Genomic DNA, 260,713 nt, shown 5'->3' with positions numbered 1-260,713 from the left:
ACCGGCAGGGTGGGGCGGTGGGGACTGTCACAGGCCCCCCGTCTCGTGGCCTCGTCATCTCCAGTCCACGGCAGCTGCTGCCGACAGGCCTCCTGTAGTCCGCGATGGAAACAGGGCACACGCCCACCGGATGGCTCCGGATTCTCCCAGATTCACGAAGACTCCTGGCCCTGGCCTGTCTGCGGTTTTGAACCAGCGAGAGGAGCCAGGACGCCTGTCTGGCTGCATGGGCACTTGTGATTGCAACTGGAACCCAGCGCCGAAACATCCATCCCTTCGCAGAGCTACTGAAAGGAAATAAGTCAGAGACTCTGAGACCAAAGAAACGAATGGCTCCACGCGGCATTACACTGGTGGTTCAGGTGTCATGCTCGGGTGTTTTGTTCTGGGAAAGATCCAAACTTAAACGTCGGGGAGCTGAAGAGTAAATGCATGGTAACTGACCTAGAAACCCTGAGGAGGTTAAAACGCAGAGCAGGTGGAGAACCTGAGAGCAACCAGCCTCCCTCCAGCATCGGGGGAGGTGTGGGAATGGGCAGCACCGGTTACATTGGACTAGGCAGGCGTCCTCAAGCTACGGCCCGCGGGCCACATGCGGCCCACCGAGGACATGGATCCGGCCCGCCGGGTGCCGCTGCCTGTCCTGCTTAGCAGCCGACTCGTCCCGGGCCTGCAGTGCGCATAGGAATGTGTTCATAGTTTTTTTTTTAACTATAGTCCGGCCCTCCAACGGTCTGAGGGACAGTGAACTGGCCCCCTGTTTAAAAAGTTTGAGGACCCCTGGACTAGAGGGTAAAGGCAGGGTTCCTACAAGGAGGCGCCAGTGGCAGCTGTTAGAGAAGCACCAAACCCCCCAGGTGTCCCCACTGCACCCCGCACTGTCACACGCCCCAGGGCACTTCCCCGCCTGCGGGGTAGTCTCAGAGAGGGCGAATTGGCATCTCTGACCTGGACTCAGGAAGCCCAGTGGGGAGCACGTGTACCCCACTAAAAAGCGTTCAATTAAGTGCGAATGAAGGACTCTGAGAAAAGGGCTCATGTACGAGCCTGTCACCGTCACTATTTGCCCCGGGGCCTTGTGGGGGAGAAAGGGCGCCATTCCCCACTGCTGAGCTGCCTCAGCCGGGATGAAAGCTCCGGCGTCAGAGCCCGCTATCCTCGGTCCTCGTGGTCCCGAGCCTGCCCATTATTCTGCCCCTCGAGTTCTCCTTCCAGCTCAGGGTGCCCACTCGGGTTCTCTCCGCCCCACACTCCTCCTTCTCAGCGCACAACATGCTCAGATCGCCATGCCATTCTAAAAATGGCCCTTGCCCTCACATCCACTCCTTCCCAAGCTGCCTTGCTGTCTCTGTGTCGATCCCTTTAGCACCCCAAAGGTCTCAGATTAGACCCTCCCGTCCCCAACATCCCCACCATAAGCCTTCTTAAAGTGGCAACCAGCTTCCCCAGAGCCAAGGCTGGTGGCGATCCTTAGTGAGTCGAGGGGTTCATTTTTTTGAATAGACACAACCAAGTTGTTTCCTGAATAGACACACTAGAGCTGTGGTCGGCAAACGGTGGCACGCAAGCCACATGCGGCTCTTTGGCCCCTTGAGTGTGGCTCTTCCACAAAATACCACGGCCTGGGTGAGTCTATTTTGAAGAAGTGGCGTTAGAAGAAGTTTAAGTTTAAAAAATGTGGCTCTCCAAAGAAATTTCAATCGTTGTACTGTTGCTATTTGGCTCTGTTGACGAATGAGTTTGCCGACCACTGGCCTAGAGGAACCTTAAAGAAGGCTGGCCTGGAGGCGTGTGCGTTTGGATCAAGCCTTCGAGCTGTCGGAGCCGAGATTCCCTAAGTCAGCAGCACATCAGCCCCCTTTCTCTGGCCAAAGCACGAGGCTTAGGACAAATGCCCAAACTTGTTATATATGAGGAGCGGTGTGGTTACTGCTGCAAATACTATGGGTCTCAGCTATGATTCACAATAGCTTGTTGCTGCAGTCTTTTCGCAGCAAGGGTTCAGGAATCTGGAGAAGGGGCTGCGACATAAATGAAGAGACTAGACAAGAATTATTAATCTGGGAGGCCTGGGGGAGCCAGGAGCGGCTCCACTTTCCAGTGAAGTGGACTCTCCGAATCTCCGGACCCCGACTTTTTATTTGCTGGGAAACACATTGGCCCTTTAGGAATGCAAACAGGTTCAGTTTGATAAACAGGAGAAGATGATGGGGTTAGGGGAAATTCCTTCAGCTGTTCAGCAGCAGGTACTAATATGCAGATCTTCAGCCCTGCTGAAGCCCCAAGGTCCATCAGCCTTCCGATGAACTTCTTGCATAATTAGGACCTGCTGGAATGTGCCATCAGCAGCTTGTGATCGCAGGATTAAGAAAAGATCTTCAGCCGAAACCGGTTTGGCTCAGTGGATAGAGCGTCAGTCTGCGGACTGAAAGGTCCCAGGTTCGATTCTGGTCAAGGGCACGTACCTTGGTTGCGGGCACATCCCCAGTGCGGGGTGTGCAGGAGGCAGCTGATCGATGTTTCTCTCTCATTGATGTTTCTAACTCTCTGTCCCTCCCCCTTCCTCTCTGTAAAATATCAATAAAATATATTTAAAAAAAAAAAAAAGAAAAAAGAAAAGATCTTCAGAAGCTAAAGAACCCGGAAGTATTTCGGTCGGGTACTCCATGGCTAAAAATTGACCGGACCGGCTTGTTCAGGTGCGTGCTCTTGCGCTGGTTCCGGATTCTTGGACCCGCAGCTGTGCGTCCACAGGGGAAAGTGTGTTCTCTAGGGCAGCTGCTATCTGAAGGTCTTGCCATAGTGTGTCTGTCACCCAGATGTTCTCATTGGCAGTACAGACCCTCATCCTGCCCTCCAGCACTGCACTTCACAGGCAAAGGAGAAGCAGACAGCTTCCGGGCAGGGGTGGCCTGGCTGGCATGTGTGAGCAGAGAAGGCATCGCCCACTGGGGCCAAATACAGAACGGGTCTCAGCCCACCCAGGAGGCTGTCCTGGGGAGTGTGATGTCATCTCAGGAAACAGGAGCGTCAGCTCTGGCATTAGTGATATTTGCCTCTATAGTTTTGTAAAATGTAGATGAAATATTGTCCTATCTCATTAAACTGTAATTTGTTATGAAAATAAACTGATTTGGGCAAAACCAGGGTTTCAGAACAGGAAGTCCAGCACTGACCAGGCACCGAGTATTTGAAAAGCCCCTGACCTTCCCCGTGTCAGTGTCCCCCACATAAATCTGGGAAATAACCCTTTTCTCATATAATTCCACAATTCTCAACACCATTAAGTCTAAGCAAGAAGAGTTCACCAAAAGCTGAAACACGGGGAGCCTAATTACCTTAGGGAGGGGATTTAACATCCCAGAACAGGTGTCTTGATTCTAAACTTTGTTTCCCGATTTGAAATGGGATGGTGAACCGGTCCGTGTCCAGGCGCAGGAACAGGGACAGGTGGGCCCCGGTGAGTTTTACGGAACATCGCGGGCCCTGCATTTCTGTCACTGAAAACCGGAGCGCTCCATGGCAGTCGGGAGCCTGGAGGCTCTGAGGGGCCAGGCTTCTCCGGACCCACTCGGGAGAACGGCTTTTTCTCATTGTGGAAGTCCAGAGGAGATTTCTTTACACCACCCCTTGCATCTCTTCTAATGCATGTGCTCAGCAAGCAAGTATTTTGCTTGGCTTTAGCAACTTGGGAATGAGGACCATTAGGGTCAAATGGTAGGATAACAGGGCACCTAAGGAAAACACATTTTACAATGTAATGAAGTAGATAGCTGGTGTGGGACATTATTCTCTACAGCAAAGGGAGGGGCAAGCGAATGACAATGGATATGGACACCTACCTGACACTTTATGGAAACCAGTTCCAGGTGAACAGAAAATCTAAACTTGAAAGGCGAAACGATACAGCTCTTCTAAAAAAGCATGGAAGAGCCATTTCATGCCCTTGCAAAAGCAGGCTTGGGGTGTCCAATTCCAGGAAGGGAAGGAGGGCATCTACCTGTGGGGAGTGAGGAGCGTGGCACTGCATGGGAAACGGCTGGTATGCGGTTTCAGAGCCCAGAGGATGTGGGTCTTCCCCACAGAGGAGGCAGCAGTGGGTGGCAGAGCCTAAGACGGGTGAGGAGTGTGTCCGGGAGGAGGGGAGGCCCAATGCAGGGTCAGGAGTCTAAACAAAGCAGGAGGGAAGGGGCCGTGCAGGGTCCTGGAACCTGAGTGGGATGACCAGGGCCTCCTTGTGGGGGCTCTGATGAGAGACTGGCATTGAGAGAATAAATATTTACGTGGGGCTTGCCCACATCTATCTACACTAATAAGAGAGAAACATGCAAATTAACCATCACTCTGCTACACACACCAGCCCATCAGGAGCAAGTATGCAAATTCACCCAACAAAGATGGCAGCAGCCACGGAGCTGGAGCGAGCAGGAGGCTTGGGTTGCCCCCGGCGATGGAGGAAGCCAAGCTTCCTGCCCGCCCTGGCCGGCCCTGGTCTCTGCTCAAGGCTACAAAGTTTCAATTATAGAAGATAAATAAATCCCAGATACCTGCTTCCAGCCTGCCCTGGCCTCCACTCAAGGAGGCGCTGAAAAAAAAAAAAAAAGAAATAGAAAAAAAAAAGGGGATATGAGCTTGGGTCTCTGTGGGGGGCATGGCCAGCCTGAAAAATGGCCATCAGCCCCTCACCCAGGCTGGCCACACCCTCATGGTGTGAGGGTCCCCGCTGGGGAGCTTGACCAGCCTGCAAACAGCCATCAGCCCTTCACCCAGGCTGGCCAGGCACCCCAGTGGGGACCCCACCCTGATCCGGGACACCCTTCAGGGCAAACCCCCACCCGTGCACCAGGCCTCTATACTAATAAAAGGGTAATATGCTAATTAGACTGGGAGACCTTCCAGGAGACCTTCCGGACGTTCTTCTGGACAACGCCATGGTGGCGGGGCCGAGGTAGAGGCAGTTAGAGGCCAAGAGGGGAAGGCAGTTGTGGGTGATCAGGCTGGTGGGGGGCGGGGCTGGTGGGGGTAAGCAGACCAGCAGGGGGGCCAGTTGGGGGCGAGCAGGCTGTCAGTGGGGGTCAGTTGGAGGTGATCAGGACAGCCGGGGGGGGGCAGTTTGGAGTGAGCAGGCCAGCAGGGGGACAGTTGGGGGCAAGCAGGCCAGCAGGGGGGTTAGTTAGGGGCAAGCACACTGGCACGGGGAGCAGTTGGGGGTGATCAGGCTGGCGGGGGGGGGGGTGCATTTAGGGGTGAGCAGGCCGGCAGGCAGAGTGGTTAGGACCAATCAGGCAGGCAGGTAGGTGAGCAGTTAGGAGCCAGCAGTCCCAGATTGTGAGAGGGATGTCCGACTGCCAGTTTAGGCCCGATCCCTGTAAACCGGCAGTAGGACATCCTTCGAGGGGTCCCAGGTTGGAGAGGGTGCAGGCTGGGCTGAGGGACACCCCCACATCCGTGCATGAATTTCATGCACCGGGCCACTAGTATATTATACATAACCCTAATATGCAAATAGATCAAACGGTGGAACAACGGAACAAACAACCAAACAACTGGTCGCTATGACGTGCACTGACCACCAGGGGGCGCGCGCAGAACATGGCAGGCATAGGCAGCAGGTGGCAGAGCGTGGAACATGGGGAGCATCAGCCACAGCAGGATGGTGGAGCAGGTGAGCGGGGGCGCCAGACCAAGGCAGGGCACAGGTCGCTGTCATTGTGGTAAGCCTCTGGTGGTTACTGAAAATTCTTTGCTCCCGCATGCCGTGGTCGCACCTGGAGCTTGCACCTGCTGCCAGTGCCAGGGCCGCTGCTCACACCCACTGCCAGCGCCCGGTGCCAACCCCGATCACTCAGTGCCGTCAGCGGGTGCGAGTGGCAGCTGCCAGCCCCAATCACCCCTCGTGGCTTCTCCACCTTTCCCTGATCCTGAGGGGCAATCAGGACCGGCAGCCACCTCTCACACCCACTGCTGGGAACAGCCCTGCTCACACCCGCTGCTGGCGACAGCCGCAATCACTCCATGCCATCAGCAGGTGTGAGCAGGGCCGGCACAGTCAGCGCATGGGAGCGGTGGTGGCAGGACCAGGGCTGCTGGCAGACAGAGGACCGGGGGCCGCTGCAGGAGAGGCCGGGCAGGGGCATGGAGGATGGACCGAGACCCGCCCCTGTGCCCACCGCAGCCTCGGTGGGCACAGGGGCGGGTCTCGGTCCATCAGTTCCTTTTAAGGTGCACGAATTCGTGCACTGGGCCCCTAATAAATACATAAAAGGTAAGGAGAGTCAACTTTCTTACTGTTGATAAATTACAAACATGGAAATGAAAATGAGAAAGACCACTGTGATGTTAAACCAGGGGTATTGTGAACATATGGGACTCGATATAGATAGATAGATATAGAAATAATACAGGTGTGTGTGTGTGAATGTAAATACACGTGCACACAGACATTCCCTAGCTCTGTCCACTGAGATGGCCTGCGAGCAGCTATGCCTGGGTAGCCACATGCATGCTTAGCACTCACATCCTGTCTGCTGAAAACCATTCTCCTCTCAAAGAGGCAAAGGCTCCTTGGAGAAATGGCCGGCTCACAGGCTGGGCAGGCAGAGAACAGGAGGAGCCTGGGAGATCTGGTCCATGAAGAACATGAAGAAATGCTCCAGGAATGAGGGGGACGTGTCGGAAGTACACAGAAGCCAGCTAGAGAAACTCCCACGAGCCCAGTGAGGGACATGTAAACAGCAGTGTACACAGGTTCACCACAGACGAGGATCCACTTTCACCCACTGAATAAAGTAGGAAATGCCGAGTCCGTGAGACCTGAGCGAAGAGACGTGTCATGACAGCTGCATGTATACAAGATTCTGGACAGGACCCTTTACTTTTATAAAGGGCATTATCGGGAGAACAGGTGAAACTTGCGTGGGGTCTGATGATAGATGGTAAGTATGCATCAATGTTAATTTCCAAATGGCAATGCTCCATTGGGCCCGCGTTGAAGCGTGTCCTTGTAAGAGATACATCCATGTAGTCGGGAGTATTGAGACATTGTGTAGTGTGGGGTATTTTGGGTCTACATTTTCCCTTCAAAATCTGTAATGGATATTATTGCAAAATTAATATCTACTCATTTAAAACGTTTACTTAAAGAGCGCCATTTTCTGAGTGGGACAAAAACGGACGGTGGGCCAGCCAGCCCTTAGCTGACCATGCCCGCCTCCAAGGCCACGTGCAGCGATGGTTTGCCGAGGGCGTTCGCATGCTGCGACAGCTTTAATGTGTCTATTGTAATGCATCGCTATGTTCAGTGCATTATTGGAAACAGGTGTCTTCTCTGAACCACAGCAAACAAAAGCCCTTTACAGTATTGGTCTTGGGCCATTCAAACCCCACAGCTGAACCTGCTCTGATGAAAGGGTTGAAATAAGAGGAACAACACAGCGTAAAGCAAACAAACAATGAAACTGAGATCAGAAAAAAAGGTAGAAGCCCCTACGTGTTTGCCTGTCTCCACACATTCCCTTTTCTCAGCACAGCTTTGGACCAGCAAGTTCTGGGCCAACAGGAAGACGGGGAGGAGAAAATCGCCCTAGGGAGACGGTCCCGGGTTGGAGGGTACAGCAAAGGGTGGACCTTCTCACCTGCAGCTGACCCAGGTGCGGCTGGGGGTCCGAGGGGGGGTGCATCCCGGGCCCAGGACCCCGGACCCCAGCGCGCGCCTTCTTCCTCCCCCTACCCCCACCCATGCTCGCGCCCACGTGCGCATGTGGCGACCAAACCATCCCGTTACCAGGCAACGGGCTGCCCCAGCGGGAAGCAACTGAGCGGAATGCAGGGGAGAAGGCAGTTGGGAAGAAAAGAGAGTTTGAGCCGCAGAAATGAGCCCGGGTAAGAGCCTGGATGGGGTCAGTCCCTGGAGGGGAACCTGTGGTCGGTGGATGGGGGGTGGAGGGGGCCGCCTCCCCGGGCCTGGCCCCTTCATCCCCGCCTAGAGTCTGGACCATCCCATCCAGACCATCCGGTCTTCTTGACTAGCCGCACACCCGCACACCGGCTCCCCCCAGAAAAGTGCTGCCTCCATCCCTGCGCCCAGCTACAGCTTCTAGCCTCCAAGCCGCCGGGTCCAGCCGCCGCTGCGTGGCCCCAGCACGCCCTCTGGTGGCCTCTTAGGGCATCGGCGTCCCGAATCCCCGCGCCCCGCCTCCCTGCTTCCACCAACACCAAAAGCCATGTCTGGTTCTGTTACAGAAAAGCTTCATCAGGAAAGGGATGAAGTTGACTGCGTCCTCCTTTCAGCGTCCAAGATCCTAAATTCCTCTGAGGGGGCAAAGGAAAGTGGTGGCAGTGAAACAGGTAAACTCTCTGGGACCAAAGCTCCCAGGGCGAGGGCGTGATAAACGTGTCTGCCTTTTGACTCCAGGTATCTGGTCAACTGCTTAAATCCACCGGCGCAATTGGTGTGCTCCCAGCACATGCATACTCCCAGGAACTGGTATATGGGACAGTTCAAGAACAGCTGAACAGCGCATCACTTTGTGCCAGATGTTCAGCGCATTTAAATGCATCAACTCGTTTGATCTCACAACAACCTGTGAAGTAGATACTACCATCATCCCCACAGTAGGAGTGAGGGAACTGAGGCACAGAGAGGTCACACAGGTAGCAAGTAACAGAGCCCAGTGTTCGGTGGGGTCGGTCCAGATCCAGGCCTTAAACACCACACTGTACTATACTGGTTCTCTCAACACCAGACAGGAACTGTTGATTTTTTATTTTATTTTATTTTTTTTGCAACACCAGAAAGACATATCCTTTTCCCAAAAGCAATACTTCTTATAGTAAATATTTATGGATGGATATTTAGGGTATTCTGTGGGGAGGGTGTTTGCAATAACCACAGAGCTCCATTGACAAGCTCCAGCTAAGCATGCCAAGGGAGTGTGTGAATACCCAGCCAGCTGGAACACTGGAGTCTCTTGCCGAGGCTGCAGGCCTCTCGGAGGGCCTGGGGGTCAGCGTGACCGCCAGGGAGGAAGCAGAGCACCTGGGTGGAAGGCGCTATCTAGCTGATGGGCCAGGCTCGGACCCCCAGGGGCAGATAACCTACATGTGGAATGTGGGTAATCCAGGCACAGAGGTGCTGAGAGAAGGGGTGACCCCAAGAGCCGAAACCAGCACAGGATTCCCGCACCCAAGACTTCCTGTGTGCACTGAGTGTGACCTAATCTTCCGCAAGCTTCAGAGTAAATCCCCCAGACCTTTACTTAACCCCCTCAAAGCCATTCCACTGTAATTATCTTGTTTCTCACTTCTGACACTTCAGAGGACAGACACAGCTAGAGAATTTACGTCTAACATAGTATGAACCCTAGTCCGTGCACTCCCGGGAGTGTGAGCTTCTTCAGGGCTGGGCCCTGAGCCTCTCCGTGGTCGGCACCCTCCCCCGCCCCCCAATACTGTGCCTGCCTGCCGCAGGGACCTAAATGGCCGTGTAGATTGTGTTCGCCCTCCTGTGCTTCTGTGATAATTTCTCTTCCGATTCCAGAATTCCAGAACTCTCTGTGTTTTTTTAAGGATTTCTTCCCTTTGGAAATAAACAGCAGCCATAAGAAACTCATAAGAAGCCCTAACTGGTTTGGCTCAGTGGATAGAGCGTCGGCCTGCAGACTGAAAGGTCGCAGGTTCGATTCCGGTCAAGGGCATGTACCTTGGTTGCGGGCACATCCCCAGTAGGGGGTGTGCAGGAGGCAGCTGATCCATGTTTCTCTCTCATCAATGTTTCTAACTCTCTATCCCTCTCCCTTCCTCTCTGTAAAAAAATCAATAAAATATATTTAAAAAAAAGAAACTCATAAGAAGAACAAAAACTTACTTGAATAGCTTTAAAAAACAGAAAAATCCACCCCTCTGCCTGCTCTGTACTGTCACCCAGTCACCTGAACATTGCTGGGAAAACACTCACTCTGAGTCATACCACGCAGCTCAATGCTGTTAGGGAAACTTACTTTATTTCCCAGAAAATGCTTTTCCAAACCCTCTCCAAGATGACTATTTCACTCTCCGTGTGTCCACGCCTCTCACCACTCCCTCTCAACTAACTACAGGATCTCATAGTACAGGGAAAAAATAGAAGCAGTCAGACCCAAACTCCTTCACTTCTGCTTTCAAATCTGCGAGCCTACCTGGCTGGGTACCCATACCCTCTGCCTTGCCCGTTTCAATCAAAGGTCACGGCCTGCGAGTCCTCTCTCTCCTGCAATTCTCACTCAGCTTCCGCAATCAGCCTCCCTCGTTCTCCGAATCTCCTCCTCCTCCCTGTCTCCTATAGGACTCCAGCAGCCAGCAGGCACACTAGATGCTTCCAGGCTTAAAAAATCCTTCTTGCTCTTCACATCTCTTCCAACATGGACCCTATTCCATTAGGCTCCTATTCGCTTCCATAGTAAAACAAGAAAGAAGGGCCTGTACTCAGTGCTGGACAGATCTTCACAGTCCGTTCCCTTCTCAAGACACTTCGTTTGGGCTCTGTCCCTGTCGCTGCACAGAAACTGCCCTTGGCCCAACCAGCGTGGCTCAGTGGTTGAGCGTCGACCTATGAACCAGGAGGTCACAGTTCGATTCCCAGTCAGGGCACATGCCCGGGGTTCCAGGCTCGATCCCCAGTAGGTTGCGTGCGCAATGCTGTTGATCAATGATTCTCATCATTGCTGTTTCTATCTCTCCCTCTCCCTTCCTCTCTCTGAAATCAATAAAATCATTTTTTTAAAAAAAGAGTATTTCCTATGGAAACAGGATGCACCTCCCATTCTAACAAGAGTCCCAGGGAAAAACACAGCAGCAGAAATCACGTCCTCCAACAAAGGCTCCACACGGCTCCAAATGCTCTCCCCTCCCCCAAGCACTCCCCTAAGGATGAGGCCACAGAGAAGTGCAGAGGAAAGAAAACACAGTGGCTTCAAAACGGTATCGCAGAGGGCTAGACCCCAGGGACTCCCGGAAGGGCGATGGCAGATGAGAGAAACTCTGAGCAGAGTTGCTTAGGGTGCCAGGGAGCCGTCTGAAAAGTAGCGGCGTGGGAACTGCGAACATACCGTGGTCGGGAAAGAAGAGAGGGAGGGAGGGACTCCCGTTATAAGTGATATAAAATCTAGGCCAGTATACAAACTCCATGTTCTTTCTGTACAAGCTTTTATTTACTTAACTAAGTCTTTAGATTTCTGTGGGCCACTTTTCTTCCTTGGTTTTAGCAAAAGAAGTCCTGTATTCAGCCTTGAACTTGCAAGGCCTCCTAATGAGACCAAGGGAGAAGACGGAGTTGGCGGCTGCAGGTGCGGGAGGAGATGGAATTGTGGACAGTAAATCCATGAAGAACAAAGTTGGGCTGAAATTATTGGCAATAATAACATCCTAGCTGTGTGTGAAATGGCTTTGTGGAAATTATGGTTACAGAACAAAATTAAACATCATAAAACTTCGCAGTGTGAAAAACAATATAACTAGCAAATATCATAACAAGTGGGAAGCAGCTGTGGGAGGAAGTATGATGCTCATTTTCTCATAACTGTGCTCTTGGCAGGGAGTAAGTCAACACTGAATACAGTAGAAATGCTTGTTATTAAAAAAACATTAAAATTCCAGCCTCATAATCCTCTTCCTGATATATTTTCATTAGTTTAGACCAGTGGTCGGCAAACTCATTGGTCAACAGAGCCAAATATCAACAGTATAACGATTGAAATTTCTTTGGAGAGCCTAATTTTTTAAACTTAAACTTCTTCTAACGCCACTTCTTCAAAATAGACTCGCCCAGGCCGTGGTATTTTGTGGAAGAGCCACACTCAAGAGGCCAAAGAGCCGCATGTGGTTCGCGAGCCACAGTTTGCCGACCACTGGCTTAGAGTGATCTCAGAGGAAATAATCTCTCATGTAGTGAAAAAAGATCTGAATACCAGCAATAATTTGTAGTTTTTATTCTATTAAACGTAAATTCGATGCCATTTATTTTCAAGTAGCATGTGTAATATGACCCCACTGTTCTAAAATCATTCTGTTTTTTCCACATACATGCCGAGGGGGGAGGGGGGAGGTCGGGGGAGTACTCAATGTTAACAACAGCTAGCTGTGGGTGGTGGAATTCTTGGTGATACATTCTTTTTGTTTTGCATTTTGATCTCTCCGAGTACATCAGCAGAGGTTGTTTTAGAGTCTAAAGAACTTTAGGAAGCTTTGCTGCACTGGTCCACACCTCCATCGAGTTCCTTTTCACCTGAGATCACCGTTTCAGACTCCCATTTCTTCCCCAGTCAGACGCAAAGCTGAGCAACACCCCAGTGGGCCTGCTGTCCCTGCCTGCCCACCGTGAAGGTGGAATTCTTTAAATGGCTACATGGCCCCAGGCTCTGGGCCCGAGTTGCCCTCTCAGTGATGAGGGCCAGTGGGCAGGGAGGGGTCATACTTTGCCACCAGCTTATGGAAGATAGGGCAGTCTGGCAGACTGTTATGCCAAAGAAGACGTGCTGACCTCTCTCACAACCTTCGCTTCGGGCCCTGACCAGTTTGGCTCAGTGGATAGAGCATCGGCCTACGGACTGAAGAGTCCCGGGTTCGATCCCAGTCAAAGGGCACGTACCTGGGTTGCAAGCTCCCTGCCCTGGTCAGGGGTATGCGGGAGGCAACCAATCGATGTGTCTCTCTCACATTGGTGTTTCTGTCTCTCCCTCTCCCTTCTACTCTCTCTAAAAAACAATGGAAAAAAATATCTCCAGGTGAGGATTAAAAATAAATAAGTAAATAAAAATAACAAAAATAGATATTAAAAAAAAAAAAAAAAAAACCTTCGCATATGGCAGAACTTATCAGCTTAGGGGCACATTTTCTCCTAACTTTCATTTCATGCAGACACTGCATTGTTTTTAAATTCTAAAACTTTACAAAGTAAGGGAGTAGCCAGCCATTGGAACAAAGGGGTGTGTGTGTGTCAGGAAATGTATGTAGTCTCTCCCCTGATGCAGATCTGTAACCTATTTTCTGGGAAGGAACACGCGGATCTTCATACGACTGGAAGAGCGTGGCAAAACTTAGGCTCCGTTCATCCGACTTGTTTTCCATGATAAGGAGAAAGAATGTTACATGGCTGTTTCATGGACACCAAGGCCCATACAGTAGTTTGCTACGGTCTCTCATAACATGAGGATTATTAGTATTTTTACCAAAAATATGCATATAGTTTATATCCCAGAAACAAACAAAAATATTTGAGTTTTTGAAAGTTTCCAGTTTGGTGTTACAAGTCAAACCATTTTTACAACCTCAGCTAGATACTTTAAGTGAAAACAATTCTTTCTTACACTTACTATGTGACTGGCCTTGGGTTCTTCCTAATGTGAACCTCAAATGCTCGTTATCTCTTCGTCTCACCATCCAGAACAGGGGACTGCTTCCCATGACAGTTGCTCAAAAACAAAACTTAGAAAAGAAACCACACGGTTGTTCAATTTTTCTTTTTAGAATATGGCTGCATAGCAGAATCAGAAAATCAAGTCCAGCCGCAGTCAGCATTGAAAGTGAGTATGTTTGATTTTCTCCAAACATGTTTGTAAAAGGCTGATCGTTTTCAGAAATAAATAATTTCTCGATACGTACGCGTTGTCCACAAGAATCTTCATGAAAATGCATTGGAGCGTTAGCAAGAATGGCGAAGACGGTGAGTACCTGGCCTTCCTGGGGTCCTTCCTGCTAAATGGCATCTTCGGGGATATTAACGCAAAACCATGACCATTCAAGCACAGGTTCGCCTCCCCCAAAATGCCCAATCCCACGCCTTGTTCATTGTGTTACAGGCCCTTCAGCATCAACTGGAATCGTTCCAGGCTCTCCGCATACAGACTCTGCAGAACGTCAGCATGGTATGTCTCACTTCGTCTGCACACGGGAAATATCCAAACAGAATCGATCATCCACATTGATAACTGAGGACCCCTGGCCAATTGATCAGCCGATACAGAATGTAATATACTAGAGGCCACAACATTCCCAGGCTCAGAATTTGGGGGAAACTATATTCTGTTATATATACTCGGATATGAGACAAAAAGAAATAGCATTCACTGGGTGTTTTTTTTTTTAGACTGACTATATATAGTCTACAGACAGGGACTCTCATTATAAATGATACAAAATCTGCCTTAGTCTGTTTGGCTCAGTGGATTGAGCGTCAGCCTGCGGACTGAAGGGTCCTGGGTTTGATTCCGGTCAAGGGCACATGCTGGTGTTGCGGGTTCCATCCCCAGTGGGAGGTGTGCAGGAGGCAGCCAATCAATGATTCTCTGTCATCATTGATGTTTCTGTCTCTCTCTCCCTCTCCCTTCCTCTCTGAAATCAATAAAAATATATTTTTTTTAAAAAATGATAGCCCTAACTGGTTTGGCTCAGTGGATAGAGCTCTGCCTGCGGATGAGGGGGTCCCAGGTTCGATTCCGGTCAAGGACATGTACCTTGGTTGCGGGCACATCCCCAGTAGGATGTGTGCTGGAGGCAGCTGATCGATGTTTCTCACTCTCTACCCCTCCCCCTTCCTCTCCGTAAAAAAATCAATAAAATATATTTTTAAAATAATAATAATAATAAGTGACACAAAATTTAACCCAAACTGACTAAGGGAGGAAGTGCACTAGCTGGGGGTAACTGAAAACCCTAGGGATTTTCACTCGGGGAAGGCTGAAGTCACGTGATGAGGACTCAGGTCATCAAGGAGCCTGTCACGCTCCGTGTCTGCTTTCCACGGAAATGGATCCTCAGACACCACGCAGTGACAGAGGGCTGCCAGGCGTTCCACACCTTTCTCCCTGCAGATCCCAGACAGACAGAGAGGGGACCATGCTTTTCCCTCTTCCCAGTTTCTGCTGAGGTTCTCGGCCTGATTCTGATTGGCCCAGGTCCGGTCCCATACAGTGCTGGAACCAATCACGTGCCAAGGGAGGCAATGCTCCCACTGGTTAGGGCTGAGTCCCCTACCGCGCCTGGAGCTGGAGGTGGGGTCAGTATCACCAACGCTGCATGGACTTGACCCAGGAGGAATGCAGGCTAGTGTGAAGAGGAGGCTTGGGCATGAACATTGGGGCTGCAGAGCACAACACTGACTCACTAAAGACTCGATATAAACTTCACCCCAATATTCTTGTACCAAAAGCAATTGCAGGGAAATGGGAAGATGAGATGGAACTCCTGAGAGTGACAGAGTAGGTTCCATTCTGAGGTCAGAGTGAAAGGGCCGGGAGAGACCGACTCCATGTTCCCTTTGTTCCATGTCCTCCACCTGGTGAAGTCAGGTTCCCGCCCTAGAACCTCTCCAAGAGCCCAAACCACACTTTTGAATTAGCCAATAGAAATGCAAGAGGAAAGTAAGCCGCGCCCTGCCCCCATGTGCAACCTGACACCGACCAATCAGCAGAGGCCACACTACCTCTCCCCTCCTACCTCTCCCAGGCCCCCTATAAATCAGCCGTTTGGGGCCTGGGGCTCTCTCTCTGCCTCCTGCCACTGGGTCGGGGAGTGTGGTGGACGGGGAGCTCGAGCTAGCTCGAATAAAGGCTCTTTGCTTTTGCATCGGACTCGGCTCCCTGGTGGTCTTTGGGGATCACAAAATCTGGGCATAACAAGAGATCTCTGATGCGTTCAACAACGTAAAAATCAAACATCTAAAACTATTTGAATATACTGCATACGATTTTATTGTTTTCCTAAGTTTAGTCTTTCTAATTTTATAATCCCATAACAAGGGGATCACTTTATTAAAGATATATTTAATTATATAGATTACAATAAGTTAAGTTTTAATTTATATTTTATGTGATGGGAAAGAATTTTTACATGTGGGAAGTTAAAAGTTATCTTTTAATTATACTGTTACTCCTGGACATTCATAAGTTTATAAACCTGAAATCAAATTCTAACATTCTCGATTTATCTTTTTAAAGGTACAATCTGAAATCAGTGAAATACTGAACAAAAGTATTATTGAAGTAGAAAACCCACAATTTAGCTCAGAAAAAAGTCTAGTATTCAACACACACCATGAAAAGGTATGTTATTCTGTACAAAATCATTCTATAGTTGGGTATTTCAAAAATGTTACAACAACCAGTTGATCTTCAACTTTACATTTTCCCCTTCTTCACAGGGCGACTGGATTGTCAGAGAGGAAAAGAAGGAAATTCCTGTCCTGAAAATCCTAAAAGGCGTGCGTTTACCCCCATACTTGTGCAACATCCCATTTCCCTTAGGAGGGTGTATGAAGGGCATTTAACTTAGTCCAGATACCCAAAGATTCCCAAGTAAATGACATACAAGGCAGTTGTTATCACTTACCTGTCCACTTTTGAGTTTTTCTACTTTAGGATTGACCTAGACCCGGGGTGAATGCGCTAGGACAGGTCCATCCCAGTGTCCCTGTGTCTATACTGATTAGCACTCACATTTTCAGGATACTCATGGCCCTAGATCATCTGGAACTAGGAATGCAAGCTGAGGGAGACAAATAGCCGAGAAGTGGAAATATCCATTTTTCCTTTAAGCTCCCATTTAGCCTATTGCTTCTATCTTTCCTATCCATCTGTGACGGTCTCTTGAGAGAGGTTAGATGTCTATTTCTGAAATTGAGGGGTTGGCCCATGTGTCTCACCCCTGAAGGAAATAAGAATACTTTCTAAGCAAATTGCAAAGACCAGAGTTACAGATCTCAACTGCTGCTAGATTTTCTGGAGGAAATGAATCATACTTGTTGGGTTTCTTTGCTGTCGATGTGATTAAAATGTTCGTTTGCTTGCAAAAACAAATCCTCCGCAGAATGTTATCTGAGTATGTTGGTCATGTGGCACATGACAGCACGTTTACAGTGTGCTTTTTATTGTTACTAGCCTGCAGAAAATCAAGAAGAAATCCTCTCTGTGGAGAAAATTCATCCTTTTGAGGACTCGAGGACTCTTCCTTCAAAGGAAGAAAAATTCAGTAGCGATAATGGCAACAGTCTCTCTCCAAGTGTAAATATGCCACCCCAGATACATTTCAAGGACATATTAACTCTAAGACCTTCAATGGATAATTCAGCCTCAAACGTAATTATGAAAACTTCAGAAAATTCTGACATGTTGAAGAATTATAACATGTATAGTTTTCTAGCTAATGCCCCTCAAAATGTTATGCCTCAAGCTGATACGGTAATTCTGGGTAATTCCAAAATTGCTGTGCCTTTCCCCAAGCAGGGATTTCGTGAAAATTTAGATGATATTTGCCATTCTATCAAGCAAATGAAGAAAGAGCTTCAAACGTCACACGACAGGGAACTGGCACTCACAAATGAACTTCAAACTTTAAAGATGGATACAGATGTTCAAAGTAATACTCCATATGACCTGTCCCCCATTCACAAGGACAAAATTAACTTTATTAAGGGTGAAAATATGGAAAGTAACTTAAATGAAGATATAAAATCAAAGCGAATTTTAGAATTAGAGGCATTAATAAACAAATTAGTCCCACTCAGGGAATCAGTGTCAAAATTCCATCTGAATTTTTGTAGAAAATGTAAAAAATTGTCTAGGGGTGAAACACATAGGGGAAAGAAGAATGAGAAAAACAAAGAAATTCCTATCACTAACAAGAATACTACAGATTTAAAATTCCATTCCAGACTTCCATTTACACCATCATTCTTTGACTCGACAAAATATGAAATGAAAGACCAAGAAAGGCAACCACTTGTAGTAAAACGAGGACCAATAATATTTGAAAATGAGAAAACATCCAAAGTCAATTCCATGACTGAGCAGTGTGTTGCAAAAATTCAGTACTTACAGAATTACCTAAAAGAATCTCTGCAGATACAGAAAAAAGTAGCAGAGCTGGAGAATGAAAATCTAACCCTTAAGACCAAAATAAAACCTCTGGTCTTTACCACACAATCTCTGATTCAGAAAATTGAAATATATGAAAAGCAACTTAAGGATTTGGTTGAAGAAAAGAACACTATTCAGTCCCAATTAATTAAAAAAGAAGAAGATGGCAAAGAATGTATTAAAGAATTGAAAAAAGTAATTAGTAAATATAATGTTCTCCAGGGACAAAATAAAACTCTAGAGGAAAAAAATAGTCAACTTTCTTTGGAGAAACAACAAATGATAGAAACATTAGATAAACTGAAAAGTAAAGAACACAAAACTCAAAATGATATGGCCATTGTCAATAATGAATATAATCGAATGAGCATAGAAATGGAATCAATGAAAACAAATATTCTGTTGGTACAAGATGAAAGGGAAATGTTAGAGAAGAAAACCTACCAGCTTCTAAAGGAAAAAAGCTCGCTTGAAAATGAACTAAAAGAAAACCAGCTAGAGATAGTGCAGCTGAAAGAGAGAGAAAGATTGGCAAAATCTGAACAAGAGGCACTGCTTCAAATAATAGAAACAGTCAATAATGAAAAAGTTAGTCTTGCAACAACATTACAAGAATCTACTGCTGCCAGGCAAATGATGGAAAGAGAAATTGAGAACATTCAAACATACCAGTCTACTACCGAAGAGAATTTCCTGAATGAAATAAAAAACGCAAAATCAGAAGCAAGTATTTATAAGAATAGTTTATCCGAAATGGGCAATGAATGTGAAATGTTATCAAAAATGGTCATGGAAATTAAAACAGATAATCAGATTCTAAAAGAAGAACTAAAAAAACATAGTCAAGAAAATATGAAGTTTGAAAGCAGCATCAGTAGACTTGCAGAAGACAAAATACTTTTAGAGAACTACGTGAGAAGTATAGAGAATGAGCGGGACACCTTGGAGTTTGAGATGCGGAATCTTCAAAGAGAATATTTAAATCTAACTCAAAAAATTTGTGGTCAGCATGGTGATCTATCAAAAATGGGTTACATATCAAGAAGAGAGAAATTCCATTTTGACAACTATGATACTTATGGAGACACCTCTGGTCCCAGGAATAGGCCTTCAGCTCCTGAATTGAAAGGTATGTATATTGTGGTGGATTCATAGAAAGTAAGATTCCTTTAGCCTACTGGGCACTAGTCAGAGGACAGTAATAAGAAGGAAACTTTTTCACCTGGCCCATGTGGCTCAGTGGTTGAGCATTGAACTATAAAGCTGGTTCAATATATGGTTCAATTCCCCGTCGAGGCACATGCCTGGGTTGAGGGCTTGATCCCCAGTAGGGGATGTGCAGGAGGCAGCCGATCAATGATTCTCTCTCATCATTGATGTTTCTATCTCTCTCTCCCTCTCCCTTCCTCTCTGAAATCAATAAAAATATATTTTAAAAAAAGAAGGAAACTTTTAAGATGAATACAATTTAGTTTTGTAGGATTTGTATCCAATTTATTATATAGTGGAATTATTTAGAGGTTTTGCTCTTTTTTATAAAATTCATGTCATTTTATTCATATTACTTCTATACATTGTATACGCACAAAGCAACTTTGGGAGGAAGCACGGGTTTTTTTTAATTATTGTTTTTTTTCTGAAGTATATGCAGCACTCCCACGTTAAAACAAATTCTTCTTTCTTCCCAGGAATTCCAAGTAAACTGTATCAATTGCTTCCATCCAAGAGATGTAAATAAATTTCTAAAATCAATGTTTCAACATCTTTTGTGCAAGAACTTTTTGTCTACAAAATAATTTTAATTTGCTTTTACATATGATTACATTTACACTGTAATTTATTACAGTAGACTAGTTTTTAATTAGAAATTGGAATTTTATATATATTATATCTTATACATTATATTATATATTATACATTGTATATTATATAGTACATATTACATATTACATATATATCCCAGAACTGTGAACAGTATGAGATGTCACCCAACTTGTAGGCTATTATGTTAGCCTCACAGTTCCATGAGTTCTAGTGGAAGACATGAGACACCTGGGTCAGAGGTAAAGGACAGTTTGTTACAGCAACAGCAGTAGCCAGAATATTAGCTTTTTTTGCATTGATTCTCCAAGGCCCAATTCCTATAAACAGCATGAAAAGGACCACAGTCAGTTCTATTGCAGGAGAGAGCTCTGAGGTTAGGGAACCCCAATCTATATATATAAAAGGCTAATATGCAAAGTGTTCCCTTAGGAGTTCAACCAGGAGACCCGGAGTTCAATTGCTCGCTATGACATGCACTGACCACCAGGGAGTGGCCGGAATGAAGGAAGGCCCCGGCCAGGCCTAGGGACCCTACCCATGCCTGAATTTCGTGCACCGGGCCTCTAGTATTGTATAAGTGCAGTAAGCATGCCTGTCCTTTGCTCTAAACATTAACTTTATTATACAGGTCAGTTAGCGTATCTGCCCCTGCTCTAGGGAGTCACTAACTCTAGCTTCCAAGGCTGAAAGCAAACCTGCCCTTTGCTCCAGAGCAAGACACTGTATCTTCCAAGATTGCTTGCTACATAAACTTGTTGAATTTTACCAAGTGCTTTTTCTGCATTGAGGTGCATTTTTTCCCTTTGATCTGTTAATATGGTAATTCCATTGATTAATTTTGGAACATTATACTAACTTTGCATTGCTGGAATAAACTCCACTAGGTCATGTATTATCCTTTTAATATACACTCTTGGGTTCAATTTTTTTTTTAAATATATTTTATTGATATTTTACAGAGAGGAAGGGAGAGGGATAGAGATCTAGAAACATCGATGAGAGAGAAACATCGATCAGCTGCCTCCTGCACACCTCCCACTGGGGATGTGCCCGCAACCAAGGTACATGCCCTTGACCGGAATCAAACCCGGGACCCTTCAGTCCGCAGGCCGACGCTCTATCCACTGAGCCAAACCGGTTTCGGCTCTTGGGTTCAATTTGATAATATTTGATTAAGGATTTCTTCTGTGCTCAGAAAGATATTGGTCTCCATATTTTTTAATTTATTTTAATGTCTTTATCTGGTTTGGTACCAAGGAAATCTGGCCTCATAAAACGTGTTCCCTTCTCCTCTGTTTTCTGAAAGGATTCGTATAGGATTGGCATTATTGATGTTATCTCTCCCTTCAATACATAATAGAATTCACCAAATGGCCTGCAGTCTCCCAAATGGGAAGGTTTACATTACAAAACAAATTTCATGAATAGATATGGAACAATTCAGATTTTATATTTTTAAGCCAGTTTTGGTTATTGGTATGCTCTGGTAATCTTGTACATTGATATAAGTTCTCAAATGTATTGACATACAGTTGTCCATAATATTCCTTATTACCTTTGTAATATCCAGAGGACATGTGGTGATATCCCGTCTTTAATTTCTGACATTGGTAATTTGGGGTTACTTCTTTTTTCTTTCTCAGTCTCACTAGAGTATAATCAATTATATTGCTTTGTTCAAAAATCAGCCTCTTAAAGATTCAAGGTAAGACTTCCAAAAGATACGATGTGCTGCTGCTTAACTTTCTCCCATTCCCAGTGGAGTTTCTTGTCGACCTAAATCTCTCTTAAAATTAAGCCTTTCTTCCACAGGTTAGCACCCTCAATCTTTGTTTCCATTTTAAGCCTTACAAAGGTATGGTTGGATGACTCATAGCAGAAATTAATGGCTTCTAAGCAGGCTTATTTCGTCCATTATTCACTGATGGTGGATGCAGAAAGCTACTCAAGTCACACAGGCATCATAATGGGCCCGCAGATCACTAGATGTCCAAGTCATCAAGAGAAAAGATGTCAGTGACCATGTCTTAATTTCTCATGTTTGAGTTTGGGGAGGAAAAGTTGTTTCACAGGAAACTACCTAATGTTATATTTTCAAAATTAAAAGAGATAATGGTAAAAAAATAAAATCAATGGTCATCTCAAATAAAGCACCCCTCAAATAAAATGTGTATGTATGTGTGTTCTTCCATCATCTTAAAAATCTTAATTAGCAGATTCCTGTCTGTGAATGTTACACAAAGCATGCATTGCTATGAGAGGCACATTAATAAAAGCTACAGCTAATAAAGGCAGAGGTAAAATTAGCAATTATTTAGATCTTACTAAAATCTGAAATTATAAGCCTCTATCTCAAAAGAACATGTCTGTAAGACGTGTTGGGTAAGATTTATCAATGTTCAACTATATGAATTTTATGCAGTTTATGCACCTGTTAAAACCACTCCCGTTCTGAAGACACACGTATTCCCCTTTGAGTTACATCATACCCTTGATAATGTCTTTAAGATGTTCATTCTGCGTTATACTTTGAATAGGAAATAAGAATTTTAAATACTCTTTTTAAAAAAAGCAAACAGTTATGAGGCAAGACAATAAAAATATGTACATTTACCAATAGGAAAGTTCTCTGTACCATCTGCAATCCCTTTAAAAGCCAGATTTATATCTGGATTGACACAGTTTCCCCCATTGGGATAAAAATGGGTCCAAATGAAGATTACTACAGCCTCTATACATTCTGACTTCCAGTTCTGAGAAACCTAGGATGGCAGAGGGACTAGCCTATGAAAGCACCGTGAACCAAAAATAATTTCCTGCCTGGCTGGTGTGGCTCAGTGGTTGAGCGTCAACCCATGAATCAGGAGGTTAGGGTTCAATTCCTGGTCAGGGCACATTCCCCAGGTTGCAGGCTGGATCCCCAGTAGGGGGCATGCAGGAGGTAGCCGATCAATGATTCTCTCTCATCATTGATGTTTCTAGCTCTTTCTACCTCTCCCTTCCTCTCTGAAATCAAAAATATATTTTTAAAAAAAACAAAATAAACTTATGAACAAAATAGATCCAGAGACATAGAAGCATGGAACAGACTGATAAATCTCAGAGGGAAATAAATTATATGCATAACCCATGGACACAGACAATAGTGTGGTGAAGGCCTGAGGCGGGGTGGTGTGGGGTCAAGAGGGTCAAGGAGGGGAAGGGGGTACATCTACAATACTTTCAACAATAAAGATAAATTTTAAAAATTAAAAAATAAAAAGTAGGGATAAAGATCATTAGGGAAAAAAACAACTTCCCCAATGCATTACATTCATAGATATTATAAATTTCTCTTTTAAACCACCACCGCCACCCCTAAAATCAATGAGGACTAATGATAGGCCGCATGGTGAATTATAGTAATGTGTTTGAATTGTATCTTTTAACAACAGATAGTTTGAAAAGTGAGTGCAGAAGAGAGAACTTGGAAACCAGAGGGCAAGGCCTGTGGGTGGGAGGTGCCCCAGGGGAGGCAGCTTGGACAGCTAACCAGGGGAGGGGCAGAGAGGACACGAAGGACCACCTTCATCCACCTTGTAAGTTTGTCATTTTTTATAAAATAATGAAGTAAAAGTGCGTTCCCTGTTCTCCCTTCCCCCAGCCCACCCTGGGGCTGTCCTGGGTGATGCTGTAGAGGTCATGAATGAAAGGCAGGTGCCCCATAAACTGAGACATCTGCCTTACTATATAAAGTGTAAGTGAATCTATGAAATATGAATGGATCCATATGTATCTTGGAAAGGAATGCTTTAATAGGCTGACACTTGATAGCTATCAATCCAATTTTACTTCCAAGTTAAGAATTTACTGTGTACTTTCTACCCCTCCTCAGCCTCCACATTCCCCTCCCCACAACCCTGCAACTTTTTCACATTAGGAGTAAGAACTCTCAATGGATACGCTACACTTCAAAATTGCATAAAAGTTCTAAACATATTCTCAAAAGCACATACCAGCCCAGCTGGCATTGGCTCAGTGGTTGAGTGTCAACCTATGAACCAGGAAGTCACAGTTCAATTCCAAGTCAGGGCACATGCCCCGGATGTAGGCTCCATCCCCAGTGTGGGGCCTACAGGAGGCAGCTGCTCAATGATTCTCTCTCACCATGGATGTTTCTATCTCTCTCTCCCTCTCCCTTCCTCTCTGAAATCAATAAAAAATAAATTGGGGCGGGCGGGGGGGGGGAGACACATACCAGCAATCAAATTATCAGCAAATGATATTTATTCATTAATAGTACTAAGACAAGAGTATTAGAGTGGTAGGATTAAATATCTTTTAAATGTTTGGGTTATCTATCCTACAACATCTTATATTTTTTCAAATAATTTGCACTTGATAATGAAAGCTACTTGTCTTCTAGAGCCTAAAAGGATGGTATTGAAGCAGTCTTGTAGTTCTTCATATTCAATGCCCTGAAATTAGAAAATAAATGTCCATTTAATTGTATAGGTACAGGTAATATATCTGTAGATTCTTATAAAAATGTTTTACAATTTAAAAAATTAACAATCCAAACCCACATTTCCTCACCAAATTAAAAAGCTTCACTTTAAATAAACCAAAAATATTTTTAAAATGTAATTTAGGAAGGAAAGATTGATTTATGGGACCAATTTTGAATACTACTGTGTTTCCCCGAAAATAAAACATCCTCCGAAAATAAGACCTACTTACAGGTTTCCTTCTGAGTGAAATATAAGGCATCCCCCCGAAAATAAGGCCCCCAGGCTCTGTCTCAGAATGAAAATTAATTTACCATAAACTGGTCGCTAGGGCCGCCCCGACTGGTGTCTAGCAACCAGTGACATTACGCGGAGTCCTGACGTCACTGCTGTGTGGAGGCGGAGCGGAGGTCGGAGTGAGCAGTGAGCGCGGGGCGGGAGAGAGGAGGAGACTTTCGCAGATGCATGTAGAAGAACAGGAGGATTAGAGCAGACGGGACGCGGCGAAGGTGGTGAGTGCTGGTCTGTCTCTGGTGACACTACCTGATGCTCGCGGCCGCCTTCATGATGACTGAAGGTTCTCAGTCAGTGGCAGACCCTGCTCCAGCCCAGATCCAGGCCCCAGCAAGCCCAGTGACAGTCCCCAGGCAGGTCCCAGGGGGTAAATGTCTGATAAAGGGGTAGGGGGGATGTCTGGTGAAGGTGTTCAGTGGCACAGGGGTGGGGGGAGGGGGATCACTTAAAATGACACAGGAGGATCAGAGGGGGCAATCAAAATGACACAGGAGGATCAAAAGGGGTTACTAAAATGGTAATCCCCCCTCTGATTCTCCTGTGCCATTTTGATTCCCCCCTCTGATCCCCCCTGTGTCATTTTGAGTGATCCCCCTCCCCCCACCTTGATACCCCAATTCCTTTTTTTTTTACCCCTAGAAATGAGCACAGAAAGAAAAAGCTACTCCATGGAGTACAAGAAATGAATCGTGGAAGACTCTTGGGGCCAAAATCTTACTGCTTTCTGCAAAGAGAAGATGTTGAGTATCCGATTGGTCCAAAAATGGCGAGCAGAGTATGGTAACCTCGTTGAACAAGTGGACAAGGGAAATGCTAAAAAGCACAAGTGTGGATCAGGTCAGCAACCATTGTTTTCCGAGCTGGAAGACCTGATCTGTGAATGGGTTGTTGACAGGAGAGCAAAGTCTTTGGTTGTGAATAGGGCTCAGATTCAAGAATTTGCCCTTCAATGGCACCACAGTTTGACATAGCCCCCAAAGACTTCAAAGCATCACAACACTGGCTGGATAATTTCCTTCAGCGAAGTCAACTGTCTTTAAGAAGATCTACAACATTGTTTAGGTTGGAAGATACTCAAGTTATTAAGCGAGCACTTGCATTCAAGTCCTTTATTGATGATGCTGACTTCTCTAAATACAATCTTTCCAACATGATTGCTATGGATGAAACTGCAGTGTTTATGGGCCAATCATCTCAAACAACAATTGAACAGCGGGGTGCCTCCTTGGCGTACATTCCCTCCACTGCTTATGAAAGTGCACGTGTTTCCTGTATTTTGGCAATTCGTCTGGATGGCACTAAAATCCCACCTTTAATCATTTCTAAGGGCAAGAAGGAAAAGATTGAACGTGGTTTGGGTGTTTTTATTCTTGAAACTGAAAAAGCCTGGGCCACACAAGCAGCTATAAGGAAGTGGGTCGATTTAATGCTGCCGCTTGTTATGCGAGGGAGCCAAAGAGGTCTGCTAGTCTGGAATGCAGCCAGCACTCACCGCGCTAAAGACATGAAGACATTTCTTCACGAAAGAAAAATAGATCAGATGATGATTCCCGCAGGAATGACGGCCTATCTCCAGACTCTTGATATTGCAGTAAACAAGCCATTCAAAGACAATTTGCGCATGGAAATTAATGACTACATTGAAAATAGAATGGAGAGAAATCAGCGTGGAAACTTTGTGAAACCTAAACTGCAAGAAGTTGTGACTTGGGTGAAGAATTCATGGGAGAAAATCACTGACAGTTGCATTGCAAATGCACTGCGAGCAGGCTACCTTGACAAGAAGTACTCATTTAAAGACAGTGCTATTGCTAAACATGAGAGATTTGGTCCACTGATTCTGAAAGAAATGGAGTCACAAGAAATTCACCAGGAAATTTAGGAATTGGATTGTTATGATGATGTTCCAGAAGATGATGACATGATTGTCATTGAATAAATGAGTAAATTCTTGATACTGTAGGATTCACAGTTTGTCTGGTTTGTGTTGACAACTACCGTACTACCGTACCGTATACAGGTAATAAATTTCCTTTATTTTCATTTAACAATAAATGTGTACCATATTCTTCTTCATGGAAAAATAAGCCATCCCCTGAAAATAAGACCTAGTGTGTCTTTGGGGGCAAAAATTAATATAAGACACTGTCTTATTTTCGGGGAAACACGGTATGATCCAGGGATTTACTAGTTTTAAAATTAGGGTAAAAGGAGCTTCAACTTGATTTAGGGTAATATTTGGGATAAGGTAAAAAGAAAGAGATTTCATCATTAAAATGTCTATACTACCCAAAACAATCTATAGATTCAATGCACTCCCCATTAAAATACCAATGGCATATTTCACAGACCTAGAAAGAACTCTCCAAAAATTCATCTGGAATAAAAAAAGACCCCTCGAATAGCCACAGCAATCCTGAGAAAGAAGAACAAAGTAGGAGGGATCTCAATACCAGATTTCAAGCTGTATTACAAAGCCACTGTCCTCAAAACAGCCTGGTACTGGCACAAGAACAGACATATAGACCAATGGAATAGAATAGAGAACTCAGGTATTGACCCAAACCACTATACGCAATTAATATTTGACAAAGGAGGCATGAACATACAATGGAGTCAAGACAGTCTCTTCAATAAATGGTGTTGGGAAAATTGGACAGATACATGCAAAAAAATTAAACTAGACCACCTACTTACACCATACATAAAAATAAACTCAAAATGGACTTAAACATACAATGAGAAACCATAAAAATACTAGAGGAATCTACAGCCAGAAAAATCTCTGACATATGCCGAAGCAATTTCTTCACTGATACTGCTCCTAGGGCAATGGAAACTAAAGAGAAAATAAACAAATGGGACTACATCAAAATAAAAAGCTTTTGCACAGCAAAGGAGACCATCAATAAAACAACAAGAAAGCCCACTGCATGGGAGAACATATTTGCCAATGATATCAACGATAAGGGTTTAATCTCCAACAAATACAGGGAACTCATGCAGCTTAACAAAAAGAAGATAAACACCCAATCAAAAAATGGGCAACTGATCTAAATAGACTCTTTTCGAAAGAAGACAGAAGGAAGGCCAAGAGACATATGAAAACCTGCTCAAAGTCACTAATCATCAGAGAGATGCAAATCAAAACAACAATGTGGTACCTTCTCACACCTGTCAGAATAGCTATCATCAACAAATCAACAAATGACAAGTGCTGGCGAGGATGTGGAGAAAAAGGAACCCTCGTGCACTGCTGGTGGGAATGCAGACTGGTGCAGCCACTGTGGAAAACAGTATGGAGTTTCCTCAAGAAACTAAAAATGGAACTCCCATTTGACCCAGTGATCCCACTTCTAGGAATATATCCTAAGAAAACAGAAACACCAATCAGAAAGGATATATGCACCCCTATGTTCACAGCAGCACAACTCACCATAGCTAAGATTTTAATCCACTCCATCAGCAGATGAGTGGATTAAAAAACTGTGGTACATCTACACAATGGAATACTACGCTGCGGTAAAAAAGAAGGAGTTCTTACCATTTGCAACAACATGGATGGAGATGGAGAGCATTATGCTAAGTGAAATAAGCCAGGCAGAGAAAGATAAATATCACATGATCTCACTCATTTGTGGAATATAATGAACAACATAAACTGATGAACAAAAATAGATCCAGAGACAGAGAAACATCAATCAGAACGTCAAACCTCAGGGAAGTTAGGGGAGGGTGGGGGTAAGTGGGAGAGATCAACCAAAGGACTTATATGCATGCATATAAGCCTAATCAATGGACACAGACAACAGGGGGGTGGGGGCATGAATGGGAAGTGGAGGGTAATGGGAGAATAAGGACACATATGTAATACCTTAGTCAATAAAGAAATTTAAAAAATTAAAAAAAAGAAAGATTTCAATAAACTCAAAATTACTAAACAGAAGATAAACTTCATATTTTTCAAAGCAGCAATCAGTTGCTCTTTTCTGTCCAAACATATTCGCTAGGGCACACACAGAACTCTCTTAGGTCTGATCTCTGGATAGAAAAGGACTCAGAGAAAAATGCTTCCAGAATATTACTCCTGTAGACACAGTTAAATTACATAAACGTAAAAGGGCAATTCTACTTTTGTGATATAATAATGATGTCAGTATCGCAATCACTGTCTACAATTGATAGGGTGTACTTACTCGTGTTTTTTATAAAAGAATATGAATTTGGTGTCCTTTATCTAATCCACCACAGGATTACATTGAAGTCAGAAATATGTAAATTTGCTTCATTGGCATTAAAACATTTTTCAATGAACAGATAGAAATGGATTATTTCACTTTATGATACTGCACACACAAAAAAAGATGGACTGTCCAGTTCTAATGTATGTTCTGAGCTACTGAGAACTCAATTTTCAGAGTGCTCAAAACCGGGGTAACATTGAAATTTTAAAACACTTTAATAACAAGCTTTTCCTCAAAGTTTTATAAAGTGATGTCAATAGCATTTTTTTCAGGAAGAGGAGTATTTCCAGTTTTCATAAAAGATTATTTCAAAGTTAAGAACAGAAACCTTAAGTGTCCTTAGGATTCTTCTGAGAGCCCAGAGCCCTATAACAAGGGTCAAAAACTCTCTCTGAGAACAATGTTAACATGTGCAGCTAACTGGACGATAAACACCTAAGTAGTTTCAAGTGACTCATAAGAAGATGCTACAGATTTGCATTAACCATTATGGACAGAATAGTTTGGTACATAAATTAAGCTTTTTCAATTGAGAATTTCAAATGGGAAAGAACTTCTGCAAGGGAGGGAAGGTATGTGGAAAGAGCTGAGATTTCTAAAATCACCCAAATGTGTCATTTTTAAAAGTGTGTACAAATAAAAGATACGGTTTTGAAGAAATCTAAAAGTTGAAAACAATTTTTCTTGGTTGATGAAGTAAATGTAACATATTACTACCTTTTGACATTCAAAGTCATTATACTTTCGATTGGTCTGCTTTTCGGTCCACCTGGCGGGTGGAAAACCTTAGCAGCTTTGCTGGGTTTTTCCGATTTAGCTGTATACGGGTCAGTAGAATGTGAAGGGTAAGGGTCGAATGTTCCTGCCTTCATTCCGCCAGCCTACAAATCAAAATGAGACCATTTTATATGGTTTTGTAAAATGCTCCTTAAAAATATTAGATGTTGAAGTTTATACATATTTTGTATTGCCTATGGAGTTGGTTTTACATTTTAAAAAAGTTGTCTATTTTGTTTCATTCAGGTTCCAGCAAAAAGTCTCCCTACCAGCAAGTTCATGGGGTTAAGACACTGTAAATCTAAAAGTTCTCTTATATTAAAATGCAAATGCTTAAGTTTGACTACATCAAATTACTAAATTTTTGAATAGCACAAAATATCATAATCAAAGGAAAACATTCAATAAACTAATATATATATATATATTATATAATATATATAATATATATATATATATATTTCAACACAGATGAAAACAAAACAATATCCTTAGCATACAAAAAGATCTTACAAATATCCTACTAGAAAATCTGCAGGAAAAGTAAACAGGCAATTCACAGAAGGAGGAAAATGTATAAATCAAGGTTTATAAATTAAAAGAAGCATGTCCATTTTTATTCAAACTTGTAAACTTCAGCAAAGTGAGAAAATTCATCTCAATCGTTTCAAAAACTAAAAGATGGTCTGGCTTTTTATGATTTTGAGAAAAACTATAACTAAGATCTAGAGAGGCACTTAGAAAAATCAACTGTAAACTCAAATATATTTGAACTGATTAATTCTATCTAATAAAGAGGTAATATGCAAATTGACCATCACTCCAACACACAAGATGGCTGCCCCCATGTGGTCAAAGATGGCCACCCCCATGTGGACACAAAATGGCCACCACAAGATGGTCGGCAGGGGAGGGCAGTTGTGGGCGATCAGGCCAGCAGGGGAGGGCAGTTGGGAGGGACCAGGCCTGAAAGGGAGGGCAGTTGAGGGCAATCAGGCCTGCAGAGGAGGACAATTGGGGGGAACCAGGCCTGCAGGGGAGGGCAGTTGCGGGCAACAAGGCCAGCAGGGGAGGGCAGTTAGGGGCGACCAGGCCTGCAAGGAAGGGCAGTTCGGGGGGACCAGGCTGGTAAGGGAGGGCAGTTAGGGGTGACCGGGCCAGCAGGAGAGGGCAGTTGGGGGCGACCAGGCCTGCATGGGAGGACAGTTAGGGGTGACCAGGCCAGCAGGGGAGGGCAGTTAAGGGCAATCTGGCCAGAAGGGGAGCAGTTAGGCGTCGGTCAGGCTGGCAGGGGAGTGATTAGGGGGTGATCAGGCTGGCAGGCAGAAGCGGTTAGGGGCAATCAGGCAGACAGGCAGGCGAGTGGTTGGGAGCCAGCAGTCCTGGATTGTGAGAGAGATCCCAGATTGGAGAGGGTGCAGGCTGGGCTGAGGGACACACACACACACACACACACCCATGCACGAACCGGGCCTCTAGTAATCATTATAAGAGCTTCTTTATTCCCACACACTGGTCATACTTTATGACTTTTCATAATTTTATAAACACTGGTTTCATGATTCTTGGCATGAACACAAAACAAAAGTTTATTGTTTACATGGGCAATAAAACAATTTGACAGCAAGAGGCATTATTTCTTTAAAATGCTTAATATTAAAAAATAATAATAATAAATGCTTAATATTTTTTCATTCTAAAACTCTTTACTTACCTTTTTACCAGGAGAAGAGGGCTTAAAAGGGCTTGGGAGTACTTCTTTCTTCTCTGCTTTCTTGATTGGAGGTAAAGTTTTCTCAGAAAAATAAGGATTGGTATCAAAATATTCTCTTGGGTAAAGGTTTAACCTGAAAGGTCCCCCTTTGAGTAAACGATGGTGCTCTTCGTTCTCTTTCTGTAAATTAAAGAGTTAGAAATTAGGTAGCATAAATTACTCCGAATGATAATAACAGAGAGTCTAATCTTTTTTTATATTTTAATAGAAGCACATAGATTTTTAAAATATACACTGCTAGGCTCACATTTTTTTAAGCATTCCTTTGTTATGTTCTGTTTTTATGATACTAAAGATATGCTTACTTATGAACAACTATGATTGTTCATTTTGGATATCAATTTATTTGAAGTATAGAGATCTATTTGTCATCTGAACAAATCTCTATTAGCTCTCTGGGGGATATGATATAGTAACAAGAGATTGGTCTTCAGTTCAAACTCTAACTCCCTCCTGCTTTTCAGCATTTCTTGGGGACTCTGGGGCCTTTCGGTGCCACATTTTCAACCCTTAAATGAGGATAATACCCGCTCCCCCGCCCCGCCCCCAGGCATGCTGCTGTAAAGACTAAATGAGATTCTGTGTATAAAGTACCTGGTATATGGTAGGCTCTTCATAAATGTCAGTTTTACTTCTGAGAATGAGGAATACTTACTTTTTACATTATAACGTGCTTATATTACAATATTTTTAGCTACCTAGTACCCAAGCAAAACAGAGGGGAGGGATGAGGGGAAGGGAGAGGGCGAGGGGAAGGAGGAAAGAAGAAGAGAGGAGAGGAGAGGAGAGGGAGGGGAGGGGAGGGGAGTGGAAGGGAGGGGGAGAGGGGAAACATAAAAAATACCTGCATAAATAATAGCTGAAAATATTCTAAACTTAATGAAAACTATCAATTCACAGATCCAAGAAGCTCGATAAACCCCAAGCATAAGAAACATGAGAAAACTACACCAAGGCACATTGCAATCAAATTGCTCCAATGAGTGATAAAGAAAATTTTAAACGTTACCAGAGGGAACAGAGACAGTACAAAATAAACATGACAGCAGACACCTTGTCAGAAACAACTCAAACAAGAAAACAGTGGAGTAATCTCTAAAATTCTAAAAGAAAAAGCAATGGTACATTTAAAAAATTATTTCCAGAATTAATTTTAGGAAATCCAAGATTTCTCACTTCTAAATAATAAGTTATGAAAGTAAGAACAAAAGAGCTCTCTCTACTGTGAGGAAAGAAAAGTATCTTATACCCATAAAGTTTAGGATGGAAGACTAATTATTGAGTCACGTGTATTTATATATTATGTATTATTACTATTCCTACAGATGAAAAGCAGTTTATATGTAATTTTATATAAACTGAATAATCCATACATAGAAATAGAGATGCTTCATTTCAAATGACCAAGGCTTCTGCCCAATTTAATGGAAAACTTTTGGGTTTGGACAATCCATTTGCCAAATGATCACTATCCTTCTATCTCTCAGCCCACCCAATGCCACTTGAAGTCACCACAGCAAAATGATCAAAAACTGCCTGCCTAAAAATACAAAAACAAAAACACTAATTAAATGGTTGCCATTGCCCTAACCCTGTGGTCGGCAAACTGCGGCTCGCGAGCCACATGCGGCTCTTTGGCCCCTGGAGTGTGGCTCTTCCACAAAATACCACGGCCTGGGTGAGTCTGTTCTGAAGAAGTGGCATTAGAAGAAGTTTAAGTTTAAAAAATTTGGCTCTCAAAAGAAATTTCAATCGTTGTACTGTTGATATTTGGCTCTGTTGACTAATGAGTTTGCCAACCACTGCCCTAACCGGTTTGGCTCAGTAGATAGAGCGTCGGCCTGCAGACTCAAGGGTCCCAGGTTCGATTCTGGTCAAGGGCATGTACCTTGGTTTCAGGCACATCCCCAGTAAGGGTGTGCAGGAGGCAGCTGATTGATGTTTCTCTCTCATCGATGTTTCTAACTCTCTTTCTCTCTCCCTTCCTCTCTGTAAAAAATCAATTAAATATGTTTAAAAAAATAAATAAATGGTTGCCATTTAATTTCTGTTGCTTCATGTCCAACAAATTTGACTTTTTATTACTACCAGCTCTCTTTAAGTTACGTTGATATTGTTAAATTATGTTGATATTTTTCCAAAATGTATAAGGGTTCCTCCATTCATATGTAGGCGTTCTCCACATAAGTATGTTTCATTATACGTCAAATATTGTATAAAGTGAGTGCAAAAGACACATAACAGTTACGTTTCAGTGTTTATCTCTGCTCTTTAATGAAGTGAGGCGTTTTCTCCATGCTTTCACTCTCTCTTCTGTAGGCATGCATCCATTCTCTCCTTCTACTTCCTCGATGTTCTCCATCACTCCTCCATTCCACCACTCACCCTAATGGAGTAGAACTCCCACTACTTTGTAGTGGTGGAAACATGGCTACGGGTTAGGATATGACTCCTCTACTCAAAATAGAAGGTATTTGATCAGGCTGGGTTAACAGAAGTCCCACAGCTAGTTAGAGAGAGGTGAGAGATGTGATCAACTACAGCAGCAGGTAAAAAGTTCACCCTGGGAAGAGCTGAAAGAATCTATAGTAAGATGTGGAAATCTAATATCAAAAATGAAATGTAAAAATGAAACCCCCATTTGACCCAGTAATCCCACTTCTAGGACTATATCCCAAGAAACCAGAAACACCCATCAGAAAGGATATATGCACCCCTATGTTCATAGCAGCACAATTCACCATAGCTAAGATTTAAAAACAACCTAAGTGCCCATCAGCAGATGAGTGGATTAGAAAACTGTGGTACATCTACACAATGGAATACTATGCTGCTATAAAAAAGAAGGAACTTTTACCATTTGCAACAGCATGGATGGAACTGGAGAGCGTTATGCTAAGCAAAATAAGCCAATTGGAGAAAGATAAATATCACATGATCTCACTCATATGTGGGATATAATGATCAACATAATGTGATGAACAAGAACAGATCCAGAGACAAATGGCAGGGGAGGGGGGTGGGTTAGAGATCAACCAAAGGACTTGTATGCATGCACATTAGCATAACCAATGGACACAGACACTGGGGTGGTGGGGGCTTGCCCGGGGTGGGAATGGCTGGGGGCGGGTGTTAATCGGGGAAAAAGGAAACACATGTAAAACTTCAGACAATAAAAAAAAAATGAAATGTAAAACTCTCACAATTCATAAACATCAGTCTGCCCGCCACTGCCCGAGTGATACAAACACGGAAAACAAAACAAACCATCATTAGATCACAAGTGAATTCTCTAAGTCAACTAAATGAGGAAGGTTGAAGAAAAGCTGAAGTAGATTATTTTACCTTATAATTTAGTTTTGGTGCATCATAGACATCAGCAGAGTGTGTGAACGGTTTACCTATCGTAACATTTGCATAGCTAAGGAAAGAAAACGAGTTATGGTGACTTCAAAGTTCAGGAATTTTAAATGTTACCTTTTTAAGTTCAAAACAAATGATATAAGAGTATTAAATGTATCTTACCCATATCCGGTTCCTTTCTTTCCTGGGCTTGTGTATAAATTCTTCCCAGGTGCTTCATATTTTTCTCTGGGTTTGGACTGTGCACTGAAGAATGGCACTGGACCACCTATTGTTCCATAGTAGCTTCCTACTCCACATCTTACAGTAAAAAAAAAACAAAACACAGAGCAGAGCAGGTTAAAATGGCCACCTGTGTGTTATATATATTTTAGCACAATGTATAAAAATTATTGAAAAAGGAGCAAAATATGTGCAATGGAATTGACTTGCTTAACTTTGGTAAGAAAAAAAACATTTTTATTATAGTTTTTAATCCAATTTTCTCCATTTTTCAGACAAATTTTGAGATGAGTTTTTGATTGTTTATGCTGATTTTAAATGTTCACGTAAACAAAATTCATAACCTCTAGGAAGTCAAAATACTTTCTATTAATCTCATTAACCATAACAATAAATAGACTTCCTTGTGTGTTTAGGTGAGGTTAGGTACTCTATGGCAAATTAGCTAATAAATGGCCGATTACTTCTGACCATCCACTCACTGGAAACTATACTTTCAAAACATACAAGTATTGCTTCTGCTGCTGATGGCATAATGAATCTCATGACATTTTGCTAATTTTCTTCTTTTGGGCTCATACTGATTATTATAGAAAAAATTAACAAATTTTTAAAATTTTAATGTTAAATTTTCTGGACTCACAATATATATTTAATCATTAAACCATTTACCACCCAATACTTTATTCATCATCAATACTTTATTTTAACAAATATTATCTTTAATAACATTTCACAATAAGAAAGATAATTAATGTTAGTAACAGTCATAGTCTCTACTTTCCAAGTTATCAATGAAGTAAACAAATTTTAATAATCAGTAAATGGTATCCAAGACCAATGAAACCTTATTATCATCAAAACTTGACACTGGTTATACATTTGAATTAAAATTTTTAAAAACTAGAAACACATCAATATTGGTTACTTATTTTCTCTGGCCTACAAATAAAGGTTCCATTAGGAGAAAATACTCATTTTTATTAATTGATATTTATGAATATATGTCATAAAATAAAATATAAGGAGACAAAGCAATGACATTGCAGATAAAAGGTCAGTTATCCACACACATAATCTAAGTAGAATTTGATTTAATGCAAGCAATAAATATCGGTACATTTAAGATTTATTAAATTCCTGTGGTTCCATAATTTGATGGTGAGTAAGTACCAGTATAACGGCTTCTTATTTCTACTACCAATATCTCTTTTTGAAAACTTTCTGTATCCACTAAATTACAGATTTTTTTCTCATACTTGGGAGATTTAAAAAGAAAGAAAAATTAGTCTAACTACAAAACTGTTGTTATTTTTTGACTGACAAATGATTTTCAAGTCGTGTGCTACAAGAACTTTTAAAATATATGCAACCTGACCACCTAGTCAGGGGCACTGACTTCTTTTCCCTTGGATTGCAAATTTAAAAAAAATGACAACGGCCAACACAACAATAGCCGTCCAGTGTGAATGAACCAAAATTATACCTATTTTGCCCTGGCCAGTGTCCCTCAGTGGTTAGAGTGCACAGAAAGGTCTGGGTTTGATTCCTGGTCAAGGGCACATACCTGGGGTGCAGGTTGATTCCCAGTGGGTGACAAGAGGGGGGGGGGGCATGCCGGAGGCAACCAATACATGTGTCTCTCTCACATCCATGTTTCTCCCTCCCCCTCCCTGTACCTGTCTCTAAAATCGATGGGAAAATTATCCTCAGGTGAGAATTAACAACACAAAAAATTATACCTATTTATTTTTGTCAAACTGGCAAAAAATCTAATATTTTTTGATGTTTGCAGAATTTTAGTAATTAGTTTATGTTTGCCATAAGAAAATCGCAGGTTATAATCTAATGTATCAAGGTAGAAAATTGCAGTTATAATCTAATGTATCAAGGCAGCAATTTCCAATTATTAGCACAAGAGGTCAAAGTTCATGGGGGAACACTTAAAAATAGGAAAAAGTTATTTAAAGGGTAAAATAACCATATTACATGTAAAGGATTCTTAACATGTCTTTGATGATTTAACTTCTTTATTTAAAAAAAAAAAAAAAAGGCTTCTCCTAGTTTCACTTTTTTATTAATTCTTTGTAAAAGTTTTTTTTTTTAAATAGAAAAAACAGCCAGGGCACAGATATGAAGACCCAAGGTGATTTTTTCCCTGACTACGTGCAGGTTTTTTTATCAAGTTTATTTTCATTATTTTGTTGGCCTTTATGAAATAAACTAATAGAGAACAGTAACATAAATAATCCCAAATGTAATGTGATAAAGACAATCAATTTAGTGGAAAATACCTGCCAACTTAAATCTTCCAATATAACTATCCCCAGTGAAGACAAAGTAACCGAAGGATCATACTTTAAAAGGTGAATCATACAGTATACTTACGATTTTTTATCTCCGTTACTAGGGAGGAAAGCTTTGCCTAGATTTTTTTTTGCTTCTTCCATCATACGCTTTCTCCTCACTTGGTTCAGATTTGCATAACCTTCACCTTCAAAAATCCTTACAAAACGGGGCTCAAAGTAACCTGCCTGAAGATCTGACATTTCTTTGGATCCCCCAGGTAGCATCTGTTTATTTTTGCTTGCAGCTTCATTAAAGGGCCCTTTAACAATAAATTAGGGAAATGGTAATTTTGAGCTCACTAGTAATTAAAGAACATGAAAAATAACAAAAGAGTTTCAAAATGTGACATGGGCCAATACATTTTGAGGCCTAAAACTTGTTTCCAATGTTCACTGAAAGCTCTGTGTGAAAGGCTATGTTGACAATAAGACCTAAGAGGGTTACATTATAGACTGTGAATTTCAGAGCTGGAAGAGACCTTAGAGATTATCTAATCCAGTGCTTCCCCATCTACATAACTGAGAAACAGTTTGTGTGAAATGTCAATACGTGTGTGTGAGTGAGTGTGTGTGTGTGTGTGTGTGTGTGTGTGTGTGTGTGTGTGTAGGTTAAAGTGGAGAGTGTCCCATACTCACACTGAAGCCATTTCCATCCTGGGTATATACCCAAGACACATGAGTGCCTTTATGCACTAAAAGACATAAACAAGAATGTTCAGAGCAATTCAGTCATAATAATCAAAACCAAGAAACAGTTCTGCCCTAGCTGTTTTGTCTCAGTGGCTAGACTCAGCATCAGCCTGGGTCTGACAGGTTGTGGGCTCGATCCCCAGTACAAGGCAGCCAATCAATGGTTCTCTCTCATCATTGATGTTTCTATCTCTCTCCCTCTCCCTTCCTCTCTGAAATCAATAAAAATAGTATTTTTTAAAAACAACAAGAAACAGTTCAAATATCGATCATTAGAACAGATTAAATAAACAGTAACCCTGTAATTTTTTAAAGACTTTTTATAAATATTTGGAACTTCTTTTATAATTTGGATTAATTTTAGAAGTCCTTTCGTGATGTGAAGTATTTTTTGAAGTGCAAACAATCCTTAAATCAACTGGTTATTTCAATGTGAATTTGTATCACTGATTTTTTACCTTAATTTTTTGAAAAGTAATATAGTCACATCGTTCCAAATGCAACAGTATAAATATTTGTACGATAAATCTTCCCCCCACACACTTAGCCACTCAGTTCCTCTCCCACAGGCAATCATGATATTAAATTTGTTTCCCGAAGAATGTTTAGGCATGTTCCAATACATATTTTCATATATTTTCCTCTCTATTTTTAGTGTTCAGCATACCATATACACTATTCTGCACCTTAATTTCTATTTTATTTAATAACATACCTTGGAGAAGTTTCATATCAATGTATTCTTTTTTATTGCCACATAGAGGTCATTCAATACCCAAAAATTTAACAGACATTTTAAATGATTATTTACTTTAGTTCTCATTTATAACTCTTCTAAAAAAAATCCCGGGCTATTCATTTAGCATTTTAATTTTCAAGAAGGAATAGTAGATGGCCTTTTCAAGTACAAATGTAAACACTATTTGCATAGTAGAGTGTCCCATTTAAGGGGAAAAAGCTAAAAACAACATATTCTGGGAGAAAACTGCCATGAACTCTTGGAAAGAAATAAAATTACTTACGAGGAGAATACTTAAAGAGAGGGTAGTACAAAAACATGAAATTCTCTTAACTCTACTGCCATTTCTCAAGTTTATTCAACTTTAGAACTAATACTTTAAAATATGGACCATTAAACATATCATTTGGGCCCTACCAGGGTAGCTAAGTTGGTTAGGGCATCATCCAAGGTTGCAGGTTCAATGGCAGGTCAGGGCACATGCAAGAATCAACCAATGAATGCATGAATAAGTGGAATAACAAATGGAAGTGTTCGTGTTTCTCTAGATAAACAAATAAATTTAAATATCATTTAACCAAATTTCCATACAGAAAATGTCCCCGATTAGGCTGTAAAGGAAACCAAATATACTTACGATCATATTGTGACACATATTTATCACCAACAGTTATATATTCCATCTCACTGAAGAGGCCAATCCTCTCCATATCAGATTTCGCTCCTTCTCCAGGCATCGTTGCGTCTCCTGGAGGCGTTCCCTGTATCAGGAACTTCAAAAGGTTCCTTTGGGCTACTTCTATTAGAGCTCAAGCCTACCCTGCAATGAAAAATACAGGAGGGAATGTTCAGGAAAATGGTGATTACTAAATTTCAGTCATGATATTAATACCTTCAGTCTGAAAGTGAACGTTCTCTGTAAAACAGTAGCCCCAAACTATGTGGGGAAAGAACCTGTTTTGTGGGGCTAAGGCTGATGGTATTCAAAAGGATCACCAAGGGCCCTCTCTTTGCCTCTCCAGGTGAAACATCCACCAGTTACAAAGTGTGTATGATAGCATGGTTGCATTGCCATTCATCTTCTGTAAATGATAAAAGTCTGTAATAATTTCTAGTGAGGTATAACTACTGTGCAAACAACACAGCCTCCCTTTGAGTGCAAGTCAGATTTAAAAGGCATCATTAACGGGGGCAGGTGTTTTCGTTTAGATCAAATGACTCAGGTACTGCACTGTCCCTCACACTGAAAATAAGACCTTAGTTTTTCAGAACGCACAACACATACAGGTATCACCCTCTTGGTCCTGCGTTTTTTCAGGTTTCATGGGGGGAGAGAACAATTTTCTAACCAAGATAAAAACAAAGAACAACAAAACCAACAAAAATCCACACTTCAGGCAGGTTGCTAGTACTTCACTGTGCCAAACCCTTTCGTTCCCGCAATTAACACTGAACCTTGTACTACTTAGTTCATTCATGGTTGTAATTCCCTCTATCACAGCCACATGTGCTTCTCTTTCCATGCCCTCATCATGGTTACCTAATGGGTCATCATTTTACATCCACGTGTAGGGATCCTTTAACAATTGTCTTACCACACACACACACACACACACACACACAATTGTTGGCTCTACAGAGGCAGGAACCAAGGTCTGAGCTTGGTTTTTATCACACTACTAGAGGCCTGGTGCACGAGATTCATGCACTCAGGGGTGTTCCCTTAGCCAAGCCTGCACTCTCTCATAGTCCCGGACTCCTGGCGGGTGGGGGGAGACATCCTTCTGCCGGCTTAGGCCCCTAAGCCGGCAGGTGGACATCCCTCTCACAGTCCAGGGCTCTTGCAGTCCAGGACCCCTCACTCCTTACAGCCTGCCTGCAGTGGAAGCAGGAGAGGCTCCAGCCACCACTGTTGCGCTTGCCAGCTTTGAGCCCAGTTTCTGGCTGAGCCGTGCTCCCGGTGGGAGCACTCTGACCACCAGGGGGCAGCTCCTACATTGAGCATCTGCCCCCTGGTGGTCAGTGTGCATCATAGCAACGAGTCATTCCTCTGTTCGGTCGATTTGCATATTAGGGTTTTATTATATAGGATTCCCAGTGTCTGCACAGAACTTGGTGCAACAAAGAAAACAGAAGTTCCTGCATTGAGTCCACTACTTAACTCTTCTTGAGCAACATTTACAAAATCCTTTATTCATTTATTTAGCAAACTCATTGCAAACCCCTCTTCTGGGTAAGGCTCGTCGGTAGAAGCTCAGAAAACTGAGATTTTAAAAGGCATAGATGCTGCCCCAGAGAGCTACACTGAACATAGTATAACACAAGCGGAACGTGCCAAGTTCCCTCCGAAAGGATGGAGAAAGGTTCCGGGGGTGGGGGGTGCAGGAGAGGGTGGGGGGGTGCAGGAGAGGGTGGGGGGGTGCAGGAGGGGCCGAAAACTTCTGGCTAACGTGATGAGGGAAACGATTTCCTATTAGGGAAACGGAGGCTCAGAGCAGGTGGATATTTAAAGGCCAACACCTGGCGGCTGCGACGAGCAAGTCACCTCTCAGAAGGGCACTCAATCCGACCACCCAGACCAGATCGTCTCAGCTGCTGGAGAGCCACCAGGGCTGCGAGCCACCAGGAAGCACACGCTTCCCACCCGGGACCTTGCCCCGCTGAGCCGCAAGCTGGGAGAACTGCAGGTGTTTATTGTGACGCGTTGCCTGGAGGATAAGGGAATCCATTCCAAGGACGCTGCGGGGGACACGTAGAGACTTCGAATCCTCATCGAGCAACACGCGGAAAGACTTAGGAGTGGGTGGGGATACGGATGATTCAACCAATAAAATATTCTTTTAAGTTTTAATAAACTTTATTGCATAATTAATTACAATAAGACTTCTGCTTTCCGCCCTATTATCTATCCTCCGGGAGCTGTGGAATGGTACACCCCTTGACGTATGTCGCGGGGCGTGCTGGGAGTTGTAGTCCGCCCCCAAGGCCCCGCCCCTCGATGACGACACTTCCAGACCAGCCTCCTGAGCCTTAGGGCGGTCGTCAGCGTCTCTGTCACCGCCACGTCGCAGACATGGTGAGTACCTCTGCTCGCCACCGACCCCGGCGTTTCCGCCTCGTACTTCGGTGGCCGACACGCCTGCGGCTCCACAGCCCACGAAGGAGCTAGTCCCGCCGGGGCCCACGATGGCAGCTGCGGACTCCGTGGCTTGGGCCGCCCTGTCCTGCCCTCGGCCTCCCCGCTGGGGCCGGAGGGACCTGGCCCCGCACAGTCCTTGATCCGCCAGGTCGGCCGCGTTTGGACACGCGCTTCCTGCGCCGCCTCCTTGCGAATGCATGTTGAGGACGACGGATTATTCGGCGTTTTTGAAGGTTTTGAAGAAGGATTGGATCTTGGGAAGATGAATAACTTTCTTCAAATACTCTCTTCCCTTAGTAACAGTGATGTGACACTTCCGGTTTCCCTCGCGTGTAATTGTTCCTCCAGGTCTTGCTGCCCCTGTCCTTCCGGGACACCCTTCTTTACACCCTGTGCTTTCTCCCAGATTTGTGTCTCCAGCTTAGACCTTTATTCTGAGTTACTTTTATTCTGTCTACTGACTGCAGCCCCACGTGGATAGCTCATGTATCTCAATCTCAGCAAAGTTCAAAACTGACGAATTTCCAACTCACCTCACCCCACACCTGCTCTTCCTCCAGGGATCCCACCCCAATTACTTGTGCCACCATCCACCCTGTCCTGCATCCAAAAACCTGGACATCATCCTTGACATCTCCCTTTTCTCAACTCCCGAACATCTGATCAGTAAGCAAGCTCTACGGAGTCCACATCTCCATGGCTGTAAATTCTCACTCTGGACTCTTGCCGTCCTTGTCCTTGCACCATCATCTAACCACCTGCCTAGTCTCTTACCTGGTCGTCTAAGCAGGCCTTCCCCAACCTGGGCCGCGCCTGGAATGGGCTCTTCCACGCCCCCACCCCACCCCACCAAACCCGCCCCACCCCTCCCCCCCCACACACACACATCTCTCCTTTGGAATTGCTCATACTCATTCCTTCCCATCCTTCAGATCTCAGCTTAAATAATATTTCTTCAGAAGTCTAGGGAGAGTCTAGTGCTTTCACATGTGACCTTTTATGGAATCTTCACAGCCATCCTATGAAGTTGTAGATTTTTCCAATTTTACGGAAGACTCGATTCCTTAAATTGTGCAAAATCATACAGTAAGTCACCGAGTTAAATTTGCTCAAGCCTGTCTTTTTAACTTTTATCTCCTTCAGTATCTTTCTTTGTCATTAAATATTTTTTGCTCAAATGGATACATAGTGTTTTGTAGGATAGTATTGTTCTTTATTTAACAAGCTTCTTATTGATAGCTCTTTAGGCGGGGGTTTTTTGAGGGGAGGGAGCGTTGCTATGATGAACAAGAGTATGATAAGTGGACAACATTGAAGCTAAATTTGTATTGAACTTTCTTGATTATTTTCTTAGAATAAATTCCCAGAAGTAGAATAGGGATAAAGGTTATGACTTTTCAACAGGTTACAATTGATGAAATAAGTAAAAGCAGTTGCTCTTTTAAAAGTGTGACAAGAGATTTGTAAATGACAAGAATAATAATGAAACCTACTTCATATTCTGAGATTCGAAGTTAATATATGTCCAATCATTGAGCACCGTGCCGTTTACATTTTTAAGAGCTCAGTAAATGTTTGTACTTATTCATTTATTTCAAAATAGGATTCTTACTATGTAGTGTGGTTCGTCAGCCTGTTTGGGAAATATTTTGAGACTCTGATGAACTCTTTGAAACCTCTTCCCAGAGGTTCTCCTCCTCCTCTCCCCCCAACAAAATGGTACATGTCGTTTGTCATAAGTCTTCAACTACCTAAACTCAGCGTATGGACCCAGATTAAGAACTGCTAATAGATTCCACTTTACAAGTGCTTTTTCCCCTTTAGAAGTTGCAAGTATTTTCCTATGGTCTGAAATGTTCTTCTAAAGCATGGTTTTCTCATGGCTATATAATATTCATAATTATTTAACCCGCCTGCCATTGTTGATATTTAGGTTAACATCCTTATACCTGAATCTTTGTTTTGCGGATTTCCTTAGACTAAATTTGTAAATGCAGGCTCACTACTCCAAGAATGTAAATATACGGCTTTTGGTTCTTATTGCCACATTGACTTATGAAGAGTTCTGCAGTCCGTACTCCCACCATTAATGATGCCTTAGTTTTCTCTCATCATCTTGACCACCAAGTATTATTATATTAAGTTCAGTGTTTTTGTCCCTTTCTTAAACTCGTTCTTTACCATTGGTGTTTTCATGTCATTGTTAAGCCCATTGTTGACTATAATTTAGAAACGTGGTCTCACAGCACTCGATACTAGCCGAGCTATCTGCATCCTAGCCTTGCATCAAAGGCTTGTGATGTGTTGTGATAACTGGGTTGAAGAAGTGCAATATTAAAACAAAAGCCGTGAGTCTTTAAGCCCAGTGTGTAAAGACACACTCTGAGTTATAACTCAGTGGCACAACTGGAAAAAAGAAAAGAAGTAGAAATATGTCTTAAAGCAGTGGTCCTCAGCTTTTTCACAAGAATCACTGGTGTGGGGGAGCTGACCCTCCCCAGACCAATTAATCAGTTTAAGTTCCTCAAGTGATTCTAGAGTGGGACAAAAGTTGAGAACCCCTGCTTTAGAATTTAGGGTGTTTTGTTTTCTTTTTCTTCATAAAAAGAATTCGTGAAATGCCCTGACCGGTTTGGCTCAGTGGATAGAGCATCGGCCTGCAGACTGAAGGGTCCTGGGTTCGATTCCGGTCAAGGGCATGTACCTTGGTTGCGGGCACATCCCCAGTGGGGAGTGTGCAGGAGGCAGCTGATCGGTGTTTCTCTCTCATTGATGTTGCTAACACTCTATTCCTCTCCCTTCCTCTCTGTAAAAAATCAATAAAATATATTTTTTTAAAAAAAGAATTCGTGAAATGATTTGAAAAGACGAGGTTAATTAATGCCTTAACTTAAATTCAGGTTTAAATTTATATAAGGATGAGTTTGTTTTGTTTCACAATGGAATTTTTGCTTCATTTGTCTCAGGTGATTTCAGAGACTGTGGATATACTCTTCAGAATCAGAGGAGGCCTTGACCTAGCTTTTCAGCTAGCTACAGCTAATGGTAGGTCAGCCAAAAAGCTCTCCTTTTTTACTATAAAATTAATGATGAACTAGACTGAGATTCTCACCAGTTTGCACATGAAACTGTGTGGGAGGTAGGATGAATTGTCCAAGACCATATAGTTAGTAAGTTATGTAACTTAGATTTAAACTTAGACAATGTGTTCCAACACCACCACCTCCGTACAAATTCAAAAAAGATGAGCTTATTAGATGAATCGTAACACTGTTGTGCTGAGTGGAAGAAGCCAGACACAAAAGGCCACATAATACATGATTCCACTTATATGAAGTGTCCAAAATAGACAAACCTATAAAGACGAAAAATAGATTAGCGATTGCTGTCACTAAGTCTAGGGGGGATGAGGATCGACCGCTGGTAGGTACAGAGTTTCTTTTGGGGTCATCAAAATCTTGTGGAATTAGAGAGTGATGGTTGTAAAACCTTGTGAATACACTAAAAGCAACTGAATTGTACGAATCTTATGGCCTGTGCATTTTATCTCAGTTTTTTCAAAAGCAAGGCAAACATTTTGTATAATTATTGAATCTGGGGAATGGACATTTGGGAGCCAATTTGACTTCTACTTTTGTGTGTTTGGAAGCATTCATGTTGAAAAGTGTAAAACTTTTCTCATTAACTTCTATTTATATTCTTTTAATTTAGAAATTTTTATCCAGAAGGCACTAAAACATGTGTTGAGTGACCTGTCAGCCAAGCTTTCATCAAATGCGCTGGTGTTCAGAATTCGCCACAGCTCGGTGTATGTGTGGCCTAACAGCGACATAAACACCATCCCGGGAGAACTGACCGATAGTTCTGCTTGTAAGACCCTCCTGCGCTTCATCCAGTGCGTATGTTTGAAGGTTGCTAGAAATGTTTCCAAAATGTCATTTCATATTCTAAACATCTTTGTGTGTTAAAAATTTAGATTGGAACAGGAAGAAGATACAAAACGAAAATTCATGAGGAAGAAAGACAAAAAGTTACCAGATGTGGTAAGTAAATCACCTGCCTTCCTAGTGGTAAAAATTTTAAATCCTTGAATTTGGAGTTGAGATCTTAGAAATTATTTACTCCATCTCTCTTAGTTGTTATAGATCAGATTACTGAGGTCCAGGAAGATAAATGGCATGCCAGACATTATATCTCTTTTTTCATATCTAAACTTTGGCTCCATTATAATACTTATCTTACGCTTTTTTGAATGTTTTCTTTATCCCCACAAAAATAAAACAGCTTGAGTACATTTACAAATTATTTAAAAATAAATAAAAGGAATCATTCTGAAACATGACAGTAATACATTATGCCATGTGAGATACTAAATAATCTACTTTTCTTCATACTGTTCTTAGTTCTGTTGATTTTTGAACCAATACTATTGAGTACCTGCTTGCCATGCGCTACAAACTTTGCCCAATATTGGAGATTTTAAAAAATGGAACTACTTCTGCAAGGCAGGAAGTTGTGTGAAATTAATTTGACTGTAGTGTTTTTCCAGGCTAGTAGAGAAAAATAGGGTGGACGTGAGGTTGGAGAGGTGGGCCAGGGACACTTCAGGAGAAGCCGAACTAAACTAGTAGCTAAGGTAAAAGAGAGGAGGGGCCCTAACCGGTTTGGCTCAGTGGATAGAGCGTCAGCCTGCGGACTGAAGGGTCCCAGGTTTGATTCCAGTCAAGGGCATGTACCTGGGTTGCGGGTACATCCCCAGTAGGGGGCGTGCAGGAGGCAGCTGATCGATGTCTCTCTCTCATCGATGTTTCTAACTCTCTATCCTTCTCTCTTCCTCTCTGTAAAAAATCAATAAAATATATTTTTTAAAAAAAAGAGAGGAGGGAAAGAATACAAGAGGTATTTGGGGGATAAAGTGGATTACACTTGGAAACTAACTGGATGTGGGATGACCATTTCTTGCTTGAGTAAAAATGGAAGTTGAGGTTGGTTCGGGTCATGTCTCAGACAGCAGTGAGGTGTCCCCAGGAGCAGTTGGTTTTACCAATCTGAAGTGTACACAAGAATCGTGGGCTGTAAATAGTTATTTGAGAATCACCCATACTTGGAGCTGGACCTTTTGAGGAGTACTGGTCAGCTATTTTGTAGACTGTTTTACTCTTCCTCCTGATTAAATCCAGGTTGTGCATTGTTGGTGGGAATACCCAGAGGTAATATTGTGCTCTTCTCGGCACATCGGATTGAAGAGGCATGTGCTACCCTAGTGTTGGTGATAGTAACTTCAGTCACTTAATGTGGTATCTGCCACTTTTCTCCACTGTGAGGGCACCATTTTTCCCCTTATAATTAGGAAGTATCTCGTGAGAAGATAATTCAAGACTATGTATATATCCTCTTCCTCATCAAATGCTGCCTCTTCTAGCATCAACTGATCATTTTGCCAGAATCCAGCATTAAGCTGATCGTTGCAAAGTGGCGCTTTTTCTATCATTTCATATCTAAATGTTACATTTATTAGATGACAGGAAGACTATGAGGAGAGCTTTTCCTTATTTATGGGTTCTCTGCACAGAAGCATGGATTCTTATTTTATGCAATGAGTTATAATCTGTTACTGTTATTAGGCAATTGAGGCTCGCATTTTCCAACATTTGGCCCATAGAAACTTCTTCAAGCGAGCGCCAGTGGTTTTTGACACTATTTTTCAGAACTTCCTACCTTTTTCCACAAGCTGTTCAGGCACATCATGTACTCTCCCTGATCCAACTCAGGAGTCAGCCATTCCTCCAAGGAGCGTGCACATGTACAAATCCATACTATTCATATACACACATACACTCATATTTATCTATGTAAATCATGTCTATACCTCCAGTTCTGTTTCAGCCTCACACAGTTCCTAACCTTTTCCCTGTGAGAAACCTGGCTTCCAGTAGCCTCAGTATTTTTCTGCATTTGTTCATATACAAAAAGAGAATTCGCCTTCCATGCCAGTCAGAACCAATCCTGGTAATAGAATTCAATATTTGTAGTTCTCCATGTCTTTAGAGCAGGCGTCCATAGTTTGAAAGTTCCTTCAGTGTGTGCTTATTGTATCTTGTTCATTGGATTTCTTTTTTTAATTAAGTCTAGAGATTAATAAAATGAACCCTGGTGAACCTATACCAGCACTCAGGTTTATCAGTACACAGTCTGATTTCATCTTCACTCCCCACTCACCAGCCACATCTCCTCAGGTTATTTTTTTATTTTTTTTTTAATATATTTTATTGATTGTTTTACAGAGAGGAAGGGAGAGGGACAGAAAGTTAGAAACATCGATGAGAGAGAAACATCGATCAGCTGCCTCCTGCACACTCCCTACCGGGTATGTGCCCGCAACCAAGGTACATGCCCTTGACTGGAATCGAACCTGGGACCCTTGAGTCCGCAGGCCGACGCTCTATCCACTGAGCCAAACCAGTTAGGGCTCCTCACGTTATTTTGAAGCAGAGAATAATTTTTGTTAAGATTTGAGCGTTTAAACGACTTACTGTAGCTTTGGTCCTTAAAAAGTCCTTTTGCTTAGCCCTTTTATATTTAGTGTTCACTGTGCTGTAAGTTGACTATTCCTGTTTATCTTTATAGCATCAAGTAGTCAACATAGATCTCATGCTGGAAATGTCAACCTCTCAGACCGCCGTAACCCCCGTCATTGAAAGAGAAATCGGAGGACACCACTATGTTACCATGACGTTGCCGGTCGATGCCGTTTTATCTGTTGCCCCCGAAGAAGCATGGGGAGAGTAGGTATTCCAGAGTACTCCTGCCCCATGTCAGTGAGGACCCTGCCCCAACGTGACAGAGTCCACTTCTAAGTCACGTGTAGGCACATCCAGGGTGGTGGTTGTAGTTTTTAGTGTGATTTACTCCCTGTTTTTTAGTAAGAGACATCTAGTAATTAAGTATTTGGAGGAAGTAGGGTTGTCTGTAACACGTAGTATAAGGTTTTCCCTTTATCTACACAGAAGAAACAGTTTATTTAACTTTCATAAGTTAGACTTCCTTTAATTAACCTGGCCCAATCAAGTGGGTTTTTTTGTACTACATTAGGGATATATTAACTCCACACGCATTTATCATTTATCAGAGCCACTGTAACTTCTGTTAATGCACTTGTATATTTTCCCCCACAGGGTTCGTAAACTTCTAGTGGATGCGATTCATAATCAGCTAACTGATATGGAAAAGTGCATTTTGAAATATATGAAAGGAACCTCCATTGTGGTCCCTGAACCACTGCACTTTTTATTACCGGGGAGAAAAAGTCTTGTGACGATTTCATATCCATCGGGAATTCCAGATGGGCAGCTGCAGGCCTACAGAGAGGTGAGACCAAGCCATGTACTCTTAGAAATATAAGGCTGTCATCCATTTCATAGTTAATTACGTATTTCTAATAAAGGGAAATTATTTTACGATTTACTAGTAATTTTAAAGTGGAGAGCCTGACTATTAATTCTACCTATTATTTCATTTCTGTTCTCATGGAACTTCTCTTTTAAGTATTTCGAGTGAAAAAATATGTGAAACCCATATGTAACATTTGAATTTTATGTGCTCAGTGTGGTTCATATGTTCTATGAAACTATTTAGTTTCCCATAATGAAATGAAGAATTGAAATGTGCTTCCATCCCTAGAGAATCTGATGAGTATTAATAAATTCCTTTCCCTTTCATTCCTTCCAAGTTTGTGAGAGATTACAGTTAGGGGAGGGCAGTTAGGATTCATGCTAATCCTAGTTAGGAGTTACAGGAATACTCCACCCCTCCTCCACGCCCCAGGCTTCTTTGGGTTTTATTAGAGGCCTTTGAAGAAAACATGGTCAGCACTCAAAGCAATGATGTTTACTGACAAAATGACTGGTTTTAGAGCACATACTTTTTATGTGTGGCCTTGTCGGGCCACATCAAAGTCTCTTCCTGAGATGCCCTCTCATGTCCCTGAGAAATGGAACCTCTGTACACCTCTGGGCTAGATGAAGTGATATGTAGAGGCAACAGCTCCATGAGCTCATGATCCCCTTCAAACTGCTAGAGTACACAGAAGATATGAAGAAGAAAATGTCCAACTTTTCCAAGTAACTATTACTATTGGGAATATTTTTGCATTTTAAACGTGTATTTTTATTTCAGTGCCATATAGGTTGGTTTCATACCACCAATTTCTACTCTGAAATTTAATCACTACCCCTTATACTTGTTAAGTACTCTAAGCATGACTTTTTAAAATAATTATATCATTGTTAGTTATAATTTACTCACAAGGCTGTTTCAAAACCAGTCTTTATCCTGGATGTATTTTAACAGACCGTGTTATAACAGATAGCTAATGTTAAATGATCTCAGTGCTCTCACATTTAACAAATTATTTTCATTTTTCTGTGTTTCAGTTTCTACCCACACACATAGATAAGCAAAAATAAATCTTGTTTGGTTTTAGTTTGTTCTCACACTCTTTGACTTAGTGAATTAAATCGTAAGGGTATTTGATAACTCACAACTGATACATAATTTTGTTTTATATCTTTAGTTTGAGTTTATTGACTAGAAATCTAAATCGTTTAACTGTTTTTCCCTATTGATTCTGACTTCCTTTAGGAGTTACACGATCTCTTCAACCTGCCTCATGACAGACCTTATTTCAAAAGGTCTAATGCTTATCACTTTCCAGATGAACCATACAAAGATGGTTACATTAGAAATCCACACGCTTATCTCAGTCCACCCAACATGGAGACTGGTATGGTGAGTTTAATAATTCTTATGGGAGTCAGCTGATCATCATTGTCATTCGGTTTTTGTTTGTACCCAGTGGAATCTGTAAGGATTGATTCACAATGTATGTCACCCCTAAAACATAATTTATCATCCATTTCTTTCAATAATCAAGTGCTTAAGATAGCAGTAATTCACAGTGGTCTAAAAGGGTTAGGAATAGCTAGCATGGAGCACATTTCTCTCACTAAAATTCCATTCCCCGACTTCTTTATAGGCTTGTCCAATTTTACTTTCGTTCTGAACCTGAGAAATCATGCTAATTAAGAGCATATTCTGCTGAAACCGGTTTGGCTCAGTGGATAGAGCGTCCGCCTGCGGACTAAAGGGTCCTGGATTCGATTCCGGTCAGGGCATGTACCTTGGTTGCGGGCACATCCCCAGTGGGAGGTGTGCAGGAGGCAGCTGATCGATGTTTCTCTCTCATCGATGTTTCTAGCTCTCTATCCCTCTCCCTTCCTCTCTGTAAAATATCAATAAAATATATTTTTTTAAAAAAAGAGCATATTCTACCCAAACCACGCTGTAGCAGAAGTCTAATAAGACCCTACAGTGTTTTTCTTTCTTTTCTTTTTTTTTGTAATATATTTTATTGATTTTTTACAGAGAGGAAGGGAGAGGGATAGAAAGCTAGAAACATCGATGAGAGAGAAACATCCATCAGCTGCCTCCTGCACACCTCCCACTGGGGATGTGCCTGCAACCAAGGTACATGCCCTTGACTGGAATCGAACCTGGGACCTTCCAGTCCACAGGCCGACGCTCTATCCACTGAGCCAAACCGGTTAGGGCGAGACCCTACGGTGTTTTTCTATGCAGTATGTACCTGCTTGCAAAGCGTAGATCTTCACTGAAGTTGCTGAAATAAGGAGCGAGGGGAAGGGTCCCTTTAAGGATGCATGTAGGCCAATTAGAAAAGATCTTGTGGCATCTAAGATAGGCATGTTTGCACAGCTGGCCTGCTAGCACAGAGCCGCTGCCTCAGTCTCAGGCCCACATGGATCCTTGGTGGCCTCTCTGCTGCTGTCTGCTGTTGATCCCCACTGGCCTGTGCCTTCTCTCGACTCTGTCTTTTCTCAGCCTCAGAGCTTCTGTTTCCTCGTTGTTGCTGCTTATGTGTAGCTTTTCCTACTTCCTTGTCGCTGCTCACAGTATGCATTGTTTCAGCTTCATACCCTGCTCCTTTCTGCCCAATTCACTCTGCACCTTCGGATTCCCACGGCAGGAAACGCGATTGGCCATCCTGTTGTGGCATTTATTCAGTACCTGCTCAGTCTCCAGGTGCTCTGTAAGGAAATCTTAAGAAGTAAAAATGAACATATGACACTGTGTCTACCCTAGAGGAGTTAGGGGGCCACTGCTAGGCCTGGCCGGCAGAGTGCCCTTAGGACAGCTGTTCCACCTGCTTCCCATAGAGACCTGGCTGGGCACTCACACTTACATACAAATGCATCTTTAGTCAGCATGTCAGTGATCAAAGTGATTTCCTTTATTGTGCTTATATAGGAAATCTTGAGACACTTACTTCTAGTTAAAAGTCTTACTCTGTGAGGCATAGAATCACAGAGTAGGAAATACAAAACTCAGAGTCTCAAACAGTACCTCTTGATGGTTTTCTAGTAGATTATTATATAAATGTTTTCTCTCTCACACTCTATTCTTTTTATATAGGTTTATGTGGTCCAGGGCCTGTATGGTTATCATCATTACATGCAGGATCGGATGGATGACAACGGCTGGGGCTGTGCCTACCGATCGCTGCAGACCATCTGCTCTTGGTTCAAACACCAGGGATACACAGAGAGGTCCATTCCGACACACAGAGAAATCCAGCAGGTACAGAACATGCCATTTTACATGATGAGCACGTGTACATTTCAGTAGCCCTTAATGTACCATTAATTATTATTAACTCATAGTACAGACTGATTTCTGTTTTGAAGGAAAAATGTGTCCTGCTAATCAGGGAAAAGGCCTACATGTAATTTTAATAGCTGTCTTGTGTATGGATTTTTTTGTATTTTCAATACAAAAAGGCTCTAGTTGATGCCGGGGACAAACCAGCAACATTTGTGGGATCACGGCAATGGATTGGGTCTATCGAGGTACAGCTGGTACTGAACCAACTAATTGGCATAACTTCAAAAATACTGTTTGTCAGGTAAGGTCATTCTAAGAAAGTAAAGACATCATTTCAAATTGAGATTGTCGTTTTATTAAAATAACAGAAAAATTTTATCTTTCCCCCACATTTGTTTTCACTCCTTTCTCTTCCTCCACATTGTCTGATTACTTTATAAATCTCACTTTTTAACTCTAAATTTTTTTTAGTTAATCTTCAGAAGACTTTGGAGTTTATGATCTATAATACATACTTATATGGTTGAGGCCTACTTTTAGCCGAGAAGAGAAAAACTTGGATATATGTCAACTTTGAGTGTAGTTAAAGAAAATCAAGTTTTTTTATGCTCAAGTTTTTAAAAAGTCTTGAAAGGAGAAAATCAAATGTTGATCTATGACTGACCTTCTTGTTTACCTCTTGCACTTTTTCTCAAGATGTTAATAAACTAATTATGTGTCTGAATAAAATATTCATTTCACTTTTTCCAATATAGCTTAACCATAATTCCAACATTAAGCTATGAGCAAATCTAAATTAAGTACTATTGATTTCTTTTTAAAAAAATTATATTTTTATTGATTTCAGAGAGTAAGGGATAGAGAGATAGAAACATCAATGATGATAGGGAATCATTGATTGGCTGTCTCTTGCACGCCCCCTACTGGGGAATCGAGCCCACAACCCGGACATGTGCTCTCAACCGGAATCGAACCTGGGACCCTTCGGTCCACATGCTGACACTCTATCCACTGAGCCAAACCAGCCAGGGCAATACTATTGATTTCTAGGACAATAACTAGCTCCTTCCTTTTGTGAACTTATGTTTTAAATATATTTTCTATTATGACAACCTTGTAAATATAGTAACTTTATCCTTATTTAGCCAAGTACTTTAATACATTTGGTTTCACTATTGCAGTCTGGATTGGCTGTGGAAATCAGTGCCAATAAATAAATGATAGGCTAAGTAGTGAAATATAGCTGATTAAAAGTTAAAAAGTGGAAGTTTTGGCACATTAAAACATTATACGTTCCTTACTAGGTAAGAGCTAAGGTTTAACACCACCTGACACCTCAATTCTAAAAAAGTCTCTATCTGTCCGTCTTTGTCTTCTCAACAGTACAAATTGTAATATTCCCTAAAAACATTATGTTGTTGCCCTGGCCGGGTGGCTCAGTTGGTTAAAGCGTTGTCCTGATACAAGAAACCACCAATGAATGTATAAATAAGTGGGACAACAAATTGATGTTCCTCCCCCCCCCTCTCTCTCTCCCTCCCTCCCTCCCTCCCTCCCCCTCCATTCCTCTCTAAAATCAATTTAAAAAATAAGATATGTTGTACTTGAAAACATGTTTTACCTTTCACACTGGCTTCACAGATATTGTCTGTTTTAGTCCTGGACTTTCCTGTCCTGTAGACAGGGCAGGTATTATGGTCCCAATTTAAAGATGAGGAAATATAGACTCAGAGTCTGACAGCATGAAGACAAGAACCCAGGATTTGAAACTGGTTCTTCTGAAATAAATCCACCCATAGGGGCCCCCTGGGTATCCAGGTGACCACTTTCACTCTCATGTTGAAAACCCAGACCTCCTTTGTGCAGTTCCAGACGTTGAAGCATCAAGGTAGTCTTGCTTCTTTCCTGGCGTTTCGAATGGCCTTAAATATTTAGAAATGTTATATTGCTTTAACTTGCTCAGTCAGTTCCTAACCACTTAACTGCACTTAAAATCATATGGGTGGGTTTGTGTGTGTTTTTTACTGTTTTTATTGATTTCAGAGAGGAAGGGAAAGGGATAGAGATAGAAACATCCATGAGGGAGAACTATCAGGTGGCTGCCTCCTGCACACCCCCTCCCCCCCCTGCCCCCCCCCCCCCCCCCCCCCAGGAACCAGGCCCTGACCAGGAATCCAACTGGTGACCTCCAGATTCATGGGTTGATGCTCAACTACCGAGCCACACAGGCTGGGCTTTATGGTTTTGGGTATTTTTTTAATCAAGAAAGAAAGCAAAAATGGCCCCATTTATATGACCTCAGTGTCCGAAATGATTCATCTAATAGAAAAACGGTTTCTTTCCAGCCAGGGTTCGGAAATGGCCTCTCAGGGACGGGCACTGGCTAATCACTTCCAGAGTGAAGGAACTCCAGTGATGATCGGTACGAGTTTGGGACACCCTGGGCTCTTAGGTGGCGTGGAGAGAATGTAAAACTTACCATTAGTATAAATGTTTAATGTCACGTAAAATCAGTCATTTTAAACCATTTTAAAATTAGCTTTTACACCATACACACTGACCTCCGAATTCCTTTGGAGATTTTTAAATGTGCAAGGCGGAAGGAACGTTATAGAAAAGGTTATAATAACCAGAAGAAAATGCTAAGAAGGTAAATGATAAAGGTGTGCATATAGTTAAAAGGGTTGAAAGCATCATGAAAAAGAGGCATGAGCATCCTAAGTCCCGGGTCTGTCACTAACTTGGCCGGCGGTATTCCATTACTGCAGATGGCTTAATCTCTCTGGGCTTTATGGGTAAAATAAGAGGATTGGATTAGTTCATCCAAAGATTCATATTCTCTGAGGAACAAGGTGGATCCTGTGATGGCAGAGGAAAGCTCAACGGGTGTGTGTAGGAAGTGGAGGAAGGCAGATTTCAGCAGAATATCAGAAAGAACTGAATGAGTGGATGGCTGTCTCCTTGGAGACAGCACGCCCTCGCTGAGTGGACCACAGCAGTGACTGTTTCTCTGGTGGGAGGAGTTTACTGGTAGACCCTCTGTGGCCCTTTCTAAATCCAGTTTAGGTAATTCCATGGATATGGCAGTGGAATATAAACCTGATTATAGATATGATTGAATCTTTTCTATCTTGAAGATGTAATTTTATCTTTTCAGAGTGTATTTGACATTGTGGTCTTTTACAATGTAGGCTAGAAAATTTTAATGCTGTTAGATAAATTAATAGGCAAAGCAATCTTTTAAAATTGAAAAGGAAGTTGAGATTAATGTATGCTTCTCATATTTTATATTTTCTCTTCTCTAGGGGGAGGAGTTTTGGCCCACACGATACTGGGAGTTGCATGGAATGAGATCACAGGGCAGATAAAATTTCTGATTTTAGATCCACATTATACAGGCGCTGAAGATCTGCAGGTTATTTTGGAAAAGGTAAGTATCTGTTTAACACAAATTTAGATGCAAGACAAAGAAACCAGAGCCAAAGGATAGTGCAGTGGCTGTTAATAGGAGGACGGATAATAAACCGAGGGCAACGACCCTCATTATAAGGAGGCATCTGGGGCTGTGGTGAATGGCTGTCTCTCTAGATAAGGAGGATAAGAGGGAAATAAAGTAAATTGCAAAAGAAACAATTTGGGTTAGGTTTATAAAAATGTTCTCAGTTACTGAACTTAATAATGGAGCACAAAGCTCATACATGTATTCCTTTGGAGATTTTTCAGCTTTGCACAAACAAATGTATTGAGGTCTATCAGTGCCTTGAAGTAGGAGAGTAAAGTATAAAACCTTTATAATTTTAGAATTAACCAAAAATAGCTAAGCAGTACGCTGGACATTGTGGAGGCCTGACTACTCTTCAGCTATTTACCTATAACTTAATCTCATGCTGTAAAGGATTTGAACAGAATAACGGTAGTGCATATAAGAAACCATGAAGCCAGGGCCTGGCCATCAGTGCAGAACTGTTGACTCTTACTTGACTCAGGAATCTAAGGCACTGAGTCCACTTGGGCTGCTATACAGAATACACAGACTGGGTGACTTATAAAAATCTGACATTTGTTTCTCACAGTGCTGGGGGCTAGGGCATCCAAGATCAAGGCGCCAGCAGATAAGCTGTCTGGTGAGGCCCACTTCCTAGTTCATAGGCAGCTGTCTTTTTCACTGTGTTCACATGGTAGGAGAGATGAGGGACCTTTCTGGGGCCTCTTTAAAGAGGGCACTAATCGCATTTGTGAGGGCTCCACCCCCATAATCTAGTCACCCTCCAGAGGCCTCACCTCCAACTATCACATTGGGATTAGGTTTCAACCTATGAACTTCGAAGGGACACAAACAATCAGTCTATAGCAGGGCCACGGGGAAGGTCTCCCTCTGCCGCTTTACCCTCTTGTGGAGCTTTCCTGCTTGACATTCCCGGCCAGTCCCCTCAAGGGAAAGCACGGCTCCCCCCTCCACTCCCATCAGTCTCTAGTTTTGGCACCCTCTCTACCCACGTCCCTTAAAAAAAAAATTGAGCCTGGTTACCTGGAGAAGGCCTACATGTGTGAAAGGATCACAGGAAGATTAAACTGAGATAGTATAAGCTTTCTTTCCTATTTATCATGAAGAACACAGATTTTAGGACATTAAAATTATTAGAGGAAGTTTTGCTGAAAATAGTCGATAATAAAAAGCTTATATGTATAGCAACATGTCTCAAACAAACCAAATTTAAAAAAATATATTATTGATTTCAAAGAGGAAGGGAGAGAAGAGAGACATCAATGATGAGAGAATCACTGATTGGCTGCCTCCTGCACGCCCCCTACTAGGGATTGAGCCTGCAACCAAGACATGTGCCCTGACCGGGAATCGAACCATAGCCTCCTGGTTCATAGTTTGATGTTCAACCACTGAGTCACACCAGCCGGGCCACAAACCAAATTTAACAGCTGGGAGCAGGGTCAGTAGGACTGACTGGGAGGGAAGGTTTTTTTAATGTTTTACTTTCATGTCATTTGAATTTTTATAATGTGTATCTTATTTTTTGCAATCAGAAAAAGAAAAAAACAAACACTAAAGAGCATCTCTAACTCACCTCTCTGGCCTCCACACTAAAGAATCAGCTAACACACTCTCTTTTGGAGGAGGTCTGAACTTTGACTGTAGGCCCGACAGCACCCTGCAGCCTCCGAGTTAGGTAGGGTAAGGAGTAAGACCAGGCTTGTCCCGCACTCAGTGGTATTTTAAGAGTCCTAGCTAGCCTCCTCACAAGTATTTAGCAAACAAAGCATTTCATTTCATAATCATACAACACAGACAAGTTGTTAGCTGGGTCTTTAAGAAAATAAATCAATGGCCCTAGAAGAAATTTGATAAACTTTTATATTCACAATGAGATTTTGTTTGAAAGTAATTTTCTCTGCTGGAGAAAAGGATGAATGCTGACATGAAGAATGGAAAGTGGAAATGATTACAGCCTGAGGAAAATGAATGCCACTCAAAGGGCAGGCTCAGATTTCTCACGACCATATTTCCTCATAACTATAATGCCTCTGCATGGTACATAGCAGTCTTTTATGGACTAAGGCAAACAGACTGCCACTTAAACTGCCCCATGCCACTACCTGCCAGAATGGCAAAACTGTACATCTTAGCATCAATAAAACGTGGAATTTACAGCAGTAGTTACCATAGGAAGCTTTTCCTTTTTTTACTGATTTCTGATTAAATACAGTATAATTAATTTTTTTATTCTATCTGAAAGGGACCCAAATAAATTACTTTTCTATGCTTTATACAAATTTGGATCTTTGAATTATATAGGTACTTAAGAGTCTTATTTCAAGATCCTAATGGAGCAGGATGGTAAAATTTACAGTTTTGGCCGAAACCGGTTTGGCTCAGTGGATAGAGCGTCGGCCTGTGGACTGAAAGGACCCGGGTTCGATTCCGGTCAAGGGCATGTACCTTGGTTGCGGGCACATCCCCAGTGGGAGGTGTGCAGGAGGCAGCTGATCGATGTTTCTCTCTCATCGATGTTTCTAGCTCTCTATCCCTCTCCCTTCCTCTCTGTGAAATATCAATAAAATATATAAAAAAAAAATTTACAGTTTTGGTCCTATAGTCCTGTAACTTTGTAAAATGTTTTCCTTTCCCTTTTCCCAATCTAGGGCTGGTGTGGATGGAAGGGTCCAGACTTCTGGAATAAGGATGCATACTATAACTTATGTCTTCCTCAGCGACCAAACATTATTTAAAACTAGAGGCCCGGTGCACGAAATTCGTGCACTCGGGGTGGGGGGGATCCCTCAGCCCGGCCTGTGCCCTCTCGCAGTCTGGAAGCCCCATGATCGATCGCCCCAAAGAGGTAGGCCCTGCACACCCGCTGCAGCCCACTGGTCGGTGGCCTGGGCCTCCCTCTGTGGGTGACCAATCGCGTTGCACCTGCCTTGGCTGGCCTGGCGCCAGTGGGTGTCATAGTAGCATGGTCGTCCAGACGGTGGTTCTGTTTGGCCATTCGGTCGATTTGCATATTATGCTTTTATTATTATAGATATCTTGGACTCAAAGGCTGTAGTAAAGTTTATTATAAATTTGTTAATAAAAAACAAGTTTAATTTTCAAATGAATCCTGGGTGTAGTTTGATGGTTTAACCTTGATTTTATCCAAAGGTTATAAATACTACCCAAAAACAGAATTTAGTCTTTAGACATTCCTTTAAGAACTTAATAGACAAAGCATGTGCAACCACAATATTGTAGGCATGTAAATACATGTATTCATCAATGTTATCTTCGCTTAGAAGAAAGTTCTCCTCCTTCTTAGAAGGAGTGTAGACACCTGATGAGCAAAAGCCATGGCTTGTAGCCGAGCAGCAGGTCTGCGCGAAGTGAAGGCCTCCTCACACCTCCTCCAACCCCGGTCATCTGTTGTTAAAAAACACGTTCACATTAAAGTCCTTTTTAACAGGTTATCTCCCCAATCCTCTACTATGCAGGACAATCTTTGTCTTTTCTAGTAGTTACTATAGTAGTTACTATAACCGATCTTAAAATGTGTTAATGAGAATGAAAAAGCCACACTAGAAGTAAGACTGCCAATATTTAAGTGAAACAATAATTTCTGTGCCAAATAAAAGACCCCTGAGGAAGGAAGAAAGAAGAAACTGAGTTACTTACGGACACTTCCTTTTCCCACTTGCATTTCCTGCACTCGCAAAACTTCGTTTCTGTCCGAGCACCGGAACACAGTGCTCTCTCTTGGATGGTTCACTTGGGTTTTTTGTCTGCATACGTTTAATTGCTGTAAGGAACTTGGCACATTCTGGAAATCCACATGACCAAGCAAGATCTTCAGCTGTTTGCCCATTCTTATTACATAAACTGAATTTAAAATAAAAATTGAGTTAAATAAAGCTTGACAATTGTTTAGCCTTTTTAAAATAAGTATCTTTCTAACCAAGGAGCTTTGGGCTCATACAAATGTTGGCTGCAGAATAGAAGAGGTGAAGGAAGCACAGAGAAATTCCATTTTTGTTCACTATGGTGTTCTCAGTGGCTAGCAGAGTCCAACACAGAGTGGACATTTCAATTCTGAATGAATGAAAGAGTATTCTGTGTTCAATACAGTGGGTAAGTACCCAAGAAAGTCCATGAGAACTTGAATGGATTTTCCTAAACCAAAACTAAGGTGTAATTCTGCCACCTCTGATTGCTCAGGATCCACTTTTCACTTCTTCAAAGTGAATAGTATCAGATATTAACAGTCTGAGTTAACATTTAAATAATAACTCTAAATTATCAATTAGACAAGCATCTTTTCTTTAATATATTTTTATTGATTTCAGAGAGGAAGGATAGGGAGAGAGAGAAACATCCATGATGAGAGAGAATCATTGATTGGCTGCCTCCTGCACACTCCACCCCGCCTCTCCCTCCCCCCCCCCCTTCATTGGAGATCAAGCCCACAACCCAGGCATGTGCCCTTGACCAGAATCGAACCTGGGACCCGTCAGTCCGCAGGCGGATGCTCTATCCACTGAGCCAAACCGGCTAGGGCAACAAGCATCTTTTTTAAAAGCACATGTAATTAAGCTTCAGAAGTCTGATTCATTTAATCCAACTTAAAGCCACCGAGTTTAACACTTACTCAATTTGGACATCACTGGCTACAAGCAGGCTAAGGCATTCCAGGCTTCCCACTTTTGCTGCCTTGTGGAGTGGAGCTTCTCCAAACACATCCTCAAATATAAGACAACACATTTTAGTCTCTCTCCAAAATACTTTCTTTGGAAGTTGGTGGGTGAAGTCTAATTATCGTTTGAGGAACCTATGTGAGGAAGCTAGTTGGACCTGCACTGTACTGGGCTGAATTTTTTAATTCAAGTTTTTTTTTTTTTAAATAAGGTCCTCTTGGTATGTTATTAAATACAAAGCTTTCATTAGTAAAAACGTGTGCAGTCACAGCACATTAAAATTTAAGTGAATAAAAATAAGATAGAGCTATATGGAAGTAAAAAAAAAAAGCAATTTAAAATTCACCATACTTTAATATTCAATGGAAGATGTAGTCTACCATAAAAAAGTTATATAGAGCCCCAGCTAGTTGGCTCAGTAGCCAGCAGACTGAAAGGTCCCAGGGCGGATTCCAAGCCCCACCTGCAAGTGGCAACCAATGGGTGTGTCTCTCTCACATCAAATGTTTCTCTCTGTCTCTCTCCCCCTTCTCTTCCACTCTCTAAAACTCAAAAGGAAAAAATATTCCCAGGTGAGAAATAACAAAGAAAAAGTTACGTAGAAAATTGTAATAGTTGTGAGCATGCCTCACAAATATTTCAGTTGCTATACTGAGACTTCTAATTTGATAACACAGAAAGTGTTCCTTTTTGAAATTGCAGACCTGTATATGCTGTCCAATGTAGGAGCCAGTAGGCATATATATGGCTAATGAGCACTTGAAATATTGCTTGCCTGAACTGAAATGCGCTGTAAATATAAAATACACACCGGATTGAAAAGACATACGAAAAGAAAATGTATCTCAGTAATGTTTTATACTGAGATGTTAATATTGTGGATAAGTTGGTTTAAATTATAAGTTTAATTTCATGTTTCGTTTTACTTCATTATTGTAGCTACTACAAAAATTTTAGTTACATACGTGTCTCGTATATTTCTCTATTGGACATCGCTACATAGACATGTTCTAACAACTGAACTGAATGCCCTGAAGACTAAGAAATGTTTGTGTGGATTTGGGGTGGGGCGGAGGGTTGCGCACAGTAACAGTTACTCAGTTACCTGTTGGTTGAGGTCCGCGCCCGTCTGCAGCTGCCAGAGAAGAAACCAAGCCCGGCCGCCACCTGCGGCCAAGTGGACAGGCGACTGCTCGCAGGGATCCGGGGGTGCGTTGACCGAGGCCCCGGCCGCCAGCAGATGCGTCAGATTCTCCACCTGCAGGAAGAGAGCAGCTCCAGCACCCCTCTTGCCTCTGTCCAGCCCCACGCCCTCCTGGGGCTGAAAACCTTCCAACTCTACAGAGGCAGCGCCCAGTGGTCACTCCGCAGTCACCCTCGCTAGCGCTCCCAAGAAGACAGACATCTGGAAGCTTCAGCCTGCGGGACAAAAAGGGTCTGAGTCTCACCTCTGAGTTGCAATCAAGCAACAGCATTTTCCGCCTGAAGCAGAGGGCAGGAGTCGTCGGGCTTGCAGAGCGGTGGGGCACTCGGCGGCAGACTGGCAGGTAAGTGTGCACCAGCCGCCCAAGTGCGAGGGAATTTGAAGTCGGCGGGATGGGGGACCGGCCCTCGCCGCCGCGCCCCAGCTCTGGCCGCGCCCCAGCAGCCTTACCCCTTGGCTGCACTGCCTGTCCCAGCCCCGCGGCTGCAGCACGTACACAAACACTGACACGTGCAACCCAGAACCTGGCGCAGCTGCCTAGGAGGAGGGAGGAGGGGGAGGAAGCGGCGCGGGCCCGCCAGCCGATTGGCCACGGGGAGGCGCCAGGCCCGCCCACCTGGGGGCGGGGCCCTAGGCCGCCTCGCGGAGCCCCAGTGCGCGTGCGCCTTGGAGGGCGGCGTCCATATGCCGCCCGGGTTTTGGCACGTCTCACGCCGGCGGGGCCCGCCCTCAGTCCCTGTGGAGAAGTGGGAGTCGCGGGAAGCTTGTGGTGTCTGCCAGCGCGCACGTAACCAGGAAACGGGGAGCTATAAGCAGCCCCGCGGCCCCACCTGTGCAAGCTGCCCCGCGTGGTGCTGGCGCCGCGCCCCCGGCCCCCAGCTCCGGAGGAGGGATTGAGTTCCTTCTGCCTTAAGTTCAAAATCGCCCCTCTCTGTCCCCCACCCCCAGGACAGGAAGGATAAGCGGGGGTGGGGTGGAGGAGGGTGGGGATGTGTAATGTGGCCTAAGGGGGTAGGTTTTTCCGCAGGACTGCCCTACCCACCCCCCCAAATTAAATGATTTCTCAAGCCAGACCCTCTGGCCTTGCTGGGGGTCCTGTGCAAGCAGCCTGCCAGTGGGACGTGTCCCCTCCCGGCAACCGGGCAAAGCCGCTGGGCTGGCCCCCTGGGGAGATGCTGAGGCCCAGCTGGTAGACTGGAGCCCGCGGGGCTGGCGGGGAAGGGGCCGGACGAGGAGGGACGAGCTCGCCCTGACAGCGGGTCCGGGCCTGGAGGGTTATGTCTGTGGGCTCCCACCACGGCAGCGCCCACAGAGGTCTCAGCTGATCCCGGGGAAGAGCGGGGCTGGGGACTTGGCTCCCTGAAGCTCTTTATACTTAAGTTTATAAACAATTAGCTTAAGTCATTCCTTTTTTTGTAAAACTTAAGAAACAAGACTTCCTGACTTCAAACTGTAGCCACTGAGCGCGTACAGCCTCTTATATATGCGCTCAGTGTGACATGGATTACTATCTTTTCCTAAGCACTTTGTTTTCAGATTAATCTAGCTAAAAACTGAAGCTCCAGCCGTGTGTTTCCTTTCCCTAAAAAAGCGTTGAGTGAGTCCTTTCTCTAGACTGTTACCTTTGAGAGGACTGAAAAATAAATAGGGTTATTATTATGCTTCTAAGGACGAGCTCATTGTCCTCCAAAGGTAAGCGCCCTTTTAGTTACAACTTTGGTGGCAGTTTAGCGTTTATTTTGTAATACGCCATAAAATGACTTTTGCAGTAATAAATTTATATTATTATGCTGATGCACTGAGCCAAGGGGTAGTTTTAAACACTTTTATTCATATGCGTACTGGAACACAAATGTGGGTATATATTTATGTTCCAACACCTACATAGAGCCATGCTTTTGTTCTGTATGTTTTATATTTAAGCAATTCACAATACCTTTTTATGCTACTTCAAGAATATCACTGCAAAGATAATGCTGTCCGGTGAGAACACGTGTCCCTATTGCCAATTTGCCTTTGGCAATAGGGACACGTGTTTATCAATTAGGTAAGCACTTTTTTAAAGCAGATAATTAAGCTTCAGGGTTGCACAGATACTCCCTTTCAGGAATTCCTAACTAATTCGAGGGGTTAGCAGAGAAGTTCTTAGAATTCTAAACGAGGGTGAGGCTCGGGCAGGCTACATAGCCATCTCAGGCAGTGAATAAAGATAAACTGAATTTATTTAAGGAAAGGGGCCTGGGGGATGGGGATAGCCAAAGGGAAGGGCTACACAGCACTGAGCCAAAGGCATTGGGTCCGTGATGGCAGCAAAAATGTGCTTAGGACAGTGCAGCGAGGAAGGGCATAGAAGAAGGAACAGGAGCACCTAGGCTGGGCAGGCATTGGCTCCCTGAGAAGTCAGAGAAAAGGGGGCCTTGGAGGCAGGTTCAGGGGTTAGCCCAGGACGAGCTGCCGCTGCCCATTGCTCCCCTGGTTGCAAGTCTCCTGGGGTCCCTTAGACCAGTGGTCGGCAAACTCATTAGTCAACAGAGCCAAATATCAACAGGACAATGATTGAAGTTTCTTTTGAGAGCCAAATTTTTAAACTTAAACTTCTAATGCCACTTCTTCAAAATAGACTCGCCCAGGCCATGGTATTTTGTGGAAGAGCCACACTCAAGGGGCCAAAGAGGCGCATGTGGCTCGCGAGCCGCAGCTTGCCAACCACACTGCCTTAGAGGGTGGGGGATATGTGCCTGTGGGGCAAGGAGAAGGGGAAGGGAATGGCATGGACGTGCTCCGTGGAGGGAGAGCAAGAGCTGGGTCCTTTATCTTGAGCTCATTTATCTCTTTCCTGCAGGTGGAAATGTTCCGGGAGGTCTCAGGGGAGGGTCTCAATGGAATACCATCAGCTTTCCAGGTGTGCTCTTTCAGGGTCTCCGTCTCCACTGTAGCTGGTGCTGAGGCAGCCAGGGTGTCGCTTACCTGGTTTTGCTGCTTTTGTGGGCCTGGAGCTGAAGTACAATGGAGGCCTAGGTGTTATCTTTAGGGAGGAAAAGGTCAGGGGGGTCCAAACCGCATGACCAGTGATATGCTAGGGGAGGAGAGGTTACCCTGGAGACGAGGTTCTTGTTTTCCCAGTTTTGCCCCTTGCTAGGCATCCAGGGCTTTCTGCCCTGGTGAGTTTCTGTTCCTGGCCCATTATCCTTGCTCTGCTTATGTCTGTCTAACAATATGGACTGCAGTTAACATATAATGGGATATTTGTGTGATAAATGTGCCTCCCTGTTACATCCTTTTCCTTTAAAACATGCACAAAGTCTGGTAATTATTAACTTCCTGGTACATCTATAAGCTTTACAAGGAAAGGGAATTTTGTGAGTAGTTTTTAAAGCTTTCCTCCCTTTACTCACTGTGTACGTCTCTATTGCTCACATAGTTTCATAAAAAATATTTGTCTTACCTGGATAGCTGGCTTGCCCTGAGTAACGGACCCAAAAGCTTTCCAAGAACTGAACAAAGCTGGTGGAGCAGAATCAGTGCGTGAGGACAGTGTCTTATTGGCAGGTAACTAGAGTTTTTAGTAAACGTGCAACTGGTGGGATCAAGTTTCTTAAAAGGAAGATGGTCTAAGATGCATATTCAAGATGCATATTCTCAACAGGCACTCTTCTAAGCAGTGAGAGTTTCACTTAAGTTTGATTTGCGGGTAAATATGTTTCCAGAAGGAGGATGTCATTTAGAGTGAGAGTTCAAAAAAATAGATTGAATTCTGACTAAGTGACCAAATGGACCAGTGGTCGGCAAACTGCGGCTCGTGAGCCACAAGTGGCTCTTTGGCCCCTTGAGTGTGGCTCTTCCACAAAATGCCACGGCCTGGGCGAGTCTATTTTGAAGAAGTGGCGTTAGAAGAAGCTTAAGTTTAAAAAATTGGGCTCTCAAAAGAAATTTCAGTCGTTGTACTGTTGATATTCGGCTCTGTTGACTAATGAGTTTGCCGACCACTGAAATGGACTGTCTTGAAGACTGAGGAAGCCTTTGCGAGGTAGTCCAGGAAGGTCAAAGGGACACAGAAGTCAACCTAAAAGAGCTCCCACTGGCCAAAGCAACTTGGACAACACAATAATGTACTGTTGGATTATAAGTCAATAAAATAGATATCCATAAGTCCATACTGATATGATTGAATCAATACAGAAATGAGAGCGAAAAGACAACCCTTCCTCACAGAAGAATTCCAGTCTCTTCATGTGGACACTCCCTACTCCAGGAAGCGGGGAGAATCTTCCCCACCCTGCCCTCTGGAGTGTGGGTTACACATAATGACTTGCTCCCAAAGAGTAGAGTATGGGAAGGGGGAAAAAAAGTAGTTTTATGGTGGAGAAACCTGGGAAACACTGCCTTGGCCAGATCATTGTGAACATCATCAGTGATGAGTCATGTTAAAAGCATGCACCGTGCCGAAACCGGTTTGGCTCAGTGGATAGAGCGTCGGCCTGCGGACTGAAGGGTCCCAGGTTCGATTCCGGTCAGGGGCATGTACCTTGGTTGCGGGCACATCTCCAGTGGGAGGTGTGCAGGAGGCAGCTGATCGATGTTTCTAACTCTCTATCCCTCTCCCTTCCTCTCTGTAAAAAAATCAATAAAATATATTAAAAAAAAAAAAAAAAAAAGCATGCACTGCTGACATGAAGTGGTGAGAAGGTCACTTCCCCTCTTGTTCTTCTTTCCTAAAGAATTTTACATATCTAGGAACAGACATTTGAAATCCTCTAGTTCCAACTACTGATCCAAACTACAGGTGAGGAAATTGCCTCTTAAAAATATTAAGTGACTATTCCAAAATCACAGACACTTAATTGCTTTCCCCCCTAATATACTGAATGATCTCCCTTTCCTGTACTTCATTCTCATTAATGAAGCAATTTATTATCCAACGTAGTGTCATATAATTGTATAAATGGAGCTTTCCAATCACACTCAAGGGTTGTTGAGTGCTCTTCACCACCAATCAGGAACTTCCCCTGGAAGCTTGTTCCTGATTGGTGAAGGCCAGCTCTAACTATAGAATGCGGAGGAATAAACAAAAAGCATAGCAACAACTGAGTTTGCTGTCTCACTATCCTCAGCCTAGGCCAACCTGGACTTCTTCATCCCAGATGAGGTGGCCCCTACATTTTTATGAAGGCTCTGATTTTCCATTTAACCGCGATCCGTTTTATAGCATGGCAGTCCAATACAGACAGGAAGATGAAACTGAGCAACACAGCTAAAATAAAGCGTATTCCCAGGTAGAACAGACAAATGCTTTGTTGTGAAATGGATTATTAGCCTGATGAGATTCAGATACAGGGCAACAGGAAGGTACCAGAGCACAAGAACTATATCTGTGGGCAGTGTCACCAAACCCTACTAGTGGCAGCAGCTGTGGTGGGTGAGGGGACCCATTGCAGCATGTAAGTTTATAGAGAGGATGTGCAGAGAGCTCTCTTCATTAACCCCATGCTGTGGAGACAGGCATGGAGGATGGTTGTGCTTCTTCTCATAGCTACAAAGGGCCCTGGTTTCCTAAGAAGGAATATTCACCACCAGGGCTGGTAGTTTGGTGCCCTATCCCTAGACAACGTGGGGATGGAGTGTCTTTTCAAATTTTTCTGGAGGAAGATATTTCTATCTTATTTTTTATGTTCCTTTACAGAATACACGAGGAAACAGGATGCAGTTGACCAGTGAAAAGTTGCCCAAGGACCCCCTTTATGCCTCTCTCTCCCAGTATGCTGCCAGGAACTCCAAATTCTTCCAATGGACAAAGGACAAGACTGGTACAAATTCTGATAATATTTTCACTAAAAGTTAATCTCTACACCAGAGAAAAAAGACAAGAAATAAGAGTCTTATTGCTGTCGAGGAGGTGGTTAACTTTACAGTCCTTTCTAGCTTTCCTCTAGGAATATGTGAAATTGCGATTTCACGCATCTGGTAGCAAATCATCAGTGGGGAAGTTTCATAGAGCCCGATCCTGAGTTTACGTTCAGGGGTTTAGGACCCTCTTCTGGAAAAGGGAAGCCAGATGGCTTGTCTGTTAAGGAGGACAATGTCATACTTGAAACTGGCCTTTAAAGCTACCATTTTTTTTCTATAGTCTTTTAAAAAATTAAATTGGGGATGGTTAGCTCATTTGGTTAGAGTAGCTCTAATTAAGCCTCACATGAAGAATTTCACTCGCCCGTAGATGGCTTTGCCTAAAGAATTGCACATAGACTGCTTGCTAGAGCTCCTCCTAGTAGTGAACTGGGTTACTTAGAAAACCAACCAACAAATATTTCTTGATTGTACGAGGCCTGGCGTTAGGGCCCATGATAATACTTTCTCCTTTAGCCAAGGAGGAACGAGAACTAGGAAGGAAACTAGTGTAAAGTGTCAGATGAATTCTGTATAATTGGTGACTTGAAGAGAGAAAATTCATATCGTGTTAAAGTTGTAATTCCTTACCTTTCTTAAATCAGACTGTTACAGCCATGCTAATTTGATGGATAAGGCATTGCAGCTCTTGAAGGAAAGAATAATAAGAGGGGATGCTATGGCATATTTCCTGCGAGGTCAACTATATTTTGAAGAGGTATCAGTCTTTGTTTATTTGTTTTCATTTCACTTAATGCTGCTGTTAGATCCTCATAGCAAAATATCTCCTACAGTTCCTTCCATTGTAACATCAGGGAAATTCTGTCAAATTCCACAGATTATGATTGTGGCTTCAAGAGTGATACACTGGTATCAGCTTAAGGAGCTATCTGGCCTTTCTCCATAAAAGACATTCTAATGAAAGTCATTTATAGGAGACATCCTCCTATATAATAAAAGGGTAATATGCAAATCGACCAAACAGCGGAACGACTGGTTGCTATGACGTGCACTGACCACCAGGGGGCAGACGCTCAATGCAGGAGCTGCCCCCAGCCCACAGGATCGGGGCCTGCCAGCCAACCTCTTGGTCCCTTCTCTGGGTGAGCAGGCTCCTTTCACCCGATGGCGAACAGTTAACCGGGGGTGGGTGGTGGCAGGGGGCGGGGCCAGCTGCCAGCAGCTGGGGAAGATGGCCCTGATTGCAGGCCAGGCCTAGGGACCATACCTGTGCACAAATTTCGTGTGCCAGGCCTCTAGTTTTAGTATAAAATTAAAAATCTAATGTTTATATTTTTGCCCAAAATATTTAATATCTAAAATATTTTCACTCCAATGTCAGTAATACAGCTTTAGTTCTTCACTGAACCCGAGGGGAGGTGTGAAAGGGACCAGCTGTCCCTAATCCCTCACCATCCATTGAATATTTGGGCAGATACTCACCTGTACCCCACTTACTCTCTAATCTTTTGACGGCTCCTTCATTCATTCTGGCAACAAGTATTTGTTGAGGACCCGTCATGCCCCTGTCACTGTGAGGAAAGCACAACAGAACGGTTAAGCAAAGGATCTCTTAGCTTTGCACATAGGTTTGAATATGGCTCTATTGCTTTTAATTGCTTATCCTTGGGCACAAATACTTAACCTCTTGGTGCCTCCGTTTTCTCATCTGTAAAAGGGGGGCAATAATGTGTGTCTCATAGAGCTATTGTGAGGATATATTAATTGTAAAACAGGGCCTGGCACCTAATAAGTGCTCTATAAGGCTCCGCTATTATGTGCTATAAAATGAAGAGGGAATCAGAATGGTCCCCATTTCACAAAGGTTACAGTCCAGTAGGGGAAGAAAATAAATATATGTATAATTAAAAATAAGGAAAAGTACTATGAAAGGAATTGAGTGCATACAACGATAGAGAATAACTTAGGGATAGAGTGGAAAGACCTGTTGTTGAAACTAACATTTGCAGAAAAGGAAACACAATGCAGCCAGTGGAAGTGTGTTCCAGAGGGAGAACAAATAAAACGTTTCATCGATGAGAGAGTTCTGAGACCTAAAGGAGACCAGTGTGGAATAAGCAAGGCAGAGATGGCTCTAGATGAGCTTTGCTTAAAATGTAGTAAGATGCCATTGAAGGGTTTTGAGTCTGTGATGAACGGATTAGAAGGCAAGCATAGAACCAACACCAGTTCAGGGGGAAATTTCACTAGTTCAGGCAAGAGAGGTTGGTAATCTTGACCAGAGTTGCAGCAGTGGAGCTGGGTCCGGGATTTATTCTGGAGACACAGACAATGGTATAATGGACTGAAAAATAGAGACTGGGGAAGAGTGAGTATTGAGGTGATGATCAGGAGTTCAGTTTTTGGACATGTTATGTTTAAAATGCCCATTAGTCATCCAAGTAGACAGATTCAAAGTAGAAACTTTCATGTTCTCAAAGGAGAAGTTTGGGCTGAAAATGTTTATTTGAGATCTTACAGCTGTATACGGTATTTAAAATAATGGAAACTGAAAGAACTTACTTTTCTTTGCATAGTCTAACTTTTCCAGCCCTCTCACATCTGAGCCCAACATTAGCCAGAAAGGAAAATTAGTCTTAACAATTCAGTCATTTACTCATTGATATGTGCTCTTTAAAATAAATAAATATTTGTTAGGATTTTGGTGTAGTTTTTGTTAATTTTTATCAATTTGTTGATTGATTATAGTTTATGAAAAGAGAAATTTAATTATTTTTGTATTTTCCAAAAGTTGTTTTTCTCTGGCCTGCTCTTCCTAATAATGACCTTCCAATTCAGTAAAAGACCCTTTCTACCACTACAAATGATTCATTTTTTAGTGTGAGGCGTTTTCATGGTGGATTAAAATATAAAATCCCTCTTAGTCCCTTACACCATAGCATGTTTGTTACCAGATTGTCTAACTTCTGAGGAGCCTTAAAGTGATGACACATAACATGTGGAGAAAATTAATTTTAGAGAAGCACACACTTGTTTTTCCATGTCTTCTCAGCTGGAAAACTGCAAAAACTGAAGGACACGAGCCATAATAATAGTGGATGTTTAATAATCATGAATGTCCTTCATAAGGATATTCACTACTATTAAAATAATAGATGAAGCCAATGTAGCAAAATGTGATTACTAAGAATTTATATGGTAGTTATGCAAATTTTTATTGTATATTCTCAAGTGATAGCCTGTACAGTCCCTTCTTGACCTACCCGCAGGGTACGTCAGCATAATGTGGGCAGAGGGCAGTTCCCTCCTTACTCTGTGAAGAGCAGCTGTCACCAACCTTTCTCACCTCACGGACCACCAGTGGTCTGTGGACCACCGGTTGGCAACCTCTGGTATAGAGGAACATAAAAGCTACCTTTAAGTACAAGGTAAGAATCAGGGTCTTCGGAGAAACCAAGATGGCGGCATAGGTAAACACCTGAAATTGCTGCCTCGCACAACCACTTCAAAACTACAACTAAAAGACAAAATGGACATCATCCAGAACCACAGGAAGGCTGGCTGAGTGGAAATTCTACAACTAGAAGGAAAGAGAAAAGCACACTGAGACTCAGAGGAGGTGTGGAAGTGCAGAGGTACGGAGGCTCACTTGCGGAAAGGGCTGGCAACTGAGGATGCGGTTATCTTTCTCAATCGGGAGGGAGGCACAAGCTCCCAACTACTCTGAACTCCAGTTCCGGGCGAGACTCTGGGGATCCAGACTCATACGGGCAGAAACTGGACTGTCTGGCATCGGGCGGAACTCCAGGGCGACTTTCTCTCAGAGGTGCTTGCAGCTATTACCGCGGGACACTGAGACCTGGGGCCTCTTAGGGCAGGGCTGAGGATCAGCCATAGCTGTTTGCTCCACCCTGTTGATTCCCTGAGACCCTGCCCCACCCAAGCTGTGCGCAGAGGCTTTTGCATATGAATGGCCTGGCCCTTTGCAATCTGAAATTACCTAACAAACTGCAGCTGGGTCAGAGAGACCCAGAACATCCAAAAGAAGGCCCAAGGCCCACAGCAGCTTGCATTGCTTCACAGCTGGGCCTCATCTGGGCACCTCCACCCCAAACGAAGAGGAATCTGCAGATCTCTCTGTAGCTCCTTCTGGGTGGCCTCAGGCAGAGGCTAAATTAGCACCTCCTTAGAGATCCAAGAGCCAGTGTACCCAGTGGTCAGAGTGGGACCATCCAGATTACAACTCCTCAGATCCATAAGGGACACACTCAGGGGGCAGACTTAGTGAGCACCAAAGCCCCACTGAAGCAAGTCTTGCCCCATAAGGGTGTCTCCAGCACAGAAGTTCTCCCATCGTAGACACAGCTGAATCTCACAGCCAATTGGCCTGGAGGTCATTTCCTCCCAGTGATACCAACACCAATCAAAGCTTAACTACAACAAGACTGTGCACACAGCCCACAAAGGGGTGCACCAAGAGTGTTCACCTCAAGATAACTGGGGAGGCTGAGCCACTGGGCCCTATAGGACAGCTAGCACACAGAGCCACTCTATCAACACAGGGAAGCAGCCAAAATGCAGAGACAAAGAAACAGGTCACAAATGACAGAAATGGAGGAAAGCAAACAACTGGATATAGAGTTCAAAACCACGGTTATAAGATTTTTCACGAATTTTCTAGAAACCGCCGATAAATTTAGTGAGACCCTCGAGGATATGAAAAAGAACCAACTAGAAATTAAGCATACACTGACTGAAATAAAGAATAATATACAGATATCCAACAGCAGACTAGAGGAACGCAAGAATCAAGTCAAAGATTTGAAATATGAAGAAGCAAAAAACACCCAACCAGAAAAGCAAAAAGAAAAAAGAATCCAAAAAGTTGAAGATAGTGTAAAAAGCTTCTGGGACAACTTTAAGCATACCAACATCCAAATTATGGGGGTGCCAGAAGAAGAGAGCAAGATATTGAAAACCTATTTGAAGAAATAATGACAGAAAACTTCCCCTACCTGGTGAAAGAAATAGACTTACAAGTACAGGAAGTGCACAGAACCCCGAACAAAAGGAATCCAAAGAGGACCACACCAAGACACATCATAATTAAAATGCTAAGAGCAAAATACAAAGAGAGAATATTAAAAGTAGCAAGAGAAAAACAGTTAATTACCTACAAGAGAGCACCCATAGGATTGTCAGCTATTTCTCAACAGAAACTATGCAGGCCAGACGGGTGTGGCAAGAAATATTCAAACTGATGAATAGCAAGAACCTACAACCAAGATTACTCTACCCAGCAAAGCTATCATTCAGAATTGAAGGTCAGATAAAGAGCTTCACAGATAAGAAAAGGCTAAAGGAGTACATCACTGCCAAACCAGTATTATATGAAATGCTGAAAGGTATTCTTTAAGAAGAGGAAGAAGAAGAAAAGGTAAAGATAAAAACTATGAACAACAAATACATATCAACAAGTGAATAAGAAATCTGATGAACAGAATAAACTGGTGAATATAATAGAATCAGGGGCATAGAAAGGGAGTGGACTGACAATTCTCGGGGGGAAAGAGATGTGGGGAGTGCGGGAAGAGACTGGACAAAAATCGTACACCTATAGATGAGGACGGTGGAGGGGGGCGTTAAGGACAGAGGGTGGGGTGGGAACCGGGTGGAGGGGAGCTATAGGGGAGAAAAAAGAGGAACAACTGTAATAATCTGAAACAATAAAGATAAAAAAAAAAAAGAATCAGGGTCTTCAATTACCATGAACATGAAAATATTTTATAGATGACATTAAATATTTTGGGCAAAAATATAAACAGATTTTGAATTTATAGTGTAAGAATGGATTTTATACTACAACTAGAGGCCCGAAGCACAAAATTCATGCAAGGGGCTCGGCCTTCACAGCCCCGCCTGCCTCGGGCCTTGCAGACAGTCGTTCTGCTATTCGGTCTAATTAGCATATTAGCTCTTTATTATATAGGATGTCTCAAATCTTCTCTGAGGCTTTGGTCCCAGCTCTGAAATTTCTCAGACTTCAGGAGTAGCAGGGGAGGTGGCAGGCTAGATTGAGCAGCCGGTTAGGTTGTCATTTCAAGAGAGGATTGGCAATAGCCAAGAGTAAGAGTGAAAGCCAAAGAGAATCTTACCTAAATTCCTGCGGTCACTTCCCTCAGTTGCCATGTTTAGGTCTATTTAATTGACTTTATAAGTGTGTTGACTGTTGTCAGTGACTTAACTTGCAAATTCCATAAATTTGTGGCTGTCTTTTTTTTGGTTTATTTGGTGCTACTGGTTAGATTTGGGTGGGATTAAATAACTGGGATTACTTTAAGATAATTCAGTATTTCCTGTGAGCTTGCAGGGATGGTATGAAGAAGCATTAGAACAGTTTGAAGAAATCAAGGAACATGATCATCAAGCAACTTACCAGCTGGGCGTAATGTATTATGATGGGCTGGGGACAGCCATAAACGCTGTAAGCTATTGATTTGTTCAGTGTTTAAGATTTCATTGTTAATGGATTATCTGCTACAATTGAAATTATTCATATTTTAATCGTGCATTTCTATCCTATTGTTCAGTAATCTCTAACCTTTTAGCATTCAGAGGATAGCACTAGTCATTTTTCCTTTGTGTGAAAAACAAAATTTCTTTTTTGCTCCTTCTCCTTGCTACCATTAGATGCCAATAATTTCCCCTTTTAATATGCTTTCCTGTATTTTTAAAAGTTATTTCAAGCTATATAAACATGGAGAAAAAAAGCTAGAAAATAAGCAAAAAATAGGATCATTCCAAATTCTGCCATCAAATATAAACATTGTTATTTTAAAGTATGAATTGCCCCATGCAAAAAATTTATATATATATGTTTTATATAACGTTATTTAGAAGTGACACATCTGGTCTTTGTACAGAGAACTTCTCTTGTAAAGCATACTGAAATATTTAGGTGTGAACTGTACTGGTATTTACATCTGCAGATAACTTGAAACAAAGCAAAAAAAAAATAGATGAAGCAAATATAGCAAAATATTACTGAGAATTATTACAAGTTTTTATTGTATATTTTTTCTACTTTTCTGTATGTTTAAAAATTTTATATAAAATAAAAAAACTCAAAGAAACTCATAATTATTGCAGCCATCAGACAAATGTAATTAATCTAAATTGCCTTTTTAAGAGAGTAAATATGTACTTAAGAAAATGACATGTATTTTTTTAGTGCATCAACAAAGATGTTCAAAGAAGCATAGAAACACATTAAAACTTAATGTAGAAATTATAGTCCCATAGTAATAAAGCTCTGTTTAATCTGAAAATCATAATACAGAGCCTATATGTGCCAAATGTCATAGCATCAGACCACATAAAGGAAATGTGTTAAAAAATATTAAATTTAATTTCTAGACATGATAATATTCAGTATATAATAGGTAAGTTTTATAAACTATGCAGCATCCACACCATAAAATTCCTAACATGAAATTTTAAGACTCCTTGTTTGAGATACCAAAATTGAAAATATACTAGGCATATATGTTTGAGCACAAAGAAAATCATAATAAACAATGCTCCCCCCAAAAAAATAAGTTGTGTGATGACAATTTCACTCATTCCTTAAGATTTAAATAATCAGAGCTTCAAAATTGATCTAAAATATTCAGGTTTATGTTCTCAGTCACTTCTGCTTTTCTTCTCCCCAAATTTTTTCTCTATACTCTTCATCTTTGTGGCCGTACCATTATCTCTGCCCTGGCATAGGTCACTGCCTATTGTCTTTGCTGATCTCATAAAACAGGATTGTGCTTGCAGCATTGCTTCTAACATGGGAGGACCACACCAGGTCCCACCTAGTGAACAACTTGAACTTGCTCATCAGTCATTTCAGTTGCCATCTACTCAGCACCTCTCACTGGCTGCCCTACCTCACAGGATTCTTCAACTTGCTGAGGACTCTTCCTACCCACCCTTTCCCCTTTCTATGTCTTCTCCCTTAACCCTCTCCTTTGCTGATCCCAAAATGAATTTATCCCATTTTCTCACACAACATAGTTTAGTCACTTCTTCGTCTGCCTTCCTTTCATTCAGGTCACTGTTCCACGCACTTCCTCCGAAGGTTTTCTGTGGCCATGTGACCAGAACAGCCCCCTTCATTTTCTTCACAGGCTTGATGATGGTCTCTGTTGTTACTGCTTAACTTCTTTCTTGCAGTGGTCGGCAAACTGCGGCTCCAGAGTCACATGGGGCTCTTTGGCTCCTTGAGTGTGGCTCTTCCACAAAATACCATGGCCTGGGTGAGTCTATTTTGAAGAAGTGGTGTTAGAAGAAGTTTAAGTTTAGAAAATTTGGCTCTCAAAAGATATTTCAATCGTTGTACTGTTGATATTTGGCTCTGTTGACTAATGAGTTTGCTGACCACTGCCCTATTGGAATGTAAGCTCCTTCAAATTAGGCGGTTTTGTCTGTCTTCCTCACTGCCAAATCCCCCAGGATTTAGACCAGTGTCAGACCCACAGCAGAGCCTACAGTGTTGGCTGATTAACTTGTGGCCCTGTGTTGACAATGCTGCTATATCAGGTTATCCCCTCAGGAGCTTTACAAAGAACTTTCCTAGAGAAAGATCACGTCTCTCCAAGAAAAATTATGGTGGCAGCTGTTAGGATAAGAAAATATTTGCCTTTGTTACAAACAAAATCAATGCCCATTAAAAGAATGTAATAACCAAGTAAGATTTAGCCCAGAAATTTAATAATTTGTTGATAAGGAAATCTATAAATATAATATGCCACTTTAATAGTCTGAATAAAAGAAACCATATGGTGGTTTTAGTATATTGAAAGTTTCATAAAACTCAATATTTATTCCTAATAAAAACATTAAAAAAAATTAAAAACAGAACTAGGAAGTATTTCCTTAAAACTTCTGCTCTTGTCCTAATTCATTCATACAGCCGCCAAAGCCATCTTTTTAAAATTTAAATCTGATCATGTCCCATCCATCTTTATAAACTTTGACAGACTTTCATGTTGAAGATGAAAGAAAGGGGCTGTAATGGGGTCTGTTCCCATGGACAGCCAGCTAGTTGGCCATTTACTTGGTGAAGTCTTTAGTTTCCAAACCAATAACTGCCATTCCAAACCTTCACCAGGGATCCTGTCTGCCTGACCATTGCCATCAGTGGCCTTCACTAGGCATCGAGGGGCCAGAGCACTGTGACTCCATCTGAACTTGGTACCGGAATGCCACGTGGAACCTTGACTTCCCTAGGTCCGCCAGGCTTCCCAGCCTTGTTATATTGGCCACCACAGAAGATGTATGCCTCTCTGGTCATCTGTCTCTTACATACTCTTGACTCCCTATTGCTTGTCCTCTCCCTCTCCCAGCTGCCTTACAGCTGGCAAATAGAGTCCCCCAGGTCCTCAGCCTTTTCTCAGACTACTTTCTTCATTTCCTTGCTCTATCAGAAACTTGAGCCGAAACCGGTTTGGCTCAGTGGATAGAGTGTTGGCCTGCGGACTGAGGGGTCCCGGGTTCGATTCTGGTCAAGGGCATGTACCTTGGTTGCGGGCACATCCCCAGTAGGGGGTGTGCAGGAGGCAGCTGATCGATGTTTCTCTCTCATCGATGTTTCTAGCTCTCTATCCCTCTCCCTTCCTCTCTGTAAAAAATCAATAAAATATATTAAAAAAAAAAAAAAAGAAAGTTGGTTGTCCCACAGGCAGCCCTCTGGGAGAGAACCCTCCTTCCAGGATCACAGTACACCTTAGTGTTCGAAGGTGGAGCTGGCATTATTTCCATTCCCCGATTCACTTTCCACCCCAAGCACAAAGTACCTACTTTTACGTTCAGACCAGCTCATTGCTTTTCTAGTTCTATCAGTTTCTTGGCCATTGGTCATTCCCTGACGTTAATTTGAAGACTGGCTCTGGGATTAGTTTTCCTCCCTGTGTGATTCCATCACTTTATCTCACACCTAAACTAAGAACGGAGCGGCTACCATTAAGTCCTTACTATCCAGGTGGAGGGAAAATGGTATTACACTCACAAAAATAAAGCCATATAACCTGGGGCTCACGAAAAGTAAAACACCTTTATTTTCTCATCTACTGTGGTACATAGCCAGCAACAGCACTTTGAGAAAGCAACGAGGGATATTGCAATATATAAACACGTATTTGATCGTCAAGAATTATTTTCTTTGGAGTGTTTCAAGGCTTGTGTCCGATGGATTTTTGGAGGGTGAAAGCTGTGTTGTTAGTGGGTAGACTGTCTCCTGCGCACTCTCTATGTGGATGTCCTATGAATATTAGAATATTGGATGTACATTATCACTGGCACACTTAGGCAAAAGTGTGCTGGAAGAGAAGACAGCATTTGTTTGGGCCTCACGTATACTGTGAGAATTACAAATGTGAAAGAAGTCACAGCTGTTTTTGCACTTTGATCAATTCCAAGAACCGTGCTGATTCAGAATAAGGCCTAGAAGCTGGGAGGGAGGAGAGACAAACGGAAACCACATGGAAATGTAATGCAAGTCTGGAAGCTGTGAAGTGAGGGAAGAGCCTGATATCCCAGAGCTCCTGGGACGCCTTTCCAGGCGATGGCCTTTAACTTCTTTCCTTATTCCTAGCCCTGCACACCCCGGGACAACGCACCGCTTGGGCACAGAGTCGGGAATGACGTCAGAGGGTGAATGCTTTACGTTATTGGGAGAAAGAATTTCGTTTGGGTAAAACTAAAAACTGGGGTTTTTTGTTTGTTCTTTTCCTTTGTGGAAGGAAAAAGGAGTGGAATATATGAAGAAAATAGTTGATTCGCCATGTCCCAAAGCAAGACACTTACAATTTGCAGCTGCTTACAACCTTGGAAGAGCTTATTACGAAGGAAAAGGCATTAACCGATCAATTGAGGAAGCTGAGAGGTACTTACCCGAGAATGAGTTTTCATCTTAATCATATGCTGAAGCCAATAACCACTTGCCTTGTCTTTCTCTTCCAGACTGTGGCTTTTTGCTGCGGACAATGGGAATCCAAAAGCCAGTGTGAAGGCTCAGAGTATCCTAGGGTTGTATTATTCAACGAAAGAACCCAAAGAGCTAGAAAAGGTGACGTGATCTGGTTAAACGTTATTTAGAATTCTATTCAGATTGTCTCACTGTTTCTTTTTTAAAGGGAGGGTGATAAGGAATACGGTTTTGAATCTCTCTGACATTTCTTTAAAACGTAAAGAATGTAAATTTTAAGATCTCAAAGCTCATTTCATCCTTTGCTCATCTATGAATGCTACCTTCCCTGCCTCTACCAAAGGGACCCCGGATGTGAGAGAATTGGTATGCCATAAAAAGCTACACATACAAACTGTTACTCCATGAGAGCTTCCAGGGAGAGTCCCGAAATAAAGCCCAAATCCTTTTAAGTGTGAATTAATTATGACATTTGATTTGAGGAAGGAACAATGATACTAGTCAGTAAAATATACTAAGAACTAATTGAAAATTAAATCATTTAAGATTTCCACAGAACTATAATTTCTCTCATCACCATGACTGAAATATTTTCCAGGAAGCCTTATAGGGGAAGGAAATATAGGGCTGAGTCCGACTTGTAAGGAGCGTTACAGGCAAACTTGTAAGAGGCACCAAAAATCTAAGACCCTCCTTGGACAACGGATGAGCCAATCCGTTTTTGAACTAATTCACATTCACGTAGCTGAGTACTGATCAGATGTTTCTGGCCCCCACGCAGCCTTTACCCTTGGTTGCCTTTGATCTTGAAAGCCCCATCTCGGAGATCCACCTGAGCTCTGACTTCTGAGCGTCAACAGCTGTCCCTCCCTGCTGTGCCTAGTAGCAGGTTTGTCTCAAAGCCCTGCAGACACCGTTCCAGTTTCCCACCTTCTTGATCCTTCCAGTAGAAAATCTGAAAATCCTGAAACCCTAGCCAGGGGTCCTCAAACTGCGGCCCGCGGGCCACATGCGGCCCGCCGAGGACATTTATCCGGCCCGCCGGGTGCCGCTGCCTGTCCTGCTTAGCAGCCGACGCGTCCCGGGCCCGCAGTGCGCATAGGAATTTGTTCATAGTTTTTTTTTTAAACTATAGTCCAGCCCTCCAACGGTCTGAGGGACAGTGAACTGGCCCCCTGTTTAAAAAGTTTGAGGACCCCTGCAACTCACCTGCACTGTGGTCAGATGGGCTCACCTTACACTCTGTCTCTAAGGCCCGTGAAATTGATGCCAGCCTGAAATACCTTCAAGGGGCTAGAACTATTTCCTAGAGGTGAATTAACAGTACTGTCTTATCATTAGAGACTTTTTCTTTCTGCTGTTCCCTTGTAATTTCACCTTGTGAGTAACAAGACGAAACTGCTTTTGTGAAGGCATTTTATTGGCATTCGGAAGCGTGCGGCAATGGGAACCTGGAGTCCCAGGGTGCCCTGGGGCTCATGTACTTTTACGGACACGGCATCCACCAGGACACGGAGGCTGCCCTGCACTGCTTGCGGGAAGCCGCGGAGCGTGGAAATGTCTACGCCCAAGGCAATCTCGTGGAGTACTACTACAACATGAAGTTCTTTACGAAGTGCGTCTCCTTTTCCAAAAGGTAAACCAGCTGGGTGAAGGCGTTTGCAGAAACGCTGACTGTGTGTTCTGGGCCAGGCGTGTTCATAGACTTGCTACAATATTGTAAATGACGGCTGTTGAGGGCTGGAAATGTGGCTGGTGCAACTGAGGACTGAACTTGTAAATGTCATGGGACTTTAATTAAGTAGCCACATGTAGCTAATAGCTACCATATCAGATAGTACAATTCTGTGCCGTTGGTCTTCAGGATTTCAGTGGTATTCGCTCTGTACACTGAGTGAGCTTTAGCAAGTTTCTTAACTTTTGGGGGGCACCAATTGCTTTATTTATAAGAAAAACATACTTCTGCAGGACTGTAAAAATATTGCATATATAATACTTAACATGGCTTGGCACAGTAAAACGTATATTAAATATTAAATTCATCTCTTCCTACATCCTTAGCCACAGGTTCTCTAAATACATAATTGCAATATGGCTTGATTAGGGCTGTAAAATAAGAATAATGGTTAAAAGGCTCCAACACTAACATCTGATAAAATATTTGGAAATTTCCATAACACGGGGAACTTTCTTTTCTGTGAGCCCATGTATTTTCCTACATTTACTTACCCATCATGTACAAAAGCAACATGCCAGGATAAACAGCTGTGGCTGTCCCCTAGAGTGGCCACAGCCCCATGTCGATGCATTTCCCTCCAATAATGCCTCCCATGGAGCCCACGGCTCCTTCCCTCCCAGCCCCCCCCCCCCCCCCCCCGCCCGGGAGGCAGCCACGACAATAGGGGATGAGTCTGCTGCTTCTACCCTCTCCTCCCAACATCTTGGCTTCCAGACAGCAGGTCACATAAAGGTGTGATCACCAATGTCCCAAATCCCCAGTGCCCTTTGATTAAAACGAAGATTTTACAAAGTTCTTAAAATCTTGGAAACTTCACATTATTGTCCACATTCTGTTCTCCATACCATTAGGGTTAACGTGATTAGATCTCATTTTCACACAATTCTCCATATCTGTGTCTGGGTTACACAGAATGAATTCTCTCTTTTTTTTTTTTTAAATATATTTTATTGCTTTTTTACAGAGAGGAAGGGAGAGGGATAGAGACTTAGAAACATCAATGAGAGAGAAACATCAATCAGTTGCCTCCTGCACACCTCCTACTGGGTATGTGCCCGCAACCAAGGTACATGCCCTTGACCGGAATCGAACCTGGGACCCTTCAGTCCGCAGGCCGATGCTCTATCCACTAAGCCAAACGGGTTAGGGCTCTCTCTCTTTCTTTTTTATGGCAGTGCAAGCAGACGGTCCCCTTATATTTTTTAAATATATTTTTATTGATTTCACAGAGGGAGAGATAGAAACATCAATGATGAGAGAGAATCATTGATCAGCTGCCTGCTGCATGCCCCCTACTGGGAATTGAACCTGCAACTTGAGCATGTGTCCTTGACCAAAATCGAACCCAGAACCCTTCAGTCCACAGGTTGGCGCTTTATCCACTGAGCCAAACTGGCTCGGGCTATATTTTTTTGTTGTTAATCCTCACCCAAGGATATTTTTCCATTGATTTTTAGGGAGAATGGAAGGGAGGGGGACAGAAACAGCCACGTGAGAGACAAATCGATGGGTTGCCTTCCGCACCCCCACCCCCCACCAGGGCCGGGGATCGAGCCTGCAACCAATGTATGCACCCTTCACCGGAATCGAACCTGGGACCCTTCAGTCTGCAGGCCAACGCCCAAACCAGCTAGGACCAGAATTAATTCTTTTTATTGCCCATTTTTAACCAAAGATAGATGTGCAAGTTTTTTTTAATGTGTTTTCTGGTCTTATGTGAGTAAAGTCCAAATTTAAGGTCCATGTTTAAATACATGATCCAAAGAAATAGAAAATAATTTTTCCCCATTGTTGAAATCTACAGTGATGTTAAGTTTAAAATATTAATATTATAAGGAAACAACCTTTCTTTTCTGTTCTAGTCATTTTCTAGGTTATTAAGCCCAATGAGAATAATCACAAGGAAGCTGTAAAGCAACCACTCTTCCCGGTATTAACTATGTTTCCCTTTTACTGCACAACTTTGTTAAACAGGTAGAAATGGGGAAGTCATTTTAGACACAAGGACAATTTGTGGATATGCTGCTTGTGAAAATGTAAACCATAACTGACGTCCTTTCCATTTCACAATTTACGTCCTAACAGGATTGCCGACTACGATGAGGTGCACGACATCTCGACAATAGCCCAGGTCACGGACTGTCTGCCGGAGTTCATCAGCAGGGGCATGGCCATGGCCTCCTTCTACCACGCCCGGTGCCTACAGCTTGGCTTGGGGATCACAAAGGATGAAGCAACCGCTAAACAATACTATTCTAAAGTGAGTGAGCCCGAGAAGAAGCATAAATGACTCGGAGGCATAAATGCCTTCTTTCACCCAGAAAAAAGTGTGAGCCTGTATCCTCATTCTAGTACCTTAATGAAATGTAGTTTTTAAAAAAGTTTCCACACTGAGGTGAGGAGGAATATTCATGAGTTTGCAGTAACCAGTTAAAATAAGCTTTTTCATGTTTTAATTCCTGTGATTTAGTCAAATTCCAACGGATTTCATGTCTAAAAACCCTGAGCGTGCAGGAGGCAGCCAATCAATGATTCTCTCTCTTGAAAGAGGGGAGGGGTGGTGAGGGGGTGGTAATAGAGTAACTATATATTTTTTTAATAAAGAAAAGAAGCCCTGGCTGGTGAGGCTCATTTGGTTTGAGCATCATCCTGTACACCAAAGGTTTTGCATTCGATTCCCGGTCAAAACGCATACCTAGGTTGTGGGTTCAAGCCCCAATTGGGGTGCATACAGGAGGCAACTGATGGATGTTAACTTGTCTGTGTTTTGAAATCACTGGGATCTTTCAAAAATTCCAAAGCCCAGGCCTCATTTCAGAGCAGCTCAATCTCAGCCCCCCGGAGTGGGGCACTGTATGTATGGAAGCACCTCGGATGCCAGTGTTTTGGGAATCCTGGCAGGCACATTTGGGAACCCTGAATTAGGTAGAAATACAATACACAAATACAACCAACCTTTGAGATATTTATCACTACATCATTCTGATAGTATGAATAATAATTGCCTTTTCAGAAATCTGAATGTTTGATGTATTATACCAATTTCCAAACCAAGTCAATTTCAGATTACATGCTGTCCTTAGTATCTTTTCTAAATAAACATAAGCCGAGACAACTCCGGGTCCAAACAGCTTGTGATCCTCGAACGATTTTCCTCGTGGTGGGAGATAATGTCCCTGTTACTCAATTGTGGCCATTGTATTTTATGGGAGATACTTTAAAATGGAGAAAGTGCAGGTGTAGCAAGCCAGAGAGGGTCGGGAATCCTGTCATATGAAGCATGACCAGAGAGACTGAGTGTTTCATTCAGAGAAAAAGACACGAGGGGTCCTCAGCGTGTAGAAAAGGAACAGTGGGGGGAGGGAGGGCAGAGTTCTAGCCACTGCAGTGCACTGTGGGAAAAGCTAAGGCCACGGATGGTGCAGGGACAGTGGGCTACAGTCAGGAGACCCAGGCCGGTCTCAGCGCCGCTGCGTCAGGCTGGGTACCTGCCCCCTCCTTCCCCTCAGGTTTTCTATGTTCTCCTGAGACCTTCAACGACTCTGCAGCACAGGGAGGGAAACTTTAGCTTAATATAAAGAAGAATCTTCTCATGCAACTGTTCAGGAAGTAATAACCGTTTTTCCTATAAGGTGGTGGCTTCTTGCCACCAGAAGCAACCACGCAAGTATCTAGGGACCAGCTGTCATGGGTCCTGAAGGGACAGTGTCTGCATGGAGTGAGGTCAGGATGAGATCACCTCTGACGTTGCATCCCAGTTCGTCAATTCTATGAAATTGTGCACTATTACGTATCAGTATTTACTTTAGTCATAATAAACTAATTTAAAATAAGATTGTTACAGACTAGAGGCCCGGTGCATGAAAATTCATGCACTGGAAAGGGGGGTCCCTCAGCCCTGCCTGGCCTCTCTCACAGTCCGGAAGCCCTCAGGGGCAGGAGGTGACCTGGCGATCAGGGGAAGACAACGCCCCATCACACCTCTGCTGCTGCCACTGCCGGCAGCGCAAGCCTCAGGCGGCCCTGGGCGGCTGGGCAGCTGACAACCGAGGCTTGCCTGTGCCTCGGGCTGGTTCTGGGTGGCTGGGGGCCTGAGGGGACTGGGGGACTCCGGAGGCAGGCCTTGCTGCATGCCTGCCACCCCAGCTGGGCTGAGGGGACTGGGCGCCACCATCTTGTGGCTGTGGGCGCCACCATCTTTGAGGGTGTGGCAGTCAATTAGCATATTCCCTCCTTATTGGCTGTGGGCACCGCCATCTTTGAGGGAGGGGCAGTCAATTAGCATATTCCCTCCTTATTGGCTGTGGGTGCTGCCATCTTTGAGGGTGGGGCAGTCAATTAGCACATTCCCTCATTGGCTGTGGGCACTGCCATCTTTGCAACAGCGTGAGGGTCAATTAGTATATCCCCTCTTTATTAGATGGGATGCTGCTATTAGGATGCTGCTATTCATATAATGAGATAACAATTTTGAGGCTAAATGTTCATGTTTTCCATATTTAATTGTAAGAATTCATATCAGAGAAATGCTATTATCATCAGTGCATAAATTTCCTTTATTTTTTACACAGAAAATTTTCTCTTTTTCAGATGATAAGAGCATGGATATTTTTAGTATGATTTTTTTTTTTTACATACGCTACTTCGAACTTCCCTAATTAAGAAATCAGAACAGATGTGTATCTTAATTAAGAAACTCCCTTGAGCCCTAGCTGGTTTGGCTCAGTGAATAGAGCATTGGCCTGCGGACTGAAGGATCCTGGGTTCGATTCCAGTCAAGGGCACATGCCTGGGTTGCAGGCTCGATCCCCAGTAGTGAGCGTGCAGGAGGCAGCCAATCAATGATTCTCTCTCATCATTGATGTTTCTATCTCTCTCTCCCTCTCTCCTCTTCTCTGAAATCAATAAAAAAATATTTTTAAAAACCCTCTCTTGAAAATAATTGTATTTTACTATTCTTAAAAACAAACCAAAAATTGTTAAGAAGGAAGAAAGACCCAATAATTCAAAATGTATTTAAATAAGTGACTCTGTCTTTTATTTTAAGGCTTGTCGTCTGGATCCTGCATTGGCAGATGAACTTCACTCTTTACTTATTCACCAAAGAATTTAGACCACAGTGCATTTCACCAAAGATCGTGCGTCCTAATACCTTCAAATGTATGTATTTTTATAACAGTAACATCTAGTTATTTTCTGCATCTCAAGTTACATTATCTTGTTTTTTTTTTCCTGATTGCATGTTACTTTCATTCTTGAATTTGTATTTCATAATTTTGCAATTTGAAATGCAGCTACAAGCTCAGATTGCTGGATTAGTCCTCAGAAATCCAGCTCTTGGCCTCCAGACTGGCCTACACCAACCACATCAAATACCGAAAACCATTCCATAAAGCAACTATCTCCAAACAGTGTCCCAAAAGACTTAGTGCAGCCTTAGTTTCAATAACTTCACAAGTATAAATGCTACCACTTATAAAATTTTATAGGAATTTTGAATAAATTTGTCATTTTAACTTGTTATTTAAATGTTTTAGTTTAAAACTCACAAAAACGTGTAAGAAATTTAAAGGAACTTTCAAATAATGTGTGTGTTTATTTTAATTTGTGTAGCACCTGAGCTTCTGAAGTTACTGAAGCTAAGACAGCACCGAACCTTCTGGGACATTTTATATTCTCAAAAGAGATTCTTATAAATAATTAACTTGTCTGATTTATGATAAACTTTAAAAATAGTGGGTTTAAGAAATTGCTTAGACTCTTGCCCCTCCTTATCTTAAATATCTTAATTTAATGAGTGAAAAACTGTTCTATTCCTGTAAGACAATCAATTAAAGCAAGAGGTTTTCTTTGTATCGCATTTTCTACATTTTAAGAAACCTAGATGTATTTCAAAGGAATATGAAATGTGCAAAAATCCCAATGAAATCATCAATACAGAACTAGAACTAAATATGGTTAAAAATTAAATGAGCAAGAGGCTTTCTTTATATCAGTGACATTCATGAAGGCAAAAACTGACTGAAAAATAGAATTCATAGGCAGAGAACTGTAGTGGTATACATCTGTGAAACAAAACATTGGCAATGATGTCTTAAGATACCTTAATATCTTCTTTGTAAACATTCTAAACTAATGTTGCTTTATTTTAAACATCAGGTATCTTCCTTCCCTCCTCCTCTTCCTGCTTCCCTATCTCATCCCTGCCCCTCTTCAGTTCAGCTCACATCCCACCTCCTTAATGCATCATTTCAAGCACTAATTAGGCTCTTCTCATTCGCATCAATCATCGCATTTGTTATATATTCATTCTTGTCTGGATAAAAGGCAGCAAACTTTATATTTCCTTGCAGAAGTACTTACATGCACAGGGTTTTCTACAAAAAGGGTGCCGGAAGTGTTGCAACCTCTTTTTTTTGAGATATAAGTGTCTTAAACATCACAGAGCTCTATGCTTTGTTTTTAAATTTTATTGCTTCAAATGCTTCAAACTATGGGAAATCTTTGGTAAAAATAAAGACAAATTTTCACAAGAACTTTACATAAAGGATAGTACAACAATGTTCTTCAATACACATGAATATAGGAATGTTCAAAATCCTCAGTGAGGAAATTAACTGTACAGTATTCACAGTTCTTCATTTTAAAACAACTTTTCATAAATATTTATAATATTTCCTAGGTTCTTATCACATTAACACTTACATTTCAGCTTTAAAGTATTTATATTCTTATTAAAATAATCCCAATAATTAACAGAAGTGGTTTTTCTGATGCCTGCTACAGCATCAATTTGCTTAGTTCACATGAAACCGGAGGGAGGGCACTAAAATAAAAATCAGTGTTGTTCTCCATGAAGCCCTCTGTGGAAAAGAGGAAATGGTTCATGTCTATGATCACAGACATTTCTTGGTGGTTTGTTCGTGCAGACTCAAACCGGCCAGCTCTCAGTGAGCCTTCAGCTCAGGACACAGTTCAGTCAGCAGCAATTCCATCAGCACCTGACCAAGGAAGGAGGAGAAAAGAGGAGGAAACGGTGTTTTCTCTCTAAGGGTTTACTCAAATATCTATCTACAGGCAGGAAAAAAGTCTAGTTTTAGGCCTGGATTATTCTCAGTGAACAAGTTACTCTCAAGGAGAGGGTACCCACAGTTCTTTGGTGGTCTGTTAATCAACACCACACCATCAGCAATGTTTACTCCGCCACCTGTGATCAGATGGAGGCCTGGGACGCCGTTTGCTTGTTGACATAAGAAAACCAAGCAGCACGGCAGATACCACAGGCCACGAAGCAGACAGTGTGAGATGAGAACAGTTCACCCACCGGGGGCATGTTTCCTCTCCTCTTGCCACCACGTTTAATAGGCAGACACACAAAGGGAAGCAGAGACCATGGGGTCAGAGCTACAAGGAATATGAATGATGAAGAATAGAGAGATTTTATGTGTGAACAGAGTGTAAAATTAAAGAAACAGCCCTTGGTGGGCTTTACATTACTCACATATAACAGATGCTTATTGGCTCTTGTTTCTTGCAGCGCATTGAATATTTTTATTATGCCATGACGGGCATTTTGCTGTCCAACAAGGTTCTGAAGCATATCTGAAAAATCAAGTGTAGATGCTACGCTGTTATTGATCCAGTGCACAACGCGTAGCTGTTCAGTGAAGGAGACGTTACATGACATGCGCACAACAAATGAAGGCACTGCCTTGGCCAGCGTGGCTCGCTTGGTTGGAGTGTCATCCTATACACCAAGTACGTCAAACTCGCGGCCCGCGGGCCGCATGCCTCATTTATGTGGCCCATGTGAGCCTTAGAGTTTGACATGCTTGCTGTACACCAAAAGGTTGCCGGTACCATTCCCAGTCAGAGCACGTACTAGGTTTCAGGTTCAATCCCTGGTCGGGGCGTGTATGAGAGGCAACCGATTGATGTCTCCCTCTACACACCCCCTTTTCCTCTCCTGTCCCCCTCTCCCTCTCTTTCTTTTCCTCTCTAAAATCAGTAAATATATCCCGTATTATAAATAAATAAGGGGAGGGAGGGGAGGGGAGGGGAGGGGAGGGGAGAGGAGAGGAGAAGAGGAAAGGGAAAGGAAGAAGCCTATGGCCTGAGGAACATGAATGATCAGTTCCTTTCAAATGTTTAAAGAGAAAAGATTATTTAGAAATTTTCAACATAGGCATTTATACACACTATAATTTTAATACAGTGCTACCCAATTAAAAACTAAGTGTTCAAAACACTATACTTTAGCCCTGGCCGGTGTGGCTCAGTGGCAGAGCATTCGCCGATGTACAGAAGAGTGGTGGGTTTGATTCCGGGTCAAGGACATGTACCTGGGTTGCAGGTTTGTTCCCTGGCCTTGGTTGGGGTACATGAGGGAGGCAACCAATCAATGCGTCTCTCTCACATTGATGTTTCTCTCTCTCTCTTCCTCTCCTTTCCTCTCTCTAAAAATCAACAAATATGTCCTTGGGTGAGAATTAAAAATAAATAAATAAATAAATAAATAAATATGCCATGGCCTGAGGAACATGATCAGTTTTTTCAAATGTTTAAAGAGAAAATAAGATTTAGAATTTTTCAACATAAGACATTTATACAAACTATAATTTTAATACATTGCTACCAAATTAAAAATTAAGCATTCAAAACAGCGTACTTTAGTAGAATTTTTAAAGCAACATATTTATTATCTGTTCGAAAACATTCTTCTAGTTAAAAGAATTATAGAACCAGTACTGTTCTTATTAAGATTCTCGGTACAATGTCTTAGCAAGGGGCAAGACATGATTTAAAAAGTGTGATCATTTTTCACTGCAAATAGTGTTTCCCGACAGATCTGAGTGAGTGAACCCTCATTAGGCTAATGCTCCCTCTCCCTCTGCCCGCAGGTGAGAAGCCGGCCTCACCTGGAATGTTTTCTAGCAGCTTCTGCTGGGCTCTCTGCTTCGTTTCCTGGCTTTGCTCTTTGCTTCTGATTTTGGTCGGTGGTGCCAGTTTCCCATTTGGCCAAAAAGCATCCCGGAAAACGGTGATGTAGTAAACCAGCATCTGCTCGCTGAAAATCCAGTTCATTGTGTCCCGAATTTGTCTTTTAAGAGAAATGTATTTCTTGGATGAGGTTTTACAAATTTTTTCATACTCTGTTCTCAAAAGGCATTTATCAATTATCAGTGAGTAGGTTAGGACACAGCCTGGTCTAAATGTTTGATGAATAAACTAGGAATTGGCTTTTTAAACTCTGGCTCTGAGAGTTAGTTTATTTTGGTAATCCTGAATGACCATTTATTCCTGGAGCTTGCCTTTTCTGTGGTGCTGACTTCTGTGGTATCTTTCACTGAGAGGAGACTGATTTGTCTGAAGCTTGCAACTATTCTAACTGTGCTCAGAACTTAATATACTAATTTCTCCATGAAGGGCTGTCAACTGGAAACAAGCCACGGAAAGGCGTTAAAAGTGTCTGCAACATCCCTGAGTCCTGAGGTGCTGGGGGAGAACCACATTTCCCGTGTCTTGGCGTTGCTGTGGCAGGTCACGCCGGGCAGAGTCCTGACCCAGGGACTCACGGCACGTGCTCACGAGGCAGGAGGAAACACGGGCACCTCTCTCACCACAGGTGGAGGGCCCGAGAGATACACTCTCTCCAGCCATTTCCAGTTTCCCTGGGAATGAAAATGGGGCGCGGTAATGAATTAATGGCTTTTATCCGCAACCAGGTCTCCTACACAACCCTGGTTTCATCAGGTATTAGTCAGAGTCTGACCCATCACAGGGCTGCTCTCAGGAGACAAGCAGCCGCAGTCAGAGGGCCCGAGAGCGGTTGTTCACTAGGTGCAGGAAGTCTTTGTGGAAAAGGGGGAAAGAATCATTTCAGAATTTAGTGCCAGAAAGACCTGAAATTTCCAACTCAATTCATGAGTAATAAATTTAAAAATTGGACTTACCAACCAGATTGTTAAAGGGACAATGTAAGGTTTTTAGAGTGCACACAGTAACCGGTCACTACTGAAGTGTCCCCTCACTGGGAGTCACACTGTCCTTTGTTTGTGACTGCACCTCTCCTACTGCTTAGAACGAAATGCACTGCATGTCCAGACCAAACGAAGTAACTGCATTGACTCGTGGTTAGGAGAGCCTGCCGGCCTGCCGGCCTCCGGAGAGCCTACATAACAGGGCGGACGCCTTGTTTCCTGTCACCTCCCCTGGGTTACCCACCGGTGCTACATGGAGAAATGAATAAACATTTCAATTTGCAACTTAAAACTGGGTAAGTGACTGTCACCAAAGGCCATCGCCTACGTCTTTTCTACCAGTTAGGTCTGACTTTCTATCAGCCAAAACCAGGAAGCTTTTGAAGCAATCCTGGTCTGTGGAATGCGAGTTGTACATGGCAAGTGCTGCTGCTGATTCCTATGAGTCGTCATCAGCCAAAGGCAAAAAAGCCAAGGCAAGCGGGCAGGGCTCCATGATCCTCCACCGGATAAACAGCCATTGAGAGGAAGAGCCTGACATCCTCCAGCCCCGACATTTCAGAGCCACTGTCCACAGAGGAGCAAGAAAGGCATGAATGACTTGCTGAAACTGAAAATAAAAATATACTGGCACGTCTGAGTACTGAGGACAACAGGGCCATTTTGGAAATTTCTTTATCCAACGCCAATCAATACTAAAACTAAATTTTGACTCAGACCAAAACTTAAACAGGCCATTTTTTCTGATTAAAACAAAAGCCTGTGATATGAACTAAAGAAATCACCAACACCAGTTTTTTAAAAATCTTAGAAATAAATAGAAGTAAACTTTTGTTTATGACCAAGGAGAATATATTTGCAAATGAATAAGAAAACACGTTTTTTATGTTTCCCATAAAAATGTGTATGATTTATATGATAAAACTATCACCTTAACCTTGTACATGTTTGACGACAAAACTAGTCTTTCAATTTGAAAAATCTGATTTTCATCTTAAAATAGTTGCTATACAAAAATGTGATTTCTCCCCTTATTTTTAGCAGTCGACTCACATTTTTATTGTGCAAAAAGCCATAATGTTTGTCTCCTGAAGAATACTAGATATGGAGTTAAACTTCTATGTGTACCAGTATAGATAATGGAATATTAAGATATTCACATGGCTTATAACAGTGTTATATGATGCACACACATACACCCCTGATGGATGCTCAGATATTAACAAGAGGAATTACCCTTTTGATGTTACCTGACTCTAAAAAAATGAGTGGTTTGCATTTCCCTCCAAGTACATAGCGGCCATGTGTGAGGCTCAGCCTACTTTCATTTTGGTTTAGAGCAGGGGTGGGCAAACTTTTTGACTTGAGGGCCACAATGGGTTCTTAAACTGGACCGGAGGGCCGGAACAAAAGCATGGATGGAGTGTTTGTGTGAACTAATATAAATTCAAAGTAAAGGAGCGGAGGGGAGAGCAAGAGAACCCTCCGCTCTTTCAGCTCCGCGGGCCGGATAGAACAGCTGAACGGGCCGGATCCGGCCCGCAGGCCGTAGTTTGCCCACGGCTGGTTTAGAGTCTAAGCCTTAACCTTCCTCCCATCAGGTGACACAAAAACACTGTGCCCAAGACACTCAGCCTGTCCTCACGATCAGAAGAGAACGTCACAGACTCTCCTGACCTCGTGGGCCGGAATGTGGCGCTAGCCCCAGCACTCGTCCTCGAGCTCACCGTGCGCTCTGTGGGAGAGCGTCTTCAGCAACCTGCCTTCCTAGCCAATCTCAGAATCGTATCAGAAACAAGAAGAGAAAATAAGATACCTTCAGTGAGAAAGATGACTGGCTGCTATACCACAGCTAATTTGACTATTAAGGTAAAGAGTAGGCATGAATTCAAATATTAATTTCGTGCAACTCACTTGTTGATGGTTCTTCCAAAAGTGACCTGAACGAGAGCAATTAATGTTCTTCTCACCCATTTAAACACTAAAATGTAAGTCAGAGGAAAAGTATTATCACAGGAGAGCACAATGATGACATTTTCATAGCTGCACAAAGCACACACTTATCACTGAACTCAATTGCGGGCTTGACACCAAGCCAGGGCCATGATATCTACAGGATGCGGGTCTAGGTTAGCAAACTTCTGCCCAGGAAAATTCTTACTAAGCTTGCATTTTCTGCTTAGCAACCAATAAGATGAAACCTAGGAGTTTTTACAGCTTTTCAAGGCCCAAACAACAGCTGAGCTGACAAGTGGAAATAACACTTTACTTCTTATGTCCCGGGGCTCCTGACAACGGTCTGTTTTCCACCAGCAGACAGATTTCTGTCTGGCTTGTTGCCCAATTTTCTAACACTTCTCTGAATGAGAAACATGTGTAGTCAAATGTCCACAAATATTGTGAAATATTAATGAACAGATGGGTCTAACTGCTCCCATTTGAGCAGTAGTTTGTAGAGCATCATGCACTTTCGTATATTTTATGCCTTTGGGGGAACAGCAGGATCCTGAGCCGTGAATTCGGTCCTCTCCTGCCGCCTGGAGCAGCTCGACAACAGCCACGTCCTCTGAGCCTCCGTTTCCCATCTGGGAAAGGACAGTATTAACATGCGCGTTTTTTGCGCTGAGGGTCTTACCGGTATTTTGTGGGAAAGAGTGTTGTGAAGGGTTCTACAAATCTAAACGTTTATTATTCTATAGGTACAGAATATAAACATAAACAAAAAGAAGGCAAAGTGATGCTGTGAGGACATTGCAGGTCTGCAAGTTGGAAACTAAACCAGTTTGCCATTTATATAGTCACCTCCATTCACTGAAACATGTAGCTACAGACACACGAGCAGATGAGACACTCAGACTTCACTATAGTGGAGCCGAGAGTTCAGGGCTCCTGTGCCAGTTAGAAAACCTGAAGGAGTGAATGCACAAACCCTCTGGGCAGGGAAGCCACAAACACACACGTGAGCAATTCACATAGATCTAGTACTAGACTTTAGAACAGTCTAAGGTCATTTCTAACATTTTAAATGGATCTAAATGACCAGTTATAGTGTTGTTAATCCTTCAAGGAAGATTCAAGTCCTGGAGTTGAGACCATGCCTCTAACAGCACCTTAAATTTCCGATGGCACACGGCACGCTGCCAGCTGTAGACCTCGTCGTCTGCGGCTGGCGTTTAGGCTGGGGAGCCTGGCTGTCAGGGAAGGTAACTCTCGCGGCCTTTCTAGGGCAGGAGAGAGGCGGCTCCTACCAGGGGTCTGAGGACATGTGCATCTCGAGAAAAAAGGCCTGTCAGCCGACTGACTGCTTATACATGTTCAAAAGGCTGTATTATTACTGGTTCCTTTTTGCACACTCAACCAGAGCAGGAACCGAAAGTGGCCTTGCTCCAAATTCCCTCCTATCACCGATACCTGCTTACTCTACTACCTTTTCCTATCCTCCCAGCCCCTACGTATGCAACAAAACAGCCCAGTGACTCCTTCCAAGAGCTCCTTTGCTCAAAGCCACAGAGGCAGCTGCAGCAACACTAGGATTTTGCTGACGGCAAAAATATCGCATCTCATTATAAATGATGTTCTATTTTCCCCCTCGGAAATGTCGCCAGCAAAACCAAATATGCATCTGAGCAGGCACAGGATGGAGGACCTGCTCCTGCCCTGACTGGCCCTGGCAGACGCACCACAGTGGATCTCTGCATGCAAAGGCGAAAACGCCAGGAACAGGCTTCATGAGCCGGTTTCATGAGGAAGAGGGGACACTGTGGGTGGAGGGCTAGTATTGCTGACCACCCCGAACCCAGGGAAACGGCAGTAAATATCTGACAGTGTCTGAAGTATGCAACAGCTGTAGCTTTTTCATCTGAAAGGATCTTTAATATTTGGGTGATATTCCATCACCCAAATTTACCCTCCGTTTCTGACATTTAGCTTAGTTTCAACTTTTCAATATTGAAATTTTGCTGAAAATGAACATCCTTATATATAAACCTCTGCCTGCAGTTCTGAATTTAATTGTGTCTGTTCCTTAATGTGAGTTACATTTTTGGAACCCTTATCTTGTAAATGCACTGAAGGAAGAATCTACATCTGATATAGTTTTGTGTCCCCTACAGAGCTGTATCTAAAATATGCTCCCAAGTATTTGCTGATTGTTTAAGTTTGGGCTTAGGCGAAGAAAAAGTTCAATGACCAAAATAATTAATTCTGGCACTTAAAATGTTCTCGCCTATTCATCCATCAGCGCATCCATCCAGGCATTTTACTGACCACCTACTATGGTTCAGACATTGTAGTAGTCACTGAGGAATAAAAGTCACACAGAAACATTTCCGCTTGGAGTTTTTTCATCTGCTAATAATTCTTTAGGTGACATTAGGGGATACATAATTCAGAAGGGACACATAGCCCCACTTCCTATATAAGACCCACTCCCAGCCCACCTCCTTTGCCCCAAGGGAGAAGATGCTAATCTGGGTGGAGAGAGCCCAGGACAGCCGGGGGGACCACTTGACTGGCTGGTGGCATCACTATGCCTTGCAAACAAGCCTTGCTCTCTTGCATGCTTCCTCTCCTGGGTGGGCCTTTACGCACCATCACATCGCCAGCTGGTACTGAGGCCCCAGTATGACTGAGTGCACTCGTCCCATGATAAGAGTGTTGGGGGCAGCAGAAGATGTGTGTATGTGTGTCTGTGGGGAGTGGGTGGCAGAGAGTTCTGTTTAGGACTCAAGACTAAACCAAGTAGTACAGTTTGACTTCTCACCCAACTACTGCTTTAGGAGGGAGGCCCTTGGGTGGGTCTTAACAAAATAGTATTTGATCCTATTCTGCTCTTGTTTCTTCTAAGTACATGTCCCCTAAGAACTACCAAGGTAGGCACTCTCAGTCTGAGCATGCCTGTCATTTGGGGCAGGATAAGTCTGTTGGGAGGGGCTCACCTGGGCATCGCAGAAGTTTAGCAGCACCCCTGGCTTCCACCCACTGGCTGCCTGTGGCACCACCCCCAAGTTTGGACAACCAAAAAGGTTTACAGACATTGCCAAGTCCCCTGGGGACAAAATTCCCCCAGCCCTCCACTGATAGCCACTCTCCACGTAAAGAGAGGTGGTTGAGGGTGAAGCAGGATGGAGGCTGTCCTGTGCCCCTGGCCATAACACTATCTCAGCAACAACCAAACCTCATCTTCAATAACAGGGCTGTTCCTCTGCTACGAAAAAGTATTTCTGCTTACCTTTTGGGGATAAAGCAGTGGGACTGTGCTAAGTGACATGAAAAGAAATTCAAGGCATTCTCTTTCTGTACTCAGAAGGACGGTGCAGGGTAAGTCAGGGCCCTGAGTGCCAAGAGTACACTAGCCATCTGTCTTAAGGTTGCATCCTCAGGTCCAGCCATAGTACCTGGTTGGCCCTTAGGAGTATTTGCTGAATGAATGAATGAATGAATGAACATAAAAACAAGTCTGATTCAGGAATAAAGGGATATTAAATGTGTATATGTATAACCCCTTAACTAGAAAATAACACTAAATAATAACAAAAAGGCTTACTTCCTCGAAGTTCAAAAATCTCCCCAATCAACATGAAGCACGGTTCCGCCAAGGAGTCTTTCCTCCCATCCACATCGTCACCATAATCTGACAGGTCACTGTCCTCCTCTGTCTCCTCCTGGGGGTGCAGAAAAGTCATAGGAAGCAGGTCACTTATCCAAGAAAGTGCTAGAGTTGTTGTCCTTTTCAAGTGTAATTCCAAACTGTGTGTTAACATCTCAGTCTCACACAATCCTTCAACTATCCTGCATGCAGACATCTATGCATTTTCAATAAAGAAGGGGAAATGTATCTAACCCCAAGGGAGAGCCTGATCTTAAACTTTAAAGGTTTAATATGACTGTGAAAAACCTCTGTCCCCGGACTGATAAGGAGTGAATTAGTAGACAGCGAAATAGTTTTCTAAGCATTTTGAGTTTAAAAGGCTTTTTAACTTAAATGGTTTTAAATTTGCTATTCTTAAAACTGCATATTTTAAAGAAATCTAGTTTTTTTTTAATTTAATAAATCTTTATTGTTCAGATTATTACAATTGTTCCTCTTTTTCCCCCCATAGCTCCCCTCCACCCGGTTCCCACCCCACCCTCTGCCTTACCTCCCCACTACTGTCCTCATCCATAGGTGTATGATTTTTGTCCAGTCTCTTCCCGCACCCCCCACACCCCTTTCCCCCCAAGAATTGTCAGTCCACTCCCTTTCTATGCCCCTGATTCTATTATATTCACCAGTTTATTCTGTTCATCAGATTTTTTATTCACTTGATTTTTAGATTCACTTGTTGGTAGGTATGTATTTGTTGTTTATGACTTTTATCTTTACCTTTTTCTTCTTTCTCTTCTTAAAGAATACCTTTCAGCATTTCATATAATACTGGTTTGGCGGTGATGAACTCCTTTAGCTTTTTCTTATCTGTGAAGCTCTTTATCTGCCCTTCAATTCTGAATGATAGCTTTGCTGGGTAGAGTAATCTTGGTTGTAGGTTCTTGCTATTCATCACTTTGAATATTTCTTGCCACTCCCTTCTGGCCTGCATAGTTGCTGTTGAGAAATCAGCTGACAGTCGTATGGGTACTCCCTTGTAGGTAGCTAACTTTTTCACTTGCTGCTTTTAAGATTCTGTCTTTTGCCCTTGGCATTTTAATTATGATGTGTCTTGGTGTGGTCCTCTTTGGATTCCTCTTGTTTGGGGTTCTCTGCGCTTCCTGGACTTGTAAGTCTATTTCTTTCACCAGGTGGGGGAAGTTTTCTGTCATTATTTCTTCAAATAGGTTTTCAGTATCTTGCTCTCTCTCTTCTTCTGGCACCCCCATAATTCTGATGTTGGTACGCTTGAAGTTGTCCCAGAGGCTCCTTACACTATCTTCAAATTTTTGGATTCTTTTTTCTTTTTGCTTTTCCAGTTGAGTGTTTTTTGCTTCTTTGTATTTCAAATCTTTGACTTGATTCTTGCGTTCCTCTAGTCTGCTATTGGGTCTCTGTATGATATTTTTTATTTCAGTCAGTGTATGTTTAATTTCTAGTTGGTCTTTTTTCATATCCTCGAGGGTCTCGCTAAATTTATCGGCCTTTTCTAGGAAATTCTTGAAAAACCTTATAACCGTGGTTTTGAACTCTATATCCAGTCGTTTGCTCTCCTCCATATCTTTCATTTGTGATCTGTTTCCTTGTCTCCGCATTTTCTTTGCTTCCCTGAGTTGGTAGAGTGGCTTTGTGTACTAGGTGTCCTATAGGGCCCAGTGGCTCAGCCTCCCCAGTTACCTGAGGTGGACACTCTTGGTGCACCCCTTTGTGGACTGTGAGTACAGCCTTGTTGTAGTTAAGTCTTGATTGTTGTTAGTATCCACTGGGAGGAATTGACCTCTAGGCCAATTGGCTGTGAGGATCAGCTGTGTCTACGATGGGAGAACTTCTGTGCTGGAGATAGCCTTATGAGACAAGACTTGCAAAATTGCAAAAGCCTCTGTGTTCAGCTTGGATGGGGCAGACACTCAGGGCTGAGCAGACAGCCTTGGCTTCCCGTCAGCCCTGCCCTATGAGGCCCCTGGGTCTCAGTATCCCTCGGTAATCGCTGCAAGCACCTCTGAGAGAAAGCTGCCCTCGAGTTTCGCCCGCTGCCAGACAGTCCAGTTTCTCCCCCAATGAATCTGGATTCCCAGATTCTCGCCCGGGACTGGAGTTCAGCACAGTCGGGAGCTTCCATCTTCCTCCCGCTAGAGAAAGCCAGCGGCACACTCAGCAGTCAGTCCTCTCTGCGCGCACTCACGTGTGCGCCTCCTGACCTCTGCCTTTCACGGCTCCCCTGAGTTTCTGTGTGCTCCTCTCTTTTCCCGACAGTCCAGACTCCCCCCGTATGAGTCTGGGTCCCCAGGGTCTCGCCCGGAACTGGGGTTCAGTGCAGTCGGGAGCTTCCATCTCTCTTCCGCTACAGAAAGCTAGCCAGGCACTCAGCCGCCCGTCCTGTCTGCGCGTCTCCATACCTCAGCTTTTTGCAGCTCCTCTGAGTCTCCGTGTGCCCCTCTCTTTCCTTCTAGTTGTAGAATTTCCACTCAGCCAGGTTTCTTGTGGTTCTGGATGATGTCCATTCTGTTTTTTAGCTGTAGTTTTGAAATTGTTGTGCAAGGCAGCAGTTTAGGTGTTTACCTACGCCACCACCTTGGATCCTCCTCCAAATCTAGTTATTTTTAAAGCTCCGATTCAAGCTTTTATTCTGTCCCTTCAGCTAGTCTCATTTCCTGATCTGCATGTCAGCAAGTTGCAGGCACCAGGCTAGTGCCAATGAGCACTATGTGGATCCAGACTTTGGTGGCCCGCAGCTCTGGGGAGACTGACAAATAGTCACGTAGCTGTTTCTACAAGGAGGTGAGGTGCTGTGAAGAGGTTGGGAATAAACTGGAGGTAAGCCAGCCAGGTATAGCCAGACATGACACACAGGGCTGTGAAGGGAAGAGGTGAGGGACCCTGAGACGGAGGCGGGTTTACACGGAGACCAGCACGCTGGTGTGGACAGACTCTGTGCTGCACAGATTTCTCCTCCCAGCTCAGAATGCGGTAGCATGATGCTCCTTTTCATCACCAGTTCCTTCTGCTGTTCAGCTCATTAAGGGGCACTTAGCAATGAACTAGGAGATGCCATTTCGGAGATGGTCTTGTGCAGTTTGCTGGAGAGCCAAACCAGGGCTTCCGAGGCCTAAATGTGAGGGAAGCCGAGGTCCAGAACGTAAGATGGCAAATGTCTGCAGTCTCCCTCTATTCACCCATACATACCACTGCTTCAGAATAGTCCGGGGCTTTCCATTCCCTGAAAATCAAGTCTAAACTCCTCTGCCTGGACTCCCTCGGTAGGGCTGGAGGTCCAGACACTCGAACTACAAACGAACGTTCTCTGCCCGCGGTCCAGGCGTATGTGACATCCAGCCAGTGGGAGGTGGTAGAGCCCAAGTTTACTCAACCTTCAGTTGTGCATAAGGAACTGGGCTGGCCAAATTCCTTACTCCCAAGATGCCTTTCCCCCGGGCATTTAGATACCAATGGGATTTGAGGATCTCCCACCTCCCCTCCAGCTTAAGTCATTCCACGTACCTACATGTTATTAATCCTTTCATTCCTGTGTCTCTATGCTTCCAAGTGGCTTGTCGGGGAGCACAAGCAGGTGTCCAAAGTGTGACAGTGATAATAACTGGAAGTGGATGCCTCTGCCTTTCCCCATTAGTAGCATGCTTTCGACCAACATCTGCTACTTCGAACTGCCTTCAGTAAGACATCTGCTTAAACACGCTAACAAATGGCACAACTCACCTCCTGATGGGAGAAGAAGTCGCGGGGAAGTCTTTCCAAAAAGGAGGATAATGAAAAAGTGGACTTTTTCCCCTGCACATCAATAGCCTTGAGGTAGTCAGGAGAAGGGCTCAAGAAGGCATAGAGTGCTTCGCTCTGGTACAGCCTTTCATCTGAAAGCAGATTCTGGGGAGGAAAGGACTGATTACTGCTCTGTGGGAGCACGTCTGTGCTGCAGAGGCCACGGCCCAGCCAATGAAGGCAATTCACGTCATCAGAATTCTGAACCCAAGCCACCTCCCTTTCCCCCTGGAATACAATGTCTTAGATCAGCTCTCAGTGGTCGTAATGGCAGACCACGCTCTCTAGGTGGGCCGGGTGCCCGTCATTCTGCCGGTGGGAGACTGCAGACAGCAGAGCCCACCTGGTCTGCACTGCTCATTGCCACCCAAATCCTCACTTTGCACACATCTAGCAGACCCAAAACCACCACCTTTGAAATGCCCACTGGTTTGTGTTTGAACCGCTTACATATTTGCACAATACAAAGGATCCATCAACCACCCTTTCACGGCTACATTCAGACTCTGCACACCAGCTGGAGAAAGGAGCCCGAGCTGTCACACGGCGGCAGTGCCCACCAGACAGCAGTCTCGTCTCACTGTGCTCCCTCTGCCACGAAGGGCTTGTTTACCTAAATATATAACCACTAGAGACTTGGTGCGCGGATTCGTGCACATTGAAAGATTCGTGCACATTGAAAGGAATTAGAAGGTGGCCGGCGGGGTGGGACACACCCTGGAGCCAACCTCCTGAAGTCCCTCCCCAGCCAGCGCACCTGGGGTGGCACCGTGGCTCAAAGGGCTCCTACAGAATGAGCGGGGTCCCTCCGGCAGGTGGGGTCCCTCGGCCTGGCCTGCGGGGATCTGGCCGAAACCAGCTCTCCAACATCCACAGAGGGATCCTGGAGTGCAAGAGGGCACTCTGCAAAGTTGCTGTCGTACAGGGTGTGGAATGCAAATGCAAGTGTGCAATAAACCAGATTTGGGGCCGACAGTGCCCAAGCAACAACACAACCCACGGCTGAAGGTGGAATCGTATGGCCCTGCGGGGAATCGGGCTCCCTCCTCTCTGGTTTCAGGGTGCATCACCCAAGAACAGCCGCTGCCAAGTCACTGCAGCTTGGCAGCTCCTGCATTGAGCATCTGCCCCCTGGTGATCAGTGCATGTCATAGCAACCAGTTGGATGGGCGGAGGGACACTTAGCATATTAGTCTTTTATATATACATAGATTTTGATTGGCTCTTAAACTCGATTCTTTATGTACCTATCTGGCTTTAGCAGAGAGGAAAGGAGAACATAAATCAAGTTTATGTACAAGCAAGTGCTACTGCTGGCTAAGACAGTAAAATTAACAGTGTGACCATAGGAAGGTTTAAATGCCTAGTATTAAAGTATCAGAGTTCAGGAACAAATAAGCAGTGGGAAATGCTGCCCATGGATGATGTACCCCCTGGGAGGGTAGAATACAGAGAGCACACTGTGCTTCTGATGACGGGAACTGGGAGGTGGAAGAGGGTAAGTTCTAGTCCCAGGAGTTGGTCCATGACATTCATAGTGGATCTGATCAGATGAAGGTTGAAATCTGTAAACCCAAAGACCCTCCCTAGAACAAGAGCTCTCATATGGTCTCCAACTGGAAACTATGCAAATGATCATCAGCCACAGAAGGAATAGACACAGAAGGATGGGAGTGGGGGACCAGGTGAAAGAGGTGAAGGGACTAAGAGGTACAGACTGGGAGTTACAAACTAGTCACAGGGATGTAAAGAACAGCATAGGGAACATAGGCAATAATATTATAATGACCATGTATGTTGCCAGGGGGGAACTGGAAATATAACCGGGGGAGCACTTTGTAAAGTATATCCTTGTCTAACCACTGTGCTGTATACCTGAAACTAATACAAAATAATACTTAAAGTACCAAAAAAATAAAACCACCAAAAAAATAAACCTATACAACCATGAAAACTAAAGATCCAGACTGAAACAGCACTATGAGTGAATCTCATGAACATAACGTTGAGTGAAAGAAGTCAGACACAAGGAGCGCATACTGTGTGACTCGTTTATATACAATTCAAAGCCAGCTGTAACGATCTGTAAGGTTAGGAGTCTCATCCTGGTCGCCTTTGGCTCAGGAGCAGTGGCGGGAAGGAAGCTGGAGGGACCGGCAACATTTTGTTTCTGGGCTGAGGGTGTGTTCAGTTTGTGAAGAGGAGAAAACTGTACACACCTGCCTGCACTTTCTGTGTGTACACTACACTTTAGTTACCAAAAAAGACACCTGAGGATCGGCACAGCCTGTGAGAGCAGAAAGCAAACGAGCAAGCTCTTATATTGATGACAGTGTCACCCAAAGTAACTGACTTGCATCTCATAGCTAAAACGTTTCAGGCCTTACCTGTAGAAACTTGTTTAACTGCTTCTTGGACTTTTCCATAAACTTTTGATCGATAGACTTGAAAGGCAGCTTGCTGAGAGAAGGCAGCTGGACTTTTTTTAAAGAAGGGAAGCACTGTGGGGAGGGGGATTAAATGTTAGTATCTTGAACTTACATTTTAATCTTGGAAAGAGACTCAGAATTACAAACAGAACAAACCAAATATCTTCCTCCCATACTCGTTCCTCTGAGATTTGAGACTTGAAAACCTACCTGTTCTAACCAGGCTCACGGAATTTGGAGGAATGGGCCATATGATGAAAAAGCTAAAGCTCACCCCAGACCCCTAAGTCCTGAAGCCACGCGGACGGGGCTGGTTTGCACACACGCACAGGAGCACAGCCCGCGAGGCACGCACACCTGGCTCACAGGAGAATGTGCCGGGTTTACAACATCGCTGCCTAAAGCGATCAAAGCTGACAAAAGAACACAATGGAAAGAAGCAGTAACTTGGGTTGAAGCTCTGTTACTGTCTTCAGTGGCAAACTGCAGGATGCAAAGCTATCCTATCTAATAAAAGAGTAATATGCAAATTGACCATCACTCCAACACACAAGATGGCTGCCCCCATGTGGTCAAAGATTTCTCCTTAGTGGAGCCTAGAACTTGGGTAGTGTGTTGTACTGATGCAGTGCCTGTCTGATAGGTAATAACTACGGAATAGTCCATCTTTGTATGACACAGTGGTTATGTGCCTTCCTCCTCCAGAGCCTGGGAGATGAGGCTGGTGAGGAAGCTGTGGATGAAGGCACCAGTCAGATTAATGAACAAGCCAGTTTTGCTGTAAACAAACTACGAGAACTAAACGAGAAACTTGAATATAAAAGGCAAGCTCTAAATTCTATTCAAAATGCACCAAAACCTGACAAGAAGGTAACTCTTTTGCTTTCAAGGTTGTCTTTCAAAGTTTCCATTTTTTAAATTTGATAAATAGTAGTTTTCAGTTTATGCTGAGGTGCCCCAGTTTCTTTAAAAAGAATTTTATTTTAAGTTCTATTGTTGTTATTATTATTTTGCTTCTAGTAAGAATTAGAAACGTACTTGTTTTTACTCTTTCGTGATTTGGGTTTCTTTCCCCACTGTCATCTGTGAGTAAGTGTTCCCTGGACTGGCTTGCCTGCAGTACCAAGGTCGTTTCTGCAAGTGAGTTAACTGCTCAAGAACAACCTTTACCTTTTTTTTTTTTTACTTTCTTATAAATGCTGCAAGTAAAATATAGAGACCCTCACCAAATTATGCAAGAAATAAATTATTTTGCTAAAATCCAACAGATACGTACAATGTAGTGTATTTATGTAATGCATTCCAAAGAATGAAAATAAACTACAGCTACGTGCAGCAATGTGGATAAATCATAGCTTTGAGTAAGAAACCGGTTTGGCTCAGTGGATAGAGCGTTGGCCTGCGGACTCAAGGGTCCCAGGTTCAATTCTGGTCAAGGGCATGTACCTTGGTTGCGGGCACATCCCCAGTAGGGGGTGTGCAGGAGGCAGCTGATCGATGTTTCTCTCTCATCGATGTTTCTAACTCTCTATCCCTCTCCCTTCCTCTCTGTAAAAAATCAATAAAATATATTTAAAAAAAAATAGATGAATCTAGATGGTTTGATCTATGAGTAAATTTCTAAATGTCAGGCTAAAAATACCACTTTGCCCGTACCAACAGCAAAAAAGATTAACCAGTTTCCTTACGGGAAATGAGCTCTCACACCTCCTCCTGCTCAGTAATTCTAACGTTCTGTGAGTATTCGTACCTCACTGAGTTTCCGGTGTAAATTCTGGAACTCACTGAGCCTTCTGGGGACCGTCCAGTTCTTGGTTTCAACTCCTCCAACGTCCTGTAAGCTTACCATGACAAAGTAACAGGGCATCTGCTCCCCATTCTCCTCTGTGACCTTGGAAAACAAAACAAAACAAACACAATAACAACAAAGAGCATGGGGAGCCGGTGGCAGCAAGATTTCACACGTCCCCAAGTCTCCCCTCCCTCCGTGAAGACGCCCTGCATAGTCCCTGAGACTGTGACTCTGATGGATTCTCTCCTGACAATTAGGATGGTTTATGGCACAGATGACCTCAGAAATGGCCTGGGAGGGCCTAAGCCAGCCGTGGGCAAACTACGGCCCGCAGGCCGGATCCGGCCCGTTCGGCCGTTCTATCCGGCCCGCGGAGCCGAAAGAGCGGAGGGTTCTCTTGCTCTCCCCTCCGCTCCTTTACTTTGAATTTATATTAGTTCACACAAACACTCCATCCATGCTTTTGTTCTGGCCCTCCGGTCCAGTTTAAGAACCCATTGTGGCCCTCGAGTCAAAAAGTTTGCCCACCCCTGGCCTAACCTAATCACATGAGCCCTTTCAAAGCAGAGAGATCTCTCTGGCCAGTGGGAGAAGAGGCAGTCACAGAGGCGGACTGGAGACACAGGACTGAGCATGCTGCTAGCTTCAGGATGGAGAGGGCACGAGGAGAGGATCTGGGAGCACTTCCAGGAACGAGGAACCACCCCCAGCTGATGGCCAGAACAGAGACCTCAGCTCCGCAACCTCAGGGAACCAATTCTGCCAACAACCTGAATGAACTTGGAAGAGAATTTTCCCCCAGAGTCTCTAGACAAGAACTCAGTCTGGCCAACATCTCGATTTCAGCTTTATGACACAATGAACAGAGAACCAGCCATATCGTGCTGGACTATGGGCCCATGGCATTGTGATCTAAGAAGTGGGTGTTGCTGTTTTTTAAGCTTTGAAATTGGTGATAATTTGTTCTACAGCAAAAGAAAACTAATATGGCAGACTTACCATCCTGTGTTTCCTTGAAAAATCACATCAACAGCAAGCAAACAGGTGTGAAATATGAGGGTTTCCCCAGTTTAATTTCAGGATTCAACAAACCATGGTTTCTATTTTCATGAAATTTTACATTGGGAGGGAGACATAATGTCCTCTACCTCCCAATTTAGATAATTCACAAACACACACATATATTCATACAGATACACACATGCACGCCAACATATTCACAAGAGCCCACTATTATTATTATTTTTGAAATATGTTTTTATTGATTTCAGAAAGAGGAAGGTATAGAAACATCAATGATGAGAGAGAATCATTGATCAGCTGCCTCCAGCACACCCCACACTGGGCATCGGGTCTGCAACGCAGGCCTGTGCCCTGACCAGGAATCAAACCGTGACCTTCTGGTTCATGCTCAACTAGTTGATGCTCAACTACTGAGCCACACCGACAAGGCAGAGGCCACTATTATTTTTAATGCAAATTGATAACAGAAGAAACAAAAGATTTAAGCTTGAATCAGTAACAAATCAAATTAGAGAGAAAGAGCCAATAAGAAAAGCACAGAACAGAGATGTGAGATCTACTGAGCACACGCTGAGCTCTGTGAGGCAGAGCTGTTACCCCTGTAAGAACAGGGGAAGTGGAGGCACAGACAGGGTCTCTGACTGTCCTAGCATCACACGTCTAGTAAGTGGGGGGTCCAGCCTCAGCCCAGGAGAGTCTGGAGCAGTGTAACCATGCCTACACATTCCCGGGGGACTGCTGGTGACTGGCAGTGAGGCGACCCCGCTGGGTGCATTCCATTCCCGTTGCAGTAACCCTGGTGCTGCAGCAAGCTCCCGAGTAACAGCTGAGGACCAGGGCCAAGTGCCTCGTGAGAGTTTTCCCCTTCCCTCTCTCCCTCCTGCAGCATTTGCCTTTGGAAGGTGATTTTAATAAACTGTGAAATGTCAGAGGCAGCTCTAAGGCAACACTGAGGCGGTGACAGAATTTGTGTTCTTTCCCTCCACTGGCCTCCTCTACCATTTTTTGACATGAGATACCCCTGACTTCACCCTAAAGATAACTCTATCTACAATTATCAAGGGTTTCTTTTTAATTCTCACCCAAGAATATACTTAGAGAGAGGAAGGGAGAGAACGACAGAGAGAGAGAGAGAGAGAGAGAGAGAGAGAGAGAGAGAGAGAGAAACACTGATCAATTTCCTTCTATATGTGCCTCAACTGGGGATCAATCCCACAACTCAGGTATGTGCCCTGACCAAGAATCAAACCAGCATTGTCCTGTGTAACCTATTGGCTGTGCATCAAGGCTGATATTTCTATATAGTATTTCAAGGTTGGGTGCAATCTTCCCTGATCTATTGCCCCCCAAAAAGCATATTACCCTGCAGTTTACCTTAATAAGAGTGCCAGTAAGTACCAAAGATATACTAAGGGTTCTTGGTTAAGCTCTCATGTAAGGTGTGTGCTTTCAGGTGGCTTTGTTTCGTTCTCTAATCTAGAGAATAATTTAAGATTGTGACTCTTAAGCCCTCCCCCAGTATGTATCCAGCCACTGGGATGGTGGGAAAGGCAGGGATGAACAAAGATAAGCTGGGCAGATAGGTCCTTGCAAATCTAAGGCGCTGAGTATTTAACAAGCCACTGGAAACAATGATGGGGCAAAACATTAACACACTCTTACTCAGGATCTTGTTACTTGTGTACTCTATGGTGGACCTGATCTCTAGGTCCCAGCAGACAGGAAGGAAGGAGTTGTCAACATTAACAATGTAAATGCCTATAAGCATCTTTCTTTTAAATGTAATTATTTTAGACAAAATAAAAGGGATATAGCATAATCTAAAAAAGATTATTCCATCTCATCAGAGAATAGCAAAATATTTTCTAATTCAAAAAACAAAATATTTTACTAAAGATCTTACAGCTACTGACATTGGAACAACTGAAGTCAGAAGGATGGAATGACCAGAAACACTTAAATTTCTGGGGTCGCCTCATTGCCAGTCACCAGCAGTCCCACGGGAATGTATAAATTTAAAACTTTTTACCTCCAAATTTTAAATAGTGCTTTTCATTTTATTTCAACCTTCAATGGAAAAATAAAATGGTAATTTAAAGACATTAACTGCTCCAATCTGAAGTCTCTTACAATTCCAGTGAACAAGGACAACTTTCTGTCTACAGTGGATAGAACAGGTCTCTACCAGGCAGCCGAGTGTAGCTCCCAGTCACGGGAGAACCAGAGTGAAATATGGGGGAGGAAGGTAGGACAAATGCAGTCTAGGAGAATAAATATAAGATTTCCACCCTCAACCTTAATTCTCCAGAGTAAAATCTTTTCTTATGAGTCAAACTTTTAAAATAAATTGGGAGTAAAAACAATGAAACCCACCTCTCCACTTGTGATGGAAGCTTTCCACATTCCAAGGTTCTCACACCACCAGTCTGTCCTTGCCAGGTGCAGCTGAAGGTCTGTGCGTTCTTTCTCTGTTAGAATTATTTCCTCCTTCAACTTGGAAACAATCTGCCACAGGGAATACATCCTGGGAGTTATAAAGCTATTTAAAATGCTATACAATTTTTAAAAAGTAGCAGGGTACAAAATCAACACACACAAAATCAGTTGCATATCTATATACTAATAATAGATAATCCAAAAAGGAAATTAAGAAAACAATTCCATTACAACAGCATAAAAAAAAAATACATAGGATGAACTTAAGCAAGCAAGTGAAATACTTTTACAATAAAAACTACAGAACATTGATGAAAGAAATTAAATATAAACAAATGGAAAGATAGCCCATGATCATGGATTGGAAGACAAAAGATTGCTAAGATGCAATACTACCCAAAGTGATCTACAGATGCAATGCAATCCCTGTCTAAATCGCAATGATTTTTTTTTTGCACAAACAGAAAAATCCATCCTATAATCTATGTGGAATCTCAAGGGAGAATGAATAGAACAGACAACCTGGGGAGAAAAGAACAAAGATGGAAAACTCACACTTCCTAATTTCAACACCTATGACAAAAGTACACTAATCCAAACAATTTGGTACTGAAATAAAGACAGACATACAGACCAATGGAACAGAAAAGAAAGCAAAGAAGTAAGCCTTCACTTATGGTCAAATGGTATTTGACAAGGGTACCAAGACCATTCAGTGGGAAAAAGACAACCTTTCCAACAAATGGTGCTGAAAAAACTGGGATATCACATGTAAAACAATGAAGTTAGACCCTTACCTAACACCATCTACTACAACTACCTCAAAACGGATCAAAGACCTAAACACAAAGTTAAAACTATAAAATCCTTAGAAGAAAACCTGGGGAAAAGCTTCATCACTTTTAATTGGTAATAATTTCTTGGCTATGACACCAAAGGCACAGGCAACAAAAGAAAATATAGAAAAATTAGACTTCATAAAAATTGTAAACTTTTGGGCAAAGAACACTATTAACACAGTAAAAAGACAATCAACAGAATGGAAGAATATATTTGCAAATCACATATCTGATAGGGGATTAATATCCAGAACATATAGAGAACGCCTAAAACCCAACAACAACAAAATAAACAACCTAATTAAAAAATGGGCAAAGGACTTAAACATTTCTCCAAAGAAGATATATGAATGGCCAAAAAGTTCATGAAAAGATACTCAACATCACTAATCATTAGGGAAATGCAAAACAAAACCAGAGTGAGATACCACCTCACACCCATTAGGATTGTTATTATTAAAAACATGTACACACACACACATACACACACACCCCCAACAGAAAATAACAAGTATTGGTCAGGATACAGAGAAATCAGAATCCTATGTATGGTGATAAGATACAATGGTGCAGCCACTGTGGGACAGTATGGAGATTCCTCAAAAAATTAAAAAGCAAAATTAACATATATCCCAGCAATTACAGCTCTGGGTATACACCCAAAAGAACTGGAAAAAAAAAAAAAAAGAATCTCAAAGAGATATTTGCACACCCATGATTATGGCAGCATTAGTCACAATAGCCAATAGTGGAAGCAAACAAAGTATTAAGCGACAGATGGATGGATAAACAAAACCAATGTTTTGTTTATCCATCCATCTGTCGCTTAATACTCATACAATGAAATATTATTTAGCTTTAAAAAGGAAGGAAACTCTGACACATAGTAATATATGAATGAACCTTGAAGACATTATGCTAAATGAAACACGCCAGTCGCAAAAGGAAGAATACTGTATGATTCCACTGACCGAGGTACTTGGACTAGTTAAATTCATAACAGACAGAGAGCACAACGGTGGTGGCCGAAGGCTGGGGAAGGAGCGATGGGGAGTTAGTGTTTAGTGGGTACAGAGCTGCAATTCTGCAAGAGGAAGCAAGTTCTAAAGATGGATCGCGGTGACAGTTTCACAGCAATGTGAGTGTATTTCACATTAACCTGTATATTTTAAAATGGCTAAAATGGTAACATTTAATGTCATGCTTATTTTACTACAATTTTTAAAAAATAAATAATTTTTTTAAAAATTGTTATGTTTACCGTCTCCTTGGATCTCTTTTATGAGAAAACTGTAGTTTGAAGACAGCAGCTTTGCCCCCATACCCTCCTCAACATGCAGCCTATGGGGACCCCTTCCTTCCTTAGAAACACTGCAGGAAGCCTCCGGCCGGGCCATTGTCCCGCATTTTGCCACCGGTCAGGGCTGGGACCACCTGCCTCATTTTCATCGGACTATGTTTTGGGTCCACATTCGGCATGTTTGCTCCCTAAGAGCAGGTGGTAGAGTCTATATTTCATTGATTCTTCACAGTGACCATCACAGCACCATTCATTTACTCATCACTTATGTCTCGGAGCACACGTGCAGGAAGTGCCAGAGATCAGGTTAGCAGACCAAAGGGTGTCAGCCGCACCTCCATTAGACCTCCTTGGTGGATTCAAATGAGGCATGAACCCAAGGCAAAGGCCACACCGCCTCCGGGGTGTGACAAATGCCAATTAGTGAGGTGCTGTTTACAAGTTCTGTTGGATTTTAGCAAAATAATTTATTTCTTGCATAATTTGGTGAGGGTCTCTATATTTTACTTGCAGCATTTATAAGAAAGTAAAAAAAAAAAAAAAAAGGTAAAGGTTGTTCTTGAGCAGTTAACTCACTTGCAGAAACGACCTTGGTACTGCAGGCAAGCCAGTCCAGGGAACACTTACTCACAGATGACAGTGGGGAAAGAAACCCAAATCACGAAAGAGTAAAAACAAGTACGTTTCTAATTCTTACTAGAAGCAAAATAATAATAACAACAATAGAACTTAAAATAAAATTCTTTTTAAAGAAACTGGGGCACCTCAGCATAAACTGAAAACTACTATTTATCAAATTTAAAAAATGGAAACTTTGAAAGACAACCTTGAAAGCAAAAGAGTTACCTTCTTGTCAGGTTTTGGTGCATTTTGAATAGAATTTAGAGCTTGCCTTTTATATTCAAGTTTCTCGTTTAGTTCTCGTAGTTTGTTTACAGCAAAACTGGCTTGTTCATTAATCTGACTGGTGCCTTCATCCACAGCTTCCTCACCAGCCTCATCTCCCAGGCTCTGGAGGAGGAAGGCACATAACCACTGTGTCATACAAAGATGGACTATTCCGTAGTTATTACCTATCAGACAGGCACTGCATCAGTACAACACACTACCCAAGTTCTAGGCTCCACTAAGGAGAAATCTATAGCACCAAGTCTAGAAGCAGACTGCTTTTTCTCAGTAAAGTGAAAAATTAAAGTATCTGGAACCAAAGTAATTGGTGTTCAGAATTGCAATGAGAAAAAAAAAACCACAACAAACAAAAAAAAAAGGAAACATTTACTATCCTAGGGAAAGGAAAATGATTCCACACCATTCTTTCCCAAATGCTTCACCCAAGGGAATGTGCATGGAACAAGGCGAGGCAACAGTTATCTTCCCAGCTCAGCCGCAATGTCCTGTGCCTCATCTTGGACAGAGACACAGGTTTGGATTCGTTTTGGTGTCCTAAGAATATTATGGAAAAACGCATGCAAGTCTCTTTAAAATACAATTTCCAAATTCCCACTAGCAAAAGTACTTCCTGTATACACTTTGTTCAGTCCTTCTCTTGAAGATGTATTTTATAAATCATTACGTTGATTATTTACTAGTAAAATGGTTAGCATTTGAAAGTGACTTAAAGTTCACAAAGAACTATATAACTTGGAGTAATCTGGCAAGATTACTAAAGGGCCTGTTAATTAGATTCATGAGCAGCAACATCAGGACACTGAAAAGAACTGCTGAGAACTATCTTCAGGTTTATTTACTCCTTAACTTTCATCCAGAGTTTTTTCTTCTAACTATTATGAATTGTAACAGGGTATTAAATTTTTTCAAAGGAAAATAAGCTATTATAATCATAGCAAGCCAAGCTGCTTTCATTTCTGTAGTTTCTTTCTAATCCTGTCTACAGTATATCTATTATGACATAATTTTACACCTGTACACACTTGAGTGGGTATTCTGCCTTTTTCCCATAACATATTTTGAGGGTATTACAGTCTTCAAAATTATAATTTATGGCCGAAACCGGTTTGGCTCAGTGGATAGAGCGTCAGCCTGCAGACTGAAGGGTCCTGGGTTCGATTCCGGTCAAGGGCATGTACCTTGGTTGCGGGCACATCCCCAGTGGGAGGTGTGCAGGAGGCAGCTGATCGATGTTTCTCTCTCATCGATGTTTCTAACTCTCTATCCCTCTCCCTTCCTCTGTAAAAAATCAATAAAATATATTTTTAAAAAAATTATAATTTATGTCCGCATGGTACTTTATGAATTGACATTTAACTGAGGCAGATGCTGCTGCTCCTCTATGAGTTGATTTGCACTTTTGCTCTCCCAGATGTATTAAACTCCATTGTGCATCAACTTTTTTCTCATTTTTAGCTATGTTCTAGGATAAATTTGTAAATAACTTTGATTATTGAAACTAAGAGTAGGAACTATCAAAACATCAGTAATACATAATACCCCCCTTTGAATCCTAGGTGAAGTTGGACATTTTTTAATGTTTTGTTTACTATTACTTTTCTTATCAAGTGTCAGTTAAAGTCCTTATTCAATTTATCTGTTGGGTATTAATGTTTTTATTAATTTGAATAACCTCATTTGCATATTGACCATTTTAACTTTTAGGTAGAGAGATAGCACAGTTAAAATAAACTGGCCTGCCCTAGCCAGTTTGGCTCAGTGGACAGAGTGTTGGTCGTGGACTGAAGAGTCACAGGTTTGAGTCTAGTCAAGGGCAAGTACCTTGGTTGCAGGATCAATTCCTGGTCCTGGCCAGGGTGTATGAGGGAATCAACCATGTTATGTGTCTCTTTCACATCAATGTTTCTCTCTCTCTGTCTCTCCCCCCATCCCTTGAAAAATATCCTTGGATGAGGATTAACAAACAAACAAACAAAAAAACAAACTGGCCTGTCTTATAAAGAAAATGCAATGAGTTTTATGAGTTTTGGACCAAAGAGCTTAGTGGTTTTGTACACCAAAAATGTAAACAACCAAGTAACAAAACTTTTTTTTAAAAAGCCTGGCCCAGCAAGTATGGCTCAATGGTTGAGCATCCACCTGTGACCCAGGAGGTCATGGTTCATAGTGGACATTGGTCAGGGCACATGCTCGGGTTGCAGGCACAATCCCCAGTAGTAGGGGGCATGTAGGAGGCAGCCGATCAATGATTCTCTTTCATTGATGTTTCTATCTCTTTCTCCCTCTCAAATCAATAAAAACATGTTTTTTTAAAAAAAAGCCTGAATGAATGAATTTAACAACAGTTCAGAGATGCCAGATTCTAATATTATCATGTGCAAGTACTTGATCCTCAGGGTTTGAGATACAGTGAACTGGGAAGAAAGAATCCAAGATAAATGGTAACTTTCTATGTAAGAAGACTCTAAAACACATTTTTTCTTTGTACCTTCACAAAACTTAAAACTCAATAATAATATAAGTCATTGATAGTGAATGGATAGCCGCTGGGGCTAAAGAGAACGACCTAGTACACTAACTGAAATCAGACTTCAGGTATGGAGAGCAAGGTTCCTTTCAGAACATCTTCATTTCACCTGATTTTTTTTAACTCCAAAGTATTTCTCATGACTCCTCTCACATTCTCTTCCTCTCCTTATTTCCCCCCCATCCTTTGTCTCAAACAGCCCACCTCACAGATTTTCAGGAGTCAGACCAGGTGTGTCTCAGGCAGGCATAAGGCAGGGAGGTCTCTGACAAAGTGTTGGAAAATGGTAGCCAGTTGGTCAGAAGGACAAAGAAAGACACGTGTAAGGCCACAAGCAACATGGTAATTCAACTTCAAGTGCTACTGGAATTCCTGTATGGTAAAAGATGGAAGTGCACCCCAAATTTGGCTTGTACAGTATGTGCTCACCTAATCATGTTCGAAGTTCACGCACCGAGAAGGAAGCAGAAAGTGGAATGGGACTCACCGCTTCATCCTTGTTAGAAGTCAACTGTGAGGCATGTGTTTCTTCCTCTTTCGTCGTCATTTTCTCATACAGGTCACTGACAATAAACGAAGGGTAATACCTGTCCTTCAGGGCCTCATAAACATCTCCCTGGATTTTGAAGAACACTTCAATACCTTTATTTCCTACAAGACACTGCTGGATCTCTTTGTAAAGGGATTTTTCCACAGATATTTCTTTGCTCTCCACAAAGAAATTCTGGTAAATTTCGCCAACTAACTGTGGGATTTCATTCTGAAACGACAGGAAGAGAATGAGGAAAGTAAGAAATATCACCTCTGAGAATTCTTCTCTTCTGCCTTCTCTGTGCTTTAAAGGGGGAAGGGAGACACTGAGAATGCACACTGGTAGCCAGGGTGGGCCCAAGGCTTTGTGCACATTCAGGGCCAAGGGGTGAGTGTCAGACACTGAACACAACAGCGGTTCCTTAAAATGAACACTTCATGTTGAAGTTAACAGGTGGCATTCAATTCCAGCGACACTCACGTAAAGTACAAATGAGTAATTCAATGTACACAGTGCTCTTTGTGCTTCTTTAGTAAGACGCACAAAATATATGTACATAGATTGTATATGTTAAGTATATTTATAGATGTATCCATACAGATATACTTCATATTCTTGAATTTAATTCTTAAATATACACTGAGAAATTGCCAAGTACAAAACACAATGTTTACTGTTGGGCTTTCACTGTAACCAAAATTTTTTTCTGTGTTCCTTACCTCAGTCATATTTTAAATAAAAGGAGAACAATCAGTAGTATAAAATATGCACATTATATTAAAAATAACAAGGTTATAAGGTTGAGTTATAGGTGACAAGACCAAATTTATTATAACAGCAATATGGGTATGCACATGCCGTTATATAGTATGTCAAAAAGGAAGTACCTGAAACTAAATTCACTATTTTGGTACTTTTATAAATCCTTTTTTTCCCTTTGATTACACATTCCAAAACATCTTTAGTTTTAAAAAAAAAAAAAAAAAGCTAATTTTTATTTACCATTATGGGCTACAACATAATGCCAATATAATATTTGGTTAAAATGTTCTTTTCATGTATTCTTATCTTACAGTTTCACTGAGAAACATAGACAAACTGCCTAGCATACAAGTTTTTATCAGCTAGTGATTAATATTCCTTAGTCTAACTATATTACCTTATTAGCATTCTTTAAATATTCCACAGACTCCCAAAAGCCAATCAGAGCTCTCTTGTCCATTCTTTCCATGTACATTCGGAAATGCTCTCGGTAGAAAGTATTGGCCAAGATATCTTCAAATTGAAGAATCTATTAAGAGAATTTAAGAAAACGCTCTTAAAGACCTAATTTTAAATATCAGTTTGCTTTAACTTCCAATGGATTAGTTCAGGGGGGAAAAATGCCTCACTGTTTTAAGGTCATAGTCAATGTAATACTTAGTCAATGTAGTACTTCTCTCACCCTCTTAAATTTTAAATGGTAAAAGTTTACTGAATATTCAAAATGCACATATTCAATAAATTCCAATTTTCTATTAATCATTCATTCTTTCAGCACAAAATCTATTTGGAATCAACTCAGTTATCAGGCACACTTCTAGGAAATGAAATAGACATAACCCTGCCCTATTGGATGTACTGCTGAAAGCAATAGATGCCAATAATAGAAAAATTCAAGAGAAATATATTAAAGACCAGGAAGCCTGAGTGTAATAATTTGGTATTTTTGCTTTCCATCCTATTTTTATATAGCTGAGCAAATCTACAAATTATTTTATATTTTGCCCTTTTTGTTTAGAGTATCACATTCATTTAAAACTATTTTATAAGTATAATTTAATTAATCCATAATATTCCATTGTATGGATATCCCAAATTACCTTTATTATTCTGCATGCTTACAGTAAAAGAAAAAGCATTAGTTGAAGACTCTGTGGGAACGATCGTAAGCATGGACTGCTGAGATATGAGAAAGCAGATGACCTTCATTATAATTCATAACTCAATGAACTAGGAGAAATGCCCCAAGTTAATTTAGAAGGAATTTAAGTCTCATATTCTTGGTTCTTAATGAGGTTTTTTTAAATGGCATCTAAGTATAACTCAAATGCAATGAAAAGAAAACAATTTAAGATTCTTAATACCATGATAGTATTTTCAGAAATGTTACCAAGTGCATGTGGTCAATGAATATTCAACTCTTCTGGCAACAGTAACCCTCAATCTGTTCTGTGGGCAGAAAGGGACATTTTTTCTAATAACTTCTGGTAACTAATTAAAAAGATGGCCATCCCTTGCTACAGACCACTAAAAATTAGTTCCCATAAAGACTCCAGACCATTAGTATTTAGTTATTTACTCACTCTGGGAGACTAGCATGTAGCTTTACTTTATGTAAACCATACTGGCGATGCACTCTGAAGTATAAATCCTAACTGTCCATGCTCCTGAGAGGTTAGGAACCCACACCACCTATGGCTATGAAGGACAGGTCACTCAGAGAGCCACTGATTTTTAATATAGGGAGGAGTTGAGCAGGAAGGACATTCAACAAATTCTAAGGAAGGTTTCCCAGCATAAGTTCACTCAGATCAAATGATGCCCCAGTTGGATACAAATTCACGTATTTGCAAAATTAAGTCCAAAAAATCTAAACTATTCCATTGTTACATTTAATTCTTTCTATGTTCAGTCCCCAAAGTGCAAATATATCCACATAAATGAGGGTAGGTGTATCTCAAGTAGGATTACTAAAACACCTGATGTACCTCCTATCTCGGCTGGTAGATTAACCCAGTTTCTACTCCATTTGTTTTTTCCTTCTCTTGAGACCCGCATGAGCATTTCACTGTGTGACACCTACACTACCTAGGTTTGCATCCTGACTCTGCCACTTTCTAGGCCCACGAGCTCTGTTACTCCACCACTCTGAGCCTCAGTTTCTTCATCTGTAGAATGAGGATAACACCGCTGACTTTATGGGTTGCTGTGAGACTTATAACAGCTGCTGTGTATCGCAACCGACAACAGAAACTCATCAGAAAAAGCCTGAACCAGGATTTTGGCTAAGACAGACAAGACAATGATGGGTGGCAAAAAACAAGGTAGCCAAGAGGTCGCTTTCTAGGTGAGTAAGCGTGGGAGAAAGAATTACTCAGAGGGGCCGAGAGGTTACAAAGAGCTCCAGGAAACTCTTGTGGATGATAAAGATGCCGGCTACCTTCATTGTGATGACAATTTCATGAGTATATACATATGTCAACATTTCTTTGTATACATTTTAAATAAAAGTGTATGTCATTATACCTTAATAAAGCTGCTTTTAAAAATGAGTATTCCGCCCTGGCCGGTTTGGCTCAGTGGATAGAGCGTCGGCCTGTGGACTGAGGGGTCCCAGGTTCGATTCCAGCCAAGGGCACATGCCCAGGTTGTGTGCTCAATCCCCAGTAGGGGGTGTGCAGGAGGCGGCCGATCAATGATTCTCTCTCATCATTGATGTTTCTATCTCTCTATCCCTCTCCCTTCCTCTCTGAAATCAATATATTTAAAAAAAAAATAAAAATGAGTATTCCATTAAGCCTTGACAATAGAATCGCAGATAAACAATGCACAAAATGTTTATACTAAGGACATTGGAGTACTTTTCTATCTATAGATTGCTGGATTTGATTTGCCAAAATATTGGTAAGGCATTTTCTATTTTCTATTAGGGTCATGATGGATATTGGTTAGTAGTTTGGGGTGTTTTGTTTTTTCTTCTTGTGACGTTTTTCCCTTCCACTTATTAAACAGGTGTAGTTAAGACTGATTTCATCTCTGCCTTAAAATGGTTAACAGAATTCACTAGTGAAATGATGAGCCTGAAGTTTTCTTTGTGGGAAGGTTTTAAATTATGCTCCTCTAGGATTGTGGAAGGGAACGGGAGGCTGGGAAAACACACACAGGCATGCGCACACACACATACATCCACCCCATGCCTCACAGGCATGCGCACACACACATACATCCACCCCATGCCTCACAGGCATGCGCACACACACATACATCCACCCCATGCCTCACAGGCATGCGCACACACACATACATCCACCCCATGCCTCACAGGCATGCGCACACACACATACATCCACCCCATGCCTCACAGGCATGCGCACACACACATACATCCACCCCATGCCTACCTATCGTGCCTATTACCATTCCCGGAAGTCAATGACACCAGGTAATACAGCTCTTCACTCATAAAAGCAAACATGTGAGTCTGTATTCTGGAACACACGCCTTAAGTTAAATACCACCAAGTTAAAAGACTGTATCTCCGATTCCACCAGTGTTCACAACGAACACGAAATGGTCAAAACAAGGAACTGAGAGTTCTACCTTCTGGCTTTGAGGCCCTTCCGCCTCATCCAAGGCCCCGTCCTCTTGCTGGTCGTAGTCGGGGCCGCCCAGCATCCTGATTCTCTTCTCGCACTGCTTCTTCGCCACCGTCAGTTGGTTGATGTACCTTTTCATATTCCTGGCCCTCAGGAGGTCCGCTTTCATCGCAGCAGTTTCTTTTCCTGGAATGGGAGGGAGGGACAGTGCCCGGTCAGAGCAGGAGGTGAAAGGGAACGCAACAGCTCCGAACCAGTCACTGTCCGGGGAGGGGCATTCTGAACAACGTGGGCACTAAGAACAGGATGGGATAGGACGGAATAGGATAGAATTCAGGCCACACATACTCTTACTCTCAACAGAAATACCACTCATTTTTAACTATGTTACTGACAAATCTTACTCAGTGTAAACCATTTTACAAACCCCCTGTCAACACACACTCACAAACCGATCCGCATGTCTGCATGGATATACAGTTAACCCCTGAACAACGCGGTTCGAACTGCACAGGTCTACTCATCTGCGGATGTTTTACAATGGTTTAAAATTCCTTAAGCTGATGTTATAAAATTTAAAGTAAAAGCAAAAAACCCACGCAAAATTAATTTTTAAAATCGACTAAGCATTGAGCAGTACCTTGTGGAAAATGGCCTGCTTTGCCTACGCAATCTGAAGCAGGGGTTGGGGTGGAGGGAAGGCTTTTGTTAGTCTTGTGTGTTTTTTAACGGGACAGAAGTGAGCTGGTTTGAATGCTGATGAGAAAGGACCACGAGGGGAGAAGGAGAGGTGACAGGCGGGGGATGGAACCCAGGAGACAGGTGCAGAGGCTGGCTGTGGGGAAGCCGCCGCCACTGCATAACCAGAATGGATGAAGCTGAAGCAGCTCCCCCACATGGACTCCGTTTTCTTGGCGGAGAGAGTGAGGTTACCTGCTTAGAGGGAGCAGGTAAGAGTGGGGGTCAGAGGGCTGCAGGAGTGGAAAGTGAAACTCGCGGTGGAGAGCTGAAGAGCAGACTCACTTCAGAAACCCCTGAGATGGCTGGGCAGTGCCCGGCCTGGGTGACCCACACACACATGCTCCCAGGCAGGGCAGCTCACCCCCGGAGGCGAGGCCTCATGTACGTGGCTGAGACTGGAACCACCCCAATAAAAGAAGGGGGTCTGTGCTTTGTTTCTTGGTGCCCCTCAAAGTAGAGTAAGAAACGTTTTCTTTCTCGGCTGGAGACCTCCAATTCCCCAGCGTGATCATTCCCTCTCATGTCCACTTAGTCAGTTTCTACAAATGCTTAAAACAGGACCCCGGCAGGCCCAACAGACGACCTGAAAAAACTCAGACAAGCCCCACAGAACATGTTATCTTTCAGAAGCAGCTTTTCCAGGGTTTAGCACAGGGCCACCGCAGACGGCAAGTCACTGGATGGCCTGGCAGGAGGGCCTGGCAGATATTATAAGACGTTTCCCCACATGGTGCTCAGATCTTTCATTTGACTTCCACATGGCTTCTCAGCTGGTCCTGTGCTTGGCTGCCAGAGGTCCCGACCAAAGAACTCAGGAATGCAGCTTTCATCTCAACAGGAACACTAGTATCACAGAGCCTCCCCGTGGGAAGATCAGGGTGAAAATAGTCTACCCCCAGATTAGTCTATGCAAACTAGGAAGCGCTGTGTGTGCCTCTAAAGAAATAGATGCTTGGAATAGCTAATCTTTCAGAAATTTAAAAATTTATTTTTAAACATATATCTTTAAAAATCAAAATTCTGTGCATAGCATTTAAATCGCCCTAACACTGGGGATAAAAAAATGCTTTTTACAAAATAAACCTAGAACATATTTTAATTTGGGGTGAAAAGAGGCTAATAAAGAGACATACATGGAAAAAACTGAACACATTTACCAACAATCAAATTCTTCTTCTCCTAGGAAAGCTGTAAAAGCCTTTTATAAATACAAAAAACTAGAAGCAGATTCCAAAGAAAAGGGAGAATAAAAGAGAATAAACATTCCCCTAAACCCAGCTGCAGGGCAGAGAATATTCTGGTGTTCTACTTGAATGTCGCCTGCTCCCTGAGTGCCTTCTGTTTGTTAAAAAGCAATCCTATGCCATTGTGTGGGCACAAGCTTGTTGCTAACGAATGCAAGAGCAGCCTGTTGCTTACAAAATTCTGTTTATTTTTGCCTCAGAACATTAATGCCATGTTCAAGGCTAAATGGCTAACATGGCCTCGTGTAGCCCATGTGCCTGCCGTGCAAAAATCCTTTTGATGCAAATGAATACATGTCTTTGTGACCTGAAAACCCATTTAGCCAAGAAATATTCAAGACAAGAAATGTATAGACAAGTGGATATGTGGTGACCAGTGTGGCTCGGCTGGCTCCAGACAGATTTATATGGCTATTTCTCTGTGAGGCCTTAGGTTACATGGTGCAATGTGAAAAAATGATCAACCATACAACACTGAATCTAGCTTTCAAAAGAAGGCCGAGACGGTACACAGTGGCAGGTGAAACTGGATGGCAGTGGCTCTCTAATTGGTGCCAAGATGAACACACAAGTGATACAATATTCTAAAGCTATCTATACATATAAAAACCTAAGCAACTGTTCAACCTTCCGACCGGCAGCTATGACGCGCACTGACCACCAAGGGGGCAGACACTCAACACACAGGCATGGAAACATGGAACAGACTGATGAATCTCAGAGGAAAGGAGAGGGGGGAGGGCAGGAAGAGATTAACCAAAGATCTTATATGCATACTAGAGGCCCGGTGCACGGATTCGTGCACTGGTGGGGTCCCTTGGCCTGGCCTGTGGGGATCAGGCCAAAACTGGCTCTCTGACATCCCCCAAGGGGTCCTGGATTGCAAGAGGGTGCAGGCCAAGCCAAGGGACCCTGCCGGTGCACAAATCTGTGCACTGGGCTTCTAGTTAATTATAAATTTTACTGTTTTTTTCTCTTAGATTGTCTAGATTCTACTGAGGTCAAAGCAAAAGGAAATGGATTCAATTGGGTTCATTTGCTGCAAAGGATACTTGGATTAGACATTAGGGTAACCCTGCTATAGACATTGGCTATAAGGGCATCCCAGCAGACCTGTGACCAATAGCATAGAGCTGCCTGTTGTAGCACCTTCTACCCATGATGCAGTTCTTCCTTAAGCAAGTGGAAGGCTTGCAGCGAGACAAAAACACCAGGGCACAACTGTTAGGTACTATCTCTAATGAGGCAAAGGAGGGTGAAGTAACTTACAATGCAAACCAGCGACTCCAGAAATAGCACAAGTATACGTGGATGGAAATGCCACCCCTATATTTTTCAGGTATTAAAAAATGTCAACAGCAAAGTATTTCTCTTTTCTTATAACACCTCTCAGATTCCAAGGCATATCCTAACAAGAGCACCTCCTCGGGCTGGGTGAGGAATTCACTTGCTGACACAGCAGGGTTTCTCAACCCCAGGGAGCACTGCCGACCTGTGGGGCTGGTTAACTCTGTTGCAGGGGCTGTCCTGTGCACTGCAGGATGTGTAGCAGCATCCCTGGCCTCTACCACTAGGTGCCAGTAGCATCCTTTCTCCCAGATGTGACAACCAACCATGTCTCTTAATACAGTACCTCACACCACTGAGAAGTGCTAACAGGGAGGCACAACCTCTGTGGTGCGGAAGGACACAGGCCACGGGACGCAGGGTCCTCTCACACCCCAGGCAATCAGGAAGGACTTAGGGGACTTCCTCCCTACAGGAGCCTCCACTCCTCGCCTGTATCCATGCTGACAGGTTAACATACAGGTAGAAATTCTAACAAAGCCCGAAGAGAGGAGGGCGCAGGAAACAGGTGTGTATTGACTTAGGCACCAGGCCAGTTTCTAGATGACAAACGGGCTTGACCTCTTGACAGCAATTCTCAGTAGTTACTAATCGTCACACTTCTTCAAAGTTACCTGAAGATCACCTCCACGGCTGGCCAGGAAGGAAAAAAAGATTTCCCTTGCTTCTTAACTTGAGGCCGGCAGGTTGTTTTTTTTTTTTTAAGAAAAAAGGGGATTCTTACCACACCAAACATTTGAAATTTCCTAAGTGTCACTGCACGTCTGTGGAAAGTACATCTGAGGGATAAGGAAAAAGGACAGCAGCAGTGGATGGCAGAACCACTCACGTTATGATGGGAAAAACCACAGGGCACCAGTCCTGCACGGCAGGTCAGGGGTCTGACAGCACACCTCCTATTCCTTCCTTCCTTCACCTCTATCTAGCACTGCCTCTGGTCAAGGCCCCCCGACATGTTCGCAATGCTCTTTCCCACACATCAAATTACCAGGGGAGCCCGGCTCCCAAACGAGAACAAGCTGAGCAGATCTGATCTGGCCCATGTAACCTGTCAGCTTTGAGTATGGCTCTCGTGACATCTGCTGTGTGAATGAGCAGTGTGGTGGGAAGAGTTCAGGACTGAAAATCGGGAGACCTGGGTTCGAGACCCAGATCTACGTGTGGCCTAACTGGTAGTTTCTAGTCACACAGTATAGTGCTGAACATCTCAGGACCTGAGCTTTATTTGTATAAATGCAGGTGTTAGAATCTGTGATGACTAAAGTTTTCCTGGGGGACTGAGCTGACAGTAGAGTTGCCTATAAAATTACGAGACTGTAGAGAATTTAACAGAAGTGCCCTGAGTCCCCCAAGGGAGAGAATGAGGGGCAAAGTAGGATAGTGGAAGGGACATCAGGTACTGGAGGTGGCAGTTCTCACAGTGTGAGGGCCAGACAGGAAGAAATGCTGGCGAGGGCCCCTATAGCAGTGGCAGGAAACCAGCCTGCGGAGTTTTGCAAGGTTAGGTCATTCATAAATTAGAAACACAGTTGGTTGAAGCCAAGGTTGCAGGTTCGATTCCCGGTCAGGGCACATCCAGTGAATGAATACATAAATGGGTAGAACAAGTCAATGTTTCTCTCTCTCTCAAATCAATAAATTAAAATTTAAAAAAATAAATTAGGAACTATTTGTATCGAATTATTGCAATGGCATAAAGTCAGATCACATCAAAGCATTAGAAAGGACCCTGAGGCGATTAGCTCCCTTCTTTCAGGCAAGGACGCCTTTAAATCCCAAATCAGACAATGACGCTACGTATCATAATAATAAAAGGCCAAGAGGCATCACGACCAAAACGACCAAACGACCGGTCGCCATGAGGTGGCATTGACCACCTCAGCCTGGGTCGGTGGGTGGCAGCGGCGGCCCGAGCGAAGCAGCCCGGGTCCTGGGTGCCTGGCAGCAGCAGCCAGAGAGAAGCAGCCCGGGTCCTGGGTGCCTGGCGGCGGCCAGAACAAAGCAGCCCAGGTCCCAGATGCCTGGCGGCGGCCGAAGCAGAGCAGCCCGGGTCCTGGGTGCCTGGCGGCGGCCAGAACAAAGCAGCCCGGGTCCCAGGTGCCGGAGGGAAGCCAGTGCCAGCAGCCGGGGGAAGGAAGGCCTATTCTTGCATGGATCTTTGTGCGTCGGGCCTCTAGTTATCTTTATAAAAATAATTCCTGATGGAAAGCATTACGGTTCTTACTAGCGAGTAACTGTGTGTGTGTATATATAAAATTATAAATATACACCTTTGATATATTCCAAAGTTCTTCTACAGCCCTACTATAGTCGATCCCAACACTGTTTACGTATACCCTACAGAAAAGAAGATGCACAATTTTGCCAAAGCCTCCCCCATCCAACCTCTCCCGCAGCACTCCCAAGGGTGTACTATTTATAACAGCAGTCTCGAGCAGCCTCAAATCGCAGCATGTCCCTTGCTGTAGTCAGCTGGATAAATATTACTCTGAATCACCTTAACTATTCTTGATAACATTTCGGGATTCAGAAGAGCAGAAAAGGAAGCTTTAAAGAAGCTGAAATACTGGGCTTATTCATAGCACAATGCAGGGGAAATTTAGCATATGTCCCTTTACCACTAGAATTCCTACACTTGGCCAGTGTTTTAGTCCGTTCAGGAGACTACAGCCAAACCCCACAGACTGGGCGGCTATTCCTCACAGTCCTGGAGGCTGAGAATGCGAGACGAGGGTGCCAGCGTGCGCGGGTTCTGGTGAGGGCCCTCCTGGAAGCGGTAGCAGATGGCCACCTTCTTGCTGTGTCCTCAACATGTGGAGAAGTTAGGGTCCCTCTGGGGACTCTTATTGTAACAGAGCACTAACCCCACCCACGAGGGCTCCACCCCATGACGTCAGCACCTCCCAAAAGCCTCGCCTCCTACTACCATCATGTTTGGATGTCAGAATTTCAACACATGACCTTTGGGAAAACACAAACCTTCAGACCATAGCAGCCAGTTACTGTAACAGACCATTTCTCAACGATGCTGGCTGTTGTCATTATAAACAAAAAGCTGGAGAGTGGCACTGAGGCACAAACCTGGACACATCAATGGCTCTGCATCAGAGTGTGGTTCCAGGGTGAGCGGCCCCAGCATCGCTGGGGGACGGGGAGTGACGCACACTCTCGGGGCCGTTCAGGTCCACAGAACGGTGCATGCTGGGTGGGACCAGCGGTGTGCATTTTAACCAGCCCTCCACGAGACTCTGGTGCACGCTATGTTTGAGAACCACGGCTGTCCAGGATCAAGTCCAAACACCTCAGGATAGCCTTTCAAGCCTCATCTCTCCATTACACGCCAAGAAGCAGCTCAGCGTCTCACCTGACACAACCCAAGCACAGGAGGCTGGTCCTCAACTGCCTTCTTCATCTGTGCACATGTACCCACCACCCACACCCACCGGGCCAGCCCAGAGGGAACGAGGGCCACTCCACCCTTCTGAGTCCACTCAGTTACTCTCCAGGGACAGCCTTTCCCCACCTCTGTTCCGGCGGGGCCGCTGCCCCACACACCCGCACCACTACTGAATCCTGAACGTGCCACTCTCGCTGCATTACCAAACTGTAATTTATGTGTGTGTCTGCCTGTCTCCTCATCAGACTGTGATCTCCTAAAGGTCCGGGACAGTTTTATTCACTGCACAGCTGTACCTACACATAGTGGCTACGTTTGCTGGATGACTAAAGACCTACTTCTGGTGACTCAGATATCTTCCAGAGCACATTCTCCACTGACACGAGGACCCTAAGAGGCCTCAAGTGCTCCTGCCATTCCACTCCCTCTCTGGAAGTCACTCCAGCCACGTGACTTTTCTTTTTTCTCAGCGCACCCCGGTTGTTCCTCCCACCTCCTGTTCTTTGCACGTTCTGTTTCTTCTTCCTGGAACGCTACCCTATTCTCTATATCACTCTGCCTAGAGAAGTCCTACTTTTCCTTTGCATTTTATCTCAAATGTCTCTTCTCTGATCACAACCCCACCTCCCCTGACCCTGGGTAGATGAGCTGGCTACTTCCTCAAAGTCTCAGAGGGGACACAGTCAGGAAATTCCTCCCAGCCTGTTATCTGGCATTTCTTTTAAGTCTTCAAAGTATTTTCATCATTTCTTAGTCATCAATGATTATGATTGAAAAAGACATGTCAGAAACATCTTTAATGCAGCAACAAAACTGTATTTATAGCATATATATACACCACATTCATAAGTAAAGTTCCCATCTCCAGGTTGAAACCTAAATACTCTCAGGAGGTCCCATCTGTTCATTCTTTTTTAAACCTCTTCAGTTTCCTAGTCACAGAGAATGTGGAAATAAGGAGAAACGACATTGGAAATGACACTGCTTGCAACAGTGCACACAGCATCACTACGCGGTCACTGAGATGCGAATGATCACGACCCGGCCTATCTCCCAGGTTTCAGGAGAGCAACGCAGGCAGGTGGGGCTTGTGGCAAGAGGTTAACATGCAGACTGAGGCTCTTTTGTCTGATGATATTTTCAGTCTCTAAAATGCAAAGATTTCCAAAAACAACTCAACAAATATATTTTGGGGAGCCGTTAATGCTAAAATTCAAATGTTCCTTAATGATTTCTACAGGGGGAAAACACACATGTTTAGCTTGAAATAAATTAAAGATCAATTTAAGAAGCCATGAGGCATAATGGGTAGCTGGACCAGTTTATAGATATTCAACTAAAAAGACAATGGGAAATGCCAAATTTGATCTTTTTTTATAAAAAGTATGTACACACATTTTAATAACAGTGAGGCAGCAGGTGGTATTATGAATCAGGGAAGTCATGTCAGACGGTTAATACATTGTTCTCCTCTAATAGTGGGGAACAGAGCATCAGCTTTGCAAAGATACTGGACTTGGAGACAGCAGAAATCGAAGATCATTAACTCTTATCTCTATATTGGCAACTTCCAAGTTTTTCTCTCAGGGTTGCTCTCTCTCCACAGCCGAATCCCAGCTTAGAAATGCCAAACAGGCACTTCTCCATCCTCCGTGGTGGCAAATCCAGAGGCCCAACCCAGAGAGCTCTCTCCCCCTGAACCAGCCCCCACTTCTCTGAGTCTCAGGGTCTTCACTTCCTGGTGAGAAACCCTTTATGACCACCTGGAGCACTCAATCTAGACTGAAAACTGGAGTCCAGAGAAATGAAAGGACTGTCCAGGTTTCACTGGGACGCTAGCAGGGGAAGCTCACGTGAAGGTCTCCTAACTCCTGTGCTAGCACTTTTGCTTCTACACCCCAAACTTCATCTCACCAGCCTGCAGCCACGGGGCAGGACAGAAACAGCTGCAGACTGGAAGTTACGAGCTCAGACTCCTTAACTGAATTTCTCTGGGAGCCACTTCCTTATCTGTGAAGTCAGCACTGTACTGTCCTCATCTGATTCTTCCCCACATCAATCATTTACCAAAGAGGCTATTTCTCCTTCATAATCTTCCTTATCAGGCCCTTCCTTTTCACTACCATTGTCCAAGTCCTAGGGAGCAATACCTCACCTAGACACCGCACCACCTCCTACTTTTGTACTCCATGAATGCTGTTTTGTTTGTTCACTACTGGGTCATAGTCACCTTGTTAGTGTTCAGGAAACATTTCTGAATGAACGGGTTTGCCCCATCTTCCTTACTGGGCTAAGGTGAAGAATTATCTTATTAAGAATTATCTCTCCATAGTCTAGATCAGGGGTGGGCAAACTTTTTGACTCAAGGGCCACAATGGGTTCTTAAACTGGACCGGAGAGCCGGAACAAAAGCATGGATGGAGTGTTTGTGTGAACTAATATAAATTCAAAGTAAAGGAGCAGAGGGGAGAGCAAGAGAACCGAATAGAACAGCCGGATCCGGCCCGCGGGCCGTAGTTTGCCCAAGGCTGGTCTAGATCTTCATTTCCTTTTCACACGGCTCCCACCTTCTGCCAGTGACTCAGAGACAAGGCAAAGTCCTTAACCCCAGCTCCCTTTGGCCTCTGCGTTTCTCGTGTCTGGCCCACTCTTCCTTGCGCTCTGCTCTCCGCTGGGAGCTGGGGACGCCTGGAAACAGCTGCGTCAAGTCTAGCGGACAGGACGGCAGTGTCTGCTGCCTCTCAGCTACGAACCAAACCTGCTCTGCATTCAGACAGCAACATGTCCTTCAGCCGCATGTATGAGAAGGGACTAGGCCAGCACCAGGCAAACCACAGGGCGGAGAGCCATCGCCACACCTCAGTTACTCCTCAGTACCATGCCTGGGTAACGACCTCTTCATTTTAAACAAAACAAACAGGGAAAATAAAAACAGCATAAAACCCATTTCTTTAAAAAATCTACAAGAGTAGAAGGGGGACAGCAGGTATTCACAATTCAAATGCTAAACCAAAGGAGAAGGTTAAGTAAATTATGAAGCAGCAACTCACTGGAGTCATTTAAATGATCAAGATTATGTTTCAAGACAGGAATATGAATTAACATTAAGATTAAATTTTACTGGGTGACAAAAAGTATGAAGTCATGTTTAGTTTAAAAACAGAACAAAATCACTATGTGCCCCGTAAATTTAATCTTTTAAGAATTATGACCACAGATGAATAAATTTTATAAAGGAACTCAGAAATACAAAGGTTTCTGTTAAGATTAAATTACACTTACTTTTGCTAATGCTGCTACGCTATTACTGTAAGAAGTTAAACTATTTAAGTGTTAGCCAGAGGAATGCTGGGACGTGGCGAAGCCCTGAGGGGAGAGGGCAGACCAGGGACAGGCCGTCAGCCCAGGTAACTGAAGAAAACAAACTGGTGCTTACCCTTCTGCCTCTTCAGCTGCGGAAAGCTGCTAATGGTCGTTGCCTGAATTATTTCCACTACAATCTGATACCTGGTTTAAAAGAGAGAGAGAGAGAAAAGGTTGAATAGGAAGAAAATGCCATTCTCGGGGATACTGTAAACTGTGTCTGTACTAATCAGACATGACATGGTGTGAATCCTGCCCATGTCTCATGAAAACCCTCCGACAGGGACTGAGCACCTACACCAAACCGGGTGCGATGCCATGAGCTAGAGGTCTCCGAGACCCCGACGTCAGAATGATGGACTTGCTCCCCCCACCCAGAGAGAAATCTGAGGTTATACTCAACGTCTCCCGCATTGGTGACAGAGCCTGTTGATTCTTCCTCCTGAACCCGCACTGTTCTATAAGGAGGGCATGAGCTAAGGTGAAGAATTATCTTATTCTAGGTGGCTATTTAGATTAATTAAATCAAAAATCGAGTTCCTTGGTTGCATTAGCCACATTTCAAGTGCTCCATAGGCATGCGGGGCTTGTATACTGGACAGCCTATGAACATTCCCATCACTACAGCCAGTTCTATCAGACGATGCTGTCCCACCAACTTCACTCACAGCTGTCCTCTGCCCTCCAGTGCCACTGCCCTCACTGCTTCTCACTGGGAAGAGAACTTCCGACCCACCTGCAGTGGGACCACGTGTCCACATTGTTTCCGCTCCCCAGGTCATTCTAATGTGCAAAGCTGACACCACCAGGTATGTGTACGTGTGACTGAGAACACCTTTTCTCAGGAAAAATACAAGTTTACTTTTAAGTGTTGAGTACACCCCTAGAGTTGTGGCTATGTTGAGCATATTCAGGTGGGCTTTTTGAACTCAAGTTCTAGGGCTATTCTGTGGGTACTATCATTCCCTCTGCTCTTGACAATGGCCCCCTTATCCAACCCACCTTTTTTCTCCTCGCTATACACCTGGGCTTCAGCAGAATAGTCCCATGCAGCCCTCCTCAAACTAGATCCTTTTCCCGGCTTTTGCTCATGCCGTTTCCTTCTGGAAACCAGCTCCCTACTTGTCCACCTATCCAGATCCTACACATAGTCCTTCTTCTCTCGAATGTTCCCCAACCCCCTAATTCACATGAGTATTTCTCTTCTCTGAAGTCCTAACTTACTTCTGCTCTATAATAGTACCTATTTAGGCATTATTTTATATTGCCGATTTAAAGAGTCACATTTTCACAAACAGAGCTGTGAATGAAGAAAATGGGCGTGCCCAGTCCTTTTCACTTCTGGGCCTAATACTTCTTTAAAAAATGGTAATACATCTGAGCCTAAGACAAAATTGTGGCTTTGTGTGTAATAAAGATATGCTACCTTTTTTCTCTCCAACTTTATCACGAACCTCTGAAGACGAATTGTGTATTGTATTCTCTTACAGGACCAAGCCTGGAGCTAAACATATGGTAAGCACTCGGTCAATAGCAGTGAGTGCTCTGGACTCAATGTTTGTGTTCCCCCAAAATTCATGTGTTGAATCCTATCTCCACTGAAATGCTATTTGGAGTTGGAACCTCTGGGAGATAATTAGGTCATGAGGGTGGTGTCCGCATAAATGAGACGAGTGCCCTTATAAAAGAGACCCCAGAGAGCTCACTTTCCACCAAGTGAGACTACAGTGAGAAGACCACCATCTATAAACCAGAAAGTGGGCCTTCCCCAGACACCCAATCTGCCGGCCCCTTGATCTTAGCCTTCCCAGCTTCCAGAACTGTGAGAAATAAATGCTCCTTGCTTAAGCCACTCACTCTATGGTATTTTTGCTATAGCAGTCTAAACTGACTAAAACAATGAGCTAAATTAATAAGGGTTAGCATCTGTAACACTTAACAGGTACACATAGTATTCTGAACAATCTGTTCTTTTGATATTCTTAGTGATTCGTGCTCTGGAACAAATGAGTCATCAGTGATACATGAAAAATAATATACACCATTTGAGGAAAGAGTTAATTTTTTAAAATGAATCCATAACATTATTAGGTAATACCAGCTAACATTTACAGATTCTTCTCATTAGGTACCAGGTACCTGTTTAGATACTTTCATTTACATTATCTCATTTAACCCTCATAATCTGGTGCTGTAATTATCCCGGCATAACCCTCCCCTTAGCTGTTGAAATCTTATTTGACCTTAAATACTCAGTCCATGGCCATTCCTCTCTGAAGCTTCCTAGATTCCTGTCTTCTACAGGATGAAATATTTGCTCCTACCCACTTCTTTAGCTCTTCACTCTCCACTTCTGGCCCTAATATCTTGCTTCATATTTAACTATTTATACCCACGTGGATCTCTATGCTGGACTATTAGGATCTTGCTGGCAGGTGAAAGAATTCAAGGATCCACAACCAATTCATCTTTACACACACCAGACCCTCCTCACACTGTGCTTTGTGCACAGTAGGCGTTTGAACATGATTAATGAATTTGTAGAATTCACTTTCACTTGAAACCAAAGGGCAAAATAGGAAATGAGTGACTTTCTCATTCTCAACAAAGCTATTTAAACTACTGTCAACTGTTCAGAACAGATCTGGAATTACTAGAACTGGTTTCAAGCCAAATTAAAAAACAAAAACAGTCTACTTATTTCATTAGGCACACCTTACACATTTTTAAAAAATATATTGCTTTAGAGCCATCTTGGGCACACATGCTGGAATGTCCTACCAACATCAAAGGCTGGACAAATCCTAGTCTCAGGTGTACAGTATGGTAAATGGTTTTAAATACTTTTTTAAATATTAAAACTAGAGACCCGGTGCACAAAATTCATGCACTGGGGGAGGTGGTGTCCCTCAGCCCAGCCTGCACCCTCTCCAATCTGGGACCCCTTGAGGGATGTCCGACTGCCCGTTTAGGCCCGATCCTGGTGGGATAGGGCCTAAACGGGCAGTCGGACATCCCTCTCACAATCCAGGACTGCTGGCTCCCAACTGCTCGCCTGCCTGCCTTCCTGATTGCCCCTAACCGCTTCTGCCTGCCAGCCTGACCACCCCCTAACCACTCCCCTGCCAGCCTGATTGATGCCTAACTGCTCCCCTGCCAGCCTGATTGCCCCTAACTGCCCTCCCCTGCAGGTCTGGTCACCCCTAACTGCCCTCCCCTGCAGGCCTGGGTCCCCCCCCAACTGCCCTTCCCTGCAGGCCCGGTCGCCCCCAACTTCCCTCCTCTGCAGGCCTGGTCACCCCTAACTGCCCTCCCCTGCAAACTTGATCACCCACAACTGCCCTCCCTTGCAGGCCTGGTCCCTCCCAAATGTCCTCTCCTGCTGGCCATCTTGTGGCGGCCATCTTGTGTCCACATGGGGGCAGGATCTTTGACCACATGGGGGCAGCCATCTTGTGTGTTGGAGTGATGGTCAATCTGCATATTACTCTTATTAGATAGGATAGAGGCCTGGTGCATGGGTGGGGGCCAGCTGGTTTTCCCTGAAGGGTGTCCTGGATCAGGGTGGGGGTTCCCTTGGGGCGTGGGGTGGCCTGGGTGAGGGGCCTGTGGTGGTTTGCAGGCCGGCCACGCCCCCTGGTGACCCAAGTGGAGGCCCTGGTATCTGAGATTTATTTATCTTCTATAATTGAAACTTTGTAGCCTTGGTGGAGGCCAGGGCTGGCCAGGACGTTTGGCTTCCTCCATCGCTGGGGAAATCCAAGCCTCCTGCTCGCTCCATGGCCAGCTGCCATCTTGGTTGGGTTAATTTGCATACTTGCTCCTGATTGGCTGGTGGGTGTGGCTTGTGGGTGTAGTGGAGTGATGGTTAATTTGCATGTTTCTCTTTTATTAGTGTAGATTAGTAAGGACATATTGTAAATTAGAATACCATACATATACACATTTAAGAAAAAATTAAAAACATTAATGTTTTCAAGTTGCCACAGGCTACTTTGTACTAGTCTAGAGGTAATATTTTCATTAGAGGAACTTCAATTAATGTGGGTGAGAAGAAATACAGCTAAGCTGAAGCTGTTTCCCAACTCAGGAAGTGTCTCAGAGTAGTTAAGAATATGAGTTCTGGTACCAAATGGCCTGTGTTCAAATCCTGCTCCCAACACTCACTGTGTCACCCTGGGAAAGTTACTTAAGCTCTCTAAAACTCGGGAGTCCTCATCTGTAAAAGGGGAGTAACAGTTTTTCCTGATAGGGTTGCTATGAAGAGGAAATGAGATAACACCTTTAAAACAGTTGGAATAGTGCCTGCCCCACAGTGAGAGTCCAATAAATGTTAACTATAGCTATCGTTCCTTAACCTGCTACTGACTCTTTAGATGCGCACTGTTTAGGGGGATGGTATGTGTGTGCTTGTTAAACATTCATAAAACTTTTGTAAGTAGCCTTACTTTTTTCCTGACTATAGGAGTGTCTCAGCTAATCAATCTAAGACCACCAGGGTCACTGTAGTCCAACAAAATCAGGCCTACTGACCCACTGCACTGGGCAAGAGGAATCACGGGGCGTCTGTAGAGTTCCTGCAGGGTTCTGGGAAAGGATGGCGTGTGGGTGGGATTTAAGTGCAGCAGCAGGGGATAGGCTGGACGCAGGGCTGTGTAAAGAGGTCACTTCCAGGTGGATCCAGGCTCCTATTGACTTGGAAACTGCAGTTCAGGTAGACGTGGAATGCTGAGCCCAGAAACCCCTTATCTGCAGCATGACTTATGGGTGCTGAATGAGGCTGCTTCTCTGTGTCGAAGTGACTGAAATCCTCCTGGCACGAGCAGGATGCACCATTCTTACTGAGAATCTCAAACAGCACAGTTTTTAACAGTCCAGGCAAGATTTGAGAGAGCGCAGTTTCTCAGTGAACAAGAAAGTAGTCACTCACTCACTCACACGAGGGAGTCACTCTAACACGTACATGTTACGGCTGCCGCGTGTTCTTGGAAGGAGATTGTTTCCAGTTAGCTTTGGAGCTGCCTTTAGTAGCTGTTACCCCAGCCTGATGAATGGATGGGCAGACTGTACTTGCCCAGGCTGAGCCAATTTCTACTTTCTCTAAAGAACATATGTTCATTAAAGAACATTAGAAAATACACAAAACACAATATTCATAGTTAATCACAACATTTGGTATATCTTTATAACCTTTTTTCTAGGCAAATATGATATTTTCCTATTTTATAAGACTGGATTTCTGCTATAAATACTGCCTTAGAGCCTTTTAATTTAGTAATTTATAGTAACTATCTTCCACTATTATTAAACCATTATTACATGGCAACCCATTATATACCTGATCCAAGAATTTTTTTTTTTTACTCAACCCTTATTGTTAGGCACTTTGGTTATTTCAAGCTTTTCTCTATTTTAAATAAAATTGCAAGAAATAGTCTTAGAGAAATCTTTCACACATTCATGATTATTTCCTTCATATAAATTATTATTATAACTATCAAAAAGAATGCATATTTTGTGACCTGTTTTTCATATTCTAAAACTGTGTGACAAAAAAAGATAATTATCCTCCTCCCAGCATGACATTGTGTTTTCCTACACCCTGCCAACACTGGGTGTCATCACATTTTTTTTAAATATATTTTTTTCTTGATTTCAGAGAGGAAGGGAGAGGGAGAGAGAGAGAGAGAAACAGCAATGATGAGAGAGAATTATTGATCGGTTGCCTCGGCACGCCTCACACTAAGGATCAAGCCTGAGGCCCACAACCCGGGCATGTGCCCTGACCGGGAATCAAACCATGACCTCCTGGCTCAGTGGTCGGCAAACTCATTAGTCAACAGAGCCAAATATCAACAGTACAACGACTGAAATTTCTTTTGAGAGCCAAATTTTTTAAACTTAAACTTCTTCTAACACCACTTCTTCAAAATAGACTCGCCCAGGCCATGGTATTTTGTGGAAGAGCCACACTCAAGGGGCCAAAGAGCCGTATGTGGCTCGCGAGCCGCAGTTTGCCGACCACGGTCCTGGCTCATAGGTTGATGCTCAACCACTGAGCCATGCTGGCCAGGCTCAAGTTTTTAATCTTCACCAGTCTTATGAACAAAGCAGAGTGCCTGGTTTCTAGGTGAGTACTACTGAGGACCTCAAGGTTCCGAGCGGTCCCCTCAGGAGGTATGTTTCATGGCGTCAGGGCCAGGGAGCAGGAGCACCAGCAGGGCAGATCTTTTCAATTAGGACTCGGAGGAGTGAGGTCCATCCCCCTCACGGGGCTTCACACCTGCTTTCCACTTTACTAGTGCAGGAGGGAGCGGCTTCCACAGGAAGACAGGCATGCCTCGCACCTTTCCCACTGTGCACCCACGGCAGATGGTAACACTATGTGGCCAGAACACTGGGGCACAGGCCTCCAGGCCTCCCCGCCACCTCGAGGGCAGAGGAAACCTTCATCTGCACATGTCTGTATGCTCTCTCGATATACAGCTATATACTCCAGCCATACCAATCAGACAGTTCTGGGCCGGAGCAACCTGAGGTGTCCTGAACGTATGTATACACACAATTCATGTTATATGTACAGAAAGTAACCTGGAAATACATATACCAAGTATTAACAGTTTTCATCTGCTTGTGACAACTGATTGCTATTTTCTTAATCTTGTTTATATCTTTTAATCTCCCTAAAATAACATTACCATATATTCATTTTCTAGATCCCAGAGACTACAGAAATTACATGTTCCAGAAGCAACCAAAGCTTTGTCATGCTGGCTAGCTGGTGTCCTTTAGTTAACCTCAGGAAAGGCGAAACTGCCCTGCTGGTGTGGCTCAGAGTTTGAGCACTGACCTATGAATAAAGAGGTCACAGTTCGATTCCCTGTCACTGTACATGCTGGGACTGCGGGCCCAATCTGCAGTGTGGGGCATGCAGGAGGCAGCCGACTGACAGCTCATGGACAATGTGGTCAGTCCCAAGAGTGACACTTGGGTCTTCATGTGCCTTATCCCTTGGCCCAGGATGGAGAGAGGAGCACTGCTATTTATGGGGTCCTCCTCAACCCCCGCTGGGACACTGAATTCCAGCAGGCCTCTGGCGACCAATCAGTGTTCACAGGGAAATTAAACGTTTTCAGCCCTTGATCTGGTGACTTAGAACAACTGTGGCAGCTAAGAATTAAAACATGCAGAGTCTGCGCTAAGTGCTTTACCTGGCGGCCTCATGCCCTAACTGCCCTTCACACAGCACATACACCTCGCCACAGGGCCAGTGCTGCTCCAAGTACAAGCACAGAATAAATCCTTCATTTCAGAGAGATCATGAGTGTCTTTATACCCAAATTCCCCCCTTATATCAAATTTCACATCGCCGCCAAGAGTTCATTCTCTTTGCTCCTAAATGAAAATAACCGGTGTTCTCTGACATGTTTAATCCCACCTGTGTCCTCTGCTATTTCTCGGACACCAACAGGAGGAATTATATTCTGAAGTCAATGTTCTTTCACTTCTCATAAAACTGTGACATCTTTTAGAACATGTCTCGTACGTAGCCTCGCATTTCAATGAGTTTTTAACTAAATTTATATTCATTTGTTATTATTATAACAACTTGCCAGGCTTCTCGTTGTCTTCCATGCCGATTTCCTCTCCGCATCCGCCCACACTAACCTTTTCCCTGGATGCCGTTAGTGCTGATTGATTTCTGAAAGGGTGCATTAGTCTGCGCAATTTTTTCTTTTGTGTTCCTCTGTAATGTAATCCTGTTTTTCTGCTCATGATTCACAATACAGTTTCAGAATCACTGTTCAAAACACTGAAATGTCCATTTTGCCAAGGGTTAAACCCAGCTCTCAGGAAGGCCTTCATGATGATCTAGTGATATTCTCCTCACTAGAGTCACCGTGTATCTCAAAACTGTGATATACACAGTTTTTAAATAACTAAAATATAACAATTTTATGACATAACATCTAGCCAAGACTTCAGATTGGCAGCAGATGGGAGAACGTTCCATTTAAAAGAGATTCTCAATACGAGTTGCATGTTATAATCACCTGGGAAGCTTTTTAAAAACAGTGATGCCCAGGTTCCACTCCAAGCAGTTTAGAACCAGTCTCCCATCTCATGGAGGAGCGAATATTTTTCATTAGCGCGCTCTTACAAAGACGCTGGGGAACCACACAGCCCGGGCTGCATGCCTGGCCCACAACCTGCCCAGTCCTTTATGGCCAAGAGGTTCCTGTCAGCGCCGAACCTTCCATTTTCCTGGTTTAATGTTTACATTGACTCCAGCTTTATCTTCAAAACAAAGCAACACAGCTCCTTCTCCGGCAAGGCTGCGATTGCCAAGTTTCATTAACGGATGGCCCGTGGCTCGGAACGCTGTTTTGCCTTCCGACTGGTCACTGTCTCACCGCCCACACACGGCCGGTAGGGAATCCATTCAGCCTGCCCTTTAATATCCTGCATCAAGATGATACTGAGATTCATGGCTCCTGTTTTATTAACAGAATTGATCACTGATCCCACTAGAAGACGCTGGAAAATTCAAAATATTATACCAACCCAGTTATCACATCCTTGCTTTGACTTTCTGGATGCCAGAAAAGAAGAAAAAGAGAGTAGCTAAGGAAAGTGAGCTATCCTCCTGTAATTTTTTTAAAGCCTGGGTGATTTTAATACACTGCCAGGGTAAAAACCACTAATTCAGTGTATCTTAAGAGAACGTTTCTAGGTCTAAAGTCCTACTGTGAAAGCATCTCATGCCAACTTAAACAGAACAACAAACTCCGCAGAACTTCAACACCACCTTCAAGCTTTGTCTGTCTGTTTTTAATGCATTCCAGCCTAGTAGAGCTAAGTGACTTTTTCCCCTTTAGAAAATATGCCTCCGTCTCTCAAATGTGCATAAAACAAAGGTGGACAGTTTCATCAACTGCTTAGTCTAAGTAAGATACAGTCCCTGCCTTAGGCAGCCAACCCTGAGATTTTCTGAAGAGCTACTTAAAGACAGGGACCAAGAACACAATAAAGTCAGACAGCAGTGTACTCTCATTTTAACAGAGAAGCAACAGAACGGTTCAGACTGCGACTGAAGAAAGCAGCTCCATGAGTGCTGGTCAGCTGATAAAGCTGCGTGACGGAGGTTTTAGACAGGAGTCTGATAAAACACGATTTTGCCTGTCAATAACCGTAAGCGGACCTGACCTTGGAATAGAGAGCAATTTTTCTCTCAGATAAACAGTAAGCAGCCAAGTAACAAGATAATGTATGCACCACCACCTACCACCACCTACTTTTTTGAGCAAAATGATCAATCTCTGCTATTGCAGAATTGTTCCTGGACTTACAATCGCTCTAGTTCAGCCGTGGGCAAACTACGGCCCGCGGGCTGGATCCGGCTGTTCTATCCGGTTCTCTTGCTCTCCCCTCTGCTCCTTTACTTTGAATTTATATTAGTTCACACAAACACTCCATCCATGCTTTTGTTCTGGCCCTCCGGTCCAGTTTAAGAACCCATTGTGGCTCTTGAGTCAAAAAGTTTGCCCACCCCTGCTCTAGTTCAAGCTGTGCAAGAAGTAGTTAGTCCTCAGGCCTGCCCCTAAGATGCAGTGAATAGGGACAACAGCCCCATGCATAAAACATATGCCTGGGTCATATCACAGAGAACGCCCTGACATCTTCCCTGCACCTGAGAACCAGCGCAGAGTTGCCCAGCTGTCATCCTGACAAGCAAAATAACACGTCAGTTAGTGGCTGTCAGAACCCTAGGGCTACACTGACTAGCGTAAGTCCATCGACCCTCCGCCAAGTCCCAGGAACTGTCTCACAGCCAGTTTCAGGGGAAACTGCCTCAGGAGAACGCCATGTGTGCGAAGGTACAGTATTCCGAAGGGAACTCTGCAGGTGTGTATCTACCATCGAGAAAAACGCCTCTCACAGTCTTTTTCTCCAAAGGCTCTTTGCCGAGCTTGCGGAGGGGACCATAAATCTTCAAGATTACCGTGATCCCACAGCTGATGCTGCCAAATGCATATGACTCTTTCCAGAAGCCCACATTCCTTGTCACAAGGGAATTCTGCAGCTCTTCCAGAGGAAGCTACTGACTTGGTTCCCAAGAGTTACATGAGGAACTGCAAGTTTATAAAGAGATGGGGATCAGCCCTGGCCGGTTTGGCTCAGTGGCTAGAACATCGGCCCACGGACTGAAGGGTCCGAGGTTCGATTCTAATCAAGGGCATGTACCTCAGTTGCAGACTGGTTCCCAGTTGGGGCGCATGCAGGAGGCAAACAATCAATGCGAGTTTCTCACATCAATTTCTCTCTCTCTCCCCCCTGACCCTTTCCATTCTCTCTAAAAATCAATAGAAAAATATCCTCAGGTGAGGGTTAAAAGAAAAAAAAGAGGTGGAGGTCAGAAGAATAGGCCATTCCAGCTGGACTCAGTCAGTACACCAACTTAGCTTTGAACTGTATTCTTTCTGTTTCTAATAGAGTAGGTACTGTCAGAGTTCCATTATCTTATCACCAAAGTACCCCTGAGTGTTCTCCCTTTGACTCTAAAAACTTTGCTGGAAACACAAACCCTAACAGTAAGATGGAAGGCACAGAGAATTCAACGTATGGAACAGAAATAACACACAACGGAAACACCTGCCCGGCTGTCTGCCCCCGCTGCTCCTGTTGCTGGCAGGTATAGAGTTGGAGGAGCCAGCGGTCAAGCAATCTGCAATATTTTATTTGACTCTTATTTACAGGGTGGGGCAAAAGTACACTTACGGTTGTTCATGTGATAAATAATACAATAGTTAACAAATAATAATACAAGAATAAACTTTATGTTTCGTGTATTCACAACTGTAAACCTATTTTTGCCCCACCCTGTATTTATCGACAATCACTGGTAATGCTACTGAAGATACTCAACCATTACTGAAAGGGCATTCTTTAAAGTGCAAACAACCCAAATTTTCCATCAGCTGATCGGTGGATAAACAAAATAGGGTATTCACACAACGGAATATTATTCAGCCAACAATAGGGATAAAATATTGATACATGCTACACATGGATGAGCCTTGAAAACATGCTGAGTGGAAGAAGTGCCATTCACAACAGGCCACATGTTGGATGACTGACTTACATGAATGTCCAGGGTAGGCACATCCATAGAGACAGGATAGAGCAGTGGTGGTCAAGAGCTGGGGGAGGAGAGGAGAGGAGTGGAAAGGGTGCTGACGGGGACAGGTTTCTTCTCAGGGGGATGAAAATACCCTGGAATTAGCGGTGATGGCTGCACAGCCTTTGAATATACTAAAACCCACTGAACTATACACTTCAAAATGATGAATTTGATGGCATGTGAATTATCTCAATATTTGAGAAAGCCACTCTGCAGTTGAGTACTTCTCCTGCCTGGAAGTCAGAGGCCCGCCTTCCCGGGACCCCCATGGAGCTATCCTTCAATGCTGCCCTATTTTGAGAGCACGAGGAAGTGATGTTAGAGAAAGATTTAAGTGCTCGTGCTGTTTTTGCTTCATCGTGCATTTAAGGAGGGAAAGGGGAATGTGTAAAGTCAGAATTTCTCGTGTGATGCTGGCCACGCAGATTGAGGTAGTCCCCAACGCGCCTACGGGGACAGAGCAGGCTGGTCCCAGTCACCCTGGGGCAGAAGACACCATGATTTCGTTTTCAAAGGGCAATTCTTACTGAGCTGCTTACTTTCCTGCTGGATGGTGAACTGCCAACATTAAGCTATTTACAGCATTTCTAATCCTGAGCCTTTGCTTAGTGTATTTTGAAGAAGATAAACCATTAATTCTTACCAAATTCATTTATAATATGAGGAACTGTCCTCAGATACAAAATGACCGATGATGGTGGAGCACCAATAGTAGTATTAAGTAATTAGCTCTCATTTTATTTTCAAAGATTTTTGTCAGCTTTTTATAACTCACCTTAATGTTGACGCTAGTTCAGAGGCATATAAGACAAATGTAAAATCCTCAAATAGTCCAAAAATCGAATTTCAACCAATATTTTACTTTTCCATCAATGATTTACTGAAGTACTTATCTGAAGCAAAATGGCACAGCAGCGCTTCCTTTCTTCCACATGTTTGTCGTCTGGGGACACTAGACACAGGGTCGCCAGAGACAGAAGCCTAGAGAATGTGCCAGCTGCCCAGCACTATAATCATACTGTGTATACATGTACCTGCTGCGGAAGGAAAAGTTAAAGACACACACACTCACCCTTCAAATATCTCAAGTACAATAAATGAGACTGAACTTTCCTATAAGAGAGACTCCTGGGGTATATTTCAAATGTGTTTTCTCAAGCAATTAGTCAAGAATCCCTTATTTCCAAACCTGGGCTCTGCAGTCAATTTTATAAACACATCATCTCTGCAGTGAATTTTATGAACACATCATCTCCTCCCAGTACTTTCCTAAGGTAAGCATCAGAGCAGCTAAGCAGACACTCCCAACAACTAAACAGCTCTCAATCTATGATAACCTAATTATTGGAAAAACATTATACTTTGAAAAATCTAATTCCACTGCTAAAGGAGAAGTTGGATAAATTTAGTTATCACTAAGTGGTAAGGTTTACAGACTTCCTTTATTCCTGCTTCCCCAGAAAACACATTTTTCTTTCCCTAGCCAGGCAGAGGATGATAATGAGTAGCTATTATCCTGCTAGGACTGAGGACCAAGTACCTTAGCTGCTTCAAGAACTCAACATCAGAGTTGCTGTTAATGAGCTTGATGAACTCTTCGTAAGAAGGAGCATAGGTGTAGGCTCTCTTGTGATGTTCGTTCACGTGTTCTCTGCGCTCCAGCTGGGCAAGCAGCATCTGGTTGATGTAATCGGGATTGCTAAGGAATGCCACCACTGGCTTCAAGACTGTGGGAGGAGAAAGCACAACTGAGAATGGCAGTGCCCTTTAGAGGGGTTGTTTTTATATCATTAAATTGAAACTACATTTGGGGAACATCTTTAACTACCCAAATGGGGAACATTCAAACACACACATACCCACATGTGTGGCTGCCTGTCTATACCAAATTGCTAACAAAGCTATTAAAATTAAGTACATCGATTTTCCTTTTATTTGTTTTCTAAGGCTCATATGATTTGTCTGCCAAAAGATGAAAGTCAACATTCTCCCAACTGCTGAAAGTGGACCTGAGGGAGGGAACTGTGAAAAAGTCGATGGCACTATTACAAATTCACTCTATTAACTTTAGGTTCAAAAGTTCCCCTTTTCTCTGTGGTTGACTAGTTATCAGCTAATGGGCACTGCTGGCTAATCTTGAAATAATAAATGAGATATTCAATCAATGCATATCAAATGCAACATTATTTATTTGAACGTCTGAGATAGGAAAAATTTCTCTTAGGTCATATCTTCTTTCATTTTTCTTATTCTGGCTAAGCATTTCCCTGGATATACTTTTTTCTAGTAATCACCTTATATTGTGGTATGGTTCCACTTTGTATTTATTCCAAGTTCACAAAATTACATTACATATCAATGAATCTTTTAAAAAATATTTTTATTGATTTCAGAGAGGAAGGGAAAGGGAGAGATAGAAACATCAAGGATGAGAGAGAATCACTAATCAGCTGCTTCCTACATGACCCCTACTGGGGATAAGCCTGCAACCTGGGCATGTACCCTGACCGAGAATCGAACCCTGACCTTCTGGTTCACAGGTCGACGCTCAACCACTGAGCCACAGGGGCCAGGCTATCAATGAATCTTATAGCAAAGGTATTTTAAGTAAATGCACACTGGAGTTTGACTATAGATGTTCTTTCACTAATGTTTATATTATTGGCCTGGATAAATCAAAAGCTATCCCAAATGGGTGCTTCCCTATGGAGAGCACAGGGCTGGGTATCCTATGTCAAAATAAACAATAAAATCTACTCTTCATTTGGTAATATTATGTAAAAATTGGTTTATCACATATGGACAAATGATGGCCTCTCTGAGCGACATTTAAACTGAACTGTGAAAGTATACTAATTCTATGTCCAACACTATGCAAGGTCCATGCAGGTGTCTTAGAAGTGTGTAGCCCAAGCATATGCACAATTATCATCACATCAGTAATATGAATTACTTATGAAAGTCTACCTTTTGTTGTGAGGATTTCTGCAAGCATTATACGTAAGCTGAGTGACTGGACATCCTTTGAGGGGAGGAGACAAAACACCAGAACCCGAGAGCACGTCTGTAGGAATCTTACTTCTTCAGCCGAGTTCCTTAAGCATGCATGCAACACAAAAGGCCTCGGCTGTTCTTCTTGTCTAAAAAATAAATACATGAGAGAGGAAAAAGGAAGGAAAGAAAATTCTAGAAACAATTCGGTTATGTGCCATTAGGTAAAAAATATTTCAAATGGGCAGTACGTAAGTTTTAAGAAGTGTGCCCGCTCCTCAACAATATCAATAGTCAATCATTTTCTCTATCACAACTAACCTAGAAAAATGCAAAGGCATGGCCATTTGGGGTTTCAAACCTTAAGTAGCATCAACAGTTATACATACACTAGAGGCCTGATGCACAAAATACGTGCAAGGGTAAGCATTTGCGGCCCTGACTGCCTCGTGGCCCTGCCCCCCCCCCCACACCCGCCTTGGCCTGGCACTGCCCACATCTGCCACCACACACCCCAGTTCCTTGGTTCCGTGAAGTCCCCTCCCCTGCCCCCCAATTGATCGCCCCACAGAGGGTGGCCTGGGCCTCCCTTTGTGGGGCAATCATGGGACGATAGCCGGGCCCCCGATCAATCGCATCACACATGCTTTGGTTGGCCTGGCTACAGTGGGTGTCATGGGGTGATCGTCCAGATGACGGTCATTCCGCTGTTCGGCCATTCGGTCAATTTGCATATTACACTTTTATTATTATAGATTACTCCTAAATCATCACAGCAATCCAGAAAGGTATGAGTATTTCTTTAACTAGATTATTTTTAGTCTCCTACATCTTGTCATAAATGTGAGCTACAGCTTCACTTTTCAAAAAAAAACTCTAACAAAGCATAAGCCATGGTACCAGCCAGCTGTCCTGACAGGGTGATCCTGGGATTAAAAAATCTATGGTATTTCCACTGAGGAGAGTCCATAACTTGATGCTACATAATTCGATGGCAAATTGCCTGCTGTGAGGCTCCTGAATACTTTCCACCTATTTTTGCCAACCCTGGCCAAAGATTCCATCAGCACTGACCCTGTCCCATCAAGGGCCATTAATTTGAAGGATCTGAGTGAAGAAGAGTGGATAGTAGAACTTTCTATTCATCCTTCTCCTACAGTATCTGGATAGTAATTCAAGAATGACTAGGGGAGAAACCAAGATGGCGGCATAGGTAAGCACCTAAACTGCTGCCTCGCACAACAATTTCAAAACTACAACTAAAAGAAGGAACGGACATCATCCAGAACCACAGGAAGGCTGGCTGAGTGGAAATTCTACAACTAGAAGGAAAGAGAAAAGCTCATGGAGAATCAGAGGAGCGGCAAAGGGCTGAGGTATGGAGACACGAGCCAGAGAGGAAGGACGGCTGAGTGCCTGGCTGACTTTCTCTGGCAGGAGGGGGAAGAAAGCCCCCGACTGCACTGAACCCCAGTTCCGACTGCACTGAACCCCAGTTCTGGGAGAAACCCAGTGGACCCAGGCTCATACAGGGGGAATCTGGACTGTCAGGTAAAGAGAAAGGCACATGGAGACTCAGAGACTCGGGGGAGCCGCGGTGGGCAGGGGTCTGAAGGCGCGCGCGTGCGAGTGCTCGCAGAGAAGACTGAATGCGGAGGTTGCCGCAGGCTTTCCCTAGTGGAAGGGAGTCGGAAGCTCCTGACTGCACTGAACCCCAGATCCGGGCGAGCCCCTGGGGACCCACACTCTTACGGGGGGAATCTGGACTGTCAGGCGGAAACTCAGGGGAGCCGCGGAAGACAGAGGTCTGGAGGCGCGTGCGCAAGGGCAGGGCTGACGGGAAGCCAAGACTGTCTTTTCTGCCCTGAGACTCCGCCCCATCCAAGCTGAGCACAGAGGCTTTTGCAATTTTGCAAGTCTGATCCTATAAGGCTGTCTCCAGCACTGAACTTCTCCCAGCGTAGACACAGCTGATCCTCACAGCCAACTGGCCTGGAGGTCAATTCCTCCCAGTGATACCAACAGCAATCAAGATTTAACTACAACAAGGCTGTACACACAGTCCACAAAGGGGTGCACCAAGAGTGTCCACCTCAGGTAACTGGGGAGGCTGACCCACCGGGCCATATAGGACACCTAGCACACAAAGCTACTCTACCAACTCAGGGAAGCAACAAAAATGCAGAAACAAAGAAACAAATCACAAACAACAGAAATGGAGGAAAACAAACGACTGGATATAGATTTCAAAACCACAGTTATAAGGTTTTTCAAGAATATCCTAGAAAAGGCCAATAAATTTAGTGAGACCCTCGAAGATATGAAAAAAGACCAACTAGAAATTAAACATACACTGACTGAAATAAAAAATATAATACAGAGACCCAACAGCAGACTAGAGGAACGCAAGAATCAAGTCAAAGATTTGAAATAGAAAGAAGCAAAAAACAACCGGAAAAGCAAAAAGAAAAAAGAATCCAAAAAGTTGAAGATAGTGTAATAAGCCTCTGGGACAACTTCAAGCGTACCAACATCAGAATTATGGGGATGCCAGAAGAAGAGAGAGAACAAGATACTGAAAACCTATTTGAAGAAATAATGACCGAAAACTTCCCCCACCTGGTGAAAGAAATAGACTTACAAGTCCAGGAAGCGCACAGAACCCCAAACAAAAGGAATCCAAAGAGGACCACACCAAGACACATCATAATTAAAATGCCAAGAGCAAAAGACAAAGAGAGAGTATTAAAAGCAGCAAGAGAAAAACAGTTAGTTACCTACAAGGGAGCACCCATATGACTGTCTGCTGATTTCTCAACAGAAACTATGCAGGCCAGACGGGAGTGGCAAGAAATATTCAAAGTGATGAATAGCAAGAACCTACAACCAAGATTACTCTACCCAGCAAAGCTATCATTCAGAATTGAAGGTCAGATAAAGAGCTTCACAGATAAGAAAAAGCTAAAGGAGTTCATCACTGCCAAACCAGTATTATATGAAATGCTGAAAGGTATTCTTTAAGAAGAGGAAGAAGAAAAAAGTAAAGATAAAAATTATGAACAACAAATACATATCTATCAACAAGTGAACCTAAAAATCAAGTGAATAAAAAATCTGAGGAACAGAATAAACTGGTGAATATAATAGAATCAGGGGCATAGAAAGGGAGTGGACTGATAATTCTCAGGGGGAAATGGGTATGGGGGGTGCGGGAAGAGACTGGACAAAAATCGTACACCTATGGATGATGACAGTGGCGGGGAGGTAAGGGCAGAGGGTTGGGTGGGAACCGGGTGGAGGGGAGCTATGCGGGTGGGGTGGGGGAGGAGAAACATTTGTAATAATGAACAATAAAGATTCATTAAATTAAAAAAAAAAAAAAAGAATGACTAGGAAGGTCATTTTTCCAGTGTCTTCCAGATAAAAGGCAAAGTTTACAGGCTTCTTACCATCACTTCTGGCCAAAACTGGAGGAAAAACAAACAAACAAACCACTAAAGAGATGGGGAGGAAGCTTACTAGGTATTACACAGGAAATAAAACAAATAAATGCACAGTAGAGCCTTTATGACTAGTGTCTCTCAGAAGTAAACCTTTTATTTCTTTTTGCATAAGACTAAAGCCTAGTTTCTAGAATATGTACACTAAAAAAAGGAAGGTTTCCTCTTTGTCTTCTCCAGCAAACTACAGGAATTCAAGCCTAATGTGCAAAGCCAACAAATGAATAGAGGTTTTAAGAGAAAGCCTTTGCACATATAATATGTTGACTTTTTTAAAATGGCACCTTAGCCCCAGCCAGTTTGGCTCAGTGAATAGAGCAACAACCTATGGATCAAAGGGTCCTGGGTTCAGTTCTGGTCAAGGGCATGTACAGGAGGCAACCAATTGATGTGTTTCTCTCACATCAATATTTCTCTCTTCCATTCTCTTTAAAAATGAATGGAAAAATATCCTTGGGAGAAGATTAAAAATAAATAAATAAATAAATAAATAAATAAATAAATAAGAAGAAAAATGGCACCTTTAATTATTTTAAACTCTAGCTATGCTGCCAGCTAGAGTTGATATTTTAATATAGTAAGATTTAGATCCTACTTTGCCATTTCAAGCACTTTTAAGAATGATGCTTTATTTTAAAACCAGTTTCCCAGTGCACAGATTCATGCACATTGAAAGGAAATTAATTAGAGAAAGTATTTTAATATTGCTATTCACCCTTTCTCTATAATAGAAGCATCAACCAAATCCACGATCAACAATGACAGATCAAAACACACATGTGCGATTAGCGCCAGCAAGAGCTTTATAAGTATTGCGCATGCACGAGTCAGCTTAGCCTTTTATACACTGAGTGGCCAAATTATTATGATCTCTGAATGCATAATAATCTGGCCAGTCAGTGTATATCCTATATAATAAAAGGCTAATATGCAAATTGTCCCCTCGACCAGGAGTTCAACCAGCAGGCAGCCCTGCCAACCACCCATGTCCCCTCCCCCTGACCAGGCTGGCCGGACCCCACCCATGCACAAATTCATGCACCGGGCCTCTTACACACATACACACACACACACACACACACACACACACACACACACTCACTGAGTGGCCAGATTATTATGCGTTCAGAGATCATAATAATCTGGCCACTCAGTGTATATATAGATAAACTTGCTTAATTAGACCTGCTTTCTGATTTAGCTAAACTTTTTCCAGCCCAGTGAAGAACCCCAACTTTTCTTTCAGGCAACACAGCAGTAAATATCAACACGAAGCAGATTACTATTGTAGATCACACAGGCAAAAAAAAAAAGGGGGTAAAATATTTAACTGTAGCAGTGTTTGACTATATTGTGCACAGTGAGAAAACCTGAAGTCATTTTCAAGTTCCACCATTTCTACTTCTTTTCAGTCGGGTCAAGTTTCTAAACTTTCTAAATCTCCATTGTCTTGCTAATGAAAAGAAAGTAGGATTCTACGGAGTCTCCTATCTACCTACTCCAGGACTTCTTTGAGGATCAAATGAGATGAGGCACGGGAAAATGCTTCACATACATTTGGTTGAACTGTAAAATGTTTGCACCTGGCTATAAAGCAAGTCAGGTTCCTGGGCTTTAACTCCAAGGAGGCTAGTCACTAGGGAGAGGAAGCCGGGCATTGCTACATAACGTCATTAGCCGGCACCCACAGCAACTGTTTCCAGACTGGGCTGGGCTGTGGGCTGCATTTTGTGCCACGGTGTCTCGGCAGCGTTGGCTGCAATTTGGTGGGGTGTCACTCTGGGGTGGTGGCGGGGCCTGTGTCTGACTTGAGGGAAGCCAAGTGTTGGTTTGTTGGTGCCAAGTCCACAGTGCCGTTTCTTTTTAAATGGCCAGTGCACATCATGGCAGCTCCTGCATTGAGCGTCTACCCCCTCGTGGTCAGTGCACGTCATAACAACCAGTCGGAGGGAAGGACAGACACTTAGCCTTTTACATATATAGATGTATGTTTAGTTAATATCACTGGGGGAAGTTGGCCAAGAAATAATCCACTTTTATATGAGAGGCTTCTTTAAATAATAACCAAATCCCTCTCAAAGTGTACACGTCCCTTCTCTGTCCCTGTGGAAGGCAGATCATGTTGAACCTGACCCTCGACTTCCACCAATTCCTCTCCCTCCTAGAGCTAAGTCAGGGGGACACCTTCAGAGTGAGCCAGTCAGAAGGCTGGCCAAACAAGCCTGATCTCTGGCAAAAGGAAAGGTGAATGCTTCCCCGATACCCTCTGCCACCGCTCTGCGGGATATTCCCATGATGCTCCCTAGCACGTGGGCGTCAGGTATTGCTTCAGAAGCCAAGAAAGAATCGCGAGTCAAATGGCTGCTTCTGGGTCAGCAGATGTCGGTCTTGCTTTCTGGTAGATTGCAGCCCTAATCCTGGCAGCAGCCTTTTTATTCAGTATGAATCTGTTTCCTGCAGTTCCTTTTCCTTACTTCTGGGTTCTCATTCCTTGAATGAGGAAAAGGACTTTTTGTAAATGTCATATGTTCACTATTACTTCATTTTCCCATCTACACCAAGAAGTATATATGATGACCAGCATTTTACAGATGAGAATACTAAGGATCTAAGTGGTTAAATGAATGGTCCAAAACACAGGGGTAATAAATAGCAGAAATAACATTCAAGTACAGATTATTTACTCTACGCCATAATCAGAGATTGCAAGGATGAGAGGAGAAAAAAATTGCAGAGTTAAAGAAGGAAAATATGTGAATAAAAACATTATTCTTCCCCCTTAAACAGCATGCCGGTGCTTGACTGGTAAAACACGGAGATTGTAAAGACGCTATCGATTTAATAGCATAAAAAAACAATCATTCTTAGATTTTCCTGAAACCTACTGGAACAAAACAGATGGGACAAAGGAAGAGGAAGCAGAGGCAAGAATTAAATGTGATCTGGATGGGCTTAAAGCAGCAACAGAATGTTGGCCTGGAAATAAAAACAGGCTGACCGGAAAGCCACCTCCACACAACGCCTAACAGTCAACCAGAGGATGTGTTGCTTTTATTAATGCAATTTATTATTCTCTTGTCTGACAGAGGCCAATTCAATTGGAGCCTCCTGGGCTGCCAAGCCATTTCACACTCAGTGGATACCTGCACATTCATGGAGATTTCTAGTTCGGGGGCACAGTTTAGCTGGGACAAGCAAGGACAGATCTAGCCAACAAACCTGAGCTGTCTACCAGTCTCATGTGTGATGTGCAGAAGGTGACATTAGTTCTCCAGGGTTCACCTCCAGGGCACGCACGATCATCTATATCAAAATGCCAGTGACCTACCGGCACTTTTTAAAATATCCTTAATCCCAGTGATAGAGTCTTTACTTTAATAAGGACCATCAACTAGAACATGTAGGCAGAGCCCAGATATCAGCAAAATAAATCTACCGGGCATAAGACAGCTAGAAGCCCAAAGAAAAGGAGTTTCTCAAATGAAATCAATTCTCTATTTCTTTTACTCTGATGCTTTGTCTATAACATTTTTATGTTATGCACAAAAGCAGTAATTTCAGAAACTGGTAAATGTCTCAACGAAAAATATATTCTTATGTTAAAATTAGATAATCATAAAAATACTAATTTCTCTAAACACTTGCTCTTCTCCCAAATCTAAATCAATCCGCCTTCTAACTGAAATAAAACACTGATTTAAATACTGTCCTCTACTGGACCATAATTTAAATGATTTACTTTAAAATGAACTCCCCCACTGAATTCACACAAGTCTTGGCAGAGTCTGCCAGGTAGAAGTGTGGAGCACTTTACACAGTGGCTCCCCCGCAGATCAGCAGGTGCCTCGAGGGCTGCTGGACCCTGGAAAGGAGAGGCGGAAGCTTCTGAGACTCTGGGGAGGTAACCCACAATCCTGCCCCTCACTTTCCTCATTAGGTCACAGCCCCTCTTCCTGGAAGTTAACTTCTTTATAAACAGCAATATTCAAAGGGTGGTCTGGAGACTCCTACGTGTCCCCAAGGCCCTTTCAGGGGGTCTCTGAGGGCAGAACTATATTCATAGTATCATAAAAATGTCACGTTTTTTCACTCTCAGTCTTTCAAGCGCAGCGGAGTTTTCCGGAGGCTTTAGAATGTGTGATGACATCATCACTCTGCCGGTTAATGGGAAGTGTACGCTTGCACTTTAAAGTTTCTCACTTTTAATATCTAACATGGTAAATATTGATAGATGGAATAATAAGTGGTGAGCTAGTAAATGTTTAACAACCGGCTCTCCAAAGGAGGAAAAAAAGCTCTGATTTGTAGCATTCATCCATTTCACAGCGTAAGCGCCGCCACCCCGGCCAATTACACGCTAACAACCTGACGTCACTGAACTCAGAGTCAGCTCCCACACACCAGGACAAGCTGGCCCAGCATGCCACGAGATGTAACCCACAAACATAAGCTCTCTTATTTTTAGGCTCTCAATAACTTTTAAGAATATAGAGGGTTCCTGAGACCAAAAAATCTTGAGAATCGCTGCTTTTCAGTAATTTTTTCAAACCATGAGTTGTAACCCACAAGAAATAAAATAAAATTTACTTAGTCTCAAACACCATTTTAAAAAAATGTTAAACAAAAAATACCAGTTTTCACATATAATGAGAGTACTGTTTTACAAAACTGGGGCATGATATAAAGTGTATTTCTTACTATGGTTTCCCGTTTTTACAAGTTTGCAAAACACTGGGGGCAGAAAGCTGGAAACTAATAGGCATGTGATGGCTGTGGGCTTTGGTCCCATAAACCTGAGCCGGGTGAGACTGTGGGAGAGAAGACACTGTAGGGAAGGAGGCAATAAGCCGAGCCTGGACGGCAGCGGCTGTACAAGCATTTGAGCAACCAGGTCCACTGAGCAACATCACAGGGCAGAACGGAGCCCGCTTTCTGATAAACGTACACACCAGCTCTTCTCAGAAAAGAATCTGAGTCACCACCAGCCCAATAAGGATGCCAACGCCTACTGCACAAACCTTTGCAGTGTGACAGTACAAAAGGCCAACAAGCCTCATGCTAGCAGTTTTCAGATGGAAACATCTCTATCTCCCACAAGCTCCAATATTAAGTTTCTTTAAAAATCAATTTTCAGGGTATGGTGATGCTCTCAACACAGGACTCACACACACACACAAATCTTGAAACTTTTCTAAAAATTTAAAGTCACTGACACTATAAAACCTTATGCTTAAATTTTCTATTTCTAGCCTTGCCGGTGTGGCTCAGTGGTTGAGTGTCGACCTATGAACCAGGAGGTCACAGTTCAATTCCCAGTCAGGGCACATGCCTGTGTTGTGGGCTTGATCCCCAGTAAGGGGTGTGCAGGAGGCAGCTGATCAATGATTCTCTCTCATCACCGATGTTTCTATCTCTCCCTCCCTTTCTAAAATCAATAAAAACATATTTAAAAATTTTTTTCTATTTCTAGGTATCCATAATACTATAAATACCTCATGACAGTGTTGACTCAATAAAATTCTCTTCACTGTTTAAGTTATTTATTAAATTAAACAAATCTATAAAGTGGTTTTCTATCACAAAGTTATTTTGTTTAAATCTATTCTATCATAACACTATAATTATTCCCTTCACTATGTCTACACAAGTGTCAGCAAGACAGAATATTCTAGAGTTCGGTCTTGACTGCGACCCCTTGCTCAATAAGAACAGTATTTCCATGTGAAGAAAGGCAGGGAGGTTTTTCATATTACAACGTTTACCTGGCATTCGCAGCTTTCAGGTCACAGAAGTGAGTGAGCAATGTTCTCACCACGTCGTTGCAGACAACCTTCACCACATCCACGTGGCTCAGTCTGTGGTGCAGCTGTTTGGCAATTTCCCAAAAGTCTTCCAGGAGTAGGTTGTAAAGCTGCCCCTCATCCTTGCTGAGGTTCCCATACCAGGACAGCACGTAATCTCTGTAACTGTAGTCAAACACTACGAGAACAAACAAAGCAATGGGAAAACTCAGACGAAGGAAGCAACACCAAGACAGCATCTCCACTGGAGACTGGCCACCTACTACTTAACAGTCACGGCCTGAAGTATAAAGAGAGTAGAAAACAAAACAAGAAGACCATCTTCCCTAAAATCTTTCAAAATGAAATATTCTCATCTAACTAGAAGTTCTGCGGTGTGGTGACTGGTGACCATATGTCCTGGATTTTCTTGGTCAGCCCAATTTTTAAATAGTCTATCTGGGTGCCAAACCATCTAAAACAGAGCATCTTGGACAGTGGCCACACCCTTATGGAGTGTACCGGTTATATCATGTGTTGCCTCTCAGCTCCAAATTCACCCTTTTTGCCACGCTTTGATACTGGAGCTCAACCCTGTACACACATCTTTGCCAAATGACACAGTGTTAAGTCCATGTAGGAAAAAAAGGGGAAGCCAACGAGTGATCTTTGAAAGAAATTAGGTCTTCTGAAAATTAAAAATGTTACTGGGCTTGAGTGTGATTCCTCCAAGAGCTCCAAGGAAGCAAAACATTTAGCCACATAACCCTATTCCCACTGAAGGACCTGGGCTATTTATAATCACTACTTATTTTACTAGCATTTTTTCTTTCCTTTTTCAAACACCACTTGACTTGGCTTCATTTTGATGTGACCATACATCATTTCCTGCTTTGCTTTGCTTGTCTACTACACATTGGTTTATCCTCAGGAATCCTGTGAAACAGAATGTAACTTAGGATCCTGACCTATTCCACACCTGGCATCCAAATGACTAACCCATAATCCTGTATAATAAAAACCTAATATGCAAATCGACCAAACAGTGGAACGACTGGTCAGCAGGGGGTGGGGCCAGCGAGTGAGCAGCACCAGACCAGCCAAGGAGGGTGCCAGTGGGCAGAGGGAGGGGATGGAAATGGGGGGGCGGCGGTGACCAGTGGTGACAGAGGGGCTATGGGGGGCAGGGCCATCCACTCGCAGCCGGGTCAGTCCCCCGATCAGCCTGAGGGTCACCTCCCGCAGAAGGAGGCCAGACTGCGGCTTAGGCCCGCTCCCCAGTCAGACATCCCCTGAGGGCTCCTGGTCTGCGAGAAGGCACAGGCCGGGCTGAAGGGACTCCCCTCCCCCCCCCCCCCCACACACACACACGAGTGCACAAATTTTTGTGCACCAGGCCTCTAGTTCTCAAATAATGCTTTAGCCTACAACTCGGGGCTCATTTTCCTCACCTTGACCACTACACACCAACTTTAAGTTGTTATTTTATTTGTTTTTTGCAGGAAGGGGCAGAGAGGGTCATGATTTGTAGGAAACCATTAACAAATGGAGCATCCAGCTCAGGCTTAGTACCCACTCTGTGTGGAGATCCCACGTCTGCAAAAGCCCACTGGTCAGAGGAAGCCCTATTCTTGTTCTAATATCCTGTGACGGCTTTTTTCTCAGAATATCAAACAGGAAAGTATATCCAATGTTTTTCCAGAATTTCTCGGCTTTATAACAATTTACCAAGTAGCATCTTAAATCCCAAAGTTCAAAAGCATACACAGAGAGAGCATCAAAAGTTTTGTTCACATAAGCTTGGCACAAATTGGGCTGAACATAAAAAGAAAAAGATGTAAACAGAGGATTTAATCTTCCACGTTTTACAAAGAAACTAGACTTTTTACATAAAACTGCTATACATGGCCTTAAATCATCCAATGAGCAAAACATATGCATTGTAAGCAAATATAAAATGAAGCAGCATAACTTAAGGATGAGCATTTAGTGAAATGAAGTAACTTGTGTGGTCCAACTATATTTGTTCTTAATATTTTAGATCATATAGGAGATCCTGTATTTTCCTAGAACTATTTGGCAAAAATAAAAATATTTTCTCAAAAAAAAAAAGTCTTATTCACAGACACATACTAAGGTTTTTAGATAAATCCTCAAAGTGATTCCATTGGCCTCAGTCATGCTGAGAAGATACTTAATAAAACTGAGCCTTATAGCTGAGAAGAATTACTTGCTAAGAACAAGGACTAAGGGGCAGGCACTGAAAAGAAAAAAATGATTCTACCTCAATTTTGCACTATTCATTAAATAAATATTTATAGAGGCTTCCAGCATGCAAGGTGGAATCATATCCACTGAACATGGAAGAAAAGGCGAAACAAAAGCAAAAGCAACAAATGACTCTCCTACGCCTTTCGGCAATTTTCTGCTCACTTCCAGATATTAATTTGAACAAATAGCTGTTATGCTTTCTAGATTCGGCAAAAAGTACACACATCTCATCCCTAATTGGACTATTCCATTAAGAAAAAAGCAGAAATTATTGCCGACCCAGATGTAAGAAATTATTGCAAAAACAGGAATGAACCAATCCTATAATCTCAATTATTGGTAACAAACAAGTAGACCGTGGTTTCTACACAGTAATTGAGTTTCACGCCCTCCACAAATTGAGTTCCGAGAAGTGAAATAACTTGCTCAAAGTTAACTAGTGGCAGAGCCAAGTCTCCTGCCAGTCACATATTCTTTCTACTCAGGACACTGCAGCCTTTCACGAAGATCAGACAAGCCACATGAGTAAAGATGTGAAAAATATAAAATAGCTCCCTCATCCAACAGATATCCAGATTGTTTAAAACCTATTTGTATGAAAAATATATGTAAGAGGCTGTACTTTTAAATTTCTCTAGAAGGCAAAAATAGGACCAATGGGTAAGAAATCACAAAGAGGTTATTTATTAACTAGAGGCCTGGTGCATGAAATTTGTGTGGGGGGAGGGGGCGGTCCCTCAGCCTAGCCTGCACCCTCTCCAATCTGGGACCCCTCAAGGGATGTTCGACTGCCCATTTACAGGGATCGGGCCAGGAGGGTGTGGCCAGCCTGGGTGAGGGGCTGACGGCTGTTTGCAGGCTGGCCACACTCCTTCAGGGTGGGGGTCCCCACTGGGGTGCCTGGACAGCCTGGGTGAGGGCTGACGGCTGTTTGCAGGCTGGCCAAGACCCCCAGCGGGGCCGAAACCGGTTTGGCTCAGTGGATAGAGCGTCGGCCTGCGGACTCAAAGGTCCCGGGTTCGATTCTGGTCAAGGGCATGTACCTTGGTTGCGGGCACATCCTCAGTGGGAGGTGTGCAGGAGGCAGCTGATCGATGTTTCTCTCTCATCGATGTTTCTAGCTCTCTATCCCTCTCCTTTCCTCTCTGTGAAATATCAATAAAATATATTTAAAAAAAAAAAATTAAAAAAAAAAAAAAAAAAAAAAAAAAACCCCAGCGGGGACCCTCACCCCAGGGGTGAGGGGTGTGGCCAGCCTGGGTAAGGGTTTTTTTTTGTGTTTTTTTTTCAGCACCTCCTTGAGCAGAGGCCAGGGTGGGAAGCTTGACTTCCTCCATCGCTGGGGCAACCCAAGCCTCCTGCTCACTCCAGCTCCGTGGCGGCTGCCATCTTAGTTAGGTTAATTTGCATACTTGCTCCTGATTGGCTGGTGGGTGTAGCAGAGTGATGGTTAATTTGCATGTTTCTCTTTTATTAGTGTAGATGTTTACCATACAAAGGAACTGAATAAATCAATAAGCTGTTCAAGAGGCTGCCACGTTAGATGATGAACATTCCATCATAAGAAACTTTTAAACAAGCTAGATATCCAACAAACAAGAATGACATAGAAAAAATTACTCCCTGAGCTGACAGGCCGGATTACATGACCTCTAAAGGCCCTTGTCTGCACATCCCAATGCCAAGTAACAAGAGCATGAGGGCCACCTTGCCAACAAAACATTGCTAGTTCATTTATGTGCAAGTCTTCCTCTTAGCTCTTTTATTGAAGTTTTCATGCTATAGAATTTTTAACTAACAGCATATAAATCTGCAATCCAAAGGTGTGGAAAATAAAAGTGTTTTTTCTTTTGTTAAAATTTAATTTCAAATTATAGCAGGAAATTAAGGGCAATTATAAGAGACCAAATATCTTTTTTTAATATATATTTTTATTGAATTCAGAAAGGAAGGGAGAGGGAGAGAGAGATAGAAACATCAATGCTGAGAGACAATCATTGATTGGCTGTCTCTTGCACTCCCCTGACTGGGGATCAAGCCCGTAACCCAGGCATGTGCCCTCAACTGGAATCGAACATGGGAGACTTCAGTCCACAGGCCGACACTCTATCCACTGAGCCAAACCAGCTAGGGCGAGACTTAATAGCTTTAAAATAAGATCTTTTCAGCATGTTAAAGGATTAATGTGAAGGACATATTTACCTACATAATGCCTCATTACATTTGTTAACTACAATGCACATGCTAATTAATACAGCTCTCAAACATTCCTCTGATAACACATTTCAGCTAGGAATTAATAAAAATGAATACTGGCAAAAATCTGTACTCAGTAATAGAGATATGTGTTAGACACAGGTATATCTTCTACCAATAGCTCATCAGCACCCCTCTCCAAGCTAAGTATCATAATCATAAAAATGTAATAGATATAAAATGTACAAAACAGCCTTGGCCGATGTGGCTCAGTTGATTGGGGCATCATCTCCAGAGTGTCAGGCTTGATCCCCAGTAGGGGGCATGCAGGAGGCGGCCAATCAATAAATATTTCTCCTAATTGGTGTTCCTCTCTCCGCCGTTTGCTTGCTCCTGCTCGCTCGCTCTCTCTCTCAAATCAATAAAAACATAAAGAAAAAGGAAAAAAAGAGAGTGAGCTCTAAGAAAGTAATTTTTTTCAACTCTGCCTTTTCCCCAGAGCAATTCAGAGACACAGTCTTCTATGTCCAAGAGGTAGAGCCCCATGACTCGTACATGTCCATCACCTGAGTCTCTTGGAACAAAGAAATAGTCCCCATTCAACCAGAAACTGGCCTAATGATAATGATAAGGACCACAATAATTCCCTTGTTCATACTAATGGCCCTCTATGGTTTGTAAAAGTTTTAAAAATGCAATTTGGTATTTGATAATCACTATCTGTAGGCAGAAGAAAGTCATCTTCTGGGAAGATCTGGGGTTATTAGTTTATGTCACTGATGGATCTATTCATTCATTCAACAACATATTGCATACCACCGGGAAAAGTGTCATACACTAGGTGAGCTGAGCCTAAAGGGGTGGGAGAAGGCATGTTCTTTCAAGTGGGAGCTCTTCTTCCCATGCCAGCATCTATTCTTGGACAGTGCACCATCCTCCGGGATTGGCCACAGAGGGAGCCTAGTAACAGCGATTACCACCTTCTCCACGACATGCTCCAATGAAACTAAGAGGTCTGTTTACTTGTAAAATGACCTGATAATTATCTTCTGTTACAATGAGATTTAATAGTAAGTCAAAAGATTTGTTTAAAGTCTTTTTTTTTTCTTCTCTATATCTGTCAGTTTCCCAGGAAATGTAACTTCAGCAGAAACTTTTAGATATCTGGTACAAGAGGGCAGCTGTTCCGACTTCTCAGACGGACACATAGTTCGTTCATACTGTATCGGAACCACTAAATATAGTTTCTGCATGTGAAACTGGCTAACAGAGCACAGTGATGATATCCTTTGATCATCTCCGAATATGACACTAAACTTCCGGCATCTGAAGCTTAGTAATTCTTACTGCTCTACAGAAAGTCTAACTATATTATTTCGCTCTGCATACTTGCCTATTACTTCTTTCTTTTTAGTAATTCAATCTATGAAAACTTAAGTTTTTAAAAGATAAATCCTAAGTTATACTGCCCACTTTAGTAGCGACAACAAAAAAATACACATACAAACATGCAGACACACATATCTGCCTTGTAATTTACTCAACTCTTAAAATGAATCTGCTTTTAAATTATACTTTCTAAAAGGAATAAAATATATAAAGATAAAATGGTACAAAAATGTTATCTAGTTTAATCTAACTTCAGGGGGAAATTTTAAAATAAATGTTCTTAAGCATTTCATATAAACTGAATTTAAATTACTATCGCCTTAATAAATATCTCTGATATAACTTACAAGCATACCAAAAGACCCTCAATTTTATCAAGGCAAGTCCACTAAAAATAGTTAATAATATTCAGAATTTTAATTAAATGTACTGGTCCCAGAGTTTAGAAATGTAAATTAAAATATTCTAGACATGAAAATTATAACCACTACAGATTTTCTAAATGTTTACAAAGCCGTTTAGCAGCTTAGCCTTCTGGACACATTTTTAGATTCTAATTCCTTATTAATTTAAATGTCCAAAATTTTTAGTAGGCAATTTTGTTTGTAATTCGTCACATGTTGGTTTTCAATTAAATGTCCTATATAATAAAAGGCTAATAAGCAAATCGACTGAACTGCATAATGACTGGTCGCTATGATGTGCACTGGCCACCAGTGGGCAGACACTCAACCCAGGAGCTGCCCCCTGGTGGTCAGTGTGCTCCCACAGGGGGAGCACCACTTAGCCAGAAGCCAGGCTCATGGCTGATGAGCGCAGTGGCGGTGGCGGGAGCCTCTCCCGCCTCCATGGCAGTGCTAAGCCATCAGTCAGACATCCCCCGAGGGCTCCCGGACTCTGAGAGGGCACAGACCAGGCTGAGGGATCCCGCCCCGCCCCCAGTGCAGAAATTTTGTGCACCAGGCCTCTAGTTTTAAATAATTACTTTGTTGCCTTGGCCAGCTGGCTCAGTCCTATATACCAGAAGGCTGCGTGTTTGATTCCTGATCAGAGAACATAGCTAGGTTTTGGGTGTGATCCCTGATCAGGGAGCATACAAGAGGCAACTGATTGATGTTTCTCTCTCACATTGATGTTTCTCTCTCTCTCCCTTCCTCTCTCTCTCTCAAATCAATAAAAAACATATCCTCAAGTGAGGATTTAAAAAAATATATATTATTTTGTTTATTGTGTAGAAAAGCTTTGCAATATTGTTGGTTAATATATTGGCAAGGACCATGTGATTAATATACTTTATTACTAAAATATACATTTTGAATTAATCTTGGTAAAACAGCAATTTGAAGCCTAATTCTACATTTGCTTTGTTTGATTTGGGGACTGAGTTGTCACTGATACAGCAATCTAAGTGAGAGAAGGGCACTCTCTTGGCCATACTGTGCCTTTTTTTATATTATTTTTTTCCTGTTTCCTTTTTTCCCTCCAATTTTATTTTGCATTGGTTTGGGTATAAAGCTGAGTAGTTAGATAGTCATGCACTTTACACAGTGTTCCCCTCGATATTTCCAGTACCCTGACACCATACATAGTTATCGCAATATTCCATTTTATGTATATACCACATTTTGTTTATTCCTTCGTTATCCATCATTGGACACTTGGGATGCTTCCACCTATTGGCTATTGTGAATCATGCTATTATAAACATAGTCTTTCTTTAATTTTTTAAGACTTAGAAGTTTCTCTGCACTTAGGCATGACATGTTTATTTAGGGTGGAATATTATTGAGCCTTAAAAGGAAGGATATGCTGATACATGCTACAACACTGATGAATCCTGAGGACATTATGCTAAGTAAATAAGCTAAATACAAAAGGACAAATACTATATGATTCCACTTACGTGAGGAACTTAAAAGTCAAATTCATGAACAGAAAGCAGATTGCCAGGGGCTGGGAAAGGGGGAGTGGGAATTGTTTAATAGGTATAGAGTTTCAATTTTGCAAGACGAGAAGAGTTCTACAGACTTTACACAATGAAGATATAATTAGTCATCAAATAAAAATTCATGAGGAAAAAAATCCTAACGCTATACTCAGACAAGAATGATAGATAAATTTGCTAGACATTATTTTCCTTTTAGAATAAATATAATGAATTGCTCTATATGGTAATTATGTACTCTCATTAGGTCCTTACCTTCTTTCAGAGCTTTATCCATATTATGAGAAATTACTACCCTTCTAGACTGAACTGACTCATGTGAATTTCCATACACAGGACTCTGAAATGTAAGAAGAAAAGATACAGATTACTAAATTAATAAATCATATATAAAAATAAAACCAAAGGTATGAAATACCATCTAAACAAGCAATAAGATTCACTTATCTACAATAATATGCTAATTAGACTGGACAGTCGAACGACCTTCGGGATGAAGCCAGGCTGCGAGGGCTGAGGCAAACCGCCGCGGTTGTGAGGGCCAAGCCCCTTGCACGAATTTTATGCGTCGGGCCTCTAGTCAGATTATAAAGTTCTCTTGGGAAAGCAACTAAATGTTTTAGTTTAGTTAAAAATTGTTTGAAATAAACAATTAAGGAAGGATTTTTTTCTCTTTCAGATATCAAAACAGTATGATGCAAATATAGAAATAAACAAATCAACAGCATGGCAGAAAGTACGAAAACATGCAAAATGTTTCGAAGCACATATATCAAACTATGTGGTTTTCTCTAGGCGGCACAGGATTTTAACTTCTTACTCAATGTCCATGTAACAGCAAGTTTTAAAAATGCTTCTTAAAATTTTTTTTAATTGTAAAAAGATAATGCTTGGCAAAATAAAGGGGTGGGGTGTGGGGGAGAGAATTACAGAATTAAAATCCCACTATCAGGCTAGAAAGGATACATTTATAAAGAGGAAAAAATTTAATTGATCACATACCAAAATGATCAAACACATGTATAATGTAATTGGGCCCATTTGTTGGTTTTGGAGGATAAAAATTTAACTAAGTAATGTTAACAAAATGTGGGGATTCTTTTTTTTGGGGGGGGGGGCCTCCATAAATACTACCATTGGCACATCACTAAGGAGATCTAAATGGCTAATATTACTATCACCCTCATCCAATCAACAAGCCTGAGGCAATCAGGCAGGGCATCCAAACAGCCCCAAGCGTCTGGGCCACCCAACCAGGAGGAGACCTTTATAGTTCCTGGCTACTTCTCACTACCCACTGGGTCAGGTGCCAACAGTGCCATCTGTTTTGATGATCACTGTTATTAAAAACAAACAAAAAGCCATAGCTTTAACATTCCTTAGTTGAAATACTTTTAAAAGCCTTAAGTGTACAATTACACTCAGGAAAGAAAAGAATTCTTTTATGCTACAAATTAACATAATATTCAATACTTTCCCAAGAAATATTTTTAAAACTGCAAATAATCATAATCCTATAGACAAACGCCATTTAATGCATAAAAGAAATACACTCTCAATTATTTAATACTATTTTCTAGTCCCTGAGTAACTTGCTATAAAATTAAGCGGTCAGTACCTTTTATTGTAATTTTAATTTTTTTTTATTTTGTGGGAAAAAAAATGAGAAACTGAGAATTTCAAAATTCTAGTGCTTTTTAGATTTAATATTTTTAGAGCACTATACTGACAAATAACTTTAATCACAACTTCTCAAGGCTTTGACAAATTGTCTGGTATAGTTTCCCAAATACAGGTATGTTCGTTTTAGTGTACAGCACTAATCAGATGATACAACCAAAGTCACATAACACTTATTTGAGAAGTTCCACAATTTGGGTTCTTAAAATGGAAACTGTCTCTAAGGGCTGGGAGAGAAGCAGATACTCTGAGCATGTGTCTATCTTCACAACTTCCTTCAAAACTTAATTTTTTTATTCTTACATTTTACCTTTTTTTTTTTTTTTTTTTTTTTTGGCTCCCTAGTCAGGGCTCTACTACTTCTTGCCATATGTCTGCTTCATACTTAGATATAAAACATATAAACATATGTTGTCACTGCTGTCTGTATCTGAATAAGAATTACGCTCTTTACCCATCCCCAGGGGTCCCTGGCCCTTATTAGAAAACAAGATTCTTCATCTCCATCCATCCCACAGCCTGATGGAGGGTCTGTAAGTACAGAGAACAGGAAGACAACAGAAAACATCATGGGCCAAAAATAACTGCAGAACTATGCATGGAAATTCCTTTTTTAAGGGTTTAATATTTATGGAGGCAGAATCTCCTCATGTCTAAATTCCTACACAAGTGTTAGTCGCTACAAACAGTACTTCACTTCTTTCATATCACAAACATGCAACTTATTAATCATTATCCCAAGGAGGGGAAAGAAAAAAAGGAAGGAGAGAAAGGGAAGGAAGGAAAGAAAGAAGGGGAAGAAGGAACAGAGAGAGGAAGGAAGGTAAGGGGAAAGGGGGTGGAGGGAGGGAGAAAATGCAAAATGTGAATAGATTCCTTTGGTCCAGAGGACAGTGAGCAAAAACTGCCTTCATTTTCCTTCTATTTTTTTTAAATAAATCTTTATTGTTCAGATTATTACAATTGTTTCTCTTTTTTCCCCCCATAGCTCCCCTCCACCCGGTTCCCACCCCACCCTCTTCCCTTACCTCCCCACCGTCCTCATCCATAGGTGTACGATTTTTGTCCAGTCTCTTCCTGCACCCCCCACACCCCTCTGCCCCTGTGAATTGTCAGTCCACTCCCTTTCTATGCCCTGATTCTATTATATTCACCAGATTATTCTGTTCATCAGATTTTTTTATTCACTTGATTTTTAGATTCACTTGTTGATAGATATGTATTTGTTGTTCATAATTTTTATCTTTACCTTTTTCTTCTTCCTCTTCTTAAAGAATACCTTTCAGCATTTCATATAATACTGGTTTGGTGGTGATGAACTCCTTTAGCTTTTTCTTATCTGTGAAGTTCTTTATCTGCCCTTCAATTCTGAATGATAGCTTTGCTGGGTAGAGTAATCTTGGTTGTAGGTTCTTGCTATTCATCACTTTGAATATTTCTTGCCTCTCCCGTCTGGCCTGCATAGCTTCTGTTGAGAAACAGCTGACAATCGTATGAGTGCTCTCTTGTAGGTAATTGTTTTTCTCTTGCTGCTTTTAATATTCTCTCTTTGTCTTTTGCTCTTGGCATTTTAATTATGATGTGTCTTGGTGTGGTCCTCTTTGGATTCCTTTTGTTTGGGGTTCTCTGCGCTTCCTGGACTTGTAAGTCTATTTCTTTCACCAGGTGGGAGAAGTTTTCAGTCATTATTTCTTCAAATAGGTTTTCAGTATCTTGCTCTCTCTCTTCTTCTGGCACCCCCATAATTCTGATGTTGGTACGCTTGAAGTTGTCCTAGAGGCTCCTTACACTATCTTCATATTTTTGGATTCTTTTTTCTTTTTGCTTTTCCAGCTGAGTGTTTTTTGCTTCTTTCTATTTCAACTCTTTGACTTGATTCTTGCGGTCCTCTAGTCTGCTGTTGGGTCTCTGTATAATATTTTTTATTTCAGTCAGTGTATGTTTAATTTCTAGTTGGTCCTTTTTCATATCCTCGAGGGTCTCGCTAAATTTATTGGCCTTTTCTAGGAAATTCTTGAAAAACCTTATAACCATGGTTTTGAACTCTATATCCAGTCGTTTGTTTTCCTCCATTTCTTTCTTTTGTATCCTGTTTCTTTGTCTCCACATTTTCGTTGCTTCCCTGAGTTGGTAGAGTAGCTTTGTGTGGTAGGTGTCCTCTAGGGCCCAGTGGCTCAGCCTCCCCAGTTACCTGAGGTGGACCCTCTTGGTGAACCACTTTGTGGACTGTGTGTACAGCCTTGTGGTAGTTAAATCTTGATTGTTGTTGGTATCGCTGGGAGCAATTGACCTCCAGGCCAATTGGCTGTGAGGATCAGCTGTGTCTACGCCGGGAGAACTTCTGTGCTGGAGACAGCCTTATGAGACAAGACTTGCAAAACTGTAAAAGCCTCTGTGCTCAGCTTGGATGGGGCAGAGTCTCAGGGCTGAGCCCACAGCCTTGGCTTCCCATCAGCCCTGCCCTATGAGGCCCCTGGGTCTCAGTGTCCCGCAGTAATCGCTGCAAGCACCTCTGAGAGAAAGCCGCCCTCAAGTTTCGCCCGCTGCCAGACAGTCCAGTTTCTCCCCCAATGAATCTGGATTCCCAGATTCTCGCCCGGGACTGGAGTTCAGCGCAGTCAGGAGCTTCCGTCTTCCCCCCGCTAGAGAAAGCCAGCAGCACACTCAGCAGTCAGTCCTCTCTGCACGCACTCGTGCGCGCTCCTCCCGACCTCTGCCTTTCGTGGCTCCCCTGAGTTTCCATGCGCTCCTCTCTTTTCCCGACAGTCCAGACTCCCCCCCGCCCGAAGTATGAGTCTGGGTCCCCAGGGTCTCACCCAAAACTGGGGTTCAGTGCATTCAGAACTGGAGTTCAGCGCAGTCGGGAGCTTCCGCCTTCCTCCCGCTAGAGAAAGCCAGCGGCACACTCAGCAGTCAGTCCTCTCTGCGCACACTTGCGCGCGCGCCTCCCAACCTCTGCCTTTCGCGGCTCCCCTGAGTTTCCGTGCTCTCCTCTCTTTTCCCAACAGTCCAGACTCCCCCCATATGAGTCTGGGACCCCAGGGTCTCACCTGGAACTGGGGTTCAGTGCAATCAGAACTGGGGTTCAGTGCAGTCAGGAGCTTCCGTCTCTCTCCCACTAGAGAAAGCTAGCCAGGCACGCAGCTGCCCGTCCTCTCCGTGCGCATGTCTCCCTACCTCAGCTTTTTGCAGCTCCTCTGAGTCTCCGTGTGTCCCTCTCTTTACTTCTAGTTGTAGAATTTCCACTCAGCTAGCTTTCCTTGGTTCTGGATGATGTCCGTTCTGCCTTTTAGCTGTAGTTTTGAAATTGTTGAGCGAGGCAGCAGGTTAGGTGTTCACCTATGCCACCATCTTGGTTTCTCTTCCTTCTATTTATAGATTTGAAAAAAGAAACAACACACGCAGAGACTTCCTCAAAAGACCTATTCTTTAAGGCAAATGTGAACTTTCTCCTATCTGCACAAACACAGCCTCATTCCTCAGGCACAGCCTACCTCTGCCTGACACTCACCTTCCTAAAATGCTGGTTTTAGGAAACATGAAAGAAAAGTGTGTGGGCTTTTCCCACTGCCACAAAGAATAGGGATAGAAATCTTCAATATCCTAATTCTGAAATGAGAGCTTCCAAAGTCATCTGACCAGCTCTTGTTTTCTGTTTTATGGATCCATACCACATTATTCATCCACAGAAGGCTTTGGTAAAGCAGTACCCCTTTGCCATGTAAAAAATATGCCTTATTTTTTATGTAATTAAAATAAATGAAATCTGTCTTAATTTTAAGATTTAAACCTAGGTTAAAACCTAGCTTGCCAAGATCATTTTTAATCACTTGGTGAGTTCTCTGAAGAAAGAAAATGAGATGTCTCAACATGTAAATGCTCATTTCAGAAATGCTGAACAAAACCCTAAAGCTTGTCTCTAATATACATATGTAACTAGATCCCCAGCATCAACGAGTCCATGCCATTTCCAAAGCCCTTTCCTGAGAACATATCAGCTTTCTGTTTACTCCTGAACATCAGCTTTTAGTCTACAGCCACAATACACTCAAAGTGTCTGTGTCAGAGCTAAGGCAACTGGAATGTATTATAGCTACAGAGCCTCTCCTGAGGAAACCACACCCACAGAGAATCCATGTCCAGAGACTTGGGTATTCTGACACCATTAGCAACAACCAGGAACAATCTGGAATCTGGCCAGGACATATAGCACATTGTCCACTGTTTATAAATATGACAATGCTTCCTGTGCTGCTTCCTGCGGGAGCACAGATGAGCTAGAATAGCCAGCGCGTGACTGGTAATTCCTTTCTGTCCAATACTGGAATACTCAAATAAAAAAGTGCCTCTCTCCCTCATTATATATGTATACACTTAAAAATTTTTAAATGCATTTGTTTTAAAAAGAAAAGCTCTTTACAGATGTGAAGGAGTGATAGGTATAATTCGTTGTTAACTAGTGAAATAGTCATTTATCCTAAGAAAACAAACACAAACCCCCAATCACCAACACTAACCACATGGAGCTGTCACATGGCTGAGTCTTTCCAAATATTCTCAGCATCTGACCATCTACTGGGATCTCATGACAAACATTCTCATCCTTAAATTATGCTCTCAAAGTCATGGCTCCTTTCAAACCAATCATATTCTGCCTCGGCCTCATAAAATAATTTACTTAAAACCAAAGCAATGAAGGAATTCCACCTATTCCTCCTCAGGAAGATAAGGAAGGACTAAGAAGCGTGAAAAGCCATCTCATTTAACTAAGGTGGTGACATAGCAATAAAAGTCATGCCCAACATGGAAGGTGAGTAGCCAAGTCCCAGAGCTATGAGGGCGGCAGGCAGAGTGGAAAGCACACCGCTCCCAAGTCCAACAACACCTTTTCCTAATGGTAGATCCCTGACCCAGCCACTTCCTCTCTAGCTTAAGTGGGCTTACAACACCTCTGAGGATTAAATAACTAATTCAGGGGTCCGGAGAAGAAAAAAGATAAAAGGAGCCTGGTAAGGAATATAAATGAGTTAAGGGGGTTACTACTGCTGTGCAGCTAGGTGTTCCAATTCTTTTCCAAAGAATGGAAATCAAGAATTTTAAGTGAGCCCTAGCTGGTTTGGCTCAGTGGATAGAGTGTCAGACTGCAGACTGAAGAGTCCTGGGTTTGATTCCGGTCAAGGGCATGTGCCCAGGCTGCAGGCTTGATCCCCAATGTGGGGCATGCAGGAGGCAGCCTATCAATGATTCTCTCTCCTCATTGATGTTTCTATCTCCCTCTCCCTCTCCCTCTCCCTTCCTCTCTGAAATTAATAAAAATATATTTACAAAAAAAGAATTTTAGGTGATATCTCAAAACAATTTATTATTAATCCAAACACTGCTTACACTGCTTGGGCCAAATCACAAGCCATTTTCAAACTGTGGGTATCTAGTCTGTAATTGCTCGCTCCCGAAAGCACTCAGCAGAATGCCTGGCACATACTGCCAAAGAGGTGATATGCAAATTGACCATCACATCCTCACAAGATGGCTGCCTACAACCAGGCCAGCAGGGGGGTTAGCGAGGGACAACCAAACGACTGAACAGCAGGCTGCATGGGGTGACCAGGCCAGCAGGGGGGTTAGTGAGGGATGACCAAACGACTGAACAAGCAGGCTGTGTAGGGCGACCAGGCTGGCAGGGGGGTTAGTGAGGGACAACCAAACGACTGAACAAGCAGGCTGCATGGGGCAACCAGCCCAGTAGGGGGGGGGGGAGCGTGAGGGGCAACCAGGCCCGCAGGGGGGGTAGTTAGGGGCGACCAGGCTAGCAGAGAAGGGAAGTTGGGGGCAATCAGGCAGGCGGAGGGGGGGGCAGTTAAGAGGCGACCAGGCCGGGGGGGGGTACAGTTGGGGGTGACCAGGCAGGCAGGGGGGGCAGTTGAGAGTGATTAGGCTGGTGGGGGGGCAGTGAGGGGCAACTAGGCTGGCAGGCAGGTGAGCAATTAGGAGCCAGTGGTCCAAGATTGTGAGAGTGATGTCCGACTGCCAGTCGGACATCCCCCCAAGGGGTTCCGGATTAGAGAAGGTGCAGGCTGGGCTGACAGAACCCCAACCACACACAAATTTCATGCACCGGGCCTCTAGTCCTTAATAAAATTCAAAATGTTACTAGCTTTCAACAAATTGATGCTAATTTGGTAGGTAGGCTGGTTAGATGGCTGATTGGTTTTCTGAAGGGAAAGAAATGGTGGAAGTGAAAGCAAGAAAGGATTAAAAAGTTAAGCAACCTGAGTAGGACACAACAAAATAAAATATCTCTTTCTTGAAATATTTTTGCCTTTGAGGCTATACTTTACAGAGGGAAAGTGTACATATCCTGAAGCTATTCTAATGTGTATGTGCCTTTACACTTTCTATTACTGGGGAAGTATTTAAAGAAAACCTGGCTGGATCAGAAGCCACTTTCCTGGATTGTGCTTTGTAATGTTTAATCATGAACTAAAAGCGACTGTTTTCCTTATTGATAAGTGAAAATTGTCAAACACACATACTGAACTGTTACCATTGAGGGAAATTGTACTGACAGGAAGTAGAGGTACTTGTGTCTTTTTCCCCCTTTCAATCAAGTATAATTTCTATTTTAGATATAAGAAAAGGAAGCTATTCTTTAAAATTAAAACCTACAAATGTTCTCATATTGTTTATTCTAGGTTCCAAACATACTTTAATTTCTTTTTCAAATGCTATTTCCAATTATATAAAGAGCAGAGACACATTCTATATTATAAATATAAAGAATTAAATGGAAATCTCCAATGGCCAATGTTTTAATCAATTGTACTCTTAATGAAGCCTCCTTAAAACCCAAAAGGACGGGGTTCAGAGAGCTGCTGGAGAGTGGCATGTTTGGAGGACATGGAACTCCACACACCTTCCCATACCTTGCCATGTACATCTCTTCCATCTGTCTGCTCTGAGTTATATTCTTTTATACTAAATCAATAATCTAGTGAGAAAAAATAATGAATCTATAATGCCATCATCCAGAGATAATCACTATTGTTATTTTAGTATATTTCCTCCTACTTGATGACTCCAACACTTACTATGTAATTTTGGGCAACTTACTTTTCTCTACCTCTATTTCCTCATCTGTAAAATAAAGATAGCAATAGTACCTACCTCTTAGGGTTGTGAGCATTGAGTTAGTACATATGATGAGTGAATACACATAATGCCTGGCAACACATTAATAATTACAAATTATTATTGATACTTTTTCATTTTCATACCTTTTTTAAAAAAATTAGGACCATAGTATGAAGCACAAACTATGCAAAGGTGACTTGGAAAAGATTCCTTTTCAGCCTCTTCAACCAACCCTTAACTATGAACCTTGAAAGCCCAACACTGCAGGGCAGGCATTTCCAGATAAGGAAATGAGAATGGACACAAGAGGTAGGGGCAGGTCTGGGCCTTCTCTACCCTGCGAAATACTCAGGTGGTGAAGTCAAGCCAATGTGGCCTCCAGAAATATAAATCCCTACCATGAGTTTACCTAACATGAACTTGGCAAGAGATGAATGTTAAATTAGATTATCAGTAGCTTCTGTAGCTTATTACACCATTCATCAAAGAATTGTGTTCAGGCTAAAGGCCAACTCTGCCTACATGCACCAAATATAGGAATCAAGGTTCTGTTTATATTTCTACTAGAAGCCTGAAGCACGAAGATTCGTGCTAGAATGGGCTTTCCTTTCCCTGGCTGCCGGCACGGCCTTTCCACTCCGGCCCAGCCCCTTTCCACTCAGGCCCCGCCTTTCCACACTGCCCAGAGGCCCTGAGAGACAGGGGTGGGGCAGAACGCCTGCATCCTGCCCGCCCCCATCACTTGGTGCCTGTGTATGCAAATTAACTTCCATCTTTGTTGGGTTAATTTGCATATCACTCCTGATTGGCTGGTGGCATAGCGGCAGTACAGTCAATTTACATGTTTGTCTATTATTAGGTAAGACTAGAGGCCCGATGCATGGAATTCGTGCATGGGTAGTATCCTTCGGCCTGGCTGGCAATCAGGGCCAATCTGTGGGGCAACAGGCGGGATGACTGGGGGGCCCCTGCTGGCACCCACCTTGGCTGGCCTGGGGCCTGCAGGCTGGGGGCAGCTCCTGTATTGAGTGTCTGCCTCCTAGTGATTAGTGCACGTCATAGCGACCAGTAGTTCCACCAGTCATTCCACTGATTGTTCTGCCATTTGGTCAATTTGCATATTAGGCTTTTATTATATATGATAAGATGCTTATCAATCAGGATAGATCTTGAGACTGGATCCTATGAAAGGGTATAATATCAATTACATCTTTTCACTCAACAAATATGAAATTCAGACGTGCTTTATGAGGGGATAAATGGTGATGGAAAAAATAAAATACAATTTTTAAAGATGTGCTTTATGCTGGGGCACAATCCTCCTGTTATTACTATGTCAAAAGCATATGATATCACATTATAGTGGCAAAAGCACTCAATTAAGACCCCCAAAATAGGCTGTAGTTGATTCTTTGTCATTTTCTTGCTGAGTTATAATGAACATGTCCACCTCTCTGAGATTCATTTCAATTTAAACAATGTCTACCCTATTTATATTAAAATATTAGTATGCAATTCCAGAAGAATAATGCATGTAAAAATACTTTAAGTATTATAAAGCAGTTTACAAATATAGGCTGTTCTTATGGTTCCAAAAGTCATAGTGTAAATTTTTTACAATGTTAACTTCCTCCCCAAAGAATGATTACAGTTATATTACATGTGATTAGTACTATGACCTTTCACATTTTACTGTCTCAAGCAGAGTCCTTTAGTAATGTTTCTTGGTAACTAATCTGCTTTCTAAAAGAAAAATGAGTATTAACGTAAAGACAAAATATCTATTAACTGATCAATGAGGTGGATTTTGGGGTAGGTTAATATACTTAAGATTGCTTTTCCATTCAGTTGAAAGAATTAGATTCATGGGGAAAAAATGTGTTTTATTTCTAATGTCAAGGACTCAAATGTTAAGATCCTTAGAAAATAAACTCCACTTGATTATAAGAGAAATTTAAATATACTAGTATTTAAATCAGACACAGATTTGGAAACGGAAATTATAACATACACTTGAAAGTACACATGCAGACAGCAGTTTGCCTAAATTGGCAAGTATAGAACAGATACTAGGGCCAGAAGAGAAGAATGAAGAAAAGCAAATTGGCTTAGGAAAGGCAATTGAAAACTGGCATTAGCTTTTTGTATCTCTGAAAGGTTTGTGTAATAAAAATTCTCTAACCATTTATCACCTTCATTGTAATTTTGAGTTCATAAGGGAAAGCATAAATTCCCATAATATGAATCATATTTCCATCAATTCATACAATCATCTAATATTGACAGAACTCTGTGGGTCTGCCACTTACTTGAGTACTAGAGAGACAATAGTGAATAAAATACACTCTCTATGCTTAAAAGGCTTAATCTATTCTTGATGGAAGCTCATATTTGAGTAATTGATGAGCCATAGCACTGTGGGAAGCTGTACTTAGGAATTCTAATATCCTTCCTCTTCTGCTATCTTTACATGTTTGCTCTCCCCATGTCATGAAAGAAAAGTTACTCAAATATACAGTCAATCCATGAGATTATTTCAGAAGAGTTTTGAAGTTCAAAATATTGAAGTATATTACAAAAATATTCTCATTTCATGAGTTCTCCCTGAAACCACTGAATATAAATGATGGAGGAACCAGTCTGGCTGCCCCTGCTTCAAAGCCTTCATGTAACTCAACAACTAGATGAGTCACATAGAATGGCTTTTTCACAGAGATCTTTAGTAATGAGAACAATTACTATTTTTTAATACTCCATTACTGTCCTGGAATATCAGAATACCATTCCTAATTAATTTGTTGACTAGCTTTTAAATAAAAACTGGTGATAAAATATTTAGTACCTGGTCAGAAAAATATTACACTGGTAATTTGAATCAGTGGTATCTCTATTTCCACAATTCCCCTGAAGAAAAAAATTGAGGTCCAGACAAAGTGGCCCAAATAACATACATGTACAAGATATTGAGATGTATGAGATGAATTATTGCCATTAAAATACTAGTTGCATAGCCCTAACTGGTTTGGCTCAGTGGATAGAGCGTCGGCCTGCGGACTGAAAGGTCCCAGGTTCGATTCCGGTCAAGGGCATGTACCTTGGTTGCGGGCACATCCCCAGTAGGAGGTGTGCAGGAAGCAGCTGATCGATGTTTCTCTCTCATCAATGTTTCTAACTCTCTATCCCTCTCCCTTCCTCTCTGTGAAATATCAATAAAATATATTTTTTAAAAAATACTAGTTGCATAAAACTGAAAGAACATTTCCATTGAATCAACTCAAAGAGGCTGACTTTTATATCCCTTCTAACCAGTGAGTAAGTTATCTTCCCCGGACTAGATTAGATAAAGTGTTTCTTCAATTTCTACCTAACATAAATGTGTTGAAATTCAAAGACTAAAGCCTCCTCCCTAAAGAAACATGACATTAAAGATAGGCCGTGTGCAGCGGACATCGACCTCTAGGTAGAGAGAGCAGAGGAATGCCTGCTTGAGCACGTAGGTATATAAACATAGGGAATCCTAAAAGGGCCCTTGTTGACATCAGGAAGCCCCTAGTCATGGCTTGAAAACACACTGCTCACTTTTCAAGAATCACTTAGGGAATTTCTTCAAATGCACATTTCCAGATCCTATCCCCCGAGAGTCTTAATTCAGAAAGATCAAGGTGTGTCTTTGGAATAAGTACAGTATTTTTTTTTAATTGATTTATTTTTTAGAGAGAAAGAGGAAGGGGGGAAGAGAGAAAGAAACATCAGTTTGTTGGTCCACATATTTATGCATTCACTGCTGGATTCTAGTATGTGCCCTGACCAGGGATGGAACCCCAAACCATGGCATATGGGGACAACACTCTAGCAAGTGAGCTACCCAGCCAGGACGTTAAGTACCGTATTTTTAAAATTATAAAAACTGCTAAACGATTTATGGACCCTTAGACCACACTTAGAAACACTCAAATGGCTGTCATGAGAAACATCAATTGGTTGCCTCCTATATGTGCCCTGACCAGGACGGAACCTGAAACCTATGTGCCGACTGAGAAATGAACCCCCAACCTTTTGTGTACAGAACAACGCTTAACCAACTGAGCCGCCTGGGCTGGGCTATCACAATCATTTTATATAAACTGAGAGCAGAATCACAAGAATCCTTCCTAACTTCGACTTTGCTTAGTTAACTAAAATGCTAAATATAATGCTTCATTTGTATTCTCATAAAGAAAGGAGGTAGTATGAACTCTTTCTGTATAGCATTTCTATTCCACAATGATACTACCAAATCATTAATCACTTTAAAAGACAAGAGAAGTCAGTTAAATTAATGAGAGATCGTTTTAAATATTGTGCTTGAATAAAAAATTATTGTATTCCTGGAATGGTCTACACTCTACACTGTGTACAGGCACTGAATAAAACAATTATTGGAAATTCAAGTTGGCTAAACATGCTCCTTTAAAGAAAAACCACCATTCTATTTCCTGATACTAATTTCCATTACATTTAATGGGTAAAACTGCCCCAGAGTACAGTTACAAGCAAATGCCCTGAATGACCCACCTTGGGCAAATAGGCAAGAGAAGCAATCACACTCTACCTATCCAAGCCCCACACTGTGGGGGTCAAGCCCACAACCCGGGCATGTGCCCTGACCGGAAATCGAACCGTGACCTCCTGGTTCGTAAGTCCACGCTCAATCACTGAGCCATGCTGGCCAGGCAAGGCTTCACTTTATGACTTTTCTAGTACAGTATGACTTTTCTAGCATACATATTTATCCACTGTGTTCACAGGCATATAGATTAGAATAAAATGAATCAAACTGAGACCACCACCGTCATTTCTCTGAACCCATTAACAATGCCAAAATAGGCTTTGACAAGCAAATGCAGAAGCTGATTACAAAGCACTATTAAAAATAAGTGTTATGCCGAAACCGGTTTGGCTCAGTGGATAGAGCGTCAGCCTGCAGACTGAAGGGTCCCGGGTTCGATTCCGGTCAAGGGCATGTACCTTGGTTGCGGGCAAATCCCCAGTGGGAGGTGTGCAGGAGGCAGCTGATTGATGTTTCTCTCTCATCGATGTTTCTAACTCTCTATCCCTCTCCATTCCTCTCTGTGAAAAACCAATAAAATATATTAAAAAAAATAAAAATAAAAATAAGTGTTACTTGCCTTTAAGAAGGCATAGTATAGCCCTCTGGTGTGGCTCAGTGGTTGAGTGTCGACCTATGAACCAAGAGATCACAGTTCAATTCCTGATTGGGGTGCATGCCTGGGTTGCAGGCTCAATCCTGGAGGCAGCCGATCAATGACTCGCTCTCATCATTGATGTTTCTATCTCTCTCTCCCTCTCCTTCCTCTCTGAAATCAATTTAAAAAAATAAAAGTAAAGAACATAGTATAAAAATGTAACTACTGGGTGATTGTTATCTGTAAAAGACTGATTTTTCCCCCCATATGTCTTCATAGAGAAGACCAAGAAACAATGACCAAACCCAGAACAATGAGCCTCCCTAACAACTAGAACGAGTTCTTTTTCTTCTTTGGGGCACAGGACTTCCAGTGCTAAAACCAAGACAACTCTAAGCAAACCAGGACAATCATTCATCTACAAAACACCTCGCTCATGGAACAGCTGGGTCTGGGTGCGGCTATGCTGCTCAGAGCTAAGGCAGAATAAGTTCTTGAAACACCATTTCCCATGAAAAGCAATCAGGGCTCTTTTTAGAGAAATTGCTAATTCCAGGTGTGAGCAGAATTATGAATACGCAAAATGAACCTGAAATATCTATTATACCAGATACAAGAAAATTCTCAAAGACTAGAAGGGTCATATCAAAAGGACTAAGGAGCCAACTTGAAAGGGCTCCCACTGGCCAAAGATAGACTTATATAAGCTCCAAAAAATAATAATTACAGCTGACTGAAACCCAGCAAATATGTTCAAATCCATGCGCTCATAATGTTTTTTTTTAAAACATACAACTAATTGATCACTTTCAGAGGACGATGGGAAACCAACTCATTATCTTGGACACTGATAATGAGAAAGAATCTAGCATTTATTCTGCTTTTATATGAACTGTACCACTGTGTAACCAAATATTATATGAGGTAAATGTGTCTCTTTTAAACAAGTATATACAAAATAAGTGAAAAATAAATGACAGTTATAACATCATTTTGTCACCCCAACAAATAATAGATTTAGGTATTGAGCATCAACAGCTACTCATATAACAAAGACAATCAGATAGTATGTGCTTCCCAATGAAAGGTCACATCACCACCTGCCTAGTCCTGCCAAAGGGATCAAACACAAGTTTGATCAAGTCTCTGGATCCCGCTGCCAATCTGAAGAACATACAAAGGAGAGAGGATCATGCTGAACTGTATTATTCAAGGGCACGCAGCAAACTCCAGACTATAGGTCATGCTATGGGACAAACGCTCCAGGTTCTTCAACAGATAAATTGTAAAGAAAAAAAAAGAACAGAGGAGAAACATTTTTTTAATGGGCAACGAGAATAAACTATAATGTCCACAGGTGCACATGTGAGTGACAAAATTATAATAACATGCATGGAAATGATTACTATAAAGTCAAGGTGAGTGACTTAGGTAGAACAGGAGGGGCTGACACTGGGGTTTGGGAAGTTATGAGGGTATTCTCTTCATAATCATTCATCCAATTATATATTTATTTTCTGTGATTTTCTCAGTCTGTATTTTTTTTATTTTATAATAAAAAGCTCTTTTAAAAGTAATATTGTAAAATCTACCATTTAACACTTTCTATATTCCAAGCACTTCTATAAATACTAAGCATTTGTATTTTTAAATACTATGACATTGCTCCAAACAACCCCTGAAGATATTTAGATCTCTATTTTTCTGATAAAGAGACTGAGACCTAGAAATCTTCAGCAAGTTACCCACAGTCACTGAGTTATTAGGTCAGAGCCAAAATTCAAATTCAGACAAGTGACTCCAAAACCATTCTCTTAATGTGTATGCCCTATGAAATCCCTCAGGAAATATTTATTGCTTACCCACTAAATCATGCTAAGTGTTAAAGATACCAAAGGGAGTTTCTGCCTTCATGGAGCTCAAAGGTTAACGAAAAAGAAAGAGACTCGTCCAAGTGAGTATAAAGTTACGACTGTGGTCAGTACAATGAGGAAAGGTATATGGTGCCATGAGAATATATTCAGTTGGGAGATAGGGAAAGCTTCTCTGCAAAGTGGTGCCCGAAGTCTGAGTGAGAGAAATTCTCTAAGTAAGGGGGCAGCGGTTTCCCCAGGCAGAGGAAGCAATAGGCAAAGAAGTCATCGACAGAGGGAGCTTGGTGCTTTGAGGACCGAGGATGAAGTGTGAGGAATGAAGGTAGTAGGACAGGAGATTAGGCTGGAGAGCTAGGAAGAACAGGAAGGTACTAATGGTTTTTAATAAAACATGTTGCTGAAGAGGGATTTGATTGGGTTTGCCGTTTTGTAAAAATGAACTGAAAGAGGAGCCAATAAGGAGGCAGCAAGACCAGCTGAGAGGCTATTGCAGTCTTCCAGGTGGGACATGATGGTACTTGGGACCAAGCACAAGAGCTAGAAAGGAGAAGATGAGCCCTGGCTGGGTGGCTCAGTTGGCTGGAGTGTCATCCCATACACCAAAACGTTGCGGGTTGGATTCCCAGTCAGGGCACATACTTAGGCTGCAGGTTCGATCCCCAGTATAGCGCTGCATACAGGAGGCAACTGATAGATGTTTCTGTCTCACATGGATTTCTTTCTCTCTCTCAATCAATTTAAATCAACATATCCTCTGTTGAGTATTTAAAAAAGTGGATGAATGCAAGATGCAAGACGTGAAAAGACGGGACTTGAGGATGGAATGCATGTGGGGAGTGAGATGTCAAGAAGGACTCAGGCTTCTGGCGGTGGAACTTGACTTTCAGAGGTGCTAGTCACTGACATAGGAAACAATGGGAGAGCGATGGGGACACTTGGACTTTTTGAATTTCAGGCACCACTGTGAGTGCCAAGTGGAAATGTCAAGTTAAGCAGTTAAATAAATGAGATCTGCGCCTGAGGAATAAACTCTAATCCTCAGTGTAGAGATGGTTATTATAGGAGGCTCAAAGATGAGACTGCCAAGAGTGACAGAGAGAGAGAGAGAGAGAGAGAGAGAGAGAGAGAGAGAGATTTCAAGAATAACCTAAAATCAAATCTAGAAAACAAAATCAACTTCTTGAGCTTATCTAGGGGTCAAAACTGCAGAAAGGTTTAGTGAAATGGGGAAAAATTGGGGAAAAAAAGAAAATAAATTATCTGCCTCAGGAATAATACATTGACATTTCTAGATCATTTGAGATGTTAATTTCATGTCTTAAGTGGCAGAGCCTGCACGCAGCCCCAGGTGCTATCTGCAAGAGCTGACTTTCTCAGGAAGAAGAGACTCAACCTTTGGAACAAGGAGAGAAAGCCCTAGGCTCTCAGGGACTGCTCCAAGGCAGTTGGAGAGAGGAACCACAAACACAGGGGTAAGGGGCTGTCTTACCAGAGTTGCAAACAAAGGCATAAGCCCTGTAGCTTCCATAACAAGGTAAAAATACTAGTATACCATAAAGCATGCTCTTGCCAAATAAGAGAAACAGGACTACACTCGCAGCTTCTATAAAGCACAGGCCGTGACTTTGGCTCAGGAAAAAAGCAGAAGGACTAAGCCTTCCTGGATACCCAGCTTCAGGGGCCTGAGACAACAGGAGCCCAACAAGAAAGGGACTTTTGCACACACTGGCTCTGGTTTCAGCAGAGAAGACTCTATAAAGGGTTTGCAGGCACCAGAAATGTAAGAACTTAAGTGAGCTTATTCACAAACACATGAGACACTGCTTGTGGACTCACAGAAATGGAGGTGGGTGGGTGGGTGGGTGGAGTTAGGAAAACCGTCAATGAGGTCCTGCATGAGCAGATGAGCAAACACCTATAAAATTTTAGTTACTATGATTAATGCAAACTCACTCGTACAGGTGGGAGAGAACTACAGATTTTCAGGTTTGAAGCCCATTTGGTTAAAGGGTCGTGACAATTTACCAAGGTTGGGGGTTCAATCTCCAGTCAGGGCACATACAAGAAGCAACCAATGAATGCATATATAAGTGGACCAACAAAATGTTTCTTTATCTCTCTTTCTTCCTTTCTCTTTCTCTCGCTAAAATCAGTAATTTTTTTAAAAAAAGAAATCAATGTTTGAATTTACAAATGAGTACTTGTGAAAATTTATCTAATTTTCCAAGAGGTGTATTCTACACTAAATTTAAAAGCTTAATAAGTAGACTAGAGGCCTGATGCATGAAGATTCGTGCAAGAATGGGCCTTCCTTCCCCTGGCTGCCGGCACCGCCTTTGCTCTGGCCAGAGCCGACTTTTCGCTCGGGCCCAGAGCCGCCTTTCTGCCTTCCCACGCTGCCCAGAGGTCCAGAGCGGCTGGGTTGGTGCTGAATGTCTGCGTCCCACCCCGCCCCCCGGTCGCTTGGCGCCTGCATATGCAAATTAACCCACCATCTTTGTTGGGTTAATTTGCATACTCACTCCTGAATGGCTGGCGGGCGTCATGAAGGTACGGTCAATTAACATGTTACTCTTTTATTAGTGTAGATTCTAGTGATCTAAACACTTTCATGTGTCTTATCCTAAAAATGTGCAATTCATCCCATTTTCCCTTGACCTCAGAGGCATTTTACTTGGAGTCACCCTGTTCATTGCTCTTTACATCCAGCTTGTGGCTATTCACACATGGAAACCCCAGGATAGCTGACAAATGTAGGAAGACAGACCAGTGCCTAGAGGAACTGACAAGCACTGGCCAGCTGCAGGGACAGGGTGGACACACCTCACACTCCTAACTACATCCTCCCAAAGCAGCACCGGAGCTGACAGGCCCACCAAAATAGAGTCAAATCTAGGCTTTCTGGAAAGCTCCACCGTGTTTGGAGAATCTATATACGCACACACCCCAGGAATAGCAAGATGTGGAAATGAGTAACTGGACCCAGGCACTGGCCCTCAGAGTATCCAGGAGGAGACACCCCTCTTCCCGCCCCCAAGGGCTATCCCTCATCATCACCCAACCAACTAACCCTAGTTGGAAAGTGACCTAACAGTGACGGGTAAAAACATGAAGTTCCAAGTTTGCAATATGTTTTTCTTTAAAAAGCAAAGCTGCAATTTAAAAGGACAAACAAAAACCCAGCAACTTTGCGTGCCATCATTTTAATACTGACAGCCTTCCACAGACATTTCATGTTCTAAAACCTGAGCCCTCAGCACCAAACCTGCTGAGTCACCCATTCAGTACAATGGTGTGCGACATTCTGCCTACAGGGACTCACACATTTTAAGGAATCTAGGGCACCTACCCCCACAAATGATAAGGTTGGGAAATGAAACAGAAGTTATTTTTAAGAAGGCAACATTCAATTACTGCGGTGGCATCACAGCATGCACCCAAAACAAAAGCAGCCTAAGACTCAAAAGTGCTAGAAATAAAGGCTCCAGACAGAACGCTCCCGTGTCGAGACTTCCATCTTCACATTTGTGAATAAACAGTAGGACCCTTCCATTTGGGGCTGAATTTATTGTTTAAAGATAATGTTAAGCCACCCTTCAAAGATTCTTAAGCCTATCTCTAATGATAACTGTTCATGGATAGTGATAATTAATATCAAGGAAAACTCTCTCTCACTCTTGGATTTACTGTCTTCTGTTCCATCTACACAGCTTCATTAACTCTCACTTTCTATATTACAACTGCACTGTATTTCTCTTCCAAGTCCATCCCAATTGCGTTTCTGTTTAACATTTCAAAAGCCCAGCTCTGATGCTATCACTCTGGTGCTCAGAAAATGTCAATAGCTGCCGTACCTACAGACTAACTCCAATTCTAATCCCTCAGCTGAGGACTTCCAGACCTGGCCAAGACTACCCTTCCAATCCGAGCCCCTGCAAGTCATCTCATACACTCACTAGCAACTCAGATCCCAAAGGGTATGTGTACTGCATCTCTGAAACAGTTTGCATGGCTTATTTTGTTTTATTTTTGTACAAATTATGAAAGTATATATTGCTACCTTCAGACAGTTTTGCTCATTCAGATACACACTTTCTCCTTTTCTTAGGATACATATGCTGGTTTTGATTAGCTTTTTTTATGTTCTAGGTTTAATCATATATCTTCCTTTATGTGTAATCACTGTATGTATCACTATTCATATATAATTTCATTTTATGTTTACTAACCTTAAGAACTAGTTTCTTCATAACAAAGATACAGGAAACAATTATCCTTTTGTGTACAATCACTGTTTATATGTCAAGAGATTATAGACATCCAGAACTTTTTTTGAATACATGTTTGCATTTGCTTATATAAGCACTAAACGCCAGATGCATGAAATTCATGCAAGAGTTAGGCCTTCCTTCCCCTGGCTGCCAGCACCGGCTTCCCTCTGGCACCCAGGACCCGGGCATCCCTCACAGCCCCGGCTTCATCTGGAAGGACGTCTGGTCTAATTAGCATATTACGCTTTTATTATTATAGACTAGAGGCCCGGTGCACGAAATTCTTGCAGAGTGGGATGGGTCCCTCAGCCCGGCCTGTACCCTCTTCAATCAGGGACCCCTCAGGCCTTAAACTGGCAGTCGGACATCCCTCTCACAATCCGGGACCGCTGGCTCCTAACTGCTCACCTGCCTGCCTGCCTGATCGCCCCTAACCACTCTGCCTGCCTGCCTGCCTGATTGCCCCTAACCACCTCTGCCTGCCTGCCTGCCTGATCGCCCCTAACCACCTCTGCCTGCCTGCCTGATCACCCGCAACCGCCTTCTACCTGCGTGCCTGATCGCCCCTAACTGCCTCTGCCTGCCTGCCTGATCACCCTTAACTCCTCTGCCTGCCTGCCTGATCGCCCCTAACTGCCTCTGCCTGCCTGCCTGATCGCCCCTAACTGCCTCTGCCTGCCTGCCTGATCGCCCCTAACTGCCTCTGCCTGCCTGCCTGATCGCCCCTAACTGCCTCTGCCTGCCTGCCTGATCGCCCCTAACTGCCTCTGCCTGCCTGCCTGATCGCCCCTAACTGCCTCTGCCTGCCTGCCTGATCGCCCCTAACCACCTCTGCCTGCCGGCCTGATCGCCCCTTACCACTCTCCCCTGCCGGCATGATCGCCTCTAACCACTCTCCCCTGCTGGCCTGATTGCCCCTAACCACCTCTGCCTCAGCCCCCGCCACCGTGGCTTTGTCCGGAAGGACATCAGATCATTAGCATATCACCCTTTTATTATATAGATAACGTATGTCTTGAAGAGTAAACAGCACCTATTAATACTGGCTATATGGAAGATTTTTTTCACTGTACACACTTCTATATGCTTCAATGTTTTTAAACCATGTGATTATATGACCTATGTAAAAAATTACATTTAAAAATTATAACTAGCCCTAGCCGGCTTGGCTCAGTGGATAGAGCGTCAGCCTGCCGACTGAAGGGTCCCAGGTTCGATTCTGGCCAAGGGCACATGCCTGGGTTTCGGGCTCAATCCCCAGTATGGGGTGTGCAGGAGGCAGCCGATCAATGATTCTTTCTCATCACTGATGTTTCTCTCTCTCTCTCTCTCTCTCTCTCCTTCTCTCTGAAATCAATAAAGAAATATATTAAAATAAATAAATAAATATATAAAATAAAAATTATAACTAGTATCAATTTAAAGTAAAACAAACCCTACACCACAGCAAGAGTTAGATAAGATCCTATCTTTCCCAGGGTTCTCAAAAATGCCATCTTCCTCAAAAAAAATTTTTCCCACTAGCCACCCTGACTTAACTCCCCTAGTTAAAATGCAAACATATATTCTGAGGGCAATAAGTGTATCATGCCATTATCCATTATCAAAGGGTTGAGGATTAGTTTATCACATTAGCATAATAAAAGGAAGTTACAAAGAGGCTGTGTATTGTTTACCTAATTCCTACTTCTTTTCCTTTTGCCCTCAAGTAACTAAATTCACTTTGTTTTACTCAAAGAACTTTTGTATTAGTGAAAGAACTCATTTAGGAATTCTACAAGTCCTACCCAAACCAACTGGAGCCATGGATTTCTGTGTGAATGTTTTTACTGTTTCTACAAACATTGCCCTCCCATCCAGTCTTCTGTTTCAGCCCAATCTCAGCCCGAGAGGGCTGGCACAGGGACATAGCCAGGCATTACAGAAAGCAATTATCCAAGCTCTTAGTGATACCTAGGCAAGGCTGGGGCCATTCTCTAGAAACTGATGTTGAAATCTCAAATCTAAAAATGTCAATGGGATACTTAAATTTGTTCTCATCTCAAACAATAATCCATTCATCCCGGCAGAATCTGTCTACTAAGAGCCTACCTACTATGTCCTCGACACAGCACTCAGCAATTAACTAAGCAAAAAATAATCTAAGATTCGCAAATATACAGCAGATATTCAGTAAGTGCACATTAATTAGATTAGATTAACTTCTTGAACTTCCCTGCCTAATCTTTGAAAAGTCTTTCATTACTATCTTCTTTACATGGCAGTAGATTTCAGTTTTCCATATGTCACTAGCATGTGACTTTTTTCCACTATACGAAGATACACTTTGTAATGCTGGTCCAATAATGAAAATACGTTTTCATTACTCACTTTTGCCCTATTTCTCTTGCTATTGCCTAGAGTGAAGTAACTGTGGCCAGTGAATCTGAGGCTCTTGGTCCAGGTTGAGTTAACTGGCCTGGCATAACGCCAAACTGCAACCCTAGGCTATGGCAGCCTGCTCGAGCAAAGCTGGACTAACAACTGCCACGTGAGAAGGCCAGCCCAAAGCATCACAGCTCCCGTCTGCTGGCCTAGAACCAACTCCAAGTGCAGCTGAAGTGAGGCCGAGATAGCAACTGTCAAGATTTGAGCATCGACCTTCCTGACCTTACACCAAAGTTTCCTCAGTTCCTGAAAATACCTGAGATGAAAATTATTTTTACTACTTTAATCAATAGTGATGCCCACCCTGCAGATGGGTGCAGCCGCTATAGAAAAATTAACAATGGATCTGCCTTATGACCCAGAGAGTCCACATCTGGGAATATATATGAAGAAACCCAAAACACTAATTTGAAAGAATACATGCACCCTTATGTTCACTGCAGCATTATTTACAATAGCCAAGCTATGGAAGCAACCCAAGTGCCCATCAGGAGATGAGTGGATAAAAAAAGCTGTGGTACATATATATACAATAGAATATTTCTCAGGCATAAAAAAATAATGAATCTCACCATTTGCGACAGCATGGATGGACCTAGAGTGGAGTGTATTATGCTCAGTTAAATAAGTCAGTCAGAGAAAGACAAATACCCTATGATTTCACTGATATGTGGAGAATCTCAGAACAAAATAAACAAAACTGAAACAGACATAGGTAGAGAGAGAGAGAACTTGTGGTTGACAGAGCGGGGGAAGGTAAGGGGACTGGATGAAAAATGGGATGGGTGTTCAGAGGATGGGTGAAAAACGTAAGGGATTAAGAAGTACAAATTGGTAATTACAGAATAGTCATAAAGATATAAAGTACAGCATGGAGAATACGGTCAATAATATTATAATAAGTATGTATGGTGTCAGGTGGGTACTAGATTTATCAGGGTAGTCTAGTAAATTACATAATGTCCAATCACTGGGTTATACACCTGAAACATACAATATTGTGTGTAAACTGTAATTGAAAAATCAAAATATATTTTTAAAAAAATTATTCCCACCCAAGTAAAATCGAAATCCTCACACATCAGAGATGTCCAATAGATACTAGATTAACTAGACGGGGGAAACCCTATGTTAGTGACCACAAACAGACCTAATTTTCCTCATTATCATCAGCAAATACTTCTTGAGTTCCTACTGGGTGCAAGGGATAACAAAAGGTGTTAACCATGGTCCTAACCACATGGAGTTACAGCCAATAACGACACCGTACAGCATGGAGAAGCATTTGAACACCCCTAGACATGAAAACCTTTTCCCTTTTAGTTTAGGCCTCTCTAGCTGCCTACTTTTAACCAGGTCTGCATTTTTTCTCTATAGAAGGAAGTCAGTAAGAAAAAAACGAGGAAGAAAGGAGGAAGGAAAGAGGGACGGACAGATTGAAGGATAGACCCCAGTGTCTGACATGTCTAGCTGACACTCAATTAATCTAAATGTATAAGAATGCATGAGGATTCTTTTCTTCATGCTGAATCAAATTTCCCGTAGTAACGTAGTCGCTGTATCTTAAGAGGCACCGTTTGGTCCTGTGTGGCCCAGCTCCCACCCCCACAGAACTGCAGATACTTTCTACTACACCACATGCTTCTGCTCCCATTCACAAAGGAGAGAACGTTTTATAAACCACAAACACGTATTACTAGAAATACAGCACATCTAAAGGCACCAGTACAATTAAAAAAAATTGTATGTGAATAATATGCATTTCAATTCTAAGCAGCATATAACTTATAAAGTGAATTTCCTAATATACTTGTTTTCTTACTTAAGGCTATTATAAAAATCCAAGTCCTAAAAGGCTGATCTGTTTTCCTTAGTTTATACTCCACCTCTTCTATTACCTGAAATTTCCGGGTAGTATACATGAGAGTTTATATGTGCTGCTTCATTTAATGTCACCTTTAAAGTACTATTATCTCTAATTTGTCTCCTAAACCCTCTTCCTGGATTTTCCAAAGTTTTATCTACCCGGAACTGTACGTGCGCTGGGAGGCTTGGGGGAATGTTCAGGTGACAGGCTTCCAGGTCCTCAGAGGTCAACTGCAGTATTAAGACTTTGACCCTGACCCCACCTTCTAAACTTTCTGTGCCGGCTTACTGAGCACTGAACCACTTAGTTCTTACCCCTTTTCCATAGCATTTATCACTATCCAAAAGTGTCTCATGTGTTTGTTTATTGTCTAGTCCCCCGTAAGAATATAACCTCTAGAGAGCTGGGCTTTCCTATGTCTTGTTGACTCAACCCCAGCCTCCAGAATAATACCTGGCTTGTACAAAATGCTCAGTAAATACATACTGAATAGTAACTTCTTACAATACTTAAGAATTGCAATGTCATTTATCAGTGATCAACAAACCAACTAGTAAAATCTTGGGGTCCTTATTATTTTTTTTTCTTATCAGTGTAGAGAGAAAAGAAAGAGGAAAAATACACCTGCTCACCAACTCTTGCTAAATTAGACTTGGGGGGGGGTGGGCGGGGAATGGGCAGCTAAATGAAGGTTTTTAAGAAAAATTGATATTACTAATTTTTTATACTACAGAAGTTCCTCTTCCTTAGTATACGGAATTGTTTATCAACTTACAGAGTGAGCATGCCTGATGGTCTTACCTACCACCCTTCATTATCTCCTTTCACAAAGGAGTGAGCAGGTCAAATCACAAGCAAACACCAAACCCAGGGGGTAATGGTCCTTCTAACCAACATTCTCATGGAGTTGGCCCACTACCCCCAAGGGCTCGGACAACTTGTTCAGGGCAGTGCCATTCATTCAGAGGGGCTGTGAGTGTCAGGCTAGGACAGAATCCGTTTCATTTAAGGGTGCGAGCCGGAAGCTGCGAGGCAGAGAAAGTAGGGGTTTGGCACGAAGGACCAGAAAAGCTCACGTAAAACATGTTCTTTCCTACCTTCCCTATCTCACCGACCACAGCCTTTCCTCGTGGCACACGGCAGGGGTCTGGCACCCCCTTTCTAAATCCAGACACTAGCCGGGCTGCGTTACTTGTCAACATGGTGGGCACAGGATGTGGTGGGAGGCGCACAGGGGCTTGGGTGTGCGGGGCTGGGGGAGTCTGTCCGGTAGAAGGTCCCGAAGTTCCCTCCTGGGAGAACGGTCAGCAGAGCCGACGAGAACGCCCACCGCCGGGGCAGCGCCTGCGTGCGGGAGCGCCGCTCGGCGACCTCCACTCACCGGCTGCAGAGCGGCATCGGGACCGGCTCTGGCCGAGGACACCGTGCATCTCGGCGGCCCGGAGCCCGAGCCCGCCCCCGGAGACCGAGGGACTGCTCGCTTCCAACCGCCGGGCGGAGCGGACGGGCCCGCCGAGACCCCCGCGGCTCCGGGAGCTGGCGGCGGGCACCGGAAGCGGGAGGGCCGGGCGCGCGGGGCGGGAGAGGCCGGTACTTACCCTCTGCCGGCGGCGGGCGGCCAGCCGTCTCCAGGCGGCGGCGAAGTCGGGCGGCGGGGCTCGCCGGCTCCGGCAGACGAGGGAGAACAGGGTCCCCAGCAGGAAGGCGGCCGCGGCGCCGATCAGGTACAGGCTGAGCCGGAGCAGGACGGCGCCCAGCCCCGCGCCTCCTGCCCCCCCGGGCCCCAGGTAGGAGAGGGACGCGGCGGCGAGCACGGCCACCGCCACCGGCACCCGCCAGCTCCCGCCGCCTGGGCCCCTCGGGGCCGCCGCGTCCTCCCCGGGCTCCGGCCGCCGCTCGCCCGGAGCGCCCACGGCCGCCGCGGGGCTGGGGCCGGCGCCGCTGCTGTCGGTGGCATCGGGGTGCATGCTGCCGCCTGAGCCGCGGAGGACAGGCTCATCTCCCGCCCCGCGGTCCCCCGGCGCGGCCCCGGCCCGTGGCCTCTGCGCGGCCGCTCCTGCCCTCGCCGCCGCCGCAGCTCCGGAGGCAGAGGCGGTCGGCGCTCATACCCTCGCCGGCAGCCCTCCGAGGGAACGGCTCCCACAGACGCCGCCGAGCTCCTCCCGGGGCCCCCTCCGCGCCGCCACCGGCGCCGGGTCCGCAGTGCCCCGCCGGGCGCGCCCAGGTAGCCTGGCAGTGTTGTGACTTAAGCTGGCGAAGCCCGAGGCGGGGCGGGGGCGGGGGCGGGGGCGGCCCGGGAGTGCGAGTCAGGCGGAGGGCGGAGAGCGGAGAGCCGAGGGCCCGCTGAGTGACAGCCGCGAGGTGCCCGCCTTCCGGGCAAGGGGAGGGGTCTGACCCGCCACCGCCTCGCCGGGGAGGGGGCGCGACCCAGAGCTTCGAAAACCGCTAGGTCCTGGGCCTTCCCGTCCCCGCCCTCCTCCCCCCCTTCCCCACCTCCCCACCCCCCCACACACACACATGGTCTGTGGATGGAAATTTTTGCTGCAGGTGCCAGAGGCATTTGTAATTCTGGAGCTCAGGTGATCCCTTAATCCTCGCTCTCCGTTCATCCCTGGCAAGTAACCTCCTCGCATGCTTACAACCCCCCAAATGTCTGCCTTGTTTTCACCCGCTACTTAGATTAAATAGGCAACCATTCCTGATCCTCACTTTTAACACAGTTACCCCTAACAACCCCCCCCCCCCCCCCCCCCCCCGCTTCCCATCGGGCCGCCTCAGGGAAGGAATCAGACAAGCGTGGAGTAAATGAAGCCTGCAATTCCTAGTTGTGCAAAGGCCCAAAGAAGTGGGCCTGGTGCCAGGCGGGAAGCAGCTTCCCTCATCACTTTGGCTCCAAGTCCCTACATTTTTGTTGCCAACGACTCAACATAAATGCTACTGCCCACGCAAGTGAAAGTGGTCCAAATAATTTTTAGAGTACATATTTTCTCCCATGGTCCCAGCGTTAATACACTGCTCAGGCTTGCTGAGAAGACACCAATATTCTAGAGAAACACAAGTAATGAATACTAAGACCCATAAAGCAGCAGGTGTATCTTTAACGAATAAATAAGGAATTCTAAAAAGATGAATGATTATTAAAATGGGGGGGGGGTGGTAGAGAGAACAAATCCAGAATAGAAGAGGGCAGGAGAGGAAAATAGATGAGGGAAGCCTGAGAAATTAAAGGTTATGGGAAACACGAGCACAAGCTCAGAACTCTCTGCTTGTATCAGTCATGAAAAATTTCAACTTTAAAGGCACTATTGTCTTCCAATAAATTGAGTTATATCCTAATTCCCAGAAAGCACAGTTAAGGAAAATAAACATTAAAAATATTTTTAAATACTGTGACTATACTGTGTTTCTCTAAGGAATCATGTGTCATATCAACAGAGAAAAATATACAACATTGATGTGTAAACTAAAATATTTAGTGGATACTTGAAAACAAAGTATTGTCCAAGAGGTTATTATTTTAAAAAAAGAAATACTGGTGTCCATAGATATACACAGCCCACCCATGAATTCATGTCTTCATAATAAATTTCCCTGGAATGGTATAGATTCATAGAGGTCTAAAAATAATCACAAACATTTAGCTCTAACAAAACAGCATATAAATGAATTATTTTATATCCTATATAATAAAAGGGTAATATGCAAATTGTCCCCTCAACCCGGAGTTCAACCAGGGGGGCGGGGCCAGCCTGCCAACTGCCCGGGGCCCCTCCCTCTGGCCGGCCAGATCCACCCCATCAGGGTGGGCCAGCCAGACCCCACCTATGCACAAATTCGTGCACCAGGCCTCTAGTATCTATATAAAAATGTGTTTATATGTGTCATTTTTTAATCTTTGTTTTAAATATTAATATTCATGTGACACTTCTTAAACCTTGTAAGTCAAAGAAGATACTGACTGCCTTATGCCAGCTGTGACTTTGCCATGCCTAGATGATGACATTAAATGAAGTTACTGCCTTCCTGTTCTCCTTTAAATAAAGTAGTGTAACTGATTTTGAAAGATTATTTTTTCCTCTAAAACAATTAACATTCATCCCACTAGATCTCCTCAAAGTGTACCCACTAATCCAAATTATTTCAAGGAAAGCACGGGTAGCTTGTTATTACCAACAATCCTATCTACATTTTTGATCATTTACATGCCAAGGACTGTGTGCTAAGGGCTTTATATACATTCTCCAATTTAAATCCATAGCTGACAATAATGGTAACTAATTGAGTACTCACTGTGTGCCCGATACTATTCTAAGCGCTAGACATGCTTCATCTATCTTCACAACAACCCTGATAATGTTATCGCCATCTACACATGAGGGAACTGAGGCAAAGGAGGTAAAATAACTTGCTCAGCATTGCAGAGCTAATAAATATCATGGTCGGTTTTAGAGCTATGCATTTACCCACTATGTCATGGCACTTCTAAAAACTGTCATTTACTCATCCCATATTACAAAGGAGAAAAAACAGGGTTGAATCCATGAGCTTAAGACCTGTGTTTTATACTTTAAAAGTATTTAGTTTTGTTGCTTTGTGAGGGTTGCTGGCATCTTAACCAGGCTCCTGATAAGTACTAAGTGGTTATAACTTGAATCAGTAAAGGAGAAACTGGTCTGACTTTTATTAAGGGTCCTGGTCTGGAACTCTTAAGACCACGATCTTTCCAACACACCAGTATATTGCTCCCCAAAATAACACAGATCTGGAGAAATGTACACTCATGGTCAGAAAACTTCCTTAAAGCATATGCCATTCTGCTGCTAAGTCAGCATTGATACTTCAAACATTTCCTAACAAATAGTATTGGGCCTCTACCCTGTGCAAGGTTGGAGGAACACAAGTCAGGTAAGATAAGGAGTACAGGGGAGTGACTAGGATCAGGAGGCATAGAGCAGTGGTTCTCAACCTTTCTAATGCCGTGACGCTTTAATACAGTTCCTCATGTTGTGGTGACCCCCAGTCATAAAATTATTTTTGTTGCTACTTCATAACTGTAATTTTGCTACTGTTAATGAATCGTAATGTAAATATCTGTGTTTTCCGATGGTCTTAGGCTCTATAGCAGCGGTTCTCAACCTGTGGGTCACGACTGTAATTTTGCTACTGTTATGAATCGTAATGTAAATATCTGTGTTTTCCGATGGTCTTAGGCTCTATAGCAGTGGTTCTCAACCTATGGGTCGCGACCCACAGGTTGAGAACCGCTAGCAGGGTTGCCTAAGACCATCGGAAAACACAGATATTTACATTACGATTCATAATAGTAGCAAAATTACAGTTATGAAGTAGCAACGAAAATAATTTTATGGTTGGGGGTCACCACAACATGAGGAACTGTATTAAAGGGTTGCGGCATTAGAAAGGTTGAGAACCACTGGCATAGAGGGAGATGAGGCCAGAAGTCAGGCATTCAATTAGAATCCTGGTGTCCTTCCAAGAAGTCAGTGTTGAGTCCTTCCAGGTCTAAGGGTTAAAAAGCAAACTGAGTAGGGATGCCTTATTTGTATTCCTTAAGGACAGCACATTCTGATGGGCAATAATTGAATGTTCCATGGGCTATCCTCATTATTCTCTTAAGATGGGAATGACATCTGCCTTAACTCATTGGGACATTATGAGGACAAATTAAGTGGTGGGGGAAGGGGGAAATGACATTTAAAATATTAGGCAGTGTAAATAGGTAAACAATACCTGATATCTGTCAAAATGTGATACATCTTCCCCTTCACGAGTATATTTCTCCTTAACCCTCTGGCCACCTTGGAAGTGATTAGGATTAGAGAGAAAACCACAGTATTTGCCCTCAACCACTTTGGGGGAAACTGAATAAAGATGTTAACATGAGCCTAGATATTCTACTTTCTTCTACTGATTCACTGTAAGGCCCTAACAAATCAGTTAATCTTTCTCTTTCTCTCTCTCTCTCTCGTAACTTTCAAGCAGAATGTGGTTTACAAAAATATGTGTGACAAACTTCAAAAAGAAAAGAAATCATAAAGTACTTTAAAAACAAATAATAAAATAATAGATGACTAAAGCTTAAAGGAAACGTGCTGCAGCATTTCTAAGAGGAAGTTGAATCTCTGAACAAAATTTTAGAACACATTTACAGGTTGTCCCCCAAAAATGTATACACACTTTGAATAATTATTAACTCCAATGGGTTAAATTGGAAAAGAAACATTAATTGAGCTATCTGCTGTTAAATGTGTATACATTTTTTGGGACACCCTCTATATCAGTGGTCGGCAAACTCAGTCAAAAGAGCCAAATATCAACAGTACAACGATTGAATATTTCTTTTGAGAGCCAAATTTCTTAAACTTAAACTTCTTCTAATGCCACTTCTTCAAAATAGACTCACCCAGGCCGTGGTATTTTGTGGAAGAGCCACACTCAAGGGGCCAAAGAGCCGCATGTGGCTCGTGAGCCGCAGTTTGCCGACCACTGCTCTATATCATCATGCTGAGTGGGGCTCCATATTAGTACAGCCATACCTCATTTTATTGCACTTTGCTTTACTGTACTTCACAGATATTGCATTTTTTTACAAATTGAAGATTTGTGGCAATCCAGTGTCAAGCAAGTCTATCAGTGCCATTTTGCAACAGCATTTTCTCACTATGTGTGACATCTTGGTAATTCCTGCAATATTTCAAACTTTTTCATTATTATTATATTTTTATGGTGTTCTGTGATATTCTTTTAAAATATTTTTATTGATGTCTGCGAGTACCCCACGTTGGGCTGCCGGTTGTGAGTGCCCCACGTTGGGCGCCAGTTGCGGGTGTCCCAAGTTGGGCTGCCAGTTGCGAGTGTCTACCCCCAACGTCCCGCGTGGTTCAGGGTTCAGGTTCAGGGTTCGGGCTCTGGAGGAGGTCACACGCAAATGAAAAAGACTAGACAAGAAAATATTAATTTGGGAATTGGGGGCCAGGCGGAAGCCCAAGAGAGGACTACACTTTGCTCTGGCCTTGCTATCCCTTTTATTCAGGTTTTGGGATCCACCCATAGCCCTTAGGCAGGCAATTCCAATAATAGCTCGATGATAGCCCATCAGCAAGGATTTACCTAAGACTAAAAGGTGGAAGTTGCCTCCGCTCCCTTTGTCTCAACTAGACAGTGGGTGCATGGATCTGACCCTTGCCAGAGCCTCAAGGTTGACCAGCCCTCTGGACTCCTTGTCCACACCTCTGTGCTGGTGAAAGCAATGGGCAGCTTCCAACAGATGTCAGAGAGGAAGGAAGAGGGAAAGAAACAGAAACATCAATGATGAGAAAGAATCATTGATTGGCTACCTCCTGCATGCCCCCCACTGGGGATCAAGCCCACAACCCAGGCATGTGCCCTGGACCGGAATCGAACCTGGGACACTTCAGTCAGCAGGCCGACGCTCTATCCACTGAGCCAAACCAGCTAGGGCTGTTCTGTGATATTTGATGTTACTATTGTAATGTTTGGAGCTGCCACGAACCACAGCCATATAAGATGATGAACTTAATAAATGTGCTCCAACTGCTCCACCGACTGGCCATTCCAGTATCTGTCCCCTTGGGCTTCTCTAGTCCCTCAAACATAATAATATTTACATTGGGCTAATTAATAATCATACAATAGCCTCTAAGTGTTCAAGTGAAAGGAAGAGGTGCATGCCTCTCACTTTACCTCAAAAGCTAGACATGATTAAGTTTAGTGAGGAAGGCAGGCGAAAGCTGAGACAAGCCAAAAGCAAGGCCCCCCTGTGCCAGTTAGCCAAGTTGTGAGCAAAGGAAAAGTCCTTGAAGGAAATTAAAAGTGTTACTCCAGTGAACACATGAATGATAAGAAAGCAAAACAGCCTTGTTGCTGATATGCAGAAAGTTTCAGTGGTCTAGATCCATGGTCGGCAAACTGCGGCTCGCGAGCCACATGTGGCTCTTTGGCCCCTTGAGTGTGGCTCTTCCACAAAATACCACGGCCTGGGTGAGTCTATTTTGAAGAAGTGGCGTTAGAAGAAGTTTAAGTTTAAAAAATGTGGCTCTCAAAAGAAATTTCAATCGTTGTACTGTTGATATTTGGCTCTGTTGACTAATGAGTTTGCCGACGACTAGTCTAGATAAATCAAGCCAGCCCCAACATTTCCTTACGCCAAAGCCCAATCCACAGCAAGACCCTAACTCTCTTCAAATCTCTGAAGGCTGAGAAGGGTGATGAAGCCGCAGAAGAAAAGCTTAAAGCTAGCAGAGGTTGGTTCATGAGGTTTATGTCTCCATAACATAAAAATGCAAGGTGAAGCAGCAAGTGCTGATGTAGAAGCTGCGTTACCCAGAAGATCTAGATAATAGATGAAGGTGGCTACGCTAAACAACAGATTTCAATGTAGACAAAATAGCCTTCTTGTGGGAAAACATGCCATCTAGGACATTTATAGCTAGAGAGGAAGCAATTCCTGGCTTCAAAGAACAGACTGACTCTCTTGTAAGGGGCTAATGCAGCTGGTGAATAAGTTGAAGCCAATGCTCATGTACCACTCCAACAATCCTAGGGCTATTAAGAATCATGCTTAATCTACTCTGCCTGTGCTGTATAAATGGAACAAAGCCAGGATGAACAGCACATCTGTTTACAATGTGATTTACTGACTATTTTAAGCCTATTGTTGAGACTGTTCAGATAAAAATAAAGGTTCCTTTCAAAATATTACTGCTCATTGACAGTGCACCTGGTTACTCACCCAAGAGCACTGATGGAGATGGGTAAGATTAAAGTTGTTTTCATGCCTGCTAGAACAACATCCATTCTGGATCAAGGAGTAATTTCGACTTTCAAGTCCTTCTATTTAAGAAATACATTTTGTAAGGCTGTAGCTGCCACAGTGATGCCTCTGATGGATCTGGGCAGAGTAAATAAAACACCTTCTGGAAAGGATTCACCACTCCAGATGCCATCAAGAAGATTTGTGATTCTTGGGAAGAGGTCAAAATACTAGTATCAACATTAATAGGAGTTTGGAAGAAGTGGAATCCAACCCTCATGGATGACTTTCAGGGGTTCAAGACTTCAGTGAGTCAGTAACTACAGATGTGGTGGAAGGAGAATTAGCAGTGGAGTCTGAATTGCAGTGAATGAATTGCTGCAATCCTATATAATAAAACCCTAATATGCAAATCGACCGAACGGCGGAACAAACAGTCGCTATGACACACACTGACCACCAGGGAGCAGACACTCAATGCAGGAGCTGCCTCCTAGTGGTCAGTGCACTCCCATGGGGGAGTGCCGCTCAGCCAGAAGCCGGGCTCACTGTTGGTGAGCACAGTGGCAGTGGCGGGAGCCTCTCCTGCCTCCGCTGCAGGTGGGCAGTAAGGAGCAAGGGGTCCCGGACTGTGAGGGCCCTGGCCTGTGAGAGGGATGTCTGCCTGAGGGGTCTCGGACTTCAAGAGGGCACAGGCTGGGCTGAGGGGGACCCCCCCCCCCACAATCCCGCCATGGAGAGTAGCTACAGCGTTTGGACAGGTTCAAGCCTGGGACTAATGAGAGGGCAAAGCCACGTGTAAGTCTCAGCACAATTATAGCCAAAGGCTATAGTTGTAAGCTTGACCTTATGGTCAGAACCTGTAGCCCGACGTGGCTGAGTGATATGGGCTTTTTCCCGTGACAATCTCAGGAATGTAATGTGCCTCTTTTTAAATTTTTGCCTGTATATCTGCTAATATCTCACTGGCCAAAGCAAATCATTTGACCCAACCAGGAATTAAATAAGAGAAAAGGCCAACATGTGGAGTTTTTATTATTTTTTTTTTTTAATCCTCATCCAAGGATATGTTTTTACTAACTTGAAAGAGAGAGACACACATTAATATAAGATAGAAACATCAATCTGTTGCCTCCCTTACACATCCAACCAGGAAATGAACTGCAACCTAGGTATGTACCCTGACCAGAAATGGAACCCCCAACATTTTGGTGTACTGAACAATGCTCCAACGGACTGACCTGCACAGCCAGAACCAACCGTGGAGGCAGTGTACAACTATATATAAAGCTTTTATATACCACCTAAAAGAAGTTAGTGTCTCTGATTTGTCATTTATTTATTATAGGAAGGAGAACATACTTTGGGGAAGTAAAAATTAGTATTAGAGAATTAACTGGAGTCTAGAACAAGGGTTTGCACAGATTAGGCCCTTAATATTTTTGATGAATAAATCTGATATTCTTCTATGATAATAAATCTAGAATAATTGGGTAGACAAAAAAGTTATAACAATAATATCCTATATTTGAATGGAACTTTAACTTTTGGAAATCATTTTTACAACATGTTCCTCACTACAACTCTATGAGAGAGAGAAGTATTATAATCCCATTTTGCGTGTGAGGAAACTGAGGAACAGAGAGGTTAAATGATTTGCCCCAAATCACAGCTAGTTGGTAGTAGGACCTAAATGAAAAGATTCTCGCCCTGACCAGTGTGGCTCCGTGGAAAGAGCGTCGGCCTGCGGACTGAAAGGTCCCAGGTTCGATTCTGGTCAAAGGCATGGACCTTGGTTGTGGGCACATCCCCAGTGGGAAGTGTGCAGAAGGCAGCTGATCAATGTCTCTCTCTCATCGATGTTTCTTTTTTTTTTTTTTTTTTTTTTAAATATATTTTATTGGTTTTTTTACAGAGAGGAAGGAAGAGGGGTAGATAGTCAGAAACATCGATGAGAGAGAAACATCGATCAGCTGCCTCCTGCACACCCCCCACTGGGGATGTGCCCGCAACCAAGTTACATGCCCTCGACCGGAATCGAACCCGGGACCTTTCAGTCCGCAGGCCGACGCTCTATCCACTGAGCCAAACCGGTTTTGGCTCATCGATGTTTCTAACTCTCTATCCCTCTCCCTTCCTCTCTGTAAAAAATCAATAAAATATATATTTTTTAAAAAGATTCTCCTTCACTGTGCTATCTTTCAAATACAACAGTTAAAACTAACATAATGTCAAAGGACAACACAAACTGCTTTTTACATTATACAAATCATAACCTTACAAAACCACTACAATAGTAGTGGCATTCACATGGCTTTTAAATAGTCTGTAAACTTCTGGAAGGTAATATGTGACTCTGTTCATTCTTCAATTCAGTCCAAAAATATTACCCAACTGCTTTGTTAGAAAATAGTATAAAATATGGTCTATGTCCTTGAAGAGTTCACACTCTACTTGGGATGGAGGGAGGAAGACAGAGGGGAAAAGCATAAAGCAATGTAATACATACTATAATAAAGGCATAACAAAGTTCTATGGAGACAAGAAGAGAAGCTACTAATTCTGCTTGGTGGAAGTTAAGGAAATTCAATTATTACCTGGTCTGTGAATCTAAGTCTTTTAGCTTTCTCAATTTCCTCTATTTATTATAGCATTTAGATATTTTGAACTACCCCTTTAGATACTAAAAAAGAAAAAAAAGGAACTTAACAATTAATTCAAAATTGTTTTATAAGCTTTAACCCAGTAAAGATTTCATCCTTCAAAACTTGATTCCTAAATTTAAAAAAACAACTTTCCATTGGTGTACATTTACTAATAACATCAAGAAAGCTTAGTATAGATGAAAAAACTTCCGGGTAATATTAATAGCTCTCTATAGAAATAGCCAAGGCTATATTGTTTCAAGAGGTTTATCAATAAGTAAGAAACCATTTTAAAAAGGGTTTGGGGGATATTATTCACATCTTTTCTGATGAACGAGTCCAGATTCAGTGAATTTGGGGAAGAGCCTTTTTACACCTATGCGTTGATAACCTTATATGACCAGAACTATGAAGCGGCACAAAGAAATAAAATCTCTGTCCTGACAGAGCTTATTTACAATCTAGTTCACACATTTATTGGTTTGTTCATTCAATATAGAAAACCGAGGAAGTGCTTTCTGCAGGGAAAGGAAACCAGAGAAAAGGCAAAACTTTACAAATTTATAGCCCAGAAAAAGAACCAGAATTATAGTTTGAGATGTAATAATCTCTTACTTTTTATTTTTATCAGGGTATAATATACACAGAATTTACTATTTTAATCATTTTTAAACATACAGTTCAGTGGCATTAAGTATATTCACATGGTTGCACAACCATCACCACTAGTCATCTCCAGAACATTTTCATCATCCCATACAGAAACAATGCCCATTAAACACTAATTCTCTATTCCCCATGACTTGCCTATTTTGGGTACCACATATAAGTGGAATCATATAATATTTGCCCCTTTGTGTATACCTTCTTTCACATAATGACTTCAAGGTTCATCCATCTTGTAGCGTATATAATTCCATTCCTTTCAAGGCCGAATAAAATTCCATTGTTTGTATATGCCACATTTTGTTCCCCATTCCTTTGTTGAAGGACATTTGGGTTTTTTCCATCTTTGGGCTATTGAAAATACTGCTGCTATGAACATGGTTGTACAAATATCTGTGTGAGACTCTGCTTTCAATTCTTTAGGGTTTAAAAATCAGAAGTGAAATTGCTGGGTGATATGGTAATTCTATGTTCAATATTTTGAGCAGCTGCCTGTTCTAGACAGCATCCATACCATTTTACATTCCCATCAACAATGAACACGAGTTCCAATCTCTTTACATCTTTGCCAAGCCTTGTTAATTTGTTTTTTATTTTCATACTGGGGCCCAGTGCATGAATTCATGTACCTTAAAAGGAACTGTGGGCTGCAAGGCTGCGAAAGGCACAGGGGTGGGTCTCGGCCCATCCTCCGTGCCCCTGCCCAGCCCTTCCTGCTGTGGCCCCTGGTCCCATCTGCTGGCAGCCCCACTCCAGCCGCTGCTGCCGCTCCCATGCACTGACGGCACGGAGCCATTGGGGCCGACACCAGCAGCAGGTGCAAGTGGGGCGCCATCAGCGGGTGTGAGCGGCGGCTGCTGTCTGCTTGCCTCTCAGGAGCAATGGGAGGTGAAGCCCTCAGGGCGATCAGGGCCAGTAGCCACTGCTCCCACCTGCTGATGGCGCCGAGTGATCAGGACCAGCACCAGGCACGGGCAGCAGGTGCGAGTGGCAGCTCCGGTGCCAGCTGCAGGTGCGAGAGGGGCCAGCACTGGCAGTGGGTGCGAGCGGGGCCGGCGCCGGGCTGGACTGCGGCACATGGGAGCGAAGACTTTTCAATAACCAATAGAGACTCACCCCTATGACAGCGACCAGCGCCCCGCCTTGGTCTAGCGCCCCCGCTCACCTGCTCCACCATCCCACCGCGGCCAATGCCCACCATGTTCCACACACTCCCCCTGGTAGTCAGTGCATGTCATAGCAACTGGTTCAGTTGTTCTAACATTCGGTCTATTTGCATATAAGCCTTTATTATATAGGATATTATATAGGACTAGAGGCCCGGTGCACGAAATTCGTGCACGGGGGGGGGGGGTTTGTCCCTCAGCTCAGCCTGCACCCTCTCCAATCTGGGACCCCTTGAGGGATGTCCGACTGCCCGTTAGTTGGACATCCCTCTCACAATCCAGGACTGCTGGCTCCCAACTGCTCACCTGCCTGCCTTCCTGATTGCCCCTAACCGCTTCTGCCTGCCAGCCCGATCACCCCCTAACCACTCCCCTGCCAGCCTGATTGATGCCTAACTGCTCCCCTGCCAGCCTGATTGATGCCTAACTGCCCTCCCCTGAAGGCCTGGTCATCCCTAACTGTCCTCCCCTACAGGCCTGGTCACACCTAACTGCCCTCCTCTGCAGGCCTGGTTCCCCCCCAACTGCCCTTCCCTGCAGGCCTGGTCCCCCCGAACTGCTCTCCCCTGCAGGCCTGGATCCCCCCCAAGTGCCCTTCCCTGCAGGCCCGGTCGCCCCCAACTTCCCTCCTCTGCCAGCCTGGTCACCCCTAACTGTCCTCCCCTGCAAGCTTGATCGCCCCCAACTACCCTCCCTTGCAGGCCTGGTCCCTCCCAACTGCCCTCCCCTGATGGCGGCCATCTTGTGTGTTGGAGTGATGGTCAATTTGCATATTACTCTTATTAGATAGGATTAGCCATATTAATGTGTGTGAAGTGGTAACTTAATGGTTTTAATTTGCATTTCTCTAATGATTAGTGATGTTGAGCATATTTTCTTGTGCTTATTGGCCATCTGTATATCGTCTTTAGAGAAATGTCTATTCAACTCCTTTGTATAATAAACTTTGACCACAGTTAAGACAACTATCCCTGGGAAACGGTGACAGCACAGCTTTATCAAGCAGAATTAAGTGAAATCCTTCCTCTTAGCCTACAAAAAGGACAAAGAAATGATTCTCTGTACTTGTTGGTAGTTACAACCAAGTACAAAATGCACTGTGAAGAATGAAACTAGAGCCAATCCCTTAGTGAGAGTCCCTAGGATATGACTAACCCTTTAGTTCCTTTCTTTGCGCTTTCATGTAAAAAAATATTTATTGAGTACCTGCTGTTTTAGTTTCCTATTCCTGCTATAACAAACTACTACAAACCTAGTGGTTTAAAACAACAAATTTATTCTCTTACGGTTCTGGAGGTTAAAAGTCTAAAATTAAGGTCTTGGCCTGGTTTTCCTTTTGGAGGCTTCAGGAGAGAATCTTTTCTTCCCCTTTGTCAGTTTCCATAGGTGCCTGCTTTCTTTGGTTCACGGCCCCTTACATCTCCAATCTCTTGCTGCTTCTTTTCTTTAATTAAAAAAAAATTGTTTTAATTTATTCCAGTTTTGAGATGTAATTGACATATAACATTATACAAGCTTAGGGTGTACAACATAATGATATATGTGTCTATTACAAAATGGTCACCATAATAAAAATCTAGTTAAAATCCACCACCTCGCGTAATTAGAAATTTTTTCCCCTTATGATGAGAACTTTTAAGTTTCCATTAGCAACTTTCAAATATACAACATATTTGTATACCATGTTATTATAGTCACCATGCTGTACTTGCCTCTTACTCCTATTGGCCAGGTCTCCTATTACTGACTTTGATTACTTTCTCTTTTTTTTAATGTATTTTATTTATTGATTTTTTTACAGAGCGGAAGGGAGAGGGATAGAGAGTTAGAAACATCGATGAGAGAGAAACATCGATCAGCTGCCTCCTGCACACCCCCCACTGGGGATGTGCCCGCAACCAATGTACATGCCCTTGACCGGAATCGAACCTGGGACCCTTCAGTCCGCAGGCCGACGCTCTATCCACTGGGCAAAACCAGTCAGGGCTGATTACTTTCTTATAAGGACCCTAGTGATTGCATTTTGGCCACTTGTCTAATCATTTTCCCATCTCAACACCCTCAACCACATAGCAAAGCCCCTTTCACCATGTAAAGTAGCATGTTCACAGGTTCTGGGGATTAGGAGGTGGACATCTCTGGGGCCATTATTCTACCACACCTACTCTGTGCCTGTGAATTCAAAATGGAAAAATAATGGCATTCAATGTATTCTACAGAGATCATTTTTCTCTCCGATTGAACTGCCCACCTTGTTTACTAGTAAGAGGGGCTTCTAATGTGTTACTAGCCCCTGCACCAGAGAATTCGTGGTCGGACTGCAATTTGCTGATATAAACAATCCCAAAGACACAGCCGCCCCATCTTTATTATTACTGTTGCTGTTTTGATTAGGAATTACAAAAAAAGGAAAGCAGCTTTTCCTATGAAATTAGTTACCACAACAACTAGGCTCACCAGCATTGCCGTTCACAGCGGGGGCAGTAACGGTTGGATCTGGACGACTCTCTGGAGAATGATGACTTCCGCCACGTGTTCCTTCCCATTCCAGAGCGGCGGGCGGGACCCGTGGAGCCTCTCTAGGCCGCCGGGCCTCCGCGGTCTGTGACGCCCGCCGCTCGGCCCCGCCCCGTCCCGCTCCACTGGCGGCTCCGCCCCTCCCTCCGCTCGCCCCGCCCCCGGAAGCCGAGCGCGCCGCTGGGAGCTGCGCGGAGGGGCTGCTTAGCGCGCCGGCGCGTGCGCACGAGCTCGGAACGTCACGGGCGGCGCGTGAGGCGGCCTCCGGCCAGAGCACCCAGGTGAGCGGCACGCGAGCGACCCCTTCTTCCCGCGCCCGTCAGCCTCCTCTCCGTTGCGGATCCGTTTCCCTTCCGGAGCCGGGGCAGCGGCGAGCACTCGGTGTCGGTGTAAGGAAGCGCGCGGGAGGGTAGGAGGCGCTCGGGCGGCCCCTCGGGCGGCGGGCGTAACCACAGCATTGGCGGCCGAGCCGCGCGTCTGTGGGGCTGCCTGCACCCTCAGCCGCGGTGGGCACGGCCCGTCCGCACTCCACGTTCGGGGTGGCGTGGGAGTCGGGGTCAGCCCTAGAGCCGGACTCAGGTCACCAGCGCCCACCTCTGCGGACTTGAACCTGAACCCTGAGGCGTGAGGCTGTCCGTTATCTTCGGCACCTCGCGGGGTCGGCGGGAGTGCTGAACGGAGCCTCAGTTCCTGAACACAGATGTTTACTTGTTTTCTTTGGGCCTGGATTTTCGTGTATCCAATCGGTTACCTTTGGACCATATTATATATCTGACTACAGAAACCTAATGTCACAGTAACAAAATGACAGTTTGAAAAATGCCAGATTCTGATGTGTGTTTTCCTGATGAATCTTGAAAGCATTAGTATTTCACTGCAGATGGTAGGAGCTATACTGATGGTGAGTGTCCCAGCCAGCTCTCCGCAGATAACCTGTTTTCATTGAGCACCACGCAAGGGTTATTAAGGTCCGATGAACTATCGTTTAGTTTTTACCCTTTCCCAAAATGTTGTAAAGAGAATCGTTGCTAATTTTCAGTCCATACCATATTTTTATTATTTTTTAATATAAGTTGAAATCTCATTTTGAAGTAAATATTATCTAAAGGATTGCTTAGTGGATGGGATTGTTGGATAATTTTCCCGTAAATTAAGCTAAATCCTGAGTGCTTAAATCCTTAAGATAACGGTATTGTTGGATAATATCAACCCAAATTTAAACCTGAAGATTCCCAGGCACTGGGCTATGCACCTCCCGTCATGAACTGTGACCACGTAGGGAGGCAGATGCTTAAAACTATTGGTGACTGCATGAACCGTGTAAATGAAGATAAGGGGGTGGTATGGTAGGGGGAGGAGTGGAGGGAAAGAGGATTGTGGGAAACTAGCTCAGGGAAAAGAGGTAACTTTTCTGCTTACATATCAAAGAGCAGGACTACTGCACAATCATTTTTAAAATATATTTTTATTGATTTCAGAAAGGAAGGGAGAAGTAGAGAAACATCAATGATGAGAGAGAATCATTGATTGGCTGCCTCTTGCACCCCCCCTCATCACCCCACTGGAGATCCAGCGGCAACCTGGGCATGTGCCCTTGACGGGAATCAAACACTTCAGTCCACAGGCGGATGCTCTATCCACTGAGCCAAACCAGCCAGGGCCCACTGCACAATCTTAAATTTCCTGACTCCAAACTCCTTCACTGGTTAAACAGTCTTTGCATCATATTTGTCAGATCCTACTTTAGGTACTAGGTATATAAAGATGAGCTAGCTATCAGGAGTTCCCAGTCTGGTAAGGAGACAGAAAGGCAGGGAATTGTTAGCTATGAAAAACAGGGATTTCAAAGAAGTGTTTAATCATTGACTTTGGGATTTAGACCTAGTTCATATAATCATGGGGTTGGGAAGTAGCATATGCTCCTAATGCATGAATTCCCTACAGCATCACACTATTCACTCATTGCTCCTAATCTTAGAAAGTAGCCCAGTCCATTTTTGAGCAGTCCTAACGTTAAATCCAAACGGCTTTCTTATGCACTCCATCTGTTGATGCAAGTTCTACCTCTGGAACTACAAGTAACAGCTCTAAAATCTTTTTTCATATAAGTTCTAAGTATCTGAATACATTCTTTCCTTTGTCATTATTTTTCCTAGATATGGGCCTGTTCTGTAAACCCTAAATCATGATTTACATTTTAGACTCTTCACCACAGCACTCAGAACCAACTGTTTCAATGGAGAAGCTAAGGGGTGTGCTATGAAACCATTTGCTTTTAAAATTGAAGAAACTTACAAAATAATTTTTAATTTCAAAGGTGTTCTTTAACCATATAACAAAGTGAGAAAGGAAAAAACAGCCACACTCTTTTATTTCAGCCCTTGACTTTTTGTAATACAGGGTGAATTATCTTACAAAAAAAATAGTAACGTATTTTTCAGATCATTGGCACAACTTGGAATTGTTCCTATAATCCCATTATAATTTTGCTGGGTTATTTTTTGGTGGGTTTTTTTGGGTCATGTTTCTCTTGGTATGTTACCCAAACTTCTCAGTTTGGAAAAACTTAAATTACTATGTAAAAATAAAAAATATTTCAAAATTACTCTATAGTCTGATGGTTACATTTTTCTTCTTTTCAGATATATATTTGCCATTATGGATCGTTTCAGAGATATATCAGAAGATGAAGTGGACCATTCTTTCTTTGACAGTGACTTTGAAGAAGCAAAGAAAAGTGAAAGTAACTCAGCTTTTGACAAGCAAAATGATTGCCCTAAAGAGAGAATAGACAAAGATACAGTAAATGTAAACTTGAAATTTGGAATGCAGAGAAAAGAAAATGATCTTGCTGAGAAAGGAAATGAAAGAAAAGAGAAAATTCCTTCAGAAGAACACCCCGTAGAAAATAATACACAAACCAGAAATTCTTTATCATTGACCACTTCTTCAAGATCAGAAAAATTGTGTGATGCTACAACAGGACATAAAATACACTTGACCATTCCAAATAGAATTCCCAAAATGGTAAAAGAAGGTGAAAATGATTATTATACAGATGGAGAGGAAAGCAGTGATGATGGGAAAAAACATTATGTCAGGTCCAAGTCAGCTAAACCATCTAGTAACATCAAAAAAGGCTTAAGTAAAAAGTATTCCAAAAGTAGTTCCTCTTCCTCTTTGTCCTCCTCATCTTCAAGTTCAGGTGCAGATTGTTCAGCTGCAGAGTCTGATAATTGTACACCTGATTCATCTCCATCATTAAAGAAACATCTCTCTGGTGTAACCCACTTGTCACCAAAACAGAAATATAAACCAGGAATAAAATCCGCAGGAACACAGCCTACAAGTAGTAAATCAAAAGTCTGTGACTACAATGAGGAATCTGAAGATACTGTGACAGATGTCACTCCTTTGTCGACCCCAGACATCAGCCCTGTTCAGTCTTTTGAACTGGGCACATCAAACGATCAGAAAGTAAAAGTTAAAAGGCAAGAAAACGTGAGTCAAGAAGTATATGGAAATGTTGAGGATTTGAAAAACAATTTGAAATCAGCCAAAAAAGGGAAAGAAAAACATGGAGTAGATCTCACCTCAAAGTCTTCAGTGTTAGATTCCAATTTAGACCGCAGACATAAACAAAAAGCCATACATGACACAATGGACCTGAATCATCTCTTGAAAGGTAATTTCTCTTTTTCAAAACTACATATTGAATTTAATCATTAAACTTAAAGGTATATTGAGCTTAAGTATTAAATGCTATGAATTTGCATTGATTTTTCTAGTAGATTTGTTTGTGATAATTGATATTATCATAACTTTATTAAATATTCCATTTTTCCACAAAAATAAGTTTTTATTTTCCCACATATAACTAAACTGCCAGCATGCAAGATGGAGATGTGTACATGGCTATGCCTTTTCTGCATTGATTTCTCAGTACACTTTATCACTTTCAACTACTACTATATGGGTTTTTCTAGGCCTATTTGTTCTTACCAGATTTCTTCACAGCCTTTTCCACTTCCTTGGAAGATAAATTCACTTAACGTAAGTAAGACGATAGTGATAATGCTTAACACATTTAATAATTATGAGCATGAAATGGGATCCTGTCAGAACAGCTGAGATAGGAACAGGGCATACTCTACATCTCAATTTAAACATTTTCACTGACTAAGTACAAAGATACATTAAAACAGTTTGTTGATTCAGATAGGGATTTTTAAGTAAAAAATTTTGCAAGCCGTTACAGCAAACATTGGGTGAGAGTTTAGATAGTGAGGGATGCCTGTAGTTGACAGTGTTAATGTTATTTATTGGTTTAAAATAACTTTTGTTAACAAGTTTAATAAGTTTGTAAATTTGAACTATGAAATAATAAGCATGTGAAACAAAGGTTAATAAAAGAATATAAAATCAGGCATCATCCCAATTATAGGCCATGAAATAGGAAACAGTGTTGAATTTGGGTACTTACGTAGTTAGGTGAAGACAATTCTGGAAGTGGAATAAAAATTTTAGGCTTCTGGGTGTCATTTACTTGACCCTAGACCAGCAGTAACTATTCTGTGCCCCAGTCTTTTCATTTGTAAGATGAGGTGTTGATATAGGTTGCTAAAGCCTATTCTAAATTGAGATTTCTGGGGTACTGTGAAAAATATTAGAAGGGAAGCCGTAGATGATTTGGCTCAGTGGATAGAGTGTCGGCCCTAGCATCAGCCTGCGACTGAAGGGTTGAGGCTTTGATTCCAGTTAAGGGCATATACCTCGGTTGCAGGCTCAATCCCTGGCCCTGGTTGGGGCGTGTGTGGGTGGCAACGAATTGATCATATTGATGTTTCTCTCTCTGTCTCTCCCTTCCATTTTCTAAAAATATCCTTGGGTGAGGATTAACAACAAAATCAAACAAACACAAGCAAACATATATATATATATATATGTATATACACTGAGTGGCCAGATTATTATGATCTCTGAACGCATAATAATCTGGCCACTCATTGTATATCCTATATAATAAAAGGGTAATATGCAAATTGTCCCCTCAACCAGGAGTTCAACCAGCAGGCAGGCCCGCCAACCGCCCATGTCCCCTCCCCCTTGGCCAGGCTGGCTGGACCCCACCCATGCACGAATTCATTCACCAGGCCTGCGGCCAGATTATTATGCGTTCAGAGATCATAATAACCTGGCCACTCTGTGTGTGTGTGTGTATGTGTGTGTATATATATGTATATATACTGTGTATATATATTAAAAGGGAAGTTCGATGTAGACTAACATTATTAGACATCTAACATTAAAGTAAACCTTGAAAAAATTTATTAGAATTTCTGAGTATTTAGCCTCTTTTAAGACAATTGGGTGGCTGATTTGGGAGACTTCCCACCCCTGCCCCAAGCCTGCCTTTGCTATGTACATAGCAAAAAAGGGTATGGTTGTAATTAGTTTTTTGACCTTGAGATGTAAATCCCTTAATAGGCAGAAAGAGCATTAAAAGGTAGAGTAGTAGCGTATGCAGAAGTTTAGGCATTGGGTTATGGCATGAATCACATATTTAAAGAACAGTGAAGAAGTTGGCATAACTAGATTAGAAGGTATGTTTCAAATACTTGGTATATAGGTAAAATTAGGTCAGTTTAGGAAGAATCTGTAGGGTCAAATAGAGACAATTTAGAAATGCTCCACAAATTTTACTGCATAGATTCTATGTGAAATAATTAGGTATATTATTAGACGATGTATCCTGAGAAGAAAAATTATTGTAAGAGAAAGAAATGTGATTAAGGAAGCATTGAACAAAGAAACTGGTTAAACTTACTGCTAAACTGATAACAACATAAGAAGGAATGAAGCAAACTGCCTTATTTAAGGGGAAGATATGGACCCTGTTGTACTCCATAAGGAAGAGGATGCCTATACAGTAGTCCCCTCTCCTCAGGGAATACATTCCAAGACACCATGTAGATGCCTGAAACGGGATTGTACTGAACCCTATACATACTATAATATTTCCCTGTATGTACATACCTATGATAAAGTTTAATATGTAAATTAGGCATAGTATTAGATTAACAACAACAATAATAGAACACATACATTTATAAAAAGTAATGTGAATGGCTTGAGGATCATTATTAAGTAAAATAAGGGTTACTTGAACACAAGCACAGCACCACTGCCACAGTTGATCTGATAACCCAGACAGCTAATAAGTGACTAAGGGTGGGTGGTGGATACAGCATGGATATGCTGGACAAAGGGGTGATTCACCTCCCAGGTGGGACAGCGTGAGGTGTCATCATGCTACTCAGAATGGCACACAATATAAAACCTATGAATAGTTTATTTCTGGATTTTCCATTTAATATTTTTGAGCCACAGTTTTCCACAGATAACTGAAACTGAAGAAAGCAAAACTGTGGGTGGTTCTGTACTTTGATTAGCTACTAGCACATCCTCCCTGGCAACATGTTTTGTCCCTTTACTGGCAGGCTGCAGTGAACAGGATTCCAGTAAGTGAGGAGGAAATCTCAGATATCCTCAACACACTACCAAGTGTTTCCCAAACATTTGAGGAAATCTAAAATCAAGAGAAGCACCAGACTCACAGTTGAAGAACATAATACTTGAAGCAGAGTCAAAAGTGAAGCTTGGTGATTTTAGAGCGGCAAGAACAAAACTGTCTTCACTAATAATATTGACATGATTTGCTTTTTATACTCTTCTGTCACATGTATATATATATATAGTGGAGTTTAGCACTAAAAGGGACAAAGAGTGTTTGACATTAATAAACTGACCAAATACACCAAAAAGATTTAAGAGCCATTGATATGCATTGTGAGATAAAAGCAAAACAGAACCCAATGATGAAATTGACAAAGCCATAATCATTATGAAAGATTAATAGAGCAATTAGACACCCCACCCCCACCCCCCAAAAAGTAAACTGCCTATTTGTGGACTATACTTGGTCCACAGGTATTTTGTCTATCGTACATTTCTTTTTAAAGTGATGGCATATCAGTGGCTATTCCTATATAATAAATTACCCAATGCTTAGAGACTTAAAGGCAGGGGACTAGAATCCTCTGAGAGCTCTTCACTCACATGTCAGGTGTGGGTTTGGGATGACATGAATAGGACTGCTGAGCGGAGGGCCCACGTGTGCCCTCTGTGTTGCTTGGCTTCCTCACAGATGGCAGCATCAGGGTGGTTGGACTTCTCACATGGTGGCTCAGATCTCCAGGTTCAGTGTTCCGGGAAACAAGATGGAAACCTCATCGCCTTTTATGACCTAGCCTCAGAAGTCACATAGCTTCATTTCTCCATATTCTATTGATGTAAACAGTAATGAACCTTCCCAAATTTGAGAGGAAGAGCAGACCCTCTTAGTAAGAATGTCAGATACCTTATGGACATGTTTTAAAACCTCTTCAGTCCATCCTCTGTCCACATAATTTTTACATATTTCTCCCAAACGCAAAAATACATTTCGCCTTTCGAAAGATTCCCCCAACCTCGAAATCCAGGGTCTAAAACAGGTCCAAGAGCAGCGCAGTCTGCTCAGACGTGGTTCCTCAGTTTCCTGTACCTCTGAGTCCTTTGAGAATCTTCTGCCAGGAAGGAGTAGGAAGGAAAAGTATATTTTTGAATCTCATAAGTTCTGGCTCTGTTATATTCTCTCTAAATTTTGCTTGAAAACTGACCGGTTCGTTTTTTAGTCCATCTCTCTATCCTCTAATTATTGTGGATAAAATAAATCACTGATACTTTCAACATTCTGTGAGGAGATCTGCTTAGCCCCCCGTCCACCAATGGCAATATGTACCTAGTCAAATAGCCAACAGTATTCCTAAAATTCTGCCATTTCATCCACTTCATCAGCAATCCCTTCTAGGCCCTTCCAGCTCTACTTGTCACCTGGTCTCAGCCAGTGCCATCTAATGTAGATTTTTGTTAGAGTAGTACCCCAATTCCTGGCCCCAAATTTTGTATTAGTTTCTGCTGCTCTGACAACAAATCACAAAACTTAGATGTATAAAGCAGCAACCTAAGATGACTCAAAGACTAGGATCATAGTGGCCGTCTATGTGGTTTGATTTCCTCACAGCCTGGCAGCTGAGCTCATGGCAGTCAGACTTACAGGGTGACTCAGGTCCCAAGGACAAGTATTCCAGGTAGCATGGTGGGGTTGGGGGGTGGGGACTGTATCTCCTAGGACACATTTAGGCTGTATCATATTGGTCTACCTCTCTACATAGTCACAAGCCTGCCAGATTCAGAGGACTGGGACTGGGAAAATGTCACAGAATTTATCACCTGACAACTTGTTCACAAAGAAGAAAAAGAAATTTAGTAAATTTTATTACTTCTTGAAATGTGACCTGTCGGATTATAAGTTTGGATTTTTTTAAAAACTTTATAAAAAATCACTTTAAAAAGCAAATATCATTGTTTTTAATAGGGATCATGAATATGCCTACAGGATAGTTTTTTTTTTAAGAGCTATTATATGAATAAGATCTTAATATGACTTGAGATAAAATTTTCAGTGGTAACATTATACAAAATTTTAAATGCTGTCTGTATCTCAGCCTAGGTGAAAGTAAAGCTGATACTTATAGTAAATGGTATTAGATCATTTAAGAAAAGGCTCTAGTGATGATGGACACGTATTGAAATACTGTAACAAGTTTGAACAAAACTTTTATTGAAGCCCTAGCCAGGTTCCCAATGGTTAGAGCAGGGGTGGGCAAACTTTTTGACTCGAGGGCCACAATGGGTTCTTAAACTGGACCGGAGGGCTGGAACAAAAGCATGGATGGAGTGTTTGTGTGAACTAATATAAATTCAAAGTAAAGGAGCGGAGGGGAGAGCAAGAGAACCCTCCGCTCTTTCGGCTCCGCGGGCCGGATAGAACAGCCGAACGGGCCGGATCTGGCCCGCGGGCCGTAGTTTGCCCACGGCTGGGTTAGAGCATTGACCTGCAGGCAGAAGGGTTGCGGGTTCAAGTCCCAGTCAAGGGCACATACCTCGGTTCAGGCTCCAACTCGGGAACGTGTGGGAGGCAACCGATGATGTCTTTCTCTCACATCGATGTTTCTCTTTCATCAATGTTTCTCTCTCTCTTCCTCTCCTTCTCCTCCCTCCCTTCCACTCTCTAAACACATCAATGGAAAAATATCCTGGGGTGAGGATTTTTAAAAAATTGTTTCATTGAAGAAAATTAGAGAAAAACAATGTTTCATAAATATGTGAATTTAAATATGTATACATTTATATAAATATTTGTATCCCTGAAAGTTTATTCAAGTTAAAAAAAAAAGAGATCTTAATCGGAAAAACCAATGGAGCATATAAGGGGTGGGCAAAAGTAGATCTACAGTTGTGAGTACATGAGATAGTTTATTCTGGTATTAATTACTTATTAATTGTATTATAACTGTATTTAAAGTTGCTTCATACTTAAGCATATAGCCACTTTAGAAAAACATAATATTGATACCTGGATTCAGTATATAAGTACTCCATCCATATACTTTTCTATCAGAGTTAGAATGCTAATTTTAAAAATGAATTAGATTAAGTGTTCTTTATATAATTTATTTATAGCTACTGCCTTATTTTACTTTTTAAAACTTTTTAAAAATGCCATTAGGAAAAAGGTTTACTTTTAATTTTGTTTAGAATTTAATTTTAAAGGCTTTCATATAAGGCTAAATTAATCTGGAAACCTTATTAAATTCTACAAAATGGGCATTTCTTAGAAGCAAGATAATTATGTTCAGCCCATCTATATCTTTCTAAATGTATTCTCATTCAGGTTTTGTCAGTTGGTTTTCAACAAATTACCAACCATTAATTTCCTCGTTTTCTATCAGGAAATCACTGTTAACAAAATTTATTTTAAGTTTCTGTAATCTTTGATTGTCTGTGGTTAAATGTAGGGAGGGCCGTAGACATACAGTTTTTGTGACCTTCCTCAAATGTTTTAAATTTTCTGTACCAATCACATTTTTAGATGAGGGCTAAAAATGCCTCTTCCTCTTATAGTACAAAATGCTAAGACAGTAAAAGAGTTAACAAAGGTACTCAAGTAAAAACAAGTAACGCTTACTTTAAAAAAATATTGTAAAAAACATGATAAATGTGCCCGTATATTACTAATCTGATATAATGTATTCATTTTTATTTATTTATTTTTTAAATATATTTTATTGATATTTCACAGAGAGGAAGGGAGAGGGATATAATGTATTCATTTTTAGTACTGACTTAAACTGAAACATTTAGCAAGCTGAATAGTTTTAGAAACTTTTATGTGATAATCAGTTTGCAAAATATTTTTCTTGGTTACAAACTTTCTATACAATATATTCATGTTGGCTTATGTTTAATCAGGAGTGAAATGTTTGACTTCTACAGAAGTATTTGTTTTAATGCCAACACAAAATACTATAGTAAAATATTTTCAGATTAAGTGGAAAGTTTCAGAATATTCTGCATTTGTTTTTGCCATTTTCTACCCATTGTTTTCACCAGTCATTGCTGAGGACATTTTATTTTTGAAGTATGCCTTCCAACTAACAAAAACTGTCTAAGTATTATATTGGTACACTCTGCCAGAGGTTTCCAACCTTCCTAACTATTAAGCTTCCTTGGGGAAACATAAGATGAACCTGACGGGCATTTTCCATAAATTACACCTACCTTAAAACCAGCACCATGTACATTTCTTATTGTTTGGTATATAGCTTTTATTCCCAAAGAACTCAGTAAGCATAAAATGCTAAGCTGCCTCTGGATTTTTTCCTACATAATTGTGGTATGATGTCAGTAACATTATTTCATCTATATCTTTTCATGAATAAATGTAGTTTTAATTTTTAAAAATTAAAGCAAATACCGTCATATTTCATGCTACTTTCTTTAGCCATTTTTCCTTCTATTGTCCATTTCTGTAGCTTTTCTGGAATTGGATAAAAAGGGACCAGAGAAACATCACTTAGATCAGCCTTCAGCAGCACCTAGGAGAAACTACTCTTTCACAAGAGAGGAGGTGAGACAGATTGATCGGGAAAATCAGAGGCTTTTGAAAGAACTGTCAAGACAGGCTGAAAAACCAGGAAGCAAAAATACGATTCCTAGAAGATTTAATCATCCCCCTAAGTTATATCACAGTGCTGTCAACAGACAGAAAGAACAACAAAGGATTGAAAGAGAAAATTTGGTAAGTAAAAAAATTTTTAGTCATCAAGGAAATGCATTTGTATTGATTTGAAACCCAACTTACCGGAAACCCAAAGACAGCCCAATATTTAAACTTAATTATATAAAAGTAGATTTAGATGTGTTTGGCATGAAATACATGAACTATGAGCCTGTAAGGTACAATGTGTACAATGTGTAGCTTTTTTCCCAGCAACCCATATTTTAAGGGAACCTTAAATGAAAATACTGAAACCTCCATTATCTATTTGACTAGATCTGTTAAATCACTACAATAGTACAGGAAATGATGTCCAAGAGTCATCCTATATAATAAAAGCGTAGTATGCAAATTGACCGAATGACTGAAGCAAAATGACGGTTCTGACGACCTTCTGGAGGAACACACTATGACATGCACTGGTGCCAGGCCAGCCAAGGCGGGTGCAATGCGATTGGTCTGGGGGTCCTGCCATCACCCCACGATCACCCTGCATAGGGAGACCCAGGCCACCAGCCAGTGGGGCAATCGATGGGGTTGGGGGCTCCGTGATCGCCCCAAAGAGGGAGGCCCAGGCCACCCTCTGCACAGTGATCGATTGTGGAGCCCCAGCCGGGTGGGCGGGGCCACCCGGCTGGTGGCCACGGAGGGAGATCCAGGCCACCCTGCTGGCAGCACTGCAGTGGGTGGACAGGGCCTCCCTCTGTGGGGTGATCTATCTGGGGGCCCCATGATTGATTGCCCCACAGAGAGGGGCCCAGGCCACTGGCCAGTGACGCTGTGGCAGGTGTGCAGGGCCAGCCAGCGATTGCCCCACAGAGGGAGGCCCAAGCCAGCTAAGCGATTGCACCCAACACCTGTCGCCCGCAGAGGGAAGCAACTGGTGGCGGGGGTCAGGGGGCAGCACCATACTGATGGCAAGCAGTGGCAGCAGCGGGGGCAAGGCCAGCTGCCGGCAACCAGGAGAAGGAAAGCCCCAATAGGCCCTGATCCCAGAGGGATCTCGGATTGCGAGAGGGCACAGGCACCAGGCTGAGGGGCACACACTTCCTCCCCCCCCCCCCCCCATGCACAAATTTTGTGCCCTGGCCCTCTAGTTTTTTTTTAATATATTTCATTGATTTTTTACAGAAAGGAAGGAAGAGGGATAGAGAGTTAGAAACATCGATGAGAGAGAAACATCGATCAGCTGCCTCTTGCACACCTCCTACTGGGGATGTGCCCGCAACCAAGTTACATGCCCTTGACCGGAATCGAACCTGGGACCCTTCAGTCCTCAGGCCGACGCTCTATCCACTGAGCCAAACCGGTTTTGGCAAGTTTTAAATAATATATATGTTCTCAAAGAGGTCAAATTTTGTGGTCTGCTACTTGAATGTACGAAAGGCATTATTGTTAAAAAACAGTTATACTTTGATGTTCTAAGAAATATATGTGGGGACTGTTGAAAATCTTCACATTAAAAACTTACTCATAGCATATTATTTTCTTTATAAAATTCAGTTCATAATAATTGCTGATGTTTACTGAGCTCTTACTAAATGCCAGGCGTTCTTTTTTAAAATATGTTCTTATTGATTTCAGAGAGAAAGGGAGAGAGAAACAGAAACATCAATGCTGAAAGAGAATCATTGATTGGCTGCCTCCTGCATGCCCCACACAGGGCATGTGCCCTGACCAGAATCAAACTCTGACCTGGTGGTTCATAGGTCAACATTCAACCACTGAGACACACCAACCGGGCCAGACATTGTTCTTAGTATCTTCCAAATATTAGCTTATTAAATCCTGACAATAATTCTTTCAGGTAGATACTGTTTTTATCCACATCTTACAGTGAAATAACAAAAACTTAGAGATGTTAAATAATGAGCCCAAGGACACAGAGTGATTGAGCCAAGATTCTAAACCCAGGTAATGTTTTAAACTAAAATTAAATCTTTAATGAGCATATAAATTCAAACCTAAAACAATTGATAAAGCTTTTATTAACAATTACTAAGTTTCCAAAATTCACCCTCATATTTCATCATCAGTACAGTCCTATTTTTCTATGTACTTACCTGAATTCTAATACTAAGTAGAGTCTTAAATCCTTCAGCAGAGTTAATATGCATGTAACAAGGAGTAGATAGCAACAAAGCAAGTTGAAATGAGGTTGATGGATAGTAAGTTAGGTGGTAGTTTTCTGCACATCATTGTAGCAATTTGAAGCTAATTCTATATCTTCCAAAAACTTGTCAATTCCTTTGCATTTATTCTTCATAATGACTGATTATTTTTTTCATTAAAAAAAATCCTAATATATAAAAACCCTGGGTCATAACAACCAGTTACTACTGGAGGCTGACCAACCAGAAGTTAGTGTTCGTCCCGCCCCCAAGCAAGCAGTAAGGGGCAATCAGGTAGGCAGGGAGAGGGGTTAGGGGTGATCAGGTAGGCAGGCCAGCGGTTAGGGGTAATCAAGTAGGCAGGCAAGTGGTTAGGGGAGATGAGGTAGGCAGACAGCCCCTTGCCGGGCTGGCCCCGCCCCCAAGCAAGCGGTTAGGAGCAATCAGGCAGGCAGGCAGAGGGGTTAGGGGTGATCAGGTAGGCAGACCAGCAGTTAGGGGTGATCAGGTAGGTGGACCAGCGGTTAGGGGTGATCAGATAGGCAGGCAAGTGGTTAGGAGAGATCAGGTAGGCAGGCCAGCGGTTAGGGGTGATTAGGTAAGTAGGCAAGCAGTTAGGGGCAATCAGGTGGGCAGACGGCCCCTTGCAGGGCTGGCCCCGCCCCCCCATCAAAGAAAGAGGGAGGCTCAATCCAGCCAAGCCATTGTACCCCAGCCTGTCGCCTGTAGAGGGAGACCACTGGTGGCAGGGGAGGGGAGGCAGCGCTGCACAGATGGCAAGCAGTGGCAGTGGTGGGGGTGGGGCCAGCTGCCTGCAGCCTGGGGAAGGAAAGCCCCGATAGGCCCTGATCTCAGGCCAGGCCTAGGAACCCTACCTGAGGGGTCCTGGATTTTGAGAGGGTGCAGGCCAGGCTGAGGGACACCCCCCCACTCCGAGTGCATGAATTTTTGTGCACTGGGCCTCTAGTCTATCCTATCTAATAAAAGAGTAATATGCAAATTAACCATCACTCTGCTATACCCATAAGCCATGCCCACCAGCCACACCCACCAGACAATCAGGAACCAGTATGCAAATTAACCCAACCAAGATGGCTGCAGCCACGGAGAGAGCAGGAGGGAGACTTGGGTTTCCCCGGCAATAGAGGAAGCCAAGCTTTCTGCCTGCCCTTGCTGGCCTAGGCCTCCGCTTAAGGCTACAAAGTTTCAATTATAAAAGATACATAAATCCCAACAGAAATGGCTGCCACCAGGGAGCAAGCAGAAGGCTTGGCTCCGCTCCAGGCTACAAAGTTTCAATTGTAGAAGATAAATCCCAGATACCAGGGCCTCCGCTTGGGTCACTGGGGGGCATGGCCGGCCTGCAAACCACCACAGGCCCCTCGCCCCAAGGGAACCCCCACCCTGATCCGGGACACCCTTCAGGGCAAACCAGCTGGCCCCCACCCATGCACCAGGCCTCTATCCTATCTAATAAAAGAGTAATATGCAAATTAACCATCACTCCAACACACAAGATGGCTGCCGCCATGTGGTCAAAGATCCTGCCCCCATGTGGACACAAGATGGCCACCACAAGATGGCCAGCAGGGGAGGGAAGTTGGGAGGGACCAGGCCTGCAAGGGAGGGCAGTTGGAGGTGATCAAGCCTGCAGGCGAGGGCAGTTAGGGGTGACCAGGCAGGCAGAGGAGGGAAGTTGGGGGCAAACAGGCTGGCAGGGGAGCAGTTAGACATCAATCAGGCTGGCAGGGGAGTAGTTAGGCAGTGATCAGCCTGGCAGGCAGAAGCGGTTAGGGGCAATCAGGAAGGCAGGCAGGCAAGCAGTTGGGAGCCAGCAGTCCTGGATTGTGAGAGGGATGTCCGACTGCCCATTTAGGCCCGATCCCAGATTGGAGAGGGTGCAGGCTGGGCTGAGGGACACCCCCCCCCATGCACGAATTTCGTGCACCAGGCCTCTAGAATATATATAAAAGCCTAAGCGACCATTACGACCGAATGACTGGCCAACCAATCACTGTGACACACACTGACCACCAGGGGGCAGACACTCAATGCAGGAGCTGCCCCCTGGTGGTCAGTGCATTCCCACAGCCAACCTCCCATGGTCCCTCCCACCAGTCAGCCAGCCCCGATGGTTCCAATCGGGCTGGCCAGCGGGGGGAGGGGCCGTAGGAGGTTGGCCTCTGGCCCTGATCAGGACTGGGCGAGATGGACCCAATCGGCCCCAATTGCCAGCCACGCTGAGGAACCCCACCCGTGCACAAATTCCTGCACTGGGCCTCTATTATAAGAAAAGACACATGTAATACTTTAAACAACAAAGAATTTTAATTAAAAAACAAAACAACTATATTCTCTAAAACAAAATTTAAAAACATCTATTATAAGTTTTTATTGGAATTACGTTAAATTTACATTTTAATTGCAGATTGTTGACATTCTTAAAGTATTACCTTCTTATCCAGAAATATGGTATGTCTTCCCATTTATTCGGTGCACAGGATGATGCTCCAACCAACTGAGCCACACAGCCCAAGGCTAAGCTATTATACTTTTAAATCTGCTTGCTAGGCTGTTCATGGTCAAAACACATGTACACGCACATTTTTGTAGCTATTTCTGTGTCAGATATACTGCACAAGCACCATCTATTACTTTATAATTTTTATGATTTGTATTCCTTCATTTGCTCCCATCTCCAGTGATCGAAATCAGTTCATATGACTGACAGGCATGATGACTAAAGCAGTTCTGTTCCAGGACTCTTACTTTCACTTGTTAGCAATCCAGAAGCTACCAGTATTTAGACTAATACAGTTCAAGACAAAGAAGTACTTCTGTGCAGAGAAAGTAGAAAAATAGAACAAAAATATGGTATACAACTGAGTCCTGAGCTTTAGAGTTAAAAGCATACTATTAATCTGTCTTTCTGATGAATTTTGATTTCTTCATTATTTGTTTATCACTATCTTACCCCCCCCCCCCCATTACCAACGGAAATAAAGGAATAATAAAGAAAAAGTAAATTTATCCAGTAGAGGGCGTGCTTGCTATATAAAGACTCAATTATATTAGAACTTTATTATTTCCAAAAAGGGGACTCCTTTTTAATTCATGAACTTTGAAATATTCTTGTTAAGCCACATCTTCTTATCTTTATTTGAACATAGTATAAATTGATGATTTTAATGAAAGAGCACAATAGTAGCAGAGAAGAGGGGGGTTACTAAGGTAGTTTATAGTTTCACTTTACCCTCTGATAGAAATTAGATTATTTCATTCTTTTAAATGTACGTCAGTTTCCTGAGCTGTGAAAGAAGAGGGGGGCGGGTAATTGAAGCAAGATGAGGGAAGAAGTAATATTCCTGGTGGAATGAATCAGAATTAGAGCCTAGAGCTCAAATGAAGTTAATTTATTTCAATTTTAAATCCAGAGAAATAGAAGTAGACAATAAAGTAGACCATAATGTTTCCACTCAGGAGTTCTTGTGTTAAAATAAAAGTAGTCCATGGATAAATTTAGAAATTCAGACTGTTCTTAAAAAATTAAGTGGCCTAGCCAAAACCGGTTTGGCTCAGTGGATAGAGCGTCGGCCTGCGGACTGAGGGGTCCCGGGTTCGATTCCGGTCAAGGGCATGTGCCTTGGTTGCGGGCACATCTCCAGTGGGAGGTGTGCAGGAGGCAGCTGATCGATGTTTCTCTCTCATCGATGTTTCTAGCTCTCTATCCCTCTCCCTTCCTCTCTGTAAAATATCAATAAAATATATTTTAAAAAAAAAAGAAAAAAAAAATTAAGTGGCCTCGCTGGTTTGGCTCAGTGGATAGAGCATTGGCCTGTGGACTGAAGGGTCCCTGGTTCGATTCTGGTCAAGGGCACATGCCCAGGTTGCGGGCTCAATCCCTAGTGGGAGGCGTGCAGGAGGCAGCCGATCAATGATTCTCTCTCATCATTGATGTTTCTATCTCTCTCTCGCTCCCTCTCCCTTCCTGTCTGAAAACAAAAAAATTAAGTGAAAAATAAAATCTTTTTTCTTTTGTTCTTTGTCCCATTTAGACCTCTTAAATGGGAAAACTGTTAAAGGGATAGTGATACATTGTCACAAAGATGAAGATTTATAGCACATCTCATATCTAGTATGAGTTGATTAGTTGAATAATCAGTACCTTTGTTCTAAGATCTTAAAATCATAGTTCATTCAATCTGGCTTTCCTTCATCTCTGCTTTGTTGTCTGTTGTTTCCTCCCATAAGAGAAATAAACCTAATGATAACTAAGTATGACTCTAGCTGTAGAAAATAGGGAGAATGGTCTTGATTTTTCCTGACTATAGGATACTTGTTACTCCCCTAATGTCCTTCAGGGTCTTTGCTTTATCACTTTAGAAACAATAAAGCAACTTTTCTCTACAGAAATCATTAACACATTATTTATTCATTAATTTGTGTGTTTTTTGTTTGTTTTTTAAAAATAGTTTATTGATATTTTACAGAGAGGAAGGGAGAGGGATAGAGAGCTAGAAACATCGATGAGAGAGAAACATCGATCAGCTGCCTCCTGCACACCTCCCACTGGGGATGTGCCTGCAACCAAGGTACATGCCCTTGACCGGAATCAAACCCGGGACCCTTCAGTCCGCAGGCCGACGCTCTATCCACTGAGGCAAACCGGTTTCGGCTTCATTAATTTGTTTTAACCTTTCTGCCTCTGAAGACAGCATTCAGGCTAGGTTATTTTTCTTTCCAAAAACAATGTTTCCAAGATTTAAAAATATATATATTTAGACAAACTATTTTGGGATTCATAATTAAAATCTGATTTTAGTAGCATTTCTAAGATTTTATATACCATAAACTGGAACATAAGTAACCATTCTTATCATTTTTCAATTCATAAGTTCTTACTCTATGCCAGGTACTGTTCTGAGCACTTCATGCCTATTGTCTCACTTATTACTCAAAATTGCTTGAGATATATTTCATTGTTATTATCCCTATTAAGTTATTTGACCAATCCTATCTAATAAAAGTAATATGCAAATTGACCATCACTCCAAGACACAAGATGGCTGCCCCCATGTGGACACAAGATGGCCGCCACAAGATGGCCTGCATGGGAGGGCAGTTGTGGGCAGTTGGGGGAGACCGGGCCAGCAAAGGAGGGCAATTGAGGGGGGACCCAGGCCTACAGGGGAGTGCAGTTGGGGGGAACCAGGCCTGCAGGGGAGGGCAGTTGTGGGCGATCAGGCCAGCAGGGAGTGTACTTGGGGGGGACCAGGCCTGCAGGGGAGGACAGTTGTGGGGTGACCCAGGCCTGCAGGGGAGGGCAGTTAGGGGTGACCACGCCGGCAGGGGAGGGCAGTTAGGGGCAATGAGGCCGGCCGGGGAGCAGTTAGGTATCGATCAGGCTGGAAGTGGAGTGGTTAGGGGGTGATCAGGCTGGCAGGCAGAAGTGGTTAGGGACAATCAGGCAGAGGCAGGCGAGCGATTGGGAGCCAGCAGTCCTGGATTGTGAGAGGGATGTCCAACTGCCCAGTGGGATTGGGCCTAAACGGGCGGTCAGACATCCCTCAAGGGGTCCCAGATTGGAGTGGGTGCAGGCTGGGCTGAGGGACATTCCCCCCCCCCCCCCCCCCGTGCACAAATTTCCTGCACTGGGCCTCTAGTCATTTATAAAGATGTCATTGGTAATGACATCACAGAGGAATAGGGATGGAAATATATAGTAGCAGAGTGTTGTATTCTGTTGAAAATAAGTTCATATTATTTAATAGGTTTTAAGCTTGAGGTATCAATTATAATCTCCAAGGTAACCACTAAGAAAATATACAAAAAAGGAAAGCTCGAAAGAATCCAAATGGTATACTACAATAAGTCAGCTAGCTACATACTAAGAAAAGTAGTAATGGAGGAATAAAAAATGGTTGAAGTCCTTCCTTATCAGAAATTAAATGTAAATTAAACATAAATGGATTAAACATTCCAATTAAATTAACAGATTGGCAGGTGGGTTAAAGAAAACCATGATGCAATGATATGCTGGCTATAACAATCACTTTAGATCCAAAGACACAAAGGGGTTGCAAGTAAAAGAACAGAAAATGGTTTTTATACAAAAAGAGAGATGGGTGGCTACATGATAAAACAGACTTTAAGTCTAAAAAGGCTACAAAAGACAAAGCAGTACTTTATATATGGATTAAATTTATGTTTAATCCATCACATAGATATAATCGTTATTACAACAGAGCCCCCAAATGTCTGAAGCAAATACTGACAGAACTGAAGGGAGAAATAAATAAGTCAACAATAACAGAGACTTTAAAACCCTACTTTCAATAATGGATAGAACAACTAAACAGTGGTCAACAAGGAAACAGACTTGAACAACACCACAAACCAACGAGACCTAGCAGCCACCTCCCAGGGCGCCCCACCCAACGGGAGCACAACACACATTCTTCTCGCGCATGGAAACAGTCTGTAGGACAGGCCATAAAACAAGTGTCAAGAAATTTTTAAAAACTTAAATCATACAAAGTATTTTTCCCAACCACAATGGAATGAAATTAGAAATCAAGAACAGAAGGGAATTTGGGGAAGTGACAACCACAGGGACATTGACACACTCCTAAATACCCAAAGGGCTTAAGAGGAAAATCCTAAGAGAAATATGAAAATACTTTGAGGCGATGAAAATGAAAACACAACACAAAAAACTTACAGGATACAGCCAAAGCCCTGATTAGAGTAGAAATTTGTTGCAAATGCCTGCACTAAAAACAAGATTTCTAATCAGTAACCTCACCTTAACTTTAAAAACTGAAAAAGATCAAACACCAAAGCAAGTACAGGGAAAGACGTAACAAAGATGACATCAGAATTAAATAAAGTTGAGAATGGAAAATAGAGCCCAGCAGGCATTTTTCAAGGCTTGAGCATTAACCTAGGAACCAAGAGGTCACAGTTCGATTCCCGGTCAGGGCACATGCCCGGGCTGCGGGTTTAATCCCTGGTAGGGGGTGTGCAGGAGGCAGCCGATCAATGATTCTTTCTCTTCATTAATGTTACTATCACTCCCTTTCCCTTTCTCTCAGAAATCAATAAAAATATGTTCAAAAAAGAAAGAAACCAAGTTGATTCTTTGAAAAAATTAATCATTGACAAACCTTTAGCTAGTCCTATATAATAAAAGCCTAATATGCTAAGTGTCTGGTCGTCCGGTCGGCTGTTCGACCAATCAAAGCGTAATATGTTAATGATATGCTAAGGCCGCTCAACCGCTCGCTATGACATGCACTGACCACCAGGGGGCAGATGCTTCGACTGCTAGGTTAGCTTGCTGCTGGGGCCCAGCTGATTGGCAGTGAGCTAGACTGGCCAGACACGCCCTGGAGCCCTTCTACATCCCTCCCTGGCCCCACTTTTGCACCGGTGGGGTCCCTTGACCTGGCCTGTGCTCTCTCACAATCCGTGACCCCTTGTGGGATGTCTGAGAGCTGGTTTTGGCCCCATCCAGCAGGCCAGGCCAAGGGACCCCACTGGTGCACAAATTCGTGCACCGGGCCTCTAGTGTTATACAATCAATGGCAGAGCCAGTATTTAAATCCAGGTCTTTCTGACTAAGTAACTTACATTTTTTAATCACTCTACTACAAGTGTTACAACATTTTGAACTATTTTTAAGTTTTACCCAGGAGTTGTAAATTGATGACTAGACTGAAACGTATATATACTTTGGATTTTAGGGTTTATACTGTAATCAGTACTTCATAGTTTTGGTATTGTTTCCACAAGCAAGACCTATCTGAAAGCATTTCTTTAATTTTTGTTAGCTTGTTAAGTTATAACATGTGCCGTGCCAGCATGGCCAAGGGTGAACCTGAGGAGGGGCGGTGAAGGATTAAAGAAGACAGACAAGAGAATACAGCTGGGGCTCGGTGGATCTCCCGTGCCTGGATGAGGACACAGGAAGACCCAGCCTGCAAGCCGAGGCTTTATTTTATAGTCAGAACACACAAAGCAAAACACAGAAAGTGGTCAACTTGTTTACAATGTTCTTGTGCATTTCACCTTGTTTTGGCAGCACTTGTTGCACTTCCCGCAGCCTATTAGCTACCTAGGAAGGAACTAGGGAGGACTATAAGGTTAAGCTTAATTATGCTAAGAGGGCTCTGTCCTCTAAGCTGTGATTTGTTTGTGGCCCTGCCACTGGTCAATCCGAGGCTTGACCCTATAGCTGCTGCGTACAATAACACATGGACTAATACATGGTATAGTTCCATATGATTTGCATAGCTGAGTCAAATCATGTTTCTTATATCCCCGGGTTTCTGCATGTAAACTTGATAAGCGACATCTCAGGACTACAGAATGGGTTTACTTTTTGTCTTATTGACACATTATTTCAGAATTGATTTTGATGATATGAAAAGAAAAATGCACATCTAACCAAAAGAGTAAATTTAGGAAATTAGGAATTTAACTAAAAAAATATTGAGACTTTCACCAGCAAAAAGATAAAATTTGTAAGTAACTGAAAATACCAAGTTTTCTGTCCATCCCACTCCTTACGGCTCAGTGAGTAGTTAATGGGATAATTAGATAAAACAGCAGATGTGGCTCTACCCAGTGAAATACATTGATGATGTGATACATAGGAAGTTGCTTACTGTGCTATAAATGTCTTAGACATGCAATGGTATTATCTTCCCAACTAAGTTATAAATTACATGACAAGACAGTATCCTAATATATAAAAAGCCAAGGGCTGTCACAACCAAAACAACCGGATGGACAATCGAACAGCAGGCTGTGTGGGGCTACAAGGCTGGCAAGGGAGTAAGTGAGGGACAACCAAATGACTGAACAGCAGGCTGAGTGCAGTGACCACGCCGGCAGGGGGGTTAGTGAGGGATGACCAAATGACTGAACAGCAGACTGCATGGGGCGACCAGGCCGGCACGGGGGTTAGTGAGGGACGACCAAATGACTGAACAGCAGCTGCGTGGGGCGACCAGGCCGGCGGGGGGGGGTCAGTGAGGGCCGACCAGGCCGGCAGAGGGAGGCAGTTGGGGGCGACCAGGGGGGGAGTTGGGGGCAACCAGGCCTGCAGTGGGGGGGCAGTTAGGGGCGATCAGGCCAGCGGGCAGAGACGGTTAGGGGTGATCAGGCTGGCAGGGGGGGCAGTTAGGGGTGATCAGGCAGGCAGGAAGGGGAGCAGTTAGGAGCCAGCGGTCCCGGGTTGTGAGAGGGATATCCAAGGGGTCCTGGATTGGAGAAGGTGCAGGCTGAGCTGAGGGGACCACCCCGATCCCCGTGCACGAATTTCATGCACCAGGCCTCTAGTTTTACATATTTTTAATATTCCTTCCAGTATCTTACATAGCTCAGAGCAGCTACAAACTATTGAGAGAGAAAATACAATCTTAGGAGGTTTTGCTACCTAAATTATACAGCTTCCTTGTCTACAAAGAGAGAAAGCCAATGTTATGACAGAAAGACCATAGACTTTACAGATAGAACCATGTTTAAATCATAACTCTCAGCTCAGCAAAGAGAACCACTAACACTAGGTGGGAAGGCTTTGGAGGAGTTCACTCTTAGAGCCTTTGAAAGCTAAAAACTGGGGAAGGGCATTTCTTGCAAAAAGAACAGTTGGCAGGCTGCATCCTCTCAGTTGATCTTTCTGCTTCTTCATGTGTTCTGCACCTCTGCCATTTGTCTCCAAGCTCCGTTTAGTCATATAACTCCTTCTCACCCTTTCTAATCAACTCTTCCCTTGAATATTTTGACTTGTTCTACCACCCTCTCCCCCTCTCTGGGAATGTTCAGGAGCACTGATGATGGAACCTCAGAATAGAGGGGCAGGGTGTGAAAATGCTAAGAACAAAACACCAAGTTAAGAAATGGTTCTGGAAGTGTTTAGTGGTGATGGTTCACAATTACGTACATGTACTAAATGCCACTGAACTGTATGTTTAAAAATGGTTGAATGTTAAATTTTCTGTTATGTATATTTTACCACAATTAAAAGAAAACTTAAGTTGAGGAAAAAGGAAAACACTGTGCAGAGGAAAACTTGTCCTGTGATGGAACACAGGAGGCTGATTTTTTAATATGAATCTTGGTGCAGGACAGCATTCTCTTTTTAGATAAAGTTCAATGTGCTACAGAGGAAGTTTAAATCAATAAAGAAAATAATAAACCACCACTATGGATCAATCCTAATTCATTGGTCTACTTAAATATTCCTTTCTCAATGATGCCTAGGAAAAGCAAACTAAAGAAGCTCTTTCACCTGATTTGTGAAGAAGAAAAATAAAATTAAGAACATTATACATTAGACTCTTGCTGAATCCTATTATATGTTATTGGATACTGTGTTGCCTTGGCTAGTTGATTTATAACCTTTATAAAGCTTTATATTCTATAATAGTTGTATTTGATTTTCAAACTTCTTAACAGCAAAAACTTTTCTTTTTTTCAAACTAATTTTATGCAGAACTTCAGTATATAAAACAGACAATTCAAAAAGCATAGTTGGGTCAGAAGAAATTAGGAGTGGGAGAGCCCTGCCCCCTTAGCCTTTCTTCAATGTCCTCGTCAGCCTGGAGTCACTACTGGGAAGTTAAAACAGGTAGAAAGCCACTGCTGGATAACCAGATAAAGGATTTATTGTAGCTTTAATAAGCTTATGGTCATTCATGGGCTCTTAGCATTATTATTCCCATTATGTCATTTCCATGAGAAACTCAGCTTTAATGTATTTCACCTTACAGCACCTTTCCTAAGATTGTAACCTGATCTAAAAGAGAGATGTGCCTGTGATCAGCTGTTAAAATCATAGTGGCTTTGGTTAGCTATAGGATAGGTCAAAGCCCTTAGGCTCTCCTGAAAGTATATTATTTGGAATATGTCAACAGTGATTTAGTCTTTCCTATTTAATTTCATCTATTTCAGGTTCTAAAAATAGTTTTCCTTTTGGAAGAATATTACTATTTATCTAACACTGACTTTCACATTGATTGTCTTTAAATGAAGGCTTTGTTGAAGAGACTTGAAGCCGTGAAACCAACAGTTGGCATGAAACGCTCAGAACAGCTAATGGACTATCATCGCAATATGGGTTATCTCAACTCATCACCATCCTTAAGACGAGCGAGATCGACTCTCAGCCAGTATAGCTCATTGAGTAAGCATAGTCACAATTATTTTGTACTTATTTGTATCTTTTTTTCTTATGATAGAGGGAAAGAGAGAGAAACATCGATTTGTTGTTTCAGTATTTATGCATGCATTGGTTGATTCTTGTATGTGCCCTGACTGGGGATCAAACCTGTAACCTTGGCATATCAGGACGATGCTCTAACCACCTGAGCTACCTGGCCAGAACATGATAAATGCCTTCTTCTGAAATGCATTTTATGATTTTTCACTGGCATGCTTTGTTTTGTTTTAGTTCACTTAATTTCAGGTTTCATTTATAGCAGATAATGGCAGTACAGGAAGGAAACCAGGAGAAAAAAAAAAACAGTTGAAAATATCAGTAGTTTTCTTAAATAATGGAAGAGAGACTTTTAACTTCAATATATTTATTAAAGGAAGAAATGAATAGATGTGCTATTTAAAAGTCGCTAAAACATTTCCCCAGCCAGTTAAGAATTATTGGTAATATCTTCAGCCCTTGTATGTACTCTGTCTTCTTCACTGAATAAAACAAAAATCAGCAATCAGTAGAGTCATAAGATGTAATCCTTAAAGCTTTTTATGTGATCATTCACACATCTGACTAGTGGTGTGTTGCTGAGAATGTAGACAGTGCTAGTGTCTGCGACATACAGGAGGGCCAGACATCTTCTTCTGTACAGAAGTCTGTGCTGTTGCTTCATATATGCATTCTAAACTGGAAATACTAGAAGCCAGTGCTAAAAGTTGGAACCACTTCCCATGCCACAACTTCCTAGTGCTCATGTGAGTCTGACACAGTCAAATGACTAGTAATTCCCTTCATTCATTCCCTAAGCATTACTTCTTTGGTACAGTGACTAGGATGGGGGTCTGTTCCAATAACTCATGCTTAGTATTAGGTCTTGAATATGGTAAATATTTTGTTGAATAAATGTATAATGGTTATATAACAGGCGGGGTTTTTTGCACTTGAATAATTTAAAACATTTATTTAAAACATCTGTTCCCACCTGGAATCCATTGAATCAAAATCCCCTAGTGTAGTATATTTTTTAAGTTCCATAGGGAACTCTGAAGTGCATTTCTGGTTGAAAATTATATTAGACTATTAAAAACAGTCTGCCCTGGCTGTGTGGCTTAGTTAGTTGAAATATCATTCCATATACCAAAATGTTGCAGGCTCAATCCCCCCCAAGTCAGGGTTGATATAGGAGGCAAATGATCGATGATTCTCCCCTCCTTCCTCTCCCTCTCAAATTAATAATCATATCCTCAAGATCAAAAAGAGAGAGAGAGAGATAGGAAAGGAAAATTTAGTCTGAACTTAAAATTAGGAAAGGAAGTTTATCAGATGATGAGTTATGTATTTTATTTAAATAATTCAGATCATTTCTTATTTTTTGTGTATTTTCAGGAGGCGCTTCCAGGACATCCAGTGCTACGAGTGGTCTCAGTTGTAAGAGTGAGGGAGCAGTTTCTGACAAATCCAGTGGCCTGTTGCTAAGACCTAAGCCCCCTAATGTTCGTACAGCTTGGTTATAAAAACTTTTTACTTTAAACATTGTTCATCCAATGCTTATTGACGTGCTCTTGTACATAACTATAATTCTCTTTGTAAACATCTCTGTTTTAAGAATTTTAAGTTGTACAACAGCAAGTTGTAATTTATTGTACTCAATGCAAAATTGTTTTCAACAAAGGCAATTTAATGTAAAGTCAGTGTTTCGTATGAGGGTTTATTTATATGAGATGTATATGTATTAGATAAATGCATGTATATTGTCTCAGCATAGAGATCGATTCAGCTCTCCTGCTGATAAAACAGTTGTATTACTGCACGTTGGCACTGAGATGTTAACTATATACATCTCATTTTATTTTTATTTTCACTTCTAGCTTTAAACCCTGAACATTACTCCTAAACTTGACTGGCTTTGTTTTCTGTTTGCTTTAGGATTAGGGTGGTATGACTCATAACTTAATTGTAACACTTTCTTATTAATGAAACAAATCTTGAAATTTGTTTTCATTGGTGGACCTGATTTACTAGGGCAGTCCTTATGATTCGCCAGAGGTATCTTCTACCTCTGTGTAAGTGAGCTGAGTTATATCTTAACATTTCATCAACCATTCCAAACCATTTCAAACTGTGAGTATTAGAAAGTTCCACTTAGAATCTCCTCTTTAATGTTTTGTACATTCAGGGAAAGTACTATTAATGATGCTGAAAAATAAGGTAGGCTTTCAAGATACAGTCTACTTACATTGTGAATAGTTTGTCCAAGGACCAGATCATCATAAGCAAAAGCAAGTGTTTTTTGAATCAGCAAAATAGCACCAATCTCAAGAAGTAGATCTGAGTTGTATCAGAACAGTGTTTCAAATGATACTGTTAACAAGCTGTGTTATATTTAGTATTTATTAAATTAAGAGAAGAGAAAAGAAAGAAATGCATTGTCTCTCAGCTTTAGAACTTCCAGGTAGTGGTTTTAAGGGTTGAAAAAGAAAACTAAAATATAAATGATAAAGGAGGGTTGGGGGGAGAATCACATATTTATTTATTGAGACTACTTTATATGTCTGCTAATTGTTTTGTTTCAATCTGTATCTGTAGGCTCTTTTTTAAAATTTATGTTTATTTTTTTTCAATCTGTAAGCTCTTAAAGTATATCTCAGTCATGGTTGTGCTTGCTGTTCTAGTTATCATTGTCTTCATTACTGGCCTCTTTTTAGTATGTCCTTAGAATGTTGGAAAATTTCCATATTAAATGCCAAAACTTTCTTTTTCTAATATGCATTTGTGATCTGTAACCACAATAAGAATATTTGTATTTTTCTGGGTTAACTCAAGCTCTGTAGCATGTATGCAGAAAGCCAAACTGCATTTTACTGAAGATCAATTCAGAATTTCTTGGTCTTAGTTTACGTTCATCGATTTTGTTTAAGGTAGGGCATGAGAAGCGTGGAAACAGTAGGACTAAAACAATTCATGTGAACACAGCCTGACTGTCAGATTGTTCTGCTGCTTTCCTTGGGCTACACGTTCCTTCACTGTTATTTGATGCTCTGTCGTGGTTAACAGGTCTTTACGTCATTTGGCGCTGTTCCACATATAAAATTTAGCTATACTAATACACGGTTTTGGTTTTTAACTTACTGTACTTCTCATGTTTGTATAACAACCTATCTTTAAGGAGAGATAAGATCACGTTGAATTTAAAACTCAGCATTTGAACATCAGTCCAATAGTGATTAGCCAGTATTTTTTAATTGATTTTTACATTCTTAGAAAAAATATATGTCAAACCTTTTAATGTCCATAATGACATTAGTCTCTAGTAACATTTATATGGTCTTTGCCATATTTCAGGTACAACACATAATTTCATAGATAAAGCAGTACTTTGATTTTTATATACTAAATTAATGCCTTTATTTGTACTGCTTTGACAGGGAGGTGCATCTAAATATAACTGATATCAGGGATTCAACGTGAAGTAAAAGTCAGGAAGAACAATATTCTTTTTTTTTAAAACAATTTATAATTCTGTTATTATTACTTATATATGATAAGTGGAAATAGAAGGCTAGGAATTGAAAAATGTGATATTCTTCAAGGTACTTTGAAGTTTTAGTTTAAGAGGCATTTTTTATGAAGGGCTCGTAATAACTGTATTCATTTTCAAGAACATAAAAAGTGAAGGATCATCTAGCACTACTTTATATGTTTCACTTGTACCTTGCTGTTTATACTTTGAAGATTTACTTCTGCAAAATTATACTAACCCAAGGTCTAAATTATTAGGCAACATTCTTATTGAGTGTAATTTTCATATCTGTCAAATGCTAAACTAATATTGCCTCTTTTCCATAAGATTCTGTGAAAGATTTTGAACTATTAAAATAATTTCCTAAGGAATAGCTATTATCTTGGGCTTTCCCTACTTCCTTTTTTCACTATCCATTAAAAGCCACTTTCTTAGCTACTACTACAAATAAAATGTTTTGGTTTGCTTATAAACATAGTGTAATGCAGTTGTTTTCAACCATTAACCCCAATGTCCAAAATGGTTATCTAGACAACTTTAAAAAGAGGTTATTGTGAGGGATGTGAGTGTTTGTGTCCCATCTTCAGACTCAAGTACTGCACACTGTGAAAAGTATTATGACCAATATAATGCTGAAGATATAAGTTTAATTATTATATTTTGATAATTCAATTCATAAGATGTTTAATATCTTAAATGCCAAAGTCTTTACCTATAAATGATTATATACCATCCTAGAAAATGTGCTTAATGAAAGAAAGAAATAAAAGAAGTAAAGATAACTGAGTTTTGATCCTGCATGTTTCTCTCAATTGCATGGTCTTGTTCCCATTTGAAAAATTAGAATAACAACTTTTACATGCTGCACAAAACTAAGAATTAGTGAGAATGAAGTTGGAAGGAGGGTATTAAGTTGGAAGGAGGGTATTCATTATAGAGTTTTCAGAGTTTTCTTAAAATTCTGTTCTTGATCAGTCGTTTCTTTAAACCACATTATCAACATTATCAAATTTGTTTTGTAAAATTGTTACAATGCTATATTGGGCACACTGTTATAGATTGACTGCAAGGCCAAACTAGTCCCAGTTTACTCTTACTGCTAGGGTATCACCCTTTGGGGTCCTAATCCAAAACAAGCTTATCAGGGTTCCCCTTCCTTGGCAAGGATTTGTTCTTGTCCCTTTCTCCCTAGGAGGCTTCCAAACTCTCCAGTCCCTCAACATCTCAGCTGAATTTTTGATGATTTGCAGGCTCCAAGTGGGGAAAAGTATCCGATGAGGAAACATGTCAGACTTACTTCTGCATTGTCTCCTTCCAAAATGTTGGCCCCATATTTTTCCATGCCTTGTTAGCTCCTCAGTGCCTTCATGCAGATTTTTATTTTAAACTAGTGGCCCAGTGCTCGAAATTCAGCTTAGCCTGCACCCTCTCCAATCGGGAACTCCTTGAGGGATGTCCGACTGCCGGTTTAGGACATCCATCGGACATCCCTCCCGCAATCTGGGACTGCTGGCTCCTAACCGCTCACCTGCCTGCCTGATCACCCCTAACTGCCTCTGCCTGATTGCCCCTAACCCCTCTGCCTAACTGCCTGATTGCCCCTAACCCCTCTGCCTGCCTGCCTGATTGTCCCTAACTGCCTATGCCTGCCTACCTGATTGCCCCTAATTGCCCGCTCCTGTCAGCCTGATCTCGCCCCCAACTGCCTCTGCCTGCCTGATCACCCCTAACTGCCCTCCCCTGCTGGCCTGATCTCGTGCCCCCAACTGCCTCGGCCCCCACTGCTATGGCTTTGTCTAGAAGAAAGTCGGACGTCCGGAAGATGGCCAGTCCACCTGGTCTAATTAGCATATTGCCCTTTTATTAGTATAGATAGTTGAGGCCCTTTTCTAGTTGTGAGAGGGTGCATGGTTTGCATCACCTGGTCTGCCAATATGGAAATCTTCTATAAACCATAAATACACTTTTCTAAAAAGGGTAAATCTCAGATCTTCATAGTGAAATAAGTGTATTAACCTTGAACCTGGATTTGGGCAGCCATCAAATGAAGCAGCCCATTTCCTCTAAAAGATACCTACTAGATTAGGATAGATGTGACCTTGGATGTGGTAAAGCATAGAACAAGGCAGCCAATTTCTTATTGGGGATCAGGACGGAGTAAGGGTAAGAGTTTTGGGAGAAAGATAAGGAAAAGGAAGCACAGAGGCACCACACCCCTCAAAGCATCTGTCAGGGGAAATAAAAGGCACGTGCCCGCCTTTCAGGCGTTGCCTGGAACCCAGGAGCTTGTTTCCTCCCAGTCACTCTTAAGCTAGAGCTGTATGAACTGGCTTCTGGACCAAAGTGCCTCATCTCCCACTTGAAATTGTAGTTCTTTTCCTCTTGCTCACAAATTTATGAGTCAAATCCAAAACTGACTTTTTCTGCTAAGTCTTGCTAAATTGTTACAGAGAAGTGCTAGCAGAAATGTTCTGTACCCATGTATCTAACGCCGCAGGCAGATGCTTTCTAGAGCCATGTATCTAAATCTAGTTATTTTGTTCAAGGTCCACCTTCTACTCCTTCCACATTTCAGCTCCCCCCTTCTACGCAACCAAGATTCACTCTATTAAACATTACATTATGTAACAATGCCATTTCCTCGCTCCTGCCCCCGTTTCAGCTTCTTCCAGGATGGGTTCCAGTCTTCCTGTATCTCCCACAGAACCTAATCGTTAAATACTAGCATGATAAATGCTGTGCAATGAACAGTGCCCACTTACAATATTCTGTCTCACAGTTCTCTAATGGCACTGATACAAAGCACTTTCTATTCGTGCAAAACGCTTGAAACTTCTGAAGCTCTTGGTGGAACCTCAGAATTTCTGACCTGAGTGAATGTGCATAAAATAAGGTCAGATTATGGAAGTCCTGATCGGTGTCACCACTTTGGAGCCTATAGTGACGTGGTGTGAGGTCAGAGTGCGTCACCTGTTCATGTTTGGAAGCCAGAACTCTAAGCATTGTAGGTATGTACATGTAAATAGTATAATATTTGGCATTTAAAAGCTGGGCCACTGATTTATAAGTGAGTGATGCTAGAAAATAGGCACTTATGGTCTTATTTTTTAATCCATTTGGCAGTTAATAAGCATTCAATAGAGAAGGTGCATTAAGTGATCTTTATTGGTTTCACATTCAGTTATTTATTATCAGTTCCTCAGTTAATTATACAAGTATGATATGTTATTTTATATTTTCTGTGGAAATTTCCATGTAAAATAAATACAAAATACATTCGTGGTTTAATGAACACTCAGTGAAGCCATTATTTTTCCTGAGGTATTCCTTTCAGTCTGGTTTTATCCCAGATCTTTCTTTTTCCTTCCCCTAGGAAGAGTCTATTAAACCACACAAACAGGTCTGGAAGCAGTGAATTTGCTTTAATAACATTAGACAATTTTTTTGATCTCATCATACAACACCAACACAAAGGCACCGCCCATGCCTCTCAATACATTGGACCAGGCACCTTTGAAGAAAGCCTTGCCTCCCTCGTCTTTGGCAATCTTCCTCCAGCAGTCCAGTGTCCCCGTGTACATAATATCAGCTGTGGAAACAAATGCTGGTAAGGGCTCCGTAATTGTGGAGGAAAGAGACTTTTCCCCTGAGAGACCCCTGCACACAGTGTCACAAATAAGTCGCTTGAGCTCCAACTCCCAGCTCTACACTGCGTTCAACTAGACATCCCTTCCCTGCATAACTGCTCGGCTCTCTTGTCATTCCTGCTCCTTTAATTCGAGCACTGTGGCAATTAACCAGCTAATTCACAGACCATCACACTGTAAAACGGAAGCAGGATGGAACCGAAGTGTTAAACTGGGTAGTGCCCTTTCTATGGATGAGAAAAATAAGGTCTAGTCTCAGGATATACTAGTCCAAGATAACACAGTTAAAAGGGCCACAACTATTAGGTTGAATCAAAGGAAACTACCATGACTTTTTTACGTTAAAAATGGCAATTTCATATATTTCAACCTAAGGGAGCTAAGACTTTTTCTATCGCAGCAGGCTGCTTGAGGCTATCCCTCGTCCACCTAAGGCACCCTTCCCTGCCTGTCCTAACGAGGTAAGAGAAGAATCATTGTAAATTAAACCAGCTAATTACTTCAATTCTCCCCCTTGTTTCTGCACCCAGGCTCTAAGGCTGCAATTTTCCACCTTTTTCATCTCATGGCACATATAAATTACTAACATTTCGTCATACCAAAAATACGTATTTTGCCAATCTGACAAAATTGATTCATTCACTCCGGATAGCTATTGTGTTGGCTGTTGTCATTTTTTTATTTGACTAACTAAGGGAAAAGAGGTTAGTGTCCCTGACTAAATAATCAGCTTTTGCATGTTTTAAAAATTCTTGTGGATAAACAAAATGAATTGACCAACAGAATGTAAGACCGGAAGCATGGAGGCATGGAACAGACTGACATACCTCCGTGTGGGGTTGGGATGAGATGAGATAACCAAAGAACTTATGTATTATATGCATTGCCCATGGACACGGGCAATAGGGTAGTGAGGACCTGGCGGGGAGGGTAGGGACTGGAAGCAGGGGAGTAAGGGAGGGGGGAGAATGGGAGATACCTGTAATACTACCAACAATAAAAAATATATTTAAAAAATTATTGTGGCACACGGGTTGAAAATCGCTGCTGTAAGAAAAAGGGGGCCTCTATCATGCTAGATACCTAGTTAAGTCAACCTCTAAATATCCTATTTTTTATGTTCTTATCTATATGATAACGAAGTTCTCTAGAGAAATAGCTGAGAAGCTTTCTTTCGTAAATTCTTATCGCATGATTTTAACAATTGGAATAGTGAAGCCTGAAAACAGTACCAAACAGTGTTCTCCTCGGGCAGGAAAACTATGCTTTAGATCAGTAGGTGCCAGGCTTACCCCCCTTCCGGCCAGACTGCATCATCATCCTACGGCGGACAGTGTCAAAGGGGTAGGACACCAGCCCCGCCACCGCCGTCACGGACTGGGCGATCATCCAGCTGATGAAAATGTGCACATTCTTGGGGTCGGGCAGCATCCCTGTGGGCAGAGCCAAAAGCCACATGGCGATGAAGTGATTCCTCTCAGCAGCTCCGCAAAAAGCAGGTGGGGATGGGAAGAGGCTACGGAACCTCCAGGCCCCCTCTTCCAGCAGGACCTGGCTACCCTGGCTGCACCGAGGCAAGCCGGAGTTCTGAGGCAAGACGTGTTGAAGTGGTCCAGGCTACACTCAGTAACTGACAGAGCCATGGGAAGAGGGGGCTGGTCTGCCCTTCCTCTCAATAACTCGAGGCCAGAGCTTGTTTCAGTAGAGGATAAGGAGAATCCTCTAGCTCTATAGCCTCACTTCATCACCGCCTCATTCTGAAGCCTCATTATAGCCCAGAGACTAGGAAAAAACAGGATTAATACATATAAAGCCCTTTGTGAGTTACAGATCCCTCGGGGTCCTGTCTGCAGGTCCTCCTCCTCCCCAGGCCACACCCCCCGCCCCCCAAGCCCTTCTCTCACCCTTGGCAGTATCATAGACTCCAAAGTAGGCAGCTCTGTAGATAATGATGCCCTGGACAGAGACGCTGAAACCCTGGTAGAGACCCCCAAGGCCATCGGACTTGAAGATCTTGGTGAGACAGTCGCCCAGACCACTGAACTCACGCTGGGCGCTACCCTTGCCCACATCAGCAGCCAACCTGGTCCTGGCGAAGTCCAGCGGATAGACAAAGCAGAGGGAGGTGGCCCCAGCTGCCCCACCGGAAGCCAGGTTACCGGCAAAGTAGCGCCAGAACTGCTTATGCCGGTCCACACCCCCCAAGAAGATCTGCTTGTACTTGTCCTTGAAGGCGAAGTTGAGAGCTTGGGTGGGGAAGTAACGGATCACGTTGGCCAGGTTACCTCTCCAGAAGGAGAGAAAGCCCTGCTCCTTTGGGATTCTCACCACGCAATCCATGATCCCTTTGTACTGTTGCTCAGCGCTGATCTGTTTGCTGGCATGCTGGACCTGCGGGGAGGCGGGCACGGGGGAGGAGTTGGGTGTGAGGAGGAGGAGGACAGAGGGAGAAGGAGAAAAGGGCAAGAGAAAAAGAACATTTGCACGTCCTTGATTTGCTTTTTAATAAAAAAAAAATGTATGGGGAAATAAAACAAACGGGGTAAATGAATGGTAGCTCCTTGGCTCACAAGCCCCAAAATCCAATTTTGCCTCAATTATCAGGGCATTTGAGAGAAAATGTTCTGCCCCAAATAGATGGAAAAGATGATTGAATTGTGTGAAGAGTCATTTATGTGCTGAATTTTCCTAGGTGCCAGAATTGTGCTAGGGACTTACTGGGGCACAGAAATGATGAGAGACCCCCACCCCCAAGGGCACCTGTGCTCTTTATAGACATGATGAGCAGGAGGTGAGGATTCCTCGGTGGCACTCCAGTCTCCCTGGAGACCAGGATCTCTGAGCAGTAGCTGTTCTAACAGAAAGAGAATAAACCCACTAGGCACTACAGCCTGGACATTTTCAGGCACATTATTATCCAAGTAACCAATTGTTGAGGGCTCTATTGCTGTTGTGAGCAATGTGTTGGGGTTCTTGTTATGGATCATGTTGACTCCCAAATGGAAGAGGCCCAATTCCTCGCTGATAGGCCCATGTCTTTTGGACAAGTGAGGAAAAGAGGATAGGTGGGAGGGTGGTGGTGACGACAGTGATGATGACGATGGTATGCCATTCAGGGACTAGGCTGAAGTGGAAACGATTTGGGGGAAAGGATGAGTGAGTAAGGACGGCCATCTGAGTTTATTCCAAAAATTGCTTAATCTCTCAAAACCTGTTTCTTCAAAGGTGAAGTTGGAGGAGACAATACCTGCCCTACAGGGGTTACATAAAGATGAATGAAATATATATGTCATCCTCTAGCCTGGGGCATGGGATACACAGTAAGCGAGTTCCTCTGTCATAATTAGTTTAAGGTTGTTATTGTAAAAGATGGGTGCAGGTGGAAAGGTGCGAGCAAGGAGACATTGGAAATCAAAAGGTGAGTCCGACCTAAGAGGCCTGAGTGCGTGCCAGCGCTGGCCCAGGCGTAGGATCTGGCTGGCTGTAACCCACTCCGGGTGGGTTTCCATATATAGACACCGGCCGCTGCGCGCCACCCGACACCAGGAATCTGCTACTGACGCCGGACCGGTCTGCGCAGGGGGCACCTTCCCCTTGGCAGGCCGGTCGCAGGGCCTGTGGCCTAGCGCGGATTTGCTGCAGCCCGCCCGCCACCCGCTCCCCTCGCCGCTGCGCCCAGCGCGTCCCGCGCGCCCAGCCCGCCGCCTGGCTCGCTGCGCCCCCGCCCGCGCCCGCGCCCGCTCCGTCCGCACCTGCAGCAGCAGTTTGACCCTCTCGATCGGGGCGACCGCGGTCTTGGAGACGGCAGCGGCGATGCCACCAGCCAGGAAGTCCTTCAGGAAGCTCACAGCCTGATCACTCATGATGCCAGCCGGGCGCACACAGCCTCTGGGAGCCGCGCTCTTGCTCTCGCCTCCGCCGGGCCAGGCACAGCCACCCCGTCTCCGTCCCTGCGCGTCGCGAAGGGGCCGCCTGCCTCGCCCCGCATCCCTCCTTATATCCCCCGCCCGGCCTCTCGCGAGAGGAGGAGGGACCCCGAGGCCGTGCACACAGTGCGCATTGGCTGGGCAGGTGCTTGGACACCCCCTGGCCGCCCCCCTCTTCTGCAGAGGGCAAAGGGGGCGAAGGCGTTTCCGGGAGGCAGGGGTGGGCTGGGGGCTGTGCCTTCAGCCTGGGACGTTTAAAGGGCACAATCATGTTATCTGTCCCGGCGACCAGAGGGAACACCGTGTCTCTGCAGCATGTGGGCCACTGTATTTATAGCACAAGGCGGCTTAGGCTGGGGCCGACTCGGGACGGATGCCTGCAGCCGGGCTTGCTTTAACCTCGGGCCTGCACGGGCCGTTTCAGGCTGATTTTTTCTTCTTCCCCGAATGGTGTCCCTCGCTGCCTGGATCCGGGCCTCTTCGAAGTTGTGTGCTCTCACAAATAACGAAGATCCTCCAAAATAAATACTAACGTCACTTGATGCAGTGATTACCCAATACAATCTGGCAACCTGCTGAACCCCCTCTTCTGCCCATTCAGCGGTTCAGCCATTCATTCTGCTTTCAATTATTCATGTGCCTGGCACTCGCGCACCAGGAAAGACCGCGCGCAGGGGGCCACTAGGTGAAGAGCTGTTTTAGCAGTGTGTGTGTGTGTGTGTGTGTGTGTGTGTGTGTGTGTGTGTGTGTGTGTTGCCTTTCTGTTAGGTCAGCCTGTTACCGCCTTTCTGTTAGTCAGCCTGTTACCCCTAACAGCCCGATTACACTAAGAACAGGGACCCCATAGGACACTCTGCTCTCAAAGGAAATCTCAGCACATATTCTGAGCAGAACGGACTCAGGCAGCTGGCCGCTTCCCACCAGAGCAGCTGGGTGAGCAGGATATTAAGAGAAGGTCGAATCCTTGGCCGAACTTGCCTCCTTTTTACAGGCACCTGGACTTGGGAAGACGTATGCTATATAGTCCTAGGAAACTGACTGCAATTATCACCCCCTCCCTCAAATATATCACTGTGAGCTTTGATCCTTAATATTTTCCAGGCAATTCATATAATCACACAGGTTTGCAAATACAGCTGTTCCTTCCCCTAGGATGAGTGCAGTTCGTTTTTAACTCTGAACTCTTTACCCTGTTCAATTCTTTTCCCATGGGTGTTCCTGTTCTTTTGTACATTGACAAGTTTATTCCTTTTTTTTTTTTTTTTTTCAAGAGCTTGCTGATGAATGCAGACATCAGGTTGGGTGTCGACTGAGCTGTGACTGTGTGTCACCCGGGGTCTGGACACTTCAGTGGAGCAGAGGTCACTGGTTGGGTGCCAGGACTGCAAAGGAGATGCATTTATCTGAGGTTGGGGCAGGCTAGAGTTTGGAAATGCAGGTGAGCTGTGTGAACGCTAACCAAGTGCAAATGTACCAAGGTCACAGCAGGCAGAAGGTCAAGAACTCAGGATAAGCAGAAAAGCCCTCTGTGCATTCATTCGACAAACACTTGAGCTACTGAGTTCCAGGAACGAAGTTTGGCCCTGTGAATTCAAAATGAGATGTCTCAGTCCTCAAGAACCTCACATTCAGCCCTAGCCGATTTGGCTCAGTGGACAGAGCATCAGCCTGCGGACTGAAGAGTCTCAGGTTTGATTCTGGTCAAGGGCATTGCGGGCTTGATTCCCAGTAGGGGCCGTGCAGGAGGCAGCCGATCAATAATTTTCTCTCATCATTGATGTTTCTGTCTTCCTCTCCCTCTCCCTTCCTCTCTGATATCAATAAAAATATATTTAAGAAAAAAAAAAAGAACCTTACATTCAGCAGGTGACCTATTTGTCACTTGTTTAACTTTATTTACCCACAGCTTCACATATAGATTTCCACGGATCAACACAATCCACATATTAGTCGTTTCTTATTATAAGAGTGTTATGTATTCCATCGTGTTAACATTGCCTAATTCATTTTCCTTCTAACTGTACATTAGAGATGTTTCTTAAGTTTATAATGAAAAATAGTGCTGGTATATAAAACTTGTGCACAAATTTTACTTTCTCCCTTCAGTGTTTTTCTTCTCATGTATTCCCAAAATGGAAAGGATAGATTGAACATTTAAAAAGTTTTGTGTGCCAAAACCGGTTTGGCTCAGTGGATAGAGCGTCAGCCTGCGGACTGAAGGGTCCCAGGTTCGATTCCGGTCAAGGGCATGTAACTTGGTTGCGGGCACATCCCCAGTAGGAGGTGTGCAAGAGGCAACTGATCGATGTTTCTCTCTCATCGATGTTTCTGACTATCTATCCCTCTTCCTTCCTCTCTGTAAAAAATCAATAAAATATATTTAAAAAAAAAAAAAAAAAAAAAAAAGTTTTGTGTGTGTTTTTTGAGTGCATATTTAGCAGTTGCTCTGCATAAGTGTGGAGCCACCAGCAATATAGATGGGACTCTTGTTTTCCGCAGATTCTCCTCCAACATGGGCTTGAAAAAAAATAATCTTTTAGTTATTTGTGTTTTATGAGTTCTAATTTGTGCCTCTTTAATCGCCATGAAACGATACATGTTCATATGATTCGATTTAATTTGTCAGGGTTTTCCTTCTACATAAATTTGTAATGTTCCTTTGACCACTTATGGCAGAAAAGCAGAGTACTTCTTCATGTTTACAACAATGTTTCATATATCGAGGCCAATAAATACATGTTGAGTATTTTTCATTTTGTTTACTTTTGATATTTATTTTATTACATTGTTCTAAGTGTTATTTATTTAAATATGAACAGATCCATAATATGATGGTATACTTCATGTTTCAGTGTAAATGTATCTCTTTTGTAGATAGATTTGTCTATTTGCCCTACTAGGTAGTCTATTCCAATTCTCTTGGTAGTTATTTATTTTAATCCTCACCCAAGGATTAAAATAAATCCTTACTAATCCTTACATGCTTACTAATTTTAGAGAGAGGGAAAAGGAGAGAGAGAGAGAGAGAAAGAAACATTGATTCGAGAGAGAAGGATCAATCTGTTGCTTCCTGTACTCACTCTGGGCCTGTGCCCTGACCAGGAATTGAACCCACATTCTTTAGGGTGGTCGTTATTTTTTTTTAATCTAACACTACGTTATATATTATAAAAAGGTATGATCTAATTTCATTTTCCTCCATACCATTCTTGGGTATCCAACACTAATTCTTAAGTAGTTTCTTTTCTTCATTATTTATCTTATATTACTAATTCTCGTATTAATTTCATGTATTAATTTCTTAAAATAGCTTTAATTTATGAAATCATCATACTATGATTTATTTGATTACTGAACTTAAAAAAATAACAATTTATTTGTGATAGTTCAACCACTTCAAACATGAAAAGTTTTATCTGCTTAAATGCCTGGATTTATTTTCACTGTCAATTTGTTCAATTATTTAAACATCACCAGAAGACTTTAACAGACACTTAAATTAAATTAAATACTAAGTTAATATTTAATTTGGGATGTTAATGTTTAATTCAGGAAGTATCATCTTTGTTTCAATGTTGCTAATTTTTCATATTTTCTAAATGAGAGGTATCATATTTCTCCTTGGCTTCTGTCCAATGACCCCGCCGTGTCAGAGGAGCTGTAGCTAGACTCCTTGACAAGAGGTTACCCGTGGAGATTCATACACTGACCTCTCCCTCCATTGACTTTCTCAGAAATGGGAGACCTTGCATGCCCTCGGGAGCATGAGCTGCCTGTGATCATAAGATCCAAGTATCACTTACACAGGCCGCGAGAGAATGGTGCTCAGCAGAACATGTGTCCACCCACCAGTCCCAGTGCTCAGTGGCTTTCTGCCAAGGAGAGAATGGACAGGCCACTAGGAGATGAGAGAGAAAACTCTGCTTTCAAACGTAGCTTGGTCTCCTGCAGCCTGGGGGAGGCGGGGATGGGGCTGTGCAGGAATGAGAGATGGCACTGAGCTAGCCTTTGGACTTTCCTTGGGAGCTTATAAAGAATTAATCTACGTTACTGAATTGGGAATAGAGAATGGGAGCTGCTAATGAGTCAAAGGCAAAGAAAGAAAAGCACTTAAGGATTTGCTGATGGTGGTGACTGCATGATGCCTGTGTGTTGGTGAATATCTAAAACCTGTAGGAACTTGCACACACTCTGACTATTTGTTCACATGGTGAATTTCAGCTTAGCAGTGAGGGAAGAACTCTGCAAATTTTATTTTTTGATCATATAGGATCACATATGAATTGCTGAATTTCAATCAAAGGTGGTTAACAGACTCATTCTGTATTGCTTCGGAAAGACAAAAAATAAATGCAATTATTTCTCTACAGTTATTCCTCAGGGTAGCTTAATTAATTAGAGCAATGCCTTCTTTAAAATGAAGTGCCTTTATAGTGACCTTATTAAAGTGGGCACACACAAACACATCATACATATCTGCAGAAATCACAAGTATTCCTGCAAAATACTCCAACCACAAGCTCCCATTTAGCGAATGCCAAGCAAAATTGTGGAACTGCAAAGTGTGTGAGTTTATAGAAACTTCTTACCCTTTAGTGATCAGCTCCCTTGGGACTCCACTTTCCTCCTACTCTTCCCCATCAAAATAGAAACTATCTGGATAATGGACATCATTCATTCATTCATTCATTCATTCTTTTCCTTTTCATCTTTCCACACTCATTGTGAATGCCTTCTCTGGACACCGACACTCTGTGGGCAACTGCTGATGCAAAAGTCAGGAAGGCAAGACTGCAGCCTGGAGGACCTGGCGGGGCAGGTACCAACGCACTTGTGCTGCCTACAAGGCTGTTCCCGCGGTGTGGCATGAGTCCAAGTAGCGCTCTTTTTATACTTCTAGGTGCACGACTTCCGACGTGTTACTGTCAGAACTTGTGTTTTTCACGTTGTATGAACCAAAAAGTGGCATGAGAGGGATTTTAGGCATCAGGATTTAAAGCAGGTGACTTCTGGCTCTCTGCTCCTCCTGTTCCTCAGACAGCCTCTCCTCCTGCGCTGTGCCAGCAGCCACAACCCTGAGACGCGATGATGAAGGTCGGAGTGAACGGATTTGGCTGCATTGGGCGCCTGGTCACCAGGGCTGCTTTTAACTCTGGCAAAGTGGATATTGTCGCCATCAATGACCCCTTCATTGACCTCCACTACATGGTCTACATGTTCCAGTATGATTCTACTCATGGCAAGTTCAAAGGCACAGTCAAGGCTGAGAACAGGAAGCTTGTCATCAATGAAAGTCCATCTCCATCTTCCAGAAGCGAGATCCTGCCAACATCAAATGGGGTGATGCTGGTGCTGAGTATGTTGTGGAATCCACCGGTGTCTTCACCACCATGGAGAAGGCTGGGGCTCACTTGAAGGGCGGAGCCAAGAGGGTCATCATCTCTGCCCCTTCTGCGGATGCCCCCATGTTTGTGATGGGTGTGAACCATGACAAGTATGACAACTCCCTCAAGATTGTCAGCAATGCCTCCTGCACCACCAACTGCTTGGCCCCCCTGGCCAAGGTCATCCATGACAACTTCGGCATCGTGGAGGGACTCATGACCACAGTCCATGCCATCACCGCCACCCAGAAGACCGTGGGTGGCCCCTCTGGGAGGCTGTGGCGTGATGGCCGAGGGGCTGCCCAGAACATCATCCCTGCTTCTACTGGCGCTGCCAAGGCTGTGGGCAAGGCCATCCTGAGCTGAATGGGAAGCTCACTGGCATGGCCTTCCATGTCCCCGCCCCCAATGTGTCAGTTGTGGATCTGACCTGCCGCCTGGAGAAAGCTGCCAAATACGATGATATCAAGAAGGTGGTGAAGCAGGCATCAGAGGGCCCCCTCAAGGGCATCCTGGGCTATACTGAGGACCAGGTTGTCTCCTGCGACTTTAACAGTGATACCCACTCCTCCACCTTTGATGCTGGGGCTGGCATTGCCCTCCGTGACCACTTTGTCAAGCTTGTTTCCTGGTCTGACAATGAATTTGGCTACAGCAACAGGGTGGTGGACCTTATGGTCCACATGGCCTCCTAGGAGTAAGAGCCCCCTGGACCACCAGCCCCAGCAAGAGGAAGAGAGGCCCTCTGCTGCTGGGGAGTCCTTGCCCCAGATCAGTCCCCCGACACACTGAGAATCTCCTGGCCACCGCTTCCATCCCAGACCCCCTAAAGAAGGGGAGGAGCGTAGGGAGCCCTACTTTGTCGTGCACCATCAATAAAGTTCACTGTACCCAGCCAAAAATAAAAAATAAATAAATAAATAAAGTAGGTGACTTCTGGGGGCAGAGGAACCTCTGAGTCATTAAAGAGAAAGAAAAAAAAAAAGATGATCAGAGGGACTGAAGACCCTCCTCCCTGGAGAATTGACTCAGTGGTTGCTGGAGGCAGAGAGCCTGGGAACTCTCCCGCAGGGACAGCACACTCCCTCCCCCATCCCACACAGGCAGGCCCCCTCCCCCATTCCTACACAGAGATCCACTTCTCTCATCTTCCCATCCCCTCCTTACTTTATCCAAAACGCCAACAGCATCTCAGTAGTTTATGGCACAATTAAGCTTATTTTTATGTGCGTATAAGTAATGCCTTCCTACCATAACCATCCACCTCTACCCTTCTGCTTTCCCCGGCTTGCATTCTCTGTGAATAAAGCCATTACTCACCTGGAGTGAACTTGATTGATTGTCAAAGTACATTCTGAGCTGGCTTCCCTAGTATTCAGTGTTGCACACACCCTACCAATCATTTTTTTAAACACTTGCTTTATTCCTGTTCCTATTAAAATCAATGTCTAATGAAGGTTATTGGAGGGGCCATTTTTGCTCATCTGTATTGTTAAAGAACAATAATTAGCAATTTTAATGAATGAGGGGTTGTTTTCTTATCATGCTTCTTTTACCCCAGGACCCTTTCCTCATTTCGTCAGCTGGACATTCTATGTCATTGCCTCTGAAAAAGAAAACATGCAGAAAGCAGAGAAAGTCGTCTATTCGTGGCATTAGAATTTCCAGAGGAAGAGAAAGAATTCAGACATAAACTGTCGATTTGGTAGACTACCTGAGGGGAAGCACCGTGTCCTGCCCACTCCGCCCTTTCAATGATTACATCAAGTTTTCCCAAATCTGCGGGGAAAGGAAGATTGCCAGAGAGGCAGCAAGAAGCAGGGAGAAAGGGCCAGCCGTTGCCCTAGTACAAAGGTCAGAGGCAGCCTCAGAGTTCATCCATGCATGACAATGAGCAGGAGAGCAACTCCCAGGCGCCGCTCTCCTGCCCCAGCGTGGTGCGCAGCGGTGGACTAATACCTTGTTTCAAGGACACCAGAGTTAGCCGAGAAGGAAGCCAGACCTGGACAGCCTCAGGGCTGGGAATGAGGCAGGTGTCAGGAGTGACCTTGACGGGGCCATGACTGAAGATCAGAAAGTAATAAGGACCCAACAGCATGGATAAAGGACTATCCAGACCCCATGGCCCTCCGTCCCCATGCTTAGTACCATAGAAATTCCTGGAGTTTAGAAATTCCTGAAATTGCACTGGAAAACAGCAGAGAGACAAGGGGACGCTAATCGTTTCCACCACTAGGCGGAGGGAGTCTCTTAATTGAAACTAAGTTGCTTTGTACAGCAGAGTTCGTCAATATTCATTCTTGCTTAGTATTTTCTTAATTTTAAAAGATAATATGCTGCCTTGCCTGTTTGGCTTAGTGGATAGAGTGTCGGCCTGCAGAGTGAGGGGTCCTGGGTTCGATTCCGGTCAAGGGCACATACCTCTGTTGCAGGCTCCCGGCCCTGGTTGGAGGCATGCAGGAGGCAACCAATCAGTGTGTCTCTCTCACATCGGTGTTTCGCTCTGTCTCGCCATTTCCCTTCCATTCTCTTTAAAAATCAATGGAAAAAATACCCTCAGGTGAGGACTAAAAAAAAAAAAAAAAAAAGATAATATACTAAAGACATCATAATTTTGGAATGTGGACGAAAGGGGCCACATGCTGATCTGACAAGCTCAGGGAGGCCTGCATGACAGTCTTGCAAACTCAGAGACCTAAAGTCACCACAAAGGATGGTCTGAAATTAAACTAACTAAACGCAGTGATGGTGGGTAGTCACCTCCTAGGCCGGTATCTTCACTGACAAGGTCAACCTTCACCTTAACTGAGCCTATCTGTCTTTTTGCATCTATGATAACACACCCTTGAAATGTCTGGGTAACCTGTAACTTCCCTTTTACTGGAGCCCCTGGGGCACAACCTAATGTGGTGGGCGCCAGGACAGATGCCACAAATTCCTTCATTATCGTGTTAATTGTTCCTGCACCCACCTAAGTATGTGTCCATCATTTTACTTTTTATCCAATCCCAGGGGTTTCCTCCGCTTTGCTTTATCCCACCTCCTTAATCCATCATCAATGAATTTCATGTAACCCACCTCTGTCCCTCCTTTGATGGCAATGTATAAATACAAATGTAACCCACCATTCTCCGGAGTATTATCTCAATTCGTTGAGGTTCTGTTTCTCCGCATATGTCGACAGTTTGGCTCAAATAAACTCACAAAAATTCTTAACAGGTTTCAATGTTTTTTTTTTACGTTAACAGGAAACTTACTATTGTTTGTTCCATCAAGGACATTTCTTTTTTTAAAAATATATTTTATTGATTTTTTTACAGAGAGGAAGGGAGAGGGATAGAGAGTTAGAAACATCGATGAGAGAGAAACATCCATCACACTCCCTACTGGATATGTGCCTCCTGCACACTCCCTACTGGATATGTGCCCACAACCAAGGTACATGCCCTTGACCAGAACTGAACCTGGGACCCTTGAGTCCGCAGGCCGACGCTCTATCCACTGAGCCAAACTGGTTAGGGCAGGGATATTTCTTTAAGGAGGAAACAGTCCTGGCCAAGTAGCTCAGTGGGTAGAGCATCAACTGGATACACCAAGATTTCGGATTCCATCTCCGGTCAGGGCACATACAAAAATCAACCAATAAATGCATAAGTAAATGGACCAAAAATCAATTTCTCCCTCCCTCTCTCTCAATCAATCAATAAATAAAAGAAGGAGACTCACACTTAACTGAGAGTGACTGTAGGAAGAGAGAGACTTCAGAGCAGTTTTCTCTACAAATCTCTGAAACTCCAGTTTATGCGTGGTTATTGAATGGCTGACAACATATGTACAACAACTGACTCTTTAAACGTGATACCTTAAACATAACAGCTGTTCAGTAAGTGTTTGTTGAATAATTAGGGAACTAACATGCTTCAATTTCTAGTACAATTTTTCCCCAATAATGGAGCACCAGGAACTCACCATAATTTTTGTAGTGCATTATGAAATGTAGGTATGTGGAATTTCATTATATAAAGCAGAAGAAATTATACCAGCAGAAATATGATTGTCTATAACATACTGTCTGCCATATAAAATCATAGCCACTTTAATGGTGGATTTGTCCATTTCTCCTTGTAGTTCTGTCAAGTTTTTCTTTATATGTTTTAGGGCTTTGTTTTTAAAGTTATACAAGATTCTGGGTGAATTTAACTTTTTATCATTAAGTTGTAGTCCTCTTTATCAGTAGTAATGCCTTTTCTTAAAGTTGTTTTCCCCTAAGTGAGCAGAGCAATACCGGCTTTCCTTGAGTTTGTATTTGCCTAATTTATCTTTTTATACTCCTTTACTTCCAACTATTCTGTACGTTTGAGATATGTTCCCTGTAAACTCTGTATTTTTTTTTTTCATTTTTAAAAATTCTAAATTGACACTCTTACTCTTTTAGCTGGAGAGTTTGGATCCATTTCCATTTCTCATGACCAGTGATATTTTCAAAATTTTATTTTGAAATATGGATTCAAAGGAAGTTGCAAAGGAATCACTACACCTATTTAACATTTTTGTCTCTGCTATTTTACTTTATGCTATTTGTCCTCCTTATGCATGTTTTTGAAAGTCATCATTTACATGACACTTACCATGGCTATCCTATGTCAACAATTACATATATTTCTGAATTACTATTAAGGTGCTAATAACACAGTAATTATTATTTTAGGTGGCTACTATTTTGCCAGGTTCAGAGAGTGCCAACTTTCCTGGTTAGGCACTAGGTGTTTTTGGGGACCATAACACAAGTTAATTTACTGCTTCAGAAAACACAAAAGTCAAATTAATAAGGAATGATCAGCTGTCAAATATGCGGGACTTGAACTCTGCGGAAATTGAGCTCTGGAAGACTTGTTTGAATTTCATAACATTATTCAATGTGGCCACTAGAGGGAGATCACATACAGCTATTCGCAAAATAATAGTCTAAGTCTCTAATTTTTATCAAAAACTTGTAAGTAGCCCTAGCCGGTTTGGCTCAGTGGATAGAGCGTTGGCCTGCGGATCGAAGGGTCCCGGGTTCGATTTGGGTCAAGGGCATGGACCTCGGTTGCAGGCTTCTCCACTGTCCGGGCCCTGGCAGGAGGCAACCAATCAATGTGTTTCTCTCACATGGATGCTTCTCTCGGTCTTTCCCTCTCTCTTCCACGCTCCCTCAAAATCAATGGAAAAATACCCTGGGGTGAGGATTAAAACAAAACACAAAACTTGTAAATAGTACGCAAAACTAAGAAATAAAAACCTCCCTGCTTTTAAAGAGACACACAATCAACAAACAACAAGTATAGACGGGCCGGGGGACGGGGGAGTGAGCACACCCTGGTGCGGTGGAGGTCTCCTGGCCCCTCTCCTCTCCGCCCTGCCGGGTTCTCCCCAGGCTTTGGGGGCAGCGCTGCGGGGCGGGATACTGGGCGCAGTCCCGTTGCCCGTAGCAACCTCCTCCGCGTGGGGAGCAGAGCCCGCATCGCGGAGCGCAGCTCCTCTCCGCTCCTCCGGGAACAGTAACGGGGACGCCGAGGAAGCAGCCGAGGTTGCGCGGCTGGCGTGGGGGGACGCGACGAGGGGTGCGAACTAGGGGCGGGCCGGGGCCGAGGGGGCTGGAAGGCAGCTGGCTCTGATCAGAGCGCCCGACAGCCTGGGCGCCCCGCAGCCCGCAGCAGCCCAGCGGCCGGGGCAGGAGGCCCGAGGGCAGGCCGTGAGGACCTTCCGCGGGTCCCGAGCCTCGAGTGAGACCCGGAGGGCGGGGAACGCGGGGCTCGGGGAGCGCCCCCTTCCGCGCGCCAGGCTCAGTCCGCGCGGCCCTCGCCCCGGACGGCCGCCTCCCTGCGCGCCCCGCAGCGCCGCCCTCCCGCCCTGCAGTCCCGCCAAGGCTTCCGGAGCGGCTGGTATCCCGGCCCTGACCCCGCGCCGCCACCGTCCCGGAGAGACGGTGCCTAGGGAGGCCTCGAAGTGGCCCCAGCGGACCCGGAGGAGCGGCCCGCAGGTGGGTGGGCGCAGGCGGCGGGGCCACTCCGGGGCTGCGGGGTCAGCCGGCCGAGCCTCTGCGTCCGGGCGCGGGGGGTGGAGGGCAGGCGGAGGTGGGGGGCGGGGGGTGGGGGGCGGGGGGCGGGACTGGCCCGGCTGCCCGGCGACACGGAAAAACTCCAACCGGCTAAATCCAGCTCCCTGCCGGCCCCCCACTGGTCCCGGGCCACTTAACTCGGCGGTTACTTGGGCTGCGCACGGTGCTAAGCCCTTAGGTCCCGTATCCCGTTCACTTCTTTCAGCAAAACCAGGCAGGCGGCGTGGCCTTTATTTGCAAAGTAACTTGCCCACGGCCTTGGGGCCCACGCGCTGTGGGACCGCTCCAGGCCGGGGCAGACCTGGGAGGCAGCCTGCGGCCTGTTCTCAGCCTCCACATCTCCCTCCTCAGTTCCCTCCGGGCAGCACCACCGAGCGGCCAAGGCCTTCTCGGCTCCTGACCCAGGTACCTGTCCTTGCCCAGGTGTTGGGCAGCAGCCATGGTCTCCGTTTTAAGCGAGGTTCCCTCCTTCCCTAACCGCTCACATAGCTCACATGTTCCCTGAACATGGACCGGCTCACATAGCTCACATGTTCCTTGAACATGGACCGGCTCACATAGCTCACATGTTCCCTGAACATGGACCGGCTCACATAGCTCTCATGTTCCCTGAACATGGACCGTAGTCTGACACCGCGTAGGTGTGCGCAGGTTTCCCGCGAGGTGGGAAGAGAAGCACCCCCTCCCCCCGGGGGAGGTAGTTATATGACGCGGGCCCAAGCGCTTGTGAGTGAGTGGTGGTGGAACGGGGTCCCCGGCCCAGGCGGGGTGGGATTGGCGCCCAGACCTTGCTTTGGAGCGGTGACCCTTACATATGTTAGAGACTGTGTGATGCAGCGGAACCATGATTCACTGGGTTGCACAGGAAGCCCATCAGTACCACTGTTTTGGAGTTGAATAGAGCACAATTAGCAATTGCTATCTAACTGCTAAGCATTTAAAAATTTTGCTCCATTGAAAGAAAAATTTATTTCTGATTTACTTTGTTGCTATGAAAATAAGTTATCCTACATTTTGAAAAAGACATGCACTTTAAAATGGAAACTATGGGGGGGTAAGGGGGGAATAAGGATACATATGTAACACCTTAATCAATAAAGAAATTTTTTAAAAAATTGAAACTATCTCTAAATTGTGAATCCAGCGTTTTCCTTCAGCCAGAGAACATTGCCCATGGAACGATGAGATCTGGGGGTTGTTTCGCCAGGAGGCAGCTGCTTAAAACCACCGTCCTAAAGGCAAAGGAAACATTAACACGCAGGGGATTGAACTATAGGGCTTTGATTTCCATGTTATTAAATAAAATGCTGCCACCATTTAGGCCATGCTTCTGCTGTGCTTGAGAAATTTTCAGTATTCAGTATGATTTCAAGTTTACGTTCTAAATATCCTAAGCCCTGATTAAGAACGAGGAATGGTTAGTGGGAAGGGGAAGTAGCTGAGAGTGTTAGTTATCCACTCGGAGGGTAACTAGGAAGATTACATGCTATGTCTGGGTCCCCCCCCCCTCCCCCCAGAGAAACAGCCTCTGAAATCACACCTGAAGGCCGGGACCTGCTCTGTCACTCCCTGCTGACATTCTCAGGAGGTCCTCAGAGAAAGTCAGAGAGGGCGGGAGAGGGATAGAGAGATGGAAACATCTACGGGAGAGAAACATCAATCAGCTGCCTCCTGCCCGCCCCCTACTGGGGATCCAGCCCGCAACCCAGGCATGTGCCCTGGAATTGAATGGTGACCTCTTGGTGCATGGATGGACACTCAACCACTGAGACACACCAACAGGGCTGAAGAAATTGCTCTTTGATGATTCAAAGTCCACTGTTTTCATTTTTACTTCAAAAAAAAATCTTTATTGTTGAAAGTATTACATATGTCCCCCTTTTTCCTCCATTGACTCTCTCCAGCCCACCCCGCCCTCCTCCCCAGGCCCTACCACCCCACTGTCTGTGTACATGGCATTTTTACTTTTTAATTCAAAATGCTAATTTTCTTCCATGTGCACTTCAATAAAATTGTAAAACTCACACTGCATCTTATTTATTTTTAAATTTATCTTTATTGTTGAAAGTATTACAGCTGTCCCCTTAAAAAACAAACAAACTAAACAATGTCTGAGCTAAAAAGTGTGAACGTTTATGGAGTGGATCTAGTTGTTATCTTTTCTGGAATATAACTGTGTTCTTCTCTTTGTATAGCGGACATGTCTCAACCTCTCCCCTTTCCTGTCTCCATCTTCTTAATGTTTCTAGGCTGAAACTCTAAGACAAAGTCGTGATAAACTTTGGAGAGTTGGGTGTAGCAGTTCAGGAACCAGTTCCTGCAAGAATTCCTACCTGGTCTGACCTTTGTAATAGAAAGCAGGGGCACTGAGGACCGCCTCGCAGGTCCTTACAGCTCAAAGGAAAAGCCCAAGAAGGCAGTCACCTCCTCTCTGCTTTGGACCTAGTGAATGAACCAGTGCATGTCTTTAAAAAAAAGGTATCGCAAGCTGACTTAGAACGTCCAAGAGCTCATATTGGAATGTATGGGGTTAAATGTGTTCCAGGAGGCTCTGATCTTGGACATGCATGATTTTATTGGTTATTTTCCCTCTGCTGTCACACTGATAACCCAAATAATAAAATTCGAAGGACCAAGTCAATAGGGGTGTATATGCAGATATCTGTAGTGCAATATACAGGGTGGGCAAAAGTAGGTTTACAGTTATACGTACATGAAACAGGTTTAATCTTTCTGATTTTAGGAATGACACCATTTTATAAAGTTTTAAATTAAGTTTGTCTTAAACGTGCGGGTTCTAATGAAGAAGAAATAACCTTCCATTAAAACATTTCCCTGCTACGTTTCTCTTCCTGGATATTCTAGCAGGAATGCGCTCTCTTCTGGACTGTGTACTTTGTATGTAATTGTTACCCTAATTCTCCAATTAGAATCTGAGCTTCAAGAAGACAGTCTCTAGGACTTCATAGCCCTATCCTGTCTTATACATACGTAGTAGCTACCCCTTTAAAAGACTGCAGAAATCACCCAACTTGTTCTCCACCACCTTCCCATGATTCTTAACAAGAAGGAAAATATTAAAAACTCGCATGTAGGATGTACGTGAAAACTTTGCTAAGTAGCAGAGTCTGATCTCTCTTTCTGTTTCCCGGAGGTTGGGAAGGAAGGTTTCTTTTCAGTCCTGAAAAGATTTGATTTGCATTTGAAGAACTATTTGCACGATTTCCTGAAGAAATGCCACCTTATAAACAGTCCAACTGGCATTAGTTATTTGGATCTCCCGAGAAACGTCAAGGATCACAGGGAAGAGGGGATGATGCACAAAATCCGCTCCAAGCGCATGCACAGGCTGCAGACACTCCTCGTTGGTACTGCCCTCTTCTCATCCACCGAGTCCCGCCAGACCCTGGGTAAACTCCAGGCAGGCTCAGTGCCTCGGGTGCCTCAGCTGTGTGGTGCAGTGTCTTCCCGGAGACCTTGCATTAATGCGAAGGGGCAGAGAGGTCCATAGATGGTCTACGAGAACCATCTTTTGGTCTCCAATCCATTCTCTCTATTGAAGCCAAAGAGTTCCTCCTAAATGAGAGTCCAATCATATTTGATTGTTGGGAACAAAAGTGCTATAGGAATGAAACTACTCTGTGTTGTTACTCTAATTCAGGCGTCCTCAAACTACGGCCCGCCGAGGACATTGATCCGGCCCGCCGGGTGCCGCTGCCTGTCCTGCTTAGCAGCTGACTCGTCCCGGGCCGCAGTGCGCATAGGAATTTGTTCATAGTTTTTTTTTTTAAACTATAGTCTGGCCCTCCAACGGTCTGAGGGACAGTGAACTGGCCCCCTGTTTAAAAAGGTTGAGGACCCCTGCTTATTGAAGTTACTTTCATAGGAGAACCAGTCTGCCTTCCCTGGTTGAGGGGGTTACCACAGCGTGCGGAAGGATACAGAAGTGTTAATTTGGTATGACTCACTCCCCCCGGCCAACTCCCTAATTTTGTCAGGGCCACACTTTATTTTTAGGTTGGCCTTTTGCAGCGCTTGACCTTTTGCCTGGATAGAGAAAAGTCCTGGGGAGCTCAAACCCACAGCCCTCCCTGTTCCATGAAACGTAAGGGATATGTGTGTTAGGTTATGTCTTCTTTGGAAGTCTGCCATCCAGAATGGTCTTTTAGGACAAAATAAAACTATATTCACCCCCCCCTACTCACACACACACTCACACACACACCTCTTTGGTATCATTGTCTTGCACATTTGGATTGTCATCATTTCTTTTATGAGGTTTCTCTTTTGTCATCTGCTGTAAGAAATTAGTATAATCTTAACATTTATGAAAATATTTTAAAAATGTGGATGAGGATCTTATACCAAAATAGTTATCCCACTTGTTTTAGAATAACAAAAACTTAGAAACAACCTTCAAATATAGAGTAGTTCAATAAATCATGACAGAGCCATCCAATGAAATGCCATGAAGCCATTAAAAAAGAAAAAAGATTACAAGTAATTTTTAAAATAAGATGGGTGAATGGAATGTTGAATGAGAAAACTTAAGTCCCAAACTATAAATGTCACATGAAGCGGACTATGCCTTTGCTCGGCTCACCTAGCTCACTCCAACAGCCGCCCTCCTGTGCTCCCTTAGCCAGGCGTGACGCCTCCAGTCCACTCTCTAGTCTACACTGAAGCCAGAGAGGCCTTCCTAAATTAGAATCCAGTCCCGTCCATTCCACACTAAAGCTCTCTGGTGTCTCTCTGTTGCCTTCTGGAAATGTTCGGGCTCAGACTCGTGGGGCCCAGGGCCCTCTGAAACCCTGCACCTCATCTCCGGGGTCCTCTTCCCCATCTAAGCTCCCTGCTCGCATTGCCTCCACGTTTGCCTGTTCTTTCTGACTGCCGTGCTGTTGCCTTCTTTTTGCCTTGATATCTTATCCTTCACATCTCAGATCAGCCCTATTTCCTCTGGGAAGCTGCCCGCCTCCCCTCCCTGGTCTGTTTGCCCCTCCTCTGTGCTTCCGTTCCTCTCTGTATGTCCCCTATGGTGGAACTCCTTGCCCTTGACAGTCATTGCTGAGTTCCTTCCCCAGGAGAGCTGGGTCCCTGTCTGCCACGTCCATTATTCTGTTCCCAGCAGACAGTACCACAGCGTAGTTACCCACTAACGGTTGAAAGATAGTTAACAGCCGAAACCGGTTTGGCTCAGTGGATAGAGCGTCGGCCTGCGGACTGAAAGGTCCCGGGTTCGATTCCGGTCAAGGGCATGTACCTTGGTTGCGGGCACATCCCCAGTGGGAGGTGTGCAGGAGGCAGCTGATCGATGTTTCTAACTCTCTATCCCTCTCCTTTCCTCTCTGTGAAATATCAATAAAATATATTAAAAAAAAAAAAAGATAGTCAACATATTGGGCAGATAAGCTTCAATTGGTTAACAGACATTTTCTCTAAGTGACCGAATTGGGATGGTTTTGAATTTCCTCTATTCTTATCCTAAAACAAAACTTTTATTGTTGTAAAAAAAAAAACCAAAAACAACCCACACCACATACTATTAAATTTGCCCACTAATTTTTTAAGTGTACAGTTCAGTAGTGTTAAGTCTATTCACATTGTTGTGCAACAGATCTCTTGAACTTTCTCACCTTGTAATACCGAAACTCTATACCCACTGAGCACTGATTCCTCCTCCTCTCTCCCACTAGGCAGTACCCACCTTCCGCTGTCCTATGCTTTTGACTGCTTTATACACTTCATATGAGAGGAATCTTACAGTGTTTATCCCTTTGTGACGGACTTATTTTGCTAAGCACAATGTCCTCAAGGTTTACGTCAAAATGAATTTTGTAAAATTGATTTCAGAGAGAGGAAGGGAGAGGAAGAGAGATAACATCAATGAGAGAGAAACATTGATCGGCTATTTCCTGCATGCCCCCTACTGGGGATCGAGCCTGCAACCCCAGCATGTGCCCTGACTGGGAATTGAACAGTGACCTCCTGGTTCATGGGTCGATGCTCAACCACTGAGCCACACGGGCCAGGCTAAAACGAATTTTTGCTATGAACTCTATTACCTCTATAACCAGAAAAGAAGCTTTATATAGAATCATAGGAACTAGAAATGACTCGAGAATTTATCTGGACCAATTTTCCCTATCCTTTACTTTTTCTAGATGAGAACTTCAGAAATCAACAAGTAATTAGTCTCAGGTTAAAGGTTAAATAATGGCAAAGTTGACCCAAGAAATAAAACCAAGTAATAGAGGAAAAGGTTTTTAGGTCTTTCACAAAATTTACAGCACTTTCTATGTTGTTTTTTATTTTCTGCTCAACATTAGCTGTTGTAAAATAATTTTGTTTTCCAGTATTTCATTTCACACTTGAAGTAAAAATAATCTATCTGCTGGCTGCTTGCTTTGTTCAGAAGGTACAAAGCACTTCTCTTTAGGAATTGTGTTTCTTCAATTTTGTTTGTACAATGCATTCAATAGGTGGTCAAGATTTTCCATTCTGGACCCAGGCAGGCTAAAAGGATTCTTTAAGTTTATGGGAGACTTTGATTCCTGAGCCACAACGTGGAGGCAAGTTCAAGAGATACTTTCGTTCAGCTGTTTGTTGTAATGTAGCATTCTCTCCTCCTGCTCTGAAAGAGAAAGAGCTCATACGTTATAGTTTATGAAATAATTGTGAAAAAAGCCCCACTTGTTCTAAGTCCTCGAAACTGACTAATGCATCCAATTAGCCTCTATTATGAGTCCACCACGTGCCTTGTTGTCATTGAGAGACACACTGAAGACATATTTCCTGAGTTGGGGAGGGTGGTAGAGAGCCAGTGGGTGTTAGAGTAAGGGTAAGGGCTCTGAGAAACTGTGTAGTCAAATCCCCTCCTATTATATATGGGAAACTGAAGTCCAGAGAGGGTCCCAGAGTCAAAGGCCTGGTCAGTACTGAGCTAGGATGGAGATGCCTCCTTCTGGCCTCTGGCCCACGGAGGGTGTCACCCCCCCCCCCCCGCCCCCAGGCTGCATGTCCGGCTTTGTTTGAAGAGGGACACTGAGAATCTCACTCAGCTTGCTTTTTATTACTATCTTATTCTCTTTTCATAATTTACTTGTCAACATGGTTTCCAGGCTCGTCCTAACAGCTGCTCTGGTTTCCAGTCACGAGAGGAAAACTGAAGATTTCTATCCCCAAATGACTCAGAATAGCTCGATGTTGTGTTCCACCACGGAGGGGTTGTCTTCCCTCCAGTAGACGGAGCCAGGACCAGTAGTCCCCATCCTCAGCGGAGACTGGGCGCAGTGGTACGTGCATGGACCTGGGTCACGGGAAGAATGACCAGCTCCCGCACTGGGAGGGCTTGTTAGCTTGGTGCTTTTCAGTTTTGTTATGACCGGGAAGTACGGTAGGAGTTCTTCCCTGAGTGCGAGGTGGCAGTACGTCTTGGCAGTCTTTCTAATGTGAACACCACGTGGTAAGGGTTAGCATTTGAGGGAGAAGAGACTCCCCTGTGGTTTTCATCCATAGAGAACTCTAAGACACTGAAAATAACCCCAGGAGTGGTTGTTCAGTGGTACACTGCTTTGTACTTTGTACTACTTTGCGACTTTATAAGTTTACTAGAGGCCAATGCACGAAATTCGTGCACGGGTAGTGTCCCTAGGCCTGGCTGGCGAATAGGGCTGATCTGTGGGGCAACCAGGGCCCCCACTGGCACCCACCTTGGCTGGCCTGGAGCCACATGCTCACTGGCCCCGCCCCTGATCACCTCGCCATTACCGCCTGCTTGCTAGCTGCCCACCCCCCCTGCCGCCACCAGTCGCCTCCCTCTGCAGGGTGATGCAGTGGGGAGGGGGGGGGATCCCCCCACTGGTACTCTCCTTGGCTGGCCTGGGCCCTGCAGGCTGGGGGCAGCTCCTGCATTGAGCGTCTGCCACCTGGTGGTCAGTGTGCGTCATAGCAACCAGTCGTTCCACTGGTTGTTCGATTTGCATGTTAGGCTTTTATTATATAGGATACTAGAGGTCCGGTGCACGAAATTCATGCATGGGGGGGGGGAGGGTCCCCTCAGTCCAGCCTGCACCCTCTCTAATCCGGGATCCCTCTCACAATCCTGGACTGCTGGCTCCTAACTGCTCACCTGACTGCCTGCTTGATCACCCCTAACCACCTCTGCCTGCTGGCCTGATTGCCCCCAACTCCCCCCTGCCCCCAGCTTGCCTGGTTGCCCCGAACTGCCCCTTCTGCCAGCCTGGTCACCCCACACAGCCTGCTGTTCGGTCGTTTGGTCGTCCCTCACTAACCCCCCTGCCGGCCTGGTCACCCCATGCAGCTTGTTTAGTCGTCCGTTTGGTTGCAATGGTCGCTCAGGCTTTTATATAGATAGATCACTGATATGAAACTTAGTGGACATGTGAACAAATAAATGGTTGCAATTCTCTGAAATGTAGGAAAAAATTGTGTCATTATGATACTTTGTTCTGTAGAGTTCCAAGAGATCCAATAATGCTCTGTGGACAAAAAAGTCCCCCAAACTATAATGTAGACTATTCATACTAATGGGGAATATGTTTCTATCGATACACACTAATTTAAGGAAATATACACTGTAACATTTGTTCAAAATTGTCCTGTAACTAGTACTAGAGATTTAGATACTCAACAAAGTAATGCAACCGCTGACAGGGCTTAGTCTGCCCAGTCCCTGTCCCCTCCCGCAGTCCCTCGACCTATGCTGTAGCTTCAGAACCACCCACGATGCTCTGGAGACTGTTTTCTGTGTATTGCTGCCTGTCACGTAGATGGTCAGAGGTTCTGTGTTTCTGGGGGTCACAGTCACCAGATGGGTTTCATAGGACACCAAGTGCACACCAGGTCCCTGTCTTCTGAACTGCCCTCTCTCCACACAGAAAAGCTGACATGATCTTCTCACTTACGACATGCAGAGCGGGAAACCCACCTGGGCCCCCTCAGCGGAAAACCAACCAACAGTTAAAGTGGATGAGCAAGAGGTGCGGAAGGGAACGACCGAGGGTCTTGTAATAAAATAGAAGTCTCATTGGGCCAGAATTATTTCTGATTCTGGATCTACTCAAAAGAAGAGAACTGGATTTTTTATTCTGAGAGGTCGAACCATTAGTGCTTATTTAAAACTCTTGCCCCTAACCGGTTTAGCTCAGTGGATAGAGCGTCAGCCTGCAGACTGAAGGGTCCCAGGTTCGATTCCGGTCAAGGGCATGTACCTTGGTTGCAGGCACATCCCCAGTAGGGGCATGCAGGAGGCAGCTGATCGATGTTTCTCTCTCATCGATGTTTCTGGCTCTCTATCCCTCTCCCTTCCTCTCTGTAAAAAATCAATAAAATATATTTAAAAAAAAAAAACTCTTTGAAGCTAAAATGCTGTCACTTCAACCAACCAGCCTTTTGCACACCCAGCACTCTGGCACCCACGTAAGCGCAGGGTGGTGGAATTGCCAGGGGAAATGACGTTGCAGGAAGTTGACTTCCAGTTTAAAACTGAGAGACACTAAATGCTGGTAAAGGCTCCCCATTCCGTTGGGATTGCCAGTCAGTAAGAGCCAATAGTTAATTTGTCTTCCAGGGACTTTTAAATTCGTGGAACAGAGAAAGGCCGATGCCGGATTCCTGACTCCATATCCCCTTTTCATCCTGAGACGTGGAATGATCATTTTTAAGTTACATTTTTTAATAGATTTTGTGATGATGAGAGAAGAATTAGCTCCATCTCTACTTTAACTGGAATTGAAGTCAGATTGGCAGATTTGTTTCAATCTGATTGTCTCCTACTCTTAACCCACTTTCTAGTCAGCATTTAACTAAGGTGGATGTTCCACGTTTGTCTTTATCTTTATTTCTACACTGGTTCCTTTCTCCTCTTAAGGGAATTACAAAACTAGCCATTATTCACAGCATCAATTAAGGCGGAAATCTTTTTGTACTTGGATGTGTTAGACATATAATTCAGTTGGCACTTACATTGAGGTGACGGGGAGTTCCGAAGCCACCTGCAGTCTGGTTAGTGTGCTGTCAATAACCCTGAAGACTGTGAAGCTGCATCTTGAAAATACATTCTCCCTTCTGCCTATTCCAAGTTACCTAGGGATACAGTAGAAGAACACACATGGAAGTTCAACTCTCTGATCCTGGAAATGGGACCATTTAAAAAGTTCTATTACCTTATAATTTTGAGAAGTTGTTGAATCATGTTCAGGAAGTTAGAAATATAGTTATGGGATTCTCTATGACAAAGTCCATGTTTCTTTGTCTTTTTGTTTATTATTTTTTAAAATATATTTTATTGATTTTTTTTTTTTACAGAGAGGAAGGGAGAGGGATAGAGAGTTAGAAACATCCATGAGAGAGAAACGTTGATCAGCTGCCTCCTGCACACTCCCTACTGGGAATGTGCCCGCAACCACAGTACATGCCCTTGACCGGAATCGAACCAGGGACCCTTGAGTCTGCAGGCCGACGCTCTATCCACTGAGCCAAACCGTTAGGGCTGCTTATTTTTGACAGGAACATTGACAAATTAAAACATCAGTAGTCAACAGGAATTTTGAACAACTAGGTAAGAATTTACATGTGTTTTCTCAATACAGTTCTATAAATAGTGGAATCTGTGATGATTTCTCTTTTCCATAAAATGGGTCGAAAATTTTTTCTGTTTCTCTACAATAAAATGGCAGATGAAAATTGGTTTTACTTAAGTTTACAAAAGATAAATGTGTGCATTATTATTTTAAGAATTTCTTAAATTAGTTGATCTTAGGTGAGGGATTTTAGATAGTTTCCTGTCCAGTAAAAAACTACCAATGGCAATTTCCTGGATTTGCAATGATGATATTCAGAATGAATCATTTTATTTCATTCTCTGTATTCAGATGTCTTGTGATCAAATAATGCACCTCCCCGATTCTACATTTTATGACCCAGTTCATCATCATTCCTGTGAAGGAAAGGTTTTTATCCCTGCCTCGTGATCATGGACATTACTTAGCCACCAGGTGGCAGAGTCTCCTTGGGTTAGATTGAATATTGACTTTTTCTACTGATTGCCAACTGTAGTTTATAGCTAATGTGTGTGGCCATCAAACCTTTTACTCATGTACCCCTAAAATGAATTGAAAACATATGCACCTCCACAAACTTTTAAGTGCATGTAAAAATTATTCAGCAAAAGTTTAGATAACAAAAGAGATATAACTTCTGACATGTGTAAATACCGAATTTTAAAATAAAATCGTTAATGTCATTCTTCTAAATGAATCGAATTGAATGCAAAGGACTGTAGATATTTGATAGCCACCATCATGTATTTTTTTAAAATGCCAAAATGAGCTTATTACTCACAGCTGGGTACTTTACATCACTCCTTTTCCTCCCTGACAGCTGTTTCCCATTTTATTTCCTCTACAGAAGTTTACACTAATATACAGTGTTTCATGCTTAAAAGCTTTGGTCACCATTGTTCTTCTCTGCAACAAGAGTGTGTGTATAAATGACATTAAATGTTTTGTATTTCCTGTGACCATAGGTTGTAAGTGTTAAATTTTCATATTGATAACTAATATACGTTAGTATATATTCCTAAATTTGCCTAGTATACATTTATTCTTTCAGTCACTTGGAAAATCCAGAAAACATAAAAAGAAACATGACCCTTAACCATAACACCTAAGTAAGACTTATAGAGAATAAATAATATACAGCAACCCCTCTTGTGCTTATCTCTTACCAGTTTGCCCAGATACTTTCTGTTAAGTAGTTGATGCCCGTTCTTCCATGGTTTTTCTAAGTTTATAAAGATTTATTTATACCTTTAAAACTTGGAGCACAAAATATTAAGGTGCTCCCTCTGTTGCCTTTTAAGAGATTCTTTCCTAGCATCAAAGGCACAGTGTTCCACGGGGGGTATTTGTGCGTCAACACACACACACATGCACACACACACACTCAAATACATACAGACATATACTAGTAAACACATTTTAGATGAGGGAAAAGGACCACATTTTCTTTAAAAATATATTTTTATTGATTTCAGAGAGGAAGGGAGAGAGAGAGAGAGAGAGATAGAAACATCGACGACGAGAGAGGATCATTGATTGGCTGCCTCCTGCATGCCCCACACTAGAGATCGAGCCTGCAACCCGGGCATGTGTCCTGACAGGGAATCGAACCGTGACCTCTTGGTTCATAGGTTGACGCTCAACCACTGAACTTCACCAGCCCAGCAGGACCAAATTAAAAAAAAATATCATCCTAACTGAGATATGATATTGCTAATGTTTAGAGCTAACCCCTTGGGAGTTTAGGAAAATGCAGAGTTAGCGGGAAAACACTTCTCTGCAAGACCACCCTTACTTCTGACACCAACTGCACGTGCTGGGATGTTCCTCAAACCACCCCCAGGTTTGATAATGTGCTAGCAGGACTCAGAATATACTGAAAGCTGTCATGCTCTCAGTTAGGGTTTATTACAGGGAAAGGATACAGATTAAAATCAGCCAAGGGAGGAAGTGCCTCGGGAAGGAAGAACCCAGGAAAAGACTAAATTCGGAGCTTCCATTGTCTGCTCCCCAGGAAGTCATGGATGTGTTTTCTTGGTACCTGTGTGTAACAGATGGAACATTGCCAACTGGGGGAGTTCACCCGAGCCTTGTGACTCAGAGTTTTTATTAAGGTTCCGTCACATAGGCATGATTTGTTGCTTATGAGACTAATCACAGTCTCCAGCCCCTGTGGTCAGCTGATACTGTGTGACCCAAAGCCTCCACCATGTCACATTGCTGGTCTGTCTGGTGTGGTCAGTCCCCACCCTAAATACTATTTGGACTGATAGCCTACCAGCATAACCCAAGGCCCCAGGTACACAAAGACATTCCAAGGGCTTGGTGGTTACCCCCCAAAACTGGGGTCAAAGGCCACACCTCTTTTGGGGTAAGGTCCAATTCTTTACTATACAGATATACATACGTACACTAAAATGCTCGCATTTGAAGTATACGTTTCAATGAGTTTTGGCAAATGTATACATCTGTGTAGCCACCACCACAATCAAGATGAAGGACATTCCCATCACTCCAGAAATTTCCCTCATGTTCCCTTGCAGGCATTTGCCCTCTGGCCCTGATCTTCCTTTTCTAGAATTTCATAGACATATCCATGGAATCATACGGTCTGTACTTTTTGGTGTGTGTCTTCTTTCACTCAATAGCTTTATGAGATTATAGTGTTTCGGTAGTTTGCTAGTGCTGGGTGGTATGCCACACTATGTATGTACCACAATTTGTCTAGCCATCGATCTGTTAATGAACATGTTAACATTTCCAGTTTGGGGTTATTATGAACAAAGCTGCTAGTCTTTGTGTATACAGATCTTTGTGTAGTCAAATGCTTTCCTTTCTGGGGAGTAAATACCTAGGAGGAGAATTATGGGTTTGGTGTTAAGCATTTACTTTATAAGAAACTGCCAGACTGTTCTCCAAAATGGTTGTAATATTTCCCACCAACGTAGTGTTGTCAGTCTTTCTACTTTTAGCCATTTTAATGGGTGTGTACCACAGAGTAGTTACTCATTGTGATTTTAGTTTGCATTTTCCTGGCGACTTAGGATGTCGAACATCTTTTTATGCGTTTATTGGCCATGCATACATCTTGTTTTGTGAATCTTATGGAATCTTTTGCCCGATTTTAATTGTGTTGTCTGTCTTCTTACTACTGAGTTGTAAGGGTTCTTCACATATTTTGGATATAAGTCCTTTTCTAGACATAATATGTTTGTGGCTTGCTTTTTTATTTCTCAATGATATCTTTTGAATAGTAGAAGTTTTAATTTTGATGAAACTGAGAAGACCACAATTTTAAATAATGCTGTGAACTCCAAATATTTTTATGGCTATTTTGCTGCCATCCAAAACTTATATAAATGTTACCCAACTGACAACTGATGAAATTCAGGGAAGTATCCACTTATAAAGGCTTTTTCTAAAATGAAGCGAGGTAGTATTTATAGTAATATTATATAGTATCCCATATGCCATCATCAACAAAGTCCTTCTTTAGTAGAAAGGGTGAG

At 43.1% G+C, this 260,713-nt stretch overlaps 8 protein-coding genes and 1 pseudogene across 13 annotated transcripts; 5 read left to right on the top strand and 4 right to left on the bottom strand.

Moving 5' to 3' along the window:
- Nucleotides 1-7,871: 7,871 nt before the first annotated feature.
- On the top strand, nt 7,872-19,623 carry CCDC110 (coiled-coil domain containing 110; the record flags this gene model as incomplete). Its single annotated transcript, XM_080659008.1, has 8 exons — nt 7,872-7,881; nt 8,164-8,346; nt 13,501-13,556; nt 13,833-13,898; nt 15,969-16,073; nt 16,172-16,231; nt 16,908-19,014; nt 19,574-19,623. The coding sequence occupies 8 exons, from the start codon at nt 7,872-7,874 to the stop codon at nt 19,621-19,623; spliced, it is 2,637 nt and encodes an 878-aa protein (XP_080515134.1).
- Nucleotides 19,624-23,959: 4,336 nt separating this feature from the next.
- On the bottom strand, nt 23,960-39,467 carry CFAP96 (cilia and flagella associated protein 96). Its single transcript, XM_080661562.1, has 7 exons — nt 39,285-39,467; nt 37,259-37,478; nt 34,811-34,948; nt 34,631-34,706; nt 31,226-31,405; nt 29,452-29,615; nt 23,960-24,166 (listed from the first exon to the last, which is right to left on the bottom strand). Exons 1-7 carry the CDS (start codon nt 39,382-39,384, stop codon nt 24,118-24,120), a joined length of 927 nt encoding a protein of 308 aa, XP_080517688.1. The 5' UTR covers nt 39,385-39,467; the 3' UTR covers nt 23,960-24,117.
- A 2,175-nt stretch (nt 39,468-41,642) lies between these two features.
- On the top strand, nt 41,643-59,878 carry UFSP2 (UFM1 specific peptidase 2). Its single transcript, XM_080661555.1, has 12 exons — nt 41,643-41,723; nt 44,753-44,831; nt 45,498-45,681; nt 45,763-45,829; nt 48,414-48,571; nt 48,962-49,154; nt 50,427-50,573; nt 52,275-52,439; nt 52,640-52,764; nt 54,809-54,885; nt 55,769-55,893; nt 58,620-59,878. The coding sequence occupies exons 1-12, from the start codon at nt 41,721-41,723 to the stop codon at nt 58,704-58,706; spliced, it is 1,410 nt and encodes a 469-aa protein (XP_080517681.1). The 5' UTR covers nt 41,643-41,720; the 3' UTR covers nt 58,707-59,878.
- ANKRD37 (ankyrin repeat domain 37) lies at nt 58,973-62,377 on the bottom strand. The gene is made up of 5 exons (XM_080661564.1): nt 62,093-62,377; nt 61,750-61,902; nt 60,599-60,690; nt 59,629-59,832; nt 58,973-59,376 (listed from the first exon to the last, which is right to left on the bottom strand). The coding sequence occupies exons 1-5, from the start codon at nt 62,117-62,119 to the stop codon at nt 59,373-59,375; spliced, it is 480 nt and encodes a 159-aa protein (XP_080517690.1). The 5' UTR covers nt 62,120-62,377; the 3' UTR covers nt 58,973-59,372.
- Nucleotides 61,964-89,647, top strand: LRP2BP (LRP2 binding protein). Of its 2 annotated transcripts, none has more exons than XM_080661560.1 (10): nt 61,964-62,191; nt 67,529-67,652; nt 68,337-68,449; nt 74,063-74,176; nt 78,480-78,622; nt 78,700-78,805; nt 80,077-80,300; nt 82,488-82,662; nt 85,450-85,562; nt 89,303-89,647. In XM_080661560.1, the coding sequence occupies exons 2-9, from the start codon at nt 67,547-67,549 to the stop codon at nt 85,513-85,515; spliced, it is 1,047 nt and encodes a 348-aa protein (XP_080517686.1). In that variant the 5' UTR covers nt 61,964-62,191; nt 67,529-67,546; the 3' UTR covers nt 85,516-85,562; nt 89,303-89,647. The 2 variants fall into 2 exon arrangements, with proteins under 2 accessions (XP_080517686.1, XP_080517687.1); XM_080661561.1 differs by lacking the exon at nt 61,964-62,191 and adding an exon at nt 65,320-65,397.
- Nucleotides 86,858-199,606, bottom strand: SNX25 (sorting nexin 25). 2 transcript variants are annotated; one of them, XM_080661551.1, is made up of 20 exons: nt 199,438-199,606; nt 198,267-198,424; nt 159,529-159,613; nt 151,455-151,671; nt 142,169-142,341; nt 140,742-140,928; nt 128,093-128,163; nt 117,932-118,113; nt 114,729-114,860; nt 113,525-113,797; nt 110,448-110,612; nt 107,400-107,531; nt 103,962-104,102; nt 102,170-102,283; nt 99,723-99,887; nt 95,928-96,045; nt 92,297-92,363; nt 89,321-89,502; nt 87,904-88,004; nt 86,858-87,403 (listed from the first exon to the last, which is right to left on the bottom strand). In XM_080661551.1, the coding sequence occupies exons 3-20, from the start codon at nt 159,548-159,550 to the stop codon at nt 87,350-87,352; spliced, it is 2,496 nt and encodes an 831-aa protein (XP_080517677.1). In that variant the 5' UTR covers nt 159,551-159,613; nt 198,267-198,424; nt 199,438-199,606; the 3' UTR covers nt 86,858-87,349. The 2 variants fall into 2 exon arrangements, with proteins under 2 accessions (XP_080517677.1, XP_080517676.1); XM_080661550.1 differs by lacking the exons at nt 198,267-198,424; nt 199,438-199,606 and adding an exon at nt 185,308-185,814.
- A 67-nt stretch (nt 199,607-199,673) lies between these two features.
- On the top strand, nt 199,674-228,363 carry CFAP97 (cilia and flagella associated protein 97). Of its 3 annotated transcripts, none has more exons than XM_080661552.1 (5): nt 199,674-199,778; nt 202,140-203,182; nt 210,474-210,739; nt 223,870-224,020; nt 225,431-228,363. In XM_080661552.1, exons 2-5 carry the CDS (start codon nt 202,156-202,158, stop codon nt 225,556-225,558), a joined length of 1,572 nt encoding a protein of 523 aa, XP_080517678.1. In that variant the 5' UTR covers nt 199,674-199,778; nt 202,140-202,155; the 3' UTR covers nt 225,559-228,363. The 3 variants fall into 3 exon arrangements, with proteins under 3 accessions (XP_080517678.1, XP_080517679.1, XP_080517680.1); XM_080661553.1 differs by having other exon boundaries at nt 199,739-200,398; XM_080661554.1 differs by having other exon boundaries at nt 199,754-199,886.
- A 2,348-nt stretch (nt 228,364-230,711) lies between these two features.
- On the bottom strand, nt 230,712-235,415 carry SLC25A4 (solute carrier family 25 member 4). Its single transcript, XM_080661563.1, has 4 exons — nt 234,964-235,415; nt 233,116-233,602; nt 232,504-232,644; nt 230,712-231,153 (listed from the first exon to the last, which is right to left on the bottom strand). Exons 1-4 carry the CDS (start codon nt 235,072-235,074, stop codon nt 230,996-230,998), a joined length of 897 nt encoding a protein of 298 aa, XP_080517689.1. The 5' UTR covers nt 235,075-235,415; the 3' UTR covers nt 230,712-230,995.
- Nucleotides 235,416-240,178: 4,763 nt separating this feature from the next.
- LOC308245030 (glyceraldehyde-3-phosphate dehydrogenase-like) lies at nt 240,179-241,307 on the top strand (annotated as a pseudogene). Its single transcript has one exon. The product of its transcript is annotated as a glyceraldehyde-3-phosphate dehydrogenase-like (transcript).
- The last annotated feature ends 19,406 nt before the right edge of the window (nt 241,308-260,713 follow it).

The sequence above is a fragment of the Plecotus auritus genome, assembly GCF_963455305.1.
Source record: "Plecotus auritus genome assembly, chromosome: 3".
In the NCBI taxonomy this organism is placed as follows: Eukaryota; Metazoa; Chordata; class Mammalia; order Chiroptera; family Vespertilionidae; genus Plecotus; species Plecotus auritus.
This window is presented reverse-complemented; position numbering and strand designations above follow the sequence as displayed.

Excerpts from the sequence above, each read along its gene's own strand:
- CFAP96 (XM_080661562.1), bottom strand. The coding sequence starts at position 39,384 with ATGCCTGGAGAAGGAGCGAAATCTGATATGGAGAGGATTGGCCTCTTC. Across the intron at positions 34,949-37,258 it reads AGTAACGGAGATAAAAAATC|ATGTGGAGTAGGAAGCTACT; the intron begins GTAAGTATACTG and ends TTTTACTGTAAG. Across the intron at positions 29,616-31,225 it reads CCTCTTCTCCTGGTAAAAAG|GCTGGCGGAATGAAGGCAGG; the intron begins GTAAGTAAAGAG and ends TTTGATTTGTAG.
- UFSP2 (XM_080661555.1), top strand. Across the intron at positions 52,440-52,639 it reads CACACAGAGAAATCCAGCAG|GCTCTAGTTGATGCCGGGGA; the intron begins GTACAGAACATG and ends CAATACAAAAAG. Across the intron at positions 55,894-58,619 it reads TGCAGGTTATTTTGGAAAAG|GGCTGGTGTGGATGGAAGGG; the intron begins GTAAGTATCTGT and ends TTCCCAATCTAG.
- ANKRD37 (XM_080661564.1), bottom strand. The coding sequence starts at position 62,119 with ATGCTGTTGCTTGATTGCAACTCAGAG. Across the intron at positions 61,903-62,092 it reads TGCTTGATTGCAACTCAGAG|GTGGAGAATCTGACGCATCT; the intron begins GTGAGACTCAGA and ends CTCTTCCTGCAG. Across the intron at positions 60,691-61,749 it reads GCGCGGACCTCAACCAACAG|GATGTGTTTGGAGAAGCTCC; the intron begins GTAACTGAGTAA and ends CTTATATTTGAG.
- LRP2BP (XM_080661560.1), top strand. The coding sequence starts at position 67,547 with ATGCAGTTGACCAGTGAAAAGTTGCCCAAGGACCCCCTTTATGCCTCT. Across the intron at positions 74,177-78,479 it reads TGGGGACAGCCATAAACGCT|GAAAAAGGAGTGGAATATAT; the intron begins GTAAGCTATTGA and ends CCTTTGTGGAAG. Across the intron at positions 78,623-78,699 it reads TCAATTGAGGAAGCTGAGAG|ACTGTGGCTTTTTGCTGCGG; the intron begins GTACTTACCCGA and ends TTTCTCTTCCAG.
- SNX25 (XM_080661550.1), bottom strand. The coding sequence starts at position 185,676 with ATGCACCCCGATGCCACCGACAGCAGCGGCGCCGGCCCCAGCCCCGCG. Across the intron at positions 128,164-140,741 it reads GAGTTCTTGAAGCAGCTAAG|GTATCAGATTGTAGTGGAAA; the intron begins GTACTTGGTCCT and ends CTTTTAAACCAG. Across the intron at positions 107,532-110,447 it reads CACCAAAACCTGACAAGAAG|ATTGTTTCCAAGTTGAAGGA; the intron begins GTAACTCTTTTG and ends TCCCTGTGGCAG.
- CFAP97 (XM_080661552.1), top strand. The coding sequence starts at position 202,156 with ATGGATCGTTTCAGAGATATATCAGAAGATGAAGTGGACCATTCTTTC. Across the intron at positions 203,183-210,473 it reads CCTGAATCATCTCTTGAAAG|CTTTTCTGGAATTGGATAAA; the intron begins GTAATTTCTCTT and ends CCATTTCTGTAG. Across the intron at positions 224,021-225,430 it reads CAGCCAGTATAGCTCATTGA|GAGGCGCTTCCAGGACATCC; the intron begins GTAAGCATAGTC and ends GTGTATTTTCAG.
- SLC25A4 (XM_080661563.1), bottom strand. The coding sequence starts at position 235,074 with ATGAGTGATCAGGCTGTGAGCTTCCTGAAGGACTTCCTGGCTGGTGGC. Across the intron at positions 232,645-233,115 it reads AGTCTATGATACTGCCAAGG|GGATGCTGCCCGACCCCAAG; the intron begins GTGAGAGAAGGG and ends CTCTGCCCACAG. Across the intron at positions 231,154-232,503 it reads GCAGTCTGGCCGGAAGGGGG|CTGATATTATGTACACGGGG; the intron begins GTAAGCCTGGCA and ends TTGTTTCCACAG.